Here is a 264,421-nt window from a genome sequence, read left to right as displayed (position 1 = left end):
TTGGATTTCAAATTATTTTGAGGCCTCTTCTAATCCAAATTCACAGTTGAATCACAGTTTTAACTGTGATGAGCAAACCAAACTAAGTAACTCATGTTTAATCAAGGCAAGCTTGTCACAAAGAGCTGATTAGTTTAATCATGTTTTAATCATGTAAGTGATACACCTGAAAGTGATTTCTCTGATCTGAAACGACACTGCACAGACGACCAAGATGTACTGTCAGATATATTTATTTATATTAAATTTACAAAAAATAAAACAGATACGAAGACAGAAGCAATCACACAAGAAATCACGTACTGTTTGTATAGAAGTGTTTTTCATCTTCAGTACAGCTCACATTTACAGCTAACTTTCATTATTTTGGTCCAATTTAACAGTTAAGATAGAAGACACAATTTTAGGGAAAAACTGTGAACAAATCATTCTTAAAGGGTCAGCTGGAGAAAAGTAACAACTCTCCAAGCGGTGTTGAAGAATGGTAGAATTTGCATATTATATGAGCATAACGTTTGCTGTTGAAGTGAGAACACCACTGGAGCACGGTGCATCTCTTTGTGGCAGTAAAATGCATTTTAGTGTTTGGGAAAGTAACACCGTGCTCCAAAATAAAACAGTATATCTATATATAATCTATCTATATATATATATCTATATATCTGTATATATAAGACTTTAGCTGCCATTTTATGAGGCTTAAACCAGCACTGGGCTGTCCTCTAAATGCACATTAAGGATTCAGTCACTGCAGATTAGACACTGAGTGACCAAACATAAGTATGACTCCCGTTCACCATATATATATATATATATATATATATATATATATATATATATATATATATATATATATATATATATATATATATATATATATATATATCAATGCTACCAACTTCACAGTGGTGCAGCTGGTAGCAAGAAGGTCCTGGGTTCGATTCCTGGTCCAGGGTCTTCCTGCATGGAGTTTGCATGTTCTCTCTGTGCATGCGTGGGTTCTCTCCAGGTACACTGGCTTCCTCCCACAGTCCAAAAACATGACTGTCAGGTTAATTGGTCTTTCTAAAATTCCCTCTAGGTGTGAATGTGAGTGTGCATGGTTGTTTGTCCTGTCTGTCTCTGTGTTGCCCTGCGACAGACTGGCGACCTGTCAAGGGTGTACCCCGCCTCTCGCTCTGAACATTAGCTGGAAATAGGCACCAGCACCCCTCCTGACCCCACTAGGGACAAGGGTGTACAGAAAATGGATGGATGGATATATATATATATATATATATATATATATATATATATGGCTGTTTTGAACTTTGGTTCAAATGTTGATTTAAATCTAAATAAAAAAGAAACAGAACTAAAATTCATGCAGGTTTACTACAATATTATTTTTAAGTACCTATCGGTGCATCTCAATATATGAGAATATAATCAAAAATGTAATTAATTTACATATTTCTCTTAATATTTTAATTCAAAAAGTAAAACTCAATCCACTCCCACTGATCTATGTCAAGCATTTACTTCTGTTCTTGATGATGATCCTGCCTTACAGCAAATCAAAACCCAAAATTGAGTTTTTCTGCTAAAGAAGCTGAATATTCACAGACTGAATTTTAGTGAAAAGTTTAGTGGAAAACAATGGTCAGTGATCAGAACACAGATAACCACAGCCTTGAGAGAATTGTGATGCAATGTCCATCCAAGAGTTTGGTGTAGATTCACATAGTGTGGTCTGCAGCTGAAGATAAAGAACTGAATTTCTGTATTAAAATCTCTTTTCATTGGTTTTATGTAAAATATATGTAATTATGGATACTATATATTATTAAATATATGTGGCTGTCAGAGCCACTTTGTAACATGATCAAGAAACTATTTTACCATCAGTTGTCATAAAAATGCTATATATAAAATAAATTTTACTTCATAATTAAATGCCTTGAAATTGGGTCTCTGTCTCTTTAAGAAAATCTTGCTTTTTTGCTATTAACCCTTAGGCAAAGTTTTTACCAACGTTGCTCTGAGGAGTAGCTCATAATAATGCAGATGCACAGTCCCACCAGGTGTTTGCTAACTGCTGCTGGCTAGTCTGAAGGAGCTGAGTAGGGGAGCTGAGGGGGATGGCTTCTCTGTGAGGAGCTTAGAAACTGCAGCCTAGGTGTTTAGCAACAGCTGAGTGGTTGCTGTGGAGATGAAAGGATTTCTCAAACATACATGAAAGAATGAAGGCGACACTCCAGGTATGTTTTTGATTAGAAAATAACATTATAACATGAAGTAAAGCTCATAAAAGTCAATTTTACATAATACTGCTCCTTGAAATGATAAAAAGGAACAGAAATAAATGCTTGAAATATCTCCCTGTGCAAAGTCAAAGCTGCAGCATGAACAGGTTTTGCTTTTTGAATTGAATTATTGAAACAAATAAATTTTTTAATGATTCTTAAATTTACCCAGATGCAAACGTGCTAGAAATCTTTGTTATGGCACTTGCTTATAGCAAGAACAGAGGAATGGGAAATTTCAACCAAACAACAGTACTTTGTGGTCATGAAAAGCATGAGGATGAGGCGTAAAGGAAATGTCTAATCACTAACCTCACAGAAGTAAAGCTATATTTTTTCACCAATACAAAGATTATCCTCCCAGCATTGAAGCGAAGGAACTGAACTGTTTTCCTAATCTACAGTGCAGTTGATCATTAGTCCAGATACAGGGTGGAAAATATGATGAAGGCTTTGGCAAAAAAACTTTGCCCTGTTGTAAACCATTGTCTCTGTAAACACTGGTGCTTCACCAATGGATACTTGAACGCCGATGTACAGAGAAGTGACAAACACAGACAACACATTAACTAAAGGAAGTTAATGGAAAACGTGAAAGAAAAAAAAGAGCCAGCAAAACACCAGGCTCAATTTAGAGTCCGGAGATCCAGCAGAGAGATCCAGCAGTATTTCTCAGTGCATTTTCCCATTCTGACATCATCTCACAGTTAGCACAAAAAAACATTGTTCCTACAGTACAGCAATATACACAACTATCCTACAGATACTTTGACATAATAAACTTCTGTGGGTGTTGCACAGAAAATAAGCATGTACTATATACTGCAGATTAAACACAGTGCCAAAACAATAGCTTCCACATTTGCATAAAAGGCTCATCACTGTACATTTTTAGGCGTCACTTACACACACTGACACAAGTTTAACATGACAACATTTTTTTAGCAAACAGAAACCAAAACAAAAAACCTTTAAATATTTAAACTAAATATCTCCCAACATTCAGAGAAAACAATCACCAACAAAAGGAGAAATCATGTCTGAAGTTTCATGCATTTAGTAGAAAAATAAAAGACCAACTTTCTGTTTCAGACTGTGACAGGAGAAGTAAAATAGTCTTTAAAACACATTTAAGTAGGAATCATTGCAACTGCAAAATAATTTTATTTTTCATTGGCTAATAGTGATCCAACATAGTGACCAAGAAAAGAGCCTGTTTTTATTCTCATACAAATTTCACCTGGACTGATTTTCTGGCTCAGATCCTGTATACCTACATCCAGCTTCATTTTCAGCTTAGCACTTGCACAACATTTTAGCCCAAACCTATGGACTTCCTATTTTAATATACCAAATTATTCCTAAATGGTCAAAAGCAGCCTCAGCTAATGTCAACTTGTAGATTTAAACTAGAGATGCACAAAGTGTTGGAAAATTACATTTAAAAGCTTAAAACCATAGAAAATATTTAGCTTGTATAAACTTCTTAAACCTGATTTTAAAGTGAAGATTAAAAATATTTCAATTTTTTTTTGTGGAATTTGGACGTTGTACAGGTTAATTTAGTATATGCTCCCTATCAAATGTGTGAGTTATCATTACATAGAGAGCTGAAAACATGAAGACACCAACCACAAACAGGAGGAAATGAAAGATTGACATTTTGATATTTGTTACATTATGCTAGCATAGCAAATCTTGAAAGCAGAACCCTGAATATCAACTAGAGAGCTGTTTTAAGCTAACTAGTTCCATTTTCTTGAATAACGTCCAGGAGGAAAAATAAAAGGAATTTTACGAGTTTAATCTTTACTCTTACTTGAGTAATACTATCATAAAGTATTGCTACTTTTGCCTGAGTAACATTTCTGTTTCATAAGTTTCATAAGTCTTATATGTAGAACATTTATTTTTAATTGATTTTACTGCTTGAATTTGTTATTTTGTGATATTTATTTGTATTCTTTTTCTTTCTAGTCGTTAAAATACCTGATTTTGCACATTCCTCAGTACGTCATTTTTATATATTAAGTTAGATGATGATCAGTTACTCTCAGTACTTCAGAGGCCTTTCTACCAAATACTGCATTACTCTTACTTACGTTGCTAGTTTTCACTTTTGCAGATTGGAAATAAGTTTAAGTAATGTTACTCCAACTCCATTACCCAACTCTGAAAATGACCAGTCCATATTGGAGCTATAATGGCAGTTTATTATACTGTACTCCATAGATCCTGAATAGAAATGAGAAACGGTTCTAATCCTTTAGGCAGTTCTAGGCTTCACTAAAACAGAGATCAGTTTCCAGTCAGAACACACTGATTGGTGCATCTCTTGCTTAAACCAGACCTAGAGACAACATAATACAATATTGTGCATCCCCTGTTTTATTTATGATACATATTTATTTCCATCTCTACTGTGCGATTATTATTTTCTATATCCCAGACCCTCTGACAGTAGCAAAAAAATCTGCTGCAGTGACCACATGCTTTTAAACACAGGAATCCTAAAATACAACCTAGTTCAGTAAAAACACATTTGTATAAACTATCCTGATAATTCTGTTTTTCAAAAATAATTTTAATTTAGCTTTTTGGGTTTTTCCGTTTTTTTCTCCTTTGTTTGTACAAGAAGGCAAGCTTGAACAAAGACAAATCAAACAGGTCCAGTTCACTTAACAGTCACAGGATGGGACGCTCCATATAGAAACTCTTGAATCTGTGTTTTCGAATGAAAGCATAAAGTGCAAAAAATTTGATATGGAACATATCTGTGAATAAAGTAAGGGAAACCACCCACCTAAAAGACAACATCAAGACAAACCTCAACAGCAGAAAGATGAATTAAAGACAAAAACGACATAAACATGGCAGGAAAACAACCAAACTCAGACGTGTGCTTAAAGTAACAGGCGGAAGGTGTTTGGCTCTACAGGCAGCAAAAAAATAGAAAAGGAGGGTATAAGGATAACAAAATGACAGCATCACAACCACACAGATGTAAACTAAGTACATTCTCATTGCATCAACAGTGCTGTTTGGCAGTTCAGCTGACTGGAAAAAAAGGTTTCACCCACTGAGGTTCCGTCTTTGAGAGAATTCCAGGAATCTCCAGCAACTGCCATGCTTACTCTATTTTATTCTATATTTGACCTTAAAATGAAAGAAAAATGTTTGTTGAAAGACATCCACATGCGTTCCAGAGGAACTCCCAACTCTGCCAGTCCTCCTAGTCACCGTAGTTTTGCATAGATATCATTACGCAAAAATCCAACCACATTCTGTACAAGTAAGGGTATATGCCAGTAAGCCTGTAAACATCGTTTTCTTCACCAAGACCGAGCGGATCCACGGTTAGGTTCTGACTTATGAGGCAGTAGTGACAACACAACGGTAAATTATGTAGGCCAAGCAACTTGCAACTCAGTAAAAATGACTTCTTAGCTTTTTTTTGTTGTTCTTTTTGCAATGAAAACCAAAACGTCAAGCTTTTAAGGCAAAACAAGTATCCACAGTGATTTATGATTTCATGCATAAACGATGACTCCTATTCCCTTTGATAAAATCTATTCTCAGAAATAGCCTTAAAATAAAGTGATGACTCAGTGCCTCTTGGGCCATAGATCACAAACCATCAAGATGAAAGCACAAAACCCAAGCTAGACTGAGAGGAGTCTACCTTTTCTGGATTTTCTCTAAATCATCAAAATATAAAATACTCAGGCAGCTGGACTGGAATATGCTGATTGTTTTAACTCTAGCTAGTCACCAGGCTGTCTCTGCTGCCGGATTCCTCAAACAGTTAGCCTGGTGTTGAAAAGCGATCCGAATGGTGAATGTAGAGTCTGAGCCATCTAATAGATTCATCCCGTCCTTTAGCCAGAAGCTAGAAGCAGTCTTCAGGAACGTCTCCATGCAATTTCCCAAATAGGATATTTTTCGTTTTGTTTGGTTTTTGACAAACTCACAGTCAGGGGTTCGATTGAGTGGAATCGCTTGTTCTGCTCAGGCAGAAACGCTGGACGGCCCGGTTCAGGTACGGTGAGTGATGGAGAGCAAGAACTAGAGGCGGTCGAGCCGAAATGCGTCCTCTGTGGCGGGGTCGGCAAGGATCATGTCCGGGTCATTCAGCATGTGCAGGCCATCCAGAGTCAGAGGGTCGATTTTTAAATCATCCAGTGGGAACTGCGAGTCCATGTCGAAGCCAATGTCTGTGGACAGTGAGCTGGTCAGGTCCTTGGGGAGGCTCGGAGGAGACTCTCCACTCACTGAAGCAAAGCAGGATATTAGATTGGTAAAACAAAAAACACAGTGAATATTGGTTTTAATTAAGTCTTTGGTGCACTAAGGAAAATTTCCAGAGCTAAATATTATAGAAGTGATCCTGTGAAAGAAGACAAAACAGTGCCCTCATTAATTATGATGGATTATTAACTAATCTAGTATTAATATTATACAGACATGAAAAAGGTCTTTTGCTGGAAGAACAACAAAGAAAGAACACTCCAGTCAGAATAATGAAGCCAAAAGTGTACAAAAAATAAATACATTTTGCATAGAACTAGAGTTCCAACCAGCAGTTTGTTAAGCTGCTGTCTAAACTGAAACTGAACATTCCTGTATTAGCTGGCTACAGCACAGAGCCTCTTCCTTTTCTGTCCCCTTAACAGGAACTTTCAGTTTCTTCCCTCCAGTCAGAGGTTTTTAGTCCCTAAATGTTGGTCAAGACGTTTTAAAAACAGCTTTGTTCCCACTGCTGCATCGATGCTCCCAGTTTTATGCTAATATTCTTATTTAAACACAATACTTCCATCAATTACATACTCTCCTCTTTTGGTCTTACTTTGCTACGAATGTGACTCGAGGAGCCTTTATCATTTTATCTGTCAAAAGTTATTTGATATGTTCTTACTTTTTACAGTGTGTGCGTGTGCGTGCGTGTGTGTGTGTGTGTGTGTGTGAATGAAATATGTATGATTTCAACCATTCCAAACCAAAATACATTTTGGTTTTCCTGACCTAACCAAACCTAAAACTCTGTCTGTAAATTTGTTCTACCCTGAACTCCTCAAATGTTACAGTTTTAGTTTCACTTTGTTCAAATTACTGTAAAAAAATCTGCTATTAGGCTCCATTTGCTGTCCAGCTATTAATTGATTAATCCAAAATCAATCACAAGCACTGTACTGATGTTAAGTCAAGCAGAAAGGCCTGAAACCAGTTTAAGGAAGTGATCATGTGTGCAGACTGGACTCAGACAACATGAGGCTCACAGACAGAACTCTGCAGTTTTAGACGAAACTGAAGATTTCTGCATGAACAAGGCTAGACAAAATGTTGAAATGGCACCTGTCAGAATAATGTTGGGGATGTTGCCATGGCTACTGTAGCCCAGCTGCTGGGAGTCCTGAAGGTTGCAGTGGCTGGTCAAACCCATCATAAGAGCCTGGGAGTAGTTAAGGGTGGAGGTCTGGCTGGTCTCCATCATGTTGAACTGCTCCAACTGGAAATCACAGAAAACATTTCCCATTCCAGCTGCGTGTATTCTTTTTGTGAAAACACACACACGTGCACACACAAACACAGCGTAGACCTGTTGTGAGAGAGTGCTGGCCTGAATGGACGGCAGCTGCTGGTCGTAGAAGTCAGCAAACACACTGCCCAGGATGGAGTTGTGCTACAGCAGAAGAACAAGATCTGATTGTTACTTCTGTTCAAACTCCTGAAACGCTTCGAGTGACAATGAGGAGGGAGCAGTGGAAAAACGGTGGATGGAAAAAGCACAGCAATACGAATGCTTCACGTCACCTCACAACAGGGTCTCCAAAGTGTGCCCCAGGTGCCATCTGTTTACACATCTTGTTAAGCATTTAATATTGCAGAATGGTTTATTGTAGAATAAGTAAAAAATAAAATAAAATTGAGAGAGTTTTGTTTTAATTTATTTTAACTTTTTTTTTGGTGACTCTTTTTGACTCAACTGTTTTGGCCTATGTGACAAAACATAGGCCAAGTTGTACAAGTTTATGTTTGGAGGGTGCGGGGAGAGCACCGGTGAGATGTTCGCATCCACCTCATAAATATGCAGTTGCACCCCTACTGATACGGCAAACATTTGGACACCAATATCACCAATCTCAGCCTCTCTTGAGTTCACAAAAGATTGTAAAAATAAAAAATATTTTGTGTTTTACAAGAAATGCTAAAGTAACGCAGAAATGGACATATCTTCAAAGTAAAAAGGAACCTTCCAGACAAAACGCTGCACTGCCTCAAAGAAAGTTGCTTCTATAATAACATCAGTGATGTGAAACCATCCAAGGACACCTTGAGTGGTAGTAGATTTAGCAGTGAGCCAACATTTTAATGGCGGTCGACAATCATTCTGTGGGATCACCATCATCTACAGACAACCTTTACAATCCTTAGAGCCATTTTTTGCCCTCTGTCCTGTTAAACAACTCAAATGTTCAAATTTTAAAAAATAAATATCTGTTACAGGAAATTTGTTTTAATTTTTAAAGCACTGCCATTTTATTTCTATTTTCAGGTTTTAAAATAAAGAAAAACACTCATTGTTCACAAAAAATGTGGATAAATAGATTTTGTTCCATGACAGCAGTTTGATGAAGAAAGTATGATCAACATGGAAACAGGTACCAGCAGATTTTGGCTAAACTTTGGGAATTTGAAATTCTTGCCTAACTATATTGATTAGCTTAAGTCTGGTATGTTTGCTAATGGCTAAGCTGTGACAATGCCATAATAAACTGGTCCATGCACAGACCCATATTTAAAGTGAAATCAACCCAGAGTCTTTTCAGCCTGGATCTCTTGCTCTAGATCAGTGGTTCCCAATTCCAGTCCTCGGGGCCCCCCTGCCTGCATGTTTTAGATGTGCCTCTATACCAGAACAGCTGATTCAAATGATTGCATGACATCTTCTGCAGCCACCAAGTACTGCAGGAGCCTGTTAATCACCCAAAGATTCAATCCAGGTGTGTGCCAGAAGGGAAACACCTAAAACATGCAGGCAGGGGGGCCCCGAGGACTGGAATTGGGAAACACTGCTCTAGATCATTTCAGATTGTAAATTAAATAAACAGAAAATAAATAATTGATTCATTAAATTAACTGCCTGTATCAACAAAATCATCAGTAATCAATCAATCAATACTCGATACCATATTCTCTTGTAGGGATCTGTAGATGAAATACTGTTTGACAAAAAGAAACATTAGTTTGCTGTGATAAAGGGGAGGAGAGTCCAATGGCATTTTCTCCTCCTGTTGTTTTTTTGGTCTTGATGTTTTAATTATCACGAACCCACGAATGACGTAAAACCCACAGAATAAAGGGAATGACTGAAAATGTTGTCCCCTTTATGACTCTATGCTTCCCTCCCTCACTCTACTCAAGACAGTTCACTCAGAAATTCTCTTTTGAATGTCCTCACAGACTCAGCAGCATAACCTCCCTGTTTTAAACATCAGCTCCTCAGTAATTGGATAATCTCCTCAGTCATGCTGGTCTGGACGCACATCATGGCTGAGTGCTGTACATGTTCCTAAAGGACAGAGCAGGACAGCGGTGCCCACTTTGAGGCTGCAGTGGATGACCTCAGGATTACAGCTCAGCCCCTGCAGCACAAACTCAGCGAGACTAACACACACACACACGCCCGCACACAAGCACACACACTGAGCGACTCACCTCACCCATGTCCCTTGCCACTGTTGTTTCTGTATCTCTTTTTTATCTCAAGCATACAAAGCCCAGCTTTAATGCAGTCCAAACAAAATTTTAATTTATATTGCAGTTGCAGCGATCTCTGTCCTGAGGTCCTCTGGCCTTTCTTTCAACTGTGACTCATAAACCTCTTCAGAGTTCAGCTTGGGTATATTTGGCTCAACATGAAGCAACAGATTAAGATTTGGGTTCTGTTTTTTTCCATCTTCCCTTGTCGTTAATTCAGATGCTCCGATCTCAGCTTGGTGCTAATCAACCAATTGGTTTTTTATATTTATTTTTGTGCATTTAAACCCCAAAAGTTGACGCCAAAATTATACATACCCCTGGCCAATTTAAAGGCCCTGATTACAAGGCAACGCTTAAAGTAGTAGAGGTGTAGAAAAAAAAAAGATTTGCAATTCCTAGATGTGGGAATTTATATCATAACCAAAACAACACGTGGAGGTTTGGACAGAAATTATAATGACATCAAAACAGCAAAATCTAAAAATCATATATTTAACTGGTGATGCTAAATTAAACGACAGAACAGAAAAAAAATCCAAACACAATTTAACAAAGGTTAACAACAATCCAGCTCCATATCAAAGAGCAGCAAACTAACCCACGCGTTGTCTCCACTCCTGTATCCAACATTTTTAATCTTTTAAGAGAATTCACCAAACTCTCTCCATTTGCTCTAAATTGTCTGCCATGTTTCTTTACTCTAAAGTCTCATATGGTATCGCAGGGCTTTAGGGGAAGTTCCCGCCTGGAATCTGAATGCTGGTGAGTGGAATCAATGTGTGTGGTCTGTTATTCCTTTTGTCTGGCCAGACACCACACACTGTACCACCAAAACCATTTTACTTCAGATTTATCGGCATGTGTCGTCTGACAGGTTATGAAAATCAGCTGACAGTTTTAAACACAGTGTGAAGCTTAGTCTGTTCCTGGTAATTTAAGCTACAGAATTTTAAACACAAACCTATTTTTGTTTTAATATAAACTGATGGAATCTGATACAGCACAGAACCTTACAGAATAATTTTAAATAAATGTTCTAGTTGTTTACACAGCATTTCCTCTAGTCACTCACATAATTTAAACAAAATGTCTAGGCTGGTTATTAAAAAGTGTTTCTGAATTTTGACCCTAAAAATTGGAATTGACTGAAAGATTTGCATTACTATAAAGTGCAGTAATTCTCAGTAATGTAGTAATTGTGCATTCAAGTGTCAATTTGCCTTGTGACATTAAGAGTGACGAGGAAAGAGAAACTGAGAATGTGTGTGACAAATAAAGCCATCTTCCGCTCAATGATGCCTCGTTGTGTTGCAGAGCCACAACAGACAAGCATCCGACAAACAAGAACAACTTCAGGCTGCAGCAAGAATTTAAGTTGCAATGCAAACACCACACAAGGTGCAGAGAGTGGACTCACATCACATCAGCTAGAACACTACACAAGGACACGGAGGGCTTCACAATGCTGCAGGCTAATTCTGGGCAAGATATACTAAAGAGTTTGAAAAGCATTTGCATTTCTTCATCTTTTCCAAAGGTGAAAATTCACGGTATGCTGATTGAGAAAAGAGGGTAGAAATTTCCGGCATTTACACTGTAAAAACAAGTCATCTGTGTAGGTCTCCATGACATCAGGAGACTCTTCAACTTCGGTGGAGATCTGCACGAGATACGGAAACTGATGTGACAAATTTGCATATTTACCCATGACAAGCAGGGATGCACATGCATTGAAACGTGACAAGCTTTGAGTTAGAAAGGGGCCCTTTGACTCTATGTGTGACCGGATAGAAATGAAAATATGTTGCCCAGATCTGCAGTACCAACAGAAACGAGTTGTGAAGGAGGAGGAGATGTGGGGTGGGGGGGGGGGGGGGGGTGAGCTGGGCAGCAGCCCCAAGCGCCAAAAACAATCACAGAACCACGATGGAACGGATGGTGATGTCAACACAGAGTGAGCCCTGGGCTTGTCGGCTCACACGCTCTTACTTGAGGTGAGCCTCCGGGGGAGAAGCCTTGATTGGAGACGGGAGAGGTTGGAGACTGATTGGCTGAGGACCCGACCCTGTGGCGGTACTGCAGGGACCCGGCCTGACACGAGAGGATACATCTGTTATTCAGACAAGAGCGTCTTCTCCAATCATGTACAGTTCCGTTCCTCTCAAACTTCAACATTTACTCATAAAGCAAGTTTTCTCATGTTATAACCACAAACGTTAATGTATTTTATTGGGACTTTACACGCTGAATCAACACAAATGACCTTGTAATTATGAAACGGAAAATAATAACATGAAGCTATGATTTCCAAAGACTACAAATTAGTCTTTGGAAACTGGCATGTACGTATTTTTATTTTGTTCCTTTTACTTTAATGCCCATAAAAATCCAGTGAGATCTATTGGCTCCAAAACTCATTTAGAGATGCTACTGTTGCATAACATTTTGACAGAAGATAACTTATAATTTTTGATAAATCTCTACTAAGGGAAATACATTGTCACTGTTAAAAAAACCAACATTTTATTTATATATTTAGGCTTGAAAAAAAAAAGAAAAAGGATGGATGCATTTTTTATAGGATGCTGATCTGTAGAAAATGATTAATTATGCATAAATTCCCAAGCTAAAGACAAGATAAATATTACTGGCAGTTTTAGTGTTACTCTGTTGTGAAAATCCAAAGAAACAATCCATGAGAATGTGATGAAACAGGGATTTGTTGTTATGTCTATATTTGAAAACATTAGTTGGTTTTTCATTATTTTAGACAAATTTATAAAGAGCTGTTGTGGACGACCCAAAGAGCCACTTGCGGGTCCAGAACACCAGTTTGCAGACCTCTGGTCTAAACTGATAGGCTGGACAGAGACAGAGTTAATCAGAGAAGCAGGAACAACAGAGACTCACAGCTTAGATGGGAGGACCTGTTGACATGACAACTACGAGTCCTGCAATTCAGAAATCTTGTCTTAATGGAAGAATGGCAGGAAAAAAGTCATTTTGAAAAGAAGTTCATGAGAAGTCTAGTTTGCAATTTGCTGGAGGTCTTGTAGGAGACAACAAACATGTTGAAGAGGGTTCTCTGGTCAGAAGAGACCATTTTTGTTGGAGGAGGGGGATGGGAGGATCAAAGTGAACAAGGTATCAATGAAACCAAAGTGGAGGCAGCATTATGCTGTAGGGATGATTTCTTCAGCAGGGAAGATAGATTGATATAAATACTAGAAAATCCTGGAAGAAAATCTGACTAAGACTAAGCTCACAGCCAGACCTATAATTGAGTGGGTTTATATTGAAGCGTGTTCATGAGTTAGAATGGCCCAGTCAAAGTCCAGGCCTAACAAAATCCACAACTGATGTTCACAGACACTCTTCATTCAATTTGATTGAGCTTTAAATATTTTGCAAAGAATGAACAAAAATTTAAAAAGCTGTTAAAACACATAAAGGCTGTAAATTAACCTCTGAACACTAAGCTGGATACTCTGATGTAGAAATGTGAGGGTGGCTCCTAGAATCACAGCTCTCAGTGTTCAGAGAGACTAGAAAAGAATGATAATGTCTATGTCAATTTACCATCTATATATTTATGTGTGAAAACATAAAAAAACATGCTGCTGGCACTTCTCCTTTGTGCATTACTTTGTGTTGGTATATCACAACACTATACATAGAGGTTTGTTGCTGCCTTTTTGCAAAACACGGTAATGGAATAAAAAAGAAATACTGCACATCTCTTCACTACATAACAAAGCTGACAGGAAAACACAGGTAGAACAGCAGGAAATGATTTAAAATAAGAAAAACTGCTAGAAATTAAAACAAGGCACAACAAAGGATCAGACTGACCATCTGCTGTATTTTGAGATGCATAATTTTGCCTCTTTTTACTACTTTTCCAAAAACAAATGAAAAAAGTCGATTTTACTGTTTACATTCAGGGCTGTATGTAGCCCCATTAAAGGATATAAAGAAAAATCTGAAGGTAAACCTGAACATGCGTAATGTTGTCCACAAACATGGTCAGAGAGACAGCAAAACATGAATGACCTATTGTCCTGCTACTTTAAATGCAATAGAGTTGCTGAAGTTGTTAAAAAGCAGCTTTATAAACAGAAAGATTTTACTGTATGTTTTAGATTGTCTGGCAGGGCCGCTGAGCCTCAAGGTTTATGTTTTCCTTTTTTTCCGTTCATTCCCTGGACAACCTTCCCACTTCAGCATTCATACAACGGCAAAACTAAAGATGCTAACAGACAGCTGAATGATTTTATGGATGAGCATAATACCGTGTAGATTTTATTTGAATTTTAAATAACAAGGAAAACAGGTTTACACCAAGTCACACTTAAAATCCCTAAAAACTTAAAACTATTTACCACGGACATACAGGGACAGAAATCTACCCATTATAACATCCAACTTAACTCCTGAGAAAGTACAGGAACCAGCCAAAGTACGGATTCCTTGTTTCCACTAACAAAACAGATACTGTTAAGCCATACGGGTTGTGCACTGCTCACCGCATTCATATCGATGGTCATGTTAGTTTGTGCAGATGTCTGGTTGTCTGACGTAGGGCAGGAGTTCACAGAAGATGGCAGCTGGACTAGACTCGTCTGCTGGAGAGGAAGCAGTGGAATTACAATAAATAAGATTGTCTCATAATACAACTACAGAGAGAAGAATCCTCTTTAAAGGTAGAAGACAGGCTTTGGTGTGTCATGCAGATCAAAGCAACTGGATTTCCTGTTTTTTTTTAATATGACACATCGTGTTTTCCATTCGGCAAATCTAAACTTAAACAGTTTGTGATTGCGCTGCATTATTAGTGCCAAAGTAAGGACTATTGTGAACCCTGTGGTTCACAATAGTCAGCAGGTGGCTGCTTCCTTGAAGCCAGCTGCTGATATGATTAATGATATGGCATCAGTAAAGGTTTCGTAAATCACAAATTAAATTTTAGATATTCTGCTTTCAGTGCAGAATAATAGTCCATGCTTGAAGAGTCTAAGTATTGATGTTTTACAAGAGCAAATTATAGATGTTCAAGGTAGTAAATGGGAATTGGCCATTAGCCATTTACTGTAATCGGAAGACTCAATCGAATGCTAACTTCAGTTCCGTATTTTACAGCATGTTTATGCTTAATGTGTTACAAAAGAACATGTCAATAAAACTAATATATGTTGCTTACAGATATTGTATGTCAACAATTTTCCTTGATAAGGTTTTCTTCAAAAAAGAAAAGTACAAGTTGTGAGTGAACAACCTAAGCATGCTAGCTGCTAGTCTATTCAAGACTAATGCTTGCCCATTCAAGGGAGAAACTAGCTTATCTCTGGTAATGGACAACAGAGGAAGCAGGCACTCCAGTGGGTGACCCACCTCAGCATGCTAGTCACTAGCTTCTGCAAAGCTAATGCAACTAAGTAGTCTTCTCAATAGCCATCGTCGACCTTTCAGTTACTAGCACTGGACTGTCATTAATGAGATCAGTAGCCATCTTCAGAATGAATATAGCTTCCTGCAATAAAGACGTAGCCACAGCTAGGTGTGAAATAGTCTTAATTTTGGCACTAATCCTGAGCCATAAATGATATCTGTCTAGATACTCCATCCAAAATAAGCTAGTAAACTAAACCTAGAGTAAAACATCTCCATTAATTCAATAGAGAAACAGCCTGTCACACATATAAATTTAACAACCTTTTTACACCACCAGCAATATTTTGTGATACTCCTTTTCTGTTAAATAAGAAGAAATGCTAATACTTATTTCCAGCTCTCAGAATGTTAATCAGGAGCATAATGTGGGATCAGGTTAACTGTTGAACATTTTGCATAACAGCTGTCTTTGGACAGAAACTCACTTGCTGGTTCTGGTGTGTCTGGGGTATTGACTGCTGATTGATGAAAGAATACTGAGACAACTGTTGTTCAAGATTCATAGCACTGATGGCCACCTGGTGAGAACACACAAAAAAACACAATGAGAGGTGACATTAATGGACCCTTGAAATATTAAAACGCTAACAGAAATGCAATTTTCTGGATGCATCCAGGATAGAAATCCCAATCTCAGGATGTCTTATGTTTGTCTTTGCCCCTTTTCTTTCTGCACACATCTTGAAAAAAAACTGTGAATGAAGTCCACTAGCACTACAGATTCTTTGAAAATGCTTATAGAGTGAGTCTACTGGGTAACAAATCTGCATTTGTTTTAACTAATTAGCCATTTTTAACTCTTTAACATGACAATGTTGTTAATAAAATAGACACTGCTGCAGCTTCAGGTGTGTGTCTGAGTCATGTAACCTATGCTGGGCTGGGCTAAGATATCCCTAGATATTTCACCGGAGAGCAACTGAAACAAAAGTCAGAACATTTTACCTTTTTGAAAACAGAGCTAAATTCATGAACTATCAGACAATATGTTCTATAAGTTTTGTTTAAGCTTTTACTGGTACTGCAATGAAATGTTACAGACCCATTTATCAACAAGCTATATCAAAACTGAGAGGAAACTTTGCCACGCAAACTGCTTCACGTGACAAGATTGTCATTTGGAGCATGAGATGTTGGCTTGCCAACTCAGTACCTCCAAAATACGTGAGGCATCATCTGCGATGTCTTTGCACATTTCCAGTATCTCCACATCCACCTAAACAAGATCTAATTTTGTTTCTGTTACTAATGAAATAAGCTGAAAAGTATTTTACTTATAATTAACTTGATTTAAACAGCTGAGATAAATTGTTCTCTCGTCCATGTCTAATTTGGCTCCCAACTACATGACCTGCAAAAAGCTTTATTCACATCACCACCGACAGGTTTAACCTGTAGATTGAGTCTTTTTTTCTTTGCTGATTTCTCCATGCTTGTAAAATAAAGTAAAATAAAAAATTCTCTATCCCAGTTCCTTATTGGAGCAGAGAATACCTGGGATAGAGGGAGTGGTGGAGACGTTTGGGAGAGCTGCAGGTTCTGCTGCTGGTGTGAGTCTCCTGCATTCAAGATGAGAGGAACTATGTTCTCCTGGCCAGGCTCCATTTCCATGGTTACTGTTGGCTGAGAGGTGTTCCCTCCTACTCAGTACAAAAAAACAGCACAAGAGAAGTCTTCTTAAAAGCACATGAAACTGGCACTAAGAAGTTTGAAATGAAAAGCCCTGTGCAGATGTGTTTGAGATTATCAGGAATTAGAACTCAACAATAAGTTTTGAATGAGCCCGTGGCTCCATGTGAGGAATACCTGGAGTCTGAATGCTGCTGGCAGAGCCAAAAGAGGCGGCCGCCATGTCATCTGAGTCCAGCGGGGTGGGCAGAGGAGGAGGAAACTGGATGTTGGTCAGGTCAGGAAGAGATCCGCCACTGTTGTGGGCCGCTGGTTTCAGAGACGTGGTCATCTGCTGCTCGGGGGTTGGGAATATGCTGCAGGAAACAGACCGATGCTGTGAATCCAAGAACGCTGGACTGGAAATCACAAACACTCATCAGTATATGCAAATCAGTCAGTGCAACTTCATTTCCAAGAACAACTTGGACCGCACTCGTCTTTTGGCTCCTGGGCTTTCTGGCTGTTAAGCTGATAAAATGTGTTTTAATTGAAGTCAGATGGGTTTAATTCAAATAGAAATGTGTTTTAAATGTATTTGTTTACCACATCTGTGTAAACAAATACACACATGTGGTGTATTTGTTTACGCATTAACTGTTAACGTTAATGCGGTATTGACACATGCAGTTTATCTGAGTTAATATTTAAAACCTTCCTTTTTCCTTTTGTTGTGAAATACAGTACAGACTAAAAGTCTGGACACACTTTCTCATTGAGTTCAATGAGAAGGTGTGTCCAAACTTTTGGTCTGTACTGTATATCACCTTTTGTTCGTTTGTGTCCCAGTGACGGCACTGAAGCTATAATTTTAAAAGGGTATGGTCTGTAAGTCTCTATCGTTTCCAGGAGTCAAATGTATCAACTCCCAACCGTTGAGATTGGCTGGTATACACATGGTCCAAGACATAGAATTTCTGCAACAATCCCCCAAATATTTTTCTTTTTCCTTTTTATAAAAGCAGTAAAATACTCACTGAATGCCAGGAACTTGACAAGGTTCAGACTGCGACACATTCTGAAGGGACAGAAAATGACAGCAAAGGTAGTGAGTGGATCCAACAGAGATCTGAAGAATCCTCACATCCAGTTTCTACCTTTTTACAGTCCCAGCTCTGCTTCTGTCCGTCTTCATCAACCTCTTGCTTAAGGACTCCAGACCCTGGCACAGTGAGGAGGAGAACTGGACCGGTGTAGACAGAAAACAGTCCTTTCAGTCTCTTTGCTGCACAGACATCAATACTATTTCATCTCATAATGAACTAGAGCACATCAGATCATGCTAATTGTGATGCACTGATATTTAGATAAAAAAAAGAAAAGATCACAGACTGTAATGAAAAAAATTATAAGGTGCTCCTCATCCCTCTTCTGCTTTAGGTTATCTGCATAGTCTTATCATGATATTGGTCAAACTGCTCTCAGATAGACCTCTGCAGAACCATATAACAGCAGGGGAGAGCTCCTTGATCCTGGAGACTAAGTGTTACTTCCCCAACGTAGAACTTATGTGCCCTCTTTAGCATGAAAGAACAATCCCCTATCCTTATCAATAAACAAATGGCAAGACCATCTGTGTTGGGCTCCACAGAATCCCTGGTACATCACAATCAGGGATTCACACCTATAGTCCAATCAAGTCTTTCTTCTCTCACCAGAACCTATAAAAGAAAGCCAGATACACTGTTGGTCAGAGCAGACTTGACAGACTCCTTTGACTCTGTATTTCTGTTCTCACCTTGCAAGGTTTTAATACATTTCTTATTTCTTCTCATCCAGACTCTTGTTAAAGTAATTTCTTCCATGACACTAACATAAAATAAAAGTAAACAAAAGTACAGCTGAAGCAGAATGTGTGATAAAATCACAACAAATGATGAATACAGTTTCATCCCAAGCTTCTAAATGAAAAAAAAAGCCATTAGCAAGAACATTCATCAGCCAGCACATGTTCCCACCAATCAATTTTCCTTCTACGCCTTCAAAGTAACATTCGGACCCTTTCATCATGCACTGGAGGGCACTCGACTGAACCATCAAGAGAAAGTAGCAACACAGCCCACAGAGAGACAAGATCACAACAAAACAGCCGTCCACTTCAGATCATACACACATGCCTCATTAGGAGCACAAACTAATTGATTAAAGGCAGAACTAGCAAACAACTTGCTCTACATAAACCGACTTAAACCAGTTTAGGACACCAAAATGTTCCTTTGCCCACGGTAACTCAAAAGAAAAGTATGATTAGTGTCACCATGTCCTGTACCTCGTTTTGGCTGAAGTTCCTGAGAGCCTCCAGTGAAGGAGGCGTGTTGTGTAGGAGTCAGAGTGCTCTGATGCAGGGCTGAGTCTGAATTTGTTCTGCAGGAAACAATGCATACAGTGAAATGTAGGAAATAATCTAGATAACAAGCAAATCAGCATGTGAATATGTTGTCCATAATGTTGTGCTTGTGTACTCTTTGAAAGAACAAAGTTTAGTTCTCAAAGGTAAAAGTTGTCCTGCATGAGGAAAAGTGGGTAGGAGAAGAAGATAGAAGTAAGAAACCTCTGCCCCAACCTGCCGTGTCTGCAAGCACCAGACACGGCAGGCAGACACAAGCTTTGACTGAAACATGCTTCAGCAGGCTCCATGCATAACTTGGTGTGCTACTGAAAAACACAGCAAGAGTTTGAAATATACATGATTACGCTTCAAAACGTAGATTTATGTAGTAGTTTGGAGTAAGTAGCTGCGTTTCCGTAACAAATGTGTGCAAAAGTCGGTCAACAAAAAAAAAAAAACGCAGGGCCATACCGGATGTATTACTGTTAAATAAGTAAAATCACATGTGAATAAGATTGTACATATTAGGTCAGTAAGACATACACTGTAAAAAGTAATAAGTTCACTTTACTTAAAAAAAGTTAGGAAACCGATTGCCTCAAAATCTTCAAGTAAAGTAGCTAAAAATAACTATGTTTAGACCACTCAGATAAAGGCAGTAAACTTGAGTGCCGTTAACTCAAAATCATTAGTAAAGTTGACTATAAAATGTCAATTATGACTACTTCAAATTGTGAGTTATGTCAATTAACCAGTACTCATAAAAATAAGTTATGCTTACACGTTTAAGAGTTCACATTACTTGCAAAATATCAGGAAACCGATTGCCTTGATATGTTCAAGTAAGATGAACCAAAAGTGTTAAGTTATTGGAACGAAGAGCCAACAGACAACAGTTTGAATGGAAAAAAATGTTTAATAATTAAACAAGTTTACCTTAAATACAAGGTTCTCAAGTGTGGTTACATACACACTAACCTGGAAACAAAGTTTTCCATAGACTTTTTTAAGGGGAAAAAATGACATGACTTTTTTTCTAGGGTAGCCTTCAATATAATATTGAATCCTTCAAATGGCCCTCAGTCTTTAAAACTTTGAGAATCCCTGCTTAAATGTCTTTGACTGACTGTGAAACAAAACTCAATTCTCAATACTAGAGCCCAACATTTATCATAACATTGATAAAGTAAATAGTGAAGTAGTGAAGTGAAGTAATGTTTCTCCTCATTAACATAAAACCATTTAGTAGTCTGCAAATGCAATGATGCTCTCTCCAACAAAAAAAGAATCAAACAAGAAATAAAAATCACTTTTCCAATAAGGGTAAAGGTATCAACGTTGATCCATAATGTCACATCACATTCACTCATTGCATCAGAAGATTTTTGAGTGATTGTATTTTTGGTTTTAGGGATTTATGTCCAAGTGACAGAAGCACCCTTTGGATGAAGTCAAAGGTGTACTTCAGTTGTTGAGGGTACTCCAAATTCAGAGAATAAATAAGTCCAAAGAGCACATGGCATGTGGAAGATTCCCAAGATCATTCATGACAAGACTTCCTTCCAAAATGATGGCAGTACTTGAAGACTGGAGGTGCAGTGAGTCAGTGGAGGCCTGCCTGTCCTCAGGAATGATGGTCAGGATCCCAATGGGGGTGTGAGACATGTCTGGGTCTTCGCAGTCCTAACAACAATAGAAGCAACACCACAATTACATATCAACATAATACTTCTTTAGGGTGACCAGACGTCCTCTTTTTCCCGGACATGTCCTACTTTTCAGACCTAAAAAAATGTCCGGGGGGAATTTAAAAATCGTCCAGGATTTTGGTCAACTGCCTCAAAACACATTACATAGCTTACAGTGCATTGTGATTACATTTCCACTCCGTTCCACTACTCCATTCCAGGTTTCTTTGTATGGCAAAGAAATCGGCAGCACATGTACTGTGCTGCCGATTTCTTGTGCTACCGCTGGTTCTACCCCCCCACCCCCCCGTTGGCGCATGTGTGTCCGCCGATTCTACCCCCCCGCCAACAAAAAAAGAAGTGTCCTCCTTTTCAGAAACCCAAATCTGGTGACCCTACACTTCATCACGGCAGCTTCTCCTACAGTTTACAGCTGTCCCACCTATGGCAGTCTACTCATCATAAGCCTTCTATAACAGTACAGCGGCTTTTTTAACCCGCCAACATCTTTATCCTTATCCCTTTTCCTTTTTTGTTTTGCGCCCCGGACAGCTTTTTTGCTCTGCCGCTCCATCTTGTTGCCACTAAATAAACATGATATTTTCGACTAACGTTAGTCCCAGGCATCGCTAAATCATTACACATAAAGTTAACCTCAAAACCTGGACTTGCGGATGAATTATATGGCCGAGATAACGAATATAAGTTTGCTAAAAAACAGTGGGACTTACCGTGACCAAACGTAGCTGCAGCAACCGCCGTATTGTTGACAGTTTGGCGTGTCTTGCAAACACGTCGTCACTCGTCAGTGTCCAATGCGCATGTGCGTTCAACGAGAGCTGCCGAATGATGCCGAGTTTTTTGCTGGTTATGCAGATGCGTTTTGCTCACTCATAACTCCAAGTTCGGGTTACTTGCTGCTGATGAGTTTGATTACTTGCCTCAGTAGAAAGTTGTCTTTGCTAAGTTTAAGTTAGTATAGTCAACAGAATAAGCTGGAATGAGTTCAGGTCACTTTTCTTTTTGAGTACACTTTCTTTTACATTTTACAGTGTATGCCGCACCATCATCCTTAAACTACTTCCTGCCATCCCCTTTTTTGGGTTTGCACCACAGTCAACATCCACTCGTTGATCATGTGACATTTGTGATGCCAATTTTTTTCAAAGGTTTTGTTGGCTCTAGTGGGCTTTATTAGAAAGTAGTTTGACAGGAAAGAGAGTAATGAGACTATCGCCACAACGACTAAGGCCAGTATATGTGGGTCGTGCTTTGCCCCTGCGCTACCGCAGCACCCCATGATGCCAAATTTTAACTTAAAAACAAGTTTTTAACAATCATAGTCAATGGAAACATACCTAGTGAGAGAGTTATCACCAAAGATATTTGGTATAGTATAGCTCTATATGACAGAGGTGTGATATACACATATATATAAGAGTGCACCAATAAATTAGCCCCAATTTCCTTAATTCTGGGAGATCAGTGATTGATCAATGCTTACATGAGAAACTGATATCATCCACTGAACTTATTTACCTCCACAAAGATCAATCACTGTCCCCTTTTCAATCTCCATGACAGAGGACTGACGAGTGTACTTAACTCCAGTCACCGAACTCTTGTCAGTTTAGCAATGTATTTGCTATCAAAATCAGCAAGTGTAAAGCATGCCTCCAGTCCAGCCTCTGTTCAGAGCTCAAAGAAAATCAGATTTTACTTATTTTTTTGCCTCTGAAAAAGATAAACATATTTCTTTCAGCTTTGACAGTCAGTGTTAAATGTGTATATAAACGTCTTTATTTATGATTGTATATATAATTAAAGCCTCAAACGGCGTCGGGCAGCCCTTGCCGCTCAGCGCTACTCCACCATATTGGCGACCGCGGGGGTTCCAGCACCGTCGCCCGCTCACCACCGCAGATGTGCTACACATTAATGCGCTCCCTGACGACGCACCCATAATCTGGTGCAGATCGGCTGATATAATGAGGAGATATAGTTGATAGATTAACCTCGGGGGTGCAGTGGAATGAAATTACAACGTAATGGTATTGGGCTCTGCAGAGATTCACAAGAGTCAATCAATTGGGTATGCATGTGTGATTTAGAGACAATCGTATGCAAACGGCGAGAGAGTGAAATTCTGCCATGCCCACATGGCTCAGCCAGTATTGACAAAGTTCATCATCATGTCGTTTTGTCAGTTGGCACAGGATTAGACCCATATGAATCATAGAGAAAAAGTAAAACATCCAGCAGAAAAATCTTCCTGTTGGAAAGGGACGGGGCTTAGGTTATGTCACCAATTGACCAAGTGAATGTGATCAAGGCTGGTCTATAATGAGACATGGAAAGTCTGATGCAGTTCTGACCTTATCTGTGGAAGTTATTGCACCTTCATGTTTCTTGGTGAATAGTCAAAGTTTGACACTTAGCCACGCCCACACGCTTCGATGTACAAAAAATTGTAGGATAACTTTTGACCTACTATGCCTCGAGAGTGTGTTTAGTGATTTTGAAGTCTGTATGTAGGACAAGTTCAATCAGATATGACGTCAATAAAATGGACATAATGGGGGCTTTGATCAAAAATGGCCAACTTCCTGTTGGATTTGGACCATGGCTCCAAGAGACTTTTTTGTAGGTCCTGACAAGATACACACATACACCACGACTCATAATTCTAGGTAAAAGCATGGCTTGGGGCTGATGATTTAAAATATTCTTGAGGGTGTTGTGGAGGAATTAGCCCACGCCCACCAAATATTGGACTGCATTCCTGTCAGAGGTTGGATAAGGAACAATCCCAGTGATTTTGGTGCAGCTCGAGTGAAATATGTGAAATTTAGAGCCAAACATATGACAACGGCGTCACCTGTAAGTTCGCCACGCCACCACGCCCACCTGCTCCAACAAAATTTTTTTGCGCTTTAAAGCAAGTGAGACCTACTACTTATCTGTGTTCTGAGACATGATCATGTTGATTAGTTCCAGGGGTCAGAGATGGAGCTTTCCAAGTAAAAAAAGGCACTTTCTGTCCTGAGGAGCGAGGCTTACATGATAACATAGGATGGTAAAGCATCCAATCAGATCACTCATGCCATTTTGGTACCAATTGAACTTTTTTTGTGAAAGTTATAGCATTTCGCCCCCTTAACATAAACAAAAAGTCACTGTTTTGATAACTTTTAATGACACACTCCTTAACGGCTTCCTGACCATAAATGAAGCTGATAGGTTGAAATCCCTAGGAGGAGTTCATTAAAGTTTGACATGAGTAAAATTTAAATCGCCAAAATTTGACCTTTGACCCAAAATGGCCACCTCCCTGTGCATTTTAGGGGGTACTTCTGAGAGACTTTTTTTCTTGATTTGGAGGGATCTATCTAAGTAGTGAGTTTCAGATCTCTATGACCTATGGTTTCTATTATCTCATGTTAGGGGGCGTTATAGAGCAGTTTGGCCCCGTCTACTTGCGATTCTACCAGAATCCGAAAATTTTACTTGGGGGACAATTTTCCGTGAAGTTTAGTGACCTTTGAACACGATAAAGCCCAGAAAAAGCCAATTCATTTGACGGAATCATAATAATGAGAAGCAGTATGATTACAATAGGCCTTCGCAGCGCTTTCACTTCTCGAGTCTAATCATGACAAGCATGTTAGAACATATACCGTTCAAGGTCAAAATGTTGTTAAAGTCATGGACCATCAGCACTGCTCTCACCCACACACTTGACACAAAAATTGGTGTGGAAGTGTTTCTAATTAAACAGTCAAACACCACATGCATTAGTTACGGTTTTTAAAGATGCTTAATTTCTTTTAACCTTTTTGTGAACGATGTAGCAACAATCCCATTTTATGATGGACGTTTTAAGCATATCCAGTAGTTTTAAACTGCAGGGGTAATACACTAAGGCAGGACCAATCAGTTGTTTTTCACAGTCAGTATGGAAGTGTTATTACATGTTCTCAGTTCTACATTAATTGTATTGAAGAGTATGTGGAAGGCTACATGGGTGGCTGTGTGAGGAAGTGTCCGGGCCACGGAGTTAGACTGAACAAACGCTCTTACCTTCTCCAGCTGGTGTCAGGAGGCGAAATCATCATCCCATGTAGTTTTATGACTTTTTTTGTTAAATGCAAGAAGACAGAATAAAAATGGATATCTGCCTACAGTTTACTGATTTGTTCACAGAAGTGATTTCATTGCAAGACTTCTTCCTCAACACACTGTTACTATTTATAAAAAATATAAACCTTAAATTGGAGGTACACCCACCTTCAAATGGTATCAGGACAGAAAAAGAAAGAATGTGATCATCATTTTTTACCATTTGTTCATTCGGTTCACAGAAAAACATCATACCACAAAGAACCACCAAAGTGTGGCATGAGGGCCATCTTGGACTGATTTTGTGTGGCCCCCAAATATGGTTCAACAATGATACAAAATTGGCCTATCCAGTAATTACACGTAATTGATGCAGACGTAGATGTCCAAAGTGTGGTCCGGGGCCATTTGTGGCCCTCTGAATGATTTTGTTTGGCCTCCAATCACAATTCAAGACATGGATTTATTATTTTTAGTATTCCTGTTTTATTTCTAATTTTTCCCCCTTAATCCTAATTATGTATTACATAAGAAACAGCACCCATTGATGCACGTCACATTATTGATCCAAACCATACATAAGCATGTCCGTAAATATGTCTTTCAGGAGAAAGAAACGAAGTAAAAGAAAAATCAATAATAAAAATGTTCCCGTTACAGCTTTCAAAAGAGGGCCTATTGAAAAGCATTTGTACAGTTATATATAACCAATGGAAAAATCTTTATGAGCATTATAGTAATCAAACTCTTCATATATTTGTTGACTAGGTTTTTGATATTTGGACCAATTTAAACTCAGAACTCTGGCTAGACCAAATTACTTTTAGTCAGTAAAACATGTAGTTCAACTTAAAAAATTACTTTAAACCAAAAACTCCCAGGGGAATGATAACTTTGTCTTTAATAATACTTGTTTTTACTGGATTTTTCTGGAATTTTTCCGTTGTTTTTACTGGACTTTGTCTGAACTGAGACTCGACGTTACCGTGTTAGATGTAGCTCTTAGAGTTTTCATTTTGCAGTTTCTCTGATTATTGCCTAGTGTGACATGAGCCAACTTGCTGAGACAAACACGCCGCCGGAAACTGCTCACTCTCTTTGAACAGGTAAAAATAAAAGCTTGTTCTGTGCAGAGTGAAGCATTTATATACTGAGCTGATGTTGCTTTGGCTTTGTAAACTGAGAGGTAGCAGCAGCTCTCTTCTAGTATCATTGCTTATGTCGGTCCACCAGACCATGATAGACAGTATCATTTCGTCTAGATGTCTGACATAAAAGCAGAACTGATTAAACTTTTGGGCACACTTGTTTGTTGCCAGTTAACCTACTGTCAGTATTTACGGTGAAATATGGCTTTCTACTCTGGGTGGCACTTCATTAGTGGGTCATTCACCAGTTCATAAATTCTTTCTCCTCCTGACCCTAATGATGACGCATAGGTCTGACTTCACGACTAATCACGAGTTACTGTCATAAATCATTAAATTATATACGGTTTCATATTCTAAGCATGAATGTGGGCAGATTGATCTTTCTTCATGCTACAACAAGAAATACCATCGTGCCTGAAATGGACTTTTTCTGACTTCTAGGGTTTTGGTGCTGAGTTTGTGATTATTATTGCACTTAGCAAGCGCTTTCATTGCTTATTTATTTACAAGTACTAACATGAGGGCAATTTCTTTTTTAGTATTTGGTGTTTTTTAACACTAAAAATACCACTATTTAGTACTTCCACTGAAACTGAGCTTCTCTCAGTTGAAGGTGGTAAAGGACAAAATATAAACTGGACTGGTCAGTTTATATTTCTACAGTACAGTGATTATGGACCTAAAGTACCAACAGAACACTAGTTGTTGGTTAATTTGTGATTTTACTGTCTAAGCAGAAGATTCTTATATCCACTACTAGAAAATAACATATAATAATTGTACTTGATTGTCCCCCGAATAGGGAAATTACTGAAAATGCATTACCATAATGTGTTTTACAACCACATCTATTAAGATTAAGGAATTACTAAACATGTTGACTGTAACTTCCAGTCTCCCAGCAATGACATAGCTGTAAAGGATATCTGGCGTCCATGTTTGTCGATAGAGAGCGGTTTCCGATTGGGTGATGTAATGCGGTTCCGGTCTCTGTAGACTCTGTCCACCAATCCGTGGTGTCGAGTAGATCTATTAGTGTCAAGACCTGAATTCTGAGAGATGATGAAAAGACATTAATTAACAAAACAACAGAATCACTCACTATGAAGAAAATTGTCCTTCTCACCAAAGAGATTTATGTGTATTAAGAAAGTAGTTACTGTGGAAATAAAAGAAATCCTTCCTTAAACTTTGAAGTCAGCTTTAGCTAGAATAGGCTTTGTTTGGCCCATGATCCAACATCTTTGCCAGCAGAAAATAAAGAAAGCATCTGAGTACAAAACGGCTGTAGAACAAATAATGGGCCTCATGGCAAAATGACAAATAAACACTGGAATTAAACTTCAAAAATTCAAAATTAAACTTCAAAAGTGAATACTTCCCTTTTGTAAAGTATTCAAATTAAACCTAAAAAAATTTAAAACAAAAAGATTTGGTGCATCAGTAGAATACTAGTTATTATTTTAACTTGTTTAATCCTAATAAACAGCAAAAGGTACTCAAAGATTCACCCCAGAAAAGATTTTTTATCTTGATTGAGCGATTTTTTTCCCTGAGAAATCAGGGAGAAAAGAAGACATGGGTTTTTCTTCTTTCCTAAAGAAAGAGGCATTTGATAATCCTGTTCTGTGTTAAAAGTTCCCCAAATCAATTTTTCCATCACCTTGGAAGCTTTGATTGCTTGTTTATTTTATCCATTTAGTCTGCTTTTTTTCTTCAAGCTTACAGCTTTAATGAGAAGGGTACGTCCATTTAGTTTGGCCATGAATATTATGTTAATTTGAGGCTTTAAATGATTGATTCAAATTTTTTATAAACATGCAGCTGTAAGTATTTAATGAAAGACTACTATGGTTTGCAAAAGTTTGATTTTAAAGTCAATTTGTTATAATCCAGAATGAAGGAACATAATAAACATGTACACAAATCCCAAGAAAAGTACTTGACATGTGTCTCCATATCTACAGTATATGCTAGTCACTTGTTGACAAAATCCTGCTACTATTCCAGCTACTTTAACCCAGCTGAACCATCATGTTCCACAAAGTTGTTACTACACCCCTGAGGGGGCGATCATCTCTAAATCACTATTCCTAGTGTGTTTTGTTAACCTCATTTCCACAAAGCTGTGTGCTTATCTCCACTGAGAAAGGACTGATCACACAAGGGTGAACTCAGTTAAAAAATTCCTGTTTTCCTACTGGGAGAGGTTCTATAATGTAACTTGGTACAGTCATGCTTATTCTACACAAAGACTCTCTTTGTTTACAGACACCATAGACCACAGGTGTCAAATCCAGTCCTGAAGGGTCACTGCTTTTAGATGTGCTTCTGCTGCACCACACCTGAATAGAATATTTAGGTCATTAGCAAGACTCTGAAGAACTTATCTACACAAGAATGAGGTAATTAAGCCATTTCATTTTAATGTTTTGTACCTATGGCACATCTAAAAAATGCAAGACAGCGGCCCTTGAGGACTAGAGTTTGACACTTTGACACCCCTGGCTTAGAGACATGACCAGGATAAATCAGGATTACATCCAGGAAAACCAGAACTTGAACTTCTGCACATTGAACTACAATGATGGAAAAGATTTTGACAACCTCTAATCTCCATCTTTTAGTCTATGTTAGCAGTTCGTCCAGAGCTATTTAGAATGTGGGACAATAAAAGTAAGGTCTCACCTGAAAAGACACATCAGCAGTGCAGCTTCCAACCTGATTCACATTTGGCAAAGACCCTCCGTAGTATTGCCCACGGCTCGATCCCATCTGCAAATACTTTGTGTCCTGCAGCTGGAGCTGCAAATAAAACATCAGGTCAGTAAGAAAGTCATCATACAAATCCATTGCATTCATGTGATTTTGTATGAAGTACCCTAGAGTAAAGACTTTATTCCTAAAACAGTCAATACTGGTTAGAAACAACTTATTTTTTTAAATAAAAACTAATTGTTGAGAAGAAAATAATGAACCCCTGGACTTAAAGTGCTTTTGTATTAATCTCCTCATATAGAGACATCTTCCATTGCAACTGCAGCTGCAGCAAACAGCTCAGACTCAGAAAATGTCTCTGACAGAAAAAACATTCCAGGCTCTGAAAACTCCTTTTCCTGCTGCAGGGTTTTTGGGCAATGTCTTCTAAAAAAAAGGCTATTATGAATAAAATTGATTATTACTATTAAATAAGTCTTTCTGCTTGGGGATCACAGCAAAGAAAGACACCAGATAATGAGTAGTCTATGCAGCTACTTTCAAAAATGAATTATTATTTTCATCTCAACAACTATAGGCTTTATTTTACCTCTTTACCCTCTAAAACTTTGTATGCTGCATTAAACAACTGGGGTCAAAATATTAAAAATAGTCTCAAACATAATATTTCTTATTACGCTCAATGGCTACATGTCATTGAGTGTAATATGTCCGGCAAAAGTTGTTGCCAGACATTTTTTCTAACTTCTGGAAGCTCTAAAATAATTGTTTTGACTTTTGGCAGCTAATTTAAGTTTTAAAATAAAATAAAAGTGTGTCTACTCAAAGCAGTATCAATTTCATGTATCTAGTGTGAAAGGTCACATGACTAGACCTCTTTACTTCCTGCCTGTGACCCTGGAGGTAAATGTCTGTCGCAAACTTGTACAAAAGTAAGTCAGTAAAATATTTAAGTAAACAAATATAAATAAAATATTTTGAACGTATATTCTTTCAAGTGTCTTCTACTGATATAGAAAATTTGTATCCCTTCATTCATCTTCTGATCATAAGAAGAGTGAATGTAAGCATGGCAATAATTGTCGCTGCTAGCATAATACATAGACAGCAGTATATATGTGTCAATAGCTTTGCTGTTTGTTCTATATGCCTTGCTGTTCCCACATAGCTTAAAACTATCAGATATTTTAGATCTTCTAGAGCTGAAGGAACCTCAAAATAATGTCTACTACATCACTGTCATTCCCACAGCTGAACCCCTGCCCTATTTCACCCCTGAAAAGGCCACAAAGTGTAGTCTATGCACTAAAAGACCAATACAAGATGATGCCATGTCTGAAGCTACTTTAGGATAGAGCCAAGGTGTAGTTCTTGGTCTGGTAGAACAGGGAGAATTTCCTCCCAGATGCACATTTCCTCATATTAACATTTTCACCTAACTTTGCCTCATTGATGAAATAACTAAATGAGGTCAAAGGTCACTCGGCACATAGAGACAATGACATCTGCTGGATGTGGCATTGAATCTTTATGTATCTAAAATATTTCTCAACAATCTTGTTCTTTGTTATAAGAAGTTATGCATGGCATGATTTTTCATATCTTTTTATATGTGTAAATAGGCCATATTTGTGTAATTTAGACTATGCAGTACTTGGCAACAATTGTTGCCAAGTATAAAACCTACATTTTCACTAACATAACCAACATAAAAAGTAATAATTCATGAATATCATGTGTTAGGGAGGTCCAAGGTATGAAATGCATGCACTTATTTTGCAGGAAATAATTTGGGATTAAACGGGTAATTTATCCAACATTTATTGCATTCAAAGTAGTTCTTCATATATGGCATGCAGAGATTCTGTATTCAATGATAAGTGCAGAAAATACTAAGTTGGCATGTGTTCATCAAATCTGGCCTTTATGGAAAAGTGGCAAGATTACTAAATCCTTGAAAGAAAGCCAAAAGAAGTTACCCACAAGCCATGTAGGGGACACAGCAAACTTGTGAAAAGAGGGAGGCGCTCCAGGCAAATGAAATTAAAACTGAACTTTATGCTCCACATGCAAAACGCTGTTCAGTTACTTTTCTGTTCTCCCTACATAACATGTATGTTATGTAGTTCTTCAGATGCAAAGCTGGATGGACCTAAAGGTTGGATGGAGGGAGCAAGTGGCTGCAGCAGACTTTAGACGTGGCCGGATGTTCACCTTCAAGCATGATAGCGAACCTTAGCATACAGCCAGAGATACAATGGAATTATTTAGATCAGAGATATTTATGTATTAGTATGAATTACTCTACTTAAGTCTGTATTACACTCAGACTTAAGTAGAGTACCGGTGGCTGCTCTTAGTAACTCCTAGTCACAAGCTCGGACTGACCCCATACTAGTTCAAAAACAGTTAGGGCTTTAAAGTTCAGCCTCTAGGTGTTCAAAGGTGGTAGAGACGTACCCAAAAGACTAGCAGATGGTTCTACCACACATTGATTTATGTTGATTACAAGTGCATTGCCTTTCACATAAAGTCCCTACAAAGTACAATGAAATGTTTGGTTTCACAGGCCATGTAGTGAAAAGGTTCTAGGGGTGTGAATACTTTTGCGAGGTACTTCCATTCATACCTTCATTCCAAGTCTGTTGATGGTTAGATGTATAGTTGCAAAATGTACATCTACAGCTCTGTCTGCAGAGCTGTCTCTTTCCGTTCTCCCAGAACGGGAAGGGACATGTCTTTAACTTACAGCTCATAGAAACCCACTGCTCACTGTTGGCAGGGCAGAAAATCTAATAAGAACAATTACTAGAGCTGCAGCACAAGTGGACTTTTATAAGCATCTGATCCCAGGGTTAGTTTCTTTGTGTTTGAACATGTACAGTACTCTGTGGTCAGGACTGGTCCCATGATGGGAGAGATGATCATGGTTGCCATCTTAAAGTGAAAGCGGATGTGAAATAAACTCTGCAAGAGATGTCTTTTACTGTTTCATGAAATATGTGTTTATTCCAATGTTTTTCTGACTGCATACTAACATTTTGACTACAGCAACTGATCTGATCTGGGTCCCTCTCTTCATCCTCTCCTCATCCTCCTTTGATGACAAGTCCCCCTGAATCGCTAATTCTGCCTGTTTCTCTGGCGGGAGGGACGGGCAGAAGTGCTGAGAAATTTCATCGGATTGGACCTATGTCCTTCAAGAAAATCCACCATTGGTCCATCGATGTCCACAAAAACTACTTACAATATCCTTTTTTTAAATTAAATTATGACAGCCCCAGGCTAGCCCATAAATGTGTGTCAGCCCACCGGGCATTGTCTGGTACATCAGTTGGTTAGCCCAACCTTGTCTGTTGTCAAGAATTACATTCTCCAATGGAGACCAAGAGGCTAGGAACCTTTAAAAGGGCAGTGTTGTGTAAAATTGACTTTTTGGGGCTTTACGTCAGGGCATAATGTTATTCCCTCATCAAAAATATGCCTGGAGTTTTGCTTTGATTATTTAATGTTTGATAAATCCTTTAATCTCCATGGCAACCATTAAGCTATGCAAACCGCTTGGGTGGATAGACTGCCACCTTAAAGGTGCACATCTTCCTCAGAGTTCCAGAGCTTCAGAGCTTTCTCCTTACATAGCAGCCCTGCCCCAGGACTCTCTCACTCAACTCCTTCAGACTAACCAGCAGCAATTAGCAAACAACTGGTGGGACTAAGCATTTGCTGAGCTCATTAAAGTATTGTAATGGGTTAACAGAGGAGCCATGTTTTGATGACTTCCTGAAGGTTTTGTTTCAGAAAGAGCAGGAATTTTTAAAGAGACAGAGGCCCAATTTCAAGGTGTAAAATGATGACGTCAAATTCCTCTTAAGTCATATTTTACATATATAGCATTTTTATGACAACCGAAGTTAACATAGTTACTAGATTGTGCTATATCATGGCTGATAAGTACATAATACTGTCCCTTTAAGGCCCTGTTTATATAGAGACAATTTTCAGTGAAACTGTAACTTTTTTGTTGCGATCCAGCCGCTCATTTCTACATCTCCGGCAACCACAGTTTCTGAAACCGTCACTGTATGAAACCAGATGCCAGAGTGACACTTTTTGGGAACACCTCCCACATAGGAGTGAAAGTGTGCAGGACTCACGGCTGCAGGGCAGTGCCACAAAAAGTGGGTATGCACTATGTGCAACGCCTGGGGGCACCACGCTAGACTGGGCGCCAAAACTATAATGGAATAATTCTTTTAAGTTGGCATTTTCTCTATTTGACTGTTGTTTATGCATTATGACCCCTGCGGGGGTGCCTGTAATGTGTCTGCATACACTTCAGAAAGTACTTAACTGCATCCCTGTACACATGCAAAGGCAGGAGATGACAAAAACAAAGGTGGATAGGATTCTACTGTGTGTGCTACTTAACTTGTTCAGTTTGACACAACTCCTAGTAAGGAACATATGTGTTACATGAGCATTTGGTTCATGAGAGACAGAGACAGGTTACTGTTTTCTAAATCTGATGGAAGTTAGGGAGGTGGAAGCTGCAGGTCAAAAGCACATGTGCATTGTGGTGACATGCTAAAATCACAGTGCGATGTAGTGGTCTGGCATGACAACTACAGAGGATTCAAGGTGTTAAGGCAGTGCCATCTGAATGTGAAACTTTTCCCCAATCCACATCTGAAAAGACCAGCAACTTCCAGATGGCAGTCTCATGTAAATGTAGTCTAAAACCATTACATGACAGGGAAAATCAAAGTGAGAAACTCTCAATAGGAGCCCACAGGTCTATATGGGACAGACCAAAGGGAACATTTGTTTGAGCTGAATTAAATGCAGACCAAAATGTTTGCCCTACTTTAATATTTGCAGCTGTCCATTTTGTTTTCTCTTACATGGAAAACATGTCTTCCATTTGAAAGAAGCAAATCAGTCCTCATCTAAATAATTTCTTTTCATGGATAAAAACTATGATTAAGAGTGATCTACAAATGCTTAGTTTGTTTACACACTAAGATAAAGTTTGACAAATTGAACGCTATGCTAACGGTGTGTCATATATCAACTGAGCAACAAAAACATTTTTATTCATACCTTGTTTGTAAGTAGATCTGCTGAAAATGGGCCCACAAATTTATTTCTGCTTAGGGCCACACATAACCTTGGACTGCCCCTGGGATGAAACCTAATTGCTAAACGTATCAAATAAAATTTCTGGTATCATGCCATCCTATTTCCAGCAAAGAAATAGAAAAATATCCACCTGTTAACAGAGGTAGTAATGAGCAGCGTCTCCTCTGGTCTTTGACCTGACCTGACCTGGCTGCAGTCTCATGACATTTCCACTATAACAGCAATCAGGACCCAGCTTCCACTCAGCAGCTGTAGCCCAGCTTTTCTCCGTTGGATTTGTGCTTTGTGGCTTAAATTTCACGTAATCTCACGGCTTTTATATTTGACATACATGTCACTCATGTATCAGTGTACACGGGCCTGAGACTAGATCCCTAAGCCGCGTTCATGCACATGCACACCCGTGTCACTGGCACCCATGCAGGCGATGGAAATAAATGCAAATCATTGAGTTCAGCAAACGTGCATGTAGGTTCTGGTTCGTATGTATCAGAGCCTCAGAAAGCACGACACGAGGAGGGGAGGACACGGCAGCGCCTGGGCGCGCGCTGTCAAACAAGCATGCACGCCCCTCCGCTTTGCAGCTAAATATTACAATAACTGTTTTCATATTAGAGACCGTACAGTCCATATTATCCCTACAGGACGGATATCTGGTGCCTGGTCTGTCTGCAGTGAGCTGAGGGAGAGCAGGGCTCCAGCTGGCAATGAATCTCTTTTGTTATTGTTTACCATTGCTGGCCAGGCTGCGTGCTGCCTGCCTGCTGCCTGCCTGCCTGCTGCCTGCCTGCCTGCCGCCGCGCTCTGCAACCCACATCTGACAGCCCGCTACAAACAAACCGGACAGAGGAAGGAGAAAAGCCAGAAAGCGATGTCCTCACCCTGGCTGCCCGCGTTATGCTCAGGTCCTTCATCACTTCTTCAAATGCCGCTGTCTCCTCTGCCTGCTTCTGATTATGTAAAGCGATTTTCTCGCTGAATTTCCGCGGATTGTTCGAAGTCGCCATGTTTCGCTCTTCTGCTCCGTTTTCCCAACAGTGGTCAAGTTACACGGAGTGCTGACGTCCAGCTTCCGGTCAGGGATTTTAAGCGAACCAAAAAATAATCACACAGTCGTATTTTATTGTACTCCCCCCACCCCCATTTCTCCAATACCATTGGAGTCATTTAATATATTGAGGACGTACGTAGTGCCATAGTGTAGAATTACAGTGTTGCATATATTGTAAAATGATTTATTATAAAATTACACTATGCAAGTAAACTGTAGTATATTAATTAAATAGTATACTTGAACACAATGATTATTGATGCAGAATAATACTATTCAGTTCGATTAAACTATACTGAACTACACTGCTTTAAACTACCATGTATTTCCAGATAATAAAACATGCTGTACATAATACAACAGCATAGTATCTATACATGCCGTTTGATGAGGTACACAATTACACTAAATGACAATATTTTTGCAGTATATAATAGTATTTAGTAGAATATTGTAAAGTAAAATAAATTAGACTACAACACAATACATATTGGCATAGCTGCTAAGTATACCAACATACTTAGTATGGTAAAGTATAGCATAGTGTGGAAGTACAAAAACTTCCATGTGTCAATTTATATGAGAAGAGATAACAAAATTTAGTGCATATAATATACTAAGATACGGTAGTATATGTTAGTATATAGCATAATATATTGTAAAGCATAACATATATTAGCATTGCACATTATATCTTAGTATAGTATTTAATAGTTTAGCATAGCATACTATAGTATACTCATATTATACTGTAGTATAGTATAGCACAATATATTACATCATAGAACAGTGTATGGCACAGCACTGCAGAGTACAGCAGAGTATAAGACAGTATAGTATAGCATAGCACAGTATAGTATAGTGTAGGACAGCACAACATAGTATAGTATAGAATAGTATAGCTTGGTACAGTATAGTGCAGCATAGTGTAATATAGTACAGCATAGTATAGTATAGTATGGCACAGGGTAGTATAGCATAGTCTAGCCTGGTATAGTTTGACATAGTATAATATGGTGCAGTCTAGTGTAGCTTGGTAAAGTATTGTATAGCATAGTGTGGTATAGCATAGCATAGCATAGTAAAGTACAGTATAGCATAGTGTAGTGTGGTGTTGTATGGTGTTGTATGGTGTTGTACGGCGTGATATAGCATAGTATTGTATAGTATAACATAATATAGTATAACATAACATAATATATAGTTCAGTGCAGTAATAAAGTACAGCACAGCATTCTATTATATTGAAGCAACATAGCAGAACAGCTGCTGCTTCAGAGATGGGTTCCTGGCATAGTCAATGTTGAGACTACCAAACACAGTCCCAATTCCTGCACCAGATCCAGCAACTCAACTGTGGCAGCTCCTGATCCAGTAAACTTGGCACCAGTGTCAATATAGTAGTAGTGCAGCGTAGAATAGTTTAGCATAGTATAGTGCAGCTTAGCACAATATATTATGGTATAGTATAGTATTGAATGACACAGTGTTGTGTAGTATGGCATAGTCTAGTGTTGGAATATTAGCCACCGTTGAGTATAGTAGCCACAGCTGCGCTGTGGCTACTATTCAGTTGAAGCCACAGGGCAGTTGTGGCTACCCTGTGGCTACAGGGCACAGAAGTGAGATTAGGAAAAAAATATTGTGCACACTGAGAGGATATGATAAAAAATTATACTATGTAATTATATCCTATAACATCACTACAATAGGATTGTACAGTCTATTGTACTGTGGTGAAAAATAGTTGTATACAACATGATCAAATGGAAAAATGTACTACATACATGGTATACCATTTCTTGGATTCTTTTGGTTAGAATAGTGTAAAAATAATTAAAATACTATAATATTTTAGCTGCAGTTCTTGCAGAGTGCTTTATCTAGTCGAACGGACTCCAAAGCGCTTCACACTACTTTCAGTCACTCTCCCATTGACAAGCTACTGGACTGTAGCTGCAGCCACAGCTACCCTGGAGCAGACTGACAAGCAAGGCAAGGTGGGTGAAGTGTTTGCCGAGGGACACTGAAGCTCCTCCCTCCGTAACCACCATGGTCCCCACATAGACCTGCTTTACACAGACAATGGTAGATATTTTTGGTTAATTACTAACAAGTTTATTAAATAAATCAATCTGAAGAAAGGGCCTTTATTGTGACTGCTGTAGCTGCCTGGCTTCCACTCTGGTTCTGGCTGACTTGACAAATCTCCCCTCGCAGAGGCTGTTCATGTTGCTGCGTGGGGGTGTTGTGGAGGCGCACTGCACATCTGGACTGCGGAAAAACTTCAGACAGGAATCCTGACGTGGTCAGACGTGGAAAGACAGAAAGACAGACGGATGTTCTGCTGCAATTATTATTATTATTATTATTATTATTATTATTATTATTATTATTATTATTATTATTATTATTATTATTATTAATAGTAGTAGTAGTAGTAGTATTGGTGGAGGATTTTCCCCCGTACTCAGCAATTTTCCTACCCATCAGTGTATGGGATATAAATGTATAGGTCGTAATTATTATATTTACAAGGCTCTGAGTATTTTTTGTATTATTATTGGGGTTTTTTTAAATAAAAGTTGTGTTCAAAAATCCTCTCTGCTTTATTGGACTCTTAGTAAACAGAAAACACCTCTGTTGCCTCACAACCTATAATTAATTGTTGTATTTTTCAGCCACTAAAAGCAAAGTGGAGCTGTTTCACCTGCCAATAAGAGTGCACTTTGGTTGTAAAGTTACCATGGTAACACAGCAATAGAAGCAACTTCAGAGGAGGTGGAACAAGGAAGGGGTATGTGTTCCTAATGCTACATCGATGAACGAGCCTCAAGGGGTAAATAGTTACAACTGATCGTACTAGGGAGGTCCGGTTAAAGGTGATGAAGGAAAAATAAGAAAATGCTACGGCACAAAAAGGGGAAATAAATCAGGTGCATTTTGCATCCAAACTGTTTAAAATCTTGCAGTCTTTGAGTGGTCCCAGAACTAGTCTGCATACCAACATATTAGAATTAAATCAGAGACCATCTGTTAGAAGCTAAAACCCAAAATAGGTTATGAAGAGCACAATGGTCTCCATCTTAGCAAATATGCAACAGAATGACAGAAAGACAGAATTGTGATTGAAAAACCACAGTCCTCAGAGCTGCAGTTTCCAAGCTTCTGCCTCACAGAGCATCCCTGCCCCAGAACTACCCCACTCTTCTCTGTCAGACTAGCCAGCAGCAATTAGCAAACACCAGGTAGAACTGCATGTCAGTTGAGCTCAGTGTAGGAGCTACTTGAAAGATTTTTAAAAGGTTAATAGAGGAACCATGTTGGGATGATTTCCTGAAAGCAGAGTTTCAGATAGACAGACAGAGGTCCATTTGCAAAGTTACAATTCTTTCAAGTCATATTTCATATATTTAGAATTTCTACAACAACTGAAGGTAACATAGTTACTTGGCTGTGCTATGAAATGGCACTATGTGGCCGGAAAACACATAACACTGCCATACTGCCCCATTAAGTCTTCCCAATAAGACTCTGCCCTCTCTCTGTCTCAGTGCAGTGGTGATAGGCACAAAGCCAAACTCAAACCTGCCGCCATCAAGCAGGCAAAGACAATGGAAGAGTTGATGTTACATCTGATGAAACCACTGGATGTTTGGGGTAATATCTATAGGTCAGACGAGACCAAAGCAGAGCACCATGTCTGGACCAGCAGCTCAAACACCTGTCAGGGTGGTGGCATGGTGCTGAGGATCTGGGCTACCCTACTGACACGGGGTCGATCATGAACGGCAATAAATATGACACTATAATACAGTCACATTTAAGACAATCATACATCCAGTTCATGCCAGTTCAGCACAGAAACACACCGGAAATGCAAACATGCACATAAGAGCTTCACAACATTTCCCAAATGTAGCATTTCTTGCAATATCTACACAAAATCAATGTTACAAAGAACTGCTTGAACTGTAGTAAATGTTGTAACAAACCATGCTTCCAAGTTGGTTCTTTTCCAAAACATCCATGCAGGCAGATGCAATATTTGTAACAAATCACTGTTGTTACAATGAAAATAATAATAATTTTTTTTAGCTTCACTTAGCAGGATAAATTACTCACTATATGGTATATATGTTTGCAAATATCGCAAAGCCCTCAGTAAAACATTTTTTTGCAAGCTTGTCAACATTGTCAACATTCTTACATTACCTGATATTGCACAGCCCAAATGCAGACACACATGCACACGCCCCTCCACACACACACACACACACACGCACACCCACACACACACACGCACACACACACACACACACACACACACACACACACGCACACGCACACGCACCCACACACACATGCACACAAGGATAATTTAGAGTGGCCATTAGCCTAGCGTACACTGTAGGAATAAGCTAAAGAACATGGAGAGAACCTCTGCAGAGCAGTGGAGAATATATGAACTACCATAATAATAATAATAATAATAATAATATACAAAAATATTTTTGCAAAAACGCTATGACTGACATTTTCAACGCAGGATGTGTTTGCTGCTCTGCTCAGCAGCTTGTCACTTTCCAAACCACCATACTTGGAGGAACCTTCTCTGGAAATTCCCTCTAAATTTAAATCTTCTACAAAAACATGTCGTCATCAGCTGTTCTTTGCAGAAAAATAACATATATGTACATGTTGTGGCATCTCTTATCAAACTAAAACGTGTTGCAGTATTTTATGTCATGGAGTCTTTGAAGACCAAGTACATTCTCAGATCTTTTTCCACCAGAAAAGTGTCAATGTGGAGAGCTGTTATAGCTCTCCCATATTATGATGAAATGCTCTGAGGCTGACTGCAGGGGGAGACAAAGATCCTTGTGAACTCACCGGCTGTTGTTGCTCTGCCTCGGTTTTGTTTATTCTGCAGTGTTTCCACACTTTAACTGTGACTAGTGATGATTGTGCTTTTTTGGAATCTGGGGTTTGTTTTGCTCATAGTTTGATCACAGAGTTTAACATGTCAATTAAAAAAAGGAAAATAAAATCATAATTTTACTTTGGAATTCTCTCTTATGTTCTTGAGAGAAAATAAGAGACAATTTTGACCTATTTTGGTTATTAATACAAACTCAAGTAGTCCAGTCATTAGATATTGTTCCCTGTCTTTAACATCTGCAGCAAATTATTATAGTTAGAGCATTTTCAACAGAACTGCAACGGTTTGACAAATTTGACCACACTCCATGCTTTGATTCAACCAGCACTGACCAAAATATAAAATAGTGAAACTGACAGGAAAGACCTCACTGATTTGCTAATTGTCACATTCTTCTTTTTTATTTTTAAAGGAACTTGTGGACAGTGAATGTGGGGGCAGTTCAATATGCTGCATGAGGGAACACAGAGAGTGAAGCAAAGGTCATGTTCAACCATTTGCTGATCACAGTTATGCTTATGTTTGTTACTTTGGAAATCACTTTCTGTGACCTCAGGCATCTGTGTTTATGTTTAAGTGACCCTAAATCTGGGTGAAACCAGCATCTGGATCTGGATACACTGAAGTAGTAGACACAATACATGTTTGATGAACTTTTAAAGATGACACTGCTGTTTTTGTTGTTTTTTTTTTTTTTTAAATAATTAGAACAAAATAAGAAAAGAAATGCCACATAAGCTAATTAAGGTTAAAATTTCCAATATTTCACTCATCTTCTGATTCACAGTGTGCTAATAAAAACTTACCACCTGTCAGCAACTGTTTATTTTCAGCTGGAGCCTTAACAGGAAATCTGATTTTAGCTGTTTCACTCACTTCCATGATTTCAGTAAAAGGGAACTTTAATGTCGCAACTTTGAGGTCTTTTAGAAAAAAGTAGCTCAAAGTCTAGTTTCACTTACTACATGGACCTCGACCTGCGAAGCTGGAACCTGTCCCTCTAAGGTTAGAGTATTTTTTTATGATCTAAAGCTTGCCAGATATGCATTTCACTTATCTGATATATTTTCATTGCTTGGAAAGAAAAGTTGTACTTTGTGGGGTTTTTATTTGGCAAACAAGAGACTGAAACTTTTCTAACAGAAGACGAGTGGGTGTATTTTAGATTTCTTTGGAAGAGAGATTTAATTTATTTCATTAATAGGTATATTTGAAAAAAATGAGATATGAGACACTAGAACGCCCTTTTAACATTTATCAGAAGTCTGGGTTTCTGTTGCTCTTTACTCAGAGTAACTTCCTCCAGATGTAGAAACACTTATAGTGTTGTGAATTATGTTTATTTTTCTATTAGCAGCCTTTTTCCATCCATCCAACCATTTTCTGTACATCCTTGTCCTTAGTGGGGTCAGGAGAGATGCTGGTGCCTATCTCCAGCAAACGTTTCGGGCGAGAGGCAGGGTACACCCTGGCAACACAGAGACAGACAGGACAAACAACCAGGCACACACACACTCACACCTAGAGAGAATTTAGAGAGACCAATTAACCTGACACTCATGTTTTTGGACTGTGGGAGGAAGCCGGAGAACCCGGAGAGAATCCACGCATGCAGGGAAAACATGCAAACTCCATGCAGAAAGACCCCGGGCCGGGAATCGAACCCAGGACCTTCTTGCTGCAAGGCAACAGTGCTACCAACTGCGCCACTGTGCAGCCTTTTTGTCACATTTAAATATTTCAGCCAAACAAATGTTGACATCAGACAAAGATAAAATGAGTCTAAAAATATTCAAAACCAACTTGGTGTTGTGTGATAAAGTACTGCAGAGACAACTGCAATCAGGCAGTATTAGTGATAACTAGGAATGAGTGTTTTCCATCTCTGTTGAAGAACTTTGGTCCAATTTTCTTTGCATAATTGTTGTAATTCAGCCACAGTGGAAGGTTTTTAAGCCTGTTTAAAGTCTCACAATGATGCCTTTCCTTCATGGCTTTTTCCCCTTTTTTTGCTAAAGAGCAGACTTCATGTCTCCACTGATTGTGACAAGTTGTTTAGGTCTGCAAAATGCATTGTGGTACAACCACCATGTTTTACTATAGTCATTTTTATAATCTTTGGAAACATTGTGGTAGTTTTACATCAGATGTCCCACATCTTCATAAAAATTGCCTTTTCATGTTGTCATTGAGATGTCTGTTGGTAGATGAGAGGAAGGCTTTTGTGTTCTTTGCAGTCAGCAGTGTTTTTGGGTGTTAGATATATTTTTGGCCCAGTCTCTTTCTTATTATCCAATTATACCTTTAACGAAGGTAGGAGAGGCCTGCAGTGCTTGGGTCATGAGGTGTGGTGGTGGAAGCGGTGAGGGAAACACAGCAGACCCAGATGAGATGTAAGATGATGAGTTTTAATTGTGACAATAATCCAGAACACAGTCCAAAAACCTGGCAGCACTGCTGAGCAGAGGCTAATGCTCATCACAGGTAGCAACAGGAAACACGAATGGACAAACTGACATACAGCAGAACTGACGCCAAAATAAGACGAGGACCCGACAAAGACACAGAGACACAGGTGACACTAAATACACACAAGACACACCTGGGAACTAATCAAAGGGAGACAGGACAACACGGAGACTCAGAGACACAGAAAAGCTCAAAATAAACACAGAAAAAACACAGATCACGACAACTTCAGATTTTTTAGACTTCATGGATGAGTTGATTCACTCTTGGATTAAATTTGGCTGGGAAGGTTCTCCACTGTTCTATGTTTGCTCCATGTGTGGATAATGATTCACACCTTGGTTCCTTAGAGTCCTGAAGCCTTAGGAATAGCTTTGTAACCCTTTCCAGACTCAGAGACATCAGAGACTCTGTCACCTGGTTGTTTTTGAATTTGTTTAGGCCAGGGTATGATGCGCTGCTTTAAGATTTTTTTAACCCACTTCAGTGTTATCAAACAAGTTCTGTTAACGGGATTCCTTGGTTCAGTGGAACAGGTGATAATAAGGAGTTTTGGTTCAAAACACCTGATTTGAACCAAAAATATGTTGTTTCATAGTTAGTCTGTGATGTAATAATGAAAGGTAATCATATTTTTCACATGGTATCAGTTTTGTTTGAATAACTAATTAATAATAATAATAATATTTTTTTCCCAAATAAATAAAATCTTCTTCTGGAACCAGCTTTTTGTAAGTACCATGGTCATTGTATCTGATGTATAACTTTGTTTGTTTATCTGAAACATTTAAGTGTGACACAGAAGGAACTTCAAGGGGCAAATAGGTTTTCTCAGTGATTAACATAAAATTAGTAAATTCCGATTTGTTTTTCACATTTCCATGGAAGATGTGACTCTTACAAAGTCTTCTGAACTCTAAAACTAAGTTTTTCTTTGGTTAGGTTTACATTTATTCAGTAATGGTCAAGTAACTCAATCTACATGGAAAGGTAAATTGAGGAAAATGTTGCATATCCATGTAAGCAAAGTCTGATCATACAAATTCATCACAGAATTATGGAACTTTTTTTTTATTTTATTTTTTTTAATAACAGGGACTTAAAAGAACAAATATTTTTTCTATACCAAACTTGCTTTAAAATTTCTGCATCTGGACATCATCCAAAAAGTCATCAGATTTAAACATTATTTAGCTCTTGCAAGAAATTGTTTAAAAATAAGACATATTGTCAATGTAACACAATGTGGTTACTTTCATTATTCCAGATCATGGAATCGAACATCACCTGCTCCCAGGAGAACTCCACTGAATCCTGTTTGCATCCCAGTTCCTCCACAAGTGTAGCCGTGGGCCTCTCACTCTTCGTTATCTTCCTTGCCATTGTAATCGGAGTGCTTGTGTTCATATACTGGAGTAAAATCAGAGCTTTGCTGGGATCTGTACAGAGAAGAAACCAGGAGAAGGAGGTTTCTGTTGAAAGCCCACAAAGTGATGATAACCAGTACACCAGTATGACCAGAGGACATCTCCAGCCCCAGCCCCCGTCTCCAATCTATGAAAACCTGGGAAATAAGAAGGCTCCGTTCAACAGGCCTGATGCAGAACAGAGCAGGTAGACTATGTTGTGCATACTGAAAGATACGGAGAAGTGTGCTTGTGAATCAGTTGTGTGACTTTTAAAACTGTCAGACTAGACTCACAGCAGAACGGAAGCAGATAAAGTAATGTTCTATGAGTGTGTGCGCGTGCGTGGGTGTGTGGGGGTGTAATGCTTGTGTGTGGGGTTAATTTCCTTACTTTGGATTGCACAATCTTTATGCAATACATGCAGAAAACTACCTACCTTCCCACAAGTATCGGCTCCTAGATTGATGCATTTCAAAGATAACTCGTCCCAGTTATTTACCCGTGGCAGCTGATTGGTCAGTCCTGGAGTTTTTTTTCTCCAATGACAGACAGGAAAATCCACTCAGTTTGTGATGTAATAGTGCTTGCGTATTTTGTGATTAGGTCAATTCTGTTTCTTCAAAGGTTACCTGCTCAGAGTGAAGAGGACGTGTACATTCAGTGTGAAGAGATAGATGACGGAATATACAGCAATGACCCGGAGTTTAACCCCAAACCGCCTGAGCTCCACGATGAAGACGTCTACCTCATGCCTGACTCCTGAAGGGAATGGATGAATGAATTTATTTTCACTATAGTCATGTACACTGAGATTCTAGTCAGAAAGAGCTTCAAAGACAGTGTAAGAAATACAATATAAATACAGCATTATGGGGTATTTATGCTGCTGCGTTTGTTGACTTATTGTAAATAGAAAAGTTTGCGAACCACAATTTGTCTAAGGTCTTTCCATACTTTTTGTTGCCACATGTAATTGATAGTTGCAGTAGGAACTAGAAGTTTACATACACTGCATAAAAGGAATGGTCTGTCAAGATGTCAAGAAGGGAATTGTGGCTCTCCACAAGTCTGATTCATTGTGGTAACACTTTATTTGAAGGATTGTGCATAAAAGTTACTGTTATAAGCATGAAAGAGTCTTTATGAATATTTATGACTGTTGTAATAAAGTGTCATTTGGTAAATAATGACACTGTTAATGCAAAGTCGATACTTTTAATGGACTTTTAATACAACTTTTAATAGAACTTTGTGTAAAAGGGTCATTATTAACCAAATAATGCAAAGTTTACACTTTTAATCAACTTTTATTTACCGAATGATACTTCATGACAACAGTTGTAAACATTCATGAAGACTCCTTCATGTTTATGACTGTTAATGTGACATGTTTACGACAGTGTCATGTCAGTCTTATGCACACTCCTTAAAATAAAGCGTTATCTTTATTTACCACATGCCCAAACTGAAGATAAAGAATGGAGCTCCAAATTTGAAAATGTGTTAATGTGCTAAAGTAATCGAATCCAGTTTATCAAAGTAAATATATTACTTGTTTATCTTAAGCAAATGTAAATAAAGTAAGCCAAGTTGATTTGATTTCATGTAACAAATTTACACATTTGTTTTAGTGCATGCTAGAATGTGCCTCATTCAATTAAAACAATTAAAGGCAAATACAAACAGCATAGAAATGTCCTACCATCATATCATTTCATACATTATCTGTCTCAGACATAAATATAATGTGTGAAATGTACAAACTGGGGGCTGCACAGTGGAGCAGTTGGTAAAACTGTTGCTTTGCAACAAGAAGGTCCTGGTTATGATTCCCAGCCTAGGGTTTTTCTACATGGAGTTTGCATGTTTCTGACAGTTCAAATCCATGACTGTCAGGTAAATTGATCTCTCTAAATTCTCCCTCGGTGTGAGTGTGTGTGCGTGGTTGTTTGCCATTACTCTACAAGCAGCAAAAATCACCAGATTGCAGACCTTGACCACCTGAGGTCTGATGGAACTTAAACATAATGTGTGTGGATATAATGATTGATGTTACACCTCATTTAACCTTCAGAGAGCTGAGGGCAGGATAACAAGTGATGTCTGTTCTTTACTCTGATATTCATTTATTTGTGTTGACATTTATTTTATGGTTGGTCTTCCGAATGCTCTAACTTCATGGCAGCATTTTTTGTGTATTTGTCTTCTCACCATGTTGTTTGCAGATGTGCTTAGAGTGAACTCACCCATTAAAGCGTATTTTAATACAACAATAATTATTATTTTGAGGTATTTGTGTCAGGATTCAGGGTCATTTTGGTTTTTCTATGTGTTGTGCTTTCTTGTTCTATTGTGCTCAACCCCAAGCTGTATCTTTTACTTTGGATCAGGATATTCTTAGTTGTTGATTTATTTAGGATAGATCTGTTGGTTTGGTTTGACTTTACTGGCCGTAGTGTAATAAAAGAATAAACAAAGTTATAATGTAACTTACATGCTCTTACATTTGTAGCATCAACCAATAAATTACTATCATTGTACTTAGTTATGCCTTAATCCTTTTAGATTAAGGGGGATTAGTGATTGCAATTTACTCTTTTGTGTTGAATTAACTTAAAAGTTACAAGTCTTTAACCTAAAGGAACTTTTCACTTTGACGTTAAATGGTGCATTCATATCTTACATCAGACTCCATGACACAAGCTTCACCAGGGACAGATCTTGTACATTCCAATCAATCAGTACATCAAGCTCAGGTCTTTATTCAAAGTAGTTTGAACATTTTTTGTCTAATTAAACCCAGCAGATTGCATCCGGTTATTGACCTGCAGCATTCACTCCTCTTGGACAAACATGAACCAACAGCAGACAATTGCTTGCATTGTGTTGTTGACATTACAGCAATCCCTCATACCAGGTGTGCATGTAGTGACAGTGGAGAAAAAAAAGTCCCCTTTAACAGGAAGAAACCTCCAGCAGAACCAGAACCAGAACCTGGCTCAGTGCAATTATCCGTCTGCCATAACTGAGATGGGCTTTCATTGTTAATGAAAAGTTAAAAGTTAATAACAAGGAGTTTATTTAGCGTCATGCAAATGATACACAACATGCAGGAGCAATAGATGAAGTCAAACTCTGTGTTACTCTCTATCAACATAATGGTACCTGGAAACCTTCAAAAGGATTTCAGAAACTCTGGGCAAGAGAAATTTTACTGTTTTAATTTTACTTTAAGCTATTTCAGTTTCAGTCATACCAGGAAGCAGGAGGAGCCAGATGACTTTTCGTGCTGCATATAGAGGAAGTTCTGAATAAATAAGATGCAACGATGCTTAATTAATGAAAAACAAAAATAAAAAGAAGAACAGACCAGTAAGGCACATAAAAATACAGAACAGACTCTGAGAGTTTCTGTTTTTGCTTTTGCTTTGAGTCTTGCTATGCAGAAAAAATGCGTGCATCACCTTTTACTGTGAGACCTTCTACATACATGCATGTTGTGACATGTAACCTTTTATCCTCACTTAAATAGGATGAAATGTACTGTTCCTGTATTAGATCAGCTGGTGTTTCTAAATTGTTACAAACATTTTTGCTGTTGTTCTGACCGTTTTTAAGACTTTAAATCAGACTATGCTAAAAATGGTGGGGCTGAATCTGTCCTGCTAATAAGCTGACCATTGAGCACAAAATTAGGCAATTTTAGTGGTTTTCTAAGTTTAACTGGAACATTAACACATTTCTGATTTTTAAGTTCAATGGAATGCAGTACCACTACAATAAATTTTAAACATGTAATCACCGTGAGAACATGGCTAGGGTTCCATTAGTAATCTGGGTGATATAACCAATCCAAGCAGTTCAGGATCAGATGGTGCAGACCCTTTTGGTCTTCCAAAATGTGTGGATGCTAAAGAAGTTATCGTTCAAACAGAAGACAACAGAATAGAAAGCTGTACATGACTGGGTAGAGGAGCAAATTAAACTGAGGTCTGATATATATAGTGCCTGCTTGTGATCATCTGTTTGTTTATTTAGTTGGTCAAGGTTATTAGGTAGACTTATCTTTCAGTGCAATGACTTCATCAAAACAGTTGCAGGTCAGTAACCCTCACCTGTATTACTCATGAAAAGAGTTATTACACTGTAAACTTCTCTTTTTCTTTCTGCTACTGCGACTGGCTCATATCAAGGTGCCCTCTTTATTGCATTCATCTTTGTTCTCTGGTAACATATCTCTGGCCTTGAATTGTGCCTTTGAGATTTCTGGTGGGGATTTCAGTTATTGCCAAACATTACATAAGCAGCACAGAAAGGAAATGACCAAAGGAAGATTTGATAATATGCCATAAAAAATATTGTAAAGGTTTGTCTACTGATATGCCAGCTTGGACCAAATTGCCCGGCTGCTTTCTTTTAAATTAATGAATCAAGGCAATGCTTAGCAACGCTTCAAGGCCATCTGAATGAGTAAGACCTTATCTGGTCTGAAACTCCCAGCTCCTCCCTGACTTTACTAACCTGAAAAGGTTTATTGTTTTCTTCCCAAAACATGTCAGGACGTTGGTTTTTGTTTTAATCTATCAGATTTGCATAGTGATAAATTCAAGAAAAACAGTTAAGTTTTGTTTTTTAAATTGAAGTTTTATTAATTTTCAGTTATAGAAATGCATAAGGCAACACTCAGAATATCAAAGTCCTATAAAACAATGCAGCTCAATGCATCTTGTGTAACGGAGCACAACAGTGATATAATATAACAAATAATAAATAAACAAACATTAAATAAATACCTGTTTTTTTCATTTATAGTAAATAAATGCACTTTTAATCAAGTCAAGTATTTAATTAATAAAAACCACCTTTTTAAGAACTAATCTACGTCGCACAAGATATTCTTCTTGCTTAATTTAATACCATAATCCCTAGAGGAGTATCCATGGATGGAGGGATGGATGGCTCTCTGTCCAAACCCAGAGAGCCAAGAATCCCCTTTTCAAGGATGGATGAAGTCTAAAGGTGTTGAAACAGTCTGTTGCATGTTCTGCTCAGGCACAGTGACTGTTACATGTTCTGCTCAGGCACAGTGGCATTTGGTAACGATGAGGTCATTGAACAGAGTCAGCTTCAGCTTCCCCCTGCTGTCGTAGTGCATCAGCACCATGGGCTCATACGCTGCCGGCACGCAGCAAGGCTGGGGCATCTCTCCCTTGGTGATCTGGTGCAGGCGAGACTTCACCTGTGTGTGCATGCTGGCCGGCTTGTAGTTGTGGGGGCAGGTGCCATCACAGAAATGCATGGTGTACTCGGTTGGGGCCACCACCCAGTCCAGCCAGCCGATATCTTTGAAGGACACAGTCGCAGACTTCCGGCAGCACCACCCTCGCTCATCACAGTTGTCTTCTTTGTTGGAGCGGCGCCACCTGCCGCCCCGAGTGGCAGGTGGCGCCTTTAGGTCCAGTTCCAGAGTCACAGTTGGCTTTAAGTGAGAGTCTTTCCTGCTAAGTGGAGACATCCCTACATCCACAACCAGTTCTTGATCATCTATCCACATCCCTCTGCTTGCCTCAGGCTTGATGTCCAGGGTCACTCCTGGGATCATCGAATTGTTGTCAATGTAGGTCCATGCAGCAGAGTTTCTTGGCTTCATTCCATTAATTCTAACTTTGATGTGTCTTCTAGTTTTGGGGTTGTTACCTAAACCAGAACCGAATACTTTCAGTTGTGCTTTTGCCAGAGTTAGTTCAGAGTGAATTTTTGGGTTCTTTTGGAAAACAGCCCGATACCAAACAATGTGTGGCTGATCACCCTTCTGTAGAACATGCAACGGCTCGGCTAAAAAGCAAAAACAGAAGAAGGGTTTAATGAGATGACAAAATGATGGCATTCTGACAGAAGAAACATAAACATTTCTAAAATTAAACTCAGAGACATCAGTGACGTCAGTGGAAAAGTGTAACCTTTTATGCTCCTGATTTTTAAAAGCTTGGAAAAATGTGTCTGCTTTCTTTCATAGATGTTTGTTAGTACCAAAATGTTTCTATTTGTCCAGAAGTCTGCAATGACCAATTCCAACATTGACCTTAGAGACAAAAACCCATACCTTTAAACAATCAGCTTTGACATTGTAGTTTTTCTAAACCCATTAATCATCTACTTCTTTTTTAATTTAGCTCAAGCTGCTCTCAAGCACCTTTGACATCAGTCCTGTAAGCATGACTATGACTGAGTTAGGTTAATGTTTATTTGTAATGTTTTGTGTGTACCTGGAAAGAGCACAGTGGACATGTTGGACTGCCAGGTGTCCGTCCCTGACTGGCTGGAGATTCTCATCTCGCTGATTGTTTTCCTGTAGAGCTTAAACATCTTCCTCAGCTCCCTCTGTGAGGCCTTCATGGCAGGCTTTGGCTCTCTGTCCAAACCCAGAGAGCCAAGGATCCCCTTCTTCACCGCCTCCAGAATCAGAGCCCCCTGGTCATCGACGTTGCTGGTCTCAAGCAAGCCTTGGTGTGCAGCGTCAGGCTGGAGTACCCCTGAGTTGGGGACCAACAGGAACAGCAAGGTGTAAGAGGCGAGCAGAGCAGGAGTGTGTGATGTGAGCATGGTGAGTCTGCTGGCTAGGGTTGATTTATAAGTGCTCCACCACTGTGGAATGGGTTTGTCCATGTTCTGAGAAAAAGATTCTTCACATGCATTATTTATAGAGCTCCGGTGATGCCACGCCCCTAGTTGAATAAGCTGGTCTGTGAATGGCTCAGTGTGGGCCACATGCATAAATGAGGCAACATTTTGAAGGATTGAGTTATGTGGGATGAGGATAGATCTGTAAATGTGGAATTAATTTTAATTACATTTTGATAACATAGTTCCTAAAGAATAAATTATTTATTAAGGTTTTAGACATTTTATTTTCTGTAGCTCTGCAGGTTTTATGTAACATGTATTTAGCTCTATTTTTTTTCCTTAAGTAAATTTAACAGTACTTTGGGGTTTTTAAAGAATTTAATTTAAATTCTGATGCATTTGATAAGTTCAGTAGAATTACTGATGAATTTGGAATTTATCAGAACTCTGTGGGAATCTGTGGAGAAGGCACTGAGAGAGAAAATATTGCTGAATCATCTGATCACAGCACCCAAAAAGATTCCCATGTGACCAGCACTGGCACTGACAGGGTCAGTTGGGAATTACACCATTGTTCCCAAGGTTACAAAGGTGAACCTGTGGAGAGCCCTGTGAAGTAAAACTTTTTTGTTTACATGAAAACCCGGCCAGCTCGGCCAGAGGGCACAGCCACTGATGCCCCACAGCCAGACTGAGCTCATATAATCCTCAACCCTGACGGACCAAGTTCAGGTTATTCAAGGCATCCGCTGCGTGTTTGAAGAGCCTGACATCAAATATTAAAAACAAATACAAGACAAAGTTGAAAGCTTTCAACCCAAAGAGAAAATAACAGATCAGAAAAAAAAGGTGGAGCCTCAATCACAAACATTTTATTAAGCAACATCTGAAAGGGTAGCCTTGCCGCTTTGGCACCATTTGTTACATCATTACATCTGACTTTTGATGCTTCTCCAAGATGAAATGGAAACATTTTTTTTTTACAAACTAAAGCATGTCTGACCTTTAGCCCACAACATTCTTTTGTTATCAGTGACAGACAGATCTGCTAAGTTTCTAAATGCAGACTTCAGTGGTGCAGTGGAGCATCTCTCAGTAGTTATCCATAAATATGTGAAACTTAATACAATGAGGTGTGTCCTCTGTTTTGTGCGACTCGTGTCATCATTGACCTCGTTTACAGCACGTCAGAGTATTCCCAGAATCTGCTTATAACTGCAGGAGTTCTTTTCATAGTGTTTAGAAAAACATATTATCTTGGTTAACTTTCTTTTTTTTTTAGCTCAAATCTGGTGGTTAGACTTCCTGTCTATAAGCATCTTCATACGAAACCTCAAGTCAGCATAATTCTACCACATTTTCTGGTTTGAATGGCTTGTGGATGAGCTCCAGTGATGCCACGCCCCTAGTTGAATAAGCCTAGTCGATAATATTGTTGCACACACTACAATATTACAACACTATTATCTATATCACATACTGTAGAAAATTGGGGGTAAAATGTGTAGATATGTCAATGTTTTTCTCAGTTTAAATATTTCTAATTAGCTCATTGACAAAATTTAACCAAGACATCATCAACCTAAAATTAAATGAAAACAAGTTATTCCATAAACAAAGTTACGAGTAAAAACAGAATGAGATATGAACAAGTATTGAACACATGAGTAAAATGATGCGCAGATTAACTTAGAAACCCAAGAACCCACCTGAAATCTGTCAGTATATATGTACTGCTATGCATAAATCAATTTCAGCTGGTTTGATATTAACTGAAAAGTTTCTCATCATCAAACTATACACAGTGGTAAGATTAGCAAAAACAAAGTGGCCTTCACAAAAAAGTGTAAATATTGCATAACTTGCTAAGGTGTGGCTATGAGTCAAAATAGTGAAATGGACTTTATTGGGCGTAAAAAGAAAAAAAAATAGGACTTTATTTGACCATAAATCTGAGATGATGAGTAAAACAAATAATCAATAAGTGGCTAAGAGCCAGGAAGCACACACAGAGAGCTTTAGATAGTTACAGTGTTTCCAACAAAATGACTTCTGTGTAAGACTCCACTGCTGAAGAAAAATGTTGATGTTTTACAGAGAATGTAATTCTCACCCAGTAGCACTCGTTACGCCCTCCATCCCAATACACATGAAGGTGCTTAACTAAACAGGAATATGTCACCAGCAACACAGACTTCAGAAATGTGACAAGAATCTATGCTAAACTAAATGTGCTTTATTTCCTCACGTTCTTGGTTTTAAAAGCATACAGTCAAGAAACCATTAATGCAACACCGTGACATACTGTGCAAGTTTCATGAGCGAAGTAGTTTTGAAAACCAGTGCAGAGAGGGGAATATCTGAGCGGTGAGTCACTGAGGTGATGAAACAGTCATGTGCTCCATCAGGTGAGCTCGCAGTGTGCAAAAGGTTGACAGAGGGCTCACACTTTCCTAACAGGTTCCTCTTTGTGTTTCATGTCATGTAGCGTGAGAGACTGGGGAGGAATTAAAAACCCAGACACGGCTTCTTCTCTCATAATGACTGACAGATTGTCTCTGAGACATTTTCATCAGACATACTGCATTGTCTTGCCAGATTAGGATATCTTTAATTATTAAATAAAGATTTGATAAGTTTGTTGTCCAGACCCCTGACACATCTAGATTTAAAATAATTTTTGGCCAACAAGTTTGTTCTGGCCTGTGGTAAGGTCTTGGAGTGATGCTGAAAGAGTCCTGAAGGTAATAAGCTAAAGAATTAGCAGAGGAGCACTTGACGAGCTATTTTCTCTCTTTAGATATTCTATGTTGCTGAAGGCATTTTGTTATCCACCTTCAAACAAATGGCATCCTGTGCTTAATCAATTGGTGTTTCATATGTCAGCCAATCCTTAAAAGGTCTCACAGTTTTAACTCCTCCGAGAAGGCTTTCCACAACTTTAGGAGAAAATTTATAAGAAACTTTTAACTATTCTGAAGGTAATATATGAGGTCAGACAATGATTTTGGATTAGAATGTCAATATTGATTTGTCTTCTCTAATTTGTACCAAAGATGTTCTGTTAGATCGAGGTCAGTATTTCAAGCCATTCAGGTTGCGCCACACCAAACACGTTGCTCCTTGTCTATGTCACCTTGTTTTGTGTAGAGCAACACTGAAACAAGGCAGTACCATCTTTTATGTGATAAAAGATGGTACTCCCTTCTTTTAGGGATGATAAAAGAAGGCATCTGTGCAAGATGAATCCTGGAGAGAAAGAGAGAGCAGAAACCAAGCCAGCACCACACAAGTCTGCAGGTACAACATCTCCCAAATATTTTAGTATGCTGTAGTTCCTTTCACTGGAACACAGCTGCACACTATAGCCCCCTCTTCACCAAATTTTACACTTGACACAATGAAGTCAGACAACTGCCAAACCAGACTCCTGCTTTGGATTCCCAGAGAGGCAGGATTCAGCACTTCATGTGAAGTGGCGTGTCAATTTAATTTACAAAATATGATCCAACGCTTGCATTGCACTGGATGATGCAACACTTGGTTGCAACCGTTCAGTCAAGGAAACCCATTCTGTGAAGCTTTCTACACAGTGTTCTTGAGCTATCACAAAGGCCACGTGAAGTTTGGAGGTTTGCATTTACTGAATCAGCAGAAAGAGGAGACATCAACGCACTGTATGTTCCAGCATCCTCTAAGTTTATTCTATTATAAGTAGCATACTATTTCATGGGTGAGTAATTTGTGGAACAAAGTGTAATGGCGCCCCCTTGTGCTTCCAAGGGGGCACAAGTCTTTCAGTCAAACCTGAACTGAACAGAGAAGGCTTTTCAGAGTTTCTGGGTTTCTAGGTGATATACACATGGCTAGGCGAGGCCTGAAGTTCTTGTTGTGTCTTCAACATGTGTATCTTTCTGATAAGTTCTCATAAGTTTTTAAATAATGACTAAACATCTCAGTCTTTCATGAAATTTATATAAGATGTCAGTATTTACACCTAGGCCTGTCACGATAACAAATTTTGCTGAGCGATTAATTGTCTCAAAAATTATTGCGATAAACAATAATATTGTTTGAAGTCCTTTTTACACTGATATAAATTACAGAGGGGAATCCTAAACAGCTGACACAGCAAAAGTCCAGCGGACACTGGAGATGATATGTGGAAACAACATTAATCTTTATAAAACATTTCGTGCAAAGAATATAAAAAAGACGAGGGGAGGAGTTGGAGCAAAATTGCTAACTTTTCAGCTGTTCTTCGTTAATGTGACATAAATAGGTTATAATAATTTTCATTCAGTCAGGACTGACACTAGAGCCACATGCTTTGCAGGTAGATTGTAGTAAAGCATTGATTAATGCCTGGTTTTAAAATGAGTTCACTGGACTTGTAGCCATTATTTTGTGCTCATTGTTGAACACCACACGGCAGGATCGAACCGTTGTACCTAGGATTTCTGTCGGCTAATGTGTGGTCTCTCAGGTTTTGAAAATGGTCTGACAATCGGCCGACAGCTCTAACATCGTGTAGTTCACCCAGTTTACCTTCTGTGCATCACCGAGGTCTGTTTATCAGTTCCAGGACCTGACCAAAACCCCTCAATGTTATTACGTTGAGAAATAATGAGATTTGTTTAAGTGTAAAACAGGCATTAATGCTGAAAATGTTATAATGTTACAATTCATACAAATGGAAAAATACAGTGACATTCACCATCCTGCACTTGACCACACTTAGCTCACCTTAGGGATGTAACCAAGTGTGCATCGTTAAGTACAATTTTCAGAGTAAATATAATGATGCATTGTCAACATTGCATGTCTGTCAAGCTCATCCAAGATTGTGTGGTGGAATGCAGACAGAGCCACCACTGCACACATTTCCAAGGGAAGTGATTCTGCCGATGTGAAAATACTGCACTTTACATAAAGTACATCAGTTGTGTCATCATGTGACAAAGTTCCAATCATTTGCACATGTAAAATATTGATCATTATAGTACCATAGGCACATGTTCATAGCATACGAAATTGTCGACTCTTCTGAAACTACCTCCTAATCTGGACTTTGTGATTAAACATTCCTAGTTTCCGTTGAAACAATCAAGCAAGTGTTTTAATGGAATGTTGGAATACTGCCTCAAAAAAGCCTGTATTCTTCCATGTACTCTGCCAAATGGAGTGGTTCATTGTACAAAAAAAACATTTTGTGAACATTATCCAAACTAAATATTACTGTTCACTGATTGCTTTAATGACCCAGAGTCTGGTCATATTGGAGTAGATAAAGTTGACCTGCAGACAAAGAACAAAGTTCTGCTTAAATAAGGGTGCAGTAACCTAAATTTGCCACATGATAGAGGTACAGCAGAACAAATGAAAGAAAAAATACAAAGTTTGCTAAGCAACAGAAAACCATCCATCCATCCATCCATCCATCCATCCATCCATCCATCCATCCATCCATCCATCCATCCATCCATCCATCCATCCATCCATCCATCCATCCATCCATCCATCCAGCCAGCCAGCCAGCCAGCCAGCCAGCCAGCCAGTCAGCCATCCATCCATCCAGCCAGCCAGCCATCCATTTTCTGTACACCCTGTGGGGTTAGGAGGGGTGCTGGTGCCTATCTCCAGCAAACATTTTGTGCGAGAGGCAGGGTACACGCTGGACAGGTCTCCATTGTGTTGCAGCACAAAAAAGCAATTAAGAAAAACTATCTTTAACTTAGCATCAATAATATGTTAATATTTAAGTCCTTCGGTTAAATATGTTTCCGGTTTCCAGCATGAAGTGGTGACTTTCACTGGATTATGCAGCAAAATGAACTCAGCACATTAGATGAACACTCAGTTTCTCAGCAGCAGAACCATCCATAGAGTGGGTCAACAGAACAACAATTCATGCCAGGATTGTGTCAGATTCTCATGGAATTGCTCATTGTTTCCTCTTCAGACAGATATTTTTTAGCTGTGGAATGTCCATCATATATCTTCCTGTAGAGTCTCCTCTTAAGAAGGAGACAGTGCGGTCCTTAGTTGACATTCTTGGAGGTACTAAAGTATACTTCCGTTCTTTCTGTCTGTCTCCTGATTCAATTAATGGAGAGATTTCCACTGCTGATGATCTAACGTTGCAGGCATTCTGTACCAGGAGAAAATACAGTGAAAATGAGGTTTGTTTTAAAAGTAACTGTTAAAGCTAAAAGCCAAAGCCTTCAAGTATCTGTTAGAGAAACTAAAGAGGGACTCTGTTACTAAAATCTGCATCCAATTCCTCAATAAAGTGACTTTATACATCAAAGTTTTGGAATGGCTGAGCTAGAGACCAAAAAATCTGTGGGATTTTCTTGACAGATCTGTGGATAACAGATGTCCTCGCAATTTGGAGTTAGATTTGGAGACGTTTCACAGGACAGAGTGGGCAGTTATTGCCAAGTCAAGTTGTAGGATGCTAACATTTCCTTTAACACCTGACCTAAAACCCTTTCCCGGCAAAAACGCTTTCAGTGTCCAGACTAGGAAACAACAGCTTAGACATTAATAATGCTAAACAACTTTAGCATTCTTAAGCCAATTCATAGAATTCTTTAAACATGACATCATTATTGTTGTTACACTCCACAGACAGCACACTATTTATCTAGCAGTTACAGCACGTTGCAGGTTCATGGAGCCTAATGGAGTTATACACTAAACTGATTTGATGCTGTCATTGCTGTCACTTTTTATGTTTAGATTCAGAGAAGAACAAGGAAAAGCTCACATCCCTGACACTAACATAAAAGGACACGTGACATCACTGGAGAAGAAACCAGCTATTGTTGTTTATGGAAAAGCACATTGTGGCACCGCTGGGTGACATGAACGGATCAGGCAGAACCATTCAGCACGCCTTCAAAGCACAGTTGTTCCATCCTCTGATTGGTATTCTAACAATCTTGCGCTTACTGTTTTTCCTTTTCTGGTTATGCAGATTAACTATGTTAATCTGCATACATTCTTTTGTCTCAATATCTATCTAAAATATCTTTGAAAAAGGAACTATTTCCCTTCCTTGGTATTTCAAGACAAATCTGGATATATTTTAGGATATTTGATTCTTGAGTCAAATCTGGATATATTTTAGCATATTTGATTCTAGAATCAATTGAGAAAAACTTCTCTTCTCTGATGAAGATTATTTTTAAAAAATCAGTGGGAAATTTTTAATGCAACAAAACCCAAAATTTAAAACATCTGGTAACTAAAAATGTCATCTTATATGTGTTTGGATTCAGATATTTATAGACGCACTCTGATACAGTGTGGTAGCCACAAAACACACATCCCTGAAGTGAGAAGCCACTATGTTTTTTGGTTCTGTTTCTTTTTCTCTTTTTAAGGGGTAGAAAAAGACCTTTACATGGAGAAACATAAAACAACAGACAAGAAATTACTCTGCATTGATTAAATAAATGGATAAAAAGAAATGTTGGAATACAGACTAGGCTGCACAGTGGCTCAGTTGGTAGCACTGTTTCCTTGCAGCAAGAAGGTCCTGGGTTTGATTCCCAGCCCGGTGTCTTTCTGCATGGAGTTTGCATGTTCTCCCTGTGCATGTATGGGTTCTCTCCGGGTTCTCTGGCTTCCTCTCTCAGTCCAAAAATATGACTGTCAGGTTAATTGGTTTCTCTGAATTCTCCCTAGGTGTGAGTGTGTGTGTGCATGGCTGTTAGTCCTGTCTGTCTCTGTGTTGCCCTGTGACAGACTGGCTACCTGTCCAGGGTGTACCCCGCCTCTCGCCCGAAACGTTCATTGTAGATAGGCACCAGCACCCCTCCCGACCCAACTAGCTTGATTTATAAAATACTGTGTACAGAACTCACTCTGGCTATACAGGCCTTTTTTCTTTTAATCTCAGTATGGCCACATTTTCAATTCAATCCAACTAAAAATACTTCTTATATATCTATATCTATATCTATATCTATATCTATATCTATATCTATATCTATATCTATATCTATATCTATATCTATATCTATATCTATACATGTAACATAACATAGCTCTTGATGCAAACAAAACATCCATCAACCAAGCCTGACTGGTCATGATGTCTGTCCTGATTCTGACCCTATTCTGAAATACTTGTTGAGGTTCACGGTTGATTTGTTTTCTTTCTCTCTGAATGGGTGGGAACCCAAATCACTATTATGCAGTTCTGGGATATGAGTAATCCACCAATCAGAAGAGGATTTAGGATAAAGTCAGTGATGCATCACGCTTTAAAGTCAATAAAAATTTATTTCATGATTTTCTTTTTAGACAGAGAAATGCCAGCAAATCTCATGCCTGGGTTGTTTTCACATGCAAACAGAAAAATATTCAAGCTGTTGAATAGTGTCAGTAGCTAGGATGCTCTTTGCTGTTTATAGATATTTTTAAAAAATCTTCTTAGTTTGACTGTATTGTATTATAGTTGAATGGATTGGGATTGTATGAATCTGCATTTCAACCTGACTATGGGGACCAAATCCAGTCCATGTGAGCCGGCGTTCCTGGAGTTTTAGGTGAGTATCTGGTATGATGGAGCACATCCACAGCAAGGGACCCAACTGTCAAGCACTGCAATTTGTTCTCACTGTTAATGTGGCAGAATAAATAGCGACTTAAGTGGATTGTACATAATTATATGTGAACTGAATACAAGTATAAAATGAACTAAGCTGTTGCTCATGGTCCAATGGCCAAATGAAGAGGTTTCAAGTGTGCTTCCCATAAGTTAGTAATTATGTTTAATAATTCCACTTTCAAGTTCTGTTTACATGTTTTTGAGGAGCAATCATAACATTACCGTATTTCAAATTCTTTGAATATTTAAATTTATTTGATTTGGAAAAAATGGGAAAAAATGTAACAGCTTGAATCACACTTAGACAAATATTTAGCCGTATTGTTGTTTTAACAGTCAAAATGTAATATTGCTAGGTCATTACTTGTTAATCATTACTGCAGCTTGTGTCCATGCTGGTGTCCTAGAGTGACTGCAGACAATTTCCTGCTTGTGTTTGAAAACACAGCTAATGAATCCCTGACTCTGCTGTGTCATTATTGAAATGCTGTTTTCCAGATACTGCTGTCAGAGAAATTAACATCTCTTCATCATTTATTTTAATAATTTTATTGTCATAAAATGATAATGATTATTATTTTTATTTCTAGTTATGTAATAAATTATTTTAAAATTAATCAGAGTTTAATGTTGTCTGTGAGAGCTGATGACATTCACTTGGTGTGAAAAAATCAAACTTTGTGAAGGGCCCAACAGAGTCCGTCTGGTTGTTTAGACTGGTTCTCTATTTTAACTGCTTTTGATCTTAACATATTGAACTCACATGAATGACAATTTAGTAGATGATAATTTAACTATTATGCATAGTAGCCCTGGCCTTCCAAGAAATGCTCACCAAGGTTAAGAGCGTTGCTCTCTAAGCTAATCTTTGACTGCGTAGGACACCACATTCTAGAGATTTTTTAGACTAATTCTAGGCAGACAGATTTTTCCATTCAAAACAATACTTTTGCAATTACCAATGACTAAAGGTTGAACCAGAGTCATAAAATAATAGATAGATAAATAAAAAGGAAAAAAAAACATTTTGAAATACATATATATATAAATATATATATATATATATATATATATATATATATATATATATATATATATATATATATATATATATATATATATATATATATATATATATATATATTACTCAGGTTCACATCATGTTAAGGAATATATAGATATATAATACTCACAAATCTAGATAGATAGATAGATAGATAGATAGATAGATAGATAGATAGATAGATAGATAGATAGATAGATAGATAGATAGATAGATAGATAGATAGATAGATAGATAGATAGATAGATAGATAGATAGATAGATAGATAGATAGATAGATAGATAGATAGATAGATAGATAGATAGATAGATAGATAGATAGATAGATAGATAGATAGATAGATAGATAGATAGATAGATAGATAGATAGATAGATAGATAGATAGATCACACTTTGGTGCTGTTATTACTCATGATTAATCACTATGCCTAACTTTGAAAGCCTGAAATATATCTGCAGTTGTCCAAGCCCTTCCTGCACCACTCCAACCAATTAAATTTCAAGCAATAATCAGATATTTTTTTGTAACAGAAAGCAGGTAATGTAGTCTGCCAGTACTCAACATCACCCCAGGGAAACTCACTTCACTACATGTATAGAAACAGTAGTAAAACATGTTCAGGGGACAACTGATATATAAGGTATATTTTATCTTCTAGTTCTTAGGTGCCCCACTCCTTTCTGATGCTACCCTGGGCGTGTATATACTCTAATTTATATTGTCTATTGAGTTTTGCATTTGTATAAAAGAAGATGGCTCTGTGTGCCTTTGTATGAAAATATCAGGGTTCTCAGGGGGGGCATGGCCCTCCTTAGTGGAGTTACTGTTACAATCTACTGTGAGGAACTGGGTTGGTCCACCGTTATAGTTTAGAGTCTCTAAAACGATAGTACTTCCATGTGTAATATGACACGTTCAATGTGAGAGCCGCATTGAATTTGCCCCCCAGTCTCCTCCCTACCTGTTGTCTCTCTGTGTTCTCTTGTTAATTGAGGTCAGTCCCGCCCCGCCCCCTCTTCCGTTTCCTCTGCTTTTGTTCCATCCATCTGATCAACTAATTGAAGCGAACACCTTATTGGGTCTTGGCTGTGTAGTGCTGCTCCTCTCCGCAGGGGGATGAAGAGAATGAGGTAGTGGAGGAGAAGGAGGATATAGTAGCAGCTACTGGTGGTGCTGCAGACTGTAGCGGCCGAGCAGCAGCAGCATTCACGCGGCTACGGGAAAGTCCGAGCTTCCGCGCAGAGGACATGAGCTGACTGACTGACTGATTGAATGTCTTTTTGATCTTCACTGATGGATGAGCCGAACATCCTGAGACGCCGCGGGCTGCAGGTAAACACAGCCTCGGCTCGGTTCGGTTCGGTTGTTTCCAGGCAGACTAAATGGTTTTGGTTTCTATGTTGGGTGTAGAGACTCATTTGTGTTTTTTACTCAGTAGTTCAGTAGCTCACTGACAGTTTATCATTAGATCTTTCAGAAATGTTAATTATAGCATCAAATCATGTTTCTCTTCCGATCATCAGAACAAATGAACTGAATGAACGGGTTCACAGTCTAATTTAGGTAAACAATGAAATGGATCAGTAAGGTTTTCCTTCATTCTAAAATGTTCCTTGTTACTTTCGATGATGTGGTTTCCTTGGTAACCCACCCACCCCCTCATCCCCCCAGGATCCCTGAAAGGGATTGATTAAATAATCCCTTTTATCTTTTTACTGGATGCCATGTTTACTAGGGAGCATTCTAAATGGGAATCCTTCTTGTCTCCTATATTCATGTACATGTCAGCTGCATAAGTAGATGGTCTGTTCTCCAGAGAGAATAAGGCTTTGTGATGAAATGCTCTCTAAAACTGGATTTTCCCAGCCATTTACTGCATATATCCATGGTATTTAGATTAGGTGCAACCCTGCCTGGTCCTGGTGAATGTGGATGGTGGTTTGAGTCCAAACATTGTCTCTATGCAGAAATACCTTCATTTAAATATGTTTAGTCACAAAGTAAATGTGTTCAGATGGCCTCAAGCAGCCATTGCTAAAGTGTCATAACCAGGAAAGTCTTATTTAATGTGTCTGGACTCACATGCAGTAGCTGTGGAGTATGAAAGATTTGTATTCATGCCACTAATGGCTACAAGGCCCACTTGTTCTTAAAGGACCTGGGTTGTGCTGTAGGAAATGATATTTATGCTGCAGCAGAAGGAAAACAAGTGGGAATGACAGAAAGCAGTCATCTGGTGAATAAGCCAAACTTTAGCTTTTTACTGTGTTTGACTCAAATTAATTTTAAAATGGGCTAATGGGTTAAAATATTAGGAACAGCAAACAAAATAAAGATATAAACAAATAAGAATAAATTCTTAGAAATTTAAAATGGCGATAATATAAATGTATTAGAAACTGAGTAATGAAAATTAACTTTTTTGCAGCCAAATACAATAAAGAGAGGAATGACTTCCTTTAACCAGGGAAGAAACTGGCTCAGGCTCAGTGTGTAGCTTTTTTTTAAATTATACGATGGACTTGATTTCTTTGATTTGATTAAGTTTGCAAAATGTTGGGAAAACATGCAATGTTATATTATTGTGATGTCATCATTTAGCATCTCAACCACTAAATTTTATACACACATGGGGCTGGGAAGTCCACCCAATCCACTGGATATATAATTGCCATGCAAAGAATGCATGAACACATCACATGTTGAATATAACAGCCTATCAGAAATTGCATCAAGGCAGTTCATTGTGCAATATTTTGCACCTGATCCCTTTTTAGGTTATACTTTCAATTCAGGGTATGCAGCTGTGGAGCGGGAAAAATTAACAAAGTCCAAACCTTGTTAAAAAGAGAGAACAAAACCCAGCTTTATTACATCTGTACAGATGGAGAACTCAGAAGAGAGATCTAACTAGACAAAGGAATTACTTCTCTATATATGCTGTATACTGTCCTTCATAAACAGATAGTGTCGACAACATTCCCAAAAAGCTTCTCAGATTTAACATACACACACACACACACACACACACACACACACACACACACACACAGAAAAATGATGTCTTTAGTTAAAAACCAGTTTCAGGCAGAATATTCTTCTGTGCCTATTAATAATCGGTCTGGTCTGTCACCCTTCGAAGTATGATAACTATTTGCTATAATTATTTACTTATCTTCTGTTGCTAGGCTTCTGACACACTGAGGCAAACGTGTGAAGGGCAAAAGAGAAACAATGACTCTGTAAGCCTGAGTAAGATAATAAACTGATTAAACATTGTAAGATTAATATTAAATAAACTTCTAATAAAAGTAAACATACAGTGAATAATTATTTTATTCCACAATTCCTCCCTTTTGTTTCTCTTGAAACAATGTAAAAATAATTATTCCTAAGGTAAGATGAATAAAAATAAAGATAAAAACACATACAACAAAAAGTTTCAAAAGAGTTAGAAACTTCAAATTCCTTCATAATATGATAATACAATGATTCTTAGAGCAATAAAAACTTGGATTAAAAAATTATTTCTCATCGTTGCTGTTTTTTCTGTCTTCCACCACAATTAATGCACAAGGCATGAGGAAACACCAACACCAGATGGCATCTGTGATCCAGTGTCGCTGATGATGTCTTCTGGTTTCCTCCATGTTCTTAATGCTGCCTCAGCTAGGTACTGGGTGACCTACTGAGTGAGCTGTTGTTGGCAACTCTATTTTTTCAGAATTGCTTTGTTGGAGGCTTCTTTGTAAGCACCTGGGATGTCACCTTTTGGTGGACGCCCAGTGAACGTCTTGCAGTGGCTAGCGTGGACCCAGGTAGGCCTTTCAGCAACCTTCACGGCAGTGTGGGTGGTCAGCAACACTTGGAATGGTCCGAGCCAGCGGTGGAATCGCCAATTTTTCCTCCTAAAATTCCTAATAAACGCAAAATCTCCTGGTTGTATATTATGCAGTGGTTCAGTAGCTGGCACAACTGGTCACCTTGGACCTGCTGCCTGATGTTCTGTCAGAGAAACACAATAGTTAATCATGTTATCATCACATGTGGTTGTTAGATCTTTCCCAGAATTGTCAGGTGGTCCTAGTCCTATGTTTGGAGGACCTGCAAACAGAATTTCAAATGGACTGAGGTTATTTGCTTTGAGCAGAAATAATGCAGTTTTCACAAAAAGTTATTGCACACAGCTTCTGGTTGGCTTAGGGGCTACTCACAAATCTGTGATGGCTGCAAGGTTGAAATGAGACAGCAGAATGAGTGATATTGTGCCCATGTACAAAGCAAAGAACAGCAGCAGCTGTAACAAAGTCTGCAGCTACAAATAGATCAAAACCACTGGATGCCTTTTCATGGCCTGTTGAATCTGAGCCAATGTTTTCCAGAAAAATCAGATGCAGGCAACATCATGTTGAGGATGCAGCACAACTTTTCTTGTATCTAAAGAGCTGAATAGATCTGAACATCATGCATGCTTAGCCAAACTTAGGGCACATCCCAGACACGTATTGTATGCTCATTGCTCAGGTGCATATTGCTGATTTATGGAGATGTTGCATGTTATTGTTTTCATCTGGAAATTGCATGTATGTGAACAATATTGGAGGGGAAGAAGACTATTCTTTTACTTTCCATCCATCACCACATTGCTGCTGTATAACAATCCTGTTAACCAAATGAAACCTGGAGATGTAATTATTATTAATTTAGTGTAGTGCACCATAGGTGAGGTAACGCAGAAAAACCATTGAACTCAGAACCACTCGTATTCTTTTTTCTATGTCGGCCATGCTACACATAGACCCGTTGCCTTAGCAACTGACTGACAACAGCTTTATTAGCTGACAGAAAAGAGACTATGTTCAAGTGTATCAGGATTCAACAATAAAAAAAACTCTGAAAACATTTCCCACACACAGGACCATTGTATCCTTTCAGGCCTGATGTTTATTTTGCCATTATTAAGTGATCATTTGAACACAATAGTGGTTCATTAGCTAAATGATGGTGATCATTAGTAGGACACTCTCTCAGTAGATTGTACACATTTTTTTTTTACTAAACCGAAACACACCGAATTCTGCAACACATCTACACGTTAAATTTGTCAAAGTCAAGCCAGCATAACTGACCTACTTCCCTCTCTACATTTTTTTTTTAAATAAAACTTTCTACTAAGCTGTGAAGTGTGATTTCATTGGACCTTGCTATCTCATTGTCATAGTGTTGACATTTAATAACAAAACACTGCATCCATTTTTTCCCCTCATATGTATTACATGTACGTCTAAGATTTGGCGCATTATGTTTACAGCTTGACAGTAAAACCAATAGCAGTCACTGTTAGCCAGCAGTTTTTCTTCCCTCCTGCAGGGAGCTGGGTGGGATCCTGTGCAAACAACAGCACATTGCAACGTGTCTATACACCATGCCCTTTGGTTCCATAATCAGAGCTTCATGTGCTGAAAGCTCACACATGCTGATCTCTTGGTGAGATGTAAATGAAGAACTGCTGTGTAAATAGGCATTCATGTCTGGGTATTTATCACAGAATGATGATCTGAGAGGAGTTATTGGTGTGACAATGATGTCTTTAAACTCTAACCCTAACCAGTCGCTCTAAACAGGTTTCATTTCTCCAGATTTCATATCTTCAGTATTTTTCAATGGGGCAAAGAGGGTTATAAAAAAAGTGTATTTTCAGACACAGAAAGAGAAATAATTCAAAGAAGAAGTAACTCATTAAATATATTTTACAGTGTCAAGAGACTGTTTCCCCACGTCTGTCTATGCTCAGCATATGGTTGAAACCAAATATAAATATATGTTTAAAAAAAGCCATAACCTCATAACCACTATATTTTTCCTCATTGTCTGACATTAAACAGACAATTTCAGTCAGATATGTTGACATAGTTGTCCGTAAGCCTCTTGGCAACTAATTTGGCAAATGTTTTAGGGCAGTTGTTCAATTAACAAACCAGTTTGTGGACAAGCCTTAAACTCCCTGCTGATGTCTTGAAATGTTGCATAAATATGTCAGCATGGTGTTCCTTTGTCACGGTCATTTATTTTGCAAAGAATACTAGATCCTCTCGCAACAAAATCCCCAACAAGATGATATCCTCTCACATAATGTTTAAAAACATGGCCATCTATTAATGTTGTCTGTGTCAAAATCACAGTTTGAACTATTAAAATAACAAAAGAATATTGAAAATATATGGATTACAAGTATTCATTAAATGCTATTTTTTCTTTTGAAGATACTAACTTTTAACGTTTTCGTCCTTTTTCTTTTCAATCATGATCCCAGAAAGAGCTGAGCCTTCCACGCAGAGGAAATGTGTAAGTATTGTTGTCTTGCTTCTCCTGTACACCCTGTCAGTCTCAATTGCCCTTGCTGCCCCCCTCAAACCAGATCAGCCAGATAACTATCACTGTCAGCTTTCTTGTGCTCACTCGCACCAAGTATTTGTTTACTTGACCCTCTGGTGAGGCAGGAAGGCTTGAATGTGTCTGAAAGACCGGGCTGTCTTACTGCCCAGACAGGTTTCTGCAAACGGAGAAAAAAAAAAAATCTAGAGCAGAACATCTCTGCTTCCTGCGGTTCAGAGATCATTTTATGATAATAAGCTCAGTGTTCTGTTTTTGCTGAAAATCAGTTGCTGGATGTCTAAATCAGATAGTTGCAGGAATATTTGCACTTGACATGCAATCCCATTCATCAGACCCGTGGGATTTCCCAAGGCTGGTTCTTGTTGGAATTCAACTTTGCATGTCAGGGTTAGAACAATGACATATGTAAACAGCATGAAGGAAGTCACGTGAATTTGTTGCCAAGCCAGACAAACCTCGATGTATGAGCTCTAATCTGAGTAGAACGTATAACATCAGATTTGTTGCACAGCTCTTCTGACAGAGTAGAAATATTACAATTAAATTGATTTTAAGGAATTATGAAAACTGGCCATGCTGGGTCACAAAGATGGTTCAGGCAAGCAACATATTGATTTGATGACTTCAAGAAGAAGATGACCTAGAACACCATGTTGATTTTTCTATACTTTTTTTGTTTGTTGTAACTAGGCCTGAAATGATAACTTTTGCTGGATGATAGATTGTCCCAGTCATGATTGAGATGAACGATAATATTTTCAAATAGTATTATGATAATTGCATAATAATGAAAGTTCACCCTTAAAAGTTTAATATCAACAAACATTTAATTTGGTAAAACCACTTAACACTAGAACTGGAAGATACTTTAAATACTCTGAAACAATAAATAAAACAACCAAAAGCAATAAATAAAATAGAAATAAAAACCACCTCCTTCAAACCACAAACTTTAGTGGAAAACAATATACTGTTTTTACATATGATGCAACTGAAAAATATTTAGCTTGTACTTTTATTTGGCCCTTTTATACCCTTAGATAAAACTGAGAACAACTGACTAAGATCAAAAACTGCCTAGTAAAAAAAGTTGTATGTATTTCAGTTTCAATATAAATCCAGATGTTTTCTGTAGGCTTCAGAGGTTTTTTAGAGAACAAACAGCATCATGAAGACTAAAAAACACAGCAGACAGGTCCGGGAGAAAAGTGCAGAGAAGTTTTAATCAGGGTTAGGTTACAAAACCTTATCTCTAGCTTTTGAAAATAATCACCAAGCTCTGTTCCGTCTAAACATCCAGTCACCCATTATTTGAAGATGGAAAGAGCATGGACATATACACAATTATATGCAGCAGAAAATTAACACTGCACACCTTCCTCATGGTGAATCATGGCAGTGGTAGCATTATGGTGTAGGAATGTTTTTCTTCAGCTGGGAAAGTGAAACTGCTCAAAATAAGAAAGGTGGAGCTAAATACAGGGCGCACAGAAGAAAACATGTCAGAGGATTCAGATACATGTACTGTGAGTTGGTTCACCCTTCAGCAACACAAAGTTCCACATACAGCCAGAATGGCATTGGAGGGGTTTAGATTCCATATTCATCTGCTGAAATAACTGAGTTTATGCTCAGACATAAATCCAGTTTTTCGTCTTTGGCAAGACTTAATTTTGATGTCCCAGACACACTCCATCCAATCTGACTAAATTTACGAGTATTTTGCAAGGATTGTGTAAAAGAAAATCTGTTTCTGGATACATCAAGCCTTAAAGACTAGCAATTATAATTGCTGCAAAACATTGCTCTTCACAGTACTGAGAGGGACTCAATGCATATGCCTACCCCACGTTTCAGATTTGTAATTATTATTATTATTATTATTATTATTATTATTATTATTATTATTATTATTATTATTATTATTATTATTATTATTATTATTATTATTATTATTAATAATAATAATTGCTTTCGTCAGTTTTAGTCAGAGTTGTTTATGACAGAAAATCTAAAAATTCCATTGGGGATGAATAGTTTAGTAAGAGACTATTTAGGTAATTATGATAAATTTGAGTCTTGCATGAAGCAAAGACTTCCGCCATTTTTATCCAGATAAAAAGTAACTTTCAGTGTTCTTGGAGATTTGACGATTTCAAAGCTATAAAGCTTTTACGTCTAGCTTTCCACGTTATCTTGGCTTCATTTTAGCCATTGGCATCCGTGAGCTCGTAAAACGTGTGTGCCACTAAATTACAAAGAACACTGTTTTGCGCGATTATTATTTTGTTGAATGGTGGTGAATCCAGTTTTTTAAGCAGTTCCTGAAAGCACCACTAGTCCCGCCTCCCCTTTTTTGCGGCTGCGCAGTTCAGAAAACGGTGCTGCTGAAGGAAAGTTTGTATCCCTCTCCGAGCTGACCGACCTAGCGCTGTATGATGCTGCATTTCTCGGAAGACAGGACCGGCCTTACTGAAATTCTGCTCCCGAGAAGAAGACCGAGCTGAACGGACATGGCCGCTCCAGTCGCTCAGCAGAAGCGAGCTGCCCTGCCGCGGGTCTGGGGTCAGTTTGTCCCGGAGCTGAATGGAGTTTCCGCTGTTGGACTCTGCGTAGTGGCCTAACCACGGCCAGCAACACAGTTACGGGGAGATACTGTTAAACATGATGCTCCCACTCTAATGAGAGGACACTGATTCTCATATTTCCTCTGGCTTTATTCTGACTACCAATATGTCCGACCAAAGCTACTACTGGACCGTTCTGCCCAGCTACAAAACCAGTTTTGTGACTGGAGCAATGATGAGAAGGTCGAAAAGGTAACGAACGAATGCTGTTAGGGAATAGAAATACGCGGTGGTCTTTATGAAGCGCTGCTGCGCTGTATTTACAAGCCAGTTGTTGAACGCTTAGCTGATTCACAGCATGCAAACGCAGCATTTTTACCATTTCTTAAGTGTTTTTCTACATCTATCACATGCACGTTTATTGGGAGTCCTTCAGTGTCGATTACATCCGCCCTAGATTTTGTTTCATACGGAGAAACGTGGCCTGTTAGGACTTGTGTGCGTGTGTATGCATGTGTGTGTTTACCACAGACGGACTGCATTGTCTGCTGCCAGCTGTCGCATAAAGCGACACCAAGACTGAGAGCTGGTCGATATCCGTCGTTGATGCGGTTAGAGAACGTAGTTTGGCTTTAAATTGTCAGGTAAATGCGATCAACCTTCACAGTCTGGCCTGTAATGCCTGAAGGACCTGCCTTCCTTTGTCAACAAAAGAGGATCTATAGAGGATCCTCTTTGCCGTTATTCCTCCTACATTTCTTCATCTTTGTATTTACTGTTGTATTTACCTCTAGAACTATTAGATTCCATCATCCAATGTAAATTATTGATTCTATAAATTGCAGATAATAAATACAGCTCCCTACTTCAAACGGACACAAACGTCAAATTTAAAGATACCACCCCTATTTTTCTTTCCAATCTTTCTTTTAGATGTAGTGTCTCACCAACATGCTATGGCCATGGTTTTCTGTTCGTATTGCTGTTGTGTTATAAATCATTATCCACTCAAGAAAAAGTCTGCCCTCCTCATACTCTGCCTCTGGTGACATCACATTAGGCACGTTGGGAGATCCTTGAATATGTCCAACTGTATTCAATACAAGAATACTTTATTTGTCCCAATGGAAAATTAAATGTCATAACTCACATCATCCAAGTATCTTCAAAGAATTGATGTGGATGAAGATGCTGTGGGCAGAAAGAATCTCTGGTAGCAGTCAGTGTTGCAACATATCAGAAGAGACCTCTGACTGAAGATTGTTGCTGTATGACAGCCGTATGTTAACAACTCAGCATCCAGACAGCGGAGACGATATTCCACAGTAATGTCCTGGAGGAGACCATCAGATGGCCAGTGCTGCTATCCACCTCATTTGCTTTTGCTGTTCCTCCTTAAATCTCAGCCTGGACTTATGGCCTGAAAGCCGAGCTGAGAGATCCTTACCTGTTATGATTGACAGAAGAGATGGTTTGAACTTCCTCCTTCTCTCTCTGCTCTGCATCTACGAAGTTTTCTTTTCAACTCCTCTGGGCTCAAAGTTCAGGTATTATCTGAGCTTTAGAGATGCTAATCAGCTGCTTCTGTCTGTAAAAACAATACAAAGAGTGCAGACTCCTTCAATCTGCACAGCATCCAAAACCAGAGGGAATGGTTGTCCAAACATGCAACACATCAACCAAAAAAAGTCAAACAAAAAGAACAAATCATAACTAACACAACAGAGCCACCATGAGCACCACAATTCTAGAATCTTTTCATTTCTATTCCTCTTTATCTGCTTGTTTTCACTGAGTAAAATATGATTTTTCTATTACAACACACAGAAGCAGTTTGATTAACAGGGCACATGGGAATAGTCAATTTAGAGTCATTTTACTAATATCTCTAACGTTACTGGCCTTTTGTGAGGATCCCACAGTCCAGTGTTGTGTCCAAATGCGAACAGACCTAGAAGTGCTAGCTGCTCATGTGGTCTGGGTGTGATACAGCACTGCTACTTCTGAACATTCTTGTCTGTTTCTTTGTTAGGACAGACCGTTTATTTTGTCTGATAAGAATAAAATTGGAACAAATCTTAGGGAAACTCAGGCTCCTGATTGCCTCATTTTCTCCAGCCTTTTTGGGGTTGAGGCCACATAAGTGACCGAATCTGCCTCTGCACCAACCCAGAAACGTCGGACTCTGTTATTGTCTCGTCGGCTCAGTAGATTTAGATTGCCGCCAGAGTGAAAGAAAGCCAGCATTGCCAGGATAAGGAGCAGAAAGCAACATGGAATTATACCCAGCCTCTTTCCATGAATTATAGTCAAGCTGAAATAGAGACAAATTGGAAGTGAGACGAGGACTAATATACAGAGAGCTAATTTACAGTTTCTATGAAGCATTACAAAGCCTGCAGGCGGAGCATGCAGCGGAGTCATGCAGGAAGTGGACAGAGTCACTTTTGATCTTGAGGTTACTGGATCAGGATTTTAATGTGACTAAATCTGGGTTACTTCAGCTGAAAGAAACACTCTTACTACCATATGTATTGATTATTTTTTTTTTTCATTATCTGTATATTGAATTATGTTTCTCAGAAAAACACAGTTAAAGGCTTCATTGTAGCCCATTAAGAGATAATATAATTATATTGGTTCTCCAGTTATGTGTGTCTATAAATGTAATTGCAGGTGTCATAAAAGCGGCTGGTGTTTGCCTTATCACCATAACCCACTTCAGTTCATAGGTTGACGCCGTTTTATTTTGCTGCACTGATAAGATGGGTGAGCACCACGTGCTACTTGTTGATCATCAGCGGACCATGAGCTAACCTCCTTTGTCCTCCCCTACTACCTGCTCGCTCTCAGTTCCCGTAACAACAAGAGGAGGAGTTTGGCGATCGGGACTCCATCACCCACCCTGTCGCGACCTCTTTCACCTCTTCATCTCGCAACAGGTATTTGTTTATCTACTCTACCCTGTGCGCATTGATGTTTGGCAGTCTGGAATGAATGGATTGAGGCACTGGTGTGTGCTGTTGCATACATGCTCCCTCAGCTTTGTTTTGATTGTGTCATTCCATGTGAACCCCCCTCATGTTTTCAGAGGCTTTCTCATAATTTTGTTTTTCATAACTTCTTTTAACACAGTTGCTCAGAAATTTTGCTGCTTAACTTATGTAAATATGGTTTGAATGCAGCTTTTCTTAGCATCAACTAGGCCTGTCACGATAACAAATTTTGCTGAGCGATTGTCTCAAAAATTATTGCGATAAACGATAATATTGTTTGAAGACCTTTGTACACCGACTTAATGGAAATGATGTAATAATGCATGTGATTTCCTGCCAAAGATAGATACACTTTATTTTCAAAAGAACACTTAACACTGGAACAAATAAACAAAACAATCAAAAACAAAAATAAAATGGATTCTCAGTCTCCATTAACAAAAAAACGCACTTGAATAAAAACTAAACAACATAAAGCCAAAGTGGAAATAAATACTGCATTCAATCAAAAGAGTGCAGGTTATGAAGTCTGTATACTATATTGCCCTTCAGTAATCATTAGATTTAAATAGAGACAATGGGCACATCCGACTACCTGATGCAGTAGTTCACACTACATGACTTTTTTGCTCCACTTTTTCCCTTACAACAATCTTGGAACTTTGGGCGTTCTAAGATTGTCGCTTAGTGCATGTAGGTGTGTGGTGTGTTACGGTAGATGGTCGTGGCAACTGCAATCTAAATCAGGGTTTTTTCCCGCTGTGAGCGTCAATGCAGCCTGTTGAATGTGACAGGTAGCTAATCAAAATGTACGGATTCCCTTCCATGCTTTCTGAGGGAAAATTAGAGAGTGGAATCCCAAACAGCTGACAAGGCGCAACCCGCAGTCCAATGGATATTGGAGACAATATGTGGACACATTAATGTTTATTCAACATTTCATGCAAAGAAAATAGAAATGACAAGAGGACGTTGGAGCAAAATTGCAACCACAGTAGATAAACCCGGTAACTTTTCAGCTGTTCTTTTTTAACCTGACATAAATAGGTTATAATGATTTTCATTCAGTTAGGACTTTACGTGGACATTAGCCACATCCATTGCAGGTAGGTTGTAGTAAAGCATTGATTAATGCCTGGTTTTAAAATTAGTTAACTGGACTTGTAGCCATTATTGTGTGCCCATTGTTGGACACCCCACGGCACGATTGAACCCGATCAAACCGTTATACCTAGGATTTCTGTCGGCTAATGTGTGATCTCTCAGGTTTTGAAAATGGGGCGACAGTCGGCCGACAGCTCTAACATCGTGTAGTGTGCCCTAGGCATTACACTAAGGAAAGGAGGAAGGGAGAGGTCAGTGGAGAGCACCAGAGTTGAACCTCTTTTCGTTTAGTGTCATCAACAGAAAGAGAAAAAGGCCGGAAGAGACGATAAAGCCGATAATTAAAATGAGGTCGAGGTTTTAATTTATTGTGCAATTAATTGATTTATTGTTTATCGCGACAGGCCTAGTATCAACAAATATTAAAGCGGCAGTTTCCAATCTGAGATCCTGCCTCACAAAGCCCTTCCCACACAACTCAGCTCCTTCAGACTACCAGATAGCATTTTTTATGACAACTGAAGTTAACATAGTTACTTGATTGTGCTATAAACTGGCACTGTGTGCCTGGAAAATACATAATATTTCCCCATTTGATGTGTCTGTTCCAGCTGGAAGTAGTCCCTCAGAAAGTCCCAGGAATATCTCCACTAGCACCTCTTCCAACTTCCAGTTTGCCCGCAGGTAAATCAGACACTTTTATTGTTCAATTCCACTTATGCAAATCCACATCACTGCAACAGGTTTTCTCACAGTTCAAACTGGGAATTGGGAATCATGCAATTGATTCAAGAAGAAGCCACTGGTAAAATTACCCCTGTGTTTCTTACCAGACAAAAGCATTGGCTGACTGACCAGAAGATATAAAGTCGTCACCTTTACCACTACACAGGGTTTCCTTTCTTAGTTTGTGATGGTTTCATGCAAATCTTCCAAAGTTAGCTGGCTTTCATATCACATGGCTGTGCTACATTTCTCTTTTACACAGGTCTTTTCTTTTTCCTCCTCTTCTCAACTTACGGGTAATAGCTTTGCACCAATGAGCAGCTGGCAGTGTTTCAGTGGAACTTGACGGTTCTGGCAGGACTTGTTTCATTTTAGCAATGAAGTCTGTTAGGCTTGATCCAGCATGAAATGATCATGGTATGAGGAATATGAATCAGGGTTCCCTCACAGAAAAACTTGATAACATGCTTGTTATTATTGTAAGACATTATTGACAATACTTAACAACTAGTGTATTAAAAAAGAAAGCACAAAAAAAGTATATGTTTGCTCAGGTAGCCAACATGCAGCTGTCTGCTGGACGGCATTTACCTGTAGATTTAAACAGCCTTGCCAACGTTGATGGGTGGGGCTCTTCAACTTTTGACACTTTGCCAGTGTGTGTTTTTCCAAAGTAATATATTTTCAGAATTTCAAATTTGTGCTACTATAGTGGGGGGGACGTTTCAGCCAGCTGAGTGGCATATAAAATTTTAGTATTAAATTTCTTCTGGACACAGCCAGCCTCAACGCCAGCTGTTCTGGTTTTTTACACACACAAGTTCTGCTGTGATGTAGTTATGTTAGCACTGATTAGCCGTACATGTGCTGGCTTGCCTAGACAGAGAGTAAAGTCATGTTTTGGTGCAAGAAAAATAACTAATTAGAGGTGCTGTATGTTGTTTCAAGTAAAAAGCAAGCATATGTTTCAACAGAGAATGCTGGGAAACTTTTATTTTAACATCTAGCTTTGGGTCACCAGTTCAAACATGCAAAAAGCTGCTGAGCAATTAGACAAAGCTTTCACTGATGCACATAAACATCAGGTAGATGAAAAGGACTTATATTTTATTATTTGTATAATATCTTCAGAAGATGGATTATGTAAATACCCTTGAAGAATGATTGCAAATTGAATGCACATGAACCTTTTCTTGTGAATTGAGCCAAATGTCTCCACTGCAAAACTTTCAAATTTGTGTCACCTTGGGTTGGATCAGTGAGTGAAACTGGGTCACATCCTCAGACTTTAGAGTAATGAAAAATGATAGGAGATGTGCAGAAGATTTATTGAGGGCAGGAAATACTAAGAATCCGTTTTCAATCATTTTTGATGCAGTGTTAAACCATGAGCTAGCTGGGTGCTGCAGTATGACAAGGCTTGCGTGGGTGTTGAGAAGCTGCTACATCAGCCAGCCTCTGGCTGTGAGCTGGGACACACTGAACAACACAAATACAGCCACTACCATGAACACTGTTTAATTTAATTTCTCTGCATCTTCCTCCCTTGTTTTTGTTTGTAGCCAGCTGGCCCGCACCGAAAGGTAAGAGATCACAGACGGGTCGGCACACCAACTGCTGTCTGCACGCTGCCTAAACCTGCATGGAGAGATGTTTTTTCAGAAATGCTTCTAGCTTCTGAAGTTCAGAGCATGAACAGGATGTGAAGGTTTCAGGTGCGACCACTGAACTGCTTGTTGTGTTGCTTTTTTCAGCAGGGTGGATGGGCGACGATGGTCTGTGGCGTCTGTTCCCTCCTCTGGATACTGCACCAATGCCCCCAGTTCATCAGTTTCTGTAAGCTCAGCTCCACACATCACTCCGTGTCTGACGCTCTTCATCCGACATTCAACCTATTTAGCCAAACTGCTACCAGGGGAGTGTTTAGCTCCTTCTTTAATCATGCTCATTGCAACAATCAGATAGCTGGACCATGCTATCTTGTAAACCTCTGGTGCTTATTGGCTGAGTAGTAAATCTGCTCCGATTACTCAAAGTAGAAAAAAAAAATTCTAAGAATTATCAGCTTATTAACTGTATAGTACATTTACAGAATACAGTCTCTCTTTGAGGAATAAAATGATCAATGTTTTTGCCATTTATAGGTCATCGTTAGAATTTGACATATCAAAACTTTGCTGCAACACATTAAATGTCTCTTTTTGTACTGATGTCTAAATTCTTGTAACAATCTGAAATTACAGCTGAATGTCCTACAAACTGTCACTTTCTTTCTGGAAGCTTCTTATAGCTGTTGTACTTCCTTAATTTTCATTCCTTAAACACATCTCTGGTTGTTGGATAATAAAGTATGAAGTATTATTTGCTTATTCACTGATTTATTTATTTTTATTATTATTTTTCCCCATGGAACTTGACTCCAAATTATTTGTGGAAAACCCAACTATTGCAGATTTTTCTATAGAACAAATCTGAAATATTCCAAAGACAATGCAGCTTGGGAAGCTGAAATATGTAGGCTGAATGCTACTTGAGATGGTATTGGCTGGCAGGTGGTGCAGCAGCACCTTTCATTTCTTTTGTTGCTGATTGGCTGAACCCTAAATAATAAAGATATGCAAGACTGCAGATGTTAGCTTCTGTGATGGTGCTGAGACGATTTCCACTTTGCGTATTAGGGTATATTGAATTATATTTGGTGTTTTAACTATGAAAATAGGTGGCTATAAACATTTTTAAGGGAGTCTCAAGTATTTGCAGCTTTTCCAGCATTTTGTAGGTAGATGCAGTCTCTAACTGCTGTGAATACTGGCAGTACTAGGACACTGAGCTCTGTTCTTTCAATAATTTCGTCATCCAGTCAATGTCAAGTATTGATCTTCAACCTTGTTAAACTGGAATCACTGATTCCATATGGTCAAAATGTCTGTACTGTACCTCAAGCACAATGTTTTAAACAGGCTCTTATTTTGAAAAGTAGCTATTCTTTGACGCCATGCAGAGTTTAGCCAAATCCTCAATTCATACTGCTGCCTGTAAGCCTTGCTAAAACCTAGCTTTTATAACTGGAATTGGTTAATAACCCACTGGTTGATAGGGTACAGCAGGGTGTTCAAAGTCGGTCCTCGAGGGCCGGCATCCTGCACGTTTTATTTCTCTCCCTGGAAGTACCAACAACCTTTTCTGCATGTCAATTTTCTTCTTAGGCCTTCTAATGAGCCATTATTTGATCCAAGTGTGTTAAACCGAGGAGAGAACTAAAACATACAAGATGCCGGCCCTCGGGGACCGACTTTGGGCACCCCTGGGCTACAGCTATAAGAAGCTGATGAGTTGGTAATTACTTGTCCTGCACTTAAACAATTTGGACATCAGCATTGTCATGGAAACAGTTAACCAGATAGACTCAGACACTGACCTAGGACAATGTGCTATAAAATGGGATTTACATTAGAATTGGTTAAACTGTGCCTTCCAGTGGTTCTTGTTGAATCAGAACATTCTTTTCTTTTTTTTTCTCTTCATTGCTTCGAATTGACGTTAACAAACATGCTCTGCTGTACCTCACTCTACAATGGCTGCTGCAATAGTACACATTTCTATTTTGTGGAACAATTGAAATATTTAATATTTTTTCTGCGTGGTAAAAGGGTTTATTTATGAAAATATTTAATTTAAGCGTGTTTGCAACCACCACTACTACACACTTCTTTCCAAAAGACTTTGCGTGAAGGGGACTTGACTTCTTGCCGTATTTCTACAATTTTTTTCCATCATTTGCCTCCCACTACTGTTTAGTTGGATATTCATTCACCAGCCACCTTATTAGGTACGCTTATTTTTTAAGGTGAGCTTAAACTTGACATTGTTAAGGTTGTTTACTTTGGGAACAACATGGAGTAGATACCTACCAGCATTAGCATTGGCGTTCACCAATATTAGTTACTAAATAATTTGGTATTGGTCAAGTTAGTAAAACTGAGCCCATATTAATAACCAAAGTTTATTTCTATCATGTTGCCTCGGCCAGACTTTTTATAAAGAAATATGAGTTTGCAAACATTGTACTCATAGGCCCAAATTTGGTGAGTTATATTAATACTTTTGGTTTTCTAGGAATATAAATAATACATGTTTGAAAATTACAAACTAGTTGTTTTTTTTATCTGCAGTATGTGACATTTTTTTTATCTGATTGTCAGAATAATTGACTATTAAAATAATTAATTGCAGTCTTGCTGATAAATAGTGGTTATTGGTCATAGCAGCCATATGTATATGATATATCTGATATGGATATCGTTCCAAATAATCAGATCGGTGCATCGCGTCTTGAAAATACTGTCTTGAGACACGATGTATTATGTAGTTCTGGAATCAATTTTCTTTAGTTTGTTCTGATCTTGATTCTAGCTTTACACAACTTGATGTGATTCTGGTAATAGAATTTGTTTCAATGAAGGTGAAAAATAACTCACAAGCGGCTTTATAACTAACTAAAGCTAACCAGAGATGAATGTTCCTGCTGTCCTTCAGTGACTCAGTTATTCATCACAGGACATGATGCGTTCCTTCAGAGATGACTGGTTCTGCTATCAGCAGCCATCCCAAATGGAAGGAAACAGGAATTACCCCCACATGTTGGATTGACTGGAATAATCTGAACATGAATGCAGCAAAGTTTCACTTGAAGCTAAAACATAAATCATTAGGGTTTTTTTTACTCGAGGTCAACACACAGCAAATATCCACAAATTTTTATTCAATAATTAAGACGACAATTTTGGAAGTGAACTATGGTTTTTCCGTAATGACCAGAGAGGAAATTCCCATGCTAATCAGTGAAATAACTGGGCTTGTTGAAATTCCCTGCTTGTTTTTCCTGGATGACCTCACAGCCAAGCAGAGACTGCTGAACATTTCACATTTCTTCTCTCAGCTTTTCCCCTGAAGGAAGTAGAACAGTGTGTTGCCCAGACACACCCGTTAGTCATGGTGCGAATGGTTTCTATGGCAATTATCTTGATTGCATATTGGTAGTTTTCGCAGAAACGTCAGTAAGTTGTAAGAAAACAATGGCCGTGTCCTGTGTCACTGCTTTAACTGTGCCTGGCCAAGAGCACAGCTTAGCAATGGTGAGGTCAGTCCTTCCCCACTTTCAGGCTCCCAGTCACTCAGCTCTGGTTCACTGTTGACGCGTGTTTAGTTCCCTCCCAGGTCTGACGGTTTCTCCCTCTCATCTTGCTTTTGCACATTTCCTGTCTCGTCCTGTCTCTTCTCTTTTCGTTTTGCTTGCTCCAGTGTTTTTTTGTTTAAGTGGCGAAACTTCCAGCTTTCCTCTAGCTCCTCTAATGCTGTTGGAACATGAGATGAGGTTTCTCATGTATTCCACACTGCATGTCACATGTTATAACTCGGGGGAGAAACATGGTGATGTGTGACTCTGCCTGTGTGGAGGCCTGCTGCAGCAGGAGAGGATCTGTGTTGCTGGTGTGGCAGAGCAGGAGCTTTTTAGGTCTTGTATTTTATTTATTTTTTACCTTGACGTCTTGCCTTTTAGACATTGTTGATGTAAACGTTTTAGTGACCCCACTCCTGTGGGTCCCTGCTGTGAGAGGGGACTGACTGACCCGCCCACCAGGTCACATCTCCACATTTAACGATAATCACCCCACTGTTGCCAACTCTGTCACTATATTAAGCAACTCTTCAGACAAGCAAAATCGGTATTGGTCAAGATTAGAATCGGCTGGTCATGCACACGGGCAGACATTATAGACTTTGTGCAAAGAGTTAATCGCAGAGGCAACTAAAATCAACCAATAAAAAAATCCTTTCTGAATATCATCTCATGGACTCCGAACCAAATGCGTCTTTCTGACCGGAACCTGAAAGCGTGTGGAAGAGTTATGAACAGGATGCTTTGGAGCTTGTCTGGGTCAGAAGTGCATTCCAAACCTTTGGTTAAAATGGCACCTTTTATTCCAGTCTCCGTTACTCAGAGAACAGAGAAAATTAAAGAGAATGCAATTTTGTGTTAATCCATTTACAATCTAAACCAAGGGTGCCCAAAGTTGGTCCTCGAGGGCCGGCATCCTGATCTAAACAGATTAGCCGGCAGTTTATTTTGAAGAAATAAATAACGATGCAGAAGTTCAAAAGAGTTGTACTAAAAGTTGCATTAAAAGTTCATTAAAATGGACAACTTGGCATTATTTGGTAAATAACACTTTTAAAACGTCCATTAAAAGTGTCAGCTTTGCATTACAAGTGTCCTTATTTACCAAATGACACTTCATGACAACAGTTATAAACATTTATGGAGATTCCTTCATGTTGATAACAGGTGTAATCATGTTTATGACAGTGTCATGTCAGTGTTACTCACACCTCTTTGAATAAAGTGTTACCTAATATTTTATGCGATTAATTGATTTGTTGCTCATTACGACAGGTTTTCCCTTAATCCTTCAGCCTGATCATATTTGGTTGTTATTGATGTGCAGAGGCCTTGGGTCTTTATTCTGTCAAGGACCTTTGTGATTTTATTTAATATTTTACACATTTAATCTGAACACTGACCTTTTACATTTTCTGCTTTTTTACAAAATTGACTTCTTGTTCTTCACCTCTCTCTTAGTCCTCATCCTCTCATGAGCTGCTGCACCAGCTGCCCTCTCAGCCCACTCAAGATGATCTTCACGTCCTCTTCAAACATTTGCGGAGCACGGAAAGCATGGTGGACGACGAAGGAGCTCACCCAGTGCACCATGTCAGGGTCCGCTCACGCAGCCTCAGGTACTGACTTTCACTAAGAGAGCGACTGTGTTTAGCAGCTTTATGCCTCCCAGGATATTTGTAAGACTGCTGTAATAGTTTGACTGGAGAAACCCTGCCACTCCTCATTTGCTCATAAATTTCAGAAGTAAACTCAAGTGTTTGAAAGTGTAAATTTTATTTTATAATATCAGTATGTCACTGTATTGTTTTCTCAGTGTTTTTACAGATAGATCACTGTAACTCTCTGAAACCACCTACTGGTTTGACATGTGGAACCACTCTGCTACAAAACCTGTAAAACCTTCAGCATAAAAATAGTATAAAAAAATAACAACTATTTTTATTTTTTATTCTTATTTATAATGTCCCCAACAAAGAAAAAAATAAAATAGGAAATACTTTTTTTTCTCCCCACAAACAGCAACACGGGTAACTAGCATCTTGCTGCAAATCCTAAAGGATCTCATCTTCTTCAAAAGTTCAGTCTGCTCTGTCCTTCTTAGAAACGCTTCACTGTTTCATCTCCAGTCCAGTCTGTTGTCCAGATGAATCCTGAAATATTTATATTCCTCAACCACTGTCACTTCTTCTCCTGTGATGGAAATAAGTTTGACCTTTGACCCTGTTTCTCATGAAATCTAATATCATCTCCTTTGTTTTCTTTACATTTTGAAGATAAGATGATTGTTTCCTCTATGACACAAAGTGGTCCACCAGATCTCTGTACTCAGCTTCTTGTCCATCTCTGATTCATCCGACAAATGCAGTCATCAGAGTATTTCTGTAGATGACAAAAGTCAGACTTGTGCTGGAAAAAAAAATTGAGTTACAACAACATTTGATTTCCCTATGGGATTAATAAAGTATTTTTGAATTTGAATTGAATTTGAAGTCTGAAGTGTAGAGAGTAAAAAGGAATGGTGAGGGTACAATGCTCTGTGGTGCTCCAGGATAGACAGACCTTCAGTCTCACAAACTGTGGCCTGTCTGTCACTTAGTCCTCCTGCCATGGTATATGTCCACTTAGACAGGCCTTCTGATGTTATGTAATTACTTTTTGTAATTTAGGATATTTTAATGATTCCTTTTTAGACTGAAGATGTAAGTTTTTGTGCAGAGGGTTGAGGTCAGTCATTTTGACTGACTGAATGTTGGGATGACAGCAGCTAATGATTATTTAAAAACTAGATTCCAAGACACAGAACTGCTGTAAACAGAGATATGCTGACAATAAGTGCTGCACATAATATATGAACTGAATTTCTATAGTAGCTCTCCAGGCTTGTTGACAGCTGTAAGCACAGCACCAAGCTGTCAGATGGCTGAGACCCGGTCTGCCTCCTGAAGCACAGCTGGCTTCTTCTCCTCAAACATTCTCATCCTCCCAAAGAGAGAAATGCAGCCCCTCTTGAACCAGAACCTGGTGAAATAATCATTTTGAGTGGGTCTGGAAAAAACTTGTGCTATTTGAGGATTATATACAATGACCTTACCATATCACTGAGTAGTGATGAGACAATCCCTCTAAATAGATCTAGTGGTTGGGAGCTATGAGATTTTATGGAGGGCGGCTGAGGGTGTTGGCAGCATCTTGTTCTGGTTGTTTTTCCTGTGACACATCCTTCCCTGGGCCGCACACTCACTGCAAATGCCCAGAGTTCTCCACACATGCCTGTAGCTGCACATGAGGAAAAAAAAAACACATTGCAGAGTTTTGTTGAGCTTTTAATGAGACTGGCGTTTTGCCGCATAATCACTAGAGTTGTTCCATACAGCAGCACATCACAGGCAAATGTCTCCCCTCTAAAATGATCCCAGAGGCTGTGCAGAGCCTTCCTACCCCCAAGGGTCTCAGTTCTCTTTAGGTTAGCTCCTAATAGTAGCCTCAGATGAAACCAGGCTGCTTTAGCAACTGTTTTCGCACAAAAAAGGTCAGTGGCATGCTTACCTACTTCAGATGACCACTCTGATCATCTGAAGTAGGTAAGCAATTCTTCAGAGCTCTTTAGCTCCCTGTTCAGATATAAACTTGATTCAGACATGAATTTTAGTAATTACAGAGTTATTTCAGATTGACCAGTGATTAGAGTCGGTGATCTGCTCTGATCTGCAGGTGAAAATACTGAAAAAGGAAAATTTTTTCACCATGCATTAACACTAGGCCTGAGACTTCAGCGCGTTACTTTTGATTAACTAATTACTATGTAATTAGTTAATTACTTATTACTATGTAATGACTGAGTCTAAGGAATCCAGTGAAGATCTCAGAACTGTTGATTGGGTGCTGCTGAAGAAAGGGTCATTTGCTTCCACAACAGACAACTTTAACTGAAAACTGAAATAATTTGTTGTTCACATGGACAAGCCAAATTCTTTCTGGAGACTTTTTAAAAAATAAAAATTTGCAAAGAACAATGACAAAAATGTTTGAAGAAGTTGTTGTCAGGCTTGAGATCCTTAGTACAGTGTTCCAGCTAGTGAGTATGGTGGCGGAGGCATCACTCGGTGGGTTTGGTGTGTTGCACAAAGTGGATAAACTAAAGAAAACTGAGAACTACTTCCAGATGTTTCATCTTCACCTCAAATCAGCTGCTGAATGGGTGAAAAGTGGGCTGAAGCTAACGTGAAGCTTCTGGAATGGTCTCCTAAAACCCTGAAATCAGGGTTGAGCTACTACAAATTACAAATTTGGGGATAGTGGTAGGAAACTTTCTTAGTATAAATCAGCAAATTCTGCCACAAAATGTGTTTAAATATCTGATAGGAATTACACCACAAGCTTGTTTAAGGTATTGCATTTACACACACTAGCAAGGTGTATGTATATATTTGAGTCTGTAGTGTATCATTTTGATCCTTGTTGTATGTTTGATTGATAAAAGGCCAAAATGAATAACCATCATGCTGATGAGTACACTTCTGACGCTGGATGTATCAGTAACTTAGACAACAATACAACAGATGAATATTTTTAAACATCTATTTTAGCTTGAATATGAACATTTGTCTTCCATCTTATCAGCTGGTTTGCTCTGTAGAATTAAAAATAAGCATCAGAGATTCTTTCATCAAAAGTTTGATATTTGCTTATGTTGTCTGGTTCTCATCTAGCCCTGGCCGGACCTGTGGAACATTCGACAATGAAATTGTTATGATGAATCATGTCTACAAAGAGCGCTTTCCCAAGGTGAAGTCATCATTTTACCTCCAGCCCTGGTTTTTTGCTGGCTTTCAGATGAAGCTCATCTGTTCAGATCACTTGGAGACATTTAGAATTGTCAATGTATTGACATACATTGTACATATACGTGTACATATTTAAATCATGTCTGCCATTTTGGTTTCCCAGGCAACAGCTCAGATGGAGGGTCAGCTGCTGGACATCATTTCGGAGTATTCTCCAGACACCGCTCTGCCCCTGGCTGACGGTGTGCTGGGATTCATCCAGCACCAGCTGGTGGAGCTGGCCCGGGACTGTCTGGATAAGTCCCAGGATGGCCTGGTCACATCTAGGTACTTTGTGGAGCTACAGGAGAAGCTGGAGAAGCTGCTGCATGAGGTGGGTCTTCCTCCCAGAAACTTGCATAATGAAATTTGTTTAAGACTATACATGCACAGATTAAAAAAGTCTGGGCTGATGTTGATATCCATTATTAATATTGCTGTTATGGCCGATAACCAATATCTATTGTCATTATATATTTCTCACTTCCCTTTTGACGCCTTAAAAAACATTTACTTCAGCAATGCTTTTCTGCTTTAGCTAAACTCCCGACAATCCTGTGCTTCACCACCATCAGTCATATGGCCAAACAAACACTACATGGCCAACATCCTCCATTCCAATTCCAGAAACCAACATATATCTGCCTACTTTTAGTTTTTACTTTTACTTTTAGTTATTGGACAGATATGTTAAAAAATGATGGACATCAGCCACCATTGATGTTGGTGCTTATATATTTTACACTCCTATTTCAGATGATATCTGGTGCTAGACCTTTGGTAGCTTAGGTCTTCCTCTGTGACACTGATGCTCTACTGGACTGCAGCTACACAGCAGATTAAACTGGGAAGGTCTCTGTAATTTCTTCTTGTTGATTCTGGTTCTTGTCCATCCGTCATGATGTTATCACAGGGAAAACAACCTGGCTGTTTGGCTTTAGTTTGCAAAGCATAAATTACTTCTGAGTCCATGTTTGAAGGAAATGCAAGATCACTGTGGATATTGATAATGCTTGGCTATAGCTGGAAAAAAACAAATACCACACACCAACTGACATACTTGGTGGTAAAATGTTGATGATATGGGCTTGTTTTACCACCACAATCCATCAATCCTTTTGTAGGTAATCCCAGTTGCAGTATGGAGCAGTCTCATAATTTACGAATGCATAGACCAAGATTCACAAATGTAAAAGATTCACAAATGTAAAAGATTCACAAATGCAAAAGATTCACAAATGCACAGGACGAGATCCACAAGCTTTTATGCTTTACAGTGTGAGAATTGAACATTTTTACTAAATTAGCACAGCGCTAATAATAATAATAATAATACACTGTGCAGACATCTTATTAGACTGGGATCACAAAGCTGGTGTGCACATTCTGTAATATTTAGAAGAAAGTACTGAAGAAGGTGTCAGTGTGTTCTATGTGCTAAGGCTAGTTTTCATGGCCACCGATTACGACGGATAAACGGTTTTTCTGTAATGATGAATTGTTTCTCCACCATTAGCACATGTAGCAGCACTTTCATGAGTTTGACTGTCAGCACTAAGACCCTCCTCCTGGCTCTGATTGGTTGTTTTTGACCAGAATTGGTGCATTTTTTTTTCAGACAGTAATAGTAGCTCAGGGAGGAGGAGAACTAACTCCTTTTTTCAGATTATCTGTCATATTACTCTATCAGGACATGGTTACTGTCAGAGACAGTTTTAACAAATATGTAAGAAATACATTTTTTTTTAAAAGTTATATAGTGTAGCTTTAATTTCTATGTTAAATGACCACAGTATATTGGCTAATTTGAGCTGGCCCTGCTGAGGATTTCTTTCCTGTTTCTTACATGCAGAAAGACAGATTTATTTTATGAGAAAAACAAAAATTGAAAGAGGATGTATATATTTTCAATTATAATTGATGTGTTACTGACTAATAACTTAATGATTTTCTTTCTCTACTTTTGCTGTCTCCCGGCTCTCGTTTAAGATGTGAAGACAGTGTGTATAGAAGTCTACGCCAGACTGAACTGCCTGTCCTCAGATCAACCAGTCCGTCCAACAGCCTGTATCATTTGGATTAAGTCCCAGTAATAATCCATCATCCTTTGTTCTGTGCTTGTCAGGCTTATGAGCGTTCAGAGAGCGAGGAGGTGACCATTATTATCAAGTTGGTGAAGAAGATTCTCATTGTCATCTCCAGACCTGCCAGGCTGCTAGAGTGTTTGGTAAGAACCACTGGCAGACTGACTAATAATCATATACACTTGACTAAATGTTGTTTACGGTCTTGAAGCCCTAAAGATAATATTTCGTGCCTCATCAGCATGTTATGTTGATAACATGCTGATGAGTTATGTTTACTGATGACATGTTGTTAGTGTAGTAATGAGCAGTTGAAGGCTTTGTGTTTTACACAGCATGGTGTCAACATGTACTTGATGCTAGAGCTGCAGCCAGCCCTAGAGTTGGCCCACATGGTTCCTACACATAGATTATTATTTTAATATTTCCTAGGTCTTGATCACCATAGATAAAGACAATTGTTAGAAAAAATATAATAAGAAAAATTATTTTTCCATCTCCTTCCTATTGTCCTTCAACCCTTCTTGGTTTTTGTACTTTCCGTACTTCAGGCTTACCCACCGTAGAAATATCTGCCATATCTAATCCAATATTCTATCTGCCCTATCTTGAAGAAAGTATGCTGCTGAACTCGTTTGTTTGGCACAGTCCGTTCCTCCTAGATAATTTTTAGTGTTATCTTTTACCAAAGCAAGTTTGCTTTTGTTATTGCTGTATAAATATTATCGGGGGTGCTTTATCTTCCTAATCTGGTTTTCTTTGCAATAAAATCAAAACATTTTCCAATACAGCATTTTTCTGCCACACACGCCTGCACTGTGCAACACATGTTTTTTCCCTTCAGGTCACCATTGCTGAAGTCTGTTAATGTAATTGTGATGATAACAGTGCTGTTTTCTTCATGAGAGCGTTGTCTGTTAAAGTACAGCTCAGATCACTGAGGTGGAGAAATGATTTGATTCTTGTTCCTGCTAACTCCTTGTGTGTTGTTTTTTTTTGTTTTTTGTTTTTTGCAGACTGTAATAAAAGAGTTAAATAAAGCCACTGATGTTGCATACATCATATCTGAATGTTGGGGTTTTTTTCTCTGCAGGAATTTGATCCAGAGGAGTTCTATCAGCGCTTGGAGGTTGCAGAGGGCCAAGCCAAAGTAGGCCAGGGGATTAAGACTGATATTCCCCGATACATCATCAGCCAGCTTGGCCTCACTAGAGATCCACTGGAAGGTGCTGGCGAAATCCCTACTAATTATGTTTGCCTAATGTATGAAACATGAAGAGTTGGTTACAGATGTGTATAAATTCCAAATGTTTGCATCTAAATCCTTGTTGTCCTGTTAATTGATACAATTTCTCCTCTGGTCCTGCAGAGATGGTCCATCTGGAGCAGCAGACCAGTCCGTGTCAAAGGTCAGCCAGTAGGGAGTCTGATGACTCTGGAGAGGCAACACCAGTACAGGTTTGTTGTCGCATTGCAAACTACCCTAGAACTCTTAGAGTGAATGAGTTGTGTTGATGAAATGTATTACATTTTAATAAGTGATTATACATAAAATCCTTTAGATGATCGGATGGTGCTTCAGAGTGACACGGCTGCTTGTGTGTTTTCTTTCCTTTTTGGATGCAGAGCCGAGCTGCCTGCACCCCTCCTCGTAGGAAACCGCTGGAGAGTGACTTTGAGACTATTAAGCTCATTAGCAACGGAGCCTACGGGTGAGCAACACTGTTTTGTTTGACTCAGTGGAAATTCTATGTTTACACCAGTTACACCAGATCTGAATGTTGTTGGGAAGCTTTTTAGTACTAATGTCTTTTCTTCTTGTCTTTTCTGCGTTCCTGTCATCTTTGTCCTCTCATCGGTCTCTGTCCCTGCCATGTAGGGCCGTATATTTGGTCCGCCACAAAGAAACTCGCCAACGTTTTGCCATGAAGAAGATTAACCGACAAAACCTGATTCTTAGGAACCAAATCCAGCAGGTGTTTGTGGAACGTGACATCCTCACGTTCGCTGAAAATCCATTTGTGGTCTCCATGTTCTGTTCTTTTGAGACCAGGAGGCATCTATGCATGGTCATGGAGTATGTTGAAGGTAAATGGATACGCAGGACATCTAAAGATGCATACTAACACAACCACTTATAGCCTTACCAAATTATGAATAACCCTCTGAACCTACTTACATTTTGTCACACTGCCTCCACAATTTATTGAATTATGGAACAACACAGTTGTGTTGTGTTATTTTGTACCAGTTTTGCTTATTTTAAGACTGATGGAGACATGGCTTGTAGAAAACCTTAAATCCAAATTCCTATGGCTTTCTTCCATCAATAGATATATTTCTACCAAACTTAACTCCTCCATAAAGTTCAGAGCTGTGCTCTTTAATAGTCCTGTTGATAGATTCTCTTGTGGATATAAAAAGTTGTCTCCAGAGGCATGAAGGTGTAACTTGTCATAATTTAGCATACATTGATTATATTTCACTCAAAATGCTGAAAGGTGTGAAAAGATCCATTTAGCTGACCTGCTTTCTGGTTTAGGTGGAGATTGTGCCAACCTGTTGAAGAACATCGGCCCCCTCCCTGTCGACATGGCCCGGATGTATTTTGCAGAGACCGTACTTGCCTTGGAGTACCTTCACAACTATGGCATTGTGCACAGAGATCTCAAACCTGACAAGTGAGCTCCCCGACAGCTGTGCAAAACAAACCTTCTCCAACTTACTCTTGCTTTCACACATTACATTAATCTGCTTTAGAGCTTTTGGCCTCTGAGGTTTTATTTCTGTCTAAACTAAAAACTCTGAGGTTATTGTTAGATGTAAACTTCTCTTAGCTCTCTAACTTATGCTCTGCTTTCTTTCTTCTCTTGTAGTTTGCTGATCACGTCCATGGGCCACATTAAACTGACGGACTTTGGGCTGTCAAAGATCGGGCTAATGAACATGACGACCAACCTGTATGAGGGACACATTGAAAAAGACACCAGAGAATTCATTGACAAACAAGTGTGGGCCCTGTTACAAGATTTTTAGTGGTGGTTGTGAAACTGAGCTAAATACTAGTCCTCCTTCTCTCCCTCCTTTCCTGTCATCATTGTGTTCAGGTGTGTGGCACTCCAGAGTATATTGCTCCTGAGGTCATCTTGAGGCAGGGTTACGGAAAACCTGTGGATTGGTGGGCCATGGGTGTGATCCTTTATGAGTTTCTGGTTGGCTGTGTGCCTTTCTTTGGAGACACCCCAGAGCAGCTCTTTGGTCAGGTTGTTAACGGTAAGCACACAGTCAAAATCAAAATGGTAAATTGCTTTTCCATTAATCACATAATTGCCCAGCTAATGTTACTGTACCAAAAACTTCTTTAAAATAAGCAAACAATGCTTAGCCTGGTGGGGGGCAAGTAAAGCCTGGTTGCCCCTCAGGCTTAGGATAACATTACTACTCTGTAGTAACATTAACTTTGAGTTACGAGGCTCATAGTTGAGCATCATTATTGGCTCCTGTACACTCTTCATAGTGGAGAAAAACTCCATGTCCAGTGATTGCTGGACATGGCGCAATCACTGATGTCATCTTCCTGTTTAAGATGACATCATCTGGCCAGAAGGGGAAGACTCTTTGCCAGCTGATGCTCAGGATCTGATCACCCGGCTGCTGAGGCAGAATCCTCTGGAGCGCCTTGGAACAGGTTGGTGGAACAATGAGACTCATTCTGTCTATATGCTGGAAGAACATGACACTCTCCCATACGGCCACATAGTAAAGACTGGAACCTGGTTGATGTGCTAGAAAATACAACAGGATGTAATAGATTCCCCAGCAAAAATAGCTGCACAATCTTTGTGGACCAAATAGATATTTTTATCTATGCAGATCCGTGTTACCAGATCTATGCAGGTCTAGGAACACGGCATAGATACAGTTCTGTTTCCGATTTGATGGTAAACTGCTTTTCCCCCCTCTCCTAATCTGATGTCTAAAATAACACTCTCACGTAGGGGGTAGCGCGACCCACGTTTGGAGGCCTTGAGTCCTCGAAGCGACCGTCGCGGGTTCTATTCCCGGACCCGACGACATATGCCGCATGTCTTCCCTTCTCTACTTCCCCCTTTCCTGTCAGCCTACTGTCATATAAGGGACACTAGAGCCCACAAAAGACCCCCTGGAGGGAAAAAAAAAAAAACACAAAAAAAAATTAAAGCTGCGGAGCAGCGTCGTGCGGCCCTCGCAGCAAGCGCCGCTCCGGCTCACTGGCCACCGCGGAGTTCCAGCCGCTGAAGCTCTGGCGCGCCGCCGCAGCAGGAGCTGTCACGAACCTTCCCCGCCCGATCGCCCGCCAGACGACACACATGAAAGCGTTCGGCAGCGCTCCCCGACAACTCACAAAAAATCTGGCGCAGATCGGTCCATTTACGGCGGAGATATAGCTGATGGATTAACCTAGGGGCGAGTGAGTCAAATTACATTTCAAAACTTTTGAGTTTTTAAAGGTTACCACAGGTCTTACATTTCAAGTTTGGTTCCAATCGCTCATCCATGTGTGATTTAAAGACAATCGTATGAATATGGCGAGGGTCTGATATTCGCCATTTGGCCACGCCAACACTGTTCAACCAGCATTGACAGATGTCATCACCTTATCATTTTAAGTGAGTTTGCACTGATTAAATCCATATGCTCGGGTCTGATATTGTATTTTATCAGACCCGGCGTAGAGGTCACTGCATGCCGCCACGCCCACCTGCTCCATCAAAGCCGGTCGGGCTGGAATCCAAAATACACCAGAAAGTCTTCTGTGTCTGGAAAACTTTCAAGTTGATTAGGTCAAAGGTGTAAGATAGCGACTGCTCCCAGTAAAACATGACACTTCCTGTTCTCAGGGGGCGTGGCCTGAGTGATGTCATCATTTGACCACAGGGTCTTTTGGGTCAACCCATGATGATCAATCACTGAAAGTTTGGTTCCTCTGAGAGTTTTACTGTAGGAGTTATAAGAGTTTTATGTTTCATGGCTTAATAGTCAAAGCTTGATACATAGCACGCCCACATACTTTGAAGTACGACAATTCCTTTGATAACTTTTCACCTTTCATGCCTCAAGTGTGTGCTGAGCGATTTTGAAGTCTGTATCAGAAAAACTGTAGGAGGAGTTCGATCAAATACAAAGGCTGTAAACATCAAAAATGGGGTCAATTTTGGAACTTTATTCCAAAATGGCCGACTTCCTGTTGGGTTGAGACCATGGATCCAAGAGACTTTTTTGTACATCAGGACAATATACAGATGTGTAAGAAGTTTGTAATTATAGGTTAAAGCATGGCTTGCGGTCATTTAAAATTTTCTAGGGGCGCTATAGAAATTAGGCCACCAAATTTTATTATGGATTCCTGTCTTGGGGTGGATAAAGATCCATCCTAGTGAGTTTGGAGAAGTTTGGCCCAAAACTGTGGAATTCAGAGCCAAACGTATGACAGCGGCGTTAGAGGTCACTTCGCCACGCCGCCACGCCCACCTGCTCCATCAAAGCCCTCTAACGCCGCCACGCCCACCTGCTCCATCAAAGCCGGTCGGGGCTGGAATCCAAAATACACCAGCATGTCTTCTGTTTCTGGAAAAACTTTCAAGTTGATTAGGTCAAAGGTGTAAGATAGCGACCGTTCCCAGTAAAACATGACACTTCCTGTTCTCAGGGGGCGTGGCCTGAGTGATGTCATCATTTGACCACAGGGTCTTTTATGTCAAACTATGATGATCAATCACTGAAAGTTTGGTTCCTCTGAGAGTTTTAGTGTAGGAGTTATAAGAGTTTTATGTTTCATGGCGAATAGTCAAAGTTTGACACATAGCCACGCCCACATACTTTGAAGTACGAAAATTCCTTTGATAACTTTTCACCTTTGATGCCTCAAGTGTGTGCTGAGCGATTTTGAAGTCTGTATCTGAAAAACTGTAGGAGGAGTTCGATCAAATACGAAGGCTGTAAACATCAAAAATGGGGTCAATTTTGGAACTTTATTCCAAAATGGCCGACTTCCTGTTGGGTTGAGACCATGGATCCAAGAGACTTTTTTGTACATCAGGACAATATACAGATGTGTAACAAGTTTCATAATTCTATGTTAGAGTATGGCTTGGGGCTGGTCATTTAAAATTTTCTAGGGGGCGCTATAGAGAAATTAGGCCACCAAATTTTATTATGGATTCCTGTCTTGGGGTGGATAAAGATCCATCCTAGTGAGTTTGGAGAAGCTTGGCCCAAAACTGTGGAATTCAGAGCCAAACGTATGACAGCGGCGTTAGAGGTCACTTCGCCACGCCGCCACGCCCACCTGCTCCATCAAAGCCGGTCGGGGCTGGAATCCCTTATAGAGCCACATGTTTCCTGTCTGTTAACACAGTTTCATGTTGATTAGTTCAAAGGTGTAATATAGGGACCGTTCCCAGTAAAACATGACACTTCCTGTTCTCAGGGGCGTGGCCTTAGTGATGTCATCATTTGACCCAGGGTATTTTAGGTCAACCCATGATGCTCAATCACTGAAAGTTTGGTTCCTCTGAGAGTTTTAGTGTAGGAGTTATAACTGTTTAGAGTTTCGTGGCGAGTTGGTGAACTTTGACCCCGCTAGCCCCCCTTCAGCATACTCAAAAAGTCACCGTTTTGATAACTTTTAATCGGCCATGCCTTATGATCAGACTGACCGAGTTTGAAGCCGATCAATCGAAATCCCTAGGAGGAGTTCGATCAAATACGAAGGGTGTAAACGGCAAAAATCGGGTCAAAATGTGACCTTCGATCCAAAATGGCCGACTTCCTGTGATACTTGCACTATGACAATAATTGTAAATTCTGAGCGTCTTGGGGAGCTCTACAACTGTACCAAATTTCAAGTCTCTACGACAAAGTAAGTGAATAGAAAAGGGTCTTTTGAAAATTTCTAGGTGGCGCTGTTGAGCCATTTTTATTGCGATTTTTGCAACGACCTTAAAATACGTAAATTTTAAACAGTCTCTATGCGTCCGCCAAATTTGGTGAGTTTTTGAATATGATAAAGCCTCCAAAAAGGCAATTCATTTGGGTGGAAGAATAATAAAGAATTAAAGCTGCAAGCAGCCTCGTGCGGCCCTCGCAGCAAGCGCTGCTCCGGCTCGCCGGCCACCGCGGAGTTACAGCAGCCGCGGAAGCTCTCGCACCGTTTCCAGAGCCGGCGCCCGCTCGCCGCAGCGGGAGCCGTCGCGAACCTTTCCCGCCCGATCGCCCGCCACACGACACACGCGAATGCGTTCGGCAGCGCTTCCCGACGACTCACAAAAAATCTGGCGCAGATCGGTCCATTTACGGCGGAGATATAGCGGATGGATTGACCTAGGGGGCGCAGTGGAGTCAAATTACATTTCAAAACATTTGAGCTCTTTAAAGGTTACCACAGGTCTTACATTTCAAGTTTGGTTCCAATCGGATCATCCATGTGTGATTTAAAGACAATCGTATGAATATGGCGAGGGTCTGACATTCGCCATCTGGCCACGCCCACACTGTTCAGCCAGCATTGACAGATGTCATCACCTTATCATTTTAAGTGGGTTTGCACTGGATTAAATCCATATAAAAAACAGAGAAAAGTTAGACATACTGCAGGAAAAAATGGTGACTTTCTGTGGGTAGTGGGTGGGGCTAATGAACTAATCATTCTATCCAGGTGGTGCAGCGGCACATCTAAAGTCACCAGGTTACTCAGAACCCATCCAAACACAGAACAGATGCTTAGAACAGATAATGTGCCAAACTTTCTCCAGCTGAACAGAAACAAAACTGAAGTTATTATCTTTGGACCTAAAGAGGAACAATCTAGAGTCAGTGCAAAGCTTCAGTTATTACAACTAAAATCAGCAATCAGGCCCGAATCCTGGGAGTAGTGATGGACACTGACCTGAACCTTCATAGCCACATAAAGACAGTCACAAAGATGGCCTACTATAACCTGAAGAACATTTCCAGGATTAAAGGACTAATGTCTCAGCCAGATCTAGAGAAACTCATCCATGCGTTTATCTTCAGCCACATTGATTATTACAACTGCGTCTTCACAGGTCTGTCCAACCAATCAAACAGCTGCAGCTGATCCATAATGCTGCTGCTCGTGTTCTCACTAAAACCAGGAAGATAGAGCACATAACACCAGTTTTAAAGTCCCTCCACTGGCTCCCTGTAGCTCAAACAATAGACTTTAAAATACTGTTGTTAGTTTATAAATCACTGAATGGTTTAGCACCACAATACATTAAAGATTTGCTGCTGTTGTATCAACCTTCCAGACCTCTCAGGTCTTCTGGTTCTGGTCTGCTCTACATCCCCAGAACCAAATGAGGAGAAGCAGCATTTAGCATCTATGCACCACAAATCTGGAACAAACTTCCAGAAAATTGTAAAAGAGCTGAAACACTGACTTCCTTTAAATCTAAATTAAAAACCCACTTGTTTAGAGTTGTATTTGAAATGTAATAAATTGCAAATGTATTGACAAAACCTGACTTGATGTTTTGTTTTGATTGTTGATTCTATGTTGCATTGTGTTTTTGTCTTTGATTTGGTGTAAAGCACTTTTAAATGCCTTGCTGCTGAAATGTGCTTTTCTTTAACTAGGAAAATAAAAACAGATCTCAAAGCAAAAATTAATCCCTTAAAGCTCACATAAATGCTGAAGAGCCATGGCATTAAAATTAAAATTAATTTAAACTCTAATTTAAACTCTAAGAATGAGTTTAAAGTTCATTCAAATCATTGATTTTTATTTGATTTGATCAAAATCAAAACAAATTTTGTTTTGATTTCAAACAAAATCCGATTTGAAAAAATAAATAATAAATTCACTGTGAAAATGTCAAATATTTACAAAAATATTTTTATAATTTAGAATTACAATATATACTGTAAATTTCTTAAACTGATGTAAAATATTGCAAACAACAGTTTTACAACATTATTAGCATGAAAATTAAGGCAATTCTTCATTCGTTTCTATGCAATTTTTGAAAAAAACATCATAAGTCAAAACAAGGGAGCTGCGTTAGCTTGACTGTCAACCGTCATATTCAACCCTTCGAGGGTGGGGGATGGAGGCGTGCGTGCGTGCGTGCGTGTGTGCTAAAGATCGAGCCAGAACCGCACACAGTAAAAATCTCTGCTGGGATCCAAACCGCTCTTAGAACTACCGGAGGTTCAAATTCTGCTTATTCATTTTTAGCTTACAGAAAAAGCACCAAATAAACAAAACCGAACTGAGAAATAAGATTTAAGCTTTGGCGTGCGCTACGTACAAGATGTTTTCGCTGGGATGCAAACCGCTCTTAGAAGTACCGGAGGTTCAAATAAAAAAAGCGAACTGAGAAATAAGATTTAAGCTTTGGCGTGCGCTACTTACAAGATGTTTTGACAGAGAATCTTTTTTTTTCTCCACAATTTTGTTAATTATAAAGATGATTCAATAATAAAAATATCAGAAATTCTTCTTTTCTTACTTCAGGGAAAATTAATAAGCAGAGTGCAGCTGCAGTCGCTGCTCTCTCCGATAAAATCCTGCATGCTTCTGTGCCCGGAGAGAGCTTAGCTGCGTTAGCTTGACTGTGAACCGTCATATTCATATTCTGTTCTCTAGTGCTAATAAGTGATATAAACGCAAATATAGGAGATGGAAATGTATACTTACATAATAAAAACGCACATGCAGACGGGATTAAGGAAGGATTGATCGTTAATGTTATCCGTGGAGGCTATTTTTATCCCAACGAGCCAGCAGAAGTATCGAAAACAACGTAACTGTGGAACTACAAAATACACAGATGCATCTTTGGGAATTGCAGTGGTAAAAATGTACACATAGTCATGTATGGCGTGATAGTGACACCAAGTGGTTAATATCGCCATTACAGCACCTCTCTCATACTGTGTAATTCTCGCCTTATTCATGTGTGGAGTAACAGTGACACCAAGAGGACTTAATGGGAATAACATTTTTTTTTTCTAAAAAATCTAAAATTACAGAAAATCCGTTGAATTTAGATTATGGCTCCCAGAGACTTTTTTGTTCGTCCTGAAAAGATACACATATGTACCAAGTTTGGTAATTCTAGGTTAAAGCATGACTTGGGGCTGATCATTTAAAATTTTCTAGCCAGCGCCATAAATACATTAGGCCACGCCCACCAAATTTTATTATGGATTTCTTTCAGGAGGTGGATAAAGATCCATCCTAGAGAGTTTGGAGAAGTTTTGCCCAAAACTGTGGAATTCAGAGCCAAACGAATGACAGCGGCGTTAGAGGTCACTTCGCCACGCCGCCACGCCCACCTGCTCCATCAAAGCCGGTCGGGGCTGGAATCCAAAATACACCAGCATGTCTTCTGTTTCTGGAAAAACTTTCAAGTTGATTAGGTCAAAGGTGTAAGATAGCGACCGTTCCCAGTAAAACATGACACTTCCTGTTCTCAGGGGGCGCGGCCTGAGTGATGTCATCATTTGACCACAGGGTCTTTTATGTCAAACTATGATGATCAATCACTGAAAGTTTGGTTCCTCTGAGAGTTTTAGTGTAGGAGTTATAAGAGTTTTATGTTTCATGGCGAATAGTCAAAGTTTGACACATAGCCACGCCCACATACTTTGAAGTACGACAATTCCTTTGATAACTTTTCACCTTTGATGCCTCAAGTGTGTGCTGAGCGATTTTGAAGTCTGTATCTGAAAAACTGCAGGAGGAGTTCGATCAAATCTGAAGGCTGTAAACATCAAAATGGGGTCAATTTTGGAACTTTATTCCAAAATGGCCGACTTCCTGTTGGGTTGAGACCATGGCTCCAAGAGACTTTTTATGCGTCCTGACAAGATACAAATGTGTGCCAAGTTTCATAATTCTAGGTTAAACCATAGCTTGGGGCTGATCATTTAAAATTTTCTAGGGGGCGCTATAGAGAAATTAGGCCACGCCCACCAAATTTTATTATGGATTCCTGTCTTGGGGTGGATAAAGATCCATCCTAATGAGTTTGGAGCAGCTCGCCCCAAAATTGTGGAATTCAGAGCCAAACGAATGACAGCGGCGTTAGAGGTCACTTCGCCACGCCGCCACGCCCACCTGCTCCATCAAAGCCGGTCGGGGCTGGAATCCCTTATACAGCCACATGTTTCCTGTCTGTTAACACAGTTTCATGTTGATTAGTTCAAAGGTGTAATATAGGGACCGTTCCCAGTAAAATATGACACTTCCTGTTCTCAGGGGGCGTGGCCTTAGTGATGTCATCATTTGACCACAGGGTATTTTAGGTCAACCCATGATGCTCAATCACTGAAAGTTTGGTTCCTCTGAGAGTTTTAGTGTAGGAGTTATAACTGTTTAGAGTTTCGTGGCGAGTCGGTGAACTTTGACCCCTGCTAACCCCCCTTCAGCATACTCAAAAAGTCACCGTTTTGATAACTTTTAATCGGCCATGCCTTATGATCAGACTGACCGAGTTTGAAGCCGATCAATCGAAATCCCTAGGAGGAGTTCGAAAAGGGTGTAAACGGCAAAAATCGGGTCAAAATGTGACCTTCGATCCAAAATGGCCGACTTCCTGTGATACTTGGACTATGACAATAATTGTAAATTCTGAGCGTCTTGGGGAGCTCTACAACTGTACCAAATTTCAAGTCTCTACGACAAAGTAAGTGAATAGCAAAGGGTCTTTTGAAAATTGCTAGGTGGCGCTGTTGAGCCATTTTTTGTGCGATTTTTGCGACGACCTTAAAATTCAAAATTTTTCACCAGTCTCTATGCTTCCGCCAAGTTTGGTGAGTTTTTGAATATGATAAATCCCCCAAAAAGGCCCCTCTTTGGGGGGGCAGAATAATAAGAAGAATAATAAACAGTACAAAAACAATAGGCCTTCGCAGCGCTTTGCTGCTCGGGCCTAATTAAAGCTGCAAGCAGCCTCGAGCGGCCCTCGCGCGCTCGGCCGCCACAGCACCGAGTCACCACCGTTTCCAGAGCAGAGCCGCTCGCCGCAGCGGGAGCCGTCGCGAACCTTCCCCGCCCGATCGCCCGCCACACGACACACACGAATGCGTTCGGCAGCGCTTCCCGACGACTCACAAAAAATCTGGCGCAGATCGGTCCATTTACAGCGGAGATATAGCGGATGGATTGACCTTGGGGGCGCAGTGGAGTCAAATTACATTTCAAAACATTTGAGCTCTTTAAAGGTTACCACAGGTCTTACATTTCAAGTTTGGTTCCAATCGGATCATCCATGTGTGATTTAAAGACAATCGTATGAATATGGCGAGGGTCTGACATTCGCCATCTGGCCACGCCCACACTGTTCAGCCAGCATTGACAGATGTCATCACCTTATCATTTTAAGTGGGTTTGCACTGGATTAAATCCATATAAAAAACAGAGAAAAGTAAGACACAGCAGGAAAAAAAGGTGACTTCCTGTGGGAAGTGGGTGGGGCTAATGAACTAATCATTCTATCCAGGTGGTGCAGCAGCGGCACATCTAAAATCACCAGGTGACTCAGAACCCATCCAAACACAGAACAGATGCTTAGAACAGATAATGTGCCAAAACTTTCTCCAGCTTAACAGAAACAAAACTGAAGTTATTATCTTTGGACCTAAAGAGGAACGATCTAGAGTCAGTGCAAAGCTTCAGTTATTCCAACTAAAAATCAGCAATCAGGCCCAAATCCTGGGAGTAGTGATGGACACTGACCTGAACCTTCATAGCCACATAAAGACAGTAACAAAGATGGCCTACTATAACCTGAAGAACATTTCCAGGATTAAAGGACTAATGTCTCAGCCAGATCTAGAGAAACTCATCCATGCGTTTATCTTCAGCCACATTGATTATTACAACTGCGTCTTCACAGGTCTGTCCAACCAATCAAACAGCTGCAGCTGATCCATAATGCTGCTGCTCGTGTTCTCACTAAAAGCAGGAAGATAGAGCACATAACACCAGTTTTAAAGTCCCTCCATTGGCTCCCTGTAGCTCAAACAATAGACCTTAAAATACTGTTGTTAGTTTATAAATCACTGAATGGTTTAGCACCACAATACATTAAAGATTTGCTGCTGTTGTATCAACCTTCCAGACCTCTCAGGTCTTCTGGTTCTGGTCTGCTCTGCATCCCCAGAACCAAATGAGGAGAAGCAGCATTTAGCATCTATGCACCACAAATCTGGAACAAACTTCAAGAAAATTGTAAAAGAGCTGAAACACTGACTTCCTTTAAATCTAAATTAAAAACCCACTTGTTTAGAGTTGTATTTGAAACGTAATAAATTGCAAATGTATTGACAAAACCTGACTTGATGTTTTATTTTGATTGTTGATTCTATGTTGCATTGTGTTTTTGTCTTTGATTTGGTGTAAAGCACTTTTAAATGCCTCGCTGCTGAAATGTGCTTTCTTTAACTAGGAAGAAAGTAAACAGATCTCAAAGCAAAAATTAATCCCTTAAAGCCCACATAAATGCTGAAGAGCCATCGCATTAAAATTAAAATTAATTTAAACTCTAATTTAAACTCTAAGAATGAGTTTAAAGTTCATTCAAATCATTGATTTTGATTTGATTTGATCAAAATCAAAACAAATTTTGTTTTGATTTCAAACAAAATCCGATTTGAAAAAAAAAAAAATTTCACTGTGAAAATGTCAAATATTTACAAAAAAATTTTTTTATAATTTAGAATTACAATATATACTGTAAATTTCTTAAACTGATGTAAAAATATTGCAAACAACACAGTTTTTTTAACATTATTAGCATGAAAATGAAGGGAATTCTCAAACTGCCAGAATCTCATCATACTCTCAGTCTCTGATACTCTGTCAGTTGCTAATAAGAACGATCGATCTGCCATCGTCATCATGTCAATCCTCACTGCGCTAACATTGCGGCTTTGGGTTTCCCCTCTTCGTCTTCCGGCACAAAACAGAACGCTGCTGCAGCGCGTTCATTCTTCACATAATCTTTTATATACAGAACAGAAACCACTAAGCTAAAAAGAAATTAGTTATGGATGCCACCGATCGCCCCGATATCTTTGCATCAATTTTGCGATCTCACTGCATAAGATGCTACTCCGTTAAAATGCTTTATGCTTCTGAGCAGTTCTCCATATCAGCACTTCGTATGCTATGAGCATTAATACCGATATGTTTTCTAATATTTCCTCGTCCATGCAAGTCAACGTATGAAACAAACTTCACCCACTTCGTAACGTAACATGTGTACACCCGGAGAAAAATCAAAGCAAAACATGATCACACAATACCTAACAGAGTGAATTTTGACACTCACCAGAATCGACATGCCTCCAGCAAACTTGTAGATAACTTGGGATGTTGGAGGAAGTAATATCAGGACGGCTCACCGTTGTTATCCAGCATATTAGTTCCGACAGTTTAGTTCCGATAGCTTAGCTGTGTTAGCTTAGCCTCCTCGTTGTTAACAGACAACACCGTTTCTGTTGTGTGATCGTACATTAGAGAAATATGAGGACAATTTCCTGGGCTAATAAGGGATATAAACGCAAATATCGGACATGAAAATGTATACTTACATTATAAAAACGCACACGTTTCATACACACTGGATTAAGAAAGCATTGATATTGTATTTTATCCGTGAATGCTATTTTTTCCTACCGAAGCATAAAAAACAACTTGATTGCTACGTAAAAGTAGAACTACAAACTCAGCAGATGCATCATGGGACATGTAGTAACGAAACTGAACAAATCCTCCTGTCTGAGGAGCTTAGTCATGTGTGGAGTAATAGTGACCCCACTGGCGAATATGGCCATTACAGTACTCTTTTCTAATACTGAGGAATTGTCCAGAGTCATGCGTGGAGTAACAGTGACACCAAGTGGCCGATATGGGAACTACATGTATTTTGTTCTAAACAGTGAACTTAAATCCAAAATCACAGACAAACCGTTGAATTTAGAATATGGATCCAGGAGACTTTTTTGTTCGTCCTGAAAAGATACACATATGTACCAAGTTTCATCATTCTATGTTGAAGCATGCCTTGGGGCTGATCATTTAAAATTTTCTAGGTGGCGCCATAAATACAAGAGGCCACACCCACCAAATGTTATTATGGATTCCTGTCTTGGGGTGGATAAAGATCCATCCCAGTGAGTTTGGAGCAGCTCGCATCAAAATTGTGGAATTCAGAGCCAAACGTATGCCAGCGGCGTTAGAGGTCACTTTGCCACGCTGCCACGACCACCTGCTCCATCGAAGCCGGTCGGGGCTGGAATGCTTTATACAGCCACATGTTTCCTGTCTGTTAACACAGTTTCGTGTTGATTAGGTCAAAGGTGTAAGATAGCGACAGCTCAGAGTAAAACATGACACTTCCTGTTCTCAGGGGGCGTGGCCTGAGTGATGTCATCATTTGACCACAGGGTCTTTTATGTCAACCTATGATGATCAATCACTGAATGTTTGGTTCCTCTGAGAGTTTTACTGTAGGAGTTATAAGAGTTTTATGTTTCACGGCAAATAGTCAAAGTTTGACACATAGCCACGCCCACATACTTTGAAGTACGAGAATTCCTTTGATAACTTTTCACCTTTGATGCCTCACGTGTGTGCTGAGCGATTTTGAAGTCTGTATCTGAAAAACTGTAGGAGGAGTTCGATCAAATACGAAGGCTGTAAACATCAAAAATGGGGTCAATTTTGGAACTTCATTCCAAAATGGCCGACTTCCTGTTGGGTTGAGACCATGGCTCCAAGAGACTTTTTTGTACATCAGGAGAATATACAGATGTGTAAGAAGTTTCGTAATTATAGGTTATAGCATGGCTTGGGGCTGGTCATTTAAAATTTTCTAGGGGGCGCCATAGAGAAATTAAGCCACGCCCATCAAATTTTATTATGGATTCCTGTCGGGGGGTGGATAAAGATCCATCCTAATGAGTTTGGAGAAGTTTGGCCCAAAACTGTGGAATTCAGAGCCAAACGTATGACAGCGGCGTTAGAGGTCACTTCGCCACGCCGCCACGCCCACCTGCTCCATCAAAGCCTGTCGGGGCTGGAATCCCTTATAGAGCCACATGTTTCCTGTCTGTTAACATAGTTTCATGTTGATTAGTTCAAAAGTGTAATATAGGGACCGCTCAGAGTAAAACATGACACTTCCTGTTCTCAGGGGGCGTGGCCTTAGTGATGTCATCATTTGACCACAGGGTATTTTAGGTGAACCCATGATGATCAATCACTGAAAGTTTGCTTCCTCTGACAGTTTTAGTGTAGGAGTTATAACTGTTTTTAATTTCGTGGCGAGTCGGTGAACTTTGACCCCTGCTATCCCCCCTTCAACATGCTCAAAAACTCACCATTTTGATAACTTTGAATCGCCCATGCCTTCTGATCAGACTCACCAAGTTTGAAGCCGATCAATCAAAATCCCTAGGAGGAGTTCGATCAAATACCAATGCTGTAAACGGCCAAAATGGGGTCAAAATGTGACCTTCCATCCAAAATGGCCGACTTCCTGTGATAGTTGGACTATAACAATAATTGTAAATTCTGAGCATCTTGGGGAGCTCTACAACTGTACCAAATTTCAAGTCTCTACGACGAAGTAAGTGAATAGCAAAGGGTCCTTTGAAAATTGCTAGTTGGCGCTGTTGAGCCATTTTTTTTTAGATTTTTGCGTCGACTTTAAAATACGTAAATTTTAAACAGTCTCTATGGGCCCGCCAAATTTGGTGAGTTTTTGAATATGATAAAGCCTCCAAAAAGGCAATTCATTTGGGTGGAAGAATAATAATAATAATTAAAGCTGCAAGCAGCCTCGTGCGGCCCTCGCAGCAAGCGCTGCTCCGGCTCGCCGGCCACCGCGGAGTTACAGCAGCCGCGGAAGCTCTCGCACCGTTTCCAGAGCGCCCGCTGGCAGCGAGCCGTCATGAACCTTTCCCGCCCGATCGCCGCCACACGACACACGCGAATGCGTTCGCAGCGCTTCGACGACTCACAAAAATCTGCAGATCGGTCCATTTACGGCGGAGATATAGCTGATGGATTGACCTAGGGGGCGCAGTGGAGTCAAATTACATTTCAAAACATTTGAGCTCTTTAAAGGTTACCACAGGTCTTACATTTCAAGTTTGGTTCCAATCGGATCATCCATGTGTGATTTAAAGACAATCGTATGAATATGGCGAGGGTCTGACATTCGCCATCTGGCCACGCCCACACTGTTCAGCCAGCATTGACAGATGTCATCACCTTATCATTTTAAGTGGGTTTGCACTGGATTAAATCCATATAAAAACAGAGAAAAGTTAGACATACTGCAGGAAAAAATGGTGACTTTCTGTGGGTAGTGGGTGGGGCTAATGAACTAATCATTCTATCCAGGCAGCAGCGCACATCTAAAGTCACCAGGTTACTCAGAACCCATCCAAACACAGAACAGATGCTTAGAACAGATAATGTGCCAAACTTTCTCCAGCTGAACAGAAACAAAACTGAAGTTATTATCTTTGGACCTAAAGAGGAACAATCTAGAGTCAGTGCAAAGCTTCAGTTATTACAACTAAAAATCAGCAATCAGGCCCGAATCCTGGGAGTAGTGATGGACACTGACCTGAACCTTCATAGCCACATAAAGACAGTCACAAAGATGGCCTACTATAACCTGAAGAACATTTCCAGGATTAAAGGACTAATGTCTCAGCCAGATCTAGAGAAACTCATCCATGCTTATCTTCAGCCACATTGATTATTACAACTGCGTCTTCACAGGTCTGTCCAACCAATCAAACAGCTGCAGCTGATCCATACTGCTGCTGCTCGTGTTCTCACTAAAACCAGGAAGATAGAGCACATAACACCAGTTTTAAAGTCCCTCCACTGGCTCCCTGTAGCTCAAACAATAGACTTTAAAATACTGTTGTTAGTTTATAAATCACTGAATGGTTTAGCACCACAATACATTAAAGATTTGCTGCTGTTGTATCAACCTTCCAGACCTCTCAGGTCTTCTGGTTCTGGTCTGCTCTACATCCCCAGAACCAAATGAGGAGAAGCAGCATTTAGCATCTATGCACCACAAATCTGGAACAAACTTCAAGAAAATTGTAAAAGAGCTGAAACACTGACTTCCTTTAAATCTAAATTAAAACCCACTTGTTTAGAGTTGTATTTGAAATGTAATAAATTGCAAATGTATTGACAAAACCTGACTTGATGTTTTGTTTTGATTGTTGATTCTATGTTGCATTGTGTTTTTGTCTTTGATTTGGTGTAAAGCACTTTTAAATGCCTTGCTGCTGAAATGTGCTTTCTTTAACTAGGAAGAAAGTAAACAGATCTCAAAGCAAAAATTAATCCCTTAAAGCTCACATAAATGCTGAAGAGCCATGGCATTAAAATTAAAATTAATTTAAACTCTAATTTAAACTCTAAGAATGAGTTTAAAGTTCATTCAAATCATTGATTTTTATTTGATTTGATCAAAATCAAAACAAATTTTGTTTTGATTTCAAACAAAATCCGATTTGAAAAAATAAATAAAAAATTCACTGTGAAAATGTCAAATATTTACAAAAATATTTTTTATAATTTAGAATTACAATATATACTGTAAATTTCTTAAACTGATGTAAAAATATTGCAAACAACAGTTTTACAACATTATTAGCATGAAAATTAAGGCAATTCTTCATTCGTTTCTATGCAATTTTTGAAAAAAACATCATAAGTCAAAACAAGGGAGCTGCGTTAGCTTGACTGTCAACCGTCATATTCAACCCTTGAGGGTGGGGGGATGGAGGCGTGCGTGCGTGCGTGCGTGTGTGCTAAAGATCGAGCCAGAACCGCACACAGTAAAAATCTCTGCTGGGATCCAAACCGCTCTTAGAACTACCGGAGGTTCAAATTCTGCTTATTCATTTTTAGCTTACAGAAAAAGCACCAAATAAACAAAACCGAACTGAGAAATAAGATTTAAGCTTTGGCGTGCGCTACGTACAAGATGTTTTCGCTGGGATGCAAACCGCTCTTAGAAGTACCGGAGGTTCAAATAAAAAAAGCGAACTGAGAAATAAGATTTAAGCTTTGGCGTGCGCTACGTACAACATGTTTTGACAGAGAATCTTTTTTTTTCTCCACAATTTTGTTAATTATAAAGATGATTCAATAATAAAAATATCAGAAATTCTTCTTTTCTTACTTCAGGGAAAATTAATAAGCAGAGTGCAGCTGCAGGCGCTGCTCTCTCCGATAAAATCCTGCATGCTTCTGTGCACGTAGATAGTTTAGCTGCGTTAGCTTGACTGTGAACCGTCATATTTATATTCTGTTCTCTAGTGCTAATAAGTGATATAAACGCAAATATAGGAGATGGAAATGTATACTTACATAATAAAAACGCACATGCAGACGGGATTAAGGAAGGATTGATCGTTAATGTTATCCGTGGAGGCTATTTTTATCCCAACGAGCCAGCAGAAGTATCGAAAACAACGTAACTGTGGAACTACAAAATACACAGATGCATCTTTGGGAATTGCAGTGGTAAAAATGTACACATAGTCATGTATGGCGTGATAGTGACACCAAGTGGTTAATATCGCCATTACAGCACCTCTCTCATACTGTGTAATTCTCGCCTTATTCATGTGTGGAGTAACAGTGACACCAAGAGGACTTAATGGGAATAACATTTTTTTTTTCTAAAAAATCTAAAATTACAGAAAATCCGTTGAATTTAGAATATGGCTTCAAGAGACTTTTTTGTTCGTCCTGAAAAGATACACATATGTACCAAGTTTGGTAATTTTAGGTTAAAGCATGGCTTGGGGCTGATCATTTAAAATTTTCTAGCCAGCGCCATAAATACATTAGGCCACGCCCACCAAATTTTATTATGGATTTCTTTCAGGGGGTGGATAAGGATCCATCCTAGTGAGTTTGGAACAGCTATGCCCAAAACTGTGGGATTCAGAGCCAAACGAATGACAGCGGCGATAGAGGTCACTTCGGCACGCCGCCACGCCCACCTGCTCCATCAAAGCCGGTCGGGGCTGGAATCCGTTATACAGCCACATGTTTCCTGTCTGTTAACACAGTTTCATGTTGATTAGGTCAAAAGTGTAATATAGGGACCCAGTAAAATATGACACTTCCTGTTCTCAGGGGGCGTGGCCTTAGTGATGTCATCATTTGACCACAGGGTATTTTAGGTCAACCCATGATGCTCAATCACTGAAAGTTTGGTTCCTCTGAGAGTTTTAGTGTAGGAGTTATAACTGTTTAGATTTTCGTGGCGAGTCGGTGAACTTTGACCCCTGCTAACCCCCCTTCAACATGCTCAAAAACTCACCATTTTGATAACTTTGAATCGCCCATGCCTTCTGATCAGACTCACCAAGTTTGAAGCCAATCAATCAAAATCCCTAGGAGGAGTTCGATCAAATACCAATGCTATAAATGGCCAAAATGGGGTCAAAATGTGACCTTCAATACAAAATGGCCGACTTCCTGTGATAGTTGGACTATAACAATAATTGTAAATTCTGAGCATCTTGGTGAGCTCTACAACTGTACCAAATTTCATGTCTCTACGATGAAGTTAGGTGAATGGTTTGGGTCCTTTGAAAATTGCTAGTTGGCGCTGTTGAGCCATTTTTTCTGCGATTTTTGCGTCAACCTTAAAATTCAAAATTTTTAAACAGGCTGGACGCCTCCGCCAAATTTGGTGAGTTTTTGAATATGATAAAGCCCCCAAAAAGGCACCCAAAGAGGGGGGCAGAATAATAATAATAATAATAATAATAATAAACAGTACAGATACAATAGGCCTTCGCAGCGCTTTGCTGCTCGGGCCTAATAAACAGTACAAAAACAATAGGCCTTCGCAGCGCTTTGCTGCTCGGGCCTAATAATAATAAACAGTACAAAAACAATAGGCCTTCGCAGCGCTTTGCTGCTCGGGCCTAAAAACAACTGAAGGTAACATAGTTAGTTGATAGCGCCATAAAGTAACAGGGTGTGCCTGGAAAATATGTAATACTGACCCTCTAAGTGTTTTTGGGGCACATTTAACTCTTTGAAAGAAAAATGACTGGTTTCTTTTTACTCCAGCTGGGACCACGGAGGTGAAGAGTCACATGTTCTTCCTGGGCCTGGACTGGAACGGCCTCCTGAGGCAGAAAGCTGAGTTTGTACCTCAGCTGGAGTCTGAAGAGGACACAAGTTACTTTGACAGTGCGTAGATAATTTCAGAAACACATTTGAATGTGCAAATGTCAAAACATTCAGCAGGTCTGGTAACACGGCATAGATCCAGTTCTGTTTCTGATTCTGGTAAAAATACCTTATGTTCACAGCTAGAAACCTTGGTCTTAAGATGGACAGTAATTTTAAACTCGACAGTCAAATAAGCGCCACTAGACACAAATAAGTCTAGTTTTCATCACTTCCAAAAGCTAGCAAAGGTAAAATCTACACTTTCAAGGCAACAGAATGAAACAGTAATTAGTTCCTTCATTTCATCACAGCTGTGATGAAATGAAGCTGACTCCAAATTACCTTGATTTTAAAGTCAAATGGTGCAAAATGCTGCTCCTTTCTGCTAACAAGAACATTTGAGAGAGAACATTACCTCTGGATTCTCTCCACTGGCTGTGTATTTTAGAGTTTATTTTGAAGGTTTTAAGCAGACTTGTCTTGCCTTATTTAGCAAAACCCCTGGGTCACTTGTTTTTTTATTGTGTTTTATTGTAAGTGGAAGCTTACAACTGGGAAGCTTCCACTTACAACTCCCCAGTTGTAAGTGGAAGTTGTAGCTTTTTTACTCTGAGCTATGGAACGCTCTGCCTTTGCACATCCGACAGACACGTTACTGTCCACTCACTGTCCATGTTTAAAGCTTGTCTGAAAACGTATTTTGATTCACCGACCTTCAACCAACTGAGACTTGATTATATTTCATCTGTATTGGTATTGATTTTATCTGTGTTGTTTTATTGTGTTAAATTTATTATTGTGTGCTTAGCTCTGTCACTATTTTTATGCATTTTATTTATTTATTACTGATGCGCAGCACTTTGTTTCAGCTGTGTTAAAGCTCTTTAGTTGATGATGATGATGCTGTATCCTGCAGCACGGTCGGAGCGCTACTGTCACCTGGGCTCAGATGATGATGAAACCAATGATGACGAGTCATCTCTGGAGCTCAGACAGTTCTCCTCGGTGGCTCACCGCTTCAGCAAAGTACACCTCGCCCTGCTAACAGCTGTGTTTCAGTTTCTCTTTATGTAAGGAGGAATACACATAGGCTGTAACAGATGACATGTTTGTTTCTGACGTGTAGGTGTACAGCAGCACAGAGCACCTGTCCACTTCCACCCCATCCAATCAGAGCCTGTCATCGTCAGAGCGAAGCCACAGTGAGGAGAAGGAAGACCGCTGGGACGGCAGGGGAGTCCTCTCACCGGGAGATGGACACAAGAACTTGACTGCTGGAGAGAGGAGGACAGATGGACAGAGAGGGAGGTGAGTTCTTGAAATCAGTCTGATGTAGAGCCAGTTAAACCTCCATACTGTGTCAAAAGTAATACGCATTTTTATAATGTATATATAAACTGAGTAGAACTACAGTCGTTTTGGTTTTTACACATTTTCACATTTCAGAATACTGAGCAGTAGTTGGTGTCCTACTATAAATATGATTTACTTCTGCTGAAGATTTCAGCATTTTCTTTCCAACTCTTCTGTCATATTCCATTACTCGGGACAAGCGTCTGATTCTCTGCTTTTTAAATAAAATTGTTCAGTTTGATCCATTCAGATTAATTGTATTTTAAATATGGATCTACGATGGATAACAGGATCAGACTTTGTCTACACTTCTCTTCACTCATATGCAAAACTAGATTTTAGTGTGGAAGGGATTAATTTTTTTTTATTAACACTTCCCAAAGCAAACTTAACCTATGGCGGCCATATATAAAAACAAAATTACAACATAATAAATCAATAAAATGATTCCACAAGCTGAATGTGGCCCATAAGATGTCTGATCAGTTTAGAAAATTTTAGAGGAAACTTAAATTAAAAAATAACTTAACCTCTAAAAAGAATTAGTTTAGAAAAAATAAAAAGATCCCTTCAGACTTGTGTACTCCAGCCATTAAAAACTGGAGTACATTCCAGTTGAGAAGTGAATACTAGAGGATGTTTGTTCAGTCGGCTGCAGATATCGCAGCTCAATTCAAGATCATCCCGTTTTGGCAAACACACCCAGACATTTACCAGAGTCAAAATCTGACCATGTCATCCAAACTTGACAGGGGAACTAGAGACTGCATGATTGAAAATGATGTTAAGGCAGATTTATTTGAATAACCTTGTTGATCATTCTCTGAGATTCTAGAAGTAGGATTTATTTTAATTTTGATAATTTTTTTTAACGTTTCTTTTCACAAGTCAAAAACACACACAACCTAGAAAAAACTAACAGAATTATTACAGAAATAGATACTAAACAATATTTAAAACCCAGTCAACAGCAAGAATATAAGATAAGGACTAAAACCAGGAAGATAGAGCACATCACCCAATTCAGCCAATTCTCTAGATTTAAAAAAATTATTTAAATTTTTTCCCTTGTTAGTAAATTTTAATTTGATTTAGTATTACCATTGTTTTAGTCTTTAGCTTTTACATTGTTGTTATACCTCCCAATGCAGTTTGAAATAAGGATAACTCTCAAAAAATTTATTTCATCTTCTATTTCCATTTCATATTAATTATCATGAGTTTAACAATAAACTTTTACCAAATTCCTCCCAATGTCACTGAAACCATAACATTTCTGCTTTGCGTTGCGTGTGCAGTCTTCGTCCTCGTGCTTCTTCCAGCTCGTCACATTCAGAACGCAGCGGCAGCCCGCTGGTCATGAACAGCACGCAGAGCCTGGACGCTGCGGCTCGCATCGCCATCCCCACTGAGGAGGAAGGTAAAGCTCATTTCTGTTTTCACCTCTGGCTCATTATTAGATTGTCCATGCTCATGCTCTGCACCGGGTCGTAGAAGGGATTGTCTCCAACCTGAGGCGGATCCGTCTGCGGAGCAACAGCACGGGGACGCGGCCATCGTTCCGCAGAGGTGCGTCGCGGCGTATCGCCCACCAGCTGGAAACCCCAGAGAAACCCAGGTCCTCCGCTGGAAACGTCCCCAAGTCTGCTTCCATCTCTGGTCTGTCCCTCATCATTACCCCAGGTAGGACCGTCATGTTGAGACGCTGCGCCTACTGCCTGGCAGGGAGGACATAATACCACTGTGTTGAACAACTGCTGCATTCCATTAACCAAATAGTAGCGCAAATTTAAATTACTATAAATTTGCCTAATGGAAACACATCAGATTTGAAAAACAAATTTTTTGCGTAAGAGTTTTGTCGCTGGGATGAGGTGGTCTTTCAGCCTTATTCAAATGGATGTATTTCGCAAAACTCCAATGGGAACTTTTTCATATCACACAAGTCACATGATGAACAGCCGGATGTTGGTACTGGCAGAAAAGAAGACAGTGGCAGGAAGTAGTGGGGGAATGATAGTGCAGAGTGTTTTTTGTTGACTTATCATGTGAACTATCTTATTCATGCTTCTTAATTAATGTAAACACCACAATTGCAGCTTTAATAAAACATTCATACGGTTAAAAATTAAATTTTTTTCGAAAATAGACAAAGAACGTAGACATGCTTTAGCAGACACTGTAAAAGACACTGTGGAAAGACAGCTGATGATAATAAAATAGTGCAATCCCTGTTAGAGTGACATAATCATTTCAGTTTTTTGTTGTTGTTGTTGTTGTTGTTGTGTAACCAGATGACTCAGCTGGTCCTCCTCTAAGTCCCAAATCGTCCCTGTCCTTGTCGTCCAACCCGTCCTCCCGGGACTCCTCCCCCAGCCGGGACCTGCCCATCAGCATCAGCTGCCTCAGGCCCCCGGTGGTCATCCACAGCTCTGGCAGGAGGTTTGGCTTTGCGCTGCGAGCCATCAGGGTCTACATGGGGGACAGCGACGTCTACACTGTCCATCACATGGTCTGGGTAGGTGGTCCAGCCAGGACAGTCCTGCTCTGACGTTTACATGAACTCATCATCAGCATTAAACTCCAGCTATGTTTTGCACTTTTAGTGATGTATTTGAACCATTTTTGTATGGTTACACACAACATCAGTATAGACAGGCAATAGAAAAAAACAAAACTGGGGGGTTATAGCTGAATTTATTCTGGACTTTATCAAATAGACATTGAATCAAAATGAGTCCATTTTGATTGGATTCATTTGAATTTCTCTGGTCTCAGTCCAGACGTTTAATGATACCTCAGTCTAATTAGTACTAGGGGCAGTGGGAACAAGCACAGGAGCTCCATTTTTTCATAGACTATTTGTCTCATACTGTCACGACATAGTGACAGTGTCAACAAATGTGAAAAAAATACACACACTCGTGTATATATATATCACCGTCACTGTTAGATGTTAGTGGACAGTGGGTGTGAAACAGTGGAACTGTTTCACAGTTCCACTGTCAAGCATAGTAGCAGAGCCATTATAATATTCTACACCTGATCTCAAATCAGCAGTCAGACAGCTGGATGTTCCAACTGAACAATTATCCCCCAAAATTCTAACCGTATTTGAAATGGATAAAATATTCATCTTCTGGAACACTGCAGACCTCAGCCCTGCTGAAAATTAGAAACAACCAATCAGAGTCAGGAGGAGGGTCTTAGCACTGTCAATCACCCTCTTAAGCACGTTGCTCATCCCCCCATTACATTACAATTTGTCCCTGTCACCAGATAATGTCATGAATACTAACACCAGTAAGCCACCAATGATGTCAGAGAAACTTCATTAGTGAGTTGTTTCTCATTTATCTGTCTCATAGCAAACTGTCACCACAACAAATATGAAAAAAACATATTTTTAACTTGCGTACTGCAACTTCAATGGAACATTCATATAGTATGTAAACATTTGATTGGCTCTGGAGGCAAGTTCTCAAAATTTTATGTAAATGTTAAAATTTCACATCGTGACATTGCTTTTTCCCTTTTTTTTTGGAAATTAAACTTTGATGATGCAATAACAGGTAAGCAAAATGGGATCCATGTTCATGTTTGTTTCATATCATGAGATTTTTTAGTGTAGGTTCCTAACAGAAAGTGAAAGACTAATTGTTTCTGTTGTGTTTGGATTTGGATTCAGTCCGTTGAGGATGGCAGTCCAGCTCATGAGGCAAGACTGAGGGCGGGCGACCTCATCACCCATGTCAATGGGGAGTCAGTCCAGGGTCTGGTCCACACTGAGGTGGTGGAGCTTTTGCTCAAGGTATGGGAACAACATGAAGCTTTGGATTGTTTTAGGTGTTATTTCTGCAATAATCTGTTCTAGGAATAATGTTATGCCCAGCTTAACTCTACTCTGGTTCAAATCACATTTTATGCTTTAAAAACTTAAACCCTATGTTCAAAGAACGATGTAGGACTGTGTGCAACTGATTGGATTGGGAACAATCAGTTGTGCTAATGAATAATTTATAATTTTACTTATTAAACATCCAGCAGCCATAACATTTCATGAGGATGTTGTCCTTGGTGAAAAACAGTTGGTTTTTAGCACTTTTGTTTTTTACAGAAGCGGCATCTTACTGTGTAAAATGTTTTCTTCTTTTCTGGACATTTGGGTCCAGAGGTTTTATGCTGTCAGATTAAAATCTGATTGTTTGCTGCTAGTAAAAGGGTTTATCATTTGTCATCCACCAAAATAATCTCAGCTCTTATTCTAATTAGTACTTTTCTATCATGTTAAACCAACATTCAAGACTTCTGGTGTAATTTAGGTAATGGTAGTGTAATTGTTTAACCATATCCTCTATTTGCCCTCTGAGATAAAGCTTTGAACTTCCTTCCATTGTTCACCATTAATAGGCCTGTCACGACAGCAAATTGTGCTGAGCGATTAATTGTCTCAAAAATTATTGCGATAGACGATAATATTGTTTGAAGACCATTTTACACTGATTTAATGGAAATGACGTAATAATGCATGTGATTTTCTGCCAAACATAAATACACTTTATTTTCAAAGGAACACTTAACACTGGAACTGATCAAATAAACAAAACAACCAAAAACAAAAATAAAATGGATTCTCAGTCTCCATTATCAAAAATGTACTTGAATAAAAACACCAAAGTGGAAATAAATACTGCATTCTAGGGGTTGAACGACTACATATTTTTTAAGGTCGACTACATCATGATAATAGTCGAGTCGATGTCGACTAGTCGCGGTGACGTCATAGTGACGTAAGCGCAAAAACCCTTCACAACTACTTGGAGGCTTTATTAGCTATTTTCACGGCAAATATTGACACCCCCCCCCACACACACACACACACACACTCCCCTTCTCCTGCTTTTACTAAGTCTATTATGGAGAATTAAAAGAGCAATAAACAGATCATTCTTCGTGAGCAGCGGGGAAAGGTTTGTTGCACAAAGTCGGGTCTGACTTTTTTTTTCTAAACACCGGCTGATGCTGATGATCTCTGGATAGTTACTATAGGAGTCAAATGATCACACTGACTACATGGTGCTTTTGGAACATCACAAGCCAAACTTGTTATGAACGGATCCCGTTTGGTTACAGCTGAATTCAACGAAACCACCTGCTTCTCCTCCGCCCGATCTGGCAGGAAGCTCTGCTGACTCAGCAGATTGAACGATTTAAGATATTTTCTAGTCACCGTCAACATGATAAAAGTCGAGTCGATGTCGAGTTGACTAGTCGTTGTAACGTCATAGCAACGCAAGACGCAAACTTTGGAGAAACGTACAGGCTTTATTACCCGTTTTCACAGAAAAGTACGGCATTTACACAGAACAGCAACAAGTGAAACAACAAAACATCGGGATAGTTTATGATAAATAATAAGTTGCTGGGAAACCAACATTCAAAAGGAAACACACATATTTTAGATGGCATTACCACAGATCTTTATTTAATCAGCAACATAACATCATAATGTATTAGTTAGATCGTCGTGACAAAGACACTCGCGAGCCGCTAAGTGACATCCTTAGCGGGAAAGGGGCGAGTTTTAGACGGCTCGTGTTTTGTAGTTGACTGCAGCTGCAACTCCATCTCCTTATAAAAACACTGTAAAACCACAAATATGCATCCATCTACATATCATTTAAACTAATGTATTAACTTATTTTTCTTGTGTCTTGTGACGTATACTGTGCTGTCAGATCAGCACAGGCTTCACCACTGGCAATCACGTGACTGCGACTAGTCGACATGAAATGTAAAAACTCGCGAGACGTCCTAGAGTCGACTAGTCGACTAGTCGACTAATTGGTTCAACCCCTACTGCATTCAACCAAAAGAGTGCAGATTATGAAGTCTGTATACCATATTGCCCTTCAGTAATCATTAGATTTAAATAGAGAAGATGGGCACATCCAACTACCTGATGCAATAGTTCACACTACACGTTAGTTCACACATACATTTTCCCCTTACAACAATCTTAGAACATTCATCATTCTAAGATTGTCGCTTGTGATTTTTGTAACCGATCATCCTGTAGTGTGTAATGTGTGTTACTGTAGATCATTATGGCGCTCAGATCTAAATCAGGGGTTTCCCCCAACTGGGAGCCTTAACGCAGCCTGTTGAATGTGACAGGTAGCCAATCAGAAAGTGCGAATTCTCCTCCGTGCTTTCTGAGGGGAAATTACAGAGGGGAATCCCAAACAGCTGACACGGTGCAACCCGAAGTCCAGCGGACATTCGAGATGATATGTGGAAACAACATTAATGTTTATAAAAGATTTTGTGCAAAGAATATAGAAATGACGAGGGGAGGAGTTGGAGCGAAATTGCTACACAGTTGATGAACCCAGTAACTTTTCAGCTGTTCTTTGTTAACATGATATAAATAGGTTATAATGATTTTCATTCAGTCAGGACGTTACGCTGACTGACACTAGAGCCACATGCTTTGCAGGTAAATTGTAGTAATGCCTGGTTTTAAAATGAGTTCACTGAACTTGTAGCCATTATTTTGTACCTATTATTGGACATCACACGGCACGATTGAACCGTTATACCTAGAATTTCTGTCAGCTAATGTGTGGTTTCTCGGGTTTTGAAAATGGGCCGATGATCAGCCGACAGCTCTAAGATCGTGTAGTGTGCGCATAGCATTACACTGAGGAAATGAGAAAGGGAGGGTCAGTGGAGAGCACCGGAGTTGAGCCTTTTTTCATTCAGTGTCATCAACAGAAAGAGAAAAAGGCTGGAAGAAACGATAAAGCCGATAATTAAAATGACGTCGATAGTTTTAATTTATCGTACGATTAATTGATTTAGCGTTTATCGCGACAGACCTAACAATTAAATTTCTGATCTGTTTTACATTTCTCTGTAGGGCTGTACCAATTGCACGTTTTTGGCTGATCATCTATTGGCCAAAATCCTGGTTAGACTATAAAAGATCTAACCAGGTTCAGAATTTCACCTATACCAATTCTTACCCCTTCTTTGTTGACCGTATTTCCTTCTCCTTTCACATGAAATCCCACTGAAAAGCATTAAAGTCTGTGGTAATAATACAGGTTTTCGGATTATGAGTACTTAATGCAGTGCAGTGTAAACCTGCCTCTGGCTCTGCCGTCAGAGACATTGGAGGTGAGAAAAACAAGAAAAAACACAGAGATGCCAGTTCCCTTTGTTCCCAGGCTTTTAAGCCCCATAGCAAACACAACTAATAAAGCTGGCCTCGATTCATACTGCTTTCTGTTTGCTATGCTCTTTTTGGACAGAGCGGCAACAAGGTGACTCTGCAAACAACTGCGCTGGAGAACACCTCCATCAAGGTTGGCCCAGCCAGGAAGGCCAGCTACAAGGCCAAGATGGTGAGGCGCAGCAAAAAGAGCAAGAAGAAGGACGGGCAGGACAGGTGGGCGACTTCACCCATAGTCTAGGAAACACTCTAAACAATCAGGCTATTAACATACCTTAACTTGTTGTTTTCGTCCAGTACTAGGCGTCGTATCTTTAAGAAGCTATCGAAGCACACAGCTCCGCCCCCAATGCAGAGCAGCCGCAGCTTCTCCTCCGGTTTCCCCCAGTCGTCCAGCGACAGCCTCTCTGGCTCCCCCACACCAAGCCTGTCCCCGGGGCCCTCCACGCCATGCCGCTCCCCAGCCCCTGACCACTCTGGAGGTGAGAGCTTTCGGCTGCCTTCACATGGCAGGTCTGGATGCTCACTTCCCCTTTTTTTTTTTTTTTTGCTAAAATCCAACTTTTTTTGCATGATAATTCATGCTACTAGTTAAATGCGACTGTAGTCAGACTTCTGTGTGAACGATTTCCGAACCCCAAAGCGACCTGTGTGCACAGATGAAGAACCTAACAGTAGCACTCTGTTTATGGCAGTAAAGATGGCCGCCACATAGCATCTAGAATCTAGATGGATGTTAAAGTTGTTTAGATCGAAAGCACGGTGAGCAGTTCATCACCAGACGAAGGAAGCTGATAAACAGAAAACCCAGCTAACAGCTACCGCCTTTAGTGGAGCATTGACTGCAGCTTCTGACCCACTTCTGTTTGATGTGGTGGTTGGGATGTGATACGTTCACTGACTCTGACTCTTTATAACATTTTATTATTGTAATTTTCAACCATTGTTTTCGTCCAGATTTACTGTCTGGCTTCTTCTGATGCAAAATTATGACGCATGTCTCACATCACGGACGTAGAAGTCAGAAGAAACGTGACGTGACTGTTCAGACTGCAGATCGGATACATAATGTCAGATGTAGCTCTACATATGGAAGTGGTTCAGATCAGATTTGGGGTGAAAGTATCAAAATTGGTCCGTTCAGCCTGTGGTGATGTCTGACTTGGTTGATTGGTCTACTGCATGAATGTAGCCTGACTCAGAGTGTGTGTGTGTGTGCGTGGGTGGGCTTGTGTGTGTGTTGCTGTAGAGGACACATTTCTGCTAAATTTGAACTTGTTCTTTATTTCTGTCCTTTTCCATCAGATTCCAGCTCGTCTCCGAGTTCCAGTTCTCCCAACTCGCCAGTGCCACAGGCGCGCCCCAGCTCCCTCCATGTTCACGGCCGCTATGCCAAAGCCGGGCGCTGCAAGTCCACCAGTAGCATACCCCCTTCCCCTCTGGCCTGCATCCCCCCCCCTCAGCCACTCTCCCCTCAGTGCTCTCCATCCTGTCTCCAGAGCCATCCCAAGTCCCTGCAGGGCTTCCACGGGAAGACACTGTCGCCCCCCATGGTTGCTCGCCACTCGGTACGCCCACGCAGCGTAGAACCGCCACGCTCACCCTTGCTCAAGAGAGTACAATCTGCAGAGAAGCTGACAGGAGACAAGATGGGTAAGGGAGGTTACCATGGAGACAGGAAGGCATACAGTACCCGCCGCCACACCATGGAGATGCCACTGTCGGAGGGGGAGGGCCTGGAGGACGAAGATGGGGACACCACCACTAACTTTGTGTGTGTGGGTGAACACGGCCGGCAGGGGCTGAGCCTCGGTGGGCATGACCCAGCTGGCGCGGGCGTGAACCACCAGCGGCCTGCCGCCAGCTCACCTCAGCACCGAGGCGGTAGCCACCATCCCAAGGAAGTGATGAGGAAGCTGGCTCTGTCAGAGCGAAGGGATTCGTTTAAGAAACAGGAAGCAGTGCAGGAATTGAACTTTGACCTGGAGGAGGTGGAAGAGACGGCGAGCCTGAAGCCAGAAGCATTTACAGCGTCCTGGATCAACCCGTCTCCGGCGGAGTCCAGAGGGTCGATGGACGGAGTTGGAGCTCAGCAGAAAGCAAAGTCTAAAGGCAAAGAAGGGTTTTAGTTCTACCCCAAACGACGCATCACATGGCCTTGCATGATCCCAGGAAACTGTGACCAAGTCAACAATATTCTACCAGAAGACAAGAAATAAATCAATCCATCCATCCATCCATCCATCCATCCATCCATCCATACAATTATTAATTAATTAATTGATTAATTAATTAATTACTGGCCCCAGACAAAACAGACAGACACTGACTGCTAAACTGTTTACTTCCTCTCTTAGTTCTCAGATCACTGTGGCACCTGTAACTGATTTTGTCTGTAAGTATTTTATTTTCACTGAAGAAACGTATTTATGGCCTTTTAGACTTCTTTCTGTTTTTTAAGGCCTTTGATGTTTCAGCCTAACAGCAGATTGCTGGGCAGCGCAGTCAGGAAAACAGCTGCTTCTTTTCACGTGTTGCGCTATAGAACTTCACAACATGCTTTCTGCCTCACATCCTGACTTGTTAATCCTGAGTACTGCGTATGCATCGTCATACCATGTTGCCAAAGCTAGATGTAGCCTTAGCATGGTTTTCAGAAGCGATACAATAGTCTGGATGAAGGCTCTTCCTCTGGAGTCTTCCAGAGCTCTCTGACTGGGAACAAGATGGGACTGTGTGTGTGTGTGTGTGGGTGGGGGTGGGGAGTGGAGTTGTGCTTCCAGCCTGCTTCTCATGCCTCGATGCCATCAACAAACATGGCTTAGTTGAGTTTATTGAGTTTTTAGTGTGTTTTTATGAAAAACAGTTTACATTTTCTGCCAAGTCGTCCTGGTTTCTGTTCAGTCGTAGATGAGTCTTCAGAATTCCACAGGCGGATGAAAGAATAGGTGAACTTTTGTATATTTTGCTATGGAACTGTCTTGTTTCAGTGCTAATAATAACCTATGCTATAGACTTATACTGTATAATGGTGGACCTCATAGCATCTGTGTTCTAGTGATGTTTTGTGGCCTTGTGAGAATAGATGGAGTTGGATAAAGTCAATCAATTTCCTTTTGCCGTTCAGTTCAGATTTTTGTCACATCGGTTTTTCTACAGTTGTTTTATGTTTAAATGTGTGAAAAGGTTAGTCACCATTCTGAGACATTGACTTCAGATTTAAATGTTTTGTATGTGTGAACAAAAGGGATTTGGTTGTTTTTTTCTCCTCTTAACACTTTTTCTTTAAATTCAGAAAATGTTTAATTAGTCCTGTCTAAACTTTTTTTCCACAGTAAAGGGAGATTGAACTTGGATTGGTAAAAGAAGCTGAGCTTGGGAGAAAAGTTGCACATGATTCAGGATTAAATAAACTTTAATTTTCCACAGTTTAAGAGTAGAAATTGATGGGAAGTTCTTCAGCAGTATCCATTCACGTTCATCCATTTGTATTTGAAGTATTTTTTTTATCACTTGCACTAAACACTGTTTATTCACACAAAACTTTTCCACTTACATGTTTGTGAATTAAATGTGTTCCTCCCGAATCAACTAATAGCAATTGGGAAAAACATACCACATGGTTGTCTGTTTCAGACTGGTGTGATATTAATTATTCTCATATTAAAAGTGCTTGAAATAAATTAAATGCAAAGGACTCAAGCCCTGGCCGAAACAAACCTTTTGTCTTGTTGTGTCTTCCTCTTTTGATAATTACTGTGCTTAGATGTGGGTAAAGCAGCTTTAGCCTGCGTACACTTAAAACATTATAACCAGAATGTTAACATAGCTCTGCAGGGGTTTTCTTTTCTATAGCATCTTTATTTTAAAAATTGAAACCATTTTGAGTTCAAAATTACCGGTAGGAACTCGTAGCTCCAACGCCTCCAAAAATGAATGTTATTTTTCATAATGAATCGGTACTTGCCTGACAAGAACAAAAGCTAAATAGTAAAGTATTGAGTGACAACAGAAGGAATTAAAAAAAAATTCTACTTTTAAAAAAAAAGATAGTTACATATCCTATCTGGCAGTGTGGCACATAGAACTGTGTGAGGAAGAAGTGGAGGATAGAAAGAAACAAAGATAACACAAGTCAACACCAGTCAACCCAGAATCTGCCTCTACACCTGCAGAAAGAAAAGAAAAAAAAAACAAGAGAAACCACAGCAACACATATGCATCTATAAGTTGTATTTAGAGGCAAAAACATCTGAATCTAAACTTCTTTTTTTCCTTTTACCTCAAGAGGCTTAAATATGGAGCTGAACACTGAGGTTTAGTGAGCATGCAGCTGACTGATAACATCAATAGTTTGCATTACTTATTTCAGAGAGTGAAACTCATACTTCTTATTATACACACAGTGAAATATGCTTAGCCTGTTTCTCGTAATGTTCTGATAACGACTGACCGATATTAAAACATCCAAATTCAGTGCATCAGGAAATTGAAATAATACATTAGACTAAAGAAAAAGACATGTCAGTAAAGTTCTATGCACTGAATACTTAGGCTCCTTTTGCATGAATTACTGCATCAATGCAGCATGGCATAGTGGGAGTATACAGACCCTGAAATATGAGACAACAAAATGATTTTTAAAATGTTAGATACAGTAATCCCACAATTATTCATACACCTGACAAATTTAAAATTAAAGCAATCTTAGAACACATTTATTTACCGTTTTGGAGTGAATGTGCAAGAGAGATCAGACATGACTTCATCATAGAATTTGTGCAATTAGAGTAAGGATCACCTAATGATAAGGATAATGACAAAGAGGAGTTCCAGCCTTAAGAGACTTTGAGCTGATTACCAAAGATTCATTTGGTAAATGTAGAAAGATTTTTGTCGTGATTACTAAGAAGGGTATACTTTTTCGTTTTTGACTTCCCATTAAAAGTATAACCATTAATTACTTTTTAATTGACACTTCTTTGATCTTGTAAAATCTCGTGATTGAATGAAATTTACCAGGGAATGATTTTGGGCCATATGTGTTAACTAGAAAGTTTCCTGTTCTATAGTTTTATTCTGGTGGGGGGGAAAAAATATGCCAGAATACCTTTTAATTTAATTCTAAATGTTTTGTACTCACAGTGGTTGTAATTGCACAATTATTAAACATTATATTTGTTTTATTCAGTTTTTTATTAATTGCTTATGTCTTTTACAAAATCCCTTTTAGTGTTTGATTTTAGAATTATAGCACTGTTTGGTTTCTAGAATAGCTACAACTCAACTCCTTGCTTCAACACAGAAACCTTCAAAACCACAAGTATTGTGGCTCCTGTCCAGTTACAGGAAAACATAAGGGACAATTACCTTGTCAATGCCATGGTTAGCTTTATTATTATTAGAGTTTATGAAGTTGCATCTGGCTCTTATGTTTTGGCAAAGAATCATCTCACTGAAAATATTTAGGTATGATTTGGGGCCAAAAACAAAAGCACTCATCAGTTATGATCATACATATCAAGTAACATCTTATTATTTAATAATTTTAATACTTATAATTGAATACTCACGCAAAAAAAATTGTTTTTCTTTTGTAGGCAGGAGTAGAAGTGGAACATTAAGAAAAACGAGAAATGGACCACAGTTTATCAAAAACATATACAAACAATAGATCTTTGAGGTACGAGGTAGTTTACTGTGAAGTTAAATAAAGTGCAGGCAAGTACAGCTGGAGATTGATTGGTAGGTTCAGGTTTCCAGCTTAGAAGATGAGCTCTCTGAAATCGTTCGGTCTTTTCCGCGTGGCTTCGTTCGTTTTCGTTCACAGCTCAGTAGTTCCCACGCACTCTCCTTCCTTGCGTCGTACTGAGCTGGAAAATGGCTGAGCGTAGGGCCAGGGAGTTATGAACAGGAGAAGTACAGCGCAGTTAAAAGTTAGATCAGAGCTGTCGCCAGGAGATTCTGACACACCAAGAACACAACCGTTTGCAGCTGGGACACAGTAGACTTCTTCTCTGTCCCTTCGAGACTGTTAAAGTCCCATTGCAGAAAAAGCGAGAAGACCCACAAAAACCATCCGCGGGTGAGTTTTTCTCAACTTATTGCACATTTCCAGTACAGCAGGGAAGGCAGCTGCCAATGTACTGGAAAATGGTGGAAGTTACTGTGCCGTGTGGACACAGAGCCATGCTTGCGTTGTTTGTCAATGCTAAAGTTTATTTTTCACATTTTCCCCGTGTTTTTTTTTTCTGTTGCTCTGAAATTTTTGCTGGAAAAAGTATAACTTGGTCTATTCGCACTTTCCTCTGTGCTAGCGCTTCTCGACAATTACGTGTATAGAATGTTGATTTACAGTCAATAGCTAAATAAAGTTCTTTAAATGCATTTTAAATTAAATGTTTAGCTTGTTGAGTTTGTGCATTTATATAAGCATGGCACTAATAATCAAATAAATCATTAACCAAGTGTAACTAGTTGCTAAAGTTGTCCCTTTTGTGTTTGTTGTTCGTATTTTTCCTAATAATGCTAACATTCAGCTTTTTGCGCTTTGTTGCGACGGTAAAATTACATTTAATCCCAGTAAATCAGCCTGTATCGTGCGTGCGCGTGCGTATGTTTAATACTAAGATGCGTGCACATACTCCATGCGAGAACAAGATGTAGGCCTTGCGTAGTAGAGAATATGATTGTTTTTTGGACATGGTTTCCGTCGAGCAGTAAGAGTGACTCTAAATCGTGATATTTTTTGCATAAAACAACTGAGCTGTATATAAACCCCTTTATATTTGGCTTAATTACCGAGTCAGCCAGAATGCAAGCAAAAAGTCCGTCCTCCTTCACACTGCTCCCTCTTACTGCTCTCTGTAAAACATGATCTTAGGCAAAACTTAGTTTTGTCTTAATGTTTAAAGAAACAGACAATTTAACTTTTTAAATTTTAAAATAATTAAAAATTAAAATTATTTAATAATAATTTAAAATAAAAATATATTATCTCTTTTGGCAGTGACATAAATGTTTTGTTTCAACATTCTTTTTCTATGTATAAATGGGACACTGAAGATTATTTAAAAGTTGCATTGATGAGGATTTGTGGCAGACTGCCAATCTCAGTTTTATAAAGTTTTGACCTTTCAATACCAATTTTGGCCTATTTTGTTTTTTTCTTAAAGAACTATAAGAAAAACAATAAACAAATGGCATTAAAATATGTTTTATTTGTTGTTGTTGTTTTGTTCAGATTTTTTTTTTCTCTTTGCGGGCATGAGCACCTAGTAGCCATCTAAGTGAAAAATATCTAAGAGAGACTTGCTCTAAAAAGGGTTTTACAAAGAGAGAATTGGTTACAGTGTTACAGTACATTTAATCATTTTTACCATTTCAGATTAGCAGATAACATGATTAGCAGCAGTTTTTATGTGTAGTCCTGATAGAATTTAGATCCTTACCTCTGAGGTGTCCAATGTTTCATAACCCAGCAAGTTTCACACCACCACATTTTAAAAGTTAAAAAATATGAAATAAATCACATTAGTAAATGTGATTTATTAGCACCCTTATCTGTTCACCCTTATTGTTTTCTGCTGCACGGCCTGCGCTCTCTAGCAGCCTGGACATGTTGCAAAAAATATTTTTTATGGCATGTTAATACATTTTATTGATTCAGTAAAAGTATATATAGCAAAGACTACTGTTATACATACGGTGCATTAATTTACTGTAAAAAGGCTTAATATCTGAGTCTTCCCCCAGTCAGTTGCTGGTTAGAGTAGACCAAGTATCCAAATTCCTCTGTGTGTCTATTTTTACTATGTTAACTCTTAAATGTCTAACCAATGTTGATGAATTCTTGTCTTATTAATGCTTTGAGGTTATCATGATTTGACTGAAATCTCAGGTATGGTCATGTCAACATTTCAGGCAGGAACAATGAATAGTCACTTCTGGTGCTGTTGACCTGTTCTTCAGGCCAACAGCAGGTTTTTCAGATCCATATGGGCATTTTTGACTGAGGCCAATATGTATCCATCGCCAAGGGAACATAAGGATAATAAAGTAGCTGCCTAATATTTTGCTCATAAAATCTAATGACTGTTTTTAAGTTAGATCACTTGGTGTTAATTGCTGTCTTGTATATTGTGATACATAGGTCAGTATTATGTAGTAGGCTGGTGAGGTTCATCCTGGCTGGTAAGTCGCTGACTTCTCTGTAGTTGGATATACAAATATATAAGGCCCAAATATTTTAATTTTGACCTTAATTGAAATGCTTACTTGCCTTGGTACCTTCTAGTTATGCTTTAATCACTTTCATACTATTCAACAAAACAATAGAACACAAAATATTAAATATTATATCATAATATCAGGTTCTTTGGCTCTCTTTTATAAATTGAAATTTATGTAAACTCACCTTCATTTGCATACAACATCCGTCCGCCTATCCTCCATGGACATCATAAAAATCCTCTATTCTTGCCTTCATTTTTAAACATCTGATTGTTTCAATGGAGATGATTGCCATCGAGACCAGTCCTCCTGATTGGGTTCTAATTCAAATGTATCTTTTATATTTTTCTGATTGTTTTCTGTCTTGGGCTGCTCAGTGGCGCAGTTGGTAGAGCTGTTGCCTTGCAGCAAGAAGGTCCTGGGTTTGATTCCCGGCCCGGGGTCTTTCTGCATGGAGTTTGCATGTTCTCCCTGTGCGTGCGTGGGTTCTCTCCGGGTTCTCCGGCTTCCTCCCACAGTCCAAAAACATGACTGTCAGGTTAATTGGTCTCTCTAAATTCTCCCTAGGTGTGTGTGTGTGTGTGAGTGGTTGTGTGTCCTGTATGTCTCTGTGTTGCCCTGCAACAGACTGGCGACCTGTCCAGGGTGTACCCCGCCTCTCGCCCAGAGCAAAGTTGGAGGTAGACACCAGCAACCCTCCAGTCCCCATTGGGGACAAGGGTGAACAGAAAATGGATGGATGGATGGCTTTCTGTCTTTTCAAAGTGTATGGGGCTCAGCACTGCTCCCTACCGATGTGGTATGGTACTTTCTGCTTCGCCCTGAACATTGTCTCTTCACATTTGTGGCCAATCAGAAATTCTAAGATTTCACGCACATTCATTAAATTTGTTAAACAGACTGTGGAACTCTCCGTCGAAAATGTTTCATGAAGAGGAAAACACAGGAAAACTAAAAAAAAGTTCAATTTTATAGTCCAGAAAATACGGTACCTATTTTACTTGTCATTCATGGTGACAGGTGAGTCTCCCCTAACTGCATGTCACTGATATAGATGTTTAATAAGGACTTAAGTGTGTTAATCTGAGGTTTTTAAAATAAGAGCACCTGTTCTTGATATCCTGCTGCTCTTTTTATATTATCTCAAAACAGACGACAGATCACAATCTGTGCCTACTAGAGCAGTACCTGCAATACTGGGATTCAGTGGGGTGCACTGAGGTATTAGTTGGGTGGGTGTGGGAGGGCACAATACGCCTGAATGACAAACAAGCCTCCAGTCACTAGTTGGCAGCAGTGCTCAAACTGATCAAGAAGTTGGCTGTGTAAAAGAAGCAGACTACACAGGCACACTGGTGTACAGAGCTGACAGAAGAGGAGAGAGACGGAGAGGTTTGTGACATTGAAAAGTAAAATGGCGGAGGCACCAGAAAAATTGCTATCAGAAAAAGACCAGGAGATATGACAAACTTTCATAACCTTGGGTATACTGTGAATGTAAAAATGTATTCACTTTTCCTCTCTTCAGATAATCTAAAATATAAGCAATGTTATTGCAAAATGTGCACAAAAGGTTTTAGGTTATATACTTTATTTGAAAACAAAAAAACAGAAGAAGCTGACATGTAACCAATGTTAACATAGTTGTAAATGTTAGTTTAGTCTAGAAATGCACATCCCAGTGAATAATTTGCATATGTTCTCCTTAGAGATTAAATGTTACAAAATTAGTTAATAAACTGAAGTTGGATTTTTTTAGAACTTTTAAACAATAAGCAAAGCTGCAACAACTTAAAACTTAAATTGTTATAAATTCTTTTGATAATCCAGTGATTGCAGAGTGCTGGTACCAGCAGTTTGTACAAATAAATAAATGACATCAAGTTCCCAGCACTATTTCAATGGTACTGAAAAAAAAAAATCAGCTTAAGTCCACATGCAGCTGCCTGGGCATTCTGCTGGTCCTAAACATCTGAGATGTATCAATAGACTGGTACTGTCTTGTAAAGGTATTTTGATCAGAAGAGATCTCCCAACAGCTTCGCTTTATGGTCCATTCATATACATCTGAATGGTATACTGGATTTGTAGAAAAAAAAAAAAAAATCAATGTATTCTCAGTGGCTACACCAGCTTGTCCTTTAAAAAGAATCAAGACTGAATCTTCAATTAGTTCTGTAGCAGCCAACTTCACTCCTACAAAATGCTTTTTTTCACTTAATATCCATCCATTGTCTCTACCTGCTTATTGTTGCAGGTAGATATGCCAGCTGGGGGGCTGGTGCTTATCTCCAGCAGTCAGTGGGGGGTGCTCCTTTTAAGCTAACAGTCTATGTGACGAAGCTGGAGAAGCTGAAGAGAACCTGAAACAGAACCCACAAGTGCCTGGGTGAAACATGCAAACTCCACACAGAAATATCACAGGTATTTAATCCAGTTAACTTACTATAAGTTAACTATAAGTTAACTGTATTGTCAGCTTCAGCTCATACTACCCAAAACTATGAACAAATGAACATAGCAGTCTGTGGCTCAGACTGGTAACATTTTTTATTCTGCACATATTTTCTTCATCTGGTTGGTTTAGCTTTTGTACCTTTGTAATTAGCGCCTCCCGCCTTGATTTCTGTGCTCAGAGGATACCATTTAACAGAGAAAATTATCTAGTAAAAGAGAATAGTTAAATCTCAAGAATATTGTTATATAAACAGTTGATCCCTTCAATGAAGTACAAAATCCATTTGCTATTCATAACAGCACATTTATAAAGATTCAAGCTTGGAGTTTATAAAATTGTAAGAGTGAATCAAACAGATTTTTATCTGAAAAGCTCTATTTATATTATTCTTAAATTTGATCTCTTACTGATTATTTGTGCAGCATTTTTCACTTTACTGTTACTGCAGACATCGTCTATTTGCCCCTACTGCACGATTACAGCATGACTCATGAGGATTTCTCCAATTACATCCTGGCGTGAGTCTTTCCATGTTATGTTTCACATCCCAAGCCTTAGATAATTGAATTTATTTAAAATTACCTTTTCACCTAAAATTATGAGCTGTCATCTTGGTGTGAAAAACTTGAAGAAGCTCAGTTTGGGGAAAAAAATGGATTTGTTTTGATAACTGCCTAGAAACATTTTCTAATATTAGAACGTTTTCTTGATTTGCCCCGCTTCTTTGGTGACTGTGGAGCACATGGCCAGACCATTGACCAATCAGAATGTAGGACTGGCTTTCCCTCTCACTAGCAACAGTGAGTTACTTGCTGCCTATTCATTATTTATTTTCCTGTGGTCTCCCTCTGCTGCGTGGACTGTGCTGCTAGGAAAGTGCTCCGTTCGTCTCCCACTCTGCCGTTTTTCTGCTTTCTGCTGTTCTCTACCCAGACTGAAGGTGTCTAAAAGGGAATGGATCTGCAGACGCCAAGCTGACCAGCTTCTGTGCTGACCTGTAATGCAGAGCCAAGACACTTGGACCGTAACAAATTCTTTTCAACCTCGCAAGACTTGTTTTATTCTGGAACTTACTATTAAACTTGTGCTCAGCTTTTTGAAGATCTTTGATTTTTATATATTTTTTTGCCTTCTTTGTGCTGCATTTCATTGACCGTAAAATAAAACATGGCAAATGGAAAAACAACAGGACTTTTTCTCAGGATGACAGCGAAGGGGGGGAACTGTAGGAGGCTGGACTTTTTGCATGTTTTATGGGCTCGGGTTGGGGGGGTGAGGAGCAGGTGGAGAGATGAGGCAGAGGAGTTTTGGCTCTGGGTGGGTGGTGGTGGGGGGGTGTGATAGTGGTGTGAGGATTGCGGGCTGTGGTTGGGTATGCCAGTGCCACGTGTCTAGCCTGGCACTTCTTGCTTGTCGATCTGGAGGATGTGGGACTGAGTCTTGCTGAGCCTGTCCAGCTTCTTTCTGAGCAAAAAGTGGGGTGAGTTTTGCACGATCCTGCATCTGGGTATTACCCTAACCTTAAACATTCTCTTTCAAATCCAAATATTGAATCACATATATATATATATATATATATATATATATATATATATATATATATATATATATTATTATTCACAAGACATTTTCAGTAAATGTGTGCGCGCATTCGGAATGCCTTTGGGGAGAGAGAATAACTAGAGTAAGGTTTAGAAGCAAGCACTTTTGGATTCATGCATGTAGACTGGACGTTTAGCTGATTATTTTGTACACGATCACTGCAAATGTTGCCCATTCATGGAGATTTCTGAAACGATGGCATACACCAGGCCTCGTTGACTAGGCCTTCGGGTTGTCAGATTTAGCCATTTTGGAAAAGACCCCAAATTTTGTTTTAACAAATAAACCAAAACAACTGGATGATTTCACTTACTATTCTGCCACTTCCACTTTTTATTCCTACTTGTTCCTGCTCCTCAGACATTATTTCATTATGTTTAGACTTTAATAGGACTGTTGTCCTTGCCAGGTCCACAAACTACAGATGTCGCACTTAATCTGGAAATGGTAATCTCTCATCTATCTCATAATTTCTATTTTGAAATGTAATGCAGCAGCGGTTCGTACTTAGCCTCATTCTTGGATTGCTGAACAGACTTATGATTGGTCCATATTTCACCAGAGATTCTATAATATTGTTTTCAGTCTGTAATTTTTAGACTGATAATTTTAAAATAATCGCTTTTCATTTATTAGGCAGAGCAAGGAAGAAGAGTCCTCTTATTTTTGACTATCAACAACCTTTTTAAGCAGTTTTCTTTTAGATGCTCAACACAAACTATATATGCTGTGTGCATTTCATTAGGCTTTGCAATTATTTATATTGTGGTTTTCAATTACACATAATCACTGATGATGTATTTGCTGCATTTACATATATAAATCTTCACACATTAATGACTATTTGTTTTTAACTAGCTTTACCTTGAGTAGGATAAACGTAATAGAGAGTGACTGAAGAGTTTTGACTAAAGCAAACCAAAATAGGTCTGAATCAACACAGTTACTGCTTTTCTGTCCCATGTAGGAACAACTGTGGCAAAGCGTCCTGCCTTTTTAGGAACGTTCTGGCTGATTTGTGGTTCATGTCTTTGGTTGCATTCTCATACTGCAAAATCCTTCCTTTCACTTCTGTTCATCAGCCTTGTTGGTGTGCGTTTCATAGTGAAACCTGTTGTTCTTGAGGAAGGTGTTCTGCAGAGGGAGTGAATTTAGCTAAGGCTCCAGTCCAGGTCCCAGTCTGCTGGTGGCTATGACGCAGCATCATCATCCGATCTCTCCTTCCTAAGTGTAAACTGCACAGATGCATGGAGCTGTCGCAGTTCGCCATTTTCATGCATCGCTTTAGCTTCATTTCAAATAGGTCTGTTGTTGCCTTTCTTTGGGTATTTATCAAACAGCGTCATCCTTTTAGCCGGAACTGTGATTGTTTTGTAACATCTTTTTTAATTATTATTTTCAAATTAGTATCACTTGTTTAACTTTTTTTTTCTATTTTTTTGTTTCTTGTTTTTCCTATGCAGATCAGTTATTCCTTCTGCTGAATTTCAGCAAACCTAAAGGATTTAAAAGCTCTCTACTCCAAACATTTTTCCTCCAATCTGTCTATTTAGAGCGTGGAGATCCACCGACACCAGGCTGTTGGCTTGACGTAAGCTTTCATCAGAACACAAAACTAGGACCAGTCTCAAGGTTTTTGCTGCTTAAAGGAGTATGTTGCCGACGCTCTCCCTCTGTTCCATCATTTGGCTGAACCGTGGTATCAAGCTGAGGAAAGTACAGCAGTCCAGCAACACTGGTCAGCTCTGAAGCCGCTGCCACCACAACCATTACAGCAGCTACCTTATAAACTACTAAAAATGCTTCTAAGCTTTGGGTGACTTTCCCTCCTTCCTTCAGCATCCCCAGCCTAGAAACCACAGTACCAACACCTCCCTTTAGTGACTCAGCAGCAGTTTCAGTTTCTGAGCTTAAGAAACTGAGCAGGATTCCATTATTGACGAAAAAAGGAACTCCTCCACTCAACAAAATGACGACAGATGGCTTCCAATACCGTGTGCTCTACACATTTACCAAGGACCTGGAAGAGGACTTGGACCTACAGCCAGGGGACCTCCTGACTGTCAGTAAGGCTTCTCTGGTGTCAGTGCTGAGCTACGAGGAGGGCTTCGAGGAGCACCCAGAGCGTCTAGGCTGGATCCTAGGATACAACGAACGCACCAAGCAGAGAGGCGACTTCCCAGGCACCTTCGTTGAATTTGTTGGTCCCATCAAAATGGCCCATCCATCAAGTCAACCAAGGTCCCAGCGACCTCTCCCGGCTGCTCCCATACCAGAACCATCTCACAGTAAGATCTTTTACGTTATTTTAGATGTTAGATTTTGGTCCATCTCTGCTTGATGCTGGTGTTCTGTTGGTTTGGCATGCCCTGTCAGAATAGCACATTGGAAGTCCAACAGGTTTCTTTATCAGCCAACATACCGATGTTTGTGAAGAGGTATGCTGTTTTGATTGGTGTTACATAGAACCAGTGTACCTGTTTATAAGCTACTATATCAGTGTATCTCACTGAAACAAAATAAACAACAAATTAGAAATAATTTATCATTTACAGAATGGTTGGTTACCAGGGCCAGTTAGCTTGGGTTAGTTTGAGGAGTACATGGAGTAGGGGTGCACCGATTTATTGGCCTGCCAATTTAGCAGTATTAATTTCCTTCATTTTGGGACATCGGTGATCGGCCCATACTTACATGTGAAGTCGATCTTATCCACTGATCTTATCTATCTCATCAAAGGTCTAAAAATCAACCACTCTCATCTTTTGTTGACCTGTGACAGAGGTTTGACTGACTGGCCGGCCCACCAGGTCAGGTCTGCACATTTGCGGTTAACATCCCCCTGTTGGCAACTCAGCAACTTTCTTGCTGTATTTAGAGACATTTCAGACAAAAAAATCAGTTTCGGCCAAAATTGAAATTGGTAGGTCAGGCTTTTTAAAGACGCAGCCCTAAAGTAGAGAAAAGAGAAGTCTTGTATCTGAACAATAACTGATACTTGCTAAATAAAACCTCCAAGATTTTGAGTATTTCACAAATTTGTTAAGCAAAGAAAAGCAAGAAATCACATTTATGTAAGTATTCACAACCTTTGGTTAATACTTTGTTGACTTAATGTGTCTTAATCGTTGAATATGATTCCTCCAGCTCATCTCACCCATCTTTAGGCAGCTTGACATGTTCTTCTCTTTAGTTCCTCTCCTGCTCCATCAGGTTGGTTGGAGACGTCTGTCAGCCAATTTTCACATCTCTCCAGAGATGTTCAGTCAAGTTCAAATCAGGCTGCAAAAATCTCAAAACTTTTTTCCACATTGTCAAAGTGGTGTTATTTGGGTATTTGTATGTAGAATTTGTGGAAAGACAATAATGTAATATGTTGAATAAGACTAACATAACAAAATGTGGAAAAGTTACACAATCAGAGAAGTTCTAGGATGTTTTTACATCTAGCATCCAGATATGGCACACAGCTCTGCAGTGTTTGCATTGCTAATGCATTGCTGTATTGCTACCATGAAAGAAGAGCTTTAGCTCCAGCAGTTTTATTGTCAAAGGACAGGTTGGGCTAAACCTTATTGTAAGCAAGTAACTGAAAAGTTGATAAATATCATCATGTAGACAAATGTTTGTTTTTTATAATACTGTTTAATATTAATGTTTAATACAACTTCCTGCTGGTTACTGCATTTCATATTGACAATTTAGTTTTATCCTGGTTTAATTAACCAGGGTAAAACTACTTGAGATCAAATATCTCTTGCTTTAGCTACATAGGGTGTCTCCAGGTTCATGGCCTGTGTCATTTGAAGGACCTGGCCTACCTTCTACTGGTTCATCATCAGGTAGACTGGGACCTTTGTCTACTGGATGAGCCGGGTTCTTTGTTTATCAGGCAGACCTGATCCTTCATCTAGCAGTTAGGGCAGGTCCTTCATCTACTGTCTTGGCCGACTCCTTTGTTTACCACATAAGCTAGTTTCTTCATCTTTGGATAGGTCAAGTTCTTCATCTCCTGGGTAGGGTAGGTACTTCATCGGGTCCTTAGTCTACCGGGTAGGTCTGTTTCTTCGTCTCCTCTGTAATTCAGACGCTTTGTCTACACTGTCAAAAAATTAACTTGGGGGTTATCAGATTAACAAAAGAATATCATGTACTTTTAACTAAATAATTTCATGTTTCAAGCAGAAACATGATACAATCATGTTGGATAAACAAAAAATTCAACAACTTCATGTTTATGAAATTTAATCAGGTTGAGATAACATGATTCATTATAGTCAGATTGATATAGTGCTGAAGCCGAGTGAGATCACGGGATGTCATGTGAGTTTACGCGAGACAATCGTTTTTGTCCCAATTTGAATAACGTATTCAAGTTGAGATAACGTGATTCAATTTAGTCAGATTCATTTCCCTCCGAAGAGGGGCTAGCAAGATCAGGGGATCACGAGAGATTATGCGACATAATTGTTTTGCGCCTGGGAAGACTTCAAAGAGGTTTTAGTTACACATTAAACTATAGATATTTGTTTTTCTCTGCAGGGCACTATTGGCATTTAAGAACTGCACTGTAACGGTTCTTAAATTTCTTTCAGCATTTAAGAACTGTAAAAAAAAGTCTTTTTCTAAAAAAATACTTTTTTTAAGAAAAGTCTTTGAATTAACGTAATTAAATCATGGAAAGGATTTTCACACGATTAACTAGTTTTCTTTCAGCATGAAGCATATTTGTTGAGCTAACGTAATTTTCATGAGTTGGATCAACTTAATAAGTAGTGTGAAGGTATCACTGTAACATAAGTTGGTTTCTCCAGCGTGCTGTGGAGGCCTTCGTCCGTTTGGAAGCCTTAGTCCTCGACGCAGACGTTACTGGTTCGATTCCTGGTCCTGGCAACCTTTGCCATGTCCTCACCCTGTCTGCCTACTGTCTCAATAAAAACAAGCCACTAGTGCCGCAAAAACTCTTCGGAGGAAAAAAAAAGGAAAAACAAAGTTGGTTTCAACTAAATTGCCATTAATCTTAGTCAAGTAAATTATTTGGTCCAAAGTGTTGCAAATTAGTTTGGTTGGCTCTTTTAAATTACATTTTAAATTACATCCAACAATAGTAAATGAGTTGAATCAACCTTAATAAATTAAATTGAGCAAACACATTTGCTTTAAATTGGAATAACCATAATAAATTAAGTTGAGCCAATACTTAATAGAATAACCATAGTAAAATAAGTTGAGCCAACCCATTTTATTTAAATTAGAATAACCATAACATATTAAGTTGAGCCAACACGTTAGATTTAGAATCAACCATAGAATAACCATAATAACGTAAGTTGAGCCAACACAATTGCTTTACATTGGAATAACCTTAATAAATTAAGTTGACCTAACACATTTGCTTTAAATAGGAGTAACAGAATTACATGGTGCTGAAATAAAGCAAAGTAATCAGGTGGAAATCCTTTCCATGTTTTTTTTATATTCATCCAAAGAGTTATTTTTTTTAGTGTACCAGGTCCTTCATCCATCAAGTAAGCCGAGTCTTTCGTCTTCAGGTAGGCCGGTTTCTTTGTCTGCTTTGTACGCCAGGTCCTTCGAAGGATGCAGGTCCTGAATTTGGACACACCCTTATGTGCAATGTGTTGGTTGCACATAAGGGTGCATCCAACACCATTTCCTCCCTTACGAAAAAATCCCATGAAAATCACATGTGATCACATGTTTTCACATGTGATTTTCATGTGATCACATGTGATCACATGTGGAAATGTGTGAATCACATGTGGAAATGTGTGATTCACATGTGAATCACATGTGATTTTACCACGAAACGTTCCAAAATCACACATATTCATGTGCTTTCACATACGTGATTCACATCATTCACATGTAAAACTTTGTGTGAACCACATGTGATCACATGTGAAAGTCACATGTGATTTTCATGGGATTTTTTTGTAAGGGCTGATAGAAGAAATGTTAAAATAACATGGAGAAATGCTTCATATTGTGTTTCTTGTAAAAACAAATGTTGCTCATATTTGCACAGTGGCAACAAATTTGTCCAGAGGATACTCTTCTATCTATTTTCTTTTATTTCTTTAACAAAAACAATTCCTTTCGGTATGGGAAATTTTTCTGCCATAATCCAAAAGCATACATGTTCAGTCTGAAAGCATGATTTTATGTTTTTTGTTCTCAAAACCTGTAATATTTTTGCTTATATTTTTAATTTGAAAGCAGGACTTTATGTCTTTCCTCTCTGCTCGGAGCAAATCTTCACTTCCAGAACTCTGCTTGTTTGGTGGAATTTTTCTACCATAAAACAGGAGCACACATTTTCAGTCTGAAAACAGGATTTCATGTCTTTTGTTCTCAAAAATTTTAATACTTTTGCTTACATTTTCATTTTAAAAGCAGAACTTCTTGTCTTTCCTCTCAAAACCTGTAATGCTTGTACTCAAAACTTCTCCTCTCGCTCACAGTCTGCTCAGACTCTGCTTTCTTATGAAACATTGAACTGCCTTTTGGCACAGTCTCCTGGCAACCTCTCAGCCAATAGAATGAAAGTATTGGACTGGGTGCGCTTGTTTCCTTCTAGCGGATGTGCCTGTATGGCTACTATCGATTGCGCCACCCACTGGATGTAGGGAGAAACAACAATGTCAGCTTTCTATTCTGTAGTACACTTAACGTCAGCCAGCAGAGATTTTTGCAATTGAAGATTTGTGCCGAGCAGAGACTAAGTTTGAACGTGAGAAGTTTTCAGTACACTTTTTACAAGTTTTGAGAAGGAAGACATGAAGCCCTGATTTCAAAATAAAAATGTAAGCAAAAGTATTACAAGTTTTGAGAACGAAAGACATGAAATTCTGTTTTCAGACTGAATGTGTGTGCTCTTGGATTATGGCAGAAAAATTGCATTTCCCTCAAGGACTGCTAAATATTAGCTTTAATCACACTGCAGGAGATAAACGGGTATTGGCGATTGTTGCATGGATGTCAGGGTTTACCCAGAGTGCATTGTAAGCCTGGTGAGGCATCAGGGTTTACTTTTGCCCCCACCAGGCTAAGCGTTGCTTATTTTTAAAGTCTTTTTAAAATGTTAACATTTTTTGAGACTTTGTAGTTGGTGTTCAGGGATTAATGTTACAATCTTTCAATAACACATAATTATCAAGTGATATTTTCAAATTTCCTGCCAACTTTAAAGATTTTTTAACTCAAAAACATGACGGACCGCTGGATGAATGACTGCCTTAGCGCCCGGGCTTAGCAAGTTTTCTTGGGGAAACCTTGGATGTGTACTATCGAAGGAAAATCTATCTCATCTAACTCATGATAAAGAAATAATCTCTGCATTTCCATGAACAGGAGCGCATTCACATAGCAGAACATCAGAACAATTCTCCTTGTATCATTTTATCCTAAGCTAGGCTCCAGTCAACTAACTTTATGATTTTGGGGGGTTGGTGGGTTTGCCATTAATGCAATTATTTGCATTTAATTTTTACATGCAAAAATCCCAACCCAGAACCTTTTTATTTTGTTTCTGGTATTCCCGTAAATCTGACGAACAGCCAACACTTGCAAACAACAGTGATGGTCAAGAGTGTGAGTGAACTCATCTTTATTGTATATTTTATCAGACAGAATACTTTTTGAATACATTTAGTATTTTAAATATTTGGTATAATTAGTAATTCTGTGAAGTGGGAGAGAGGGGTGATGCAGTGGCACAGGGGTAAAACACAACCCATGTATGAAAGTCTCAGTCCTTGATGACGCAGTCACAGGTTTGAGCTGCATGCCTTCCCCCTCTCTCATTACCCACTTTCCTGTCTTGGCTTTTATAGGGCAATATCTATGTGTACAGGATTATAAAGCAATGGAGTTTATGTCTGGTGGGGAAGGGGACAACATTATTATTCTTTATTCTTTAAGGCCCTTTACTGGCCAGCCACGTAGTGGGAGTACTTTGATGCATGTGATGGAGCATTGTCCTGCATAAAAATCATGGGCTTCTTGAAGGATGTAGATTTTTTCCTGCACCACTGCTTGAAGAAAGTGTCTTATAAAAACAGGAGGCAGTAGGTTTGATTTTGAGTCCATCTTCAAACCGAAACGGTAGAACTAGCTCATCTTTAAGTGTATACCAGCACCCCCCTCCAGCTTGCTGGAGTCTGATGTGAAGTGGAGCTCTGTGCCCATTACTGATCCATCCATCTGGTCCATCAAGAGTCACTCTCATCTCATCAGTCCATAAAACCTTTGAAAAGTGGTGGTTGGGTTTCAACCTTCCTTACCTTGGCCATGTCTCTGAGCTATGACATCTTGTCCTTCTGGTAACTCCAGGTAGGTTGCAGTTCTGGAATATGACAGCACTGGAAGATGATGGGTTCCTGGTAGCTTCACGTTTTATTCTTAATTCATTTACGTCTTTTTTCTCAACACGTTTCTTGCGATTCTGTTGACTTTGCAGCAAAACGTTTGATGGTTGCCTCAATATCTTCTGAAAGACTTTTTACAATTTTGGACTTTTCACAGACACTCTTTTCTGGCCCATTTTGCCTGAGGAAATGAAGCTGCCTAATAATTACAACTTTAAGGAATAGAGCTGGAAGTTTCATTGTTTGGGGATGCTTTGCTGTAGCAGGAATGTAGAATTCACTAGGAATTACACCTTGTATCGGATGATTGAGGAATGGGTCAAAATTTTCCTCAAACCTTTCTCAAACTGTTGTTAGAGACTTTTAAATGGCTACAAGAAGCATCACACTGAATTATTTCAACAACAGGGGCTAAAACTAGCTTTGCGGGGCTAGTTTTCCTAATGTTCTCCTCGGTTAGAATAAACATTTTGCTTAATTCCTTTGTTAACGAGTAAAGCAAGCTTAATCATGTAAGGTGCTGTTAAATCAGTTTCTTGTCCAGAGATAACATCCACCACAGAAAGCAAAATCAAAATGACATTTCTTATCAAAGAAATAAATATTTAATGAGACGTTCCAACTTTTTCATAAGACTGTTGTTCAAAATAGCTTGTTACGACCCAGCTCGGCCAGGGGGAAGGAGAAGTAACATTAAAGAAACCTAGATGTTAAGGTTTATCAGTTTGGGATTTATTGTTTGGGTTTAACAAAATAAAAAGGTAAAAAAAACAACCTTACAATTAGGCCTGTTGCGATAAAAGCTAAATCAATTAATTGTACGATAAATTAAAACTATCGACGTCATCTTAATTATCGCCTTTATCGTCTCTTCTGGCCTTTTTCTCTTTCTGTTGATGACACAGAATGAAAAAAGGCTCAACTCTGCTGCTGTCCACTGACCCTCCCTTCCTCATCTCCTTAGTGTAATGGTATTAATCAATGCTTTACTACAATCTACCTGCAGTGCATGTGGCTCTAGTGTCAGTCCTGACTGAATGAAAATCATTCTAAACTATTTATCACACATTAATGAAGAACAGCTGAAAAGTTACCGGGTTTATCAACTGCGTAACAATTTTGCTCCAACTCCTCCCCTCGTCATTTCTATATTTTTGCAGGAAATGTTTTATAAACATTAATGTTGTTTCCACATATCATCTCCAATGTCCGCTGAACTTTGGGTTGCGCCGTGTCAGCTGTTCGGGATTCTCCTCTGTAATTTCCCCACAGAAAGCACGGAGGAGAATCTGCGCTTTCTGATTGGCAACCTGTCACATTCAACAGGCTGTGTTAACACTCCCAGTGGGGAAAACCCCTGATTTAGATCGGAGGGCAGCAACGATCTACTGTAACACACCACACACTACAGGATGATCACAAGAGACAATCTTAGAACGATCAACTTTCTAAGATAGTTGTAAGGGTAAAATGTAGGTGTGAACTAACGTGTAGTGTGAACTATTTCATCAGGTAGTTGGATGTGCCCATCTTCTCTATTTAAATCCAATGATTACTGAAGGGCAATATAGTATACAGACTTCATAATCTGCACTCTTTTGGTTGAATGCAATGTTTATTTAAACTTTGGTGTTTTTATTCAAGTACATTTTGATGATGGAGACTGAGAATCCATTTTTGTTTTTGGTTGTTTTGTTTATTTTATCAGTTCCTTTTCGAGTGTTCTTTTGAAAATAAAGCGTATCTGTCTTTGGCAGGAAATCGCATGTATTATTATGTCATTTCCATTAAATCAGTGTACATAGGTCTTCAAACAATATTATCGTCTATCGCAATAGTTTTTGAGACAATTAATTGCTCAGCAAAATTTGCTATCGTGACAGGCCTACTTACAATCAAAAGTTAAGGTGTTATAACAAAAAACAAAACACTGAATAAAACAATGTCCACCAAACAACCAGAGTTGGAAACTAAAGATCTTAACCAAACAAAACAGGACCAAAACCTAAGGTTAACAACAAACAACAAAACTCTGTTAGGCTACTATAAGCTTACATACAAAGCTCCCATCTGGGACTATCACAGGTAACAAAGATTTACTAAAGCTCACACAAAGACAATGCAGTATACCACAGTCAAACACCCAGCAAAGTGGCAAGCTGTCTCAGTAAAGAATCAGCCATGCCTTCTCCCAGGAAGTCTTGGGCTTAAAAAGGGAGGCCTCATCAGGGAGCTGATAATTGGTGAGCCAGTCAGCTCTGCTGTAGACCTCAGGGAGTGGCACAGGAGGATTACGGCTGCAGCCAGTTCCCAGTGGAGTTAATTTCATTAGAAAACTGCAGATATACATAAAAGAAAGAGACTAAAAAACATACAAGGCCACCAGCCGTAACACCTCCCCCCTTAACACCTAAACCAAAAGGTTAGGTATTAACACTACCAACCAGGTGACTATACAAGTTATAGTCTAGACCAGTGGTCCCCAACCTTTCTAGTAGAGCGGGGAGTGGTTGATAATTTATTCTTTCCCAGACATGCTGTTATTGGAAATACCAAAGAAAACATGTTTAACATTCAAAGGAATAAGTATATTACTTTTCTGACTAAAAAAAATATTGAAGTTACACCAAAATATTTTGCTGAAAGAGCATTCCCAAAAAAAGTGGATTAAGGTTTCTTGTTCGATGTGACAAAAGGAACAAAGAGGATCAATATTTGGAATATATTTAGTCAGTACTGAATTTATAGGGTAACATCTGTGTAGAATTTTAAGAGACACCTCCCGTACTTTATTTGAGATGAAAAACTTTCTTGGCAATAACCATGTTTGTTCCCAATCAATATCTGTATAGAGATTGTTCCAAAAAAGGATTGAAGCAGGTTGCTAATAATATTCCTCTGGATAAATTCTCTAACATGGCGTTTCTTACTCATTCTGCTGCATGTTGGCGCGCAAGACATAACCGACAGCATCCGGTTTAGGATTTTCAAAATAAAAGCTCCTCCAGACTCTATACATAGAACAGATATATTTAATAAAATATTTTCAGCAAATATTTGTTGCTGAAAATGTGCTATACAGACAAACTTGTATAGCAAGTTTATTTGCTATATAAATAAATGTATTGCAAATGTTGTCAGACAGGTAGTTTCTGAAACTTTTTAATTTAGTCTGTGTTCTTACTGCTGAACCTGGTGAAGTACATCTTTAACTGTCACCCTCTAATTTCCAGTAGTTTTAGAGGGTACTCCCTTTTGGCTGTGACCGTGGTTTAACCCTTTAATCTTTTCTTACAACACGTGATAAGCCTTATCGCTTTGGAGGCATAGCCAACCAAACTCTACTGAATAATAAAGGGCTAATCCATCTGCTTACTGAAAAGTACTGGACTCTCGAGATCTGGCATTGATTCTGTCCATCCGAAGGGCTAGTCACATTAAACATTAACATGTGTCTCTGGCACCCAAAGTTATTGTGAGCTTATCAGCACAAAAATGTCTATCTCTCCTTTGCCATGATGTGAGATTTGATTTGAACTGCTTTACATGCTGTATGACAGGTGGACTCAGTGGCACTAAGCATGTTGGCTGTGAACTCTGATTTACCTTTGCTTTAACCGTTTGTCTATTCATTATGTTAGCGCTAAGGCTATTACTTTAAGCTAATAAACTCTATTACTCAGAGATCACTTGGCTGACACGCAAAGCTTTAGTTTATCTTCCCAGATTTTATATCTTAGTGTATGTCCACCATGTTAGCTTTTTAACTTACACTGGAAGGATACATCTAGGGACAGTAATTAATATATTCGACTACAGTAAAAATGTGACAAAATCTCACATGATTACAACTAGCTATAACGTTGTGTTTGAAGTGGAAGAGGTGAAGCAAAAGAAACTAAGTAGGTAAAGAGACATGACAGAGCAACTCCTGTAAAATGACAACTAAAATGGTAGATAGACCAATCATTTTTACTTCATTTAGTCTGTCTTTACTGTGACCTGGAATCAGAATTTGCCATTTTTTGGGGACATAAACAATATACTTACGAGTAGGCTGAATGGAACTGTGTGAAGCTGCTTTTTTGTGCTTTCACAAAACTGGTGTTGGAAACATATCGGGTGTCTCACATGTGTTGCGTTTGCAGAGCTGCTCCACCTCACACACATTCTCTAATAGAGATTCCTCAGTACATACTGTACTGTTGGAGCTTCCTAGTAGCTGCTGTTTCAATCCAGCAGCTAGACGGAAATTATTTTGCACACCTTGTAATAAAGTGTGTTTGGAAAGGTCTTACTGAAGAAAGAAATATTACAAAATATCTTGCAAATATTTCTGAAGTAACACCACAAAATCAGTGATTTTGACTGCAAAAAATTACAAATCGCAATATCCTGGAGGTGCTGTTTAGCACACTTTTGATGTATTGTGCTGATATGCTACAAGACAACAACAGATCAAGACTTATTGGCAACTCTTTATTTGACGGGTTGTGAATAAAACTGTCATGACAGCATCATAAACATGACATAACACCTGTCACGAGCATGACAACTTGTCATTGAACCAGACAAAAATGTCTTTGACATTAACCAAGAAATTATGATCTGACATAAATTTGTAATAAAAGTATTAGTGATTAAACTTTAAAAACTATGTAGCTTTATGTTATTAAAGCTAAAGTTTAATCAGTAATACTTTTATAACAAATTTATGTCAGATTATAATTTCTTGATTAATTATCATATTAATATTATATTAATATACATAATTAATATACATATTAATTATCATTTAAATAATGTCAACTTTGTATTAAAAATGTCATGATTTACCGAATTACACTTTATGACAACAGTCATAAATATTCATGAAGACTTACTCATGTTCATGACAGGTGTTATGTCATGTTTATGACGGTATCATGAGAGTCTTATTCACATCCCCTCAAATAAAGTGTAACTGACTTATTCTATCAGATGTGGCATTGCTTGAAAAAGAAACCCTATAGACAGCTTGGGCGGTGTGATGGTGTTTGTGTGGGTTTCTTTTCATTAAAGTGAATAGAGTAGTGTTTTGACTAGCATCATACACTGCCAATTTGTGTTGCCCCATCAATAATCATCTTTATGTAGATTTTTAAGTTAACATTCAAAGAAGTATTGCAATGAGGGACTGATAGTCAACATTTTATGGTCATTGTCTCATGACTTAGGACTGGTCAGAGATCCTGGTCTGACTGTTTTTTATTGAATATTTCTTTGCAACATTTATGACACAGTTTAATAACAACAAAATTTGGCAGTTAATGAAGTGCCTTGTCTGTAAATTGAGCATCCAGCATCATGACTTTAAACCTTCTTTTAATACCATACCAATCCAAAACCTCACTTAGACTGTAAGCTGCATCAGTGGGCAGGTCATTGAATAATCTGATCTGGTTTGTCACCACCATCAGTTTTAGGTGAATTCACCACCTTCACTTCTATATTTGAATGTATTCCACCTCCCCTGGCCTGTTGTAGTGGATCCAAAACAACTGTACATCCTGAAGAATAGATATGCTTGCCATACTAAGAAAGAAAGCATAAAAGTATTTTAAATAAATTCAAATTATGTAGGTTTGTTATGATGGCTGTTCAGGGAGACAAATAAAGATGCAAATAACCACAAATTGCCCTAGTTAGATTATATTTTCCAAGGTGGAAAGGGCTGGCATGTGGCCCAAGCGTCCCAGAACCTGGTAGAGTTTTTCACCCAAGAATTACAGATTTAGGAAGTTTGCATAAGACTTCACCCTGACTGACTATTAGATTTGATTGCCCTGCCAATTAAATGCATTTAACATCCAGGTCACAGGTCAGTACTGGATTATAACATTCCCCTGATGAAGGAAGACCATATTTGCTCTCAATACCGTCCTTAAGCCGTCAGAGGTGTAACTATCATGGGTCAACTGCAAAGGCCCAGTATAGCATCAGTCCTTATATGAAATAATTCAAGGATCCCTTTAAACCTGTGATACGGTTAAGGTTAAGGTTCCTTGTGATACGGTCAATTAGAGATGCACTGATCCAATATTAATATATGTATTAATATCTAGATCAGGTATCAGTGTCAGGGTGCCTGATCCATAGATATAAATCTGCTCAGATTATATATTATACAGATCTATTCAGATTATATTTGAATATTTCTATGCTTTGTTCTCTCAGTGACATGCTTTAGTATTTATTTTATAATTCCTAATTGGACTTTCTAAATCGTTTCAAAGAAGGTTTGTGTTAGGATTTGGTTTTTCTGTGTGTAAATTTAGTTTCTGTCATCTTCTCTGCCCTGATTGCTCCCAGCTGTGTCTCTTGTTCCCTGATTACCTCTTGTGTATTTAATCCCACTTGTTTCTGTGTTTCCCTGTCAGATCCTTGTCTTTGCTGTCATACGTCATGTTGTTATCTTGTAAAATGTACCAGTTGCTACCAGTGGCTGAGCTCCTAGCCTTTAGCTCCTAGTCTTTTGGTCACGTGAGTTGCCTGGACTGAAATATTGAAATATTCATTAAATCATCATATTCAGTTGCTGCCTCATCTCTGTGCTTTTGGGTCAGAACCAACAACAACCGCAAATCATGACAGTTTGTTGTAATGTGTGTGTTTTTGTCTGTTTCTTTATAATTTATTTTACTACTCCTAATTGGAATACTGAACAAATGAAAGTTGTTTTTACATGTTTGACCAAACTTAGTGTATTTAAGTGTGCGGTACCGGTGCAGAGTTACCAAATAAATTTGTAATCAGTGCATTCATGTCTGTGTTTATAAAAAGAGAAACATTTAAGTCATTCAGCAATGTTTTTCTGTATTGGATCGGTATCGGCTGACACTAAGCTTAAGGTAACAGTATCAGTATCGGAAGTAAAAAAAAGTGGATCGTGCATCCATTCTGCATTGGCATTGGCAGAAGGGATGCACGATAATGAAATCATTAAGATTTTATTATCTAAGATAATTTTCTGGGGTGAAACCTACCAAATAAGAAGTGTGATCTATATTAAGTGACAATCATGTTAAAGGTTGACACACACGATCATCTTATCTCTCTTTTATAGTTCAGTGATACAGGCATTGTCAATACTTCACGTAGCAACAGATGTTGTAAATTTAACATCACAACAGTTTGACTCTACAGAAACAGATTTAGTAACCTAGGGAGAACTGTTTCCTCTCCTTCTCCTCTCCCTGGCCTCCCTCTAAATGCCTGCTGAAGTGAACCATGCCTTGGCATTTTTGCAAACTCCTCCCTTTGTCCTCCTTCTCGCTGCCTAAAGCCCCCTCTGCCTAACGTGTTCCTCTCTTTTTTCTACCCTCCCAGCTCTCTCCCTGATTCACGTACACACAGCCTATACTGTCTCTGGGCAGCCCATAAACCGTGTTAGCAAGGCAGCGCTCTGAAAAGAGAGGCCTCGTCTCATTCTCCCTGTTCTCCCTTCTCTCCCCACGCTACAGAGAAAACATTTTCAAAGAGACGATGTAGAAAGCTGAGAGACGGTCATGGGACAGTAGAGACAGAAAAAAAAACAAAGGTTGTACAGAGAGGCTTAAAGGGGATAAGAAAAGAGCTACAGTGTCACCCACCTACAGAACCAGATGGATTCAGTTTCCTGGCACACCGCTATATAATTTTTTTCAGTTCTGTTTTTTTTTTTGCATGTCAGAAACTACAAAGGAAGCATTAAATAAATCCCCTAACAATGACATACACTTGAATATTGTGTATATTTGGGATTAAAATATTTCTAAAAAATGTTGAAACTCCTCTCCATTTTTACTGTTCACTTACATGAGCAAGCAGCTTTTTAGTATGCATTAATTGGGAAGCAACATTCAGCTTCTATGCAGCAAAAATCTGGCACAAATCCAGAAAACTGCAAAACATCTGAAACCCTGAGTTTTAAATCAAGGCTAAAAACCCACGTGTATTAACCCTTTAACAATGTATTTACCAACGTGTCAAGAGTGGATGTGGTGTGAGGTGAGGTAGATGCAGCAGACCCAGGTAAAATGCGTTGAAAAAGGAATTTATTGAGGAGTAATCCAAACGCAGTCCACAAATAGTCCAAAACACCGGGCAGCACGGCCGAGCGGAAGCCAGGGCTCGACGCCGGTAGCAACCGGTTATACAAAGGACTAAAGACGCACTCAATACACTGACGACCGAGACAACTTAGACGTAGGACCCGATGAAGACACAGACACACAGGTGACACTAGATACACAGAGGGTAATCAGGGAACGAGACACACCTGGGGACTAATCAAGGGGAGCCAGGACAACACAAAGACTCAGACACACAGGAACCTTGAAATAAATACACAGAAAAACATGGAACCTGACAGTACCCCCCCCTTAAAGGGCGGCTCCAAGACGCCCAAAACAGAAAACACAACAAGGGTGGGCGGAGAGGAGCTGGACGGGGGGCCAGAGTCTATAAACAACGAAAAACAACCCAAAATAAAATGTTGGGCGGAGACACGAGGGTCCAGAGCCAAAAACAAAAAACAAACCCAACGGGGTGGGCGGAGGCACAAAAAGGCCAAAAGTCCAAAACAACAAAAAACGAACCCAACGGGGTGGGTGGATGCACAGGAAGGCGGGAACCACGGAGGTGGTCCGGCGGCCGTCCGCGGCGCAGGAGGCGGGAACCACGGACGCGGTCCGGCGGCCGTCCGCGGGAACCATGGACGCTGTCCGGCGGGAACAACGGAGGCGGTCTGGCGGGCGTCCGCACCAAGGGAGACGCCCCCGTGCAGCCCCCTGTGGGGCTGCACGGGGGCGGCAACGAGGAGCAGTCTCTGGGGGCGCACAGGGGCGGCGACGAGGAGCAGTTTCTGGGGCCGCACAGGGGTGGCGACGAGGAGCAGTCCTGGCAGCACAGCTGAGCGGGAACAAATGGCTCAACGCTGGTAGCAAACAGAATAAACGAATGGACACAATGACGGCACGAGCAAACATCAGACGAGGACCCGACACAGACACACAGGTGACACTAAATACACAGAGGGTAATCAGGGAACGAGACACACCTGGGAACTAATCAAGGGGAGACAGGACAACACAGAGACTCAGACACACAGGGAACTTTAAATAAATACACAGAAAAACATGGAACCTGACACAACGTTGCTCTGAGACATAGCGCCTATAATGAGCTCAGCAGATGTACAGTTCTACCAGGTGTTTTGCTAATAGCTGCTGGCTAGTCTAAAGGAGCTGAGAGGGAGAAACATAGGGGGAGGGCTGCTCTATGAGGCCAAAGCCCAAAGTCTTTGAGGAGGAGTTAGTTTTGCAAGGGTGAATGGTTGCGATGGCAGATTAAAGGATTTGTCAAACATTGATGAAAGAATCAAAGCAACACTCTAAGTATGTTTTTGATGAGGGAATTCATTATAACATAATGTAAAGCTCAAAAAAGTAAATCTTACATAATACTTCTCCTTTACAAATCTTGTGTAACAATATCTTGTCATTTTTAATAACTAACTGCATGAACAATCTGATTTTAATTTATTTTATTTTATTTTCCTTTTTTAACGTAAACTGCAATTGGAATATTAGTTTGTTTTTGTTTTTTGTTTTTTAAATTAGCAGAATATTGATAGTTTTTCACATATTTGTAATGGAAATGCAGCTACTGACTTTCTCTAAAAGATTATTTGGCCAAGCATTAAGACTTTTTGTAACCCTCTTCTCTGTGTTTGCCACTATTGTGGCATCTTTTTCCAATGTCTAAGGGACTTAATGTATTCTGTTGGGACTTTACAGTGTGCCCAGTCATTGTGATGGATTGCCTGTCGACATAGTTGGGATGTACTGAAGACATGGAGTAGTGAAACCTGAGCATCAGCATACACGTGTTAGACACTGTACATGAGCCAGACGCCAACTGGTCTTGTCGCCACCTTTCATGGAGTCACTGACATGGTTTTAAAATGCTTGGCAGGTTTTATCCTCCTTTCTGTGTTTTACCCATTATTTTCTAAGTTCAAGTTTTAAAAGAAGACTGAAAATGTAAACATTCTTAGCTTTTACAGAAACTAAGTTTTGCAGCTGAATATCATGACTTACCGAGGAATCAAAATTTTAACTCCTAAATATTTAGATTGAGATGAGAACAGATGCTCGGTTTTGTTTATTTAAATGCCATGAACAATAAAATTTAATAAATTGGAATAGGCTTTTATTGACGCTCATATATTAGCTTTTGAATATAAGCCATCTCAGTATTGAACATCTATAGAGCAGAACATTTTGTATAGTCCTTCTGTAAAATAGTTCAAGTTATAGCTCATTGGATGGAGAGCAATTGTTGAGTCTCAGCACAGATTCTGAATTCGAGTAAGGTCAGGACTTTCCTGGGATGCTTTGGTCTCTAAAACAGTCAGACTGTGAGCTGAGGGTGTTCATACAAATACAAAAGTTCCAGCTCACGATTTTTATAGGTAAAGAGAAAAGTACAATTAGTTGCATTCAGATTTTTAACATGATAAAATCTATGTAATTAATTAATCAAAAGTAATGTGTTAAAATTCTGTCCCTATTTAGGTTTGGAGTTAAAAGCAGAGATGCACTGATCCAATATTATTATCTGTGTCGGCCCTGATATTGTGAACAATTCTAGATTGGGTATCAGTGACTATGTGCTAAATCCAAAGAGACAAATCTATTCAGTCAATTTCTATGCTTTGTGCTCTGGTCAACATCATGCTTTATTTATTTTATATTATATTTAGAATTCCTAGTTGCACTTTCTAAACCATTTGAAAGAAGGTTTGGTGAAGTTTATTCTTTACATGTTTGACCAAAATTGTCAACTTGTTGTTTCAGTTTCTTCATCATTCATTTTACATTGGTTGTTATACTCCTGACTGAACAAATGAAAGTTGTTGTTTTTACATGTTTGACCAAGTTTGTGAAACTGTTGATGTATTTAAGTGTGCTGGTGTAGACTTACTGTATAAAATAAATTTGTAATTCTGTACATTTATGTCTGTGTTGTGGAAAAAGCCTTTTAAGTCAACCAGCAGTTTTTCTGTATTGGATCGGTATTGATTGATACTAAACCTCAGATATCTGTATTGGTATTGGAGGTGAAAAAGAGGTTAGTTAAAAGTGTATGATTCTTTGGTTTGCTGTGTTTTGCTAACACTGAGCAGAAGGTATTATGCATCTAGAAGCATATCCTGTGGCATGATGGTGAGAATGAAATAAGGTCTGCTGTGAGGCAGAGGCAGTTCAGAGCAGAGTTTTCAGGGCTAACTAGCCAATATGGATCCAGGCAAAGGGAGAGGCACAAAGAGGGAAAAGAAGTGAAAAAGAAAATGAAATGAGAGAGGCCTGAAGGGGGTGAGAGTGGAAGAGAAAATCTACTGAGAACAAGTGTGCAGGAGAGTGAAGACAAGATGACGGAGAACAAGACAGCGAGACATTCAGGAGGGGCTGAGGGGGCTTTTAGAGAGAGAAAGAGAAAGAGAGAGAAGACGTGGAGGGAATGTGCTGACACGGCGTTACTCCTCTGAACTCCCCAAATTAATAATCAGCAGCGGTTAGCCAAGCCAGGAACATTTATCGGCTGCCAAGCCTCAGCCAGGCCAGGCCTCCACCACCCCCACATCCAGTGGAAAAGCCTACTCCCCCCACACCCCTATACCCCATCAACCCAAAGTCCTGAATGGAGCAGGAGGCTCTGGCTGTCCTGACTGGGCAGAGCCGGGCCTGGCACCAGGCTTCTGCTTGTTCAGTAGTTTTAATCCTTTATTGTGCTCCACTCACGCAAAGAGCTGAGGTGAAACCCCGAGCAGGATGGAGCGCTGGGGAAGAGAGACAGAAAGCCAGAGTGGATAAAAGAGAAGAAAGAGGGGGGGAAGAACAGGGAGGGAAATGAGATTTTCCTTTTTTTCTTCTTTCTTCTTTTCTCCCTGCTGAAAAGGTTTGATTTAGTCCGTGGGGAGTTGGGAAGTAGATAAAGTTTTTCTTCCACCATCTGCAGTTTTTTCTCTCTTCTTTTTCTGCTCCTTTTAGTTAGCAACTTGTTTCTTTCATCAGTTTATGTGCAGCAAACAAATTTGTTACTCAAGTAAATTAAATTTCCCTTTGAGATCAGTAAAGTAGTTTTGAATTTGAAGATTCAATTGCTTGCGTTGGCTGCAGAGTGGTGCAGTTGGTAGAGCTGTTGCCTTGCAGCAAGAAGGTCCTGGGTTCGATTCCCGGCCCGGGGTCTTTCTGCATGGAGTTTGCATGTTCTCCCTGTGCATGCGTGGGTTCTCTCCGGGTTCTCTGGCTTCCTCCCACAGTCCAAAAACATGACTGTCAGGTTAATTGGTTTCTCTAAATTCTCCCTAGGTGTGAGTGTGTGTGAATGTTTGTTTGTCTTGTATGTCTTTGTGTTGCCCTGCGACAGACTGGCGACCTGTCCAGGGTGTACCCCGCCTCTCGCCCGGGGCGCAGCTGGAGATAGGCACCAGCAACCCTCCCGACCCCATTAGGGAAGAAGGGTGTATAGAAAATGGATGGATGGATGGAATTGCTTGCGTCATGGACATTAGTTCATTTTAATGCATTGTTTTTTTTACCAAGCTAGGTGCGGATATGAAATCCAGTTTTGTTCTTCAAACGAAATCCAGTGTGTCCGCCTCTTTCTTAAGGAGAAAGAGGGGACACAAAACTCTCATCTTTCATCTGGTTTTCTCTACTGGGAAATTGTCTGTGGAAGTTGTGGTAGTGAGCAGCAGGCTCATGCAGGTCAGAGTGTAACTGAGGTTTGTGTTGTTTCAGCTGTTCCAGTGCCAGACCTCAGCCAGCAGTTCACTCCACCGGAGACGGCTCCCCCAGCCCTGATCAGCCTCATCCAAGCCATTGAACACAGAGGTGCATCCACGTCATTCGGCTGTCTGTTCATCCTGTGACCAAGATGACACTATTCATCCACCTTCAGTTGAGGGTGGTGGAGCCCAGCAGGACTCCATTTGCTGCTCTTTAGTTCTTTTTTTCTTATTTACATTTCTTGACACACTCTTGAAATGAAAAGGACCACACAGTGTATTCATGATCAGGTCTTTTTCAACTTTAATGAGGCATTCATCTTGTACAATGAAAATGGAAAACAAATCTGTTAGAAGGAAGCAAATATGAAAGCTGCAATAACTTCTAAACAAGATCATGACTTCTGGCTAATCACGTTTGTGAATCCGTCATTTGTTTCTCTCGCAACAATGTTATAGTCCAAGTTTATTTATGCCAAAGTTGCAAGTAAACAAGTCAAACTGTTGTAGTACTTAACACACAGGGTTTCTTAGATTATGCATCAAAGCCTCTTCGAAGTGTCTGGTTTGTTTGGAGCATAGTTCGTTCAGTATCGCAAGATTTTCCAAATGACTTTTTCTGATTGAGGGTCAGTGCCTTCTTTCTACTAAAACACAGACACAGCAAAGCAGAAACTTCAAATAACGCTAACATAACAGCAAAGGTTATTTTGCACATAAATGTTGTGTGTTGATAATGATGTCCCTGCTATTCGTTTATAGAGGCAGCATTGAGTTTTCTGCTTTTGGTAGTGTTGTGTGCTAGCTTGAGGACATAACTGTACAATGCATTTTGGAAATAATTATTTGGCTTTTTTTGTTGTTGTTTTTACCTCGAGAAACAGATAATTCAAATGTATTTGTGTGATGTTCTCCTGTTAACTAACTCCTTGATTATGTTGAGGCTTTATTAACTTCATCTGTATTATGTTGGCATTAATATTTTAAAAGGTATCTGACATACATAGACACTACAGTTAAATTATGCTTCATAAATCATCAATACACATCAAACATACTGGTCAATGGTTCAGTTATTATGGATCAAAAGCAGCTCGAAACAGTTTAGATTTAATCTAGATTTAAAAGAACTCAGTGTTTTGGCTGTTTTGCAGTTTTCTGGAAATTTGCTCTAGAGTTGTGGTGCATAGAAGCTGAATGGTGCTTCTCAGATTCTCTGGTCTGCTCTGCTTTCCATGAACCAGAAGACCTAAGAGGTCTTTAATGTATTCTGATACTAACCCAGTCAGTAATATTATGTTATATTATGTAATATTATGTTAAATAATATTGCAGCTCTACCAGAACTAAAGCCACAAGCTTCTTACTGTGATTTCTTTCTATAAATTCATCTGTTTAATCAGTACACTATTGTTAAAAAGGCATTTTACTAGCGCTGTGTGCAGAGAATTTTGTTATCCCATGTTTCCTAACAGTGGTAAAGTGGAATTTTTGACATTTCGTAAAAGAATGACAGAAAAGCTGTCTCTGAATGGAAAGCTGAAAAACTAGAGCTGCACTGTAGAACTGCCTCTTCCACACACGCTGTGTGCTTTTCACTCCTACCTGACAGACAGAGCTGTCTCCAGGAACTGCCTGCTAGATGCAAACTGTCTAAGCCAATTCTTTTCAAGCTAGTCTGTCAGAAGTACTTTCTGATCTATTAATGTTGTCAAATGACCTGTTTCTCTCTTGAAGCCCTACTGTGTACACTGCTACATAACCACCAATGAGAAAACCACATGTCCTGGTTCCATCTTTTTTAGAAGATAATATGTTAAACTATTCCAATTCAAGCTATCAGACTATCTTCTTCTTGAGCTTATTTCTCTACTTCTTTCTTTGAGCTTTTACTGATGTGCTCTTTCTGTTCTTAGGTCTGGACAGCAAAATATTGTACAGAACAGCAAGCACAACAGACAGCTCAGTGTACACCTTGAGCACTGGTGAGTACAGTGATTGGGTTGGAAAATATATTAATTACTTGCTCAAATCTTGTTTTTGGATTCGGGGGTGCAGTTTTCGCAGTTTTCTGGGCGATCTTTAAAATGCTTGAGCTGTCAATACTGATTTTGAAACGTTTGTGAATATCACAACAAAGATGCTAAGTTGCAACAGTAATGTGAATATTGTTCTATTTTATCCCTGCTGACTGCCAGAGGCAGTGCTTAAAGCACTGAATAATCACTCTTGCGCATGCATAAGTCGAGAATCTTATAACAACATGGTCACGTGTGACCCCCGGTGACACCGGTAAGTCTATATTGTCACGTGGCAATGACAGCTCAGTCCCTTTTTCTTCTTCTCGCATGCAGGTTGAACAGGTGGTAAGACATTTGACTCAATGTGAACACACATTGATGTGTTCACATTGATATGTGTTCACTCAGTGCATGGCTGTGTCTTCTGCAGGCCAAGGGGTTGAAGATCCTGCCCTACTTGGATGATTGGTTCATCTTTGTGACCACGGAAGCCCAGGCGGCTGCAGACACACGCACATTATTCCATCACATAGACTTATTGGGTCTTCATGTGAACTGGCAGAAGAGCAACTTAGACCCATCTCAAGAGGTCACATTTCTTGGGATTATGATGAACTCCCTCACTATGACTGCTTGCCCATCAGCGTGTTGATGCTGGCCGCCTTTCCGCCCGGCCGTGCACGGCCCTTTATTGCTTATCTTCGTCTGTTGGGCAAGCTTACTTCTGCCGCTACAGTAATACCCCGGGGACTGTTATCTCTGTGACCACTGCAGATGTGGCTCAACAGCCTAAGGCTAGACCCATCTCGCACACTGCACCGTTGCAGGAAACTGTTGGTGTTTGCTCATTACCTCTCATCACTGGCTCAGTGGCGAGATGCAGTGTTTATGACGAAGGGAGTTCCAATGGGCTCACTGCCATCTCGATGAGAGGTTGTCTCTACCGACGCATCCACCACAGGATGGGGGGCATCATGGCAGCGACAGATTGCCCGGGGGACATGGTTTCTGCAGGAAAAACTGCAGCACATCAACACCTTCGAGTTGGAGTCTGTGCAGCGAGCATTGCAACACTTCCTCCCAGACCTGTGTGGGAGGCATGTCCTGGTGCAGTCAGACACTACTTCAGTGGTTTTTCATATCAACCGTCAAAGGGGAACACAGTCAATAACATTACTGAGGCTGACCCAGAAGCTCTTTACCTGGGCAGCCCTCCTTTTTGCCAGTTTGAGGGCAGCCCACAATCCAGCAGTGCAGAATGTTCTGGCCAATATTCTGCCTCGGGGACACCCACCGCCAGGGGAGTGGAGGCTCCACCCGGAGGAAGTGGGGGTCATTTGGGAGAGGTATGGCAAAGCAGCTGTGGACTATTTGCGTCCCAAGAGAAGACACATTGCCCGTTTTGGTTCTCCCTGGCAGACAGTATCAATTCACTGGATCAGGACGCACTGGCACACGACTGGCCTAGAGTGCTGCTCTACACTTTTCCGCCACTTCCCCTGAGAGGCCCAACACTCCTGAGAGGCATCAGGTCCTTCTCGTGGCCCCCTTGTGGCCAGGGAGGACCTGTTTTCCACTGTTGCACTGGCTCTGTTGCAGCTCTCCAATGCCTCTTCCCCACAGGAAGGACCTTGTGTCACAGCTGGGTGCTCAGATCCTGCATCCCAATCCCAGTCGCCTCCAACTCTGGGTTTGGCTGCTACAGGGCCCAGTGTTTCCTTCTCAGAGTATGAGGGAGACATCGGACATACAATGACTAATTCCAGGGCCCCTTCCACACGACTGGTGTACACCCGTAAGTGGAAGGTTTTTAGCAGCTGGTGTCATGCAAGACACAAGGACCCTGTACACTGTCCTATTTCTGTTATTTTAACCTTCCTTCAAGCGCTGCTTTCTCAGGGTCAGTCTCCATCCACCCTGAAAGTTTGTGTTGCTGCTGTCTCTTGCTGGCATACGGTGGTGAGTGGAGAGACGATAAGCCGTAACAAGGATGTTTCTTTGTTTCTGAGAGGTGCCCAATGTTTGCACCCTCCCACACACCTTGTCGTGCCTGTGTGGGACCTTTCTCGTGTCCTTGCTGCCCTGCGATCTCCTCCATTTGAACTGTTGGCAGAGGCGAGCCTTGAGTGTTTGTCAAAAAAAGTCAGCTTTTCTCCTTGCCGTGGCTTCGACAAAGTTGGTGGGTGAACTACATAAGTTGTCTGTTCACAAGTCCTGTTGCCATTGGAACCCAGCTGGTTCTGGCGATACTCTTTGGCATTTCTCCCTAAGGTGGCCTCATCTACGAGCCACTTTGTGCCCCTCCAGCTTGCTTGCTTTTATATAGATGGGCCTGATGAGCCTCTCCACCCTGTTCGGGCACTAGAAGCATATGTCAGACTCACAGCTTCTCTGAGGCAGTCTGATAGTCTGTTTGTTTGCTATGCAACGCTCTGCAAGGGGCAGGCCCTTTCTAAACAGTGTCTTGCAATTTGGATTGTGGACGTGGTGGAACAAGTGTATGTTATACAAGGCCACCAACCCCCTGCTGGTGTATGGTGCCATTCCACCAGGAGCATTAGTGTGTCATGGGCCGCTATAACTGGGGTCACTCTGGAGGCTTCATGTGCAGCAGCCTTCATCCATTAAACCAGCCATCATCCCCAAATACCTTTGCTAGGTTTTACAGGGTTAACTTGGCTGCCTTTTACCCATTAGAGGGGATCCTATCCCAGCGCTCATCATCACCCCAATGAGGTGGGCATGTTTTCGGGGTTGTTTCTCTTCTGTGTGTGATTCCTCTGGACTCTGTTGGTAATTGTCATCCAGTGCTTTAACCACTGCCTCTGGTGGCCAATAGTGATGAAATAGAACGAAAGTTACGACTGTAACTACGGTTCTATGAATCCTGGATGACAACCAGAGCCCTCAGTCCCTCAAAATCATCGCGTTTCACGAGAAGATTAACCCTCTGAGGTCTACGCCCGCCCTGTGGCGGGCATGACGTCATGCATTTAAAAGACTTCCATTTAGACCCAAGACTCCAAAGGGTTAAGGGACTGAGCTGTCATTGTCACGTGACTATATAGACTTGCCGGTGTCATTGGGAGTCACACGTGACCATGTTGGTATAAGATTCTCAACCTGTGGATGTGCAAGAGTGATCATTCATGCTTTAAGCATCGCCTCTGGTGGTCATCCGGGATTCATTGAACTGTAGTTACAGTCGTAACTTTCGTTCACCGCGCAGAAGCAGATGTGACCTGGTGGCTGGGTCATAGAGATTCAAAGAAAATGTCACTGAAGCTCTAAGATTCTGTCTTATGTTTACCAGTAGTCGGTCATAAACTTCTGTCTATGATCGTCTAACATTCTGTCTGCTTCAGAAGGCGATGCTGCTCAGAGTGACGTGGGTTTCCTTTCTGAGAGTGTCCTGTGCTGCCTGAGAGACCTCCCATCACCTGTCATCCCTGCATGCATCTATCCGCAACTTCAAACTGCAGTCATGCAACAGCAGCTTCACCAGCAGTCTCTAGGTGAGTCCGACACTGAGTAGACATGCAGTATATGGTTCTACTGATGAGAGCTCCTAAAGGATAGTTTTTGTATCATAAAAATTATCTTTTGTTTTGGAAAACACCTTCATCTTTTTAAGTATACACGGACTCTTCACTCATTCTGCTCAAATGTGATGTATAATTTTATGCATCAAATTATCTTAAAATTTGGGGCGTGCTCCGGTGGCGTAGAGGGTAGCGCGCACCATGCTTGGAGGCCCTCAGTCCTCGACGCGGCCGTCGCGGGCTCAATTCCCGGACCCGACGACATTTGCCGCATGTCTTCTCCCCTCTTCTTCCCCCTTTCCTGTTAGCCTACTGTTGTTTAAGGGACACTAGAGCCCACAAAAAGACCCCCTGGTGGGGAAGAAAAAAAAATAAAAAATAATCTTAAAATTTGATAGATAACAAATTTTATCTGCTAAAAGTGGTTAGTGATTTTATTTATTTTTTGAAATATAAGCAACACTGCATTTAAGGATTTGGTTTTCTCTGTGTTGATTTGAGTTTTTCTGTGTGTGTATTTTGGGTTTCTGTGTCTTTTGAGTCTCCGTGTTGTCCTGTCTGTCCCTTGTCCTGTCTGTTCCCAGGTGTGTCTCATTCTGTGATTACCCTCTGTGTATTTAATGCCACCTGTGTTTCTGTGTCTTTGTCTGTGCCTTATCAGTCTGTTTAATCTGTCTTGCTGTTTAGCTGTCCCATCTAGTCTGTTGCTAGATGTCTATTAGTTTGCTGCCAGTGTTGAGCCTTAGCCTTTCCGCTCAGCTTTGCTGCCTGGACTTTGGGTTGTTTGCGCTTATTTTCATTATTTAAACACCATCATTCATTTCAACCTGTGTCCGCTGCGTTCTGCCTCACCACCTCTACCACATGCCATAACAGAAGGACCCGACCAGAAACAAGGTGAGGTTGTGGTTTCTATGGACCAAACAGACCAAGAGGGATGGATCCTGCAGCAGTTGGAGTTGGCACAGAAGAATCTCTACAAAGATGTGGAGATCCTGCCTTCTCTGCTGCTGCTGGAGGAAATGAGACTCAAGCTTTTGCATGTACTCAAAATTGTTCAACAACAGCAGCTGATTTAATTTGTGATTTAATTTGGTTATGCCTTTTTAGGTTTTTGGTAATTTTGGTATCACCATTTAAGGGGTTAATCTCGATGGAATTTTCCTGGTGAAATAAAGGCTAATAATAAAATAATCTTCTGATATTTTAAAAATGATTTAGTCAAATATACATACACAATTATCAACTCTACATAAAATAATTCAGTTTTACTGACAATTGCCTGAATATCTGGTAGATGGAGCTGTTGCTGGTAGCCATGACAGAGAAGTGAGTCTGGTTCTGGAGAACTCCACGGTGGTCCCTCTCCACCATCGTCTCACCTTGCAGTACCTGCTCACACACCTGACCAAGGTGCTTCAGGCTCAGGCCAGTAACGGCCTGGACACTCACACTCTGGGAAGGATCTTTGGCCCCCTCCTGATTCGGACAAGCCCCTCAGCCCAAGGGTGAGCTCTTTTATCCTGAATTGAAGATGATCAGTATATTAGATTGGGCCTCTGTGCTACTGTAAGCAGTTGATATAGAAGTCAGGCTGACTGATTTGTTGACCGTCAGGTATTCATGGGAGGAGGACTTTCCTGTCCTGGTAGTGGAAAGGCTGCTGGTGGAGAAAACTGCACAGCCAGACTTCCCTCCTCCTGGTAAACTCTTTATCTTTAGGATCATGATTTACGATTCCATCAGACTGACCAGCTCTCAATGGGAATTTCTGGGTTTTTTTCCAGTTCTTCCAGCGAAACCAACCAAATCAAAAATAGCCCCATCAGATATGACGGACACAAGCAGCCTGCTGAACGATGCCGAGTGGTACTGGGGAGATATTTCCAGGTAAGCCAACCAAACTGATATACATGATATTTGATAGATTGGCACAAACTAGTGAATAATGATGAAATAATGGAAATTCGAAAGTTACATATGTAGCTACTGTTCTATGAATCCTTTGATGACCGCCAGAGGGCGGTGCTGAAAGCACTGAATGTTCCCTTCAATACCGAACTACCAGCAATATCCTGTGGCCCTCCTTGAGGAGTCTCTGAAGAGTCGGCCAAATCAGGGAAAGGGGCAGAAAGGCATATAGGAGGACCCTGGGCCAAAGATGGCCCAAGTAACCAATGTTACTTTGCCCAGCAGCTGTAGGAAGGCGATGTAAGGAAGCTGCCCGCCCACCCTGAATCGACTCACCAGCTGGAGAATGTCGTCCACCCTCTGGACAGATGGGTAGGTTGTCATGGAGGGAGAATCCAAAAGCACCCCAAGAAAGGTGGTTGTCTGCAATGGACAGACAATTTTAACCAAATTCACCTTGAGGCCCAATCGAGACAGATGAGCAAGCAGGCGACTCGTATAGCGCGATGCATGCTCTCAAGACAGGGCGCAGAGAAGCCAATCGTCGAGGTATGGCAGAACCTTTATGCCGCAAACCTGCAGAGGAGAGAGGGTTGCCTTCACGCACCGAGTGAACACCCTTGGGGAAAGGGAGAGGCCGAATGGGAGCACACAGAACTGCCAGTGGCAACCCCGATAGGCAAACTTTAGAAAGCGGCAATGTTCCGCTGAAATAGGTACATGAAACTACGCATCTTTGAGGTCGATTGATGTACTTTGTCACAGCCCGAAGAATCTCTGATGTTGTGAGCATGTGAAATGGCAGGACCTTTAAATACTGATCGAGTCCCCTGAGATCAAAAATGGGACGAAATCCGCCTGTCTTTTTTGAAATGAGAAAATACATTCAATAGTAGCCTCTGGGTTGCCGCAGAGGATCCACTGCCTCGATTGCACCCTTTGTCAGGAGGGCAGATAGGTCCTGGTCCGGGGCTTTAGCTTTCACCGGGTCATTGATGACGGTTACTCTGACCCGGTTTAAGATGTGAGACTGCCATTGGAAATGTAATCATGGGTCAGAGTGGCAACCACCCATGGATCCGCAGTGAGAGCAGCCCAGTAACTGAGCTGCTGGTGAAAATATCTGACGGCTGGCCTGGCAGCCTCACTTTCTCTCCCCGCAACCCGTAGGGGCCCTGGAGGGGCGGCAACCAAAGTCTGTGGCCCGGGTGTGCCTGGTTGGTTGATGGACTGGCACACGAATGTCCCTGCTGGGTCTCTGCTGTACCTCGCGAGGGCAAAACCCACCAGGCCAATCACAACCCCGAGGTGGCGGTCGAATGCTGGAGCCAGCTGATGGGTGCCCCAGATTATGAGGAGGAGGAGGGGGCATACCTCTGCTGAGGCCTGAAAGCTGTTGTCTAGTCTGCCGTGCCTGAACAGTTCGTTGCAGCGCTTTCAAAGCAGCAAAACCAAATAACTCCCCTGGCACCACAGGAACGCTGAGGAGGGTCCTGCAGCATGTTTCAGTCAATGTGGACTGGGCCAGCCAGACCTGTCGGTGAGCCTGGACTAGAAAGGACATCACACGCCCAAGCTCTCTGCCCAAGAATGCAAAGGCCTGAAGCGTTGCATCGCTAAAGCCGATAGCTAGGCCTGTCGCGATAAACGATAAATCAATTAATCATACGATAAATTAAAACTATCGACATCATTTTAATTATCGGCTTTATTGTCTCTTCCAGCTTTTTTCTCTTTCTGTTGATGACACTAAATGAAAAACAGCTCAACTCCGCTGCTCTCCACTGACCCTCCCTTCCTCATTTCCTCAGTGTAATATCCAGCGCATGCTACACGATCGATTGTTGGCCCACGGTCGATTGTCGGCCCATTTTTAAAACCTGAGAGACCACACATTAGCCAACAGAAATCCTAGGTATTACGGTTTGATCAGGTACAATCGTGCTGTGTGGTGTCCAACAATGGGCACAAAATAATAGCTACAAGTCCAGTGAACTTATTTTAAAACCAGGCATTAATCAATGCTTTACTATAATCTACCTACAATGCATGTGGCTCTACTGTCAGCGTAACGTCCTGACTGAATGAAAATCATTATTACCTATTTATGACACGTTAACAAAGAACAGCTGAAAAGTTACCGGGTTTAGCTCCCAGTCAGGGAAAACTCCTGATTTAGATCGGAGCGGCCTCTACTGTAACACACCACACACTACAGGATGATCACAAGTGACAATCTTAGAACGATCAAAGTTCTAAGATTGTCGTAAGGGGAAAATGGACGTGTGAACTAATGTGTAGTGTGAACTATTGCATCAGCTAGTTGGATATGCCCATCTTCTCTATTTAAATCTAATGATTACTGAAGGGCAATATGGTATACAGACTTCATAATCTGCACTTTTATTTTGAATGCAGTATTTATTTACACTTTAGTGTTTTTATTCAATTACATTTTTGTTAATCGAGACTGAGAATCCATTTTAATTTAGTTTTTAGTTGTTTTGTTTATTTTATCAGTTCCAGTGTTGAGTTTTCTTTTGAAAATAAAGTGTATCTATCTTTGGCAGGAAATCACATGCATTATTATGTCATTTCCATTAAATCAGTGTACAAAGGTCTTCAAACAATATTATCGTCTATTGCAATAGTTTTTGAGACAATTAATCGCTCAGCAAAATTTACTATCGTGACAGGCCTACCGATAGCTGTATCTGCCCCACTGGTATTCTGAAGGGATCCAGAAAGGGGAAACATGAGGTGCACCAAGGAATTGCCAAGGTGACTGGCACATACTCCAGTGTTATATGCTTTACAGAGGAAGCCATCTGTAATACGACGTTGATCCCGCAGTCACCGAACATCATCATGCAGGGCTTCATCTGGGGACACAATGAGCAAGTCAACAGCAGGTTCGGCTGCAGGCATACGATCTAAGCCTGCCTTGACGAATTATGCATAGCTGCCAACACCAATCATCTGTGGAGAGACGTTAAAAGGTTCTAGGGTCCCGCCAACAAGCATCCAACTCCCTGAGGTACTCCTCAAATGGAGGGACAGAAAAGGGAGTAGGGGCTTGTCTGCACCTGAAAAAGGCACTGCCAGGAGCGGACCTCACACTTGCGGGACATCCAGCTGCAGCTGTCTCAAGGCCATATGCATGATGTACTGCATTGAACTGTCACTCGAGCCACTAGTCGCACTCTGAGACAAAGAGCGTGAGCCAGTCTCCGAAGCGTGAGACGTCTGTGCCTCCTCCCCATCATTCCCAAAGTGAGAGGGAGAGGCAGCGAAAGACAGCACATCGTACTCCACAGTTAACACTGGCACAGGTGGGAAAGAGAACCCAGTCATGGGAGCATCCACTTGAGGTGCCCAAAGAAGTGATTTCATCACCGCCAACTCTGTAGACTCAACCCTTGTGGAAACACCCTGATCAGACGTAGCTTGCTTCTTCTTAGGAGGAACCACAGAGGTTGTGGCCTCAGTCCTGTATTTAGAGCGCCTAGGAGTGGCCATCTCCCCAGAAGATGGAAGGTCATTTCCACACTCTGGGTGTAACTGGGCCAGTCGAGCCACTTTCAATGCATGGGGCATGTAGCTGCAGTTCATGCAAGGATCGTCTGAAAGGGCCTCAACCAGGTGATCCTGCCCGGGGCAGACAGGGCACAGGTCGTCACCATCATCTGATTGAAGCACAGCCACACAATCTGCACAGCAGTGGGATCTATTCATGTCCGAAACTGAAGCGCGTCCCACCACAGGGAGGCAGAGCAGACTACGATTGGAAGAGGGGGCAGAGAACGCTACCGTCACCAATCACAATAAAAGAGCAACATAATAAAAGAACAGGAGGCTTGCTAAAATTGGGAGAGGGGGCGAAAACGCTGCCGTCACCAATTACAGAAAAACAGCGCACCAACGACAGGCAGACGTGGTCCACTATGTCCAGTATAGAATGAAAATCAAATCGAGATTGAGAGAGGGGGTGGAGAACGCTACCGTCACCAATAGCAACAAATGGGCTGATGTCCAGAATACAGAACAAAAAATCTAAAATTGGGAGAGGGGAACGAAAACTCTGCCGTCGCCAATTATAGCAGGAAACAAAGAGTCAGGTGAAGAAAAAGGGGGCTGACGCCGTCAGCTATGTCCGGACAGGACGAAAATCCAAATAAAACTGGGAGAGGGGGCCAAAAAGGTTCCTGTCACCAATCAAAGTAATAACAAACCGCTTATAAGGTTTATAACACAGTGGTTATAAGCTGCGAATTGGAAGAGGAGGCGTAAACGCTGTCATCTCCAACAAACAGTACCTTGAACCGTCGCAGCCCTAGAAGGGCGATACACCGCTACTCCGGCCAACAGGTAGTCAGGCGTCCAACGACGGTGAAAAGATTCAGAAATCCAAAAGGCCGATGCCATACAAAGCGAACCGCACGCTAGAAGAAAAGAGGAACAGAGCCTCGGATGAGGTCATGCTATATAGCCTCTGATTGATCATCCGATATGTCACAGGTGTGACTCTGTTGATATTATTGCTCAAACGGCGCATGCACGAAGGGAACATTCAGTGCTTTTAGCACTGCCTTCTGGCGGTCAGTAGGGATGAAATAGAAATATATTTTGATATACAAGCTAGTGGTGTTCTTATAAGACTTTTCTATTATTTCCATGGGGCAATATGATGGCGGCTTCTCACTAGGGATAGGAAAGCTGGTCAGAGTTGTTGAAACTTGGATTGAGCTGTTTAGGATTCAACCGAATTAGAGGGGCAGTATTATGTAAAATTTCTACGGTAAAAACTTTGTTAAAGGGTTAATAGAGGAGCCATATTGCAGTGGCTTTATTAAGGTGGAGTTTTTAAAGAGACAGAGGCTTAATTCCAAGTGATTAAATGTAAAAGTCAAATTTCTTTTAAGACCTATTTGATATTTACAGGATTTTTGTAAAAACTGGAAGTAACACTCGAGTTATTTGATTGTGGCACTATGTCCCTGGAAAATAAAGCCTCACCTTCCAGCTGGGCAACAACCTTGAACATACAGCCAGAGCTGCAATAGAATGCGTTAGATCAGAGCATGTTCATGGGCTTAGAGTGGCCCAGTCAAAGTCCAGTCCTATAGAGACTTTGTGGCAGGACTTGAAAACTGATGTTCACAGATCCAACTTGCTGCCATGTCTGCAGAGAGGAGGTGAATGAGAAACTGCGAGACACTCCGGATGGGACCTTTCTGGTGCGAGACGCTTCCAGCAAACTGGAGGGCGAGTACACTCTGACTCTGAGGTAGAGCTGCAGAGATACACACACATCCAAGGTTCAGTTCCATCCTGTTTATCAGATTTCTGTCTCCCCCTGCAGGAAAGGGGGGAACAACAAACTGATCAAGATTTACCACCACGAGGGACGCTATGGCTTCTCAGAGCCTTTGACCTTCCAGTCTGTGGTGGAGCTTATCAATCACTACCGCCACGAGTCCCTGGCACAGTACAACGCCAAACTCGACACCAAGCTGCTCTACCCCATTTCCAAGTTCCAGCAGGTTGGTCCATTTGGGGACTGAAGTTTAAAGCAAACATTTAGATTTTCAGCATTAAACCACTTTGATTTCATCTTCTTCCTCTGCTTTCTGTTGCTCAGCTGGTTAAGGAGAACAGCATAGAGGAGGTGGGAGAGCAGCTCAAGGTCTACCATGAGCAGTACCAGGAGAAGAGCCGCGAGTACGACTCTCTCTATGAGGAGTACACTCGAACCTCACAGGTAGTGCTTGTTCAGTGAACTCCAATGAGTTCTATTATCTCCTTGAGATAATGGAACTTTGCTCCCGACAGACGCTTACTGAGCTGTTTAGAACATTCTAACCATGTAAAATATTCCCCAAAATATAACAAAAAAAGAGAAATATTATTCTCTCTGAGGCATAAAACCCTCAATAGTCCAAAACCTCCTGAAACCACCAGAGGGAACTGGTGTGGCTAGGTACCAGAGTAGCCAACATTATTTCATTCTGTGTTTTGCACTTACTTCCAGTTGTAAATATATTACTGTGTACAACATATATAAATTCTGACTAACAAGTTGTAAAATTCTCCAGATTTACTACAAACAAAGAAAAAGAAATTTCCTTATTTGCTGTAGTGTATTAGTGGATTTAGAGTAAAGAAATGGCTAATAATGTCAAGCCTAAAGAATCTGCTGCTTAACGGTAAATGGAAGGACTAAATAAAGCAAATAAAATTGAAGAGTTTACTGACAGAACACTTTAGCATAATCTTTCTGTGAAACAGTGTTATTGGGTGGTTGATATCCACTAATACACACCTGCTTTTATAGTTTTTCAGTTCTCTCCATACAAAACAACCCAAAACTGTCAGCTACCAGTTAATTTACAATCATAATTTTGCTAATTGTTTCAACTTTTATGTTGTTTTCATTAACTGTATTATCCAGTGTACCCTTTATGAGAAATCCATTTAGAGTAACCACAAGCAATTATTTTCTGTTCAGTCATTCAAACAGAACAGCAAAGATTTATTTAGTTTATTTAATAACGTATGCACTACAATCCGGTTAATATAACAACACACGTCGAGCAATTTTCTGTCAGTCACCTGTCAACACCGGGAGAGTCTAGTTTAATTTATAGTTGTACTGACATTAATAGTAGGCAACAACAAAACAGCATAATTTTCTCCTCATCATTCAGTGACAGTAAACTTTTGTGCTGTATATGTATAGAATTAAGGGATGGATGAGGACTTAGCGACCCTTTTAACAGCCAGAGAAACGTTGGTGACTCCAGAATGTTCCCTGGCATTTCAGCTGAAGATTTGAAATTATTGTGTGGTGGAAAATTTCAGTGATTCTGAAATTGTACCTTTTTGAAATTCTGGTTTAATACTTCCTGCAGGAGCTGCAGATGAAGCGAACAGCCATTGAAGCCTTCAATGAAACCATCAAAATCTTTGAAGAACAGTTTGAGACCCAGGAGAAATACAGCCGAGAGTCTTTAGAGCGATTCCAAAGAGAGGGCAACGAGAAGGAAATTCAAAAGTATGTTCAGACTTGCATTCTTATTCATCCTTATCCAATTTGTTGTTTTTGGCAACAATTGTGATATTCTTTCAAATCAGGATTCAGAGCAACTCTGAGCGTTTGAAGTCACGCGTGAAGGAAATTCACGACAGCAAGCGAAAACTGGAGCAAGACCTGAAGGAGCAGGTGTCTGACAACAGAGAGATTGACAAGAAGATGAACAGCCTCAAGCCAGATCTCATGCAGCTTCGCAAGATCAGGGACCAGTACTTAATGTAAGCGCCAGCTCTCTTCTTCCCAATGAGGCATGCAGGAGACACACATACTGCAGACACACTCAGCAGCTACTGGGGGGTTTCTGTTTTTCAGATGGTTGACACAGAAGGGAACAAGGCAGAAGAAGATCAATGAATGGCTGGGCATAAAGATCGATGCTGATGAGTAAGTGTTCCAGCTCAGATCTGGATGTTTAGTGAAACCAGCCATTAAGAGTGGCACTTCAACACTAATGCTTGACTTTTTTGCTCAGCTCCTATTCTCTGGAGGAAGATGACAGCTCACCTCACCATGACGATTGTACCTGGTATGTAGGTGACATCAAGCGCTCCCAGGCAGAGGAAATGTTGAGAGACAAATGTGATGGAACGTTTCTCATCAGGGAAAGCCAATCACAGAAGGGTTCTTATGCCTGTTCTGTTGTGTAAGTTTGTGTTCTTCTAAATAAGAATGGATTTCACATCCTTGATCTGACACTGAGATCCAGCGTACTATCACATTAAAGTACAAAAAATAATAACAAAATGTGAAACACCTGAGTGGACCTAGCCCCGCCTTCAAGACACAGCTCTTCCTGTAAGATGCAGTTTCCAAGCTCCTACCTCACAGAGCGGCCCTCCCGCATGACTCCCTTATAGTTGACTATGCTATAAAATGCTACTGTATGCCTAAAAAACACAGAATGCTGTCCCTTGAAATATTTCAGGCACAAAAATCTTTATACTGGGAACCTAGAAACTGCTTGAGTTTAGTTCTCCTGTACTGCACAGTTACTCTAACCTGATAATAACTCTGCTCTTCTTTTCAGTGTTGATGGCGACACAAAGCACTGTGTCATCTATAAGACAGCCACAGGTTATGGATTTGCTGAGCCCTACAATCTGTACTCGTCTCTCCAAGAGCTGGTACTCCACTACAAAAACGTCTCCTTGGCCCAACACAACGACCATCTGAATGTAAATCTAGCTTATCCAGTCTTGGCCCGCTCCCAGAACCTGAAATAGAACCAGCAGCCCAGATGATCTATAGATCCACCAGCAGTGGGGCACCGAGCCTCTGGAGCCCAGGACAGTGTCAACTATTTCAGAGAAAGAAGTGTGTTTTTGTCTGGAACCTGATACATCTATAGTTTCCTGACAGAACCAGTCCATTAAAAAACACTCTTCCCAAAAACCACACCACTACTGTCGCAGAACCACTGGCTGAGAGGGTAAAAGTGTAAAAGTGAGCCTCTACATTAGCCAGTCACAGCTCTACTGTGAAAATCTACAAAAGGCCCCAAACATCCACAGGAAGGTAGACTTTACACAAAGATGTTAGAGACAACATGTGTTAAAGGAGAACAAAATAAGCACAAATAAGTATTTTTAAGGCTGCACAAAAGAGATGGAAAGAGCATGTAGAGAAACTATTGGAAATATTTAAAACTTTTTTTTTTAATGCCTTGAGCACAAAGTATCTGTGTTTAAACAAATGTCCTAATCTCCAGACTCTCCGGAAACACAGACAAAAGTATGCTTTTTAACTCCATAAAGGAATGGCTGCTCACTTTCCACCTGAAGGTGGTTGAGAGGATCCAGCAAATTGGGGCTGAGCTGTGGGAGTTTAAGGATTTTACCTTTCAGAAGCACATAGGAATAGTTCTGAGTGACCACAAGCTTCTGTCAGTTTACATTTTAAAGGTTGAAAGGAGAGGACTGGGAATAATTTCAATGTGGCTACAGCTTTAAAAGATGTACAGGCAGGTACATTTTAATAGACTCATTTATATCCATCTGCTTTGCTGTGTGGCTCTCTCATTAGGTCTCTTTTTGAACTAATGAGAAAAAAAAAAACCCATTAAATGAGGAATAGGAGCAAATGCATGGTACATATTTGCTATTTTGTCAATGACAGAATATATATTTTGAATCACAGTATGCTAGATTGTGAGGTACATTTACAAACACAGTTCTATGATTCAGGTGTGCTGTGTCAGACGCCTCTTCCTGTTTTTCCTCTTCTATTACTGTAGCACTATTGACACTCTGCACTGTTAGTGCTCTTCTTTTGCATGTAGATTCACTGCGGTACCAGCGCTTTTTGAATATCGATCTCTGTGATTCTTCTACTGTCTGTACTGAATTAGTTTTCTGTAAAGTTGGCGTAGATTCCCAGTGGTGTGATCCCCTCTCAGATAAACATTTTAATTTGTTTCTTTGAGGCAGAGTTTTTGATGTTACATCTCTGCTGCACCTGACTGTTCATTTCATCTGATGCTTGATTCAGAGAGCTGGAGAATATTAATGTACAAAAAAAAAAAAACAGAAAAGGCAGTAATATATGTTGTGTACAGTATATTTTAGACACACATGCTTTAGATGTATGTGACTTTATAGAGTTCCCTGGTTTCCTTTATGTTTTCAGAATATTTGTTGTGTTCTTAGGTTCTATTTGAGGATTTGGATGATCCGTCAAATGTGAGCCCAGTGAAGGATGTGTTCTCATGTAGCACAACAGGAATAAAAGAACACGTCCTTTTGCCATTCAGCTAAGAGATTACCCGGTATAGCGTGTATGGAGGTCTTCATTTGTTTTTGTTTCTTTTTTTTAATTGGACAAATGATTGAAAATCTGTTGGCATGTAGTGATTAGGTCATGGTGTGTGGTACTCCAAACACACTAATTTTTAGATTGAGAAACCGTCTCCAGATCAGTCCATATCTACTGTTCTGTCCTGTGGCATTGATCTCCTCTTACTGTTTCTATGTGCGTTTGGCTCGAGAGACTAATTGTTGTCACCTTCATTGCTTTTAAATCACAGTTGTACAGATACAGAGATATGCAGTTCCTTTTGTGGTCAGTGGAGACACTGCAGAGAGACAAGTTACAAGGCTGCATTTAAACTTGATTCTCAGACACAAATCTTTCATAATTTCTTACACAAATGACTGAGAATGGTAAAGAGAATATGTATGAATATATATTTTTGTATCCTGGAGCAGACAAGTTGTTTATGATCAAGTGTTTATTACTCTGCTTTATGTGTTTTTGTCAGGGGTTAGAAATGTTTCCTAAATGTGATCTTCACCAGTTTTCTGCTCCTAATGGCAGGTGAAGAGGTGGCATCAGAAGTTGAAGCAAAGATCTTCAAGTCCGAAGATCTTTGCTTCGGACTTGAGCACAGCTCTTTGAATGTTGCCACTTACTGAGCTGAATTTACCCGGGCTAAGCTCAGATTGAGATGGATCCATCGTACTATAGAGTCATTTGCACAGTTGTTGGTACAGCGTAGATCCCAGGAATGAAAGCAGAGGTGGCAGCCGAGCTTCTGATTTAAGGTTTATAGCGCTGAGGGAGGCGACTACAAGTGCCTTCTGTCATCCTGAGGAGTTTGTGTGCTCCTTGTTTTCACCATTAGATGGTGCCATCGCCACCATTTTGTCGTGCCACACATTTGCCATATCTAAGGTTAAGGAATATCTGGCAAATGAGCCTAGTTGTGTGTGTGTGTGTGTCGTGGAGAGAATGACTGGGGTTACTGTTACACCTGAGATTGTTACATCCTTTTTGTTTGGTTGCAACTGTACAGTAGCTTGGGACGCTATAGTTGTGTACTAAAGTTTTGGGGTTTTTCTGTATCTATCTGGTATATCTGTAATTAAACATAGATGAGTTAGAAATAAGAAAAGTATTCATTTTTAGCCTGGTGCAGTTCTTTGCTAGCCTCCCAAGTTCCAGCAATATTCTTTTTTTTTTTTTTTTTAATTTTTGGTTATCTTGAAGTGGGTTGTGTGAAGTACATGTGACAGCAAAGGACTGACCTGACTTAGACAAACAGCAGCAACATCCCAGTTTGGAGAATAAATAAAAATCGTTCTGTCAGTTATACATCTTATAAGCTTAGCATTGGTGAGGATAAACTGCCTTGTATGCATTTCTTTAAATTTTATCTTTCTACCAACAATTAACGTAACAATTAGCATAACAATTTATTAATGTAACAAAGACAAATGTAAAAAAATTTGAATGATTTAAAAAGAAACTTCTTGACTTGTTCTTGTTTGGCTGAAAATTCTCTAGAGTCTTCTTCATTTTTCTTTGACCAATAATGCTGATTCAAATGTTATTAAAATATGAACCTCTCCTTTTCAAAATTATTAGAAAGCTATACTACTGACCTCAGTAAATAAATACATAGGTAGAGATTCTTCATTTTGTTAAGCTCTGACCTTCTATAGCCAGTTAATGCTATTTTTGATTTCTCTTGATTCACTATAAAAGGACTGCATATATTTCTACTACTTGGATAAACTGACTGTTTAACTGTCTTCACAATTAAGAGGTTAATTTTTAAATAAAACCAGGGTTACCAAGAATCAGGTTTTGTGTTTGTTTGGGAAATATAAAAATACCTGATATTCTTCAGTATGATGAAAACCCAACTAAAAATAATTCTACCAAATGAGATTTCTAAGACAAATTGTAGTCCACTAAGTTTAGTTTGTTTTTCTCAAATATTCAGAATGTAAACGTGGAATATATATTCCCACAAATCATTTAATCTTCAAAGTCCTTTGAAAATATGCAGAAAGACAGTAATACATACATTTTTTGTGTACTTATTGAAACATTCACCAATATAATTGCAGCTCATGTTTTCCTAATATCACGCAGCCTTGCTTACTAGGTCTTCTTCCTCCAGCAATAACGTCCACTCTGAAGAGTGTTGTCAGTGCAGTCTGTTAGTGATATGGTGCACTCTCCATTCTGGTCACCCTCTGATTGTTCCATGCTTCTCTGCTTAAACATCACCATAACTTAAGAACTCCTTTGAACTCTCTCAACTGACATTTCCCAAGGCTGTCTCTGCTGGCACATACATAAAGTAACTAACGAAGCTGGGACAATGCCTTCATACAAAAAAGTAGCTTCTACTTTCAAAGAAAAAGCACGAATGAAATTTATTTCATACAAGCCATTCTGTGTGGATCAGGGGCAACCAAAAAGCCTCATGTGGTCCAATGGTTCACATTCCCAGCGGTAGAGTAAATGCAGAAATCAAAATCTAAGACAAATTTTAGTGAATTTTAGTTCACTCACTCTGCTGGTGGCTCCCAGTTTCTGATTCTCTTTACTGGGACGGTGATTACTGTTGTCTACTGAAGGTATTACAGGTAACTTGCTGACTGCTCAGAAATTCTTTACGCATGAACAGAACCCCCATGATTCATGGAGCCTTCCTCCACCTTTTACTTTCTAAGCTTTGTGAGCAGAACATTTGCTTAGTTTAGTTTGATGGACCAACACTTTGTTACTGCACATGTTTACTTCTGCTTCACACAGTCCAGCACTCTGAAACTAACACACAGCAGATAGTCTTTATTAATAGCGTGTTTTACTTCACAATGTTGTATACAATATATTTCAAGTAAGAGACATTTATATATTGGAGCATACAGTGTACAGTATGTGACTTTTGCTATTCTGCAGTCAGTAGCTGTATTGTAAATCTTTTGCTTTTAGCTGACTGCATTATTTTTCCTCATTTCTACCAGGTGAGTGGTATCAAAGCTGTTTTAGTTTTCAAACAAGCTGAAAGGAGAACTGCTGGCTCATTTCTGCAGTTCCTGTTCACCCCGCTACATTTCCTTATAGACTAGTTTATCCAAATGGTAGAAGGATATTTACTAGAGATAGTTGCGCTTTTCTCATGTCATTTACATCAGTTTTATTGTAGCTTCTTCTTATTGTTAGAATTTGGTTCACATTCTGTATTGCCCTGGGGAAACACTTGCAGTGCTAAGCACCAAGTTACAAAAAGACAAAAAGAACCAAAAACAATTTGGATGTATTTCAGGAAACATACATACCAGTAGATTTATTTATTGGCACATTCAAAATGGTTAAAAGTGGCATAAATGGTGACTTGAAGTTTATTTAATTGCATCTGACTGATAAAGCCCAGTAACACACACAGCTTTTTGTACAATCAAATATGAAATATATTTCTGAAAGCTTCATTAACATCATTTTGCCAACTTTCAGCTGTTATAGAGAACTCTCCGTTATTAACAGTGTGAGCTAGCTGGACGAACTCTTGCAGCAAATGGGGTGAGATGGGCAGAAACTAGAGATATTTTTGAGTCTTTCTGACAAATATTTTCTTTCAGGACAATTGACTGCTCATTTTCTCACCTTCACACTTGAAGCATATCTTATCAAGTATAAAAACTATGAAAAGTACTTGTTTTCTTGTAGAATTTCAAGAACAAGATTTAGTAAAGACGCTACAGTTAATCACTCAGAAATCCTCCTGTTTTAGAGGACTTCATTCTTCTTTGGTGTGTGTGCTTTAAACAAATCAGAAACACACCCTGATGTGAGCCAATGTATAGAACTTCTTCAAGGCTTCAGAAACCCTAAACTTTATTCCTGTTGGCCCCCAGGTCAGGTTGGAGTATCCCTGCGGAAAATGACCCATCAGTCTCACTGATTCCTCAAATGTTAACAGACATGACTATATGCACATTAGTGAGTGTAAACACATTAGCTTATACTACTGTTTTGGGCTTTTAGAAAATAAGATTTATTGTAACAAATAAACCCTATCAAAAAATAAATCAGCTTTAATGTATTTAAACTGAGGACGCACCAACTGCAGTTTTGTGGTTGATCACCGATCTTTAAGTAGCCCAGCCAACTGATTCCGATACCGCTTTCTTATTTTTGTCTGAAAAGTCACAAAATTTAGTGACATTGTTGCTACATTGGCAACAGTAGGGTGACTTGTTGACAGCGCTGTGCAGAAGTGACCTGGTGGGGGCGCTGTCAGTCAGTCCTCTCACTACAGAGTAAAAGTTGTCAGTAACTGATTTTAAAGCTTTTGTGGAGGTAGTTAAGACTGGTGGATAACACTTATAAAAATATCTACTATATGGCATATTGTTGTTTTAAAATAGCTGACTAGTTTTTGATTAGTCATTTGATGCATTTATTTCCCACTGAGATAACACACTAGAATTCATTTTTACTTTTAAAGAGTAATTGAAACTATTTAAAACTAAATACATCGCTGTACAACAACCATTTTGATGGTTGTTTTGATGATTTAATATTTTAAAACAAAGAAAAATTATTAATCCTTGCCATATTTTTATTCTGATTAAAATTAATTTGAAACATCTATAAATCAGTGAGGCGTGTTGTGAGGAGACCCAAGGTTAGGAAAGGGCTGGAGGATTCAGCCTTGGTAGTTCTACCCATCCACTGCAAAACCAACCAGCCTGGTGGCCGGAGCTCATGTAGGATTATTGAGGTGCCCATGTGCATTCTGGGGATGAAGTGAGCTCACGCTCACTTGGTAATGCTTCCTGAACAGGCCCGTGTGTTTGGCACAGTTCCGGTTGCTTTGCATTTCTTAAATATCAGAACAGTGTTTGTCGTTTTCATTTCTTTTTGCAAGGATCTACTGTGTTTAAACGATTCAGTTTTTTGCGAGTAGAGGCGGTTTTTGAGCGGCGCCATGCTGCGTCTCACCTCTGCAGATGTTTGTGATTGCTGCAGGCTGTGCACTGTAAAAAAAAGAAAAAAGTCTAATTTATAGTAAATTACTGTAAATTTTACTGTATTTATACAGTACAGTTCTGGCAACCACAGCTGCTGGTGTTTTAACATGAATTCGAGACTTTTTTTTTACAGTGTAGTGTCAGGTGAACTCAGCAGGAAGCGACGATGGCGTCAGAGAGAGATCTTTCACGGTGCTTGAGTATATTTTTGCTCTTATGAGTTGACTTTAAAAACAAGAAAAAAAGCTGATATATTTGTCTATCTATGTGTTGTTTTTTTAATATTATCAGTTAACGGTAAACCTACAGAGCCTATAAAGAAAAAAATAAGCTAGCTTGATAATTTTTTTTCCTCTATACAGAAAAAAACAAATACAAATGTTTACAAGATGTAATTAACCAAATAGTAAAGGTGAGCTTGAGAATTGATCTGTCTGTCCCTCCATGTGGCTGTGATAGATTATGTATTACTTTTATTTCCTTTTTCAGTGTAAACTCGAAGATGTTATGACTGCTTTTTCTCTTTAACTTTGTGAAACCTCTGTTTTCAGAATAATAACTCAGCTGTCTGTTTTCCTCTGCTCTTCACGAGTCCATTCGCTTTACCTGCTGACTACTTTGACTCACACTGAACCTTTATGTTCTTGAACTGAACTTGAGACCCTGTTGAATTTCTTGCTGTTTCTGTTCACGATCAGGTAGACTTAACTGCAACTCTGCCTGGTGGATTTTTGATAAAGGTCATTACATGGAATTTTAGGAGCTTGTACAGAAATGTTGTGAACAATAAAAGGCGCCATGTGGCAAACATACTTGAGTACCAATCCAGTACAATAATCGTAAATTCAGGAATAACTATCAGCGATCTATTGTTTATGTTTGCACTATACAGCAAAGGATCTTCAGATGAAAACCTGAATTAGTTTATCTTTTGGTTCTATAGCTCACTCCTTAAGACCAAAATTTAGCCATATAATGTCACTTTGTGTGTAAAAATATGATGACAACTGCACTTTCACTTCCTGTTTTTCTGTCTTTTGCCTGTCTTTTTACTTTTTAGGACAGGAAAGTTGCTAGTTTGTAGGTTTGAGCCGATGCACAGTGCTCCGAGATGGTGCATCTTATGGAGAATCTTACAGTTCTCCTGATGATGTTTTTTCACAGATTTAATTATCAAAGATAATCTGAGTAAATACAAAAAGAATGCTTCAAATCATTTCATTATGTCAAGAAAAAAAGTATCCAAAGCAAATTGGGCTTATGCGTAAAAACAAAACCTAAATCACAAATTCACAGTGATTACAAAGCATTGTTTGGACAGGTGAGTGGATTTTAATAGCCATACCCTCAGTGCTCTCAGACCCGTAGAATCAAGAAATCACATGCATACAATCTGTCTTATAACATAAACTAAAGAAATAGATTTTAAACAGTACGCATGATCTAAAGAACAGCATCTACAGAACTTTACGCTACATTTGGTTCAGTTAGTCAGTGTTCCACAGAACTATAAGAGATAAAGGTACAGGTAAAAATTGGTGCTAACCCCAATAAACATAATAAATTGCTGGGTCTATAATTAATTAATTGCATTTTATTTGAAAACTACATATCAACAAAATAAACAATACTTTCAATTCAATAACCCTTTTGCTGCTAAATTGTTGAAGAATAGACATGACCTCAACAACAAAGATGTTTATTGTTTTAATCTGTTCTTCAACCATCAGATTTGAGTAAAGTGTTATTCTAGCCGTTCAGTTTTTCAGTGCCTCAGGAAGTTTTAAATGTGACTGTGTATGTACACTAACATGAGCATTTGGGACATTTGTGCTAATGCTACATACTCTTTGGGCTTGAATAGCTTCACTGATAGGCTAACTCCGGTTATGTTTTACAATCTGTTCATGCTGGAAAACCCTCCAATGTGTCTGAATGAAAACGAGTGTGTTGCTACAAAAGGTGCCACAAGCTGTTCCTCATTTGAAGCTGCTTTTTCAATTTACTCAGATTGTCTGATGTCCTGAAACATTGAGGCTTTTTCACAGCACTGTTAGTGTTCTGTTTTTACCCATGGTCAGGAGCAACATTTTCATCTTCACTTTCAACTCCTATGTTTCTGCTTTGGTTCTAAGGCAACACTGTTCAAATGTGGGTTATCATCAGCAAGATCGAAGACTAATAACACAATAGTAATAATGACACCTACTCATTAGCTTGAAAAGCTGATGAATGGAAATGGGTGAAGCAGTCACATGAAGCTACTCTACACCAAAGTGCAATTGAATGCAGAGGGAGAGCTGTTGTCCTGGCCTACAGAGGCCTGCTGGCTGCGCTGTGCCAGCCATGATGCAGACAGCTGTTCCTCTCTGCTTGTCCTCCTCCTGTTGGTCTGTTTGAACTCAGATGCAACACTTCCTTCTTTCTCGCTCGTGTACAGGTTGCCACAGACTTGTTTGTCCTCAGACAGGTACTCTTTAAACTGTACGGATCTTTCTGTAGGCTAATGCAATGATTTCAAAAGACAATAAAAGATTTTAAACTGAAAGCTGGTGTCCTGGTTTCTCTTTATTTTCTTTTCCACAACTTATTTATTTATGGTTCTTTAATAGATGCAGCACTATATGTTTTTTTTCTTATTAGATACTCTTGAAATTAAAGGTTCATTCTACTAATTTTAGTCCTCCTATATTGGTAGTGCACAAAAACTGCTCTAATGAAGTCACTTTCTCTTATGGATGTTTTCAAGCTATATTTTCAAATAACAACCTTTTTTCCCAGAATTTTTGTGAATGCAATTTAAGCTCAATACAACACTCAAAAGAAAAATTGTCTAAAAGCAGGAGAAATAAAATTTCACTCTCATATTGGGCAATTTGATACACGCTAAAATTGTTGATTGAGAAATAATGCTGAAAATCAGATTAAATTCCAGTCTTTAATCGGAGTAAATTTAAAAGTGAAATAAAAACATCATTTAGAAATACAGGTTTTTCTGCCAGTAGTATCATTTAATATGCTTATATGACAAATTATTTAACATTAATTAAGAATTTTTCCAAATGAGTTAGTCAATGTACCAAACCTGTTTTTTTTTTTTTTGTATGGTTTTTTAAAATTTTTTACACTTGATGCTTCTAACAGAGAAACACAGAAATATAATATCAGATATTTACACGGAGTGAACATAAAAACATCCAAGTGACAAATATATTGAGAAAATACAGAATAAAATAGAATGCTTTTCTCCTCAGGCTATTCAGTGCAAATGGAAATGTTTCTGATAAGAAAAACACAGAAGCTCCTGACCAGACCAGCAGCACTGCTGTGGAGGACGCTGCTGTAAAAAACCCTAAGAACTCATGGGCAACTTTATCAGAAGCTGTGAGGCATGAATTATTCTAAAACAAAGGGAGTAATTATAGAATACTAAGTAAAAGTGAGAAAAAAAAAGAGTCAGTGTTTCTTTAAATATTTTGTGCATTAGCAAAGGTGTTTGGGGGAGGCGGTGTGTGGCATGGAACATTTTCAGAACTTCTGGCCTAATCCATACATTTGTGATTCACCAAATTAAATTAACACTTGCCATATTTTACAATTTTCAGTTTTTCACTCTTTCATATATTGTGTTACCTCAATATATGAGTAAGTGTTTTTTGTTATCCAAGTGGATCCCTGTGTTTTGGGGTGAAATCAGTAAAGTCGTGTGTATAAGACAGCAGGGGAAATTGTTGGGATCCTCTATGGTTTGTGAAGAGATTTTTCTTTAAGATTTATGATTGCTCTGAGCAACATCTGTAGAATAAGGAAGTAAGCTGGGATATAAGCATGTGACAGTGACTTGCATGCTGCACTCACAACTTAAAACTTAAGATTGAGACAGAACCCATCCAGTGTGATAAGTAGTCAGAATTCAACTGACTCATACAAGTTTTACAATTTCAATCAAAAGATTAGTTAATCATTAATTTGCGTTCAGTGAAAACAGCCGCGTTATTAAAACTGCTTGGACCTGAGAAAGTGTAAACATGCAAGACGCCCAAGCTATTCATAGATATTATGGAAATTTGCTCTTTCTTGGGGAATTCTCACTTCTTCAAAACAGCAACAGAGAGGAGGTCAAGCTTGTTGATTCTCTGCTAGTTACAAGTGATACTGTAGTGACTGTGCTCTGCAGCCAATCAAATAATCGGAAGCCTTCACGAGGAAGCGCCAGAGCTGTATTTAAAGAGGAAAGGTTACAGGCAACTCGGTCGCAGGTTTGAGCTGTGATAAATAGTGTGAGTAGAGTTACGAAAAGATTTTGGCCACAACTGAAGATGAGGCTTCTGTTCCCGCTCCTGTTGGCAGTTTGGGTCAGCGCTCCGTCCGGCGGCTGCTCTCTCCCCACCTCGTCATGCCTCCTACCTCCAGCAAAGTGGTGCTCCTCTTTAGACTCAGCTGTTCAGTGTGGGGTGAGCTTTTAGTTCTTCTCTAAAACTTTTTTTGCTTTTAGCTATATTCTGCTGCAAAGAACAAAAAGAAACACTTATGGAATTTTTGCCTTTGGGACAACTAACCCTACCGGCATTTATCCTAAGTCGGTGAACAGTGACAGACTCGGTAACAACACGAAACCATGACAACTTGTCAGCTTGGTGCCCGGTTCTTGCTAGCTTTTTATGAATGTAAACATCCATGTTTCGCCTTTTGGTCTCTGCTTAACATCTATGCAACTCAAGAATGTTAAGTGTTCATTATTTTATTCAGGTCATAAAGTCAAAGAGGAAGTTCTTAGTAAAATAACCTGAGGAGGAAAATATCTAAAAACGAGGAAGTAAAACAGGACAGCTTTAGTCAACCTTACGCAAGCGCGTTATAGCGTTACAGACAAACATCACAGTCAAATTTTCTAAGTTTGGAAAAGTTAAGGAATCCTCTAAAATTCTAAACAATAGAAATGTGGTTGTCAAATTCAGAATTGCCATAGTGTCAATTTATGAAACCAATTCTAACAGAACACCTTGGTTCTGTTCTGCCACTAAATAAACCTCACATCCGACACCAGCCGAAAGGTCTGAATGAATAAAACAACTTTAAGGACTATGTAAAAGCAAAGAAAAAACAAACAAACAAAAAAACACATAATTTTGTGATAATCACATGATACTGCAAATAAACCAGGTGTTTTCTGGCAATTACAATAAAGGATTAAATAAATACTACATCTTTAAAAGTGACTAAGCATTTCCTGTGAGTTATTTTGAGCCAAACCGATGCAGCTGAGGATGAGGACACTGTTTAAACTCTCTAAAGGTTCAATTCAGCTCATGTTTTTTGTTGATCTGATGTAATATTTCAGTCCTAAATGTCATGTTTTCAATAACTGTAAGAGCAAAATCATCATAATTAACAGAAATAAGGGCTTTCCAACATTGATCTGTGTGTAATTAATCTATATAGCGTGTTTCACTTGATGATAAATCAAGTGAAATTCAAAGGATTTTTCAATTATAAAAATTATAATTATAATAATTAAATTATAATTATCTAAAGATCTACGCACTCACCTACTTGTGTCTTTCAGCTTATTACCACTAACCTTTTAGTAAATTAGTAGCCTCAAATAAACTATTTCATGCTCCTGTACTTATGAGACATGCTTATTGAGACATGCTTATCACATTGTACTCATGTGATCTCACCTGACACAGTGTCAGATGGGGTCACCTGACACAGGTGTGTCAAGTGTGGGATCATCCACACCTACTGGAAGGATGCGTAAAGTTGAGAGAATTGCTCCAGGCATCAAGCCCTGAGGAACGCCCGGGCTAACTGTGCTGCAAGTGAAAGATTAATCATTGACATTTCCTGAATCTCTACATGTTCAAATCTGTGGAAAATATTATTAGGAATGAATAATCAAAGTCTACATAATTCTCAAATTAAACAGACATTCTCACCCAGATTCAGACTTCTCTGCCTTGGCTGTCTTGCTGCAGGTGTTGAAGCAGTGCCTGGAGTCTGACTTCAGGAGGAGCCGTCAGACCGAAGAGCCAGTCCAGGTCGGGCTGTATTATGAGAGCCTGTGTCCTGGCTGCAGGGGGTTCCTCACTGAGATGCTCTTTCCCACCTACCTGCTGCTCAATGACATCATGTCTGTTACTCTGGTACCCTATGGAAATGCACAGGTAAGCAGCTGCTTAATAGAAATATTTCATATATGTAAAACTTGTCTGTTTTGTGAAGGATTTTAATTGTCTCACCACGGCAGGAGACGCCTGTCGCTCAGAAGTATACCTATGAGTGCCAGCATGGGAAACAGGAGTGTCTGGGGAACATGATAGAGGTAATCACAGAGCAATGGAATCTGCTGTAGACAGACAGACTTTTAGGTTATGGTGTGAATGCTGTGTTTTATTAATTTGATTATTTAATATGTAAAGGCCGAGGCTCTGAACAGGACAACAGATTAGAGTAATGCAGTGCTGCCCCTCCTGCATGTGTTGCTACGTGTTGCTATTCAGCTGGCTGAAAGAAATCATGTAAACTTTCCCTCACTTATATGATAGCACTACTAATTAACTCAGCTCGCTTTACTCTTAGATCAGCTAAACAGTTGAATATTGAATCAAAAATATATTTCCTCTAAATGAGGCTCCAATCAGGCTGGGCATTCATGTTTTCAAGATTTATTCTTTTATTTCACTATTTATTTATTTTTACATTTTATAGTGGTGTTTTATTTTGTGGGACTTTTATGTAGTAAAGCTACTTTACCTATTTCATCGACTTTCTTTTTAACTCTAATAATAAATATAAATAGATAAATAAAATAAATACATCTTCAACTACATAAATAAAGCTATAGTTAACTAAATACTCACCCTATAAAAAAATTATTTTATTCATATTTATTTAGTTTTTTCTTCATCTGGACATTTGATAGAGCAGTGGTCGGCCGCACAAGAAATAATTAAATATGTCCGTTCTATGTATTGAGTCTGGAGGAGCTTTTATTTTGAAAATCCTAAACCGGATGCTGTTGGTTAACGTCTTGCACGCCATGCAGCAGAATGAGTAAGAAACGATGCAGAAAATTTAGGAAGGGTTAACCGGTACTAAAAAGGTTGGGGACCACTGTGATAGAGTATTTATATAATTTTTGAATGAAACAGCTTTCCATGTAACTGCTGCTTTGCCAATTAACATTTTTACATTAAAAATTTAAATAACACAAATAATTTCTGATTTCTCATAATAGTTTTAAAAATGTATGCTTTTTTTTTTTTTTTTTTTACATAGTTTTATTTTTTCATTTATTTAAATAAATTGAAACAGTTTTATTATCCACTAGGAGGATGTATGATTTTGGTCTTCATGTATTTTGGAACATCTGGTATGTTGATTATTCATCAATCAGTTTTGTCCCAAAGTTGTTGAAAAAACCAAAACAGCTCAGAGATTTATCAGTAAATAAACATTTTGGGAATCACAAGGAACTGTTATGTTCACTGTTTCAGGCTGTTTCTAAAACCATTATTGAAAAATATTGAAGGAATACAAATAAAGCTTAAAGGTGAACATTGTTACTAATGCTGTTTCTGTTACTCAGCAGAGATGTGCTTCACCAATGAATTAATTCCTCTACTTTCCCTAGACTTGTATAATGAACATGACAGATATGGCTTTCCCAATCATCTTCTGCATGGAGTTCTCTGCTGATGTCATCGGCTCAGCTGAAAGTGTAAGCAGATTTTTTTGAGTGAATGTTTGTCTAGCTCAGCTGTTTTTGTTCTCATTTTATCAATAAATTGAATTTCTTGTTTGCAGTGTCTGAAAGTCTTTGCCCCTGATCTGAGCATGGACAAAGTAATGAGCTGTGTTAATGGAGACATGGGAATGCAGTTGATGCACCAGAATGCCTTGCAGACCAAGGCGTTAAACCCTCCCCACCAGTATGTGCCCTGGATCACCATCAATGGGGTATGTCTTTCAAAGGTCCAGGATTTTATGGATAACCAAAGAAAGTCCATCTGTTCTGAAATCAGCAGTTTGATACAACTCATAAAACTTTACCAGACAGATAGTGTCTCTGCCTTAAGGTAGCTGAAAGGAAGAGCTGCTTATTTGTTGCAAAATAGCTCAAGTTCAGTCAGATTAGATGGAAATCATCTCTGGACAGCAATTTTCAAGTCTTTCCACAGATTCTCAATTGGATTTAGGTCTGGACTTTGACTAGGCCATTCAAACACACAAATTTTGTTTTCATCCCCCCAAGGTGCTGAGGCATCTTCTGCTGTTTTGCAGAAGACAACCATCCAAGTAGATGGTTGTCCATCTAAATAAGATGGACAACCGCTCCAAGATGATGGCCGTGTTTCCTGCGCTCCAGCAGCCAGTGCCTTATTGCTCTTCATTATGTCTATTCCTCTAACAGCTGCAGGATACAGGACTTTCAGGCCTGCTGCAGGGCTGGATCTGTGGATGTTTAAGAGCTAACCTCTTGCTCTCCACTGGGTTATTGTAGAAAGCTTCTATTTCTTAGTTCTGATTGACTTAGTGCGATCATCTATTTTAAAGCCAGTCTCTAGAGTTTATTTAAAATTATATTTATTTTTTGCAGGTGCATACAGAAGACCTGCAGGACAAGGCCATGTCCTCCCTGTTCGCGCTGGTCTGCTCCATGTATAAAGTACAGTTAATGTCTCTGATCTGACTCTTCATCTTCTCTTATCTTACAATGAATTAACATGTTTTGTTTTTGTTTCTCGGTTACTTTCAGGGAACAAAACCTGCTGCCTGCGGAGGAAGCCAGAAACTACACTACAAAAGTTACTGCCACAATGAATGAAGAAGCAGCTCAATGCTGTAGCCTCTAAACTGAAGAACACTCATAAATATTGGTTTTCTTTGTATCTTCATTATGTCTCTAGAAAAATGGAAGATTCTGTTCACCTAATTTTTAAAACTTGCACAAATAAATACAATCTTCTTTCTAAAATATCTGAAATCTGATCTGTTGTTTAATGCTTTTTCACTTACACAAAGCTCATTACTTTTTGGTATCCCACCCTCTTCTCCATGGCCAGTAGTAGGCGCCATATCATACAAGTCAGCTTTAGCCAGCCTACCTACAGTGAAACTTACGCCAAGTTACATTCAATGTTAAAGCTCAAGAAGTCACTGCTCTTTCTTAAAATAGTGATATAGTCACTTTCATTCTAAACCACCATTGTCTGCTGCATTACTAAGCTATTAAATGAAGGTTACCTGAACAGAGCTGCTTTTGACTTGTGATAACTGAAACATTCAACATATTTGATGTGTATTGATGATTTTGATAATGGCAGTTGACAAAATGAATTTATTTTTTTTTTTTTACTGGTTTCACAATTGGTGACTATAATGTCTACACTAATGTCACTTGGAACTGCCTTGTTGCTGAAATGTGCTACATACCGTACATAATCCTCATTGATTATAAAGTTTTATAAAATGTTAAATAACACTTATTTATTTAATGATAAATACATAAATGTATTATTAATAAATAAACTATTATTTAAATAATATATAATACTAGTACAAAGTAGCAGAGAAGCGAAAGACAGAGTCTAATAAGTCTAATAAGCTTGAGCTGGCATTCTCCTTTGCTATGTATTTACTTTTCAAACTGTGCTTCATGTGGGTACGCATCAGAAGCAGGCAGGGTCATTAAAGTTCAACACATACACACGTGAGAAGAAACTCAAAACTAAGAGTTGTGAAACAAAAAATAAAGCACAGTTATAAATATCACCTTGCCTTATAAAACCATTGTCTGTGAGGAACCTAACCTGTAGAACTGGTACTTGATATCAAGACCTCATTCCACCAGATAGACACGAATGAATGATATCTTGTCATGCAGGTCACAAGGTTTTTCTATGCTTTCTTTTTTTTGCACAAAATAATCCACTTTTTTTTTTTTTTTTTAAGAAAGAATGTCTGCATATTGCGGGCCTGACAAAGTCATGGTGTGAGAGCTGCTGCCATGAAGCATTGAGCCAAAAGTGGTACCATGAGTGTTAGGTGTTTATCAGCGGTACAAGCTGACAGCTGAGGAGGCGGGGAAAGCGTGACGTGTTGAGTGACAGTCAGAAGACGGATTGGTGCCACAGACGAGCTCCTATCTGATTTTAAATGGGGTTCCTGTATCCTCCTCTTTGGCATTTCCTTCCAAGCTCAACTGTTCCCATGACAGAGTGACCGAAAGTATGAGAAGAAATAACTCCAGACTTTTCAACGTTACAGAGGTAGGAAAACTTTTAAAGCTTTATAGACTTTTAATTCCATTTGCATGTAAGGACACAAAGTAGAATGTTTTCTCTTTCTGAGCTAAAACGAAACTTAATCTAATAATCTTAACTAAAAACAGGATTTTATTTATATAGTTAAACTGTACTTTAATAGTCAAATGCCATCTGCTCAGCTTTCTGCTTTTGAAGTAGTTGTCAAAATAGGCAACAGTAATGAGGAATAACTGTCTTGATTTAAATCAATAATAATTAAACGTCACAATCTCTTTCTGGTTAGCTTCCTGTCATTCTCATCTTATTCATTGATGGTGAAGAAAATAAAAAGGCTGTTGACAGTTGTTTATGGAAAGGTGAAACATCCAGGGTCATGGGACACGGCCAGAAACACAGGCTGTTATCTGCGGCCCCCCTGGCACTGACGCGCTAAAACAAAGTTGCCCTGAAAGCTGAATGTTGAACTCTGGATCTGTGTAAGAAGCTCCTATTGTGTCTGAAGCAGGAGTGTGGAGGTCTCAGGACTTGAAATCAGATAAGGCTTCCAAAAATAATGCCAGACCGGTCGTCACAAAACCGGCTCTGTTTGCTGCTTACCTTTTGAAACTATTGTAATATATAACATACAGTCTTTTCCTGCATTTTCTAAATATTTATATTGAAACACTTCCTAATTCTTTATGAAATCAGGATAATCCTGCAGGTGCTTTTTTCACATGCTCAGTTTACTGTAGAATGTTGATTTTTTTTGTTTGTTTATTTTGTTTTCTAAACTTAAAAACTGTATTTATTGTGTTTAGTCATAAAAAATTGAAACAAACAGAATCAAAGTGAACAGCTGAATGGTGAGGCTTATCTTCTGAAGAGTTTTCAAAATGGAAAATATATTTTTTCTTAAGTAGCTTGTAAATCGGTTTTCATGGACCATCTGGTTTCAGTTTGGCATTTAATGATCAGCCTTAATTTTTTAGATCAAAGCTAGCACTTATAGTTTTGACCAAAGTGACCCCGTGGAATTCCCCCTTCGCCTCTTTCACATGCATGTTCTGTCTTGTCCAGAGACACTGGGACTCCTCGGAGCCGGCCTTGTGCGTTGAGCTACTCCAGGACCCTGATGTCAGATATGCCGTGAAGAGGGTCTTCTCAGGCAATGTGCAGCTGCCACGGCTTTCCAGCAGACCATTTGCGCAGGAAAGGCCACAGGATGGGGCCCTGCCAGAGCCAGCGGCCCCTCCAACACGCAGCATCAGACATTCCAGGAGCCTAGGGACCCTGACCAGCTGGTGAGTTGGTGATTCTCCAGTCTCTAACAACATTCCACTCATTTCCTTCTGTTCTTTGGATGTATGTGTAAATTTCACAGGCTTATTTTACACTTTCAACAGCGAGACAATCTAATTCTGCTTGAGGGACCTCACTGGAGTTTTTCCTCATTCCAAACTTTACTCATAATGGTGCGCCTTTCTAAAGTATGTGCATCCCTTACACGTATTCACATTTTTGTCCGTTAGAATCAAAGCTTTCAATGTATTTTATTGGGATTTTATGCAATAGGCCAATAAGTAGTGGTGCTACTATCAAGTAGTTTAGATTTTTTTTTTTCATTTCAATTCAATTCAATTTAGTTATATAGGCTAATTCACATGACACTTTAAAAAATAATTTCAGTTCAATCACACATACATTCCAATGATCAACATATGTGTTGATAATTGCAGATTATCATTGACTTGCAGCATTCACTCGTCCTGGACAAACACGTAGAGCTGGCATTGTGTCGCTGACTTTATGCAGTACTTCTCAAATAGTGGGGCGCGCCCCTCAGGGGGCACTTCAAACTTCAAACCTGCAATGGATTATTCTGCTCTAATAGCAGAATATTTAGAACCATGTTTGTGATTTGTGAAACCTTTTTCTGATTTGTGAAACTACAATAAAGGGCAATTTTCACCCTTTTTTTTGGTCTTGGTCACACAAGATCTATTTTAATTCCTAAACTACAACACCTAGACTCTTCAAACCTAGACTAGATTATTCTCAACTGGTAGCAGAACATTTAGAACCATGTTTAGGATTTGTGAAAGCTTTTTTTGATTTGTAAAACTTCAAAAAAGGATGATCACCACTTTTTTTTTATCTTGGTCACACAAGAACTGTTCTAATTTCAAATATACAACACCTAGACACTTCAAACTTGGACTAGATTATTTTGCTCTAATAGCAGAATATTTAATTTGTGTTTGGTATTTGTGAAACATGCACGTGATTTGTGAAACTTCACTAAAATTTAGATTCACACTTGTTCCAGGCAGTTTTTTTCAAATTCAAATTCATTTCTAATTCAAAAACACTTTATTAATCCCACTGGGAAATTAAATGTTGGTGTAACTCATTAATTCTTCAAAACGTTATGGTAGATGGGTGATGGCTGTTGGAAGGAGAGATCTTCTGCAGAGGTCTGTTAAGTGAAGTGATGTTTCACAAATCAGAAAAACGTTTCAAAAATCCCAAACATGGTTTTAAATATTCTACTACTAGTTTAGAATAATCTTGTCCAAGTTTGAAGTTTCTATGAATTGTATTTCAAGAACTGTAGCAGTTCTTGTGTGTTACAGATGCAAAAAAGTGGTAAAGTCAACCTTTATTGAGGTTTCACAAATCTGATAAAGGTTTCACAAATCCCAAACATGGTTCTAAATATTCTGCTATTAGCTGAAAATAATTTAGGCTAGATTTGAAGAGTCTAGGTGTTGTAGATTTTAAATTAGAGCAGTCCTTGTGTGACCATGATTAAAAAAAAAGTAGTAGTGAAATCAGCCTTTTTTGAAGTTTCACAAATCAGAAAAAGGTTTCACAAATCACAAACATGGTTCTAAATATTCTGCTATTAGAGCAGAATAATCTAGTCCAAATCTGAAGTGTCTATGAGTTGTATTTCAGGAACTGTAGCAGTTCTAGTGTGTTACAGATGCAAAAAAGTGGTAAAGTCAACCCTTATTGAGGTTTCACAAATCCGATAAAGGTTTCACAAATCCCAAACATGGTTCTAAATATTCTGCTATTAGAGCACAATAATTCAGTCCAGGTTTGAAGAGTCTAGGTGTTGTAGTTTAGTTTTTAACTAGAGTCAATTAAAGATGCGGAAGGTACTGAAAAATTAAGTGGAATCGCCCTTTAGCCATTTCCCGAATTGGAAGCTGGAACTGGAAACCACCTTCAGCTCCTTGTCCTATTGCAGATTAGTTTTAATATTGGCCGAATAAAGATGCAGTATTGCTGGAATAAAGTCGTGAAATTAAAAAACTTCGATAGAGTGATATGTAACGTGACCCGCTCAGCAAATCTGGTTCTTTCTATTAAATAATAAGTTGCTTAAACAATCGTTTAAGCTGGGGCTGAAAATTTGCTTCTGATGTGTTAAAACATTTTGTATTTACTAATTTGCTTAACTCATTTGTTTAGTATTTACTCATTTGTTAAACCAGCACCAACCATAACCTTACTGAATAATCAATATTCCGCAATTTAGCGCAGTGTCGTGAAAAGTTATCATAAAATTAGTCTTTACTCTCAACCAACTTTACTCGTATTTAAAGCACAAACACAAACCCAGAGCCTGGCCCTTTTACTCCATCACAAGCAAGTAAATGTAGCTCTCAGAAAAAGACCATCTTTTTATCTTTTTATTGTTAATGCAAAATGTTGTACACTTTTCATCTCTTCTTATCTGACAAGCTGGAACAATATTGCTGCATATTTTTCCACAATAAATGTTAAAAAGTGAAGAAGCTGACAAGTAACCAATGCTTGGTAAAAAGTTTTACTGCAGTAAGTCTAAAAATCTACATCCCATTGAATCAGTTGCACTTTTTCTCTTTCAAACTGAATAGTCTTGATTAAAGACAATTCCTGAATAGTCTTGATTAATAAACTGAACTTGGAAATTATTTTGAGACTTAGAACAATAAAACAGTAATAATAAGGTCATACAATGCTGGAGCCAATGATTTGTACAGACACATTATTAAATATGCACAAATTCACAATAGTATTTCAATTCTGGGAAGGAAAGGGTACCAGGGTGGCGTGAAAAAAATTATGATCCAAGAGAAAATAATTGAGAAACACTGCTTTACAGCAGTCCATCATACTGAGCAGTGGAGACAAAAAGGTCCCGATTAGCAGGAAGAAACTTCCAGCAGAACCAGAACCTGGCTCACTACAGTGGGTTTGAGACAGTAGAGCAGAATGCACAAAAAATAACAGAATAAGCATCTGAAAAGTGTCTCGTTCATATGTATCTAAGATTTCTTTTTAATCTGATAAGCCTAAGACCAAACTATCGGTAGCCTGGACAGGAAATCTGGTCAGAGATGATGACCAGATGGAGCTAAATACAGGCAGTCTGAAGAAAAGCTCTTAGAGGCTGCAGAAGTTCACCTTCCTGGAGGATGGTGATGTTACACTACTTTATGTTGGTCTATCACAGAAAATCCCTGAAAATTCCAGTAAAATATAAACTGGAGTTTTGGATATTGTGTAACATTATATGAACAAAATCCAGGAGTATGAACACTTTTGCAACTTTTTATGTGAATTGCTCTTTCAGACAGTGATGTTGTCTTTCTGTATAATCAAACATTTGAAATAAATAAGAAAGTATTGGGCTGAGCACAATAATTATGAAAAACATTCACCGGTGTTTTTAAGATAAAATAATTAGCCTGAACAGAGTTATGCTCGAGGCATTAATCAATCTTCAAAACAATCATCAGTGGAAAAAAATAGCCTAAGAAAATTCTGATTATTGCGAAAACACAAGTGAAACTGCTGCTTCACACCCTGCTGTGGTTTTTGCCCCTCCTCTTTAAACTGTGTGGATGTGTGCGTGTGTGTGTGTAGGCACGTGCCCACCGTTATCTTGTGTTTATGTGTTGTGAGAATGAAACCTGGCCTGTTTCAGGTGATCAGAAATGACTCAGTTCTGTGACGAAGGCAATGTTTTATCACTTGACACTTTCTTCAAGGTTTGCTTTTTAATGAGAATGAAAATGAAGCTAAAGAAAACCACTTTTCTTGTTGGAAACATGGAGTTCCTTGGAATTCTTTGTCAGAAATTTCCCAAGCCAAATACAAATCCTCACCAGAATTAAAAGATAAAGAGATCCAATTCTCCTGGTGATCTCAGGTCACTGTGACTTCACAAAGTTAATCTTTACTACAACAGAGACACCTCCATCTGTACTCTGCTCAGTTCCTTCCTCTTTGACAGGAGCTGATCCCCGGAGGGCATCATGAACAGGTCATCAGTTCCTCACAGCAACATCTGAACTCTAACAAAATTTATTTATTTATTATAATTCAATATTATTCATTAATTAAATCATCAAGTTATTTTATTTTATTTTAGGAACAGTCTCTATCCCAGCCCTGGGTTGGATGTGTTGCAGCTGAGTCTCTGCCTCCAGGTCTTTATATAACAGACATTCCTGCTTTGTCCTTGTCAGCATTTTGTTTGGTTTGAAGCTCAGTGAAGCCACGTTCCACGGCATCCCAGAAAGACTCCCTGGGGTAATCAGCCATATGTTGTTCTCTGCTACAAACTATAAACGAAGAGAAGTGTGTGTGTCCTAGTTAGTGTCCTATTTAGAAGTACTTGGAGGCAATCAGACAAAAAATTCTACAAGCTGAGGTCCATGTAGCCACTGGTAGACATGTAGTAGCTCTGCCTTAGATCTAACTATAGAGTTGTTTGTGAAGTAAAAATTCTTTCACTGTTGCCCCAGCTAGCATAGGGCAGCCTGGTGCTCTCTTGTGTATAAGGAAGTTTGATGGTGTGCCAAAGAAAGTGTTCCTGAGGAAGCTGTAAAAGCTGTTTCATCCAGAATCTACCACACGTGGCCAAAGAAATCCCAGAAACATAGACCCTTTAACTTTACTATTATATTGACACGATGTTATGGATTCAGCCAAAGAGATTGTGTTGCAGGTAGATGGAAAATCCAGCATGTAGACACAATAGTACATCCTTTGAGTTTAGGATTGTTTAATTGAAAATACATCCATTTAAACTCTATGGTCGGTTTCCAACCTCCAGTTTTTGTGAAACATTTACCAGTCAATGTATATTTTATCCGACTCTGCGCTACATTTAAGATGAAATTACAACAACAATAAAAATAGTTTTCGGAGGCCTTCTGTACCAATTCTGGTGGCCCTGGACAGATTTGGCTGCCCCTGGCAACCCACAGAGACTGAAATCTGATTGGACAGAATGTCGATGATCCACACAGACATGTAAGGGGAGCAGCACAGCCAAGACAAATGTTCTAAAAAAAGAGAGAGGAAGTAAATCATAATAATTCAATTGAAAAAAAAATATAATCTATGTTGCAAATATATTATTGATTCTGATAGTGACAGCCTACCAGGGGAGCCCAAAGGACTTCACACTACATTTAGTAACTCACCCATTCACATGCACATTAAAATTCTATAAGTGGATTAAAAGTTTGAAAGAAATTTCTAACTTTTTTTTATCGCTCTATAAACTATAATAAGGAGATGTTTCAAAACCTACAGAACGGAGTTTAGAAATGTCTCTGCAATGTAATTTTTGTGGAACAAATGAAAAGCACCAACACTCGCTCTTAATGCGACATACTGAAGCTGCGTCTTGATGAACTTGAACGACCCTATCTCCAAGCCAGAGGCTTTTCATACGAAGGTACTCTCTGTTCTCTGCCCCCAAACCTCAGTAGAACTGCAAAGGCCTCACCTCTGCCTGCGTTATCCACATGACAGGAATGATGATGTGCCTCAGGGCCTGAATTGGTTTGAGTCCTGGATTATCTTTAGATCAGTTAAAGTTGGGGTGGGGAAACAAATTTATATAACAAAAAAAGAAATCCAATATCAAAAAGTTGTTTGTTTTTATTTGATTCCATTATGGTTTAGTTCTTGTTTGAGCTTATTCATCAGATGTTTACGGTGCTCATTAAATAAAAATGTCTATTGTTGAATATAGTTTCAGAAAAAAACAAAACATTGAGTTTGGAGCTCTATCGCTCCTATGAAGAGATCTACGTTCTCATTGTCCAGCTCAGCTGCTCTTTAAAGGGGCCTTCCAGCATATCACCTCTGCTGAAATAAGAAAGCCCTCACTTTGTTTTGTATAAAAATGTTTAGATGCTACACATACACTGAAAGAAATGAACTTAGGGGGTGATCACATTAACAAAAGAATATCATGTACTGTTAACACAATAATTTCATGTTTCAAACAAAAACGTAATACAATCATGTTGGATAAACAAGAAATTCAACAACTTAACATTTATGAAATTTAATCATGTTGAGATAACATGATTCATCATAGTCAGACTGATCTTGTGCTGAAGACGACGAGTGAAATCACGGGATATCACGCAAGTTCATGCAAGATCATGTGAAATCACAGGATATCACACGAGGCCACGCAAGACAATCGTTTTTCGACTCAACTTGAATAAATTGTATTCAAGTTGAGATAACGCGATTCAATTTAGTCAGATTCATCTCCCTCCGAAGAGGGTCTAGCGAGATCAGGGTGTCACGCGAGATTATGGAAGATCATGCGACATAACTGTTTTCCGCCTGGGAAAACTTCAAAGCGGTTTTAGTTACACATTAAACTATAGATATTTGTTTTTCTCTGCAGGGCACTATTGGCATATAAGAACTGCATTGTAACAAATGGCTGTAAAAACTACAACATGAAAATACAGTAAGGTGGCTGAGTTTTGAAAATACAGTTCTGTTGTACCTTTTCTAATTGTTGAGTATTCTTTCTACCCTTTCACCCAGTCCTGTCTTAAAACGCTTAATGTAATGTAACTTAAAAAAAAGTATTTGAATTAACGTGATTAAATCATGGAAAGGATTTCCACATGATTACTTTCTTTCATCATGAACTATGCTGAAAGAAAGCTAACTTAATGTTTGTTGAGCTAACTTAATTTTCACGAGTCTGATCTACTTAATTAAGTAGTGTGAAGGTACCACTGTAACATAAGTTGGTTTCTTGGGCGTGCTGTGGTAGTGGAGGGGGTTAGCACGCCACCACGTTTGGGGCCTCTTTCCTGTCTGCCTTCTGTCTCAAAAAAATACGAGCCACTAGCGCCGCAAAAACTCAGGTGGAAATCCTTTCCATGATTTTTTGTTCATCGAAAGAGTTATTTTTTTTCAATGTACAGTACAGTCTCTGTTTCACTAATGTGAAGGTGAGATACACTATAAAAAAACCTGCTGGTATTTTATAGTAAGTCAGGTTTTTTTCTTGTTCTTTTTTTCCAGTGGAGATATCCACTGCATGCAAGATATTGTCTACTCATAAGAAACTGATCCTTTGTGTCTTATCTTCTGATCTTTCTTATTATACATTCGTTTATCCATAAATTGTTTATATGTTCACCATTTCATCTTTTTTTAGCAAAGTTTCCTGCCCATAGCTCAGGTCTATCATCTTATATTTACATATTTACTATAGCACTATAATTACATATTCTTGTGTTTCTCTGGACATTTTGTTGAGTTGTATTGTAGATAGATCACTAATTTGTAACCACATTTGTACACTTATGATTTAAGAAAAAAAAATTAAAGATGTTGATAGAAATTTTTTTTTAAATGACTGCATTTTTCCCTATATATTTACTGTAAAATGGGAAGCTTTTACAGTTTTTATTGTGAAAACTCAGGCAGGTAGAAATAAATTACATGGTTTATTAGAAACGGTTGAAAGATGAGATGTTGAAACAGATGAGTACAAACTGACAGTCATTACAAAATGTCCAGCAAGAGACATGCTGGAAAAATTGGCTGCACAGTCATCAGCAGCCATTTTACTGGTTCCCCTTTTGTTTTTTTCTCTCTCTGTCTTTGTTGTTTTTCAATAGTTAGAACTAGTTTGACTTGTCAACTGAGCAACAAGAAGAGTATCCTATTTTTATTACTTGTTAGATCAAATCTATCAATCTGCTGCAAGGCAACCAGGCCCACCACTCTGTTTTCCAAGCTGCCAGGACAGAGCACTTTAAAAAACATATTTACAAAACACATTTTGTTTAGGGAGAGGACTTCACGATACATTTTAAGAAAAGGTAACAGTTCAGTAGATTTGATGTGTTCATATTTTAGTTACACAGTCACTGTTCGCAGGTCTGGTAGACCTGCCGCAATTTACCGTTCAAATTCAACATACAAAAAATTTGTTGCCATTAAATACAAAAAACATGTTCACCTACACTACATCAATATACACAGCAAATATGGCTGATTTTTGCCTTTTAAACATTTTAAGAAAAAAAAAAGTGCCACTCATTTATGTTTGCTCTGACAAAAACATGCAATTTTAAAAAAGGACATGATTTCTATTCAAGCTAAGTAAACATTTATATTTATCTTTAAACTTACCCGAAAGACTTTATGATAGCAATCTGTTTTTATACATTTTTATACATTTTTATACGTAGGAATGGGCATTTGTCAGTTGTGAAGCTTTTGGCAATGGCACATTGCAACAATGTTTCAGGTACAGTAAGGCAAAATTCACACATATAAACATCCCTGTACCTCTGTCTGTCCAAGGACTTTGTATAGACATTGATTGGTTTTAGTATTTATGCTGCACCCAGACATTTTCCTAACCCTAACCTTTACCAAAGCTTTATTCACTCCATACCTCAAACTGAACTAGCTGTGCTCAGTACAACTGAAAGAAATAGAAATCAGGAAAATGAACTCACATTCCATGAATGGAAACCCTTTGTTGGTTAGAATGGTTATAATGGTCCTCTGCATGTAGTATATACAAGCACACACAAAAACACAGAGGAACTCTTCTTCCTTTGCCTCCCTCACACATACAGACACACACACACACACCCACACACACGCACGCATGCTCACACTCGCTCACGCACACACATACCCTTATTTGTTTTACTATAATGAAAAGTGAAAACGGGTTGCACAGACCCATTGAGCTTACAATGGTTAAAGTTGCTGTAGGTTTGACAATTTTCTTCTGAATTATTTCAAGTTAAAATCAGAATTAAAATTGTGATAAAGTAAAGCTTTTTCACCTAAACAGTATTTTTCTTCCTCTCCTGTTACCAGCTGTTGGTCATAAGTTCAGAGTTGTGTCAGATGTTCCAGCTTCCTAGCTCATCAGCGTTTCCCTAGACAGCGCTGGTGTTTGGCTGTGTGTCCTTAATCACAGGAGGAGCTTTTCTTACCCCCTTTCCAGAAACAAAGACATCGGGTTTGGATTAAAACGAAGCTGCCTCCGGTCACAGATAGAGAGCGCCATCGTGACAACACCCATGCTCTCCGTAGCTTTTATCTACCTCTGCTTTTTATAGTCAGAGACCGTTCATGTGACTCCTCCCGGTGCACTCAGAGCATGTGAAAAGCATGAGGAAATGGCCAGCTTCACAACAAACAGCACCCGAGGGAACGGAGGAAAACCCTGAGCTTGCAAAGATGGGACGAGAGTGAGAAAGGTGGAAGTTAGAATCTGAGTGAGAGTGAGAAAGGCGAGCTAGAGGCAGTGGACTCGTATACACTCATACAGGAAGTAATAATGGAACACAGTTTGAAATTGATGAAAAATCTGTTCCTTAAGCTTACAAATGACGAAAGAAGGGATGTCAGAGGGTGGAATGAGGGGAAGAGAAGCAGAAGGAGCTGTCCGCTCCTTCCCCTCATGGTAAATCAGACGTCCATATTTAGTTGGAAAGAGGGAAGGCCCATCAGTAATGTAAACACAGCCTGGGGGCGGGAGGCAGAGAGACTACATCAACACCAGCCCTGGAGTTCATTGCCCAGTACAGCTGTGATCCTGGTCATCAGGAGGAGGCAAGGAAGACCAAGCCAAACTTAGATCGAACTAGATCATCTGGAAGTTCCTCTGTTGTGTCTTTGTCTTTTTCCATTTTTCTTTTTTTTTCAGGGGGGAAAAGGGGCCTCAGCTTTTTAGTATGTTTAGATTTATTGAGAGAGAGCTTTGGTTAGTGTTAGCCATGAGGTATGAAGTATACCCTGCACTTTAAAATGAAGACACACAGCCATGGGAACCGAAGCCCTGCTGCAACATAGAACGTCACAAAAAGTGCAAGCGCAAAGTAAGGCAGAAGAACAAGACACATTGTTAGGTTATCTGTACTCAGGAGGCAAAGGATAAAAACTACCTGACAGCTGACTGTGAATTGCCCACCATGAGTGATCTTTGCTCCGAGAGTTCTGAAGAAGAGCTGGTTGAGGTCGATGAGACAAGGAAACAGGGGGCAGGCCGGCTACCCATCATCCAGCTGCTTCCCAGGTCCAAAACCTGCTCAGCTGGGGGATCCCCAAAGGTGTCACCCAAAGACTCTCCGCGCGGATCTCCTCGAAACTCCCCACTGCTCTTCAGAAAGCTGCTCATGAACCGCAGCATCAACCTCCAGAGACGCCGCTTCACGCTGGCTCACACGCCCAGGTACAGGCTCTACATAGATGGGTCACATAGTGAGGGGTACAGAGTTCAAGTTCCACAATGGTGCTACAGATCATGTTCTTCCGTTTATCTACTACTTCCATTACTGATGTGTTGTTAATTTTCTTAAATGTAGAATATGAGAAGAATAACTTTAGATTTGCCACACCAGTTCCTAACTGTGATCTGAACTCTCTTCAGCTCTCATTTTTTCCTCTCACTTTTGTTTCTGACCAGGTTATCTCTGATGCAGATTAAGCATGGTCTAAAGTACACCTACAGGATTTACTAGTATTCTGAGATATTTTAGCCTTGTTTTCTTACTAGGGAAAGATGAACCTTTGATTCATGATGAGGCCCTCTTTTAAACCGACCTAAAAGAGGACCTCACTGACCAGAGCAAAGAAAATGTGAAATGTTTGTATTAGAATAGGATGAAACATAAATGTCTTATGCGTTTTTGGCATTGTTGGCACTGATTGCTTCTTGCACTAGACATGGAAGTTAACTTTCCATAGTAAGAAAAATTCATTCTATTATGAAAAATAAAATGGCCAGAAATGTGGATTTATTGATCAGAAGAAGTAGGCTACTCTAAATAAACACGCAAGTTTGAGTGCATATGACAATCTTTACTCTATCAACTCCAAACTCTTGTCTCTCAGTTGTGTTAGGATTGTTTAAATGCTGTTCTGCTGTATCTGCTTATTAATGCAAAGATGTTTCTAGTCTCACCAAGGTCTACTTCATCCAGCTTTAACCCTCCTATTATGTTTGTTTCTAAAGTACAGCAATAATGTTCGGGGGTCAATTTGACCCAGGGAGTTTTTAATCATACAGTAGTGTCAGAAATCAAAAAATTCCTCCAAAACATTTTTGTACCAGATCAGAGAGAGTTTCCAGAATTATAGGCTATTTGCGGAAGGAAAGAGGAAAGGCTTTAAGACCGTGATATATCAATTGCTTTAGCTACCTCTCACGTACAGCTCAGTGAGATGTAGCATCTAAGGTTCTACTGTTCTTCTTCGGTCCTTAGTCACTGGCTTTGGTTACCTAGCAACAACTTGTTGTGTAACCTGCACAACAACAGTTTCATGTCCCCCCCAACATACTTGGACGGATTCCACGGACTCTATGCAGACGAAGATGCCGAAGGTCACGCTCGTTGCAACGTAAGTTTTTCAATAATACCCGCGGACGCGTACTCGGTGACGCGCTGACTCGCACAGGAAACCGCTCGGCAAGTAACAGTGTTCACATCGAACGGTGTTTTCTATACAACACCGAGCTGAAAATGTTAGAGCCGTCAACCAGGGCCAAGACGCGTTGCGTGACTACCGCTCTCTATGCAGCATTAACAAGTGTGCGGTTTGGCTGGTCTGTAGGTGAAGAAACCAACGTTTCTTCTACACCAGGGTTAGCTTAGCCCAACAAGCTTATCAGACGTGCTAATATCTATTGAGATTGTTATGAAGGCATTTGTCGCGAGAAATGTAGGCAACCTGTACACTTGACAATAAAACCTCAACCGTCAGCGGACGGTGCGCGGTCCGCAAAATACAGAATACGACTTGTGTTTGGTAACATGAAACTGTCTGGGAGTGTTTATGTTTTGCTACAGTGAGCCATAACTGCTAGAAGAAAAGAGAGATCAGGGTGGAGTGAAAGGAGAAAACGAGCACAATAGCTTTAGGAAAGGTCGCGTCACTTGTTTGGCAGTATTTTTGATATTTAAAAGAAAAAAAAAACTAATCAGTAATTATCAATGTACTGTAAGCTGAATCAACGGATCATGCTTATATTTTAAGCGGTATCGCCGGCAACCCTAAAGCTTAGTTAGCTAAAGCTTACTTCTGACCTTTTTTTTATCTTAAAGAACAAGCATCATAATGCTTGTATTTGTGCACTAAAGATAACTGTGTGGACAGTTAGGACTGATCGTCTTAATTGTCCACACATTATTTGGCCTTTCCAACTATATTTTTAATTATTTTTATTTATTTTAATTTTTGTAGAACTCCATTTTTAAATTAAACCAGCAACAGAAATGCTGAATTTGTTGGATAGAATTGTTTAGGACATTGCTATTAAATAAAAGAGAAAGGTTGAACAATCCTACTTTTTACAGTTAGTTCATATAGCTTTAATGGGTTTTTATGTGACAGACTAAAACTAAATTGTACATAATTGTAGCCTGGTTAAAACCAAACCTTTTTTGTACATTTTACTTTGTCCAAAAGGTCCTTTTCATTCTGTTTGCTGATTGGCCCAGTAGAAAATCTACTGAATGAATCCAAGTGAATGAGAGAAAACGCAGATTGAGTTATAAGCTGGAAGTGAATTGAGCAGAATAATATAGGACGTCAATGGCCAGGTTAATATAACTGTAACATTGAAGAATGATGCGTTTTTAAATTTGGTATACGAACATAAGTTTGGATTATAGAAATTTGTATTCAGCCTCTTGAGTCAATACTGTGAAACCTGTTGCAGTCTGTGCTACAGGGCTTTTGATCTCTCCACCAGTTTTACACATTCCTATTCACAAAATCACTTGGTTTCAATCAGGTGGGTAAAAATTGCTAATCAGGTGCAAAAATTTCAAAAATTTACATGGAAATCTTTACGTTACATTTTCTTTTGCTTGCTCAACTTTTGATTTTGAGATTTGCGTGTGACTAACAGTCGACATATTGATAAATTCTTCCTCCTGAGCTGCGGATTTCTTCAGATCCTCCAGCTCTTGACTGCTTCTCTGATTAAAGCCCTCCTCGTCCAGCCTGTTAGCTTTAGGTCAGGGGTGCCCAAAGTTGGTGCTCGAGGGCCAGCATCCTGCATGTTTTAGTTCTCTCCCTAGTGGTAGTAACAACCTCCTGAGTATGTCAATGTTCTTCTTAGGCCTCTAATGAGCCATCATTTGATGCAGGTGTGCTAAACCAGGGAGAGAACTAAAACATGCAGGACACTGGCCCTTGAGGACTAACTTTGGGCACCCCTGCTTTAGGTGGACATCCGTGTGTTTTTAGTTCTGTGGTTACCTATCCTCATTCCATCTTCAGATAACAGACTGAATAGAGTTCTGTGAGAAGTTCCCAGCTTTGTTTTATAACCTAACTCTACTTTAAGCCTCTCCACAACTAATTGGGAAGGCATCAAGATAGCTTCAGTACTAAATAGACAAACCACCTTACCTGGTCTTTCATACTTTGTAGGACCTCAACCTGTCCCTTTAACAGAATCCAGACACACCACTGAGAAAGCATCTTTCAGCTGCTTGCAGGCACCATCCATCCATCCATTTTCTAATCACCCTTCTTCCCTAATGGGGTCGGGAGGGTTGCTGGTGCCTATCCCCAGCTAACGTTCCGGGCGAGAGGCGGGGTACACCCTGGACAGGTCACCAGTCTGTCGCAGGGCAACACAGAAAACAGACAGGACACACAACCACTCACACACACACTCACACCTAGGGAGAATTTAGAGAGCCCAATTAACCTGACAGTCATGTTTTTGGACTGTGGGAGGAAGCCAGAGAACCCGGAGAGAACCCACGCATGCACAGGGAGAACATGCAAACTCCATGCAGAAAGACCCCGGACCGGGAATCGAACCCAGGACCTTCTTGCTGCAAGGCAACAGCTCTACCACTGTGCAGCCCTTGCTTGCAGGCACAATCTTATTCATTTGGTTGTTTACCAGAGCTTAATGTTATGATTGTTTTTTAGCAGGACCGAAATGCAGGCCAGAACAAGGCAGAATTATAGTGAAGTAGAATCTTATTAAAGAAGAAAAATTACAGAATACATTAGGAGGCACAAAGGGAACTGACCGGGAGAAACATCTGACATAAATAGGCGGATCTGACAGTGACTGAAAAACCTCCATAAAGGATGAAGTATATATACACAGGGAGTGAGTTATTACTAGTAAAAGGAACAGGAGAGAGTAAATAACTAAATGTGGAGCAGCTGTGGGCACTGAGGGAAAATGTAAAGCTAGGAAACTTTGATAAAAATCCATATGAGACGAGGATTGTTTGAACCTCTACTAAGCAAACACAGAACTCAGACTAAACTCTGAAGAACTCAAAGCAAATAGGAACAATCATCCTGACCTTAGCTGAGGGCTTTTACATAAATCCATCTGAAAACTGAGCATTCAGGACTTTGGCTTAGCTCTGTCTTTACCACAACAGATCTGTACTCTACCCCAACCTCTGCATTGATCTCGAGCTCTGTCTTGACCCTAGTCTTCAGCAGGTCTCTGGAATACTTACCTATTACCCTAACCGCCCATATTTTTCTGTGGCTGCACCAGTAAGAGTATGCTTATTGTTGTAAAGGGCAACATCCCAATTCATCTTGTCTTGTTTATGAGGATAAACAGCTGGTTGCCTGCTTTTTTCACACTTTCATTTCAGGCTAACTTCTCATTTACACCCTTCTCCCTATCCTGTCCACTCTGTGTTCCCACTGCAGAGGGTGTTAGTGAAGCATCCCTCCCACTACCTGACATGTCTCAGAGTCAATTTGACAATCGCTCTAAATCTATCCATAAATCTGTGACATGTGTATGTCTGTTGTGTAGGGAACTCTTAAAACCAATGAGATTACCACTGTTAGCAATAATTAAGAGACACAGAAACAAACATCAACCTCAGATTAGAGCACTCCTAGAACAACATAGCTATGAATCAGTGAATAGCCTGCAAGCACTATAAAGTACAGGTAAAAAGCCCAAAATAACCATTAAACAACAGATGAAAAGCAGAAGAAAACCTCTTTATTGCCCTTTGGCACCAAATCAAACATTGTTGAAGAACATGATCAGGATTCTGAACGCTCTTTTTAGGGACAGCTAAAAAAAAAAAATGGTTGAACATCTTGTGCATCTTCAGAACATTCCAATATTCCCTGCTGGTTTATATAAGAAACTGCTTAATTAGTGCTTAGTGCCTTTAGATCTTTTCATCCAGTTAAGTGGTCATAACTCTTGTGTGTGAAGAGTGCAGTAGTCGACCAACCTTGCTTTGGGTGATAGCTTCAGTTTTACGAGCCGCCGTAAACCGAGCAAATTAAACATTTACTTGGTTAACAACGTTAAAGCTAGACTTGTATGATGAGCATGGACATACAACAAACCAAAACTAATAAGTTAGTTTGTTTATTAGTAAACATACTAACTTATGTTTGTATGTAACATAAGTTAGTATGGCATACTGTACAAACTTTACGCTGTAACATACAGTACAGTACAGTACCTGTTAAACCAGGCGTGGTTAATTTTTTTAATGCTACAGATTCTAACTTTTATGAAAAAAAAACAAGGGTTTTTATATTTTTGTTAAAATTATTATGTATATAAGTCAGATTATCTGTGGAAAAATTGCCTTCACCCAGTGTTCCCAGTACTAACTGGAAACAATCATTATGAGCCAGGAGGAGAGTCTTAGCGCTGTCAATCAGTTTTGCGCTCATACCCCCGACCTTCTTCCCTGCTATGCTACAGGTGGTTCACCACAACTACCTGTAACCACCTTGATAGCGTTAAAACCCTCCTCCTGGCTCTGATTGGTTGATTATGACCAGGAGGGGTGCATTTATGCAGGTAGCAACAGCAGTATTGGGAGGAGGTGGAGAAGATAATCTTTTTTCACAGATTATCTGTCACATACCATACTGTCTCGACATGGTAACAGTTTTATTATTATTATTTTTTTTACAAATAAAAACATATTTGTAAAAGTTACATGCTCCAGCTTTAAGCAGTCAGCGATGTTTTCTCTGGGGTTCCTTAAATTCCATCATGGAAACTTTTTGAGCGCAGTGAAACTAGTTTTATGGACATCTCAGTTGTTTGTCTGTGTTTACCTTTGATGGTCACATTCAGGTGGCCAGATGATCAAACGTGTTCGAACTGCACTTGTTGCATTCGTTGAGAAACAGAAGTTAAGCCTGAAAAACAGGCATGTCTGACCCAAGAACAGCCTTTTTAATATTCTAAGGCTAGCCACCAAGTTCATTCACCTTTTAAACTCACACTGTGCTGCGTTTTTGGGCCTGATACACATGTTTTTCTTTGAGAGTTTACTGAACTCTTTCAAAACTGTTTCATTAATTTCCGAGTGTCTGTTGAAAATCTAAATATTAATGCGCCAGAGCTGAGGAGCAGAGGGGATTTCTCGGTTGAATCTGGAAAGCCAGATGTTGGCAGCACAGTGCAGATATTCAACATGACAGGTTTTTATATTACACAGCTCTAAAGTCCAGCCATTTAGGAAGTTTCCCTCTGCACACTCTGTGCAGCTATGTCCCATAATGTCAGGCCTTAGATAAATGAGAGAAGATGAGTTATTACAGGATGACTGGCAAGGAGGAGGAATTAAACAAACATGGAGTCCAGTGGAAAATAAATGTCGGAGTCAGGTCAGTTTTAGAACATACCCACAAGGTTATTTTCCCTCGGTGTTAACTGAAGATTGTTTGTAGTTTTATTTTTAGTTCTGATAGAAGTGAAAGTCAGAACTGGATCAACTGGATATCATGTTATATCGTATTACAAATACAACCTACATAATAATAATACTGATTATGGCATCAGTGCAAATAATCAAATGTCGTGAGATGACCTAAGCCAATGCTATCTGACTATACTTTTACTGTGTAGGCAACTATATACAATTGTGGTGTTATTTGTTGCACAGCCTGTGATAGTGTGTTCAACATTAATAGTTTGAAGAAATTTCCTTTGTCATTCTTTATAACCATAGGGTTGGAGCATGAATATGTTCCGCTGTGTGACCTTCTCAGTCTTTCACATTATTGTGGAGGAATTTCAGGAATTTTACATTCTTCTTGAGAATATTGTTTAAAGAGTACCTACTATGTAAAATTCACCTTTTGCAAGTTTTAGTCCTTTCGTTCGGGTCTTTACTGCTTCCAGAAGCAGTTCAGGCGCTAAGAAAATGAGCCATTTCAAAGACTTCTCAATTATTATGTCACAATCCGCAGGCACTGCCCCGCTACCTAGTAACATAAGCAGGGACCTGGGGGAATCATGTTTGGTCAGCTGGTTTTCCTGTTGTATGTGTAGTACAATGGCTGGAAAAGACAAGTGTTTTGTTGTTGACTAACCATCCAGAAACCACTAGCTGCATACGCGATGGTTGTGGACTCCACTTCTTCTTGAAGAAGAAGTGGACCCTGAGTCAGCACTCAGGGTCAAAGATGTACAGTTCTACAATTGCACATCTGTATGCAGCTATTTTCGTATGCATAAAGTGCGACATCAAGTTGGAGGGCGTTGCTGATAACAGCTTATTTACATAAACATGACATAATTTTGAGCAAAAATGTAATGAACATGTTTTGTATAACTCATAGACCTATACAAATTTGTTTAAAAGGAAGCATTAATAGGTCACCTTTAAGTTCATTATGATCTGCCAGCAACCATATTTATTCAGTCTAAGGTTAGATCTTTTACTGGGCTATTTCAATGCCTTTGTCCTATTTCTTCAGCCCTTCTGTTGTTGATTTGCTGTCGAGATTATTGTGCTGCTGAGTGATTCAATTGCTTCAAATCTTGAACTTAAATTCATGAGAAGCTCAGTGACTGCAAAGTGCCCATGTTCTCTTGCAAAACACATAGTGGAGGAGTTATCACTCCTCCATTACTACCTATGGTGGGTGGTCTGATGTAATTTTGTTGATATGGTATTTTTAGCTTTTGCCAAACATGACAACATGCATGATGGTTGGCTCCCTGCTTTTTCTGTCAAAGGGCATTGGTTCAGGTGATTTGAAGGTTTTTTTCTTATTAGACCTTAGCTATGCTGAAATGACATGATCTTGTTCCATTCAAGTACCGTGTTTACACTAACAGACAAAAATCCTGCCTAATACAGCCGTTCACATCTGGCTAATAGGCTGTTATGTCTGTCCATGTGAGCTGTAAAAATGGCTTCGATTTGACCATATGTTTGTGTCTCTATCCTGTTATAGGATCCAGAAAGAAACCAATTTTTCTGTTTGCCTTGAAGAATAAAACCTTAGAGTTGAAAGAAGATTTACAGTTCTTCCATTTTATAAACGCTGAGGTCCTATTTTGTGTCTGATACATTTAGAGCTTTTAACTAAAACATATCCCTCGTAATATAATTTCTGTATTATTTTGTAACTTTCTTGATAATTAAATCAAATTCTGCCTCAAATAGTCAGTGACATTGTTGATGTAAATCTTACTAAAGTTTTTTTGTTCACTCGCAGCCAGTAATTTAAATACCAGGATCTGCCATCCTGGTGGATTTCTATTCAAATGCTGACAAACAGAAACACTTTGTATGAACATCATGCATTTGCTGATTTGTACCACCAGAGGCTGCTGTATTGTGTGATATAGTGGAGCATAGAAGATGGTATCTGACTCTGATATATAAGTTGGTAAATAACTGGGTATTTTGTCTCACGTTTTCCATACACTCAACTAACCAACACATAAAAATCTACTTCATATTTGATTCTTATCTGTCATAGTTAACATTTCCGTTTTGTATTAGTCGAATATTTCTTTTTACCAAAATGGATAGAAACTTGTTTCTTCCTACCTTTGGTATTCAAAGCAAGTTGCAGGAGCCATGGATATGGGTTCCTTTGTTTGCTTCCCTGTGTAGCCAAACAGGCCAGCAAACCCAGAATCTGTTCAGAGAGTGAATTTTGTTTAAAGTTCTGCCATCAGGAGTTCACATCAACACCTCAGCTGCTTCACTCAGTGATGTGGTTTGGTTTTACATGAATATTATATTCACAACCCATTACATTTTTCCATATTTTATTGTTACATCCACACTTCAGTGAATTTTAGTTTGGTTTTATGTTGTAAATTAACACAAAGTAAAAGTGAAGTGGAAGAAAATGACCCGTGTTTTACAAATAAACATCTGTAAAATGTGGTCTACATTTGTATTCAGCTTCTTAACTCTACTACCCCTAAATAAAATTAAGTTTAAATCATAAAGTTACTAAATAGAAATCATTTATGTATATTTTATTGTCAGTATTAGTCCAACTGTTTTGTGAAGGCCTCAGATGTTTATTGGAGAACATTAGAGAAGAAATGGCATTATGAAGATGAAGGAACAATCTCAAGAATCTGCTTTTGTTGAAGAGTATCAAGAAGAGAACCATGAGAGATCTATATTCTGTTCACTAACTGGCATGAAGGGACAACACAAAGGTGTGGAAGGAGGTGGACAGATGAAGCCAAAATGTAATGTTTTAGAGTAAAGGCTAATAATTATGTACAAACACTGCACAACACCCTGGATCCACTATGTACAGTGAAGGGAATGGCAGCATAATGTGGGGATGCTAATGAAAAGATGGATGGAGCAAAACCCAGGACAATCCTGGATGAAGTCCTGCAGAAGACTGGAGACTGGGGCTGAGGCTTACAACCCTAAACATTCAACCAGAGCTACAATGGAATGTTGTAGATTAAAGCACATTTTTGTGTAAGAATGACCTAGTCAAAGTCACAACCAAATCTATTTCTAAATCTTTGATAATACTTTAAAATATTGTCCACATTTGCTTCCCCTCCAATTTTCACTTTTAGCTGGAATAGCAGCAAAAGATGGCTCAAGAAATGAACGGTTTATGGCAACAAATAAATAATGCGTGGAACCATACTTTGCCAAACTTTGTAAGAGATGTGAAAGATCCTGTTTGACTTTCTTCCATTTCAAATAATGATCTCCTTTGTGTCGATCTAACACATAAAATCCCAACAAAACATGTTGATGCTTGTTGTAATGACTCGAAATGGGGAGAAACTCCATGAGTGTGAAAACCTCTGCAGGGCACTGGCTGCGACCCCTGCTGCAAGGCACAGCTAGAATTTGTGCTGTTTATCTCTCTGAATACCATCAGCTCACATTTAGCGTCTCACTCCTGACCAGCAGGCGCCACACCCCTCACCTCCCCCTTCCACAATCTCTCTCTTTCTGTTGCTCCCCCTCTGTGTGTGTCTCTCTCCGGGGAGACAGAGCTGTTTGTTGTTTTAAGCCCGAGTTCGGTCCCACCACTCTCAGGAGAGGCAAGAGGGAGGGCAGAAGCCTGTAATGGCCCGCGCTGACAGGGACTGCATGGGACAGCCCACTCAAGGGAGCATCTGACGGGGTTAGAACACTCTTTCCAGTTCATTTTTCCCCACTAATAATAACTCCACTTAGTTCGCACACGGTGTAGCATCAGAGAGGCAAGTGTTCAACGATAATGACTGCTTTTTGTCAAAGATCTGACTTTGGCAGAGAAAGAAAACCCAAGGAGCTTTCTTAAAGGATTTGGTTTTGTAAGTTTCCAACGTCATCCATAAGTATTCAAGCTTGTTTCCTATTAAACAGGAGAGGAGAAGAGAGGAGAAAAAAGTCCTTGTTCCTGGGATCTTGTAAGCTAAGATGAGAATGAGATGACAGCTGATATCGTCTTCAGACCCTTCACCTTCCTACTTTCTGAAGTGTTCCGCCTGCTCTTTCTGTGATTTGGGTTTGACAGTCAAGACTTTGCCTTTTTAGGCTTCTCACCGTGCACACGTGCACACATGCATTCTGAGGGGATCTAGTCTTCTCCAAAAAAATCAAGCGGATGCACACTTACATCTGGAACTGAAAAGTGAAGTTGGACTTTTTCTTTAATGCACCTCCCAGCCTGAACAGGACTGTGGTCATCTTTATTTTTATTCCCACCGGCTGTGACTGGGGCCCTTGATGTTGCTGTTTTGCATCTTCAGGTTGCTTTGCATTTGCTGCTCTCGCTTCACATTTTCCTGTACCTTTCTCTAAGTGAAACTTGTCTCTTGGTTGCCATAAGTGTGGACTGAGATCACACTCAAGAATTGGGACTAATTGAAGATCCATGACTCTATGGAGGTACTGGTTATGCCGCAGAGGTTCCGCTTCACTGTCCCCCTCTCAGAGATGCTTCTCCGGTGAAATTCCACCCTCAGCCCAAATCCTCTTGAACTTGCAGCTGACATGATGAACAAAGACTCCCGCTTTTCTCGGAAGACGCACAGCAGCTTCTCCACACGCAGGCACTCCTGCATCGGGTATGTACCTTGCTACATATGAAGAGCCTTTTGATTGAAGTCAATGCCAGCAATTATTAAGAAGTACAATGAGCACTAAGACAATACATGACACAAGAAATCTGTTGTTGTAGAAACAGTAAAATCTTAAGGCTAAATTAAGTTAGCCAATTAATGCCAGTATAAATGAAGCTGCTATGTGAAGGCTTCAGAGAATTGTTGGAGAACATCTGAGAACCAGGAGCATCATGAAGACAGAGGAGCCCAGCAGACATGTCAGGGAGGAAGTGGTGGAGAAACTTAAAGGGTAGTTAGGCTATAAAACAATTTCCCAATATTTGGCCTTTATGGATGAGAAGTAAGACAAAAGACATTGTTAAAAGAAAGCCATCAAAAGTCCCGTTGGTTGTTTTCTACAAGACAGGCGGGACAACTTTATGGGTTTGTGAAAGAAGGTCAGATGAGGTCAAATTGAACTTTTTGGCACAAAACTGACAGCACCTGAGCGCACCATCCTCAATATGGTGCGCTTCCTTCCTCTGAGGCAACTTCTTTGTGTGGAGATGCTTTTCTTCATTAGGAAGGGAAACTGAGTTGAAGGGAAGATGGATGGTGTCTAAAGAAAGAGCCATCCTGGAAGAAAACCCGTCAGAGGCTGTAAAAGACCTTCCAGCAGGACAACCGCTCTAAATATACAGCTACAACAGAACAGTTTGGATCAATGCAGATTCATGTTAGAATGATGATGTTAATTTATTGCCTTTTAACATCACAACCATGGAACTACAGAGGAAAACAAGCTTTTTGGCTAATTCTAGATTTTTAACTCATGAATTGTCACGTTTTAGTTAAATTGCAATGTCTTCTTTCAATTAAGTAAATATCTCCACTGACATCTTGTCATGTGACACCAGTGGAGGATTTAAATGCCACAGCAGATACCTGTTAACGATCTAGTGTTCAGCAGGGGAGAATTAGTGTTGTGTAACAGTTACACAGAAAAGCAAATGTGCAAAAATTTCTCATCAGATGTGGTCTAGGAAACAAAGACAGACAGGCATAAATGGTGTGGCAAATTGCCTAAATGTCAGACAGTTAATGCTGATTACACTGACTGACCCAGTGTGTAACATGATCATCTGAATAATCGACAGTAATCAGGAAAAATCCCTGCAGCACCCATTCTGATTCACATCACACAAACATACAACACAACAGGACTCAGACTGTGAAGTGATAACTCTTTAGAAAAATACTCTAAATGCTGCATAACCTGGTAAAGAGTCAAACTCCTTTGAATCTGAAAGGACGAGAGAAACATTTCAGTGCAATGTGTGGTGAAGCAAACATTTCTGAACCCTGGGCATGAGGCATGTGCCTCGCGAGTGTCATCAGAACTCCTCCAGCCGTGAGCCTTTTGGATCATATGAGGAGATCAGAGCAGGTGATTTTTTACCACATCTAGAAATACAAAAGTGTAGAGATCAACAACACAAGCCTATGTACTCTTCTTACCTGATTGGTGGATGTTGCATCCAAACTAGACAGAAACATGGAATCAAGACTTGATTTTCTGGATCTGTCATTTGCCTTTCCTGCAAGTCATTATTCTTTATTCTTGGATTGGTGAATGTTCATGATGTCGATAACAGTTGATAATTATTTGTTATAATAGTATTTTACAAGAAGTTGAACTCTTGGAAAAATAGTTTCCTCTGAACTCATACAAACTAAGTACTCACCCACCCACCCACACACACACACACACAGGCACCCATGCACGCCCACGCACACACCCACATAGACAAAGCTGTGTTTGTGATCAGACTGTGACACCTCTCCCCAGTTGTATCAACAGTACCAAGACACCATTCATTCCATCCAACTGCCACAGTAAATTGCCTTGCTAAAATACTCCTAAACGTTTTTTTTTTACATGTTAAGGTACAAGCACAAACACTAGAGAACACTAATGTGACAAAAATGTACAGAGGATGGGAAAAAAGATTATCAATATTTAGCCAACTTTTAGCTGCTTTTGTATTCACCCCCTTTTTGGTTGCAGTTTCACCTGCAAATGTTTGCGGTTTATCTTCAACAGCTCAAACATTTTCCCATTTCCTAGGAAAAATAGCTTAAGCCTAAGGATGATTAGATGGAGAGTGTCTGTGAACATACATTTTCAAGTTTTTCCCCCCACACGTTCTACATTTAATTGAGGTCTATACTTTATGCTACATCAGTGCACATAGATATATGCACTGATGTAAACAGTTCCATTTCAACTCCGGCTGCATGTCGAGGGTTGTTTTTCTAGTGTGAAGTGAACCTCCTTCTAATTCTCATGTCATTTGCCATTTCTAACAGATATTCCTCCAGAATCATTTTGTATTAAGCTCCATCTATCTTCCCATCAGTGCTGACCAACTTCCTGTGCATGGTAAAAAATACCTGTGTCCCACAGCAAGACATTACCACTGCCATGGTGTGTTCGGGGTGATGTGCAGAGTTAGTTTTCCCTCCAACATCTTGTTTTGTATAAAGAAATTTGTAGCGTGCACCCCAAAATGAATAGCTGTCACGTTGGCAGGTTCTCCCACCTGAAGTGCGGATCTCTGCTGCATCCATGTTATGATGGGCTTCAGCTTTATCTTGATAGGTTTAGAGTTGAGCCATGCTCTTTCCTTTCTCAGACGATGGATGGAATAGAACTCTAAGATGTTCAGTGCTTGAAATATTCCTTTATGACTAAAAGTACTTCTGACTTCTTTAAAACATTCTCCCTTAACTGTCTGTTGTGCTTTCTTTGAGGTCTTCACATTAAGGTTTGTTATAAATAAAGATAGAAATACACCCACTACGTAGGTGACTTCAGAGGACATTTCAGTGCACCAGATTTTATTTACTGGAATCAGAGTGAAGAGGCTGATTACAAATGTGCTTCTGTTTTCGCATTGTTTTATCAAAAGCTTTAAAACTATGGATCATTTTGATTCTCCTTTACAGTCCTGTAGCACTTTGATTTGGTCTCTGAAAATATCCCAACAGAATCCATTGACGTTTGTAGCTGTGATGTGACAAAAGGGGAAAGGTTAACCATTAATGCATTGTTCTGGATGAGGCTGAGCCTGGCACTGAGCTGAGGGCTATTGGTGTCCAAAATGTAGTACAGGAGCCAGCCCTTGGAATAGTTTTGCCCTGGATACTGTTTAGAAATGGTTTAAACCAGTGGGGTCCACGTGGGTCCTGGAGGGCTGGCATCCTGCACGTTTTAGTTCTCTCCCTGGTTTAACACACCTGGATCAACTGATTGCTAAATTAGAAGACCTGGGAAGAACATTGACCTGCTGAAATGGCTGTTACTACCACCAGGGAGAGAACTAAAACATGCAGGATGCCTACCCTCCAGGACCCACTTTGGGCACCACTGGTCTAAATGGAGGTGATGTAGATGGAGACTGTGTTTTTCTTTGTATGAGATTTGCCTTGACAAATCTATATCTTAAATAGAACAATTCGGTTGTAAACAAGTGTTTTTCTTTAATTTGCTGTATTTTATTTCATTAATTTTTTTTTTGCTTTGATTTAATATTATATTAAGTAGGGCCACAAATCTCTAGTGACTTTTTACTCAAAATCAAACTTAATAATTAAATGGACTAAATACAGGGTTTTCAAAGACAGCTCTGATGTTTGTTGCTGGGAATAAGCTACAAATGATATCTTGACCAACAAGATAGGACACTGTACAACTTTGAGACCCTTTTTTATGACCTTTCATTTAAAAATATCATGCTAATTTGTTGCTGAGCAGGTAAAAATAATCCACAATAAAATTATTTTGCATTCATACAAAATAATTGTGGCCCTTGTGGGTTTGAACATGCAAAGGTTTGTATACCTGTCTGATTACTTGATTTGGAAATTAACTAAGTTACATTAAAAGTAACTTTTTTAGTTACTTTCAGCAGCTGCTAACAACAACGCACCACCACATGTGAAAATTACATTGAGCTTTGCCAATACTTAATTGCAAGTTATTTATAATAGTAACATCAACAAGGTATCTCCACTTATAAGGTTTAACTGAAGGGGATATTGTTCAATGGTTACAACAGTACAAAAAAAAAACTTTAGTAATTTGTGCATGTCTTTGTGTGTTCCAATATTGTCTGGAAACTTGATATTATTATAATGGCGTTTAGTTACACACCTTTACGGACTCGATCTTTCATGGCTGTTTTTACGTTTATTGCGCTTTTCATATTAGTCTTGATGTTTGCAGTTTTCTAGAGCGCAACTCGAAGCTCAAGGTAATTCTCAAGTAATATATTACGGTAACTTGACATTAACAAAGACACAGTGGGAGACACAGGGGGAGCCTGACTAAAACTAACTGGATGTCAGACAAATTACGTCTGCTTATTTCCAAGCCCAAAAACCGCAAACCGCGACTCATTAAATCTGCAAGCGACTTTAGAAAAGAAAAAACAAAAAAAACAAAAAAAAAACAAGCCCAAAGCTGCTTATAAAAATGGGACTTGGCAGAAAGAAAGAAACACGAAATAGTTCCTGTTTTTCCAGCAACAAAATGTGCATCTTCCTCTTCCCTCCATTGTTTGTTTTTGTGGCATAGAAACGATGACCACTTCTCAAGACATGTAGAGGAAATAAAATTAAATTACAAAAGAAAATAGTAACCCACAGTGACGCAAAGTGATTTTGATAAGTAACTGTGGTCTGACAACTGGATTTGAAATAGCAATGCATTAGATTACTCATTACTGAAAAAAGTGGTCCGACGTCAGTAACATGTTACTAAACGTGTGCGTTGACAGTGGGCTGGAGCTCAGATAGTTCAGTTTTCTGGGCAGCGATAAGGAGCGGCTGCAGAGGTGGCGCGGCACGGCTGTGACCGTGGAAACAGAAAATAGAGAAGTACAGTCTGGACACTAAACAATGGATTGTGATGTAAAGAACTGAAACAAAAATGTCAAGTGAGGCCATTTAACCAAAGGGCAGCAGTCTCAATGTCAGAGGTCCCAATATAGCTACCATCCCCCTCCATAGCCGCATAGTCCTGGTTCAGTCGATACGGCCTGCGTGGGGTTGCGGCGGGTCGGCTGCTGCGTGCGTCACAGCCCCACTCCCCATTTTAAGCATGACTGATTTCCCCAATTGCCTTCAGAGCCTCATCGATCCGTAGCAGCGGGCTGGTACAAGGGGCTCAGCTTCAGAACCAGCTTGTTTACTGTACTCCATGCTCACTGTATGAGAAACTGCTGGGTTCAAAGATCAGCTTTGTGGACAAGTTGTAATAAGTCATTAGTTTTAGTTGAAGTCCAGAGATGAGAGTCCAGAGTACAGTCCAGTGACCGCATCTGAGCCATCAGCTCCTGTCTGCACTGGCTGAACATATTCATACCACTGAGAGAGAAACTAACCCAGTTATATTCACACACTACAAAGCACCTAGGAGTTGTAAAGTAAAGAAACAAATTTAAAATATTCTGAGTTTTATGTGAGTTCTATGTGAGTTTTCCTCCAGGTGCCTTTAGGTAACCTTACAAAAAAGTCCCACGAAAATCACATGTTTTCACTTTGATCACATGTGGTTCCCATTTTTCACATGTGGTTCACATAGTCCATGAAAATAATCACATCCCATATTACATTTCTCAATATTTTTAAGTACTCTACTGTGTTATTATACAGTTAAGATATATTTAATATACAACATTTATAATCATATTTTTGAAATGTTATATGTCAACAATGGAATACATCTGACAAGTAAACACTGACATCCATCTGTAATACAATAAAAAAATTTTACATTGAAATAATTTTAAAAAATTGGACAATGCATATTAAGAAACATGTCAGATATAAAATCCATGTTAATATGACAGAGTTGGCACAAGAGATAATTTTCGTCAGTTCTCCTAAGTCAGACAACAATACAAACATGACCTATTTGATCCAAAACACAAACAATAAAAACAGGATGCCCTAACAAAATATTCAAACTGACTTGAGAAGACTAAGAGTATACCAAAGTTTATTTATTGCATTTATAATAATCCTAACTGACCAAAATGCTTCACAATAATTATAACATCATAGATATTTTCTATCTATGATATAATCATATATATATTTTATGAAATATATATTTTATCACACTTAATAAATACAATTAAGTGATATATAATAATTCCTTTCTCACCCACCGCGGGTGGTTTTCTCTCTTTCTTCCTCTGAGCTTGGGTCCTCTACCAGAGGCCTGGGAGCTTGAGGGTTCTGTGCAGTATCTTGGCTGTGCATAGGACTACACATTTCTGGACTGAGATGTCTGATGTTGTTCCTGGGATCTATTGTAACCACTGCCCCAGTTTGGGGGTTACTGCCCCAAGGGCCCCAATGACCACAGGCACCACTGTGGTCTTCACCTTCCAGGCCCTCTCCAGTTCCTCCCTTAGGCCCTGGTATTTCTCCAGTTTCTCATGCTCCTTTTTCCTGATGTTGCAGTCACTTGGTATTGCTACATCCACCACAACGGCTTTCCTCTGTTGTTTATCCGCTACGTCAATGTCCTGTTGGTTGGCCCTTACCATTTTGCCTGTCTGGATCTGGAAGTCCCACAGGATCTTAGCTCGGGCATTCTCCACCACCTGTGGGGGTGTTTCCCACTTTGATCTCGGGTGTTCCAGTCCATATTCTGCACAGATGTTTCTGTACACTATGACTGCCACTTGGTTATGTCGTTCCATGTACTCTTTCCCTGCTAGTATCTTGCACCCTGCTGTTATGTGCTGGACTGTCTCAGGGGCCTCCTTGCACAACCTACACCTTGGGTCTTGTCTGGTGTGGTATATCTGGGCCTCAATGCTCTGGTGTTTACATTATATATATATATATATATATATATATCCTTACAAAAAATCCCATGAAAATCACATATTACCACATAAAATCCACACATGTGGTTCACACAACTTTTTTTTTCTTCATGTGAATAATGTGTGAAAGATGTGAATTGTGCTGTGGTGGTGCATGCCCCACATTTGGAGGCCTTGGTCCTCGACGCAGATGTCGCAGGTTCGATTCCTGGTCCTGGCGACCCTTGCCGAATGTCCTCCACCCTCTCCTCACCCCCTTTCCTGTTTGCCTACTGTCGCAAAAAATACGGGCTACTAAATAAATAAAATGTGAATCATATGTGAAAGCACATGTATATGTGTGATTTTGGAACGTTTTGTGGTGAAATCACATATGATTCACATGTGAGAATGTGTAAATCACATGTGGTCACATGTGCGATTTGACCACAAAATGTTCCAAAATTACAGGTATACATGTGTTTTTACATATGATTCACATCTTTCACACATCATTCACATGAAAAAGTTGTGTGAACCACGTGTGATTTTCATAAGGTCACATGTGAAAGTCACATGTGATAACATGTGGAAGTCACATGTGATTTTCATGGGATTTTTTTGTAAGGGTAATCTCCAGATGTTGTGAGCATTTTATTAAGGAATGACTTTCACCTGGCCACTTTGCCTTCTAGGCCTTATTGGTGGATTGCTGCAGAGATGGTCCAATCGGGCTTCCAGCGCTGGACGTTAGATTTGACAGCTGATGGTTTCAGGTTGTGGTTTTAATCCGTGTTTGTTGTTAAACAATGAAAATGTTCTCCTCTCTCCAGAGAGGAACACTGGAGCTCTGATAGAGTAACCATTGGGTTCTTGGTCACCTCCCTGACTAAAGGCCCTTCTCTCCTAAGCGGACAGCAGCTCTAGGATCACTCCTGCTGGGATCACTCCTGCTGGTTGCAAACTTCTTCCACTAACTAATTTTGGATGCCATTGAACTTACTGGGACCTTCAGCGCAAGAAAGTCCCAGTAGACCTCAGAGAATTCTCTCTCTGAGGTCTACAGATAATTCCTTTGATTTCATGCTTGGTGTTTGACCTTTGACCTGTTAACTGTGGGACCTTCTAGATGGGTGTTTGTCTTTCAAATCAAGACACACACTGCAGTCAAATGAATTTACCACAGGTTGACTTCATTTCATTTGTGGAAAAATCTCATGGACAATCAGTGGAAACAGCTCAATTTTGAGCTTCATCATATCAGTAAAGGCTGTGAATAAGTATGTAAATATAATTTTTTTGTTATCTGCTTTTAACAAATTTGCAAAAAACAAACAAACACAGGATGAGTTAAATTTAAATCCAACTCAGTACACTGGCTAAATTCCTCCAACTGCCAAACACAGCAGTGGAAGGCAGGAGATTTGGGCTTGCTTTACACCATAATGAATTGGGTCATCTGTCTCATAGCTGCATCCAAACTAGATTATTCAACAGAACAACAATATTAAATAAATTCAGTCATTTTTGGAGCTTTGTTCAAACTAGTTTTGATCTGGTCTGTTTGTAAATTTTTGTTTAGTTCCTGAACACTAAACAAATACACTTTGAATCACAACTATAACATTTTTAATGGATTTTTATTCATTTTTATAAGTATGACCATATAAAGTGCTTTGTTTTGTCATAACAAAAATTGTCATCTTATAGTGCCACAATTAACCATATTTTAGGTTTTGTGATTGGGTGTTTTCTTCCACATGAAACAGACGTTGAAGCATAAAAGAATAATAACATGTTAATTAACAAACAAACCACAAATAAATGACATATAGTCAACAACTCTGGCATACACTGTTGCACTCCTCGATAACTACAATCCAGCTTGCAGATCAGGAATGCAAGCCAGCCTCCATGAAGCCAATAGACGATGGTGTGAGGCCGCTATGCCAACAACAGGCTAATAAACCCTCAAATGAAGGGTCATCCAGGATTTGTGTCTCATCATTTTATGAGTTTTAAATGTTTCATGTCAAAGCTTTTTTTGGCCCGACTGACCAGGGCTTCAGACTGAGACTAGCTTAAGTGTAATGTGAAGACACTGAGCAGAACCAAATATTCAGTGCCTGTTTTTCATTAAATATCACAATGTTTTCCATCATATGGACACAGACTCATGGAACATTGAGAAACCCTTTGGAGAACTGATGTTGAGTTTGTTGAGTTTACCTGATATGAGTAGAGCCACATGACAAATCCTTCCTGGAGTTTGACAGACAACACTGTGGCACTGCAGCATGGGTAGATCCAGCCTATGAACATCCATACTTTAAATAATCATGACCATACTTTCTTCTCTTTTTTTCTTTTGTTGTTTTGTTTTGCCCATCTGTCTTCTTAAAGCTAGGTTTAAGGTTGATGCATTGGACTGTGCATGCTACTGCGCGTTGTCTCCCTCCCTTGCAAGATGGCCTCATTGCAACACCTGATTGCGCACTCCTTTGCTTGGTCATGGCCATCCAGTTTCTCTTGATTTTCATCTCCCTTCAGTTTTCCGTCTGCAATTTCTTTCACTAAGCTTTCAGTGGCTTAGTAGAATCTTCAGTAGAATTTCAACCGCACTGACAGAAGGAGAAGTTGTGAACAATGGCATTGATTTCTGCACTGTTTTAGAATTGCAGTCTGCCTATAATTTGACAATGCCAGTGGAAGCAATGCCCATTTATTTATAATAATGCTCTTTTCCAAATTGTCCAGTTTGAGTGAAAGGTGGCGCCGAATTACAAAATTCTGAGGTGCAGATCCCGTGACAGCGCTGCATGACGCCCACATACAGGGGCGATTTGATGCGATCAATGGGTTACTTAGAGACCTAGCTTTACACATCATAGCTTTAGCTACTAAAATTCTTTGCATTTTGTCTATGGCATAGGCTTGTTGAAGGCAGTTAAATGTTCGCATTTGCTTTTTCTGGTTTGTACTTTTTTCCTCATGTAGCAACCCCAGAAGAAATCTAGTACCCCTTAGGGGAGGCATGCTCCACACTGTGAAAAGCACAAGCATAGGACATTATCCAGAGCAAAACTAGAGGAACTACACTCAGTATGTGGGTGCATGAATGCTGTTAACAAAGATGCAGTAAGAGAAAAGAGGCATTGCAAGAGAGAAGAACTAATCCTACTTTGGCAAAGTAAAAGTCCAAGACTAAATAGGAGATGAAATAGTTTGATTGAATTTATATTGCCATTCAGTCTCCAGAAAGCCCTTTTACTGCGGGGTTGTACATCATGTTGTCAGGTCTGATGGTCCCTGCTGATGAGCCTCTTTACAATTCCTTAAATGGAAGTCTTGGCCATGCACCACAGACACAGAAACTCAGCATCACAACAAAGGATTACAGAAAATATCTAAAGTAGGTAAAACCTTACTTCATACTGCATGTACTGTATGTACAGTTAATCAGCTGTTTCGATGCAGGCACATTCTTTTTATTTCAGTTTCAGCTAAAAGAACTCAGGTTGTCACAGCAAAGGGCCTGTGTTAGCTCCATTATTCAGACATCTGTGTATGAAAGGACAGATCAGATCCTTCCTTTGGGTGTGGCACCATGTCACTGACGAGTTCCTGGCCTGCAAAGCTGAGTTTGTGTGCTTGGTTTCAGTCACATCTGGATTATATTTATTGTCCGTTTCACACCAGTGGCTGATGTTGACATGGCAACATAATGTGTCTTGCAAAAGTATCCATACCCCTTGAACCTTGTCACATTTTGTCATTTTATATTTCAGTGCATTTATAAGGATTTTATTTGATATTTCTTGTAATATGTAATAGACTATTGCCTCAGTGTATTACGTAAAATCCATTAAAAATGCATTTGTTTTGTGGTTGCAATGTGACAAAATGAGAAAAGCCTTAAGGCATATTTATGCTTCATGAACTGGGGTCGTTGTGCATTCTCCGGTCTCCCGTGGGTCACAGCTTGGCAGGTTGCGTGGACATGTTTGTGGCTGCTGTATGACTACACACTATCACTCTGGAAAAGAGGCCAGATATGAACAACAAATTGTTTTTAAATTGAGTTTAACTTCAACTGTCATTGGAAAATATATTTTTAAGACATGTTCAATGTTGCTTGTAAAAATCTTTCTTTTGGGTTTGAAAATCATTTACTGACCCTCAGTAATCTTTAGAGTCATGGTGTCTTTAGTCAGATATGTCCTGTATTTTTATGAAAAGCTCATAAGGCTGACCAGCTGGGGTTTCAAATTTAGTTTTCACATTTATGGAGTCTGCAGTAGGGTACGGGGTGCTCATGCCTGAGCTATTATAGTTGTACATGTTGAGAGTAAATGCGTGCGTGTATGTGATTGCAGTGAGCCGAGTCTTCAGAGCTGCTTATTATAATACCTTATCATACTCCTTCTGTCTTCAATCTCTTTACAGAACACAGACAAGACTTACTGACAAACACACACCCACGCACACTCGCCCACGGACACACACCACATGCACTAACACCAACACACGACACACTCCATCTGGAGAGGATAATATGTCCTGCTTCTGTTTCAGGATCCACAGTGTTTGGGAGAAAGAGACCTGTAGCTAAGATAGGCAGATCCCGCCCCCTTTCTATCTTACACTATATACTCACTCGAAACCCGTTCCCATTTGTGTGTGATGTACGTTTGCTTAGTCACATGCCTATACACATACACAGCCCCTCACACACACATGGTTTGAAAAACCGCACACTCTTTCACATACACAAACAGGTTGCACAGATCTGTGCACAATCGAAAGGGTGTGACAGAATATTCCTGCAGAGGATAGGCCTACGCTAACAGAGAAAGGTCTGAGGTTGTTCTGTGATTAAAGGTGTAGCACACAGAGATGAGAGGGAAACATAAGAAGAGAGAGAGAGTAGACAGAAAGTGAGAGAGGGCAGAGTCTGAGACACATTTAGACTCAGGCAAAGACAAGATGTACATGTGGGGCAGATTGGTGCAGAGAGTGATTAAAAGCTTTCTTTCAGCCTTTATGGCTATCCAACCAACTCCTGGGAGAGCACTACTCAGAGGAATTTAGTCTCAGGAAAGCAGAAACTCCGAATCTGCGTCTAATCTAAGAAGAGTCGGATTTTCACGAGCGGATCGTATCGTCCCAGTCGCTCTGGCTCTGTCGCTGACACTTTGTTTTAGAATTGCCTTCTGCTCCTGCCAGGGGGGATGAGAGCCCTCAAGAAGCCATGGAGAGGCGGACGACCTGACACCACAAAGCAGACGAGGAAGTGTTTCAGGTTTTACAGGGATGAGAACGGCCACAATCTGAGGAGCACCAAGAGGGGGAGAACAGCAGAGTGGCTGAGAAGAGGATGGTGAGGAAGACTTAAACAGAGTTGTCAAAAGAAAAGATGAGTGTGTCGGCGAACTACGGCATCTTTTACTCTGTGGAGCGGAGTATAACTGTGCGGAGTGGAAACATTCGGGGTGCTCTGTCACAGGCCCATAGACATCAAACACAAACGCAGGCGGTAATTAAGAGCTACCTCACTTCCACTCACACTTCTTTTTATCCTCCTTCTTTTTCGTCTGGTTTCTGTTATCCTTGTATGAATAGATGCTCCAGCTGGCTATGAGAGGTTGCATATGGTTCTGTTTGTAAAAATGGCACCTCTTGAGGTCAAAGGTCATTTTCTCTTTAAAAATATCACTCCCATTTGAAGTGGCTGAGAAACTCGTTTATTTCTACATGCCAGTTTCATTAACAGGGACACAAACTTTCTATTTCTTTTGTTATGACACTTTCAGAAGTTGTGGTCTCACTTCCGATAAATTGCTAATAGCAAAGCTAATTGTTTATTTAGCACTTTTGCTGACTTTGAAAATGTTTAGCACCCTTAGCTTCAGCTAAAGAATTTTTTCCAGATAAATTCTGAAGCCTAATTTAGTTGGCTGTTGTGTAAAGTTTCTGTTGGATAAAGTTCAACATCTGTGTAGAAGTTTTTGTTATCGATGGTACTTGTTATTTTGTAGTTAATTGCTTGTTTAAAGTAGGCGAAGACTCTTGACACAGTTGTTGAGTTTCCTTTCCTCATTTTTCCTAACTTTTAATTGTAGTCCTTCAAGGGCACATACAATTTCAATTGAAGTTAGCGCTTTAGCATTAGCTTCTACTATCTACCATCATACTGCAGCCTTCGCTTGAAATACTGTTTCTCCAGAACATAGTTAAAAAATAATTTTTTAAGAGGGAATGAAATAAGAAGCTAGATGCCTTTTCCCCAGATTGTTTTACAGATAATGTGCAATAATCTTTGTATTTAACTATGTTCTTGATGCATGAAAAGGAAGGAAGTTTTTTGTGCTTCTAATGTTTTAAAGACTGAATTTCTTACATTTCTCGCCTTCTGTGGGATTCAAACTTTTTTCTACGTTTTATATAACATCTACAAACTGCTGACTTTTATTAGCTGCAAAACTTACAAAAACATCCATTAGTCCTTATCAAATATTTTACGTCAGCATTTTCCAAAATAATTATTTGCCATGTTTCCTCTGAAAGACCTGAATGATGACCTCCAGATTATTCTGTTTAGTTTTTTTTTAATTGCTATTACAAGAAACATAACATTTTATTTTCTTCTTTATATCATTCCACATTTATTGTTATTAGAACAGAGTGGAGTTAGGACAAATGCTTGAATAGTGTTTAGCATTTTGTATTTGATTTTACATAAAAACATACAGGATCCCTTCTTGTTAGCTGTAATTTGATCCATTGTGCTGTGGCTAAACCTTTGTCTCAGTTATATCATGTAACTTTATATACCATAAACAAAATACTGCACAAAAAACTTTAATAAATCTCAAATAAGCATAGAGGCAGAAACAGAAGCTATGCAGCAACAAGAATACATTTCATGACCACGTTAAAGAAGAAGGTTGCAACTTATTATTTTATAAGGATTTTCAGTTGATATTGCTGCTATAAAACTACTTGCTGTTGTATAACTTAACCAATCCAGACATTTTGTCTAGAGCTTGTCTGTTTTCTCTTCTCCACTAAATTAGCACTCTGAAAGTGATTGGCACAATGATATTTGAAATCAATATGAAACATAATTTCTATAGTTTTTACAAGTTGGTTAAAAAAATGTTTTCCATTATTAATATAAATTCGTTCAGGTATACCATATCTGGAAATGATCTCTTTGCAAATGCTTTAGCCACCGTCAGAGCATCTTTTAGAACAACTCTATCCATTTAGAGTTGTTCTAAATGCATAGAGACAGAAACAGAGAAGCTATGCAGCAACAATAGATGCCTACTCTATCCATTTAGAGTAGGCATCTATTATAACCAGACAATGTTTTTCCCTTCACTTTGATTTAGTTCTATGAAACTTATGTGAATTGCTTGAAAAGGATATTTGGGTTCTGGAAACGTTTTTCTTCTTATTCTTAGGGTTCCCTGTTTCCCTGTGGGTTATGTTTAGCACAGATCAGACATGTTTTCAAAATGTTTTATTTGTTTAAGTAATATAAGTTTCAGTAATAATTGAATAATATAAAAGGTAAATCCATAATGTATTATCCCCATTGATGATGCATTACAGGCATGTATCACAATTTCTACTACTTTAAATAGAGATTTTGATGAAACAGGTTTATTATTTTACCCGGAAAATTCTACCAGTATTTAATGCTGCCTTTTTAGTTATCCACAATCATTTTTCTACTTCAGAGCTTTGCTGTTGCATGTCTCTAAGTATCTTTTTGTGTATAATAATTTTTAATATTTAACTTTAGTCTTCAAGATCCTGTTTTAAATAATATGTGCACATTTAAAACGAGAAATCGCCAACTTATGTTATAATCTAGCAACAACTAATAATTTTCTGCTGCTGAAACACTTCACCAATTTCAATAAAATGTAGATTATTTTTAGAATCAAACTCTAATTTAACTGATTTAAATGCAACAAATATTCCATTGTATTCAAACACTGCAGTGTCGATAATTTTCAACACTTAGACAAATTTAATTTAATTCCAAACAGATTCCCTCTGTAAGGAAAACACCCTTAATACTCATTTCCTGTATCTCTCTGTGGATATTATCTCAGCGAGTCACTTTGCCTGTCCCCATTTCCTGGAACTGTTTAGTACAAGTACTACTTTGTTCTAAACATGTAATGAACATCATATCTTAATACATCATAGAAAAATAATAAAACAAATTAAATATGGGATAACTTGTATACAATTATTCTAACAAGTGCTTACGGCCACCAGTTCACAACAACTTTAATATTTACCATTGTAAACTCCTCCAAAACTGGTTAGGAACATCCCTGGACTCTGATACACATCCAAATGCAGCATTTGTCTAATATAACTTTGTCTAATATAAATTATATGCATGTTTTCTGCAACAACACACCAATATTTACTGAAAGTATTGAGCAATGGTTTGTTCTCTGTTAATCAGAACTTTTGTCTTCACAAAGTACATATGTCCCAATGAAAAGATATGTTCAAAGTTTTATGGAACTTCCTTGGTTTCCGAAGAAGATAAGAATGCACAATATATTGACTCTAACATCATTATCGGCCGATATTAATTTAAAAATTAGTCTGTCCAATAAATAGAACTGGGCCAATATTAACAACCAATATTTACTTCCATCTTGTTGCTTTTTGTTTCTGGATGGAAAGGGAAGAAGGTTGGTCAGGTAGTAATTTTTTGGTCATGTGACAGGTGTAGTGATGAAGCATAGAATTGTGTGTAGTTTAACCAAAGCAGAGAAGCAGTGCTGAGCTCAGCAACGTGAATGTTTTTTCAGTGTGTTGAAAAAGAAGTGAAATATAGATAGCATGTAAGCATAATTTTAATAAACATTTATTAGCAGCCATAGCAGTAATATTTATATTGAAACCCAGGAATATGTGGCACTGAATGATTGAATCAGGTGTTCCAAGCCGTTCCAGGCATTCAGACTGCTTCTGCAAGCATTTGTCAATGAATGGGTTAGTCTCAGGAGCTCAGCCAATTCCAGGGATAGTACTGCTACTAAAATCCACTGTGAGCAGTTAGAGAGATTATAACTAAACTGAAGAAATTGGGAATGACAGAAACTCTCACAATAAGTTGTAAGCCACATAAGATCACAAAATAGGATCAGCAGATGGTAAGGCAGAGTGAAGGGGGTCACCAACTTTCTGTAGAGTCAAATAGTTCTAGAAGGCCAACCTTCTTCAGATTAGCTCAGAAACTGTGCACTAGAAGCTTTCCAAAGTGGATTTTCATAGCTGCTTTGAGAAGTCGGCTTTGAGCTCTTAGCTTTGGTGAGAGGAATTCTTAATCTTTTAAAATGTCCAAAATAGAACATTCATAAAGACATGGGTGAGTGAGTATGGTACATAGGAAGATGACTGACCTCCACAGAGTCCTGACCTTAGCCCAACAGAACACGTTCAGGATGAATTAGAGTGTAGAAAGCAAGCCAGGCCTTCTCATTCAACATCACTGTCTGACCTCACAAATGCTCTTCTGGGAGAATGGTTCAAACGATCTTGCAGCTTACAACTGTAGCTAACAAACTGTGTTAGCTACAGTTAATTAATTAATTAATTGATTAATTAATTAATTTTATATTTACATTATATTTAAATTACTTATAGTGTCATACTTAAATATTTTTTATTAATTGTATATTGTTTATTTTTATATAAATTTTTAACTCTTTAAATCGAGCTTGTCAACAAATAAGCAATTTCTTCTGGAGGATCAATAAGATATATTCTGTTTAGGGATGCACGGATTGCTGTTTTCTGGCTGATCACCAATTTCTTTTTGTCCTACCGGCCATGTCAGTCAGACCTCTCCCTGGCCGATCACCGATTTGTCAATATTGAACAAAATCGGCACGAATAAGACGGTACACCCCTAATTCTATTCTATTCTAATTCTTGAAAATCACACAGACATTTTGAGCTTAGATTGTGTCGTAGTAAGATTTCAGTCGGCATAAGGATTTAGATTCTGTCTCACCTTACTGAGCTCAGATCTCTGTCACCTGTAGTAAATCCATCCTGACTTTGATCGTTTATGTCTCTCCTGAATAAATGACTGAACCAGTAAGACAAGTTGACTTGGGTGCAACTAATTCCGTCTCTGGCTATGTCACAGCACAGGCCCAGGAATGATGAATGAAGGTTCAGATGACAGCTTGTCCTGCTTTACAGGCCTGTTTCTCACTCTGCCCGGTAGCTCCTGTATTTTAATGCTCCCCAGATGGGATTGATGTTGCCATGACAGGCAGTGACGCAGGAAGAGTGTCAAGTATAGGGCGACAAGCTGCCATCAATCACACTTCTCACCGGCCCAGACGTTTTAATAAAAAACACATATTGACTCCTTCTTTGTTACCTCTCACTCTCTTCGCAGTCTTTTGTTATCACTTGGAATGTCAGTTCTAGTTTTTGGGTGAGAAATTAATTAGATCCATATGTTTGTGTGTCTGGGTGGGATATGTTGCTGTAGATGCTTTGGGCCAGTTTGATTGGATTCCAGATCCCAGATGCAATTATTATGTTCCACCATGTTTGTTGAATTTCATACAGGTGGCTATCTTTTTAGTCAAGTATTATGAGGGATCTGTAAGAAGGCAAAATTTTCATTATTTTTGCACCATTAGTCATTGAAATGCACTTTATTTTATTTCCCTCATAGGATAATCTCTAATAGGTTGACCTTTGCCCTGACTGTGCTACATTGTTTTCACTTAAAAGCCAAGAAAGGACAAACCAAATTCTTGCTTTCAGGGAGCTCTAGAGTTGACTTTATTGAAAGTGTAATGGTACTTGTTATTTATTTGAGGATGTCCTGCAATTCCATCAAAGGCCTACAGGGGAATCCTGTTCTAATGGCAAGGTTTGCTGAGCTGACTCAATACCCAGGACACACCTTGTAATTGAGTTCAATTACAAGGTCTGTCCAAACATTTGGTCTGTACTGTATCTAATTATACTTCACACATGAAACATCATGCACTGATACAACAGGGTCAACAAGGAAGTAGTTCATGCTGTTTTGCTGATCATCATGTACCATGTGGTTTCATTCAGAATGAACAGTGTGCAAATTGAGTCCAATTAGAAAATGAAATGCGGTGCCAAAAACTATTCAGACTCCCTCACTTTTTTTTTCCGCATTCCAAGATTATTCTAGAGCTTGTTGGAGTATAGTTCTCCTTAATCATAAATTAACCCAAAATCACAGAGCATGGTTTGTGACATTTATTCTAAATTTGTAAGAAAGATATAAAAGCATTTTGACATAACAGGTACATATTGTGTGCTTTCAGAACTGGATGTGATATTTGATTTCCACTTCCCATCCTTGAATACCTTCTGCTGACTATTTGGAAAGGGACACAAACATCTGAGGCAGTTCTTGATCTTATTAGGAGACATTCATCTTTCTCTGTGGAGGGCATGTCAGAAAGCTTGATGACTGGATCAGCCTAGAACAGATATGATTAACAAGTTCCAACAAATCCTCACAAGAGCAAATATTCAAATTATTTTTAATTTTAATTCGGTCCGGCTGCTTTCCAATGCCGGAACCAGATTTTCTCTGCAAGAAGGGAAAAAAAAGAGATATTCCCATTGTTGGACAGTTACATTTATTGGTGCAGCAGATAATAAGAGGTTCATGGAGCAGATTGGTGGATTACAACAATCATAAACTGTTAAAGGTGGAAAGGACAGAGAGGAAGAAACAATTAATCTGTTGCAAGAACTTTTTGTGCATAGTTGTATGATTGAGCCTGCATCCATGGAACTGCTAGGATGTATACATTTATGTCTTACTGTATAATTTAATTAGTGCCAATATATTTTATTTATTTATTGTGTGCATTCAATTTTATGCTTATTTATTTATTGAGCATTAATTTATTCTAATTTTGGCAGGATTGGTTCTCTATACTGTAGAATCAATGGAGCTTACCTGAATATGGTTATTGCTCATGTCTGTCACTAACAGCTCCATTTGGATCAGAATCCCTTAGGAATATTTTTGATGGCAAAAAAGGGTCCAAAAAAGGAACTAGGAAGGCATTCCTGATAAACTGCTGTATCTTTATAAGTGTAATAATAAAATACCATTTCTAAAAAAGAGCAAAGTGATGTCAACATTAGTTTACATATCATACTTGGTTCTATGTTATAGGTTCTATGTGTTGAACAGATTTTTGAGTGAGTGACTTTCCTGCAGTGAGCTCATTGCAGAGAAATCCCTGCAAGCAAAAGATGTGGGCGACATTTTCAGCCAGGATCTATTTTTAGCTCAGCAGGAGCTTCGAATAGAACCTCCTCCCTGGATATTCATGAATGGAGGGAAGCTTGTGCCATAGTGAGATGAGTGGGATAGAGGGAGGACAGCTCAGCGCTCTACCTGATACTCTATTCTTAGCTTCACTGCTGCCTCTCTCAGCCTGCTCCCCATTATGGGATGGCTAAAAATAGCTGCATGGAAACAGGAGGTTGATGCAAAAACAAAAATAGAATCTAGTTTCTGATTGCCCATAACTTTATATTTTTGTCTGTCTGAAGACATTATTTGTAGATAATAAATCAAATATTATGATCAGCGCGTGCTGTGGTGGTGTAGGGGATAGCGTGACCCACATTTGGAGGCCTTGAGTTCTCGACACGGCCGTCGTGGGTTCGATTCCCGGACCCAGCGACATTTGCCGCATGTCTTTCCCCTTTTTCTCCCCCTTCCCTGTCAGCCTAAGGGGAACTAGAGCCCTCAAAAGACCCCCTGGAGGGAAAAAATAAAAATAAATAAGTATGATCAGTTCCTCGAGTGCCCTTTTTATGAAATACTTTTCTATTCTTATTGGAGTCATTTCTTGGATTACTACTTTACTTTATTACTACTTTACTTTTACTTGTAAGTAAAAATATGTTGAAGTAGTGCTGCTTGTACTCAAGTTAAATTTTTGAGAACATTATCCACCTCTGGAATTAGGTGACTCTGAAGGTACTTATGCACTGGCTTTTATTCAAATGTTTTGGAATATAGAGGGATGAAGAAATTTTTAGATATACATTATCAACGTTGTCTCCTTTTCCTTGGTCTCCTTCATTGCTCTAGGTGTGTTGGTCTTTCACATAAAAGATGACTGCACAGGTGAAAAAGGATATTTAGAAATTACTGTTAGAAATAGCTGTAATTCTTAATTGAAATATTCTAGCTGGATGGATGGGATTTTCAGCAGGTTTTGCATTACTGCAAACCTTAAGAGATTGCTTATCAACTACATAAAAAAATATTCTACATCCATTAAGATGTCTAATTCAATCTTCTAAGTGTAAAACAGCCATCAGCTTCTTTGACTGTTTTCACAGGACGATGATGTTGGCAAACAGAGCAGTGTACTCATCTGGCTTTAAATGTCGGTGGGCAGTGTGTGTGCGCATGTTTGCATATGTATGTGTCTGTGGGTGTATGAGCCCCCTCTCCTGCTCTCATGAGGGGAGAGGGGGTGTAGGAAAGCGGGGACGTGGGATGGAGTTCGAGACGTGCTCTGACTGTAAAGACAGGCCCAGTTGTGGTGCTTTTCTCTGCATGCATCTAGCCTCAGTCTGATCTGCAGGAACTCCTCCTTACCTGATCACTGGGTTATTTTTAGACTTCACATGACTTCACGTCAGCAGCTTCGTGCTGATTTTACACAGTGCTGTTCCAGCTCTTCCACACACAGCACACATCTCACCTTCATCCATCTAAAACCAACACCTGATCTTTCTTTTCTGGTGTTAAAAACCTGGGTTATAAAAGCAAAACCACCAACAAATGCATCAAGGTGAAACAAACTTGCAGATGGTTCCACCCAGTTTTTATTTTTGTTGGCTTTTCTGTCATCAGCCGTTGGTTATGTTTTGTTTGTTTTTGTTTTTGTCATGAAGCAGTTTTTGGTTGTATGATTGTGATGAGAACTTAGACTTAGACTTAGACTTAGACAGACTTTATTGTCATTTTGTATGCACAGGGGTGTATACATAAAATTTCGTTGCGTACACAATAAAGTATAAATATAAATATTAAATATTAAATATAAAGTGCAGGAATGACAGTAAAATAGAAGTTATTTAGCTATGTACATGAAGTGGAGACCAGTTATTTCAAGTGCAGTCCAGTTAAGAGCTCAGCAGTCTGATGGCAAGTGGGAAAAAGCTGTTTCTGAACCTGGTGGACCTGCACCGGATGCTGCGGAACCTCTTTCCAGAGGGCAGCAGGGAGAACAGTCTATGGTGTGGGTATGAAGCCAGCCATGTTGCTGGCACGCTGTCATCAGAGCTGGAGGCTTTTCTTTGTGGCTCTCATCACCTCCCTATATCAACTTCAGTTTAATAAAACAGCTTTTTGTTGCTTTTTTCAGCAGCCATTGATGTTGAAAATAAAGCTGAGCTGATTCTAGCTGACTTCCTGAGATTATTTTATTTGATGGCTCTGCTCGCGGATATTTCACCATCCAATTCCGTTTTCTGATATTTTGTAACAGTAGACATTTTTAGTTCCTGCTAGCTAAGGGGTGGGCAACTCCAGGCCTCGAGGGCCGGTTTCCTGCAACTTTTAGATGCATCTCTACTTCAACACACCTGAGTCAAATAATGAGGTCATTAGCAGGACTCTGGAAAGGCAGCAACAGAAGAAAATCAGGTTCGGTGGCTGCTCCGGGCGCAGCGGGGGGACGGAAGTGAAGGGAAGGAGATCGACAGTGACGAGTGGAGAGGATTGACGCGGAATCTAAAGTTGACAGAGCAGAATCGACACAAAAATTGCTGATCTTGGGTGGTTGGCATAAAACTAGTTTGTGAATGGACTGCTATGACGTCTCAGGTTGAGGATGATGGAGATGATGAGATGGATTTAGGTGACTGGACTCCTATGCGTGGTAGTAGAGGATCAGGAAGAGAGCGAAAAGAAGCTAACTTGACAGAGACACAACGTAGTAAAAGGAGTCTTGAAGGAAATAGTTCAGATGAAAATGACGTAGTTTGCAAGAGGATAGTTAGGATAGTTAATCTAAGCTAATCATAAAGTTTAGGAAGGAGGATGAAGGTCTTCAACTCAGTCCATTAGCTCTGTCGAGAGAATTAAAAAAGAAGTTTGGAGAGCTGTCATTTGCTAAGATCCTTAGAGATGGGAATCTGTTGGTTACAGTGAGAAATGAAGAACAGAAAAACAAAGTGATGAGCACCCAAAGATTTTGGGAGAGGATAAAGTAGTAAGACGGGTGATCACAGGTATTCCAGTGGGGGAAGATTTAGAAAAGTTCAGACGCAGTATTTAAGCCCTTACAAAAAAATCCCACGAAAATCACATGTGGTTCACACAAATTTTACATGTGAATCATGTGAATCACATGTGAAAGCACATGAATACGTGTGATTTTGGAACGTTTCGTGGTAAAATCACATGTGAGAACATGTGATTTTTGGTGTGATTTTCACATGTGATCACATGTGGAAATGTGTGATTCACATGTGGAAATGTGTGACTCACATGTGATTTTACCACAAAACGTTCCAAAATCACACGTATTCATGTGCTTTCACATGTGATTCACATGTAAAAATTGTGTGAACCACATGTGATTTTTGTGGGATTTTTTTGTAAAGGAGTCATCAAAATTAAAAGATTGATGAGAACAGTGAAAGGTGAAAGAGTGGAATGTCTCTCAGTAATGTTAGAATTTCATACAAATGTTTTTCCTGAAAGGGTAAAAGTCGTGTGTATGTGCTTTCCTGTAAGGCCATATATCCCTCCTCCTCTCAGGTGTTATAAAAGCCAGAGATATGGACACATTGCAGCAGCATGTAGGGGAAAACAAAGATGTCCAAAGTGTGGAGGAGAGCATAATTATGATGAATGTAAAAATGGGAAGGAAAGTTGTTGTAATTGTGGAGGGCAACACAGGGTGACTTATGGAGGTTGTGAGGTCAGACGAAAAGCAATGGAAATTGAACAAATTAAAGTCAGTTGTAATATAAGTTATGCTGAAGCCAAAAGATGTGATAAGAAAAGTTCAGCCGAATCCAACACCAGAACAAAGACAGAGTGGAACTGAAACTGTGCTAACAGTTGAGAAGATTCTTTAGTTCATTGCATATGTAATTAATTGTACAGATAAAAATGGGAAGGAACAGAAAAAAATCTAAATAATTGCAAAAGGGACAGAGAGGTTTTTTCGTATAAAGGACATAACTTGGGAGCACAAAATAAGAGACTGGGGGCAGAAGGAAAGGCTGGACAACAGGAAGACAAAAACTGATCATTTTACAATGGAATGCTAGAAGCCTTTTTGCAAATGGACAAGAGTTTAAAGGATTTGTTAGAGAATTTAAAGAAGATCTAGATATTATATGTATTCAGAAAACTTGGCTTAAACCAAATCTTGATTTTGTTATAAAAGGATATGAAAGCATTAGAAGAGACAGAGAGGGAGTATCTGGAGGAGGGTGTATAATATTCGTAGAACAGGGAATTCAATTTAGATTATTGGCTAAAGGAAGAGAGTTAGAATATATTGTTTGGACAGTAAATGGGCAATTTAAACTAATTAACTTCTATAATCCATGTAAAAAACTTTCAATAGATTTAATGGAGGAATTTGGGGTATTTTTAGATGGTAAAGTTATATGGTGTGGGGATTTTAATGGGCATAGCTCATTATGGAGTCATCATAATGATCAAAATGGAGATATCATAGAAGAAATAATGGATGTTAAAAATTTTGTATGTCTAAATGATGGAAGTGGAACCAGAATTAATTTTAGAAACAATACAGAGTCAGCAATTGATTTAACATTAGTTTCAAATTCTATAGCAGGTGTTTGTTTATGGCAAGTAATCAATAAAACAACTATAGGAAGTTACCATTATCCTATTATGATTGAAATAAAGTTAAATATAGAGAGGTATTGCATAAAAGGGATAAATAAATGGTGTTTTAGGTCTGCAGATTGGGAAACATTTAGGAACAGTACTGAAATAGAAATGTTAAAAGTGGACATGAGTAGTAGTATTGATGATTTGAATTTTTCTATAATGTAATACTGTCTTAGAAGCAGCTAATCAGGCTATAAGGAAGAAAGGTGGTGAAAGGGAAAGAAGGTTGGTGCCCTGGTGGACATCAAAATGTACTGAGGTTATCAGGAAACAAAATAAAGCTTTCAAATTGTTAAAAAGAAATCACAACATTCAGAATCTGAATGAATACAAGAAATTACAAGCAGATGTAAGAAGAATTGTTGAAAATGCAAAAAGAGATTATTGGAGGAGTTTTTGTAATTCAGTAGGGAGGGAGACAGATATTTCTAAGGTGTGGGCAACAATTAAAAGGATGAATGGGATTAAAAGAGTGAGTGGATATCCAATATTAAATGATGGAGAAATAACAGTAGTTACTGACAGAGAAAAGGCAAAAAGTTTGGTAAATACTTTTGCTAAAATTCCTAGTTCTGAAAATATTAGTGAAGAAGGGTAAAAAGGAAGAGAAAATACCATTTTAGAGAACAAGGATTTATTACAGCAAATGGAAGATACGAATGATCCATTGAATGTGTTGTTTACAATAACAGAACTGAATAGGGCACTTAAAAAATTTAAGTTATCAGCTCCAGGAAAAGATCAAATTTGTTATGTTATGGTTAGTAATTTGAGTGAGTCTTCTAAAAATATTTTATTAGAAATGTATAATCGGATATGGGAGGAGGGGGAATTGCCAAAGTCTTGGAAGGAAGCAGTGATTATTCCAATCAGGAAACCAGGGAAAGATGAGTCAAAACCAGAAAATTATCGGCCAATAGCATTAACATCCAACTTATGTAAAATAATGGAGAGAATGATAAATGAAAGATTAATATATTATATGGAAAATAAGGGACTTATATCATCTTATCAGAGTGGTTTCAGGAGAGCGAGAGGTACAATAGATCCAGTTTTATGTTTAGAGCATGAAATTAGGAAAGCTCAAGTGAATAAAGAGAGTGTTGTGGCAATATTTTTTGATATTGAGAGAGCATATGATATGATGTGGAGGGAAGGGTTATTAATTAAAATTAGAAGAATTGGTATGAATGGTCATATGTTTAGATGGATTAAAAATTTTCTAGAAGAAAGACAAATACAAGTGAGGATAAGGAAGGATTATTCTGACAGTTTGAATATAGAAAATGGAACACCACAGGGAAGTATAGTAAGTCCGTTACTATTTTCAGTGTTAGTTAATGATATGTTTAAAGAAGTAGAGGGTGGAATGGGATTCTCACTTTTTGCTGATGATGGAGCAATGTGGAAAAAAGGAAGAAATTTAGACTTTATTGTAAAGAAGCTTCAGGGAGCAATTTCAGTTGTAGAAAAATGGTCATATAAATGGGGTTTTAAACTTTCTGTAGAGAAAACTAAAATAATGTGTTTTACAAGGAAAAGAGTTGATGAAAAAATTAACTTAAAATTATATGGTCAGGATTTGGAAAGAGTTAAACAATTTAAATTTCTTGGGATGTGTTTTGATGAAAGAATGACATGGGGTGTGCACATTGAGAAAATAATCGATAAATGTAGGAAGGTATTAAATATAATGAGGTGTTTAGTTGGAACAGAGTGGGGAGCTGATAGAAATCCATTAAAAGCAATTTATACTGGATTAATTAGGTCAGTCTTGGATTATGGATGTATAGTTTATAACTCAGCAGCCGATGCAAACCTTCATAAGTTAAATATGATCCAATATCAGGCTTTAAGAATATGTACCGGTGCTTTACAAACATCTTCAACAGCAGCATTACAGGTTGAAATGGGAGAAATACCTCTTAAAGTTAGAAGGGATAAAATATCTTTAAACTACTGGTTAAATTTACAGGGACAAAGAAATGATCATCCAACATTAGAAGTGCTTAAACCTGGATGGGAAAAGGAAAAGAAACAGATAAAGAGCTTTGGCTGGATAATAAACTCTAAAGTTAATGAAAATAATTTAAATCAGTTAGATATATGTTCCATTACCTGCAGTACCACCTTGGATACTTCCTGATGCTGAAGTTGATTTTTCATTATTAGAAAAGAAGAACAAAGAAAAATATCACATTATGAGTAAATATATAGTAAAAGAGTATTTAAATAAATATAACTATATACAAATATACACAGATGCATCAAAAAATACAGTTAATAGGGTAGGGATAGCATTTATTGTGCCACAGTTTCAAATCAAGGTAGAGAAAAGGATTAGTGACGGAGTTTCGGTGTATACAGGAGAAATGCTTGCTTTGCTTTTAGCAGTTCAATGGGTGGAAGAGGTCAGACCATTAAAATCTATCATTTGCTCAGATTCTAGTTCTTCATTACTCAGTTTGCAAAATAATCAGTCAGAAAGTAGACCAGATACATTAATTGTATCAAAAGCTTTACAGAATCAATATGATGGGGTTAACAGTAAATTTTGTATGAGTTCCAGCACATCAAGGGATTAAGGGGAATGAAATAGCAGACAGGATGGCTAAGGAGAGTACCAACCAGGTAAGGATAGATATTAATGTTAGTTTTAGTATAACAGAAATAAAGGGTATAATTAAACAGAAAATAAAAGAGAGGTGGCAAAAGTTATGGGTAGAGGAAAAGAAAAGAAGGTGGTTCTATAAAATCCAAAAGAGAGTAGGACAAATACAAAGAACAGAAAGAAACAGAAAAGAAGAGATAATTATTTCACGACTTAGAATTGGACACACTGGACTAAATAGATCACCATTTTTGATAGGGAAACATCAGACAGGGAAATGTGACTGTGGGGAAGATGAGACATTGGAGCATGTTATTTTAAGTTGCAGGAATTATCTGTATCAGAGAAGCAAGTTAATGAGAAATCTTAGTAATATGAAAATGAAATTTGATATTGTTGATATTATTGTTTACTGCAAAAGGACTCTGGAAGCAGAGGATATAAGGCTATATTTGATTTTTTTGAAACAGAGTAAGTTGTATAATATATAGTTTCTCTTTTGTGTGTGTGTGTGTGTGTGTGTGTGTCATGTGTGGTCCACACTTCTTACCAGTTGGTGACGGTAATGCTCACCTAACGTTTTTTGCCAACCGCCAATAAAATTTCAACAAGAAGAAGAAGGACTCTGGAAAGCTTGACTACACTTGGGAGGTGATTCAGCTGTTGGATTCAAGTATGTTGAACCAGGGAGACATCTAAGAGTTGCTGGACACCAGGCCCCGAGGACCAGGATTGCCCACCCCTGTGACTAGCTCCTGTGTTGTTTTCTGTTGTGTAAAAGGCATCCTTCTTTCTGTTGTGAACCGTATCCTCCTCAAAATATGAATGTCATGAATTCCTGTGACATGATTAGACATGGGTTATTGTTGTTTTGATTGCTGGAATCTGTCCATCTTAACATTTTGACTCCTGGTACTTATGTTCATGTCTGTCTGTTCTTTTCATGCTGTTTCCTAAAGGCTGTTGTTGCTGTGATTTATTTTTCCAACTCTCTGAATCTCTGCTCATTTCTATCTTCATAGTTTTGATGTGGAGAATGGATTATCAGTGGCACGCAGCCCCCTGGATGCCCAGAGCAGCTCCAGCTCTGGTCGAGTCCTCCAGGCCAACTATCCTCATAGTCAGAGACGGGAATCCTTCCTGTACCGCTCTGACTCTGACTTTGACCTTTCAGCTAAAGGTCCCTCCAGGAACCTGTCATCAGCCAGTGATCTGTAAGTTCATCTCTTTTATTCTTTCTTGGGATGAATCACTTGATCTGTTATTTTTCTACAGTAAAATGTGCACTACTCATTGCGTTGTGTCAAATATTTCCTGACGAACTTCCCTTTTTTTCCTTTTATTGTCTTACTGAGGAAAAAAATAAATTATTTGTCTATCTAAAAATCTAAAATCTCCATGATTTTCTATTGGCTCAGAATGCCCTGATGCTGGGATATTAAGATTAATTATTTGAATTAATTTTTTCTTGTTTTATCATAAATTATGATTTATTGGTCCCCAATTTCAGTCTGGGTCATTTGATAATAACCTTTTACTGATCATTTTTTTTGCTTCTGGGAATGAGGAGTGTGTCAATGGGAATTTCTGACCATGCTTCCAAAAGTGCATTTACGAGATCAGAGACCCTGATGTTGGACAAGAAGATCTGGTTGTTGGTGTCGGGGGGGTGGGGGTGGGAAGGGGGACTGAGCAAGTGGACCCAGCTCTGTGTATGGAAGCCGAGAACAGAAGAGAGAACAGATAGAAATTTACAAAAAAGTTATGCCTTTATTTCTCACTGTCTTCAATGTAGAGCCTTTAAAACCGCAAAATAAAATCTGAATATTTTTCTACATAAACTCTCGTGCTTTAAGTGTTGTGTTTAAATCATGATACTCCCCAGATATTCATTTCTATCTACTTATTTGTTCTCAGTCACCGAGGACATGCCAAAACTAAAAACGGCTTAAAAATAAAGCAACTTAATAAGTTATAATTTAAATAGGCCATAACTTGTATTGTTAGCCATTCCGATAAATCGGTGTTTATGAGGAATTTTATTAAGAGAAGTTACTCGTTAAAGCAAAAACTGAAGACAGGAGGAAAGGCTGCCAATGGATATACAGAACTGTTGCCTGTTGTTGACATTAAAGTTGCACTGATTTCTTTCTCTTTTTTTTTTTTCCAAAATCTTTCATGTGATTACACAATCTTTCCTGGAAAATCTGTACCAACAACTAATTTTCGCATGCACTAAAATAAATACTTCAGTTTGATGCGTTAAACCAGGGAGAGAACTAAGCCATGCAGGAGGCTGGCCCTCGAGGACCGACTTTGGGGACCCCTGCATTAAAGCTTTTGTATTTAGAACCTTAAATTTTTGTAAAAGTGTAGCAGAGATTAGATCAGTCAGACTGAACAAAACACGTATCTAAGCAACATTTGAATTTTAGTTTTACTTCTCTATAGGCTGCTTATTGAGAATAAAACATGTTTGATGTGCATTATTAGTTATTTTTGGTCTTGCAGCTTGAATGTGGTTTAAAAAGTTTTTAAACTACATTTTACATTACATTTCAATGGAACCTCGCCAACCCCCAAAAAATTTCTCTTAAGAAATTTTCTTCTTTATGGTCCCCTGCAATAATGAGATGGGATTTACACCCCTGCTTGGATGTAGCACTTCTTCTTGAACTGCTGAAAATTGATAGACTAGGATTTCAGCTGCTTTCTGTGCAGCTCTCTGTCCTTCACTTAGAGCAGCCTCTTTCTTTTTACTGTAGAATAGGTGTAAAGCACAGGTGTCATACTCCAGTCATACTGCAGTTTTTAGATGTGCCACAGGTACAAAACACTGGAATGAAATGGCTTAATTACCTCCTTGTAGTGATGGGCTATCTGAAGCCAGGCTTCAAGGCTTGTACCGAGTAATAAGGGGGCGTGTCCGATGAAGCCCTGCTTTGAGGCTTGTGTCGTCTTGTTTAAAACCACATGACTGGCAACAAACGATGCCTCGCATTGCATGGGTCACGTGACTGCTTCATTTTGCGTATCGGTTGATAGGCATTTCTCAAACCTTCATAAAGAGACAACCACAGACAGCGTTTATGACTTTACAACCAAGCTTCTGCAGAAGGAGAAGACACAGCAAACCTCTTCTCCAAGGTGTTTACCATGCATTCTGACTCTCTGTCTTTTTATTAAACAGGAGAAAAGAAAGGAGTCGGGAGTGAAATGAGGGAGAGTGATAAATAAAAAGAAGGGGGCTATTCTGAAACAAGGAAGAACTTCATTCTACACACTCGCAGTTTAAGGACTATACCAAGATAAGAAGCACCTGCAGCTTCAAGGTTTAGGGAAAGAGCAAGTTTTGTCTTTCACACGGTTTAACAAATTCTTCCTCTCTGGGGTGTGAATACTAAACCTTTAAATGAAAATCAAACTGGTAACTACTTATGTAAGAATGATAACAAAACATAATTATTCTAACATTGGTTTTCAAAATAAAAGCGTGATGAGCCGCTGCTTGATTGCATCAGATTTGTATTAATGATTTTGATGATGGCACTCATCAAAATGTAATGTTTGTTACTAGTTTTCTCAATGGTTGATTATGGCATATTTTGTGACTTTATATTTCTGTGTTTTTATTATGTAAAACATTTTGACACTGCATTGTTGATGAAGTGTGCTACACAAATAAACTTGATTGAAAAGGAGCCAGCAAGAAGAAAAAAAACTGACATCAGGGAATACTTGAGATGATTCACTCATAAGATTCTTAAATAACAATAATTAAACCCTTCACCTCCAAAATTCTCACCTTCTTGAAATTTCCACTATTTCTTTGTTCTGCAAAAATATGTCAGTCTTACACAACAGAAACAGACTTAAAGCTGTTGGAAAAGTAAAATCCTGGCTGGTGAGTAAAAATATAAGGAATCAGATCAGAGAGCCAATAGAAATCCAAGAAAAAGAACTTTTGAAGAATTTTTGTTTTTCAGGAGGCAAATGAAAACTCAAAGGAAACTGTCTGCCCCAACAAGCACTGCACTCCGAATACATTAAAGCAAATGTCTATTGTTAAATCAGTCAGTGACAAAAGAAAACAGCCACTGACAGTAAACATATATCAGGATTGACTACAAATTATTTTAATAACTAAAAAAGATTAGCTAAATAGGATTTAATTGACTCTCCTGTTACTAAACGTGAATTTGACAAAAACTTTGGGACAATATTGCATTTACTAATTGTTTTTAAATATGTCTGTCTGAGTGACAAGGCTGTCACAGCTTCAACAGCAGATGTCACTAGTGAGAAATGAATGAAGCATCGAGTAATGAACTTTTGGGCAAAGCAATGGGCCGGGAAGGTTCATTGGTTCATGAGGCTTCATTTGGCCATCACTACCTCCTTGTGTAAGTTCTCTAGAGCAGGGGTGGGCACTCACTCCTGGTCCTCGAGGGCTGGTGTCCTGCAACCTTTAGACGTATCTCTACTTCAACACACCTGAGTCAAATAATGAGATCATTAGCAGGACTCTGGAGAACCTGACTGCACTTCGGAAGTGATTCAGCTATTGGATTCAGGTGTGTTAGACCAGGGAGACATCTAAGAGTTGCAGGACATTTGCCCTTCAGGACCAGGAGTGCCCACCCCTGCTCTAGAGCCTTGGTAATGACCTAATTATTCCATTCAGGTGTGGTGCAGCAGAGACACATCTAAAAGTTGCAGGACATCGGCCCTTGATGACTGGAATTTGACACCCCTGGTGTAAAGGACAAAAAATATGTAGATTAGGCATATCACAAAATCTTTGCACATAAAAATAGTCCAACTGTCAAAAGCTAGCTGTGCAAACAGTGGCTATACCGCTCACTGAGAAAACTACTAACAAATTCCCAGAAACAGGTAACAGCATCAGGAATCCCAATACAGAATGCATTGATCAGACCACTGAAAAGTTTCCACATATGAGGACTGCTTTGGTTAGCATTTTCAGATTGTTACTCTTTAGTAATGATCTGGGGTGCTGCTAAACAATGTTTAGCAGTGTTTCTTTTATATATATTTTTTCTTTTATTTGTTCCTGGTGGAACCTTTTTGTTCCCCCCTTTAGTATAATCCTTTTTCTTTTTTCCAGTTTTGTATTTTAATTGTTCAAAACGTTCTACAAACTCATGCCATGTATTGATGGTATGAGTTTGCACACAGTTTTAGAGAAAGACTTTTCAATCCCAAGTTCACAGTTCACAGTAATGTGACACAGCTTCACATTAGTCCAGTAAGAAGGTCTCAGGTTCCCTCATGCACTCTTGCATATCTCTGTTTAAAGGGAAGAAAGCTTGAAGCACTGGGAGGTCAACTGGTTGTCATCTCGGTGAGAATATTGAGCAGAATCAGAAAATCAAACCTGCTCTGCCTCTTAAATCCCTCCTCTGCTTTCCCTCAAGCCTGACACATCCCAGCTCTGTTTTTTACAACCACCACTAAACTGCAAACTCTGCTGTTGGCCGCTGTTGCACATCCAGTTTTCTTCAGTTTCTTTTGATGTTCGCATGTAACAAAAATATATATTCCACCTGTTATTATTTGCTATTTCAAAATGTGTCCTTCATCCCAATTGTTTCCTTGCCAGCCACTCCTTATGCTTGTTATTTTTGTTCCTTTGCAGATCTTAAAAAAAAGGAGACACAATACTTTACACTGAGGCACACTATGGTTTTTAATTCATTGGCAGAGTTGTTTAATGTATTTTAATATTTTAAAGGGGCAGTGTTATGTAGAAGCTGACTTTTTTTTTTTAGCTTTGCATCATGTTATAATGTTATTCCCTCATCAAAAACATACCTGGAGTGTTGCTTTGATTCTTTTATACATGTTTGAGAAATCCTTTCATCTCCACAGCCACCATTCAGCTATGCAAAACGCCTAGGTGGATGCAATTCCTCCTCAGAGCTCCAGTTTCTAAGCTTCCAAGCTTCTGCCTCACTGAGCAGCCCTGTCCCACAACGCCCCCTCTCAGCTCCTTCATACTAGCCAGCAGCAATTAGCAAACACCTGGAGGAACTGTGCATCAGCTGAGCTCTTTAAAAGAGCTACTTCTCCGAGCAACGCTGGTAAAAATGATAAAGTTTTAATAGAGAGGCCATATTGTGATGACTTCCTGAAGACGGAGTTTCAGAAAGATCAGGAGTTTTTAACGAGACAGACACCCACTTTCAAGGTTCTAAATTACAAAGGAACCTGTCTTGTAAGTCATTTTTAGCACTTTTAACATAGTCAATTGGTTGTGCTATAAAATGGCACTATGTGCATGGAAAACACATAATACTGGCCCTTTAAGTCTTTATAAAATCTTAAAGTGCAGGAATGGTGTACAGTTACATACATTCTGTTCTTGTGTGCTCTTTTTCTGATTGCAGACACTCGGAAGACATGATTGTCACACCGTTTGCACAGGTGAGTCTACCAAAGACTTTTAATTTGAAAGTTTTGTTGCTGTTGCTAATGCCGTTTGCCCACAAATCCATATTTTAGAAGCCACACACTACAGCCAGCAGGGATGATGAGATAAAATGATGCAAGCAAAGCTGGCTGGTGTGTGAGGGCTACAGTGAAACAGCCCTCCGCTGGTTCTGCAACAAAACCAGACTTCCTGCTGGTGTTGCCTGACTTTTGCGTGGATTGTGCGTCATGCTTGTGCTCGGTTTACATTCTGACAGAATAGTGAATAGAATACTGCCGGATGGTGCTGTTTCAGATTTGCATGTCAGCTTGTGTGCCCTCCACAAGGGTCACCCTTGGACATGCAATACTCTGCAGGCCTTCTCTGCACACTGAGTCAATTGTCAGCTCCTGATAGAAGGACAATCAGAATGTAGAGGAGAGCTAGTGATGCTCTGAAAAGATCAGAAGGGGAAAGAGGAATGCCTCTGTGCTGCATGTCAGCTGAGAGGTTGAAAGCAATGGCATCAAAGTGAGCCCAGTGATTCAATACAAGGTCATATTTAATTGTGTAAAACAGTTAATTAAATACATAGACAACATCCTGAACGGTTGATATAGGAGCATCTACCGTCCATCGACTGGAGCTGCAATGCTGCTGGCCGCACTGCACACCTGCGACCTGGTGAGCGTCTACGGCTTCATGACGCCAGACTAAAGCAAATACTCAGACCACTACTACGACAAATCCTATCACAAGGTGGGCTTCTTCGCCAACCATGACATGCGTATGGAGATGACGGTGTGGCAGAAGCTGCACAAGGCAGGACTCATTACTCTTTACATGCGCAATAAAACGGACCACAGCTGATGTCGCCCTTCCTGCAACAAGACTCAAGTTTTCCTGTCAGTTGGTGGGGGAGGATGCCGGTCAGACCTGGCAGGCCCAAACGTGTTGTGAGGGTCTGCTGGGAACGTCTGGCGGAATCCCCTGTGAGACGGAGCTTTAACTCCCATCTCCGGCAGAACTTCGAACACGTCCCGGGGGAGGAGGGTGACTTGGAGTCTGAGTGGACCGTGTTCTGTGCCTCCATTGTCGAGGCGGCTCATCTGAGCTGTGGCCACAAGGTTTTCGGTGCCTGTCGTGGCAGCAACCCTCGAACCCGTTGGTGGACACCTTCGGTGAGGGAAGCCGTCTGCTAGGTATTTTTTAAACCTACATAAAAAGAGAACCACAGACAACGTTTATGAGTTTTCAGCCAAGCTTCTGCAGAAGGAGAAGACACAGCAAACCACTTCTCCAAGGTGTTTACCATGCGTTCTGACTCCCTGTAGCAGAGCCTGTCTTTTTATTAAGCAGGAGGAAAGAAAGGAGTCGGGAGTGAAATGTGGGAGAGTGATAAATAAAAAGAAAGGGGCTATTCTGAAACAAGGAAGAACTTCATTCTACACACTCGCAGTTTAAGGAGTATACCAAGATAAGAAGCAGCTGCAGCTTCAAGGTTTAGGGAAAAAGCAAGTTTTGTCTTTCACACGGTTTAACAAATTCTTCCTCTCTGGGGTGTGAATACTAAACCTTTAAATGAAAAGCAAACTGGTAACTACTTATGTAAAAATGATAACAAAACATAATTATTCTAACACCGTCAGGCTGAAGAAGGAGTCCTATTGGGCCTTTTTGGTCTTTGGGACTCCGCTGATGGGTACCGGCGGGCAAAGTGGCATGCGGCTCGGGGGGTTGCTGAGGCAAAAACTCGGGCGTGGGAGGAGTTTGGAGAGGCCATGGAGAAAGACTTCCGTACGGCTTCGGGGTGATTCTGGTCCACTATCCGGCATCTCGGGGGGGGGAAGCAGTACAGCACCAACACTGTCTACAGTGGGGATGGTTTGCTGCTGACCTCAACTCGGGATGTTGTGTGCCAGTGGGCAGAGTACTTTGAAGACCTCCTCAATCCCATCAACACGCCTTCTATTGTGGAAGCTGAGCCTGGGGACTCTGGGTTGGGCTCTCCAATCTCTGGGGTCGAGGTAGCCGAGGTGGTCACAAAGCTCCTCGGTGGCAGGGCCCCAGGGGTGGATGAGATCTGCCCGGAGTTCCATAAGGCTCTGGATGATGTGGGGTTGTGTTGGCTAACGCGACTCTTCAATATCGCATAGACATTGGGGGCAGTTCCCCTGGATTGGCAGACTGGGGTGGTGGTCCCCTGTTCAAAAAGGGGGACCGGAGGGCGTGCTCCAATTACAGGGGGGTCACACTCTTAAGCCTCCCTGGCAAGGTCTATTCAGGGGTTCTGGAGAGGAGGGTCCATCAGATTGTTGAACCTCAGATTCAGGAAGAGCAGTGTGGTTTTCGTCCTGGTCGTGGAACACTGGACCAGCTCTACACCCTCAGCAGGGTCCTGCAGGGTGCATGGGAGTTCGCCCAACCAGTCTACATGTGTTTTGTGGACTTGGAGAAGGCGTTCGACTGTGTCCCTCGGGGAGCCCTGTGGCAGGTTCTCCTGGAGTATGGGGTACTGGGCTCCTTGATATGGGCTGTCAGGTCCCTGTATGACCGGTGTCAGAATCTGGTACGCATTGCCGGCAATAAGTCGGGCTCGTTTCCGGTGAGAGTTGGACTCCACCAGGGCTGCCCTTTGTCACCGATTCTGTTCATTACTTTTATGGACAGAATTTCTAGGCGCAGCCAAGGTGTTGAGGGGATCCATTTTGGTGGCGTTAGGATTGCATCTCTGCTTTTTGCGGATGATGTGGTCCTTTTGGCTTCATCAGGACGTGATCTGTAGCTCTCGCTGGAGCGGTTCGCAGCAGAGTGTGAAGCAGGCACTGTACCGGCCTGTCGTGGTGAAGAGAGAGCTGAGCCATAAAGTGAAGCTCTCAATTTACCGGTCGAGCTACGTTCCCACCCTCATCTATGGTCATGAGCTTTGGGCCATGACCAAAAGAACGAGATCGCGGATATTGTTCTTTTGAGGATATCGTCCTCAAAAGAACAAGGATGGATGGCTGGACAACGAGGCTAAATCTGTTGTTTCACCAGGGCTACACAGGTCCAGTTTGATTAACCTCCTGTTTCTGTCCTTAGGTCCTTGCCAGCTTGAGGACAGTCCGAAGTAATTTTGCCCTCATAACTGGACAGCAAGACAGAGCAGCCAGCAAGTAGGTGATCCATCCTTGGATCTGTTTTCTACTGACTTCACATCATAATCACACTGAGATCAGTCTAACCTCTGTATTTGATTTATAGGACACGCTCCTCAGGAAGCCACCCACCCTCAATGTGTAAGACCAGTCTTGCAGGTTTGTGCCACTGTCAGAGAGGGCTGTTTGCTGAGCTGTATCCAATAATTCACATTGGACTAAATGACATAGAGCTGGAAGCACCTTCATTATGGAGCTGAACCTGCAGGTTACTGGTACAACATCGTAGTGTTTAATAGATGAATCAGTATCACCCATGATTAGATCCACATTGGAGGAAACCCGCTGACCAGTGACTGAACAGGAGATATCAATACTTTAACAATACTTACTTTTATCCTGCAGTAAGAAAGCATGAGCTGTTTAAAAATAGAATTCTAGCCAATAAAAGCCTTGTCACTCTGTCATATGTGGAAATAAATTGAGTAGATTTTATGAAGCTGCTGCATAATTATGAAGTAGATGGAAAATTGTTTATGATTTTCTTATTTTTGTATCAAATACAATTCTGAGAAGTGTGGCATACATTTGTTTTGAACCCCCTGAGTCAGTACTTTAAAATTGTTTGTCTATTTTGCCGCTCTTATACAAAAGAACAACATGTTCAAAGCAGTAATTGTGCCAAAACTGCACAAAACATATATGCATTTTGCATAGAAGTTTCAAACAAACTTTCTCTATGAAAATCTTCTACCCAGAACTCCTCGAGTGGCATCTGGTTCACAATCTGGAAAGAAAAAAATCTCATATTAAGCATCTTGTGCATTCCGTTAATCCAAAAGTGAGATACTAGATCAGCCCTACACTGTATTGATGTTCAGTCCAGCAGAAAGGCCTTAGTTTTCATGTTAGAATGATTTTTGAGCTGTAGATGCATCTTTTGCTACAAGTGATCAAGCATTCACTAAAAGAATGCTGTCATTACACTTTAGGCAAGAAAATATTGGTTTTCCTTTTTAAAAAGGGAATTAAATCATTTGTGTATTTGCATCTCTTGATGTATTTCTAATATTGTATTAAAAAAAAGTTCTTGATGCCTTAATGCCTGTTTGTTCTGATCTGGAACAGAGGAGCCTCACCAGCAGCTGGCTATAGAGACTCTGGATGAGCTGGACTGGTGTCTGGATCAATTAGACACGCTGAAAACTCGACACTCTGTCAGCGAGATGGCTTCCAACAAGGTAGGTTAACAGAACCCTGCCTCTAACTCACTAACAGCCTGCTGGTCTGAACAGGGCCAGAGTGACTAGCTAAACATAGACACTTGTCAAGAGATTGAACAGAGTTGGGTCTACTTGCTTCATGCAGCTAGCTACAGAGCTCATATTCTGTAAAGGAGCTCAGGAAACATGTATATTTGGTTGCCGTTTAAAATAATCAGATTCCAGCTGTGCATTACAATCAGTTGCATCAAAACAATGTCATCGTCCTTGGAAAAAAATTACGTGCAGAAAAAGTAAACAGATTAATTTCAGATTAAGCTACATACATTCAACTCTGTATACTTCTGTACAAGCCATTTTGATGAGACTTGGTGACAGAAGTGGCAGATTGGATGGGTTTGTATTTCTGCATCACTATGGCGTGGGACAGGGCGTTCTTCATCTTGGCAACAGAACACAACTGAAAGAATGATATCTTCCTCGACGAGTTAAAGGGCATGTCTCAGTGGAAAACGAATTGCTAAAGTTTTAATCAATGGTACCAATTAAAAAAAATCCGAAAAGGTCTCAGAGTGCTTGGTTCTGATTTTACCTCAGAAACTTTCAATACACTTTGAAACAGGCTATGACTTAAATGTGCTGCATCATTGGTCTTCGCAGTATGCACATATTTAGTTACACTTTCTGATGGTTCTAAAATTTAGATTTTTTTTGTGGGAATTTTGGTTTCAAATCCCTGACTGAAGTATTCATAGTGCACCTCTCCACCCCCACACACACCCTCTGAACAATTCTCTTACCATAAATGTAACTGAACTGTTTTATGGTTGGGTCTTTTTTTTTTTTTTCCGCATTTAATGTCTTAGGCCTTTTTTATTCCAATTTGCTTTATTGAATTTAACAGCTAGACATGCATCAATCATTGGGACAATAAGAACACAGTAGTCACAGACAACTGAAAAACCCTGCCCACCTTGAACACACCCCAGTCTAGGTCAAAGCACAAGATAAACACCCAACAGATATGCAATCCCTGCAACAACTTCTAGCCACACGACATATACACACACCCATCCACACACGTTCCAAAGAAGGCAGAGAAAGAGAGAAAACTCTTTTATGTTTTTAACTGATCTTAGAATACATCTATGTAACACATAAGCCCAACTGCTTATTCGGGAAACGTGCCAACCGTTGCTCTTCCAACCTCTAATGTCTTGATTAATATTTTCACAAAAACTTGACTGGATGAAGAAAGGATCATACATTTCTATTGAATTTGATTCATTGTCCCTTGTTTTTAATCTTCCAAGAATGAACTTTTTAGTTGTTGTTCAGATCCACCATCACCAAGTCATCCAGTTGATCTGAATGAATGACAGTATAAATCAGCATATTCCTCTGGTGCCTGGTGTCCTACTTTTATTCCCTGCTCAATCAGTAAAGCTCTTCTTCACATCCATTCAGTGTTTTCTGCTCATATCTTCTTTACACTCTGCACATGGTGCTCCTCGCAATCCCTGCTTCCATCTGCCCTGCCTACTCCGTGCATCTCCTCTCCAATGACAGCCCATTGATTCCCTAACTGTAGCTGTAGCTACTGCCCCATTGGCTGCTATTCTTAGACTTTTTTTTTCTGAAGGAGGCGGACACTGGAGTAGCTCTTGCCTCTGTTTACACACATAGCAAGCAGGCAGCAACAGTGTGAATGAGGAAGGGTCAGGAGGAGCGTGATGCAGCACAGTGGTTCCTCTGCTTCACATCCCTCTGCATTCCCTCGGCTGCAGTTCCATCCTTTTGTTCTGACATCAACATCTATGGCGCTGCTCACAGCTTTGCCAAACTAATTGATACACTCTTTGTTTGAGCTGGATGTTCTGCTAATCAGGAGGAGAAGGAAACTTTTGTCTTTTGTTTCCTTTTTAATCCGGCTCCTATGTGCAACTTTGTGCTGAGATGCCAGAAGTGAACTGTTTTATCTCTTCGCTGTGGATGTTTGCTCAGGTGAGAGGGGGGTGGCCATGAACCTGATGGAAGGGGTGAGACTGCACCTGGGTTTAGTGTTACCTGTCTACAGGCTGAGAAGACACCAGCACCTCCTGAATGAAACAGGAGATGGAATTTTCTTAAACATATTCTGTTGGTTTTCTGCAAAGTGAATCAATCACTGTGCACAGCATCTTTGCAACCTTTTGCAAACCTGTCATTTTTCTCATCTGATCACGTTAAACAAGTTTTGTTTGTATATGATTTTCCAGAAAAGTCTTTGTTTTAATTCATTACTGAAAAAGTCCAACTGAACTAACTTGTGTTCTGTTTGACGTGCCTCATGCATGCTTCTTTTGTTTGTCCTCAGTTCAAGAGAATGCTGAACCGAGAGCTCAGTCAGCTGTCAGAGACCAGCCGCTCTGGGAACCAGGTGTCTGAGTTCATCTCCAGCACCTTTCTCGGTAAATAGCTCCTCCTTTTAGGCTGCTCCAGGTAAACGTGTGTGGATGGTGCAAAAGTATTTATACTAATCTTTTTTTATTTTTTCATTTTACAACTACATACATCCATATGTTTTAATTCAATTAAATTCAAATTCAGTTCAAAACCACTTTTGAACTGAATTTCCCTTTGGGAAAATTATGAGTTACAAACTCATATTAATTCAATGTTTTTCAAAGAGTTACTGTAGATGTTGATAGCTGTTGGCAGGAAAGATTTTTAGTAGGAGTCTGTGTTACAGTGGTTTGAAAAAGTCTCTGACTGAAGACACTGTTTTTCTACGGTCAGTCTTATAACGAGGACGGTCAGTGTTGTCCATGATTTTTGCTAAATTTAGCGACAATTTTTTTTCCCCCGAAGAGTTTTTGCGGTGCTAGTGGCTCATATTTTTTGCGACAGTAGGCAGACAGGAAAGAGGGCGAGAAGAGTGGGGAAGACATGCGGCAAAGGTTGTCGGGACAGGGAGTCGAACCCGCGACGTCCGCGTCGAGGACTAAGGCCTCCAAACGTGGGGCGTACTTACCCCCCTGCGCCACCACAGCATGCCCCCATAGCGACAAATTGGTTAAATTGTCAACAATGGGGTTGCTGGCAGTCAGCCCTCCCTCATGGCAGCAGCTGATTTTTGGATCTTTGCAGGAAGATAAGGTCAGTTTCACAAGTAAGTAAGTATAGTTTGATTTCTGAACTCTCAAAGTTCAGGAAATTTACCAGGTGACTGTTTTATCGGTGGACGTCTATAAAACGGTGGTGTTCATTAGTTTTCAGCCTCTTTGAGTCAATACTTTGTGGAGCCAGTAATGGACTGAAATTTTCTGCACATTCTTTTTGACGACATAACTCAAGCAGTAAGGTATCTGTGGACATCAATTTAGACTTGGACTTTGACTGGACCATTCTAATCTATTGCAGCTGCATTTTATGTTAAAATCCTCATTGCTACTAAAAACAGACTGTTTCACAATCCTGCCCCTCTCTCACTTGCTGCTCACTGCCAGTCAGCGGGCAATAAAAATAGTAATCCTATGCTTTTTACACCTTTCTAACTATAGTGATTTGGAAATATTTCTATTTGCAAAAAATTAACAAGGACAGTTGTGATGTTTGTATGTTCTACCTGAATGTATGTTTCCCCTGTTTCAATCATTTTGCAGCCTCTAGGAGGTTTTCTTCCTGGTGGCCATCTTTGATGTCCATTTTTCTTTTCCAGGTTAAGACAAGTATCCTCTTAGCATCATGCTGTTGTTATCTTGTGTTAAGGAGAGAGTGGAGTGTTCAGGATAATGTACGGCGTTCTTTTACACAACTCGTATTGTTTTGCATGAGGCCTTCAGAGAACAGTTGTTTGTATATTGAGACTAAACTAATTGACCTCTGAAGAAAAGCGGTTTCTGAATTTTTTTAGATTTTATTTAAGGGGTATCAAAGTAAAAAGGGTTCACTGTTTACACCATACAAAGCTGTATACTCTTTCAATACCTCTTCATAGTTGTGTGTCATTTAGTGAATTGCTTTGGGATTTTATGTGGTAAAAACACATTTGTTTTAATAATGTTACAAAATATGAGAAAATATATGAATACATATGAATCACATGAGGCACTGTGACTGTATGCTTTCTCATATGATTACTGAGAAATCCCTGGACTAACTGTGTCCAACCTATTCTAACAGAGAAGCCAGATGTCATGGACATTATCTCTCCTCCTACCAAGGAGAAAGACAAAAAGAAGCGTCCCATGTCTCAAATCAGTGGTGTCAAGAAGGCCACGCACAGCCTCGTTCCCTCCACCATCCCTCGCTTTGGGGTCAACCCCAGTCAGGAGGAGTTCCTCGCAAAGGTACAAGTTCATCACTTACTTGTTCTAAATATTGGGAAAATGCACTGAACCATGGATATTGCATGTTATTTAGTAAAACCTATCTTAAACCTTGGCAGGAGCTTGAGGACGTTGACAGATGGGGACTCGACATCTTCAAGGTTGCAGAGTACTCTGGAAAACGTCCATTGACAGTCACAATGTACACAATCTTTCAGGTGCCCAAAGTTATAGGAAAACCTCAGACGCTGTTATATCAGATGTTGACACAGTGTACTAAATCAATGAAACGTCTTTTTACATTTTACCAAATAATCAACGTCTCTATATCCTCTGATCCAGTGTCTGTTTTGTTCTGTTTTTGTAGGAACGTGATTTGCTGAAAACATTCAAGATTCCTGCAGACCATTTTATTAACTTCATGATGACACTGGAGGATCATTACCGCTCTGACGTGGCTTACCATAACAACATCCATGCTGCAGATGTGGTGCAGTCCACGCATGTGCTGCTGTCCACCCCTGCTCTAGAGGTATAGCTGGACAGAAACGTGAACAGTAGGATCTGTCAAAGCCGAGCTTCATCCATCACTAATACATGTTGACTCTCCTGTTTGGCTTTGTAAGGCCGTATTTACTGATCTAGAGATTCTGGCTGCACTGTTTGCCAGCTCCATCCATGATGTGGATCACCCTGGAGTTTCCAACCAGTTTCTTATCAACACCAGTGAGTTTACATAATTTCACAAAGATAGTGTGAGTTTGATTTGGACAAGGTATTTTTCTCATCCTTATTGTTGTCTTTAATTTGTCCATTAGACTCTGAGCTGGCCCTGATGTACAATGATCTGTCAGTGCTGGAGAACCATCACCTGGCTGTGGGTTTTAAGCTTCTGCAGGAAGATAACTGTGACATCTTCCAGAACCTGAGCAAAAAACAGAGACAGTCTCTCCGCAAGATGGTCATTGACATGGTAACGCTAACATCTCAACCTGCTCAGTTTAGCTACTGCTTTTTTTTATACCTCAGTTTTGCCTCTCAGGTGTAATTTAATCTGATTGATGCGCTTGCAGGTGCTGGCCACTGACATGTCAAAACACATGAACCTATTAGCAGACTTAAAAACCATGGTGGAGACAAAGAAAGTAACCAATCTGGGTGTTCTCCTGCTAGACAACTATTCAGATCGCATACAGGTGAGAAATGCTTTCTAACAACAGAAGTGAAGAAGAAACAAGGAAAGAATGAAAAGCAGAATGCAGTAATTTTTCTCTGTTTTAAATGTGCATTGTGAAAAATCTCATTAGAAAAGGTTTATGGAAATGGCAAAATTCCCTCAATGTAGGTGCGCATTGGAATTGTATTTCTTTCTTTATGTCTACAGACATAAACATCACTGACATGATAGAACGATTACAATTTATTCCTGAAAACCTCTCTCTCTTTTCCTGGGATGTGTGATCCATTCTAGTTTGTAATGTCTAATTTCTGGGGGTTTTTTTATAACCAAGCACAAAGTCAACATCTGACATAATTACACTTTGTGAGCCTTGTTGATTATCTCATAGAATCATGCCTTACTTGAATGTTTTTGCCTTTTTTGCAACACATTAAAAGTTTGCTCAAAATTTGAATGACATTTGGATGAAAAACCTGTGTGATGTTATAGGTCCTTCCAAGTGTTCATGCGTATTCATGCTGGTATTTTATGTGATAGTCTGTGATGTCACAATCATACTCTGATTCGTATTGGGCTGTCCAAGTAAATCCCAATAAAATCCGTGGAAGTCTGAGGTTGTAATGTCAAAGTAACAAAAAAAGATTAAAAGATTTGAATACTTCTCTAAAGAGTTGTATTTATTCAGTCTTCCACTGACTTCTTTATGCAGGTTCTTCAGAACATGGTGCACTGCGCGGACCTGAGCAATCCCACCAAACCCCTTGAACTGTACCGTAAGTGGACTGACCGCATTATGGTGGAGTTCTTCACTCAGGGAGACAGGGAGAGAGACAAAGGAATGGAGATCAGCCCCATGTGTGACAAACACAACGCCTCGATAGAGAAGAACCAGGTTGTGAGAGATGCCACAGCTAGGTCAGGGTCAGGGTGCTCAGCCAAGCAGAACATACTGACAGCATGTGTTTTCCAGGTGGGCTTCATTGACTACATCGTCCATCCGCTCTGGGAGACGTGGGCTGACCTGGTGCACCCTGATGCTCAGGAGATCTTGGACACGCTGGAGGACAACAGAGAGTGGTACCAGAGCATGATCCCCCGCAGCCCCTCACCCAGGCCCCACAGCCAGGGAGGGGGGGGCTCTCTGGAGGAAGCTTCAGTGCCAGGCGAGGGCCCAGGTTCCGCGACAACTGAGAAATTCCAGTTTGGGCTGACTTTAGAGGAAGAGGGTGAGTCTGACACGGAGGGCTCACCAAGAGAGGAGAAGGGCAGCAGGAGCCTAACCAAACACAGCGGTGCGTTTGATTCTGGATCCATACCGACTCGACGGCTCAACAAGATCCTCACCAGTGACTCAGGCAGGACATTTTCTCTGGACTCTCAGAAGGATATGGCAGAAGACAGAGAAACAGACCCAGCAGGCCCTTCTGTGGTCCCGCGTTTCAGACTCGGCACATAGCACCAGTCTCAAGTGTCTCCCCCTCAGACCTTCTTTGTTTCATTCAGATTGATATCAGTGCCTTGTCCTCTGTCACTGTTCTTCCTTTACTTCAAACAGATGCCATCCTTCTCCAAGTCTCCCCCAACAGGGTGATAGTGTGAAATTACTGAAGTGTAGATATTTGTGTGGAGGATGAGGATGGTTCTTTGCACTGAAAAAACACACTGACAGGTTTGAACACTGTTCCATGAAAGACACAAAACAACTGTCCTACCTATCTGTTGTCTTCTTTGTTTTCATATGAGGACAAGAAGTAAAAAAGCAGGCTCTACCAGTCAGTCAAAGGTCTAAAACTAAAGACTGAGGTATCTTCTGAGAATTTGTGATGAAACTGAGAAAGTGATGAAGCAAAGGTTCTTTCATAGTTGTTGCCATACAAATTAGGACAGTGCTATTTTGCCAGATTTTTATCTGGAGATTGCAGCGTATTCTTCTCTCTCATCTCCATTTATTCTCTATTTGAATAGTCAGTACAAACAGAACAAAGATGAATAAAGTCATTGGAGTAAAACGACATGTATGCAGACTAATAAGTGTAATATGAACTAAATGTAGCATGTTTTGAGTGACTACTTCACTGTTACTCTACTGGCACACCAACACTTGTTTTTGCTTGAGATGCAACGTACTTTCTGTTGTGTTCATCAGACAGGTATAATGTCTTTTGCTTCCCCCCCCCCCTTTTAATAATCTTAAAGTAGCACATTTTCTTTCAGAATTAAGAAACAAAGCCTGCATCACTGCTGGGCTGTTCCGGAATTATATCCAAAGACTTTCAGGGAGGGCAGATGCTGCCTTCTACTGTCGAAAAAACGGAAATGATAGTCTGGTACTGAGGCAGGGTTTTCCATTCAAAATGTATCAGGAGTTTTCTTGTACAGTTTTTATTATTTCTCCTACAAAATTTTGCATTCAAGACGTTTGGGTCAAGATGAGTTTTTATGTGGATTTTATTACACTGGTAAAGCCCTGCTAGTGATTTTTAAGGGTTTAAGCCAAAAATTGCATCTGTTTTATGTCAAAGAGCGATCAGTGCAGATGTTAAGCAGAAACTACAGAAAAATGACCAGTTTTGAATACTTTTAGCACTACATTCACATCCATTTTAGTCAGACATCAGTTTGATGACTGGGTTTTTAAACGACTCAACAAAAAAGATCAATGTAGCTGTAAAAACCAAGGCGGTTACCAACAGAGAGTTGCCTATGCCACATTTCTTCTTTTTTCCCCTCTCACAGGTCAATATTTTGCTCTTTGGAGGGAAGCAGTCAATGCCACCAAACAAGTGCCAAGCAAGCATGACACAAGTAGTACTGTACTTTCCATTTTGCCACTGGCTACTTTCCATCAGAAGCTGATAAAGCTGGTTGATTGTATCGCTTCGTGTGCCAACCAGACCGTTGTGTCTGTGGTCATTTTGTTCTAACTCCTATTCAGATCACTGAATCTGATGTTGTCTTAAAACAGACTTTTTTGTGATTTAGTGAATGGGTTGACTTTTTGTTGTTAAATCAGATGCACTTTGAATGGTACTTTTACAGTTCTGCACTTAAACATGTATAACATGATTGTGTTACTGTTTTTGTCTGTTATAGTCAGTGGTGTAATTGCAAGGGTGGACCACTACATATGTTATAGTGTTAATGGTGTCATAGGGACTACTTTGAAGAACTGTAGAAAAAAAGAACTGTGTTAAGGTAAAATGTGCAACTTTGTCTGAAGGATTCAAACCACATGAAGAGCTCATTATAGCTTATTTAAGAATTAGGATTGTGTTACATTTGTTTTATTTTATTGCCATTTAAAAGAATAAGTTATGTTTTAATGTTTGAATAAGCTACAAGTTTCTATTGAAGCCTTATTATAATTTGATATTTTATTTTTCTGGTTAAATATATTCTGTCTGCAAATCCTAAACAACGCCAAACCCTCCAACTCTCAAGGGTGCCTTCAACACTAAGGACTATTTAACGTAACTTTAACCAGCACTCCAATATGCAATGATTACACCTGTCTTCTTTCTTAGTGATTTTGTATTTTCCTCGCAGAGATCCATGTGCAATGTAATTTTTTTCTGTGCTAGTTGTTAGCACAGTGAAGTGAATGGGCAGTGCCTTTTTAAAGGCTTATGTTCATTCAAGTTGAATGAGAAAAACTGTAACTATTATTCAGATTTTGTTTTCTCTCATTTCTTTTGAATCTGCTAATAGTACCACTTTTTTGCTAATTCTTTGCTTTTTCTGCAGACATGAGTGTGTGACAGATTTTCACCTGTGTTTTCTAAAGCATCTCAGGCCTGTCTTTCTGCTTGCCCTGAGCTCACCATATGGTTTATGATAACCATGCAGTATTTGTGCTAATTAGAGACCTCAGTTCACCATGAAAATAGAAACATACAGTCGTCTGTGACCTGTGCTTATGCACAGATCATAAATGATATGAGATGCTGCAGCTTTGACAATCCAAACTCTGCAGTTTAACTCTGGGTGTGTTACTCCTCCTCCCAACTACAACTTCCCAATAAAGACGAAACCTCTTTAAAGACATGTTTGTTTAGTTTTTTTACACTAGCAAAGGTGGTCATGAATAAATATATTTATTTATTATATAAATAAAGATATATCAACTGAAGTTATCATAGTTACTTCATTGTGCTATAAAATGGCTCTATGTGCCTGGAAAACACATAATAATGCCATTTTTAAGGTTGCCAAACAACCTTTTAAGTTGTTTGAGTCAGTGGAGTCTGCAGTGTGAGGACAGTGGGAAAGTGTTCCAAAACCTGAGCCTCAAAAAGCACGGTCCCCACAGGCTTTAAAACAGGTTCAAGGTACAACCAACATTTGACCTGGATGATCCGTCCCGATGTGTCTTTGTTAATGTCAAGTTAATATATTACCTCTGAATGACGTCGAGCTTCGCGTTGCGCTCCAGAAAACTGCAAACATCGAGACCAATATGAACAGCGCAATAAACGTGAAAACAGCCACGAATGAACGTGTCAGTAGTTCCCAATAATTATAATGGCAAGTTAACGCAATTATAATTATTAATATTAATATAAGTGTCACAAATCTGTGCAGCCATCTTAGCTGAGCTGCAGGAGGAGCGCTGTGCTGTGACACCAAACGCAGGGCCGTAACGCAGAACCTGGGGGACGGGGGGCGAGGAGGGCCTTTAAAATCCTTCTTAGAGTTTTCCAGAAAACTGTGGACCACACAAATTATTCACGTTTTTTATTTTTTTGTACTGTTTTTTCTACAATCTCCGCTTCAGTTCAGCCTTATCAATGGAGACATATTGTTGATGTTACCATTATAAAATAGCTTACAATTAAGTATTGGCAAAGATCAATGTTATTTTCACAGGAGGCGGAGCGTTGTTGTTAGCAGCTGCTGAAAGTAACTAAAAAGTTACTTTTAGTGTAACTTAGTTACTTTCCATATCAAGTAGTCAGTAATATAACTAAGTTACTTTTTCAAGGAGTAATCAGTAGTCCGATTAAAGTTACTTTTTCAAAGTAACTATGCCATCACTGGCCATCACTAGTGTCAAGCCCATAGACCAGACCCCGTGTCGGTGCGCGTATTGCTTTCACCATGTCATGTGACCGATACATGAACTGTTTCGAAATGATCCTGACGAGCCAAACTGTGTTTATAAGGAAGCAAATCTGTCAGCGGGATGCATTTGCCAAAATAATTCTTGATGTTTTACGGTACAGCGTCAACTATGGAGCAGCTTCAAGACAAACGAAAGGTTTTGTAGTTTGGGACCATATTGATTTTACATCAGAATATAAGGTATCGGTTATCACTTCGTTGTTGTTTCATCCAGTTCTTTCCAGTTTCTACTCGATCTATTTGAATCCAAATTCAGCTGAAATTGACTTTCGTATTATGTTCTGCAGTTTAAGTTTCATATGTTTCTCCTTTTAAATCATACATTTTATAATTTTATTCTTAAATTACCCTCCATAAATAAAAATCTTTAGACTGAGAAAATGAAAATAAAGACAACCCTGCTATAAATAAATAATAAATAAAAAAACATTTCCAGCAAAACACATCCATAAAGATCTGCGTACAAAATAAATATAAAAGAAAAAATTTAATTTATTTGAACAATATATGGGCTGCACAGTGGGACAGTTAGTAGAGCTGTTGCCTTGCAGCAAGAAGATCCTGGGTTCGATTCCCGGCCCAGGGTCTTTCTGCATGGAGTTTGCATGTTCTCCCTGTGCATGGGTTCTCTCTGGGTTCTCCGGCTTCCTTCCACAGTCCAAAAACATGACTGTCAGGTTAATTGGTCTCTCTAAATTCTCCCTAGGTGTGAGTGTGTGTGTGTGTGTGAGTGGTTGTGTGTCCTGTATGTCTCTGTGTTGCCCTGTGACAGACTGGCGACCTGTCCAGGGCTTACCCCTCCTCTCGCCCGGAACGTAGCTGGAGATAGGCACCAGCAACCCTCCCGACCCCATAGGAACAAGGGTGAACAGAAAATGGATGGATGTACAGTGTGACTAAAATCTGTTTTCTTTAAATGAATCCATCTCCTCAATGCTGAGGCATTTTAGTGCCAGGCATCAGAATGAAGTCGCAGATACACCCAGGATAAAGTCAGGTATACAGCCATTCTACAAATTACTCAGTTGCTTTTTATAAACTATTTCATAGAAATGTATTATTTACTTTATTTTTTCTACACAGGAGAAGTTGTGTCAAAAAACCGGAATGGACTAAATTTCAAAATATTGGAAAAATTAATTTTTTTGAATGAAAATTTGTGGGGGAAAAAAAAAACCAGTCCACAAGCATCCTCATTCCAAACGCGTTCACTTTCACTTTCATCACTTATGTTCACATTATTTGACTGTATCGAAGAATATCAAATATATTTTGAATTTCACGGAAGATATGAACTTAATACAATATATAATATACAATAAAATACAATGACTTGAATCTTATTGTACAGACTAAGTCATCAAATCAGTTTAACTAATTTTTCAACTAAATCCTATTTAACTAATCTTTTTTTAGTTATTAAAATTATTTGTTGTCAATCGTGGTATATATTGACTGTTAGTGGCTGTTTTCTTTGGTCATCAACTGATTTGACAATAGACATTTGTTTTGGTGTACTTGGAGTGCAGTGCTTGTTGGGGAAGACAGTTTTCTTTGAGTTTTGATTTGCTTCCTGAAAATCTAAAATTCTTCAAAAGTTCTTTTTCTGGGATTTCTTTTGGCTCTCTGATCTGATGCCTTATATTTTTACTAAGAAGCCAGAATTTTAATTTTCCAACAGCTTTAAGTCTGTTTCTGCTATGCAAGACTGATATATTTTTGCAGAGCAAAGAAATAGTGGAAATTTCAAGAAGGTGAGAATTTTGGAGGTGAAGGGTTTAATTATTGTTATTTAAGAATCTTGTGAGTGATCACCTCAAGTATTCCCTGATGTCAGATTTTTTCTCCTTGCTGGCTCCTTTTCAAGCAAGTTTATTTGTGTAGCACATTTCACCAATGCAGCGTAGCAATGCAGTGTCAAAATGTTTTACATAATATAAACACATAAATATAAAGTCACAAAATATGCCATAATCAACCATTGAGAAAACTGGTAACAAACATTACATTTCGATGAGTGTCATTATCAAAATCATTAATACACATGAACTATAAAAGGTTAATTTTATGTCGGCCACTGCTGAAGACAAATACTCCTCTGATGCGATCAAGCAGCGGCTCATCACGCTTTTATTTTGAAAACCGACACGCAAAATGAAGCAGTCACGTGACCCATGCAATGCTAGGCCTCGTTTGTTGCCAGTCACGTGGTTTACAGCAAGATGACACAAGCTTCGAAGCGTGGCTTCATCGGACACACCCCGTTCTTACTCGGTACAAACCTCGAAGCCTGGCTTCATATAGCCCATCAATAGTTGCCGTGTTACAGTGCTCTTCTGATAGTTTTAGTCAACAGCCTTGCTGCAGACTGAAGGCAAGCTAGGGAGGGAGTCAGGGTGTGCTGTGGTATCTCGTACCAAAATCTTAGCAGCAGATAATTTCAGTCTAGTAAACTAAACAGGTCTGGCCTCCAGTTTTTGGAAAGGTTTGGTCTTGTACATCCAACAAATGCAGGGATTAGATTGAGATCTGGGGAAGTCAGATTTCAATCACCACCTCTCACTTGTGACGAATCCCAAATTGCATCAGTAAGCGTTGGACTATGACCAGTTGTTATAAAGGAGGAACAAGTGGTCAGTTCACCTCTGTTCCTCAGACCACTAGATAGACCAATATAGTATGAGAGCATGAGATGGGTTTTTTTGCATTTACAATACCCAGTTTTCACTGGCGCAAACATTTTTAAGAAAAAGAAAAAAAAATCCATCCTTTAATCATCTACCACTGAATCCAGGTTCAAGTGACTGGACAAGTAGACTAAGAAGCTAAGTCTAGAGTTGTTGGGCCTCCCAAGAGTGGCTGAGATGTCAGATCAGATTGGTAGCCATTTCTATTTTGATGAAGCCACTAGCAACTGCTTCATCTATGTACTCTGTGTTTCATGGAAAGTCCTCTTAGATCAGTGATTCTGTGACTTTTGACTCTGCTTAACAAGCCAGGTTCTGCTGGAGGTTTCACCTTCTTCAAAGAGAATTAGTCCTTTCAACTTGTAACAATACCTTGTAACAAGGTATTGTTACAAGGAGATTGCTGATTGGTTTTCTAAAACGGAGTTGTTGTTTGTTTTTGTTTTGTTTTTTTACCAATTCCAATTTTACACTGAAAATGACTACATTTCAGAATTGTATGGATTAAATTGAAATGCATATAGTTTAGTTTAAATTAGTCAGTATGATTGTTTCGGTTTAATCGGTTTTCGGTAATTAAGACGTGTTGGATTTGAGGATACTGTAATCTGTAATCCAGTCTTCTTTATATCAACACTGGAGAATCCTGCACAAACAGGGCGGGGTTTGTAGAGGGGACTCAACCAAGTCTCTGCTCTGATTGGTCAGCTGTCCTGGCAATAACTATTACATTCTGTTTGTGCAGGTGCTACGCAGGGCTCTGAACTAGCCGCTGCTGGAAAGCTAAGGGAAAAAAATCACCATCTCATGGTAAACACTGCGCTTATCTTGAGTAGCGAGGCTGTGTTCATTACAACAGCGGAAAGAACTGAGTTTATCCATTACAAGGTCAGTGATTTAGGTAGTTGTTAATAAGCAAGAGTAACCTTCATTTGACATAGCTGGGATGCTTAGCTAGCTCTTGCTGTCACATTTAACTATAGCTGGACTCAATTAGCCGTTTACTAGCTTTCTGCTTTGTTCTTAATAATTAGTACTGTAATGTTTATTAACAACGCTTAATGGCGGTAACTAACTTGAACCGTCATAAACCGGAGGGCTTGTGTCGAGCTAACTTTGAGAGTACAGCTACATAATTCCAGCTAAACTCTGTTACTGGATGGTTTTAGGATTCAGGCCGTTTTACGTAGGAGAGGAAGATCAGAAGCAATCACTGGAATAACACAGGGATAAATGAAACAATGTCTCCGTTTTTGTTTTTTGTTTGTTTTTACAGCATTGCGAAGCATGTTACCAGCGACTTTGCCTGTCCGGCTCAGGCTCTTGTCATCCCTGGATGGAAGGCGATAGGATAGTCAGTTTAGTCGATGCTTAGTCTGTTAAGCCTTTCTTCTTCCGCCCTCTTATCCTTCATGAGGTGAAGGTGTGCGGTTTGTGTCTGACTGCTGGTACGATGAAGTACTCCAGGCTGGGAAAGGGAGGATGGCGGAGGACTGCTTTCAGTGGGAGACACAGAGTGTTTAATCCCCCTCAAAACATCAATCACCAACATAGGTACAGGTTGCCTTGGTTACACGGAACCTGTTTATTCCCATGTTTTCCATAGATTGAGTCTCAAGCAGTTTTTTAAATGAATCAAATATCTACAGAGTCAGTATTTACAGTGCTGGTCACCTCTTTTCCTAACTCGTGTGACTGCTTTGCTGGATTTCAGCTTCAGAACTGCATCCTGACTGATGGTGATCCATTCTTGTCTCCTTGGTGCTTGAAGTTGGATTATCAAATCTTTGAGACCTTTGTTCACTTTGCCTTATGACATGGTGCTCCATCATGCTGGAGACAGATCTGAGGACAGAGATGATGCCACTACTTACTGCAAAATTTTAGTTTGTTTTTATTGTTTTCTTGGACAGAATTGATGTCTTTACTGTTTCTCATCACGTGGCTGTTGTCCAAACTGTCCGTGTAACCAGATCCTTTTTGCGTTGTGCTGGTTTTAAGTGATCAGGCCGTGACACAGTTTGTCTTTTAAAAGATAATTTCTCAAATTTATTCTGATGAGAACAACAAACAGAAAACAACTGTGTGGTGGGACAACATGACAAAAGGTGGGAGGACAATGTCTCGCAACAATAAACAAAATAAACCTTTTTTATACAACATACCTGACGAGCACAACAAATAGAAAACAACTGTGATATAAGCTGCCCGCTCCAAGTCCTACACAAAACAGGAGCACGTAACAAAAATTGTAACTTAATAGATCTATAAATAAATATGTATTTAGATAGAAAATATATAATACACACCTCTCCTGCAGGACAACATGACAAAAGGGGAGGGCCCACACGACGCAAACATTTTAAAGACAATACCACAGAAGAAGAAATAAAAAGGAGGGGCTTCTGCTCTTAAAGTAATAGTTAAAACAATGACAAATTTTCAAATACATTTTGTGTAATTATAACAAAAGAGAGATACAACCAGGTTACATTTGCCCCTTCACACACTAACACCCTTCTGCTGCTAATATTCAGAGTCTGAGGGTGTTCTATAGTGCACCCTGGGAAATAGGTAGCTTGGTGTTAGCTTAGATGCAAAAACCTTCTTCTCTTTGAAGCATATTTGTTCCTCCTTTATAACAGTTTTTTGCAGCATCACCTGTTTTGATGATGTGACATCTTAACTGTACAGATGGAAAATTATCTGAAATGAACAAGTGAGTCTTGCTATAAAGTTTAAAATGTAAACTGAGATTCATTCTGAATTATTCTGAAATACAATGATCCAACTATAATATAAACTGTCAGCACAAAAACTGAAACTGCAAAGTTTGCAGAACACAACACCTCTGTGAGGCCCAAGCTTCTGGCCATGTCTTCATGTTCTACTTCAAACTCAGACAGTAAAGTCCTAGAGAAAGTCTGGAGAGAACAAATAGAAACAATGAAAACAGCTGAAGTCAGTGGTTCCTCTGTGACATAGCTGGGGCATGTGCTTGTTGTATTCAAGTGCTTTGTGTGGTCTCTGAATGATGGCTTATTGTTTCCTACGTATGTAAACTTCAGGTACTAATTGTTGCCTGTTTGTTCATGTATAGATGGCATCTGCAAATGCGACATATGGACAGAAGGAATCCTCGGACCAAAATTTCGATTACATGTTTAAAATACTCATCATTGGGAACAGCAGCGTGGGAAAAACCTCCTTCCTCTTCCGCTATGCAGATGACTCTTTCACACCGGCGTTTGTCAGCACGGTGGGAATCGACTTCAAGGTCAAGACCATCTATAGGAACGACAAGAGGATAAAACTACAGATCTGGGTGAGGACTCTAGGTTTATGGGCACACTTTGATTTTAGAGGAGCACAATTCTGAAGTTTGTGGTCATTTGTGATCAAAACTTTGATCTGCCTATTTGGTACCTATTTTTTTTTGTCAATTTCCCTTTATTTCTCTTATTGCTGGGTTGCAGATGACATAGTACCGATGTCATGCAATGAAGACAGAGGGCAGGAAGTAAATGCAGCCCGTTTACTTCTGTTGATCCAGCTTCAAATTGCCGAAAGTCTGTGTTGTGTGTGTTCCAACCATTCTAATAGAGAGAAAAAGAAATGTTATTTTTCTCTCCAAGGGTCATAAGGGAGTTCATTTAAAAAAACGTACAGAAAAAAATATAAAAAAGTGGATCAACAATCTACGGCTAAAAACAGGAGGTGCAGAAGCTAACAATGCCAGAGTTTTCAAAGCCCACTAACTATCGCATTGTTTAATGCTTGTCAAAAGATTGATTTGACAAGCATTTGATTTGATTTCATACGTAAGGTAAGATTTATCAGTTTTGCTCACTAGCTTGGTTGAACCAATTTTTTGTAATGTGGTTTCTGTAGATCGCTGTGAATGGTTGACCTACATTGTAGAATGTAGTATCACTCAACATTAACATACAACTCCAGCATGAGCTTGGGTTTACAGAAGCTAAATAAATTATTTACAAGGACATAGAAATAACATGGGTTAGCTTGCTATTTGCGTTAGCGATAGCATTGTTATCACAGACTAATTACTTAAAGTAACACAACTCACTACTCACCAGGGCAGAAGTGAGTGGAGAGCCATTTAATGCTTCTTTTGATCCTAAATGCTTGACCCCAACTGAAATAGAATAATCGTATGCTCCAGGCTTTTGAAAACTTTCATCTGGGTCATCATAACAGCACCAGATTAGTTTTGTCGATCGCCTCGACGCTGGTTAAATCCTCAAGATTATATGACAAGTATAAATGTTTTAACAGTGACCCATTTATATCTAAGAGAATTACTATTTTCTTTATTACCTCTTTAAGATTTTTCAGTAATTGGGCACATGATATTAGGATATGACTGATGATCCGACCAAGCAGTAAGATCATTTAAATGGATTTTAGGCATGGCTCAGTGTTCTCAATGAATAAATGTGGTTTTTTTTTTCATGGACCTTTCATGCTAAGGGGTTTAAATGTGTATGGTTGATTCACCTTAATGAACAAATGTAGATTCATCTCCGACACCACCTCTAACTGTGATCCACACCTGCCATCACTGCTGTCTCAGTATTACCCTGAACAAGTTGGATTCTGGTCTGAACATAAACTCTGGGTTCCTCTAGTGGTCACAAACAGAACTGAGAATTTAGTTTTGTTCATATATTGTAGAGCTTACTTCTCATCTAACAAGTAAGCTGAAAGAGGATGAAAGAGGTGTTTTTGTTTAAAAAGCTAATAGCTTGGATTTAAAATTATAACGTAAGGGGAGGAAATTTGCATGTTGGGGGCGCTGCAGGGCTGAAGCACAACCCATGTATTAGTCTGACTTGATACGGCCGTCACAGGCTCGAGTCCTGGCCTGATGACCTGTCTGACCACTATCATAAAGTAAAGGACACCAGAGAAAATAAAACCTTAAAAAATAAATATAATAATAATAAATGAAATTCACATGTCTATTTTATATATCCCAGCCTAAAACTGAGAGTCTGCAATGTCCAGCTCATCACTGATGAGTGAGTTCAGTTATACACAGTCGCATACTATACACTGACCCTGCAATGCTAATGAGATGTGGACTGTGTTATTACTGCTGTGTGAAGTTTTTGTATTTTAACAGTATGCAGAATGTACAGCCTGCACCTGTAACCATTAGTTTTATTAAAAGTTCTATTACTCATTATTTTGTCACTAATTGTAAAATAGTTATCAAAATGTAACATTAACTTGTCAGACACAAGCAGTCAGTTAGTTTGTGGTTATGTATTAAACTATTCAAATCAGAGATGTTTCATATTTAATAAATAAAACGCAAAATGTCTCAAAACATTCCTAAGTTATTACAAGTCTCCAGTTTCATTACTCAGACATTTCAACTTTTAAATTCAGCCGACCTTTAAACTTGACAGTAATCCTCCTGATGGTCCACATTAGCTGTTAACTGACCTTTCTAAGACTGTTTTTTATGACCATTGAGGCAAGCAGTCTGGTCAGGTTTTCTGATAACTTCCAGCTGTTAAACATCTACCTCTTTGGTCAGAATCCTTTCATCGTTAGAAATGATTAAGAACCCTTGAAGCATGCCCGGTTCTGCTTGCTTATTGCATTAGGGACCAGAACATAATGTTAAAGTCACACTTTGGCTTTACTGCTGGATGTTTTTTTTTTTATTTATCTTATTTTATAGTCACTCATCTTTATAGCTCTGTATGCTAGAAGTAATCTATGGAGTGTGTTTTGGTTCCGTGTGTGTGCAGGATACTGCTGGTCAGGAGCGCTATAGAACGATCACCACAGCCTACTACAGGGGAGCAATGGGCTTCATCCTCATGTACGACATCACCAACGAGGAGTCCTATAATGCTGTGCAAGATTGGTAAGAGATGGGTACATGTGCTGCTAAAAGATTAGCAATATTGTGAAAGGGCAAGTTTTGGAATCTCATAGTGAAACTCACACAATGATAAGCTAATTAACTCGCAAACAGCGGAAGGTTTACTCTTAAACACTACACAATCTACTAAGTGGATAGATGGCCTGAAGACCGTCATGGACTGGATGGTGTCCATGACGGTCTTCAGGAGGGAAAGACACAGCAGGTCAGTGCTGAAACAGGTGGTTGTTCAGTGTGTTGCTTCCAAGCATATTAATAGAAAGTTGAGTAGAAGGGAAAAGTGGGATAGGAAAAGGTGCAGCAGCAGAATCTTTTCAAGAATTTTTAGGGAGCTTCACAAAGAGAGGCCTGAGCCAGAAAATGTCCAGCAGATCAACATTTGGAGAATCCATCTAGGATACTTAGCTTTGGTTTTCATGATCTGTAAGCCATAAGCATCAAAGTTACAAGACATAAAGGCTTCAAGTATTTCACTCCATGTAAAATGGATCTATATCATAGTTTCACTTTCTGAAATGAGAGGAGAAATAATGAACTTTTTTATGATTTCTAACTTCCTGAGATGTATCTCTGTTTGTAGGAAAGTAGTGACCCTATCTGTTTCAGATTTTCATTCAGCTCTCTGCTGCTTGGACGACCTTTTATTCCTCTCAGTTTCTGGAAACAGACATATTAAGCAGAATATATTAAAATATACATGAAATTCTAATCACAATGTCTGTTCCACAGAGATTCATCAGTATTTTTATTGCTTGTACCCCATAGAAGAAGCTGTGTTTATCCCTTCTTAGGAAGGACTGCAGGCTGAAGTCATTAAGAAAAAGAAGGAGCCTTGTGTTTGTGTTGACAGGTCGACCCAGATCAAGACATATTCATGGGACAACGCCCAGGTCCTCCTGGTGGGAAACAAGTGTGATATGGAGGATGAGCGGGTGGTGGTGTCCGACAGGGGGCGCCAGCTGTCAGAGCAACTTGGTAATGTGGTCCTTTTAGCACATCTCAGTACACAGCACTTTGAAGTATTGCTGCAACTAAGCATTATTTTAGTTGTGGGCTACTGTGGCTCTATGATAGAGCAGTCGGCTTGCAATCGGAAGGTTGAAGGTTCGATTCCAGCTTCCTCCTGGCACATGTCGATCTGGGCAAGGCACTTAACCCCAAATTGCCTACCGATCTGCGAATGGGTGTGTGTTTGTGAGTGCGAATGGGTGAATGTGACTCTAGTGTAAATCACTTTGAGTGATCAAAATGACTGGAAAAGCGCTATATAAGTTCAGTCCATTTACCATTTAGTGATTATTCTGACTATTAATTGGATAAAAAAAGTTGACACACTGCAGATTTTTAATTTAACCACCTAAGCATTTTTTATGCAATGTTAGAAATACATTGAAAAATACAAATACTTAAATTCCTTCCCTTAGCTAAGGAAATTTTATTCCGCAAACTTCAATAACAGCATTTTTTTAGTGAACACTTGATAACCTGTACCTGCAGCTAAAAATCCTTCAACATGGAACAGATCATGCCTTTCTGCTGGACTCAACATCAGTATAGTGTAGGGCTGGTCTGGTGATTCATTTTGAATGAACTCATCAATAAATGGATAGCAAAAGTTGCTTGATAGATTTTTATTTTATTTATTTATTTATTTATTTTCACGGAGTTTGAATCAGGTCAAGCTAAAACTTGACCTACAACTTTCTAGGTCACAGGTCTCAAACTCCAGTACTCACAGGCCACTGTCCTGCAGTTTTTAGATGTGCCACAGGTACAAAACACTTGAATGAAATGGCTTATTTAACTCCTCCTTGTGTAGATAAGTTCTCCAGAGCCTTGCTAATGACCTAATTACTCTATTCAGGTGTGGTGCATCAGAGGCACATCTAAAAGTTGCAGGACACCGGCCTTTGAGGACTGGAGTTTGACACCCCTGATCTAGGTAGAACATATTTACAGACAAGGATTTATTTCTTAAATGAAGAAAGTATGTATTTCTTGTACAATTTTGGCTTGATTATTGCTCGGAGGAGGTGGTGCTTTTAGCAAATGACATTTTTTGAGTCTTTATACTCAATTAATGATTACCCAATTACTGAATTAGTGGATTATTTCAATAATCAATTAAATCCAATTGTTTCGGCAGGACATCAACCCTACACATGGAACCAGAGCTACAATTTAGATCAGTATATATCCATGCATCAAAATAGTCCAGTCCAGCTATATGTCCAATTGAGATTTTGAAAATGTCAGATCTGACCTGGACATGTTTCAGGCAAGAAAGGACATATTCTTGTTACTCTTTTTGTGGTTGAAAAAAAATTGAGATCCTTTCGTCATTTTTATTTAACTTCACAACTATAAGTTACTTTGAGTTGGTATATCACAAAAGATTTCATTATAATACATAAAAGCATGTGATTGTATTCTGATAAATAGTGAAAAAGATCTGGATATCAATATATTGTGTTTAACAGTGACACTTTGAACATTGTACTGGAGCTCACTGCTTGTCTACGTTAACAGCTTGGTTCCTCCATGTATGTTTGACAGGTTTTGAGTTCTTTGAAGCAAGCGCTAAAGACAACATCAACGTGAAGCAGACGTTCGAGCGACTGGTGGACATCATCTGTGAGAGGATGACAGAGACTCTGGACAACAAAGACCCAACGGTCACCGGAGCCAAGCAGGGGCCACAGCTCAATGAGCAGCCCCAGAGGTCTCACCAGGATTGCGCTTGCTGAATGCACACAAATGACCCCCCCCCCCCCCCCCACACACACACACACACACACACACACATACATACACACACTGCTTGTCCTGATTTTTCAAGATTTTTTTAGTCCTGGATCTTGTTGTTTGTTCTTTTTAATATGCAGATGCAAAACGTCCCTGCACATAAACACTGCCATCCATCCACAGCCCCACACCAGGAGCAGAGTCTGCCCAGAGTTGGGCCTTCCAGGGGCTGTCCTTCTGCTCAGCAACATTCCCTGAATCTTTCACACACTTCTTAAA

At 39.5% G+C, this 264,421-nt stretch overlaps 7 protein-coding genes and 1 long non-coding RNA gene across 25 annotated transcripts in view; 6 read left to right on the top strand and 2 right to left on the bottom strand.

Moving 5' to 3' along the window:
* Positions 1–2,948: 2,948 nt before the first annotated feature.
* Positions 2,949–35,452, bottom strand: crtc1a (CREB regulated transcription coactivator 1a). Its single transcript, XM_044132971.1, has 16 exons — positions 35,191–35,452; positions 29,141–29,257; positions 27,362–27,504; positions 26,972–26,982; positions 25,263–25,302; positions 19,435–19,529; positions 18,263–18,348; positions 18,143–18,183; positions 17,304–17,482; positions 16,992–17,137; positions 15,923–16,015; positions 14,573–14,671; positions 12,036–12,137; positions 7,882–7,965; positions 7,638–7,791; positions 2,949–6,556 (listed from the first exon to the last, which is right to left on the bottom strand). Exons 1-16 carry the CDS (start codon positions 35,314–35,316, stop codon positions 6,351–6,353), a joined length of 1,722 nt encoding a protein of 573 aa, XP_043988906.1. The 5' UTR covers positions 35,317–35,452; the 3' UTR covers positions 2,949–6,350.
* Positions 35,453–36,799: 1,347 nt separating this feature from the next.
* LOC122840506 lies at positions 36,800–46,453 on the top strand. The gene is made up of 3 exons (XR_006372246.1): positions 36,800–41,307; positions 44,039–44,385; positions 44,805–46,453. It is a non-coding gene; the product is annotated as an uncharacterized LOC122840506 (long non-coding RNA).
* Positions 46,454–48,802: 2,349 nt separating this feature from the next.
* LOC122840502 (protein DVR-1) lies at positions 48,803–50,846 on the bottom strand. Its single transcript, XM_044132970.1, has 2 exons — positions 50,447–50,846; positions 48,803–50,015 (listed from the first exon to the last, which is right to left on the bottom strand). The coding sequence occupies exons 1-2, from the start codon at positions 50,844–50,846 to the stop codon at positions 49,258–49,260; spliced, it is 1,158 nt and encodes a 385-aa protein (XP_043988905.1). The 3' UTR covers positions 48,803–49,257.
* A 10,755-nt stretch (positions 50,847–61,601) lies between these two features.
* mast3a (microtubule associated serine/threonine kinase 3a) lies at positions 61,602–119,938 on the top strand. Of its 7 annotated transcripts, none has more exons than XM_044132965.1 (29): positions 61,602–61,824; positions 64,217–64,310; positions 66,806–66,837; positions 72,309–72,397; positions 74,167–74,239; positions 75,844–75,864; positions 76,036–76,117; positions 80,922–81,079; positions 84,173–84,248; positions 84,411–84,620; positions 86,412–86,513; positions 87,464–87,596; positions 87,740–87,828; positions 87,997–88,082; positions 88,250–88,458; positions 88,913–89,051; positions 89,247–89,379; positions 89,478–89,643; positions 89,957–90,058; positions 107,525–107,647; positions 108,546–108,655; positions 108,756–108,937; positions 110,281–110,402; positions 110,477–110,665; positions 111,277–111,500; positions 112,671–112,793; positions 116,299–116,435; positions 116,523–116,701; positions 117,525–119,938. In XM_044132965.1, exons 2-29 carry the CDS (start codon positions 64,254–64,256, stop codon positions 118,346–118,348), a joined length of 4,170 nt encoding a protein of 1,389 aa, XP_043988900.1. In that variant the 5' UTR covers positions 61,602–61,824; positions 64,217–64,253; the 3' UTR covers positions 118,349–119,938. The 7 variants fall into 7 exon arrangements, with proteins under 7 accessions (XP_043988900.1, XP_043988898.1, XP_043988901.1 ...); XM_044132963.1 differs by having other exon boundaries at positions 61,604–61,824; positions 116,517–116,701; XM_044132966.1 differs by lacking the exon at positions 64,217–64,310 and having other exon boundaries at positions 61,604–61,824; positions 116,517–116,701.
* A 1,895-nt stretch (positions 119,939–121,833) lies between these two features.
* pik3r2 (phosphoinositide-3-kinase, regulatory subunit 2 (beta)) lies at positions 121,834–174,067 on the top strand. Of its 3 annotated transcripts, none has more exons than XM_044134850.1 (16): positions 121,834–122,304; positions 129,975–130,799; positions 149,726–149,818; positions 151,629–151,697; positions 155,102–155,248; positions 156,573–156,783; positions 156,893–156,978; positions 157,063–157,165; positions 162,375–162,473; positions 162,549–162,729; positions 162,828–162,947; positions 164,098–164,240; positions 164,321–164,497; positions 164,592–164,663; positions 164,752–164,922; positions 165,307–174,067. In XM_044134850.1, the coding sequence occupies exons 2-16, from the start codon at positions 130,481–130,483 to the stop codon at positions 165,500–165,502; spliced, it is 2,187 nt and encodes a 728-aa protein (XP_043990785.1). In that variant the 5' UTR covers positions 121,834–122,304; positions 129,975–130,480; the 3' UTR covers positions 165,503–174,067. The 3 variants fall into 3 exon arrangements, with proteins under 3 accessions (XP_043990785.1, XP_043990782.1, XP_043990784.1); XM_044134847.1 differs by having other exon boundaries at positions 121,837–122,304; positions 155,099–155,248; XM_044134849.1 differs by lacking the exon at positions 121,834–122,304 and adding an exon at positions 128,296–128,389 and having other exon boundaries at positions 155,099–155,248.
* Positions 174,068–176,030: 1,963 nt separating this feature from the next.
* Positions 176,031–181,030, top strand: ifi30 (IFI30 lysosomal thiol reductase). Its single transcript, XM_044134846.1, has 7 exons — positions 176,031–176,499; positions 178,027–178,215; positions 178,299–178,373; positions 179,685–179,771; positions 179,858–180,010; positions 180,651–180,719; positions 180,810–181,030. Exons 1-7 carry the CDS (start codon positions 176,365–176,367, stop codon positions 180,876–180,878), a joined length of 777 nt encoding a protein of 258 aa, XP_043990781.1. The 5' UTR covers positions 176,031–176,364; the 3' UTR covers positions 180,879–181,030.
* Positions 181,031–182,211: 1,181 nt separating this feature from the next.
* On the top strand, positions 182,212–251,714 carry LOC122841507 (cAMP-specific 3',5'-cyclic phosphodiesterase 4C-like). Of its 9 annotated transcripts, XM_044134836.1 has the most exons (17): positions 182,212–182,322; positions 183,379–183,602; positions 232,406–232,597; positions 236,704–236,748; positions 237,794–237,830; positions 240,901–240,974; positions 241,063–241,115; positions 242,085–242,197; positions 244,536–244,629; positions 246,344–246,510; positions 246,609–246,707; positions 246,857–247,021; positions 247,116–247,215; positions 247,308–247,462; positions 247,563–247,685; positions 248,379–248,561; positions 248,640–251,714. In XM_044134836.1, the coding sequence occupies exons 1-17, from the start codon at positions 182,284–182,286 to the stop codon at positions 249,123–249,125; spliced, it is 2,349 nt and encodes a 782-aa protein (XP_043990771.1). In that variant the 5' UTR covers positions 182,212–182,283; the 3' UTR covers positions 249,126–251,714. The 9 variants fall into 9 exon arrangements, with proteins under 9 accessions (XP_043990771.1, XP_043990774.1, XP_043990772.1 ...); XM_044134839.1 differs by lacking the exon at positions 236,704–236,748; XM_044134837.1 differs by lacking the exons at positions 182,212–182,322; positions 183,379–183,602 and adding an exon at positions 193,351–193,837.
* Positions 251,715–256,172: 4,458 nt separating this feature from the next.
* Positions 256,173–264,421, top strand: part of rab3aa (RAB3A, member RAS oncogene family, a) — a 14,909-nt gene continuing 6,660 nt past the window's right edge. Inside the window, exons 1-5 of one of the 2 annotated variants that reach the window (XM_044134834.1) lie at positions 256,173–256,365; positions 258,578–258,802; positions 261,261–261,379; positions 262,248–262,372; positions 263,954–264,421. The exon at positions 263,954–264,421 is cut by the window's right edge and continues 6,660 nt beyond it. In XM_044134834.1, coding sequence (XP_043990769.1) covers positions 256,285–256,365; positions 258,578–258,802; positions 261,261–261,379; positions 262,248–262,372; positions 263,954–264,144 — 741 coding nt within the window. In that variant the 5' untranslated portion in view covers positions 256,173–256,284 and the 3' untranslated portion in view covers positions 264,145–264,421. The remainder of the gene's footprint in view (positions 256,366–258,577; positions 258,803–261,260; positions 261,380–262,247; positions 262,373–263,953) is intronic. The other variant, XM_044134835.1, reaches the window with a different exon arrangement.

This window comes from Gambusia affinis, linkage group LG12 (genome assembly GCF_019740435.1).
Source record: "Gambusia affinis linkage group LG12, SWU_Gaff_1.0, whole genome shotgun sequence".
Lineage (NCBI taxonomy): Eukaryota > Metazoa > Chordata > Actinopteri > Cyprinodontiformes > Poeciliidae > Gambusia > Gambusia affinis.
Note: the sequence above shows the minus strand (reverse complement) of the source record. Positions and strands in the feature narration are given on the sequence as shown.

Coding starts and splice junctions, on each gene's coding strand:
- crtc1a (XM_044132971.1), bottom strand. CDS start 35,316: ATGGCGACTTCGAACAATCCGCGGAAATTCAGCGAGAAAATCGCTTTA. Junction 27,505..29,140: donor CTGCTGATGTGTCTTTTCAG/GTGAGACCTTAC, acceptor ATCATCTCTCAG/AATTCAGGTCTTGACACTAA. Junction 18,349..19,434: donor GGAACTTCAGCCAAAACGAG/GTACAGGACATG, acceptor ACACCGGTCCAG/TTCTCCTCCTCACTGTGCCA.
- LOC122840502 (XM_044132970.1), bottom strand. CDS start 50,846: ATGGACAAACCCATTCCACAGTGGTGGAGCACTTATAAATCAACCCTA. Junction 50,016..50,446: donor GTCCACTGTGCTCTTTCCAG/GTACACACAAAA, acceptor TTTGCTTTTTAG/CCGAGCCGTTGCATGTTCTA.
- mast3a (XM_044132963.1), top strand. CDS start 64,254: ATGTCACCTTTTGGTGGACGCCCAGTGAACGTCTTGCAGTGGCTAGCG. Junction 66,838..72,308: donor CTTCCACGCAGAGGAAATGT/GTAAGTATTGTT, acceptor GCTCGCTCTCAG/TTCCCGTAACAACAAGAGGA. Junction 87,829..87,996: donor GAGAGGCAACACCAGTACAG/GTTTGTTGTCGC, acceptor TTTTGGATGCAG/AGCCGAGCTGCCTGCACCCC.
- pik3r2 (XM_044134847.1), top strand. CDS start 130,481: ATGACGACAGATGGCTTCCAATACCGTGTGCTCTACACATTTACCAAG. Junction 156,979..157,062: donor GCCAGACTTCCCTCCTCCTG/GTAAACTCTTTA, acceptor GTTTTTTTCCAG/TTCTTCCAGCGAAACCAACC. Junction 162,948..164,097: donor AGTACACTCGAACCTCACAG/GTAGTGCTTGTT, acceptor TACTTCCTGCAG/GAGCTGCAGATGAAGCGAAC.
- ifi30 (XM_044134846.1), top strand. CDS start 176,365: ATGAGGCTTCTGTTCCCGCTCCTGTTGGCAGTTTGGGTCAGCGCTCCG. Junction 176,500..178,026: donor ACTCAGCTGTTCAGTGTGGG/GTGAGCTTTTAG, acceptor GTCTTGCTGCAG/GTGTTGAAGCAGTGCCTGGA. Junction 178,374..179,684: donor GTCTGGGGAACATGATAGAG/GTAATCACAGAG, acceptor TACTTTCCCTAG/ACTTGTATAATGAACATGAC.
- LOC122841507 (XM_044134836.1), top strand. CDS start 182,284: ATGAGAAGAAATAACTCCAGACTTTTCAACGTTACAGAG. Junction 232,598..236,703: donor CTGTCATCAGCCAGTGATCT/GTAAGTTCATCT, acceptor CTCTGTTTAAAG/GGAAGAAAGCTTGAAGCACT. Junction 247,216..247,307: donor CCAGTTTCTTATCAACACCA/GTGAGTTTACAT, acceptor TTTGTCCATTAG/ACTCTGAGCTGGCCCTGATG.